Source organism: Lampetra fluviatilis, chromosome 43 (assembly GCF_964198595.1).
Source record: "Lampetra fluviatilis chromosome 43, kcLamFluv1.1, whole genome shotgun sequence".
Taxonomy (NCBI): domain Eukaryota; kingdom Metazoa; phylum Chordata; class Hyperoartia; order Petromyzontiformes; family Petromyzontidae; genus Lampetra; species Lampetra fluviatilis.
In genome coordinates, this window is record NC_136317.1 from 290,155 (window position 1) to 567,732 (window position 277,578).

Consider the following 277,578-nt stretch of genomic DNA (forward strand, 5'->3'; position numbering starts at 1 on the left):
TATCCGAATCTACTGCTGCCATGGTTTGTGGGGATGCAATTTAGGATGGACCATGAGCTTCGTGGAATATCAAACCCAGGGATCTTCTGCATAACAATGTATAGTTACATGTACATGTATTGGACACCTCGCACACATAAATCGTGAAAAACGATACCTAAATATGTACAATGTAATACGCACAATGTATATTAACACTGAAACGATGTCAAGCGTACGGTTTAATCCGAGTCGTCTATCATCACGGTAAACACAGACGGAAGTCTGGAGAGATATTCTCACGGGCTTTGAAAGTTTATTCATTTTGTTTTGGTAAAATAAATACGGAAAAGTTGGCACGTGAACGAATGTGCCAATTCACTAACGCAACGTGCAACAATTGGGCACAGACGTCTCGCTGTTTGTCTTCAAACAGCCCAAGCAGAGCACCGAAAACAATCAGGGGCATCATCCACACAGGAACGGGATCACCGAATTTCATACATCAGAAAAGTACAGAGCATTCTATTTGCAATTGCACGCAAGCTGACACATTGTATTGATTTCACCATTTTTGGAGACGGCATTTCCTAGTGTTGACAAATGCATCGAGAATCCGCTCCCCGCACATTGGCATACAACGTGAGCGCGTGGTCGGCCGATACACGCGTTTGTGATGACCGGGTGGTATGGTCATCATTGAGGGCTTAAAGCCCCAAGGGGCATGCGGAGGGGTAGGATCGAGTCGGTTCTATAAACTTCTAGAAGTCAGGATCAGGTTGGGGTATAAAACAGGGGGTTGGTAAAGTAGCAGACGCACGAATCGCACCTCCTATTAGCACGGTTGGTTACGTAAGGCGCAAAGTTCAACATGCACACACACGCAGGTGGGAGACGTGTGATAGGTGTGTGTGTGTGTGGGAACGAGACACGGTGCGACCATGAGGTTCAGGAATTTGATGCTAAGTGGATTAGTAAAGAGTGAAATAGTGATATGTGTACATAATGCTACATACAACACGCGCGTATCGACTGCAGGACGCAGTGTCCTGCTGCACGTAGCTTAATTAGATAGTTTCACTTGGATATATTTTTCTATCTATTTTGTAGCCTTTCTCGCTTAGCCCAAATGTTTATTGTACCGTATGTGCAAACGCACACATACGGCACAGATGTGTGCGCTCCTGCATGGTGAGCATGAGCGTCATGTTTAGCGCACTGCGCTACGAGCCCAAAGCTCGATTCCAGCCAACATCGGCGACTATTAACTTAACTGGGCATGGGCCACCCCTACATCGACTCGGCCTTAAGATAAGTAGCTGGTGCGATGCGTAAATATCAGCATTGGCGATACAAAGGCAGTTGAGCGTGGAGCTGGCTATACCACCCACCCACTTGTGTTTCGAGTTTGCCTTCATAGGCGCTTACCAACAGCACTTTCCCCCAACAGTCTGTTAAAGCTTTACGGGGGACCTTTGTCTTTACGTTCACGTGCGTGTGTGTGCCCGTGTGTGAATAAGATGTTCTCGACAATGGGAAACCGCGGAGTAAATCTCCCCGCACTGAAACCTTGAATTTCCAACTCCTACACTGCACCACAGGGACCGATGAACTAGTGCCTCCTGATGGATAATGAGGAACGGAAAAAAAATCACATTCATCAATAGCATTGTCTTAAAGTAAAAATAAAGCGACGTTTCGGGTAACGGCCCTTCTTCATTGCACATAAATCATTGCCTTAAGATGAATTTGCTATGAAGGCGAAAGGTCGCCTATTATGTACTTTCCCATTTAAGGCAGTGTAATCGACGAGTGTGTTTTTGTTAATTGTGCTTGCGCACCGCTGCCAACGCAGCATCGCCGAAACTTAATGAGGTGCTTGGCTCAGCATAACGTGCGCAGGGAACCGGAGAGGGGAGGTAGTGAGCTTGCTACATCGCCATTCTCACACTCACGGCATTAATCAGCGTAAGGCCCCGTACTCTACATGAAACAAATGGGATAAGCAGGAAATCCATCCTCTTCATAAATCTCTCCCCACATAAAATATACAAGTATTGTTTTTTACACAACCCACCAGCCCCTCTGACCTGGCACAAGCAACGTGTGTACCGGTTTCGAGATGTGTGTTCACCAGCAGTCACGTGTTGCTTGAATCAATGCTGGCGATCTGCCAGATGTAAACGTCAAGGAACCACTTTTTGAGTCAAAATATACGATGTGATTATTTTCCAATCGATGCACTGGGCTTGTTTCTCGTAGGTACGGGGTACAAGAGGGCAAGTCATTCATATGGAAGACAAATTGATTTGCTATCTTTTTTTTCACGGCCCAAACCTGGAGCCTTTGTGATTGATTTACTTGTTTTTCAGACATGAGGCAAGAATGTACCGCACTATTGATTAGAAACGGCAAAGAGTTCATGTCCACGTGCTAAAAGAATGACAATCACTGGCTGAGGTTGGCTGCTGCAAGGCTCGGCCCTGTTGGGACGCAAGTGGCGCTGCGTGTGACTTTGACTTTGTCTGCACCCTCTAAGTTCCTTCGCAAAATTGCCTCGGCTGTTACTGGAGTCGCAACGATGCGTCGATTGATTTGGATTCTGAAGCTCGCCAACGCACACATCCAATCGCGTGTAAGACTCGAAGCTTATCCGATTCGTTTGTGTTGTACGAGATAGCTTCACGAGACCTCTGCAGCCGTTGGTGACTGCTACATCCATCACAATGTGAAGGGAAAAAAACTATTTTAAATAGCAATGCAGAGATTCAAAATCCATTAGGGTGGGAGGGATTAATCATTACTCCTCCGCCTTTTACCACCCGCCAACTCATTCCTGCAGTCGGCACTGAACAGTCTGCAAGAATGCCGGCTCAAATCACCCGAAGTGAAGACAACAATAACATTATCGCGACGGGCGTCTTTCCGACAGAGACTAACTTGACACGAACAGGCGACGTATGAAAAGGACGCCACTCTGCAACGTGTGCGTTAGCGCACGTAACAGCAAAAAACACACTGGTACGATGCATCCCGGATTACCAACAGCAAACAATAGTTACAGGCACAGATGGCGGAGCACTCCACTTCCCATGGGTAACACCACACACCACCTGCCTTCTGTGCCATTCCCCAACTGACAAACCGTGCCCAGAAACAGCACCTGCTGGACGCCTCTCCCCGTACGCGCGAGTATCTCCGCCCTACGTTCCGTGCTAACGATGCCACGCTGCAAAAAGCACGTTGTGCCATCGGGGCGGTTACAGCCTTCGTCTCTTTGGCAGCGAGTCTTGCTCCATGTGCAGCCTGTGCTCCAGTTGCTTCACCTGCCTCTGCAGCGCCGCAATCTCCTGGTCCTTGCTCGCCTGAAGGTGCTGCAGCTTCTGTGGCGGGACAAGCGGGCGCGGGACGGGAGAGGGGAGGTGAGAGCCGCGCGGGGGACAGGAGGGGCAAGGGCTCTGCCACGGGCGAAAGGTGGCAGCAATTGCAGGGCCTATTTGTACACTTTTAAATAATAAAATAACTATGAATTTTTTCTACAATGGTATGGAAAGTGATTTTCTTTCTTTAGTATGCAATTAGGCCAAGACTCTCAGCAGAAAGAATGTTTCAAAATAATCGTAATATTGTCATTATTATTTCATGTTATTACCATAGCTCGTGTTATTAGCATAGCACGTGTTGGTGACAGACGCTGTTTTCTTGAAATAAGGAACCTGCTATAATACCTGATCAACGACATCGTTAATAATGAAACATGAACCTAAAAATACCCAACCACTATTTAAGGCAGTAACCCATCTTCAGAGCCAAGAGCCATTACGCTCTCTAGCATGTCCTCTGAGTTCCCCGAAAAATCAGCTTGTCTATAGTTTTTAAGGAATCGGTGTCGCCAGCGATGATAGTGGTTTGTTTAAGATTGTGCTATAATAGTGGTAACACACTGTCCCTGAGATGTTCATTTGATATGAATAATTACAAGCCATTGACACACCGTTCTCGGGTCACCGTGATTTTTTTCAACCAAAATTTCTTATATTCTTGGGTCTTTCGGTAAAGTCACGCAGATAGGTTCATAAAAAATAACAAACTACGACATTTCGATCGCAACACAAGCAGTCGAGCGCTTGTGTTGCGATCGAAACGTCGTAGTTTTTTGTTTTCGATGAACCTATCTGCGTGACTTTACCGAAAGACCCAAGAATCTGAATTCCTGCAGTCACGAAAACTTTAAGTCAAGATCTAAATGATATGATTGCGCGTAGCAATGTGTTCAAGAGCTGAATGCCAACGTCAAGGTTTGCTGGCCACGACGAGAGGGTTGTGCTCTTCCTCCTCCTTTAAAGGAGCGTGGACTACAGCGGTCTACCCCATCGTCCATCGGTTGAGTTGCATGGCCACATTTGCACAGTGGCAAACAAAAACTAAGTTAAAATCACGAACACAAATGCATGACGCGAGTGACCTCATCCTCCACCACCCGGCCACTTCTTACGTTAGCTGGGACACCACGCTTAGTTGACCAGGGAGCAGTCACTCATTGCAATTGGCATGAACTTTCAAAAGTCAAAAGGTCATAGGGCGTATCTATAGCTCATATTCAATACCATAGGTCACTAGTTCCTTCTCGCAAAAATATGACCGATTACTTGAATGTGCGATGAAAAACCACTCAAGTGCTCTGACCGAATGATGGACAAATGGAGCTTTTGTAGCAGTAAAGCATTCTAGCCCCGGGCAGAGTACCTGTCTGAAGATGTCGTGGTCGGAGGCTCCGCTGCTCCTCTGCTTGCTGAGCAGAGCGACGCTTTGCAGCTTCGCGATCTTGGTGTCGTACTGCCGGAGGGGAGAGAGCGCACGGCAGAGCGGCGCACGGTAACGGTCGCTGGGCGGGCGCGAGGACGGTATATCCACACGTGGCGATGCATCGACAACATAAAATATCGGCGAGTTCGTCAACAACACCGTGTCCTTAAAAGGAAAAAGTAAACAGGCGATGTTTCGGGAAATGGCCCTCCTCCTTCACAGCATTTGAGAAGCCGGAGAGGTAGTAGAGTTGCCTGATTACTGACTACTGCAAAGCTTGAACAGCGACCACGGATCGTGACAATTCATGAAATCCCTGGGCAGCTGGCGAATCATTGCATGCGCGGAGTACACGGCAGTGTGCTGGGCGTACCGTGTGGCTGTGCAATGCCGTGCAGTTTGTACCCCACATGTTCCTACTCGGACAGCACAAATCTGTTTTTTAATGACGTTTTGAATTTCTGCATGTCGTCAATTAAATTTGTAATAAAACATTCTAATCTTACTATTTCAAGAGTGTTGTAAACAAAACAACCTTCATTTACGCTTCAGGTTTTGTATTTATAGTGACAAAATTCACATCCGTGGTGATGTGGGCAGGGGGGTTCTATTGGTGGATCCAGTTCTCCATGGTAAATCACGACTGTCCTCCGTGCGGTAGTTTTTTTGTGAATAAACGCAAACAGGAAGCGAAGTGCGGGGTGCCATGCCTCCACTTGAAGCTTGAGAAGCTTGGCTCCCTTCTGTTTCTCGACGTTGCTCAGCCGCCTTGCGAGCGTCTCCACCTCCTGCTGCCCCTGACCGATGACCTCCTGCAGCCGCCCTGCCTCCTCCGCCACTGAGCGACCACACGCACAGGGCCTCTGTTCAGCCGCTGCCTCTCACATGCTCGCCCACACCACAGCTTTCGCGGTGTGTTCGCGTGTCCGGTGAAGGGTGCCCACGGTGTTTTGCATTTTGCACTCCCACAGGGCCAGTGGCTTTGGTGTTATTTCTTGTCTTAACAAATTTTATTCCAATTAAGCAATTGGCATTATACTGAGGTTTAAGTATTTGGAGTTTTTTTAAGAGCAGTGCATCATCCTGTGTGTAAGAGAACAGGCCACAGAAGGTGATATTACATAACTACTTTTGAGATTCCATCAATAATCTATATCAGTCACACGAGGAGATGCCCTTTCTCACACGCCCTACACAGAGAATAATGCATTGCACGGAATTTTAGCGAATTGGGAAACCAAATGTATCGTATTTTTCTTGCAGTCACCGGTGACTGGGCTGGACTTACTGCACTTGAGATCCGTTTAATGACGGATGCCGAAACCCAGATTCGATTTCTGACTCCCAGCAACACCAGCTGAGTGCCCTCAACCCCTGAACCATCCTGGCCACATCCCCAACAACTGGCTTCGATGCACAGATGCTCGACTGAGTGCGTCACACACAAGGAGTTTCCAAATGCTTGCTTGGCATGATCAGGGAATGACAAAACTGAGCAATCACAAAGTGATTTTGCTCTGCGCTGCCACCAGGTCAGGGGTCGGCAACCAAAATAACAGGAGCCATTTATTTCGAATTCGGTAAAAACCTCAATATTTAAAAAGCCGCAATGTAGTCTTTAGAAGAGCCGCATGCGGCTCCAGAACTGTAGGTTGCCAACCCCTGCACTCAGGGCAGGATTAAGATTGCATAGGCCCCTGGGCTCCAGGTACTGTGAGGCCCCCAGTAATATTTTCAAAAGGAAAACAAATTTGATGAAAATGTTAAGTTACTTTTACAAGGCTAACAAATAGAATTCAGCAATCACAAATGAAATAACTTTTCACTTCTTCTCTGGAGGCCCCCTCCAGCTGGTGGAGGCCCCTGGGCTGCAGCCCCTAAAGCCCCCACGTGCCTGAATCCGGCCCTGCCTGCACTTGGTGGACAGGAGCACGAATGGATTTAGACTGGTGGCCAAGGTTAAAGGAAGATGAAGCCCCAAAGAAAATCAACTGCTTTCTACTAACCATACCCATATACTGTGTCCCAAGCTGTGTGAAACAGTTTGAAATTTCGCTCATAAGAAGACAACACTTTAAAAGTCGTGGTCAGTTACTCCCATCACAGCACTCGAATGACGTCACATTGACGCGTTAAAATGAAAGCCGTGTCAAAGTGATGCCACACGAAGGCCATAATGGCACACTTGACCATACAATATCCATCTATTACTGCATTGACAAAGCTATAGGGGAATACCTTCTTAAGTTTGTGATATAAACAAACAGCAATTGCAGTTTACGTGCAAGTCGGTAACACGTGCGCCAGGCCAGACGAAGTCACCCGCTGTGCACCAGTGTCGCTTGGGCCACTCGTCTGACATCCCCGTCACATAGTAGTCCCAATCGGCCGTGGTTTAGCCAGCAGCCGCTGACAACCCGGGGCACGGGCTTACCCCTGCACTCCGCCTCCTGCTGCGTGGAGGCGAGGAGCAGCGAGTGGTTCTCCTGCCTCACTAGCCGCTCCGTATCCAGCCTCCGCAACTCCTCATCATGACGCTGGCGTGGCGCGGATGTGCAAAACACAGAACAATCAACATCGAGCACTCACAAGGGGATGCCCCTAATGCCGTGTGAAATGAAGAAAGTTACAGAATAGGTGGCGATTCTAGGAGTCAACAGGGTATGAGAATGGGGGCACCACCTAATATTGAGGGGGGGGGGGATACCAATTTCACCCCCTCATTGTGAAACTCCCTAAGTGAGAGACTGTCAGAGCAGACTCGGAGGTCACAAGCTGACCGCGCCACCGCCGCATGACCAGGCAGAGGTGTGTGGTGATGTCGGTAGTGACGATGGCCAGTCACGTTCCCTCGAACGCCTCCCTCCCCAGCCACCCTGAGGATCTGCCTCTGAATGGGGGGCACGTTTGGGGGAGGCACTGCTGGTCATTATGGGGGCATGGTTCCCCCCTCCCCCACACTCTCTCTCCCCATAGAATAGCACTGAAATTTAGCCATCAATCGACTTGCTGTTAAACACATAGGCTTTCGCGACCAATATTTTCCACAAGAGTTATTTTGGGTTAGATTGCATAAATATAAATGTGTCATTAAATCTGCCACCACCCGACACAGCCAATTAGTAAGGTTTGCCACGTAAACAGAACATGCCAATTCGTGACAAGTTCAGAACACCGGTGTGTTGGAGAGTAAACCCACAACATTTACAATGTGATGGGGGTTTAAGGACACATTTATATTTAATCGACTTGCTGCTTCAGGACTCTTGCCGCTGAGTAAAGAGACGCAACAAAATACTGAGAATTATTACATTTCTTTGACATAGTCTGGATAAAATAATAATAAAACATGGGCGTTTTAAGACGTGATGTGAAAAAGACTTCCAGACTCACATTCCCTAAAGGACCGAGGAAGGGAATCCCAACATCGTGGAGCCTGACTGCAAAAGTTCGGTCTCCATTAGAACAAAAACTGGTCTTTGTAATCATATTGAATAGTGGACAAGAATCAGCAGATATAAGCTTTCACAGTGGAATATAAAACTTAAGCAGCTCAGTGAGATTAAACAACGCATCCAGGGAAAAAGTGATGTGGAGGCCCAGTTGTAAATCTTACTTTATTTCAGAGATGAAACTGAATGCTCAGTTTATTAACTTGGAATGGAGGCCAAGCTTTCATCAAGCGAGTAACAATGTGCTGCACTGCTCTGTATCCATTAACGAGTTCAACGTATCTACTAACAGCACTGGCAGAGCTGCCAACCACCTGATTGGTCCTAATTCGTGTGTTTAGTTGTTTTTCTTACTCCTAGATGACATCCTGAGTTCTCAAATATAGAGAATTTATGGTGTCCACATGGTCAACGATGACCCATCACAATAAACAATGTTTCCAATTAATTTGGCACGGTGCAACTCCAAGGACTCAACAGTGCTTGGTTCAATTGCTTTGTGACAAACACCTCTGTAGCAGGGCATGTGAGAGTGCACCACCACCACCTAGTGTGGATAGGAGGCAACTGAGAGTAGCTCAGTAGTAGTTCTGTGATAGCACCTTCAAGAGAACATTCTCAAAAACGAAAAATAAAACAGTGGGGTGACGTCACGCAGTTTTCTGCAAGAGTTATAACGTAATCACCGTCTGCAGTTCTACCAAACCCAGCTCCATCTCCCTCCCTCTCTGCTTCAGGGCCTCGTTTTCGTCTGCGCACGTCAGACCACATTGAGCCACAGTTGACTCTCCAGCGTCTGATCCCTGCTAACGCAGAGCACCACTCAATATGAACCAAGTCGAAATACTCAATAGGTCAACACAAGGTCAATCGGTGCCGTGACACTACAAGTGCATGAGAAAAGGGTCAACATTGTAAACTAGCTGCGATTAGCAAAGCGTAAACGTTCTGCATGCCCACGATGCCGGTTGGCTGAACTGCTAATGCAGGTTAGGTTAGTGAGGATACTGAGACACATTCAACTTTAAAGGTGCAATGTAAATGTGACTGTGGGTGACCATATGTGGGACCATTGGTGGTCAAACAGGTGCAGCTTAACCGACCTCCAACATCCAGGGAGAGGTGCAGTGACTTCTGCAGGCTGTGCACAACGCCCTGCACCCTCGCGCACTCTGTCACAAACCAAGGGTGTTAAACAGAGCGCAGCTGCGATTACAGACACCAATGGGTGACCGTCGCCAAGGTGAGGCCACCAGCTGTGGTACCGTAATCAAAGGACGCAGGAAACGCGTGGCAACAAGCGGTGGGTACAACCTAACGTGGAGGGGGGGGGGGGCACCCCTATTCAAGCGCTCAAAGTAAAACTCCATAACCTCGGGATTGTAGGAGGCTTATGGAGGTGAGGAATGAACTGGACAACTGCTGAGAGATCCAGCAGCAGCAGAAGAAGAGGAAGGGATGTCGAAATGCAGTGGCGTCAACAGCACTGGCCGTGATGACTTCTTGAGCTTAAACTCCGTGGCTCACATGGGGCATTGCATGAGGGGGGCAACTGCTATTCATTAGCATTACACACCATGCCCTCCTTCGTGGCATCCTTATAGAGTCGCCACTGGTCACCATGAACATACCTGTACACCTTGAAAATACCAAACATCAGGAGGCTTAAGTGTTACAGAGCTCTTGACATTCAGATAGTTCTTGACATTAAAGCTTCTCACTGGATCTCCAACCTTCGTAATGTCACCGGATGCGATAATTGTCAGTGAATAGGAGGCATGTAATGATGCATTATCATGCACATGATACATCGATTCCCGAAAGTATTTTTTGTTGTTAATGTTAACTATGTACGCGGCCTCAGACAAAATCACCCAGAATACGCCCATCTAGTCCCACCTCAGAAGGTCAGCGGGACTCGGGCTGGATAGACGACCACCATGGACAGAAACACGCTCTGGGATACTTGAAAGGCAGCAGGGCGTAGCGGAGAAACATGTTTTCTTGTAATCTACTTCAATGCTCCCATGTCTATGCTTCCGCCCCCATCAACTGGTCCCGATCAGCATGATGAGGTAAAATCAGACAACCCCCATGACCTGCATGGCGCGAGGAGACCTTCATCCAGCAGTGGATTGACAAAGTGCTGTATTTGTACACAGTCTACGTATGCAAATGCTGAATCAAGGCTAACGGAGAAGGTACGACTGTACAAACGAGATATTAAAATAGCGAAAGACAATATAAACGAGACAGTAAACAGGAGATGTTAAAAATAATTTGTAAATTGAATCGTGACCACTGAATCGTGACCAGTCGTGAAATCATTGTGGAGGTGGGGGGGGTCCTCCCATGCCTAGTGACGAGTGTGACATGTGATGATGATGTGATGTCGTGATGATGAGATGATGATGATGTGATGATCATGTGAAGATGTTGTGAAGGTAGAGCGGCTACGAGCTTGGCTGGTGGCACCTTCCCGCAGCTGAGACTCGGTCGCCTGACTCGCGGACAAACGCCACTCGGCCTCTTGCAGCCTCCGCTTCAGAGTCGAGTTGCTTCGCTCTGCCGCACAAACATACTGAGAGCACGCAGCAGCACGGCACGTTACTCGGTGTTACTGTACGTGGATGACAACACGCTACACCATGCAAGTCTAACATGCTGCGAGCACAAGCTTACAACATGTTACATCACGTTATCGCATGTGGAGAAACAACACACTACTTACTATACCATGCCAGTCTAAAGACTCATTACACGACGCTGTGTGTAACGCGGGGTAGGCTACATGGATCCGAGTGACGTCACACATTATCCAGTCGGATGTCTGTACACACACTGCTAACAACATCTGGAATTCCACCTCATAAATTGGTTTTGAAAGGAGGAACCATTGTAATGTCGATTCTAAATCTGAACCCCAAAGAAGGATGACGCATTGGCACACGGTCCGGTGACTCGTGAAATTCACCGTCATTTTGTTGTGGCTGAAATAATTTCAGAATCCAATCGTGGAGATATTGTTTTCATTCCCTGAATTGATCTGGCTTCGTCTGATGTGCATTTACCATTTATTTTGAAGCGAAGACGGTTTCCAATCATCCCGGAATTTGCTGTCACTGTCAATAAGTGGCAAGGGCTAACGCTCGAGTACGTTTGACTTTATCTCAACGAAACTATGTTTGTCCCCATGGACGACCTTAACGTTGCTTTGTGAAGATGCAAAAATACAATCAACATCAAAATGTTGATTCGATTAAAAAATGAATACAATATTAAAATTTTGGTATTTTTTATAACATTTCATTTGTATGAACCCGTCATATGACGGGCAATTACACAAGTAGCAAATGTCACTTTGCATTATTGTACACTCGCTTTACTACCCGGCTTCGCCAGGGACTTGGATTCACCATGCCCGGCCGCCTTTGTCTCCCCAGTGGCGATGTTCACACACCACACCAGTTACTCGTTTGAGGCTGAGTCTACCTAGGGGAGGCCCATTAATAAACAACACCAGCAAAAGCTTGGGAACGACTGACCACACAATGGGAAAACTTGTCAAACTTCAGTTATACAATCCACATATTTACTTTCGGCGTTCATTCAAAATACATTTTCAAACACTGATGACGCACTGCACCCCAGTGATTCGTTGATCTGACACCACCCAATCATCACTCAACAAACCATCATCGCTGAACATTACCTACCAATATTTTTTAAGACATTCTCTATAAACCGCAAACATTTCCTGTGGATGGTCAGTCAGCTGAAACGTCGAGATCTTCCTTTCTAAGCAGACGGACATAAAATATAGAATCTGTGCAGGACCGCCCTTTCCTGAACCCGCGTGGCAATACCTCACGTGACACGTGCACGTACACACCCCGGTTGTTTCACTACAACACTCCGCCACCTCACAAAGGGAAATTAAATTGAGGTGCCTCGTGGTAAAATGCCGACTGATTTGGGGGTTTTCCATCAAACATTGAACGTCAAGCGAGAGCCGTGCTTTTGCCTGACGCCGCTTCATGTGCCCTCCAGCGAAACGTCGAACAAACACGGTCAACATGTTGCCAGGTCTTCTCTCAAAGTTCCCACCTCCTCCTCGTCGTCTGATTTTACCGAACATCCCAAGTCACACTCGGCACGACTGCGACCACTCGTGGTGGTTGGGTTGTTGACAATTGTGAGCGAACCCCAAACAACTCTGAATAAAACAAAGACTTTACATATCGATATTGGCGGTCAGAGCCACGCATCAACACACAGTGGTGGGGCGCTGTGGTATCGTAGTCGTCGTCGTGGTGCAGTTGAAACATCAACCCTCAAGTGGTATCCACGCTAAATGCACAAAGTACACTTTAGGACATCAGCGGGCAAGCAGCCCGCTGATGTACTACCAGTATAACCACACTGAGATGTAATATACTGTGTGTGACTTGCACTGTAAGATTGTGGTTCTTACAATGCCCTCATGCAAATAAAATTTGTTTAAAATGTCCCTCATAATACTAAATTATACGCACATTAGCTATTGCATGCTATGCTTTACATAAAGCTAATGTACAAACTTTATAGTTTTATTACACAAAGCAACATTACAGCCTTACGAGCAAACGATATGTAACTATCGTTACGTACACCTCTAACAAAACAACTTAGAAAACACTTTGAAGGCAAACAATTGTGTAAGGTTAATTATTGTAGCAAGTTATTTTGTGTAATGATACAAACTGCATTTCCACATAATTGTAATTATTTACTTTTAAATGTCGAGGCTGCTTGCATGACAGGTAAATGATTAAGCCAGATTCCACACTTTAAATAATGCACGACAGAATGACTAGTAATCTAAACTTGAAATAACGAGCTACACATTCAATAATAATCTTATTAAATTACAGAATTCTCGCCTCTTCCCAAGCCTCGAATTCCTCCAGCAGCCGCGCCATGTCGCCCCGACTGCCCAACGGACGAGTCCACTACGTCCACACCCCTCCCCCTCTCACCCACAGCCACTGTGACAATGGACGAGTCCACTACTTCCACCCCCCCCTCTCACCCACAGCCACTGTCACAATGGACGAGTCCACTACTTCCACCCCCCCTCTCACCCACAGCCACTGTCACAATGGACGAGTCCACTACTTCCACACCCCTCCCCCCTCTCACCCACAGCCACTGTGACAATGGACCAGTCCACTACTTCCACACCCCCACCTCTCACCCACAGCCACTGTGACAATGGACCAGTCCACTACTTCCACACCCCCCTCTCACCCACAGCCACTGTGACAATGGACCAATCCACTACTTCCACACCCCCCTCTCCCCCACAGCCACTGTGACAATGCACGAGTCCACTACTTCCACCCCCCCCTCACCCACAGCCACTGTGTCAATGGACGAGTCCACTACTTCCACCCCCCCTCACCCACAGCCACTGTGACAATGGACGAGTCCACTACTTCCACACCCTCCCCTATCACCCACAGCCACTGTGACAACGGACAAGTCAACCATTAAATTTCGATTTAAAGCTTTCGTGACTGCAGGGATTCATCTTCTTGGTTCTTTCGGTAAAGTCACGTAGAAGGGAAATAATACAATAATAAAAATTAAACAAAATCATTCTCACGACGTTTCGGCCACAACGCAAGCAGCCGTCGTGGCCGAAACGTCGTGAGAATTATGTTTTTGTGTAATAATTAAAATCGACTGCTGGATGAGAACGTCAACCCGCATTGAGGAGGCGGAACTCCACACCAACCGCACATCCCACGCCTCCCTCCATCCTAGTTTGGATTACATAGTCAGGATGCGCCGCCGTGCCTGAGCTTGTCGTTCCCGATTGGCTGAAAGGTCGGGAGAGAGTCGAGTCGGAGCCAATCAGGCGGCGGAATCGGATAGCCCGAGCCAATGCGTGGTGGCAATTCTAAAGAGCCCGTTCCCGCCGTCACTCGCGGTTATTTCAAACTGCGCTCCCTTCACGATTCTCTTCAAACTTACAAAACAATTCTTTAGTTTTTTGTTTCGACGTTCGGATTTCTGTTGTCGTCAAACCATCAAATGTGGGGGAGGCGAGCTTCAGCGGGCTGACTGCGGGGGGCGGCTGAAAGAGCGCCGGAGAGTCCGCGGTGCCAGAGGCTTCTCGCCTAGGCCGGAGCCCGCGCTGCTGCCGCTGCTGCTGGTAAAGCGGCGCCGCGCACATGGTCCTCACGCGGTTCGTGAGGAAACTCTTCACAGACATTGACCACTCTGCTCAGGCTGCTGCTGTGGACCTGCGACCTCCCGGCGCGGCAGTTAGTGGTTGTAGATGGTTTCGTTGGCAAGCAAATGTCGTAAACTCGCGTGTGGTGTGCGCGTCTCTGCCGATATTGGATGGCAGAATGTGCGCCAGAACAGCGAGCCCAGGGTGTTGGTGTCGGTTTCAGCGTCCCGTTTGTGATGCACATCGCTTTATATAATTGTGCTTTCTGTCCTAGCTGCTTGGACTCGGCTGGAGCTCAAGCGACTGCCACTGAGTAGATCGCATCAGCTGAGTGGCCCCCAGGTCGTTCCTTGCAAGCGTCTCGAGCAGGGCGATTTTTGATTTGGTCTTTTAAAGTTCTTGAAGGTCGGGCTTCTGTCCATAATAACCACTAAATGTAATGGGGTGCTGTCATAGCGCACTGGGCTACCACATAACGACACATCAACGGTGGCGTCTTCTGCATGATTGGTCAGAGGGAAAGCGTCTGCTGTAGTTTTTGAAGCATTTGGTCCGAATCTCCAGCGACGTAAATATGCCTCCAATCAAATTCGATCAGCTGTTAGGAGATTGGCAATGTTTGCGATGTTTGTGCCCTGTGCAGCAAAGGCTATGTCATCTGCATATATGAACTTGCGAGATCATGTTCATGGCAGATAACTTATACTGTGTATCTTAAATAATGATGACACTAGTACCATGCCTTGAGAGAGTCAGTCCATAGTTCATAATTCTCTTTCAGCCGTGTTTACTACCAGTGAGATGTACCCTGGAAGTTTGGCGTCTCATGGTTTTGGCCAACTTCAGCAGCGGGCCACGATGGTCAAACGGTGCAATCGGCAGCAGATGCGTCAATCATTACCGTGCCAATTTCCTGCTGACGCTGGGAACCAGCCTCAATGTTCCATATCTGACAGGTTCGGGAGGCAGTTGGTGGTTAATAATGGGGGGAAGTCTGGCATGTCACGATACCCAAGTAATAATAGACGGTCAATCGGCCGCTTTTGCGTGGGTTTCTGGGCGTAAAGTGTGGGCGATTCCCACCTCTTATATACTTGTGGCCAGCATGGAAGAGTAGGCCAAATACCCCCTAGAGGGGCTTTCTTAGAGCTCCTTCTGACGGAGACCCTTCCGCTAGCAGTCGTGAACCTTTAAAATGTATTAAGTTTACAGTACGTTGTCAGCAGAGGGACTTGTGGACAATTCCATTGCGTTGTGTGGTTCTATGCTCCAACGTCTGTGGATCTCCTCGCCTTTGTAAACGTGAATCGACCACAGTGGTGAAGTATAGTCAGTTCACCCCCCCCCCCCATGACCTTCACTGTGTAGGGATGCCCTCAAGCAGCAGTGGATTGACAAACGCACTGAACATGTACAATATTAAATACAAATCGCATTTGTTCACGCGCGCATGGCCTCGGCTTTGTACGCGGGTTTAAAACTCATTCGTAACGACGATGTACTGTATCGTGTTACTGTAACAGCGGTGCAGGGATGGCACGAGGGCTCTGGTGGTGTTCCTAACTGATTTTAAAGGCTGTTTTATCTGTAAACAGCCGGGGTATGTGTATAATAAATCACGGCAGTTTGTCTTTTGATTTAACAATTAAATAAATTCACCACAATAACCGATACGGCCAGGGAGCAGTGGTTAGCAGAAAGGTAGTGGGTGTGGTGCTTCCCAATCTACCGCCAGGTGCTCCGTGACGCTCATAACAGGTGCTCGCTTGCAGCAAGGGTAATTCACTTGTAAAGCACACCTGTGGTTAACAAGCACAGGGAAAACGCCCATTGTTGTACTTGTGGTATCTGTACTAAAACGAAGTGTTTATCATCATCAACCATGATCAATCTACTGCTGGATCAGTGCTCCTCTCGGCTGTCACCATTTATCCTGTCTCTGCAATAGAATAATTCACCTCGCACCTGCACACAGCTGATGCCATCACTTCATTTCTCCAGTGTAGTTGGACGCGTTTAATCCTTTGATTGCCACACCATCATTTGTTTTACCATCTGCTATCATCCCTTCAGTGTAAACGACGTCATTCACCTGCATATGTTCTCAATCCATGTGGGCTTCTTTACGTGTCTCACGATGTAATTTCAAGCATGCATCTTGCACACTTGTCAGTCTTTATTAAGTGTTTTGCTGTTGCAGTCCACGTTTGTGGCTGATATGTCATAGCAGATAGTACACAATAATAACATTTTTGTTATTGTACTAAACATGAACGTAACAGCATGTTAATTCACACATGAGCATTGTTGCACTTATCAATTCGGGACAATGCGCTCATTACAGAAATGAAGCGTAAAGTGGCGCGGTCGCGGAAGCTCCGATTGAGCCCAAACGAGGAGGCGCTGCTGATGAAGGCCGAGTTCGAGAGACGCAGGAAGCTGAGGCTGCAGCAGGTGAGCCTTCCTTATGCCGCACGGCAACTCTCGCTTTGCCCCACGTGCACCGAGCCGGGGCTCGGGGGGGGGGAACCTTTTCCTTCCTGAGAACTTAAAAAAAAAACGTTCCAGTGGCCACGGAATTTGTCGTGAACACGGGAGCGCACTTCCAATCGTGAGAATGCGGCTCTTTCGCTTGGCGTTGCAGGTCCGGGAGCAAGAGCGGAGGATCGCGAGCCGGGTGCGCGAGGATGTGAAACAGAGCCATGAGCAGCAGGTGCAGCAGCTCACTGAGGAGCTGTGCGTCGAGTGGCACCGTGCGCAGAGGGACAGGGCCCGGGTGCTGGAGCGGATTTACGCGGCCAACGTCGACGCCATCGGGGAGGGCCACCGCCACGCCAAAGAGAATGTAAACTGTGCCCTCTGCACTCACTCTCACGTGAGGGTTTTACTAGAAGGAATGTTGTTATTGGTGTGGACCGAAATGTTACTTGGTCACAAAATAGTCGTCGCTAATTCTTGCACGTTGCTTTGGAGCAATATGGATTATGTACATACGTTGAACTTCTTTGGCATCATACGCAGCCAACCGTGCTAACCGGAAGTGCGGTGGAAGGACAACAACACTAAACACAAAAAGCAGTTCTAAAGAAATGAGTTTTCAATCTAGATGATATAAAAGTGCACAGCTCCAGTGGCTTCCTAATATCGGAAGGAAGATCATTCCAGACGGCAAAGCAGCAGCAATGACCAATACGTGGATAGCCGTCCACGTGGTAATTGAACATTATTTCCGGTGGAATTTAGGATAAATACAAAAAACAGAATAGCATAAGCATCTTATAGTTTTTGTTAACGGCAAATACAAATCCATAAGAATGAATACATTTTACAAATCTACCAATAGAGGGCAGTAGTACTGTATATCCATAGAATATTGCAGGGTTAAATCTGGGTAAATGTTGGTCATAGCTCTCTGGTGGATTGCGGAGCCCGTTGAGGTCCACCAACATAGATCACAGTGCTTGGTTTATTAGCCACCGCTGGGTTGTCCGCATGTATGTTGAACTTGCACCGCTGGGTTGTCCGCATGTATGTTGAACTCACACCGCTGGGTTGTCCGCATGTATGTTGAACTCACACCGCTGGGTTGTCCGCATGTATTTTGAACTTGCATCGCACCGTACGTAACCAACTATGCTAATCGGAGGCGAGGGTGATGCACAGCATATATGAGAAGAACTCCGTTCTGGGTATCCACATAGACTTGAAAACATTTGTTTAGTCCATCCACTGCCGAATTAAGGCATCTCTTAGGCAGCGCAATCTCATGGTCCTGCAGTCTAACAATTTTTATATTACACGGCCAGTTTTTTTTCACAATTGACACGCATTGTCTAATTATGAAAAAAAAAAATTGTACCTATGACCGAAGTTCTCATGGTCTCTGTAATGTCAATGCACTTGTACCTGCCTCGTATTTACCCGCATAAATGTTGTTAATTCAGGGAGGGGTGCGTTTTACTTTCCGGTGCGTCTAGTACTCTCCGGTGCGTCTATTACTCTGGAGAATACGGTAAAAGTTGTTTATATATTTTATCGAGCGGCGCCGCGTTGTCGCTAGGAGCCGGACCTGGCGGCGATGGCGTCGGCGGTGGCGGAGCAGCAGGGCCGTGCGGTGGAGCGGCACCGCGGGGCCCTGCGAGAGCTCAGAGTGCAGAGAGAGCGGCAGAGCGACGAGAGCAACAGGTGCGGCACCACCCCTCGCCCCCCTCACCACCCCTCGCCCCCCTCAGCCCCCCCCCCGCCCCCCCTCGCCCCCCCCCGCCCCCCCAGCCCCCCCTCAGCCCCTCCCGCCCCCCCAGCCCCCCCCGCCCCCCCTCGCCCCCCCCCGCCCCCCCCAGCCCCCCCTCGCCCCCCCTCGCCCCCCCCGCCCCCCCTCGCCCCCCCTCGCCCCCCCCGCCCCCCCTCAGCCCCCCCCGCCCCCCTTCGCCCCCCCTCGCCCCCCCCCGCCCCCCCCGCCCCCCCTCGCCCCCCCCGCCCCCCCCGCCCCCCCCTCGCCCCCCCCCGCCCCCCCTCGCCCCCCCCCGCCCCCCCCCGCCCCCCCCAGCACCCCCCGCCCCCCCCGGCCCCCCCTCGCCCCGCCTCGCCCCCCCCCGCCCCCCCTCACCCCCCCCCACCCCCCCACCCCCCCTCACCCCCCCTCACCCCCCCTCCCCCCCCCCTCACCCCCCCCTCACTCCCCCTCCCCTCCCCCCCCCCCCCACCCCCCCTCCCCCCCCCTATCACCACTGTGTTTTGACGATATGTTGTGATTCAGGGCCTTTGATCAAATCACACGGAATGAACCCAATTCATCATCCGATATTGGAAGCTAAGTCGGGTTGAGCCTAGATAGAGCTTGCATGGGTGGCCACCATATGTATAAAGCAGGTGCTGTAGGCTGCTGTGGGACTATGTTTTCAGCAGAGGGCACTACCAAAACCATTGTTGTACTGTCCTATGCATTCAACCAACACTGATCGGCGTGGTGAAGTGTGGTTAGATAACCACCGCGACACGCACAGCGTGGTAAGGCCGTCGTCCAGCAGTGGATCGACAATGGTTTAACGTCATCATTCAAGTTAGCATTATATTTCTCACACTTGATGCAGCTAATCTGGCTGTGACGGTCCCACCTGATGACGGAGACTTGTGTTGCCTCCGAAACGTCGTGAATTTTATTTTTATTTTTGTTTTGTTTTATTTTACTTTCATTACTTTTAATGTTTTACCTACGTGACTTTACCGAAAAAACCTGAGAATATGAATCATTGCAGTCACGAAAGCTTCAAATCTAGAATTATATTTCTCGTTTACGCAGTGCGCTCTGTACCCAGCAACCTGAGTTTTATTTGCAGCTATGAATAACATTGTTGGCGAGTGATATCTGAATAGGTGCAAGGCACCACGTCACCAACGTTGCTCTAACCAGCATGGTGAAGTCAATCTATCCCCATTACACAATTGACAGCTCTTCATGACCATGAGGGTATTTTGTAGGCATGTAATAATGCACCAATATATCAATTAAAATCCAATCATGGCCCCGAATGATGACGTTTCCGTTTCGGCTTGCTTGTGAGTCTTAAGAGGCTGATGTCCATGTTGCTGTGCAGGTTGCTGCGGGTGCGGAGAGAGGTGCTGGGGGTGGAGAGGGAGAGGGCAGCGGTTGTCGCCAAGCTGCCTCCTCCGCAGCCCGAGCCCCTGGAGGTTTTTATGAGCCTCAACTCTTTCTTTCCCTTTGCTTCCCATGTCGACGTTATTGTGGTGTAATAATAGAGAGCGCACTGGACTTGCTATTCAGAGGTCACCGTTTGATCCTCTGCTGCGGCAGTTGAAACGATGGGCAGGTTTCTTCAATCTCCCGTGCCTGCTGTGTTCACCCAGCTGTATAAATGATTGGTCGAGGTTGTGTGTGGTGGGTTTAAGTGTGGGCACTTCCAACCTTTTCCAAGATGCCTGGTCAGCATGGAAGAGGAGACCAAATTACCCTCTAGCCAGAGGCCTTTCTGCCGGCAGTGGCATGAGCAAGGCAATTTCAGGGCTGCCTCTTTTCTTGTTTCAAAGAGATGAATACGTGCAAGGTTACACTTTTCCTCATCGTAAAAATCGAGAAGTGCTTACATGAATTGGATGGCTAATAACGTCACGGAGCACAGAGCTGGCACCATAGAGGTCCTTGGTTTGAATCCCAAGATTCAGCCGCCCGTGATTAAATGGGTTCTCAAATATAGAGGTTCGAGGGTTTCAGTTTCGGTCACAAAGCATTCGTTGTGCCTCTGTTATGGGTAAATAAAGAGGGCCGTCGCATGAGGTCCTATTCTCGGACCTGTCCCTTGATGGAGTAATGTTTGGAATTCGGAGAGAAATGTGAACTTCTCACGACGCGACACCAGCAGCCCCATTCGTGTAATGGAAAGGAAAACACGAAACGTACATTTTAAGGAATCTTGGACTCACGAAATAAAACTTAAAATTCATTATTGAATTTTGGGTTTTGTCCATGTACTAATCTGGCCAAAGCTTGTATCATTTAAAAGACTCCCCACCACCTACACAGCCAAACAAGTTATTTTTTCAGCTCACCAGTTGGTGAATAATAATTATGACGACCAAATACAGCAATTAAATACGACGTATCATTTGAAACGATGTCAGATATCATTGGGACAAAATGCAAGTCAGAATGAACATTCTGAAATGTTATCTTAATTCGGTTTTGCCAGGCACTCTTGGCATCCATCTGTAATCCAGAATTGTTGTGAAACTCTCTTCCCGTGCGCATCAAGGTGTCGTACCCTGATTCGCCAAGAGAATGTACAGTGAGCGTCCATCTGTCCCATCTATTTGCCCTCACTTGTGTGGGTTTTTTCCTTGTGCTCTGATTCCCTCAACAAATATAGGCACTCATTAATTGCTAAAACTCTTATTCTATATGCACCTCCTTTTTGAGGATTACGCAATTATTATTAAGACATAACTATAACAATCCATTAATATGTAAACTATAATTCATAATATTGTCTGAAAAACTAAGTATCATTGACACATTTTTGATTAAATAAATTCAATAAAATGTGTCATTGAATATGTGACAGACAATTACACTAGTTCATGATATTGACTGTTCAAAACCTGCGTGTCAACGGGACGTGAAGTTGGTCGCGCACGATGTCATTGCAGAGGCTTGCGAAGAAGCGCAGCACGCTGGTGAAGATGTACGACGTGGAGTGCTTTTCCCAGACCCACTACCACCTGCTGGAGCCTTGCGCCGACCGCGAGATTGACACTCAGCAGGTACGCCCTGCAATTCCCGCTTGTTTGCATGCATCAGCTCTGGCCATCTCTCTCAGTAACGGGGGGTGGGGGGGGGGGGGTTCACAATAACTACGGTGGCGAGATGTTAACTACCTCACCTGGTATGCAGGAGTTGGTAGGTTCGATCCCGACCCTGACGCGTGTATATTTGGAACTTGTGTGTTCTTCCCGTGGTCGCATGGATTTTTTTCGAGGGTCTTCGGGTTTTTCCCCCTCTACATTTGGCTGCTGTAAATTTCCAAATGTTGATAAGCCACTTCATTGAGCTATCATTTGTTATCGCCAGGTCGCTTCTGAAAAATAACTATATATCTATAGCTCAGTGGGCCTTACCTGGTAAAATAAAAAAAAGTTTTAGTTTATAATCTTGGTTTGAAGCTTTCATGACTGCAGGAATCCATACTATTTGGTTCTTTCGGTAAAGTCACGTAGGTATAAAATAAAATTAATCACGCCGTTTCGATCGCAACACAAGCGGTCGTCCTCAGGCGGAAAAACTCTAATCCAGCGGTTCCACTGCTGGAAACGGCGTGATTTATTTTAGTTTATAGGTTAACCATTGGCTCGCCCCGCATTGCCCCATTTGGCGACTTCCACCGTGCTCGCGTTGCCCATCCCGCGTGGCAGGTGAACGCGCGAGCGGCTGCCGCCGAGGAGGAGCAGAGGCTGCAGACGCTGCAGGAGCAGACGGAGCGGGAGGCCAAGGAGAAGTCTGAGAAGGCGAGGTTGCGCGGGTCGCATGCCCTGCGCATGGTGCTGCTGCAGCAGGTGTGTGTGTGTCGTCTGCTGTGTGCACACACGCTGTGTATACACACACCATCGATGATTATCTGAACCGGTCCTGGGCCTCCCCTAGGTCGACTCTGCCTCAAATTAGTACCTGGTGCAGTGTGTAAACATCACCACTGGGGAGACGAAGGCGGCCAGGCGTGATGCTGGCCACCCACCCATGCGTGTGCCGTGCCGGCCTTCATAGGTACTCGCTAACAGCACTTGCCCCAACAGTCTGTTAAAGCTATATGGAGGGGGATCTTTGTCTTTTGTTTTAGCACGTGCAAGTGTCTGCGTGTATTCGTGCGTTTGTAGCTTCACACTGTGGTAAGACCCGGGCGTCTAATTGCTCACCTGCAGGACCGAGACCAGCTGATGCAGGAGCTGGAGGTGAAGCAGCAGGGAGACTGCAGGCGCAGGAGGCAAACCGTGTCCCAGCTGCCCAAAGGTGGGCAGCACATTCTGCTCCTAGCGATTGTTAAGCACGAAACGATCTTGATTCATTGCCACGATTCTGCGTAATTATTTACTTGAATATTTTTTTGTTTCCCTGGTACCGTTTGGGCTTGGTCCATGCAGTGCTCATGATGGGCATCAATAGGGGAAGCTCAGTTAAAATTTTGTAGGAAGTGGCGTTGATCGTTATCTTCAGATGTCCTCTTTAAACCACGGGTAAACCACTGCTTGTAGTCTAAATTTGAGGTCGCTAGGCTCGTGGGAGTTACCCTCGCATGAATGAGGCATGAAATGCAGGTTCAATCTTGACTTAAAGCTTTCGTGACTGCAGGAATTCATATTCTTGGGTCTTTCGGTAAGGTCACGTAGATAGGTTGAAAGAAAATAACATTCTTTCTGAAGACGACCGCTTATGTTGCGATTGAAACGTCAGTTTTTTGTAATTTTTCGTTATTTTCTTTGAACCTATCTACGTGACTTTACCGAAAGACCCAAGAATAGGAAATGCAGGTTCATTCTGCTGTATTGAAGTGATGAGATAATTTTATAGGAAAGGCCATATGTTATTTAATTACATAGGACCCTTATATTTTTTTATGAGGGTCCTGCATGGTAATGTTTGGACAATACACATTTTGCCTTAATTCAGTTTAGTTGTGCCTGCTTGGACCAATATGGAAAGTTGCAGATAAAATGTCAAGGTCTTCCTTTAAAGTGTTTTTTTGCTCAAATAATAATTAAATTTCTTTACCCATAACCAACAATTTATGGGCAGTCTTTTATCTAGAAATTGATTGACAAAGCACTAAACATTTTTTAATCCGTTGACGAGTGTATTGCATTTGCATGTGGGCGGCAAAACATGCGTTTAGAGTATTTGTCTGCTATACATTTCTACGTGATAAGCCACTTAATTGGGCTTTCATTTATGGCACCGTCGCTTCTGGAAAAGAGCTACATAGCTCAGCGGGCCTTACCTGGTAAAATAAAACAAAGTTTATAATTTAAACGGGGAAAACGCACCACGCATACGAAGGGATGTCCGCACAATCAGATTCACAAACCCACTTGCTGTACTGCCATCTCTTGGCCGCATCGCAGACCAGCCCAGCGGGTTTTGGATTTGGACAGGTGTCTTCGTGATCCGCTAACCCTCTCCTCCGGAGCGCTGGGTCGCAGGCGTGCGCCACCCGGCCCGGCTGACGGAGAGTCTGCGGGCGCGTTGTCCTGCAGGCCTGTTTGACCCACCCCACCGGCGCATTGAGATCCGCCAGGAGCAGCAGAGGGACATGGAAGAAGCCTTCGAGGACCTCTATGCCGGCGGCGCGAGTGAGAGAGAACGTCCTGTGATTGCACATACCACGGAACCTCATCGTGCAATATGTCCTCGAAATTATGTGGATTGATAAACCGTGGCCTGAATGAATTAAAAGGACCCATAAAATAAAACATGAAAATCGCATTCCCAAGGCTCAAAAAAATGTTACAGCGTACAATCGATACTGATATGTTGTTAGCTGTGTCTCCACGCCGCGCAGACGCATCACACATCAGGCATTCCCGGTTTAGTACCGAACTGTGCAGCAACGTCTGTAACATTGGATTGATCGTTCCAGATAGGGCTTGTGATTTTCAACAGTTTAGGCGATGTTTTTTTACCATGCTTTCATATTGCTCTTTATATTTGTACAGCAGTGAATTAGAGACAAACAGCCTCAACAACTGACACGGTGTTGGGAGGCCTTCATCCAGCAGTGTAAATTATATCATCACATCTTGTGCCTGGACGTGACCAGGAGCAGGGAGTCAACAGCACAGGCAGCTTTGGACTAGGGGTGGTGGGGGCTGTAATTTTTCCAAACAATTTCAATGGAATAAACAACACTGATCCATATAAAGGGGAACTGGCAACCCAGTATGTTAGTGATTCACAAGCAGTGTGCCACGGCAAAGTCCCCGGTGTGCCACGGTAGTTTTGGAATTAGAGAAGCTAAGAAAGACCAACTCTCCGTGCTGTTCAGTGGCTGATCCAGCCCACTCCCTTGGTTGTGACCACCCACCCACCCAGGCCGACAGTGTGCAACAACGGTCGAGCAATCTCAAAAGTGAGTCCCTTGGAATGAAAACGTTTGAGAATAACTGCAGTTGTGTGACCGCAGGATTGTTTTGTGTTGCAGGGTTGCGTGCCGATCCAAGCCTGCGCCCAGACCCAGACCCTCTACCCGCACCGTCGGTTTGCACCCAGGACGAGGCAAGTCGCAATGTCCCTAATCGCTTGTGGTTTGATTGGCATGGATAAATGAATGTTCATTGCTTCCGAATGTCTTTTTTTATTGCCTTGTTCTTAACAAATTCGTTTGTGTTGGCACAGACACACGACACTTTGCCACCATCAGCGCAAACTGTTATTAGCGTCCACTTTGTCATTGACATTTACTTTATTAGTATATACACTTTTTTTCTAAGAATGCTGTAGGAATGCAATTGTAGAGGCAGTTAACGAGAGGAGCTTGTGATGCGTGAGGTTTACATTCAGGATGATGGAGGGAAAGTTATCGGGACAGCAACTAAGGGCAACATCTAAAGCCAGACAATGGTGAAGGTGACGTCGTAACATCGGCAATGTAACAACTCATTGACTCTTCGATTAAAGTAGATTCTTATGCTCACGATGCATCAAATTGTTCGAATAAAAATCCCTTCGTTTTCAATTTGTGTACATTCCCCTGTTATGGGTTCTTGTGACCCCTGCGGTGCTCTGGTCACCCCAATATTAAAAAAGTATCGATTCTTGAATTGACCTGTGACCACGGATTGTGACAATTCATTTAATCGACAGGTGGTTAATTGTTTTAGTCCTGCTGTAAGTGTATGTTTGAAATTACACTGAGATGGAGAATGAGAAACAAATGGATAGGAAAACATACGCAGGTGAAAGACATCACATTGAGTTTCAAAAAAAGTGGGTTTGGCCTGGACACGTTGCCGGGGTCGATGGCCAATGGTTGAGGCTAACGATTTCATGGAGTCACGGTAGCGAAATGTTCACTACCTCACCTGGTATAAAGTAGGTCGTGGGCTCGATCCTGACCTTGACGCCTGTATATTTGGAGTTTGCGTGTTCTCCCCGCGGTCGCGTGGACTTTTCTCCGGGTCCTCCCGATTTTTCCCTCCACTTTTAGAAACATGTATTTAAGAGTATTTTGCTGCTAAACATTTCAAAGAGGTAAGCCACTTGGTTGAGCTATCATTTGTGGCCAGGTCCATTCTGAAAAAGAGCTACAAGCTTAGTGGGCCTTACCTGGTCAAATACAAGTCGGTAACATTTGAAACGGCGCCACCGAGGGCTTAGTGTTGCAATACAGTATTTGTACTGTACAATTAACTACACCTGCGTTGTCTATCATCTCACTTTGGCACTTGCTATAATTGATCAAATTAGCAAGTCCACCTGTGTGTGTGTCAGTAGGGAGTGGTGGTGTAGCGGTTAGCGCACTGCGCTATAAACCCAACTACCCGAGTTCAATTCCCGATCACGGCCAACACCGGTGACGGTTCCTCCGTTTTTGCCCTCCACATTTAGAAACATTCAGATGAAAATGTGCGATAGCTTCAACAACATTGACCGTGATCACCCCTTGCCCCTGATAGGAGGCCGAGAAGGTTGAGATTGCAGGACACCCGGATCGCGGCGGGCTGCTCATACGTGAAACGGAGCTAGAATCGGAGGTGGCGCTAGCAGGGGAGGCAGAGGAAGAGGAGGAACCCACGGCCGGGCCCTCTACTGCTCATCCTGAGACCAACAAGGCTGCAGGTACCCATTGTGCAGCCAGCACTGTATCATCAGTGCCATTGTCAGTAACTACTGTCAACTCGGTTATCCTGGGTACGGTAATAGCAGGGAGGGTGGCCAAGATGAAACAAAAACAGGGTGTCATTCAATGATGATTAATTTAGGCTCTACAAGGTACTGGTTACCTACGTAGCATGGGGATGAAGATGTAGAAGGTGTCGTCTGTTTTTATTGTTGCCTATGTAGGTAACCAGTTTACTTTCTGATGTGTTTTCGGTCACGTGGGCAATTAAGTCGCTGATCCTGGATAAGTGAGGAGCAGTGCACGATTAAACCAGTCCGCAGGAAGACGTATTTTTCTGGCAAGTGCGGTTTATCTGCGACCCAAATTTTTCACCCACGGATAATCGTTAGTTAACCGAATCTTCTGAGCATTGAGCTGTGATAAAATCAAATGATGAGTACATTCGTACTCATTCGTGCCGCGGTGCAAGGCCATCAAGAAGTTGCTTTGCTTCACAGACGAGCGTCGTCTGCAGTAGTTTCACAGCAGTCGTCGTAATGGGTGATGTTGCTCTGTCGCTTTGTCGCTTCACGCCACTAAGTTAGGAAGAGCACGGTCCAGCCAAGTGGCTCCGTTGTGAGAGCGAGTGGATTGCAATCAGAAGGTTTCGAGTTAAAATCATGCTTAGGGGTTTACTCGGCCCATCACCCTTTGGAGGTCGTTAAAATAGGTACCACTACATGAGGAAGTGAACCGCAGTTGTTCTACGTAGACTTGCCCCTGCCATAGAAATGTGTAATTTCCACCACTAGCTCATTTTAGCAGGAAATCACTTTGAACACCCAATGAGGTAATCGCCCTTGTTGGGTCCGCATGCAGGAGGAGAGGGCTTCGAAGGCCCCCGTCGGCCTACTCAGAAGGCCCTGAGCCGCCTGCTGGGCCGCATCAACAGCCAGCGTGAGCAGTGGCTCTCTCGGGCCCAGGCAGGGCCCTCTCGGGCCCAGGCAGGGCCCACGCGGCCCGTGGATCCGCCGAAGGGGCCCTCGTGGATGGAAGCAGAGGACGAGAGCGTTGTGGCCGGGGCGGCCTCCATCGTCCGCCCACGTGAGCGGCTCGACGCTAGGCAGACGCCCTCCACGCAGCGCCACCAACAGGTTCGGGAGAGCGTGCTGATGCGCGCTCGGTGTGGCGACGTGTCCATTTGTATTCTTGGCTTGCTGGCTGAATCACCGCAATAAGCGATAGATGCGTAACGATGTACTCTCTCGCCCCCTCGATTCGGTTGTCGGATGGTGCTGGTTTTCAGGCGTCGTTGCTGGAGGAGCAGAAGAGGCAACAGCTGCTGCTGCTCGAGCAGCTGGAGCAGCAGAAGAGAGAGCTGGAGGCTCAGCTTGAGCAGGAGCGCAGTGAGCTGGAGGCCCCGGGAGTGCGCGCACACACGTGGCTTTCTGGTCGCATCCCGCCCGGTAACTCGGCCTCTGTGTACGTGTGTCTCTGCCAATATCTTCATGCCCGTGGCCTCCAGCACTTGAAATAGCAATTATGAGGGCAGTGGCTATGATCAAATAACCTGGACCGCGTCCGACCTCGTTTGGTCTCGGAAGCAAATACAATGGATCGCTAATACCCCTTTTTGGATTTATTTATGTATGTATGTATGTTGAACTTCTTTAGCACCATACGTAATAAACTATGCTAATCGGAGTTGTGGGGAAGGACAACAAACTAAACACAAACGTTTCCACTTGTACATCCGCGCCATGCCAGCGCAGCGCAGGTTCTCTCGCTGTATAGGTGGTTTTCCACCAAACCGTGTTACGCTAGCCTCGCATGACATTTTAATCTGACTTAGGGCCAAGCAGGGCCAGGGACAGAAGAGGTATGTGTGTAACGTCAGCGGTACGGTTCGGATTCTCCAGTGGAAAAACAGCCAAGCACCTCCTGAGCTGTGCTGGGATGCTCAGAGCGGATCTCTGTTACACATTCGACAAGAAGTTGAAGGGACGTGTGTGTGTGTGTGTGGGGCTTTACAGCCTCCAGGGTGGAAGTCAAGGCACCCGAGCCTGGTCAGCTGGACAGAGAAGCACAGGGCATGGATGATGTGGCGCAGGAGGAGCAGGGAGAGCGATCGGCGACTCTTCCTCGTGCACTTCACTCCCTGGTAACTGGAGAACGGGGGGACACCTGCTGTCACAGTTGGACCGAGCCGTCTCTACAACCAGGCGTTTGCTGGTTGAAGAGCCACTTGGTCCCACTTAAATGAAATGTGTTTGCCGATTGAAGTTTAGAATTAATTTGGATTGAGTTTATTAGGGCCCAATTGTAGGAACCACTCGAACACCCACTTGCCCGGTGGCATGGTCTAACTGGTGGGTCAGCAACCAAAATAACGAGAAGAGCCATTTTTCTCGAATTCGGTAAAAAAAATATTACAAGAGCTGCAATGCGTGTGAATATGCGAAACGGCGGTCCTTACTAAATGACGTCACAAAGTAGTCCTTGAAGAGCCACACGCGGCTCCGGAGCCGCAGGTTGCATCACTACTCGCATCACATCGCCTCGTTGTTGATTACGATCATGTTGATGCTGCTGATGCTGAACTTGATAAAAAAGAAATTACAAAGCTCTGTGATGTAAAGTTTTGCTTTGGACTATCTCTCCCCCAGGACACGACACCACGGGGGGCATTGGAGCCTGCGCTGTCCAGGCCAGATGAGCACACTCTCGCTGTTCGGCTCCACCAGCAGTGGCTCCTGCAACAGAACAGGTGATTCCCACGCTCGCAGATCACAGCAGAGGCCCCTGCCACCCAAGTAGCTCTGAAGCCCCTGGGTTTCACAGCTACTTGGGTGGTATCTGCTTCTGTAGGCTGTTCTTCAACACAAAGGGTTGCACTGCGACAGATTCGAATGACTCTGAGAGCACAGTCGGGATAATATTGAGGGAAAGGGCAAACAAATAAGAAATGATCAACCCATCCAGCTATGAGTTCGAAGTGTTATTTCTGAAATCATGAATCTGTGCACATTTTCAATGTATTCTAGCGATTTGCGTCAAATGCTGGGTACTTGCTTTTCAAGTGAGATTGTTGCTTTTGTCTAATTTCCCTATATTTTTTAGTTTGAATGGACAGGGTGACCAGTGCACTTTGACCATCATACACAGTAGCTCGTTTGCCTCCTCGCAGGATGCATCAGCAGTCCGTGGAGGATGCCCGTGAGAGGCTCAAGGAATACCAGGAGGTGCTCAAGAAGAGGTACTCCGCCATCTTCAGCTCCGCGCCACCCACTGCTCAATCCGTGGCCATTCCTTCACCCGCGGTCACTGCAGCTGCGGCCCCGCCATCACTTCCTGTCAGCGGCCCGCACGGGGTGGCAGCGCTTCCTTCCAGCGCCTCACCGCTTGCGCCCGACAGAACCGTTGGCGCGTCGCCCTCGGGCGGGGAGGCGTCGCGAGCGGCGATGTTTTCGGATCGGCGGTTGACGGGAGCCGACCTCCCGTGCATGGACACCTCGCTCCTGCCGTCCCCACGGCCGGCCGCTCCTTCGCTTCCGCTGAGCACGGCGGCCTCGCCGGCGGAGCTCGCGTTCGAAGGCCGCGTCCCGGCCTCGCCCTCTCGGCAGCGACAAGCCCAACTTGCGTCCTTCGTGCCCGCCGCGTTCCCGCTGGGCAAACCGCGGCAGCAGAGCAGGGTGACGGTCTCCGGTGCCGAACTGCCGCGACGGCAAACGCAGTCTGACGCTCGAGCGCGGGTAGCGCGTGGCGCCGCGGCCTTCTGGTGGGGACTCCCGGAACCCCCCACCGCAGTGGAATTGACAGACCCCAAACAACTTGTCCCATTCGAGGGAAAGGGCTCGACGGTGCCGGAACCTACGTCACGAGGAATGCTCGACTCGGAGCTGGACGAGGGAGGGGCGGCTGCCTCCGGCGTGGGACCGCGGGGCCCAGCGGTTCCCTCGTGGCTCGCCGGGCACCGGGGTTCCCTCGCCGGGCGAGCGGCGTTGCCAGCCGAGCTCGAGGCGCCGTCGCCGGCGGACTCCGATCCCCTGTGGCCGGCGGAATCTGCACCTCGGCCGTGGGATGCCCGGGAATTGCCAGCGATGCCGACGTGCGGGTGGGAGGGTGAGGGCGAAGTGCAGAGGTGGACGCAGGGCGCTCGGCAAGACGAGGAAGGAGGAGTGTGGAGCGGCGATGAGGGGGTGCAGCAGCAGCGTGACCTATCCCGCTCCAGTGAGGAGGTGCGGTAACCACATTCTGTAGTGTCATTTGTCGTATTGTGCTTGCAGCAGCTGTGTACAGCCTTTGTAATATATAAAGTGCTTTCACTATTTATGATATTATATACCTGCAGCAAGTGTCATGCTTTCTTATTATGTTTGTTAAGTTCTTGTGGTGCAAGATAAGTTGCCTTATCAGTCTTGGAATAGTTTGTGCCAATGTATGCTTTAAAAAAAAAGATCTTACTGAAGTAAATTGTTGGGTGTGTCAAGAGCTCATAACAAAATCACCTGTAATGTGCCTTTTTATCTTCAGATCCCGAAAGCTAAGCATATTTTTAAGTCTGGTAAATGCTTGCATGCCCACTATGCAAATGGTTGTTATAGTTTTCTAGGTGGTGGGCAGCAGAGGTGCACTGCATCATAATCATCCTCGCAACCCACAGCAACCAACATGGTTAAGTCTGGTCACATAACTTCTGTGGCCCGCAGCATGGCATGGGGAATCGCTCGCTCAACGGTGGATTCACAAAGGGCTCCACGTGCAATCATATACAACTACACGTGTCATGAGCTTAAGGATTGATGTTCATAAATGAATCTGCAATTTTCCACAGCCATTGGATAAGATCTTGATTTAATGATTTAACGTCGGTAGTCTACACTGGTATACTGCTTCACGGTCTGTATGCCTGGGCGGTGGTGGCTATGGCATGCCTACAATCCAGCACTGTGGAAGCTATGTTGTTGAATCCCACAAATGTTGTGAAGCGGCCTTCCTGTGGGCGTCAATGTGCCATGCCCTGGTTCGCTAGAAGACGATGGTACAGCAAGTGGCCTAATCTCCATCTGTTTTCATCTGTACGGGGAAATTAGTGTAACCCCCTTTCACATCCTCCGGTTTCCTCCCACACGTGCTTAAATTGGCTGAAAACTTCTCGAAATAAAATGTAATAACCCAATGCAGGACCCTCCTAAATAGAGTCATTGGACTCGATGTGTCTTTCCTGGTAAATAAGTAATTATTATTATTAGTCTGCCATCGTCGGGTTTAACAGCCCGGGTTTGTCTCCCTGCCTACATTGCGCGCTCACCGGTGCTCCGACGCACACGGAGAGGTAACATGCGTGCGTTTGGTCATCACAGATTGGCGTCGGGAGCGGTGAGAGGCCGGCGGGCGCGTGGGAGAACTCCGAGCTGGCTCAGCGGTACCACCTGATGTCTTCCCTGTTCCGAGCCCTGGAGGGGCCCGGCAGTGCCACAATCCCGGAGTGGAGCCACGCACAGGAGCTGGACCACATTGGTGAGGAGGCAACGGAGCGAGGCGCCTTCAACTTGTTGTCTGGTGAGCGTGGGGACGTCCATGGTCATGACCCAACATTTAAAATCCAATCTCTTTGTCCCTGTCAGAAGTCTGCCTATCGGTTTGAGTGAGATTTTCTGAATTGTAGTTTGGATGAAGATTGTCGGGATGTTTATACTATGTTTAGGAGGTGTTAGGTTTGCAAACGTTTACCTTTGGCAAATGTCCACGTAGCCTTTGCACTGGAGTCGGCAGATCAAAAGTCAATGTGCAGAAATGGGGTTACTCGAGCGATCCTGACAGCCACGCGACTGCGGTGAGACACGGACCATGGTGCCTCTATTGGCCTGCCAGCCCTCCTGGAGAAGCCTTGCACTGTTGAGGACCTCCCCAGGGCTACAGACTGGGCCACAGCATCGTCATCTTGTGCCTGATTCTGGAAAAACCTTTAACTGTGGTGGCAAGACATGAGAAGCAGTCTTTTGGTATTGCCCCAGGCATGTTTTGCTCCTGGATTGTTGTTGTTGTTGTTATTAAAATGTAAACATTATGGTTTGACGAGGTAATGGATCTGAGTGTCTTCCTGTTGTAATATCACAGTCTCATTCCGATAAGTGTAAAATAAAAAGGCAGTTCAATTTGCGAAACACTCTAAAATACAGTCATTCTAGTTTATGAAAAATTTGTCACAATACAGTAACCTTGGTGAAATAAAATACATATTTGCGTTACGCATGTTGAACTTCTTTTGCATTGTACGGAGCCAGCCGTGGTAATCGTAGGTGTGGGAGAAGAACAACAAACTAAGCACAAAAATCAGTTCTAAAGAAGCGTCTAAATGCCTCTCAAGACATCCAGAAAGGTAAACAATTGATTATTTTATGGAGGCAGTCCTAGGCAGAGGAAAGAAAATGAAAATCTTGAGCATGGACTTGAACGGGGCAAGGAGTCGATAGGACAGAAGGCCGAAATACTCGCAAACCGCATGGAGCTTACACTTGTTCAACACAAAGGACATTGTAATGCGGGGGCCACATGGTGTTGCTGCTCATGCTGGTGCCTGATTTGCGTCTCGCCACAATGGCGACCATCGTGGCGACATGTTAATTGCCTCGCCTGGTATGCAGGAGGTCGTTGGTTCGATCCCGACCCTGACGCCTATATATTTGTAGTTTGCATGTTTCTCTCCCCGTGGTCGCATGGATTTTTCTCCGTGTCCCTCCGGCTTATCCCTCCACATTTAGAAACATGCGTTCAGAGTATTTGGCTGCGAAACATTTCCATATGATAAGCCGCTTCTTTGAGCTATCATTTGTGGCCAAGTCGCTTCTGAAAAAGAGCTGTATAGCTCAGTGGGTCTTACTTGGTTAAAGAAAAAAAAAATAGTTGGTTCTTTTGGTGTCGTGCCTGTGTCTCAGAGGGCGAACCGCTGCCGGCCGCCGGACCGCTTCTATCCGGAGCTGGCGGGCTCGCGGTGGGCGTGGATTCTGTCTTTCACCTGGGGCGGCCCGTCCGCGAACGGCCCCCCGTGGCCCGCTCACGCCTCGGCCTTCTGGGACTCATCGAGCAACACGAGCTGAGTGCCATCCTGGAGGTGGACACGCCACGCAGCGACAAGCAGCGCTCTGCCCTCGGTCAGCACCCGCCGTGCACCCACACTCCACTGACACGTTCATCATCGTCACATCCACCGGCTTCTCTAGTCCACACTCCATTGATACGTCCACTCGTCTGGTCTTGCAAAGTGGTCGATACAACTGTTGCACAGACGCTATTATTTTCTTCTTTCACAAAACCAGATATTACTCCCCATTGCACAGCTATTTAGATTCGTCAACAAAAAGCTAATTTAGAATTTCTGTACATTTTCATTGACATTTTATAATGCTTTTGGGATTTCAAAAAAATTGCTATTGTGTTTCGTGAAAAACCTTTGGGCGTTGACAGTCCCCTGCAGATCTAGAAAGGATGGGTAGCCACTGTTGGAGAAGTGAGCTCTCCAGAGCTACCAGCAATGCCATGAGCAAGTCACAGCAGAGCTGCACCTTGACTGCATCTGTGCGACTGGGCGTAGCAAACGCCCTCGCCATGGCGCCACTACCGTTTCATTTACTCGCAGGCCTGGGCGGCTCGCTGCTGGAAGCGGCCGCGGGCAGCGAGTTTGGGGCCTCGTGCCGGGAGCGACTGCGTTTCTCCGGCGCCCTGGGTGAGGATGAGGGTGAGGAGCTGGGCGAGGACGACTCGTACAGGGACGGGCGACTGGAGGCGTCGTCTCGCGTCTCGGCCGAGGGACGTCCACGCTCGTACTCCCCGGGCGACTCCGTCGACGGTGGCGGCGGTGGCGGCAATCGCAACTGGAGGGACGTACTGCTCGCTCCGTCCAGCAGCACGCGGGACAGTAGGTCCCGCCTCACTTCTCGCTACCCACGTTGAGTAAACTTAAACTAAACTTATTTATTTTACCGGGTAAGGCTTACTGAGCTATATAGCTCTCTTTCAGAAGGGACCTAGCCACAAATCTTAGCTCAACGAAGTGGCTTATCACATGGATATTTATAGCGGCCACATTCTCTAAGCGTGTGATATTGATTCTAAATGTGGAGGGAAAAACCGGAGGACCCCGAGAAAAATCCATGCGAACACGGGGAGAGACACGCAAACTCCAAACATACAGCAGGCGTCAGGGTCGGGATCAAACCCATAACCTCCTGTATACCTGGTGAGTCGGTTCAAATTTTGGCGGCCTGGTGCCTCTATGGTCGAATAAGGTCATGGTCGTTATTGAGTTCAGCATCATCATTGTCTGCGTCATGAGCGTTATCCTCGGCATCATTATCATAGTCATCATTACCATCATCAGCATTGTCGTCACTCCCATTGTCATCAGAATCATCATTATTAGCATCGTCATCAGTATCAGCGATTGCCTCTCGACTGCTGGATGAAACACAGATGTCGCGATTGCTCATATCTGCAAGGCCACAATCTGTCTCGCTTATGCACATGAACTGATCCCATCGTTCCTGCAACTTGTAGGCGCCTGCTGGTTGCAGGGTGGGTCCCATTCATAGCTTAATCTCGGAACGTGCAAGCGGTTAGCGTTAACTTTATTTGGAGAGGTCTAGCGCCGTTGTTTTTCAAGACATTGTACTCCCCACAGAGAAGTGTAGCGACATGACCGCACTCTACGATAGCTGGTGCCAAACTGTGCCACACACCCTTCCGTATGGCCTTGTATTTTATAACTTTATCGGTGAAGTTATTTAATAACTTTATCGGTACCGAGGCTCCCATGTACGTTATCGGAATGGGTAAGGGTTATATATTTGGATATCCCGTCTGTAACCTCGTCCTGTTCCATTTTCCAGGTTCAACTCGGTCACCTGCAGTGCCGCTTGGCATTTCCGCCGACGTGAGCCTGGGAATGCCATCTTTCTTCAACGGAAGCCGTCTCCCACACAGCGAGGTTTCCACGCTCTTCCTCACGCATGTTGTTGTTATTGTTGTGCACTGCGGTAATGTCCGCGTCGCGATGATACGCATCGTTTCAACGCGGTCGGTGCTGCGGGATGTCTAACACAAGCGCCAACTCTGCTCCTTCAGCGTCGTTGGTTTCACGGTGAAAGTAGAATAGAAGCAGCGGAAGTAAAAGTGTAAAGAAGGTTGAACAGGTTCAGGTTCCTCTCTGAACTATAATGTCATGTGTGTATGTTGAACTTCTTTCGCACCGTACGTAGCCAACCAGCCGTGCGGGGGAAGGACAACGAACTAAACACAAAAATAAGTTATAAATAAATTATTTTTCAATGTCATTAAGAGCCTATTTTATCAAACGATGATAATAATCAATGCAAGTCAAGTGAGTCACGGTGGCACCCTACTGACATCCCTGGTTTTAATTCCTCAGTACCGTAATGTATTGAGGACACAATAACTGAGCACCTGACCATGATTTTGAAGTGTTTTTGTCTGTTCTCATTCATAACGTTTTAAACTTGTTGGAAAGCCCAGAACACAACCTGTGCGCCTGCAAGAAGTATTTGTTTTTTGGGTTGAAATTTCTGTACATGCTCAAATATGGCTGTGCTGTGATTTCACGTCGCGTGCAAGGCATGATGGGAAGACTTACGCTCACAATCGGACCTTTTGCTGTTGAGAACTCGCTGTTTGCATGTGTTTTTATTTTCAAAGTTGGCATCTGTCCGTTGACGCTTGTGTGGATTTGGGATGTTGCCAGACGATTTGTGGACCTACAGTGCTTTGTCCCCTCGGAGGCCGGTGATGGCTGCAGCATCGCAGGCCGATGATGAAAACTTAGCCAAATCTGACCCTGCTTCTGGGCCCCGTGCCCAGAGGAGAGTGGGGCTGATTGCTCATTCCCGAGAAAAGCATTACCTCTGAGCCTGAGTTCGTCTGTGTGCGTGTGTGTGTCCGCGTATTTGTGTGCATATTTGTTTTCACTTTGTGATGGTGGGTGTTGTGTCGCGTGTTGTTGTGTATAGTTGCGCTTTTTTGTTTTTCTCGCTGTGTATTGTCGGCGTGTCGGTGCGCTGTGTAACACGGAAGTGTTTTTGTTTTGCATCTGAGCAATGATGACCATAAACTGTTCCTGACAAGAGACTGCCAACGTGCAGACTCTCCCGTGAAGTTCTCTACACTTGAACTGAGCTCAGATGCAGGCCACTGTCTGTTAATATCCATTGTCACTCATTGATATGGTGGACCTTTCATTTCACAACATGGCTTATTCACCAACATCATAAGGCAAAATAGTTATTCAGAATGTATGTATGTTGAATTGCTTTTGCACCCATACGTAGCCAACCGTGCAAATTGGAGGTGCGATTGTAAGGTAAGAGGACTACAAAAACCTTGGTCTTGCTTCAAGGACAATGTTTGCAAATCTTATAAATGCTTATGAGCTCCCTCAATTATCTCGTTATACCACATTTTACTTTTTTAGTCAAATAAAAAAATAACTGTATTGGACAGCAGTACACAAGCACGCTGCTGGGTGAATAAAGGGCATTGTTATTATGTATTAATGGCATTGCTGTTGCATTTCTGTCACCACGGCTGACCACGCCTTAAGGCATCTCCCAGCTACGTGGAATGGCAGACCCCCGCAGAGGCCCGGGCCTCCCTGGGGAAACATGCAGCCGCTTCTCTCTCGGCCTCTTCTCCCTCGGCCGAGTCTCCCGCAAGCAGCGAGTCTCTGGCCACCACCTCCCCAGCCTCGGGCGCCATCTCCAGCGGCAGCCTCGTCTCGCTCTCCAGCGGCCGGCTGAGCCAGGGTGAGTGGCACGCTGCCGCGAGTACCTGGCAGTGAAGGTTGCGTACGGCGGTGGTGTGACTACGTGCTGGAAGCGGTGGCGTAGTGGTTAGCGTGCTGCGCTTAGGACCCGGTGACGCGGGTTCGATTCCCCCTTACGGACAACACCGGTGACGGTTATGTGAACCGGTACTGGGGCTCTCCTAGGTCAATGTGGCCTCAAATAAGTATCTGGTGCCGTGTGTAAACACTGCCACTAGGGAGACGAGCCGTCGGGGCGTGGTGCTGGCCACCCACCCCCTCGTGTGCCGTGCTGGCCTTAGTCGGTGCTACTCGCTAACAGCGCTCGTACCTGCCATTTGCTGAGGCTATAAGGGTGATCATTGGTGGGGTGGCTGTTAGGGGGTGATCCTTGGTGGGGTTGCTAAGGATTTAGGCTATGTGGTGCTGCAATCTCATGGTTTGCCAAAGAGCAGGGGTAATGAACCTTTCCCTGGCTGAGGGCCCAATAGACCTTTCAAATACTTGTTTACACAGTAGACCTGCAGTCTCAAGGTTGCTGCTTCGATCTCCCTTTGTGGCAGTTGAAACAATGGGAAATGTGCCTCTTGGTCCACCCCCCCTGTTGCTGTCCTCCCAGATGTAGGCGCACACAGAATTGAGAGGTTGCGTGCAGTTCGAGTTTGGGTACTCCCACATCATCCAAAACGTTTGGCCAGCGTAGAAGAGTAGGCCATATAATTATGATAATTGACACTTATTAGGTGTCTTTCACAATGTCTCAAGGTGTCGTGCATCAAAAGGACAACGAAAATAAATAAGGAACCGGTTGGCAACAGAAGAGCCAGAGAGGAGCAAAGCCAATTATAAGAAGGTTGTTTTAAAGGAGACGTGTTTTCAGTTGGGAAATATCAACACTGTCGGAGAGCCTGATCTTCAATGGTCGGGAGAGCCACATTCGGGGAGGGGGGGGCACCAGTCGGGAGTTCCACAACCTGGAGGCCACCAGTAGAAGTTCCACCACCAGGAAGCCACAAGTAGGCCGCTTACTGTAGTTTGTAGGCCTTTCTGCCAGCAGTGGCGTGAGTAGGCAATTGCAGGGCTGCACTGTTACCATATTAGAATTTATTTTCATTGATTTTATTTGAACGGATGCTGCATGTCAATTGATAGAAACGCTTGGGGAGGACGGGGCGCGGGAGGTCTGGGCGAGGCCGGCTGCCGCTGCGGGCGGGCCGCGTGGCCCTCCGGCCCCACCAGGCGGCGGCCAACAGGGAGACCCTGACTGGATGCTCTTGCCACACGGCCCGCACCGTGCCGCCCCGTCTGAGCACAGCTCCATCTACGAGATCATAGCCAAGTACACGCAGCCAAAGCAGCAGCAGCAGCAGGGTGCCCAGCCGTCGACGGAGCCGCGCGTCGCCCTCTCGCACGGTGAGTCCTTGCTGTGGCCCTGCTCACCGATGGTAACTACCTTGCCTGGTGGTATACAAGAGGTCATGGGTTCCATCCCAACCTTGAAGATGTCTGTATGAATCTTGACTTAAAGCTTTCATGACTGCAGGAATTCATATTCTTTGGGTTTTTCTGTGAAGTCACGTAGATAGGTTCAAAGAAAATAATAAAAAACTAGGACGTTTCGATTGCAACACAAGCGTTCGTTATGAGGAAGATGACGAACGTTTGTGTTGTGATCGAAACGTCGTAGTTTTTTGTTATTTTCTTTGAACCTATCTACGTGACTTTACCGAAAAACCCAAAGAAGATGTCTGTATATTTGGAGTTCGCATGTCTCTCTCCCCGTAGTCGTGTGGATTTGTCTCCGGGTCCTCTGGTTTTCCCCTCCACATTGAGAATTGACTTGCGTTTAGAGTAATTGGCTCCTATAAATTTCCATGTGATACGCCACTTTGCTGAGCTATTATTTGTGGCCAGGTCTCTTCTGAAAAATAGATATTTAGCTCAGCGGGCCTTACCTGGTAAAGTAAAAAAAAGTTTAGTTTTAGTTCCAGGCGTATCTTCTAAAATTACATGTGCCGGCTTGTATTGCGGAGTAGATATAAAGTTGTTGTGCAGCAATGTGCCTCTAAACCCGGCATCCCGCACTCACCACCGTAGTGAGTATGGTCAAATAACCCTCGCAACCTGCACGGTGCTTGGAGGCTTTCATCCTAGCAGTGTAGGTCCCGTGATACATAATGACATCACGGGACCTACCTGGGCATCATGACGCGTGTACGAGACGAGATGTTGTTCGTCGCCCTCTCGGCCGCACCTCCACCACGGCCGGCAGAGCCTCCGGCGGGGCAGGCGGAGTCGACCGACACGTGGGACCCCAGTTTCGACGCGGGGCCGGACCTGAGCTGCGTGGACGCCGGGGCCCTGGAGTTTGAGCCTCTGGCCGCAGGGCCCGACGACACCCTCGACACATCCTCGCTCGCCGGCGACGCGCGCCCCTCGCAGGTTCACTCTTGTTTGTCGCTTTTATTTTGATTTAACAAACGATATCTGGACATCTTAGCATTAGACGAAGAAATCACGAGTGCCTCTCGCAGGCTTGTGTGCAAACCTGTGCGTTCGAGAACGGCCCGCTGAAGCGGATACCATCGAACTGCAAGTGACCTCTCGTCTGGACAGTAGAGGGCAGTACTTTCCCTCTCTTCCACCGAGGGCAATGTTCATTGCGTCGCATTCAAACTGATATTTGTATTCTCATAGCTGGAATTGAGACCTTCAACTCGCTACGCTTGAGAACCCAGTTTAATAATAGCCCCTGATGTACGATGAGGAAGATTGATTAACTTTTTGACTGTGAAGTCACCTAATTTGTGGAACTGTCACCGATGTATCGACGATTGTGCCTCCACCGTCTCCTCTCCCAGAGTCTGGCACTGTCTGGCACCGGCTCAGGGCTCAGTCGGATCTCGGGTACGTTGTCCGACTCGTCTTGCCCGAGCGCATCCCTCTCATCCGCGCTGAGTGTTGCGTCTAGCCACCCTGGACATCGCGAGTCCCAGCCCCAGTCCAGGGAGCCAGGTAAGACCCGCTGGGTATCACAGTCGGTTTCACCTGAAGTGTTTTAAACCACGGTAAATGCTCACGAAGCTAGACAAAAGAATGTGTGTTGTGGTTCACGCACTGCACTGGGAAGCCAGCAACCAGAGTTTGATTCCCAGCCATGGCTAACATCAGTGGCGAGCGATATGTCTGCATTGGTACTGGCGCCAACCCACGCTGACCAGTTTGGTCCAGTATGATTAACAACCCCCCATTGACAAAAGGCTAACACTAAATGTATTGTGGCACTGTTTTTAGGAATTTAACTTCGTGACCACGCGCGAGGGATTTTGACGTTTTGCTCGTCGCATGACAGGCGAGGACGACGACCCCTCCTTTCGGGCGCTCCTGCCGGAAGTGACGCTGGGCGATTGCAGCCTGGTCACACAAGACACCTCATCCAACTCCCCTTCCGGTGCCTCGTGCTCGGTCAGCAGCCCCGCGGGGTTGGCCGAGGGCGGCACCTCCGACACGTCACACGTGGCGCCGGGGCCCGACGAGGAGTCCTCCGGCGGGAGCGCGGCCACGCTCGTGTCCGTACCGAGTCGGCCTTTGCCGCCGGCCACGGGAAGCCTGCAGCGAAGCTGTACGCTCGCAGCATCCGGAGAGACGCAGCAGCCGCCCCGTGGCGACGACGACAGCGTGTCGGCTCGTAACACGGACACCACCGGAGCCTCCGACCGACCGAGCCCGGACGCGTCGTCGCTCCCCGAGCAAGCGCTCCTCGCGACGGTCGACTCGCCCTTGAGCGAGTACACGCTGGCGGAACACTACAGCAGCGCCACCGCACGGTCGGATCCCGAGCTCAACCGTGCCGACTTCCGGGCGTGCGCCGCTCTCAGCGACTACGGCAGCAGCTTTTGGAGTTTGAGTTCGGACTGCGGCGGCAGCGGCAGCGGAGTCCCAGCAGCGGCAGTGGGCGGGAGCGGCCGGGCCGACGAGCGCGTGTGGTGTGAGCTGGCGAGCAGGCGGGAGGGAGGCGCGGGGGCCGGGTGGGACGTGCTATCGTCGGGGGAGCTGGGACGGCAAGAGGAATTCCGTCGGATGGATTCCTGCTCGGCTTCGTGGAGCCAGGATCTCTCACTGCTGCTCGCCTTCCCCGGCACGCGTGTGTGGGTGGGTACGAGCTGCGTGCAGCCGATCGTGCGCGCGTTTTAAATACGATGTGAGCGTCATAGTGCGTGTTGGATAATCGACTACAAAGCTTCGTAACATATCACCCTATGTAACTGCATTGTCATAATGCGGATTCACGATTCTTCTTTGTGTTGTGTGTATTGTTCCTACTTTTTTTGTCTTGTGCTTACATTTTTATCAGATGTAACCTAAAAGTACCGTGTGGACATTAGCTTATAGTTTTCAAAAATCAAAAAAAAAATTACATTTTTACACATGAGCATAAACATTAATTGTAATATATGAATTGATGCAACGTTACACACGTAGGATTTCATACTGATCGACTTGGCACTGCCGGGAACCTTCATTGCTGGCGGTGGGGGGCAGTGTACGAATAAGCAGCTGGGGTGGGGGGGAGGGGTGTGTGATGGGGGTGCGGTCCCTCGGCAAGCGTGGGAGGCTAAATGCTGCCCTCCTCTCTTGCTTCTCCCCCACGCGGACGTTCAGGACTCGGGCCAGGAGATGGGGATCCTGGAGGAGCCCGAGTTGACCCTGGTGACCCTGACGGACACGGAGTCGAGCGTACAGCATGAGCTGTCGCTGGACGTGACGCTCGAGGGCGACACGGTAAGCGGACGCACGTGACCGGCGATATTTCTCGCGATCGCTCCGTGTCTTTGTCTCCGACGTGAAGTTTGTTTTTTATGATAGTTGCTGAGCACAGGCCCAAAACCCCCTAAATGTCAATTGTTCAGCAACAAACAGCACCTTTGCAGGTGTAATAGATAAGAGTTAATGTTTTATCTTTTTATTGAGCAAAGTTATACAAACTTGGGTAAAAAGACAATGGGAGGGAATTATGTGGATTCAACAAGTGGAAAAAGGGGTGTTACATAAACAAATATATTGTACTGTATCACTCTGTAACGTCTTTGTTCCCCCGCCTTCAACAACCCCGAACTGGCCAGCGTGGTGAAGTGGGGAAATATCCTCCAACAAACCGGCAGACTTTGGGAGGCCCTTATCCAGCAGTGGATTGACAAGTGTGATTCATGCATCGAGAGGGCTTATCTGAGCCTCACCTATGTGTTGACTTGGCCTTAAAAAATAAAATATCCTCGTGTTTTGCTTAAGTTTGTGTTTTTTTTCGCACCCCTGATTATCACGGTTGGCTACATCTGGTGCGAAAGAAGTTTTAACATACATGCCATGGTATCATCACTGGGGAGACAAAGGTGGCCAGTTATGGTGCTGATCACATTCCACCCCCTTGTGTAACTGCCCCAACCTTAACAGGTGTTCTCCAACAGCTATTATCCTAACATTGTATAAGGCCCGATAGCCAGAATAGAAAACCTACGACCTATAGGATAGATACGGTCCGCGACTATATTTCATCCGGTTCACAGCCACGTGAGGACTACTACTTAGACACGGCCTGCAAACAATATTTGTCAGCATCCCAGCCGCATGACTCGGGTAATAGAGGGGAATATCTTCGACCTGTTAACGCTGCGTGCAGAATTTTCACGCAGTCACTTTTGGTCGCTGCAAAGTTCTTCTTGCAGTGACTGAAGTGGGTACGCCAAAAGTATTTACGATTCCTATTCGGCCCTCGGTTTGTCAGTAAAAGGTTCCTCACCCGTGCTATATCGGATCGAACTTTGCACGTAAAACTTCTCCCGGATTGACGATGCTGTCATCTCGTTGCAGCGACCGCCTGCTGAGGACGATGAAGTAGCGGGGCGGACGCCAGGCTATGCTACGGATTCGCCGGGACAGCAGCAGCCGGGCCCGAGCGCGTCGCTTCAGTCGACAAGCGAAGGTGCGCGTCTCCGCTGGACTGTGTTGTTTCTTTTTGTTTGCATTTTGACTGCTTGTGTTGTGGTTATTGCAAACATGATGCCTTGTATAAAGGTGTCAATTTTTGTACCAGTTGAAAGGGTAAAAAGCTATTACTGTACAAAAATCCATCGCAGCAAATTTGGTTCTGTTCTCAATTTTACTTAATTTCTGTTCCGGGAAATGAACATCAGTTTCACTGTCATCAGATGAACATTTACTCTCATATTTATCAGAGCAGGAGGGAAATGCGTAGTCACTTAAAATAATATTCAAGGTAGCTCTGTGATATCCGCTTCCTCGAGCAGTTATCAAACACGAGGGGTTGCACTTCTCTGCGAGAGATCCAAATGAATACTTCCTTTCTTGACATTACACCGATAGCCGTCACCGGGATGAACTGGGGAAGTTGTTTTTTTAAACGTACAGACGCGAACATTAATTAAAGTGGCAACGTGTCTGCCTGCCAGTGGTCGTGTCGGGCTGCGGACACTCTGCGTCCAGCCTGCAGGAGGCGTTCCAGCGGAGGAAGCGGGACTTTATCGTGCAGTCGGAGAAACGCGTACGAGAGACGAGGAGGAGAGAGCAGGCCGTGCCCAGCGCCACCGCCCAGCGCGCCAGGGAGCGCAGCGCCAGGGAGCGCAGCGGCAGGGAGCGCAGTGGCAGGGAGCGCGCGGGCGGCGCTGCCCCCGCTAAGCTGGTCGACGGTGAGTCGGCTCGTCCGCCAGGTCTGCACGACTCATTAACGTCGTCATCGTTGGCTATGATCTGTTCACCGCTGGATGAAGGCCTCCACAAACCATCACCATATCTCTGTTTTCCCAGACCCATCTCTTGACCGTTGTTGTACCTTTGTGCTCAAACAACCATCCGTGTCAGAAAGAAAATGTTCTGCTTTGTTTCCATGGGTTACATTATATAACGAGTTTTTTTCTGGCCACATTGTCAGCGGGAGTGGCTATGATCTATCCACGGCTGATAGTAGCTCTCCGTGAGCCGTCACCCTCTCTCCTGGTCACGCTATACAACAATCCAGCTATTACCTACTTATGAGCTGCTTTCATTGCTCCATTTCTGCAGCAGACGTACTCTTGGCCATGTTCCCTCTTTTTGGCTGCCACTGTCGTTTTTCTTGACCATCGGCTATAAACCCCTTTTAGCGACGTGCACTACCCAAACCCACTTGCTTTACTCAACGGTCAATATGACATTTCTTCGATTGAACGAATGTCACGTGTGCGTGTTTGTGTGTGCGTGTAGTTCCCGTGTCCGCCCAGAAGTGCTCCCTGAAGAAGGTCGGGGAGGTAAAGGTGGTCACGTCCGCCGACAGGAAGAGCGCGGAGGAAGAGGCTGTCAAGAGGACGGCCAGGTACCTGGGCCCGTCGTGTGCGCTCCCGGGTTCTGTCTGTGACCTCGCCGTCAGCGACACACCGGCTGTGTTTACATGGCCCGGCGAAGACCGCGCTTCATTGCGCTATGCATAAGACGGGCAGCATTTAAGTGCGCGCACCCAAACGCAAACAAATTCTACGCTACTATTATTATTGTTGTGCTTGTTTTACCCAGGAAAGCCTCGCTCAGTCTCAAGACTCTATTTGATGATGGGTCCTGCCAGGTTTTCGGAGTAGGGGCTAATGTTGCCACGTGCATTCCCAACTGAGTAACCTGCAGGCAACTCCTCAGCAGTGAGATGTTTGGCCAATTCCAGTTACAGTTTGCGTTTTCTCTGTGCTGCAGCTATAGGAGGAAAGCAGGTATAACCGAACTGTACTCCCACTCATCTCCCCCCCCACCCACCCCGTTTGACATAGTAGACCACAGACTCTGAGCTCTTGGGCTGGCTCACAACTGGCCCGAGGGAGGCCTGGCTGCTCACTAGGACTGATAGCTCTTCTCTGTGACAGTAGCATGAGCAGCACAGGCTTGTCTTCAAAAGCACTGCTGTCTGTCATTGGTGAAATGTATCAGTGCTTGGTGTACAATGATGAGCAGGGCCGACAGTAGATTTCACGACGTATATGCTGTCACGTAAATGTGCAATTCACCAGGGATGTAAAGATTCTTTGATTTAATTTATTCTTAATGGGGAGGTTGCCAGGTGGCGAGATGTTAAATTCCTCGCCTGGTATGGAGAAGGTTGTGGGTTCGATCCTGGTTGCGTGGATTTTTCCCCGGGTTTTTCCCTCCACATTTAGAAGCACCACGCGTTCAGAGTATTTGGCTGATATACATTTCCACATGAAAAGCCACTTCATTGGGCTGTCATTTGTGATGGGCAGCTTGCTTCTGCAAAAAGAGCTACACAGCTCAATGGGCCTTACCTGGTAAAATAAAAATAGTTTTTAGTTTACAATTTCTGAAGGGATTCTTGGTCTTAAGACATTCCCGGATTCAAATCCAAGGATCTCACCGGGTGTGGCAGCTCAGCAGGGCTCTAACCTCCAAGCCTCTCGGCCACCTTGGGCATTTCTCACTTTGAGTGAATGCCACTGCAGGTTGTACGAGCGGCTAGAGGAGGTGAAGAGCAAGAGGGAGGCGGAGCAGAGGAAGGACGTTTCTACCAGGAATCGCGAGAAGGCAAAGGCATTCCACCAGGTGAGAATTACGGCACAAACTACCGCATGCGACGATTCTTAAACTCCTTATCGATTAAAATTGAATCTCCCTGGTGGTACGTGTTTTATAATCGTGCATCGAAGAATGTTGCACCTGCGAATCGCAACACTTTTTAAATATATTATATTGGAGATAACGATGAAAACAAATGAAACAACCAAAATACTATTTACTACAAATGAGTCGGCAAAATGAGACGGGACAAATACAACTGCACAGTGGACCAACGTCAGGAGAGCGTATGGACAGAAAAGGCTGTACAGACAGTAGAAATTAAAAGTGCAAATGAAACTCATTAAAATGTACGAAAAAAATATGTTAAATTCAGTATCCAATCCATATTAACGTCCTCGCTGGCCTCTATTTGTGCTCAAAATGTCGCCTCTTATATTTGTATTTTAAGGCCGCAGTGTCATTAACGAATTAGTTGAGTTTTTTTTTTTTAACACTGAAATTAGACTGACTACAAATGAGACAAACATTGGAATCAATTATCGTATTGAATCGTGACCCCTAAATCGTGATGAATCATCGAATGATGGGAGCTGAATCATTGCACATGTCGTGCAAACCAACTCCCCATTGGTCCATTCAGAGCCCCAGCTGAGAGTGAGCGGCGCTCCATCATGTGAGCAGTTTGTGATGTGTGCCATCGGATGTGGAATAATAGACTTAAGGGGCACATTTCCAAAGAGTTTTCACGAATCTATAAGTAGAGTCCTCTGTATATTATGGATGTCAGGCTAATATTTATAACGCACCTTTTAAATAAAATGTAAAAATTAAAAAGCCAATGGTAGTCTTTCTGCAATCTTTTCCGCTCGCAGTAACTTTGAAGTTGGCATTCGCAAACCGTGCTTCGCATAACTAATGTGCACTCGTTTGTTTCTGATTTCTCTAGAAAACGCTGGAAAAATTGAGGAGCAAGAAGATGTAGCAGGGACGGGTATCGATTGAAATCGTGCGTGCGTGTGTTTTTAATCTTGAACTATTTATTGACGTGTCCACTTAAATGTACTGTAATGATTCGTGTTTTTGTGGAAAAATTCCCTGTTTGCAAAGTAGTCGTGGGCCTTTGGATGTGGCCTACACACATCCCGTCCAATGAACGCCGGCGGGATGTTTTACTTGTGAAATAGTTATTCACGAAAATTACTTTACACAAACCTCCTCCCCCCCCCCCCCGCTTGAAGTGTTCCACACCGGGTGTAGTTCTCATGTTGATACTGCGTACCTATGGGCTAATTTGGCTGTGCAGTACCAGGCGCTTGTGGAAGCCGGTGATTCGTGATTGAAGGTAATGAGATTACTGTGCTCCTTAAATAATGTCAACAGACTCTGCAGTACCGATGATTATCATGCTTCATCTTAAACCTACTCATGCATATCCATATACGCTGTGAACAGGAGAACATTTACTTCTTCAATAATAATAATTTACAGATCTGTCAATTTTCTGCTGGATAAATGCTCCCGCTTAACGCTTTGGCGACGGGGGTGCTGTTTGACTATACTTTACCACGATGGTCAGTGTGGGTTTGTGAAGGTTAGGAGTCGGTACCAGTTCAGATATCACTCGCCATTTATGTTCGTCATGGCGAAGAATCGAACTCAAGTCGCCAGTTTCAGAATGCAGTGCGCTAACCTCTGCGCCACCGCTCCACCGCATTGTTCCCACACCAGCATTAGCATAATCTACAAGCATTCCTTCAACAACACATTCCGTTCTACAGTCCTGTGGTTTGATGTGCGCCGGTGATAACAGTTTGCAATAAAATGGGAATAAATGTTTGTTCAAAAATGTTTCATTTGATGGGCTGTCGGTTCAGCATATACTGCGTGCAATCTGTTCCAAGTCGAGTGTGTAGCTCGTCTTCAGCTATCTTCAACCAGATGTTCCAGTGCGCCCTGCGGTCGAGTATCAGAAACATCAATGTGGAACAAAACCCCTGAGCGTGCATGGATTCACTGCCGAAGGAGACGGCCACACTGAACCTGATGCTGCTCGCGGATCGATGACACGGAACCATGCCTATCCAGCAGGAGGACGCCTGGCTCGGGGCGACACCTCGAGCAACATTTACACACGTGGGGGGCGCCGCGGTGGCGAGATGTTAACTACCTTGCCTGGTATGCAGCAGGTCGTGCGTTCGAGCACGACCCTGACGCCTGCTGCTGTATATTTGGAGTTTGCGTGTTCTCCCCGCAGTTGCGTGGACTCCGATTTTACCCTCCACGTTTAGAAACATGTGTTTAATAAGAGTATTTTGCTGCTAAACATTTCAAAGAGGTAAGCCACTTCGTTGAGCTATCATTTGTGGCCAGGTCCATTCTGACAAAGAGCTACATATCTTCGTTGGCCTTACCTGGTAAAATACAAGTAGGTCACATTTGAAACGGCCCCACCAAGGGCTTAGTGTTGCAATACAGTATTTGTACTGTACAATTAACTGCACCTGCGTTGTCTATCCTCTCACTTTGGCACTTGCTATAATTGATCAAATTAGCAAGTCCACCTGTGTGTGTGTGTCAGTGGGGAGCGGTGGTGTAGTGGTTAGCGCGCTGCGCTACAAACCCAGCTACCCGAGTTCAATTCCCGGTCACGGCCAACACCGGTGACGATCATCTGAACCGGTCATGGGCTTCCCCGAAGTCAAATCAGCCACAAATGAGTAGCTGATGTGATGTGTAAAACATCGTCACTAGCGAGACAAAGGCAGCTGTGGGTGGCCCTGGCCACCCACTCCCTCGTGCCGTTCCGACCTTAATAGGTGCTCGCTAACAGCACTTGCTCCAACTGTGTGTTAAGGCTATATACGGGGGATATTTGTATGTAGTAATCGACAATCTTTGTTTCACTGTTAAACATTTACAATTTGAGTACACACCGGTGGGCTAAAGCAGTGAACTATTTGTCTTTTGTCAACGTGACACTTTTTTACTGATTGGCCGTGTCGGGTGGTGGAAGGTTACGACACATTTATAAATAACGCGATCTAAACCCAAAAACGTTGATTATGAATAATATTGGTCGCGAAAGCCTACGTGTTAAAACAAAATGCTGTATTTTACAATACGCATGCATCAGACGGGCATCGCATTTGATGAAGCTCAAACATGTCCCAACATGCATTTAAAACATGTCAACGCGCAGCAGACTGCAGACCTTTAAAACCAGGTAAGGTTGTTGCTTTAAAAGTCCATTGAGACCAAATGATTTTGAAGGGAGACTTGGCTTTAAATAGGAAGAGCAAAATCGATGCCAATTCTAAAGTGTAAACAACGCAATTACGAAACCAGTATTCTAAAAATAAATCGCATTATTTTGGGGCATCTGCCGAGCTTCTGCGCAAAGGGCGAAACTTGAATGTCTCGGATTCGTGAACGACGACGACAGAAACGGCTTCGGGTGGTGGTTTATTTCACCCACCGGGGGGAGGTGTTCTGTGACGCGTCCCAGTTGTTCCCGCAGTCCCATCGTGGAACATCTCTCTCCTCCGAGCCCCCCGCCTGTGAAGTCAGGGGACGAAGATGTGTTGCTACGCAATGGGGTTCGTTGAGGACCACAGTCGCGCATCGCTTCTTCAGCTCGTCGTGTTGGGTCTGTTTTTAATAAAGTTTTTTTAATGTTACTTATTAAATGGAGGCCACGGACTGCGCCACGGGGTTTCTAGCGGTAAACAAGGCGCCGTATTTACCACGTAATACTTCGCGCTACCTTTACTATACCGGGTAATTCTTCCGAGCTACCTTTACCCTACCCTTTACCTTACCCCTTGGCATGTCGACACCTTTACCCTTTTACCCGGTAAAAAGGGTAAATTACCTTCCCTTGCCGAGAGCTATTGACCATGGCACACTCCCTCGGCAGGGAGGGTCGTGACCCCGTCCCCCCCACCACCCCCCCACCACCACCACCACCACCTCACCACCTCACCACCTCACCCCCCCCCACCTCACCCCCACACCACCCCCCCCACCACCACCTCACCCCCCCCCCACCTCACCCCCACACCACCCCCCCCCCCACCACCACCTCACCCCCACCACCCCCCCACCTCACCCCCTCACCGCGGCGCTGCTGTGCGGGGACTCTGCACGACCAGCAGGGGGCGCGCGGTCTCCCCGCGCTGCCGCGGAGGCGGAGCTCTGAGCCGGCGGCTCCAGCAGCAGCAGCACGGGGGTCGGGCAACAATCGGCGCGACCCGTGCGTGTTACGTGCACCGCCTCGCCGCCGCAATGTCGCCTTGCTTCAACCACGCGACCCACGTCATATTCGACATGGACGGCCTGCTCCTGGGTGAGTCCCCCCCCCCCTCCTGCACTCGCACACGGCCAGGCCCGCCTGGCACATCCACTGCTCGATGGAGGCCTCCACCACCACCACAACCCACGCCGGTCGATCGTGGAGGGGGATAGGTGGGGCGAGGGGGGTTATTGTCCGTGGTGGTGGTGAGGTAGTGGTGGTGGTGGTGGCGAGGTGGTGGCGAGGTGGTGGTGGAGTTGCGGATTGGCGCTGCCTCCTGGTATTCGCCCCACGGTGTTTCGGTCGTGACCTGGGATCGAACTCCTCCCCGTGGGGTGCGGAGCGCAAGAGACCCAAACCGCCGCCTCCAACGGAGGGGCAGAGGGGCGACCACGGCGCTCACAACAACGAGCGGAGCGCCGGGAGGATAAAGTGCGGCAAGGTTGGCACAGCAGGAGGGGGGGGGGGCACGGCAAGTCGGTCGACCCTGTGGCACCTGCTGGGTCTGGACTGCGTTGAACTTCTTTCGCGCCGTACGCAGCCAACCGTGCGGGTGCCGAAGGCGCTGCGCCCCTTGTTACCAGCGAGACTTCGACACTCGACGTTGTCTCGGAGTGCACCTAGCCTGGCACCGTGGGGACGTCACCGCCACTTGTTGTGGTGCCAGTGGCACACGCACTTGGCTCTGAGCCAGGCCGGACTGAATGCCGCCATTCGCGCCTCACGCCAGTGGCGAGTGACGTCAACCCGGGCACGGGGCGCACGAAGCTGCCACCATCCCCTGCTGAGCAGTGTGGAGAGACCGAGATCCCCTGCATAGCCTGGAACAGACTGTTGGGGCAAGTGCTGTTTCTGAGCGTCCATCAGAGGGGGTTGTGGCCAGCACCACGCCCGACCGCCTTTGTATCCCCAGTGACGATGTTTACACACCGCACCAGGTAATCAATTGAGGCTGATTCCACCTCCGAGAAACCCAGGACCGGTTCAGAGAATTGCCGCCGCCGCCGTTGTTGTTGTTGTTCTTGTTTTGTTGTTGTTGTTGGCCGGGAGCGGGAATCCAACTCGGCGACCCAGGTTCGTAGCGCAGCGGGTTCACCGCTCCACCACTGCGTTTTATAATCTGCAGAATACGACCATGTTGCATCTATATTTAAACCATGTTGTTGCATCTAGATGTAAACCATGTTGCGGCAATATTAGGAGCACAGAGGGCAAGTCCGTTCCTCAATTAAACTGCGGTCCACCCAGTGGCGGATGGAGCTTGTGCGGGGCCTGTGGCGTGATGTTGTAAAGGGGCCCGAAATAAATAAATAAACACAAATATTAAAACGCAAATGTTTAACTTGCATAGTAAAGTAACTGTATTTTTTCATTTGCTATACAGCCAGATAATACGACAAATCGCTAACCTTAAACACCCAGTCGTTCATAAAAGTTGAAGGCAGTATAGTACTATAGTAATAGAGCAAGTGCAGAATCACTGAACGGGAATTGATAGCTTGAAAGCGTTTAGCGCGGGGCCCTTGAAAGTGCGGGGCCCGTAGCATGTGTAGTAGCTACTTTTTCTTCGAGAATAATCCGGCACTGGGTCCGGGTCCACCCCACATTGCCATGAGCTTGACAAGTCCACCTCGACGGGACCACGAGGGCGCGATCACCGCGAACAGCTGCCAAAAGTTCATTTGCTGCCAACGCCAAATGAGGCGGCACTTTCTTTCGTGGCCGCGTGAGCAGCAGCAGCAGCTGCAGTGGTGGGAGAGCGTTGTGCGCAATCGGTTCGCGCCGCTGGTGGTCAACTATGAGTTTTATTCCGGCCTCGGGCTGCCACCATCAGTGGCCAATGACGTCTGAATCCCCCCCCCCCATGCATAGGGAGAGAGGCCTTCAGCCAGCGGTGCATTTAACAAAGGAAGAGGGGAGTCGCTAATGATTAACGATCGTTCGCTTATTCGAGATGATGAAACACAACTGACCGCCTGTTTGTTTATTTTCTTCAAAGCGAGCCGCGTTCACCGTTGCGAAGTAAAAACGCCTGTCTGGCTCTCACGCCTGTCCGGCTCTTGTGCTGATTGGGCAGCTGTGCTATTCAGAATGGTTGAAGGTGGAGCAATGCCTCTTCCCCACGATTGAGGAAATGGCTTTACATTGGGATCGCCACCTTTCTCCCCACTTTGGACCAAGCCCGGACACACGTCTCAGTCAGCACGAGCTCTGCTATCAGAGCTTGTGCAGTGTCCTGCAGTCAAGTGTCACTCAGCAATACCGGCACCAGATCTCGGTGAAAATCAACGCCTGCTGTCACCCGAGAGCACAGGTTTTACAGCGAGATTGAAAACTCATTTATTGCGAACCGCTTTCTGTATCTTAAGTTTGTTGTCCTTCACGCGCACATCCCGTATGGTGCGAAAGAAGTTGAAGACACGTCCAGGTTTCCTGTCCGGGTCAAACTCAGACAGGTGGCGATCCTCCGTGTCGGGCTGTTGACCGCAGCCGCCTGGGGGCTCGTGACGTTGCCTCCGTCTGCAGACGACTGGGATTGAAGATCGTGCTGCGCGCATCGAATGCCTCACGTTGGCTCGCTTCGCTTCACATTCAGGAGCTAATTCGATCTCGTGCCACTTCAAGGCCTTTAAGATCTGCCAATGGTGCCCTTCTGCCTACAAACCTCTTGATCTCTCATAAAAAGGTGTTTGGTTTAGAGCGCCTAAGAGTATAACTGTGTCAAAACCCTCCACCACCCGACACAGCCAATTAGTAAGGGATTTGTCACGTCAACAAAACGCCAACTCGTTACTACTTCATACTTACGCGATCCATTTATACTTACGTGATCCATTTATACTTACGCGATCTAACCCAGAAACCTTTATTATGAATAATATTGGTCGTGCTCTTGATATACATCTCTCTCTCTCTCTCGCGTCTGTGGGGTGATCACACGATCACTCTGGTGCCCCCTCCGCTTGTGGAACTCCCGACCGACCGCTGGCGACCAGGCCCAGGCTCTGGGGCCGTGTTCGTGTCCACTTTGGCTTTACTCCTCTCCGGCTATTTCTATTTTTACCTCTCGGTTCATGCTCCATTACCTTTGTCCCTTTCAAGCGTGGCGTCTTGAGACGTTGCGTATGGTGCGAAAAAAGTTCAACATACATCATAATCTACTACAGCATAATCATTACTACTACATGACTGCACGTGTACATTGAGAGAAAAACAACAAAGCCTACGACGTCACCCTTACAGCACTTGCCTCTGTGCCTTGGCGTACATTGCTAATTTTGTCTGCGCTGGGTGTTGCTCTGTATTTTTTAAATGTCTTTGGCCCCAGGAACCAGTAAAGGACTCTATTAATCAGTCACCAAATAAGGCGGCTCTCACTCGGTGCCTAGGTGTTTATCTTCTGGTGGTGTGATTCAGAGTCTCGTGTGCTCTTTACTGCGGCACAATATGTTCTGAGCTGATAAAGCGATGAAGCCCTCTCTCGCCCTCTCTCGCCGCACCGCTGATCAGCACGGTTGGCTGCGTTCGATGCGATAGAAGTGCAACACACGTCGATGGGGTGGCCATAAAACGGGAGTGGAGCAATCGCCATTGTCTTCTTGCGTGAGTCAGCTGTAGGCAAACTGGCCACGTCAGGTTATTTTCTCTGTCGCGCATTCTAGGCGACTTGTGGAACTTCCACATTCCTATGGCAGAGACCCGGTCACGCACTTGCTTTGCATGCTACCACGTGGCGGGGCGCTTGCACGCGCAAACACTTCGATAATACTAATAATGCATTTCATTTATGAAGTGTCAAAAGTTACTGAGGGTTCGGAGAGTGGGCTATATCACGAAAGAGGTGAAATACAGAGTTACTTTTTTGTTAAGAAGAAGAAGAGGCCGTCGAGACCACGCGCCTCGTACTCACGAAGGGTTTGAGGCGACTCCGTGGTCAGAGCCACTGAGGCCCCCACGGTTCAGGTCCAGGCGAGCTGCCTGCTGTGATGACGCCGGGTTCTCGAGTGCAGCGCTTTGCTGGTTTTATAATTCATCATTATCTGTGATGGCTTTTTGTTTGCGGTGCAATCATTTGGTGACAAGGGCTGAGACCAGCAACGCGCTGCACTCAAGAACCCGGCTTCATCACGGGCAGCTTGTCTGGACTTGAACCGTGGGCCTCAGCCGTTTGTGATGGCTTTTTATAATTCCTTCTTTCTCTCTCTCTAAATTCCAGCTCTGAGAATTTCAAATGTGGGTTCGGATGCGATGCAACCAATCGCACTGTCCCATTAAAAACGGGTGGGGGGCAAGGAATGCTGCCCTCTCTACTTTGTGAAGCAGAAGTCGCTGGAAGGATGGGCCTCAGACGCAGCTCTGTGACATCCGCTTCCGTGGGCCCTTCTCTCAAACCAAGGGTCGCCCGCTGCTGTGCGGGAGATCCGAAGGGGTCACTTCCCATGGTGATGGCGATAGTTCAATTGTGATGCAAATGGGGGGGGGGGGGCGAGGGGGATTACAAAGTAATGGGGGATACCTGGGTTTAAATAAACTTGGGTTTACATAAACACAGGGCTAACTGTCTGTCGTGCTAAATATGGGAACATCGTAGCGGCAAGCCAAATGCTGAAAATGAAGACTCGTGGTGAATTGTCGTAATCGGACAAAATCAGGGAGACTGACTCAGCTGCCTGTCTCATGCAAGCGATTGCATTGAGTCACGTGTCTGTAGCAGTGTGACCAAGCGACACACACGTGTTGTGTGTGTGTGAAGCGGTGTGACACACACAAACATAGTAACAGGCACGCGCTTATTGCCCGCGCTCCATCCAGTTACTGAGGGGTTGCGCAATCAGAGGGGAGGCTGAGCTCGTCGCTGCCTCACCTCTCGTCTCTTTCTGTATCTGCAGCGGAGCTCCGCAAATTCGGCGATTTTAACTATAAAAATTATTGGAATCGTACAGAATGACATTTATAACACAGATCAGTGGAAAAATATTAATATTTATTTTATTTGATTATTCTTTTTTCTACTTTAAGTAACAGCTATTTTCATAGGAGTATGGCAGGCGAGGCTCTGCCTCCCCTGCCCGCACGTCCCCGTTGTGTGATATGAACAATTGGTGACGCGTGGCGGGGTGTGACGTCAGTGATCAAAGGGGCGCTGTCTCAGTCGGGCAACGCGATTGGTGCACGCGGCATCAACAACGGCAGCGATTCTCTTTGTGAGCAGCGTGAGAGCCCCTTGAGAGCACGAACCTCGCGCGAGGGAGATGTGGGCCAAACCAGCACACGCGATTGTGTAACATTTGAACAGAATTGATTTAAACACAGTATTTTTTTTAATAATAGGGTTTTTCCCTTTTTTTTGGCATCCACATTGACATCCACATTGGCATCCACATTGACATCCACATCGACATCCACATTGACATCCACATCGACATCCACATTGACATCCACATCGACCGGGGGCCCAGGCCCCACCGCTCGCCGATGCGTCGCGGGGTCCCGACCGAAATTGACTCGTTATGTTCCGAGTCGCGGAATTCCCCCTTTGTTGTTGCATCACTCTTCCCCGTGAAACAAGTTTTTTTAGGTGAGATTCGCGTAAATATAAATGTCTCGTTAAACCCACCACCACCCGACACGGCCAATTAGTAAGGTTTGTCACGTAAACAGAACGTGCCAATACATTACTAGTACAGCACACCGTACTGTGTGCCTGTCTGCCTCTGTGAAAGGCACTCGTGATTTGGGTTTTGAGGTCATCACGATCATCATCATGAGCAATGTTCTGTCCACTGCTGGCTGAAGGCCTCGCCACGCTGCCGCCATCTCCGGGTCCTCCGGTTTTTTCCCCTCCACATTTACAAACATGCATTTAGAGTGTTTAGATCATTTGGCTGCGATACATTTCCACGTGATGATAAGCCACTTCGTTGAGCTATCGTTTGTGGCCAGGTCGCTTCTGAAAAGAGCTACATAGCTCAGTGGGGCCTTACCTGGTCAAATAACAAAAAAACATTGTTCATCGTTTCAATTAATTATTATTCGAACAATTTGCAGATGTGAATAATGCGTCTTGTGCTCTTGATAGCCGCCCATACCGTCAGTTGAATCCTTCCGAAGACCGCCGCCGGCACGCTGCGTGCGCCTGATTTGTCTCGACTTTCATTCTCTCTTTCTCTCCTTCCGCCAGACACGGAGCGGTTGTACGCGGGCGTGTACGAGGACGTGTGCAGGCAGTACGGCAAGCACTACTCGTGGGACGTGAAGGCCCAGGTGATGGGCAAGAAGGCCCTGGACGTGGCGCGCATCATCCAGGACGCGCTGGAGCTGCCGCTCACGCCCGAGCAGCTGATCGCCGAGTGCCGCGAGCGCCAGGCAAAGATATTTCCCGCCGCGGAGCTCCTGCCGGGTACCGTGCCGAGAGTTCTCAGGCGCCGCTACGCCGCCGTCGATAAGTCGCTTCCCGATTGTCCGTGGGGGGGGGGCGGCCCGTTTAGCGCTGTCGGCTACGTACGGTGCGGAAGAAGTTCGCCGTATGATGCGTACGTACGAAGGGTAGCACAACTGTGCAGGTTCGTTTCCCCCCCCCCCACGGTTGTGCTGTGTAGTTGGTGTGATGTTCGCCGATTGTGCCACGCGTTCTCCTCGGCGTTGTCGCCCCACACGTTTGGTTGCCGCCTGCTTGGGGGCTTCTCAAGGGACTGAATTCGGCTCCAGAAGGGTAGCTCCCGTCACGTGGAGCGACGGGGGGGTCCGGAGAGCCATTCAAAGTCGTGACAACGTCGTTATTGTTTACCTCCGTAGAAGTGGAGACGAAGGTACAGAACCTGTTGACTGCTTCAAGCAATCGGTTTTCTTACCGACATGCGCGCAGTCGTATGGGTAATGAGTCGCTGACTATCGATCAGTGAAGGGAAGCTTAGAACAATAATGATAAATGGAAGCAGCGTGCTCTTGTTGATAAATATATCTCGTAAATAATGTGAGGTAGGAACAGTGAATCTGCAACACGGACAATCGGGAGTTGAACGTAACGGTGCAGCAGATAGATCAGCACGGGCGCACGCACACGGGCGCACACACACACAGACGCACACACACAGACGCACACACACAGACGCACACACACAGACGCACGCACACACGGACGCACACACACACAGACGCACACACAGACGCACACACACAGACGCACACACACACACACAGACGCACACACACAGACGCACACACACAGACGCACACACACAGACGCACACACACAGACGCACGCACACACGGACGCACACACACACAGACGCACACACACACAGACGCACGCACACGGGCGCACACACACACACAGACGCACACACACAGACGCACACACACAGACGCACACACACGCACACACACACACAGACGCACGCACACACGGACGCACGCACACACAGACGCACACACACACAGACGCACGCACACGGGCGCACACACACGCAGACGCACACACGCAGACGCACACACACGCAGACGCACTCACACGAAGACGCACACACACACAGACACACACAACAACAACAACCGCCATTCGCCACTAAGTGGCGGTGACGTCACCACGACGCTTGTGCCAGGCCATGTGCACCTTGAGGCCACGTGAAGTGTCGAACGCCCGCTGGCAGGAGGTCACGGGGCAGACCCAGGTGCCACGGGTCAACTGACCGAGATGACCAAGATGACTGGCTGATGCACCACCTGTGCCCCCTACTGTACCAACTTGCTGTGCTTTAGCCACACACACACACAGACGCACACACACACAGACGCACACACACAGACGCACACACACGCAGACGCACACACACACAGACGCACACACACGCAGACGGACGGACGCACACACACACAGACGCACACACACGCAGACGCACGCACACACAGATGCACACAGACGCACACACACACAGACGCACACACACGCAGACGGCCGGATGCACACACACACAGACGCACACATACACGGGTGCACACACACACAGATGCACACACACAGACGGACGCACACACGGACGCACACACGGACGCACACACACGGACGCAGAGCACGCGTGAGATGCGGGCACGCGATGTCGCTGTTTGATGTAAGACGGAAGAACGGAAGGGGATGTTCTGCTGCACATATTGTGATCGCACGGATCGAGCGTAATCGATGAAATTGTCGTTGTTCTCACGTCCTGCCTCGGTTCGATACCCGGCCACAGTGAAAATCTGTTGAAAGTGATTTCTTAAACTAAAACTAAACTACATTATTTTACCAGGGAGAGCCCACTGAGCTATGTAGCTCTTGTTCTGAAGCAACCTGGCCGTCACAATGACAGCTCAACCAAGTGGTGCATCATCATCACGTGGAAATTTCTAGCAGCCACATACTCTAAACGCATGTTTCCAAATCTGGAGGGAATAACCGAAGGACCCGGAGAAAAGTCCACGTGGCCACGTTACGGGCGTCAGGGTCGGGATCAAACCCACGGCCTCCTGTATACCGGGCGAGGTAGTTAACATCTATCACGTCCTCCTGTATACCAGGTGAGGTAGTTAACATCTATCACGACCTCCTGTATACCGGGCGAGGTAGTTAACATCTATCACGACCTCCTGTATACAGGGAGAGGTAGTTAACATCTATCACGACCTCCTGTATACCGGGCGAGGTAGTTAACATCTATCACGACCTCCTGTATACCGGGCGAGGTAGTTAACATCTCCTAGCCACCGCCGTGCCCCTGGGCTTGGCTCTGCACCCCTCCCACCCCCCGACCATCCACTCGACCCCTTGACCAGCCCGCACCGTCCAGCATGTGAGCTATGGCATAAGACGGACCGTGCACGACGTCCAACTAACGACGGCGTGCCGCCCCGTGACGAGCGCAGGCGTAGAGCGGCTGATAGGGCACCTGCACGGGCACGGCGTGCCCATGGCCGTGGCCACCAGCTCGGCGCGGGCCACCTTCCAGATGAAGACCACCAACCACGGCGGCCTCTTCTCGCTCTTCCGCCACACGGTGCTGGGCGACGACCCCGAGGTGCGCAGCGGCAAGCCGGCGCCGGACGCCTTCCTGGTGGCCGCTCGCCGCTTCCAGCCGCCCGCCCGGCCCTCGCAGGTGAGCGCCCAGGATGTGACCCCCGCCAGTGCGCCCCCCTCTCCTGTGCTGACCCCATGGTCTAGAGCTCCCAGGGATGTGACCCCCGCCAGCACGCCCCCCTCTCCGCCTCGGGGGATGGACAGGAGTTGGGCGCCACGGTGGCGAGATGTTAACTAACCCCGCCTCGTGTGCAGGAGGTCGTGGGTTCAATGCCTGACTTCTCTATATTTGGAGGTTGTGTGTCTCTCTTTCTATCTCCCCGTGGTCGCGTGGACTCTTCTCCGGATCCTACGGTTTTTCCCTCCACATTTTGAATCAACGTCACGCGTTTCGAGTATTTGGCTGCTAGAAATGTCCACATGATTAGCCACTTATTTGAGCGGTACTTGAGCTGACGGTAAAGTTCACTGGGCAGCTCGTAGACTCCCCCTGCCTGTGACCCTCTCCCGTTCCCTTCCCCCCCCTCCCTGGGTGAGGCAGGGAGCACATTCTCCGTCCCCCTTCACACGGGGTCACGGGGTCACAGGGTCCTGTCGCACCGACATGGCATCGTTGTTCACGGAGTTTCTGTTTCCCCACCCCCACCACGTTCGGTGATTGGCGTTTTATATCGCATTGTACTGTACCGTATGGCACTGTGCCGTACTGTACCATATTGTACCGCTTTGTAAAGTATTGTAGCGCGTTGTACCGTATTGTACCGGACTCGCGTAGATTTGCAATGAGAACATTAGCGACAAAAAAAAAAGCGATTGCATTCATTGAGAAAAACAAAATAAATTAGGCCACGGATGCCAGCATCACGCTCCCAATTAGCCGACGCCGTGGCCGGTGCTCGCCCGCCCCCTTGACGCCCCCTTCTTCTGCCGTTGTCTGCGCCAGTGCCTGGTGTTCGAGGACGCGCCCAACGGCATGCGGGCGGCGCTGGCGGCCGGAATGCAGGTGGTCATCATCCCCGACGAGAACTTCGGCCCCGAGGACACGCGCGGCGCGTCGCTCGTGCTGCGCTCGCTCGAGGAGTTTGTGCCCGAGGCGTTCGGCCTCCCCGCCTACGCCGACCGGCGGCCCTGACGATGCGCGGGAGGGCTCGACGCTTCGCCCCCCACCTCCCCTCCCACCTCCGATCGGCGCAAGCGCGACAGACGAGTGGCGCCGATTGTGCATGCGGCAGCTGTCCCACGGAACGATCGCCACGGCGGCGGAGTTTACGCGACTCCTCGTATTGCCGGTCGGGTCCTCCTCTCTCAGTCGGCAGGAACCCTGTGGCTTTTTCTTCTTCTTCCATCTCTCACGGCAGTGTTATTATTACGATCTTGGTTCTGATCCGAAGAGGTATTGGCCGTACGTTGGCAGGGGAAGCGGGGGGTCTCTTAGCGTCTCCGTTGAGTTTGACCGCTGCTTTAGGCCTGCGTGTGGTGGTGTCACGTTCATGTAGATTTCTGTGTGTGTGGCGAACTCACTTGGTTTGTGAAACCTTCCCTTGTACGTTTGAGACCTATCCTCTGTTTTTCTGAGCCAAAGTTTTTTAGAACTATTTTGTGCGTGCGCTCGTATGGGGAGCGGTTAGCATGCTGCATAACGAACCCAGTGACGGTAATTATCTGAACCGGTTCTGGGTCTCCCGTAGGTCGACTCAGCCTCAAATGAGTACCTGGTACAGTGTGAAAATATCGCCATCAGAGCAAAGACGGCCGGGCGTGGTGCTGGCCACCCACCTTGTCGTGTGCCGTGCCGGCCTTCATTAGGTGCTCGCTAACAGCACTTTCCCCAACAGCCTGTTAAGGCTACATGGGGGATCTTTGTCTTTGTACAAACACGTGCGTCTCGGTATGTGTCAAAAACCTGTTGGTACATAAATAGTGTGGCTGTGCGCCCTGCTCTGTGGACACGCAGGAACTGGAGCACACACATTCCTCAATAACACAGGAATGTGAATGAGGCTTCAAAGAATACAGCGGGACTTGACTTGGCCAATCCACCTTTTGCATCTCAAGTTGTGGGTTGGTTCCACGCTTAGTGTGTGTGCACTGCCTTTTGTTGCTGCCATGTGAGTACAATATGCAATTTCTAAACTGTTGTTCAGACTTCACGATGCGTTCGAGTGAAGTCAGCAGTTTGACTTCTCTCTCTGCCATTGTTATTCGGCTCTCGGCCTCACTTATTGTTGTGTGCTGACAGGACACCGTTATTTCGAGGGAGTGCTTTTACCAATATCCTCTCTTCTGCCGGCGGCATTTAATTTTGCCAGGCTGTTGATGAGACCTAAAAGGTCGAAACCAGGCCAGAGAAATTAATGCTGCTGACATAAAAAAAAAAGTTTTATTCAATTAATGTGTGTTTGAGATCACGGTTGATTATGTTAATATAACACGGACGTGTGCACTGAATTTAAACTTTTTTTTATAAAATGAGAATCGGAAAGTCGATTTGTTGTGAATGTTGCTTGCCCTCTTGTGGTAAGAAATATATTTGCATAAATGATTGTTTTTATTGCTCATGATTTTAAGATGACCGATGTACTGTCAAACAATCGCCGTGATGAAGCACAATCCAGCTATGAAATGACGACAGATTCACAATTTGCAACACTGATCACGTTCTGATGTCTTGCAAAACGGTTATTATCCTCAATGTTGTGAAACTAAAACAGGATTTTTATAACCTGTGCTATATATAAGCGGAGGATGCTACCGTGCTGTAATGGTGAGCGCACTGCACTTGTAAATCCCGAAGTTGCTGGCTCGTTGCAATCTCCCGGCGCGGCAGTTTAAACAATGGAAGAGTGTTTTCAATCCCCAGCACCCCCATCTGCCCGTGTCCAACCAGCAGTAATTGGTTCCACGGAAGTGCATCGATTGGCAGGTGGCGTCTGGTGGGGTAAAGCGTGGGTACCCCCCCCCGCCTCTGCTCAGGCAACCCGTCGGCATGGAAGAGTCGGCCAAGTACACCCGACTGGAGGGGGGCTCTCGAAACTTCCCTCCAGTGGGGGGGGGGGCCCTTCCGCCAACAGGGGCGTGAGAGAGCGATTGCAGGGGCTGCGTCTTTGCCGCGTGCATTGCCACTTCGCAGTTACGACAACTTTGATGGGCTCGTTTCTTGGGTGGACAAAGTGTTTCCTCTTCGTCCGATTCACAGTGAACACGTGACCTTGTGTGACCTTGTGTGACCTTGTGTGACCTTGTGTGCCTCCTTCGCCGACACTGGCGGCAAGTCGGCCCCGAGGTCACGAGCCTGGCCCCGAGGTCACGAGCCTGGGCCCTCGCTGTCAAGACGCCGATGTGGCCGCCCCGTTTGCTGCTGGAGTTTGCACGACCAGTATTTGCCGTTAAATGGTAGTTGTTCATCGGCTGGAAGATTTACAGTGATGATTGATGTCGTGATTGTGTGGGGAATGAATCTCCAGGTCTCCCTTTGCAAAAGGGACATTTTGTCTCGGCGGGGTCGTGCCTGGTTTAAATAATGTCATTTTTATCGATACCAGTTGTATTTTTAAAGGATGCTGGACCACTTGAAATGTGTTTGTTTAAATATAACCCGACAACACATTGAGGCCGTGCAATGCTGGGTTTTTTTTTATCTCAGAACAACTTATGGGTTTTTTTTTTTGTTACTTATATTTGTCTTGCTGGGCAAAAAGTAAAAAAAAAATTGTGCTATTAATTCAATTCCACTACTGTACTCTCCTCTTGAGTACCATACCAATGCTGATTAATACTTGTGGTTAATACTTGTGGCTAATTCCCAATATGGGCTGTTGCTACGACGATTAAATAGCCGCTTGTATACGTGTTTTTACAACTTTTAGAGTAAATCATTATTATAATTTGTTGTTTTTTCTATGCAAGATGACTTTTGAATGTAACGGCCGATGGGGCCGGTCGTTGTTGATTTGATGGAACGTTGGTGGTGCAAAATGTTAGCAATGCGGATTCATTAAAATAAAAAAAGCATAAACAGGCGTGTGCCTCTGTCTTCCTTGGTCCACGCAAAGATGACGACGATGATGGGGTGGTGGTGGTGAGCAAAGTTCCATTTCTGTCCGGAAGAACACATTTGCCCATTGTCACGGGTCACATGGTATTAAATATATTTTCTAAAGATTTAATGAAAAACATTCCATACACTTAATGTGGTTTCACGTTACGTGGGGGGTGGGGGGATGTGTTTACATTTTCTACGTGCGGTGCTGGAATCTCACAACGTGATGCCGTCTTCACGGTCCCAGCTTGAAATTGTAGAAAACTTCTCAACCCACGAGTGCCCTCTTTTGACATTTGTGTGAATATCATCTTAGTGTCAATATATTATTGTGAATATCATCTTATATTGAATATCATCTTATTGTGAATATATTATTGTGAATATCATCTTATAGTGAATATCATATTATTGTGACTATCATCTTCGTGTGAATATCCGCGGTGCGTGAGCAGGACAGCAATACAAGAGAAACGTCAACATAGCAGAGAAGAGGTGCTCGGTCTCTGCGGTATGTTGCGTAGATCGCAAACGAGGCTGTACTGTGTTTGATGGGCCTAAAGGAAACATGCAAGTTTTTTGTTAAAAAAATCAGTGCAAATATAATGCAAACTACAGGTGCACAACTTGCCAACATCTTCCGGAAGACCTCTACCAACTTGTCAACATCTTCCGGAAGACCTCTACCAACTTGTCAACAATCTTCCGGAAGATCTCTACCAACTTGTCAACATCTTCCGGAAGACTTCTACCAACTTGGCAACAATCTTCCGGAAGACCTCTACCAACTTGCCAACAATCTTCCGGAAGACCTCTACCAACTTGGCAACAATCTTCCGGAAGACCTCTACCAACTTGTCAACAATCTTCCGGAAGACCTCTACCAACTTGTCAACAATCTTCCGGAAGACCTCTACCAACTTGGCAACAATCTTCCGGAAGACCTCTACCAACTTGGCAACAATCTTCCGGAAGACCTCTACCAACTTGCCAACATCTTCCGGAAGACCTCTACCAACTTGCCAACAATCTTCCGGAAGACCTCTACCAACTTGCCAACATCTTCCGGAAGACCTCTACCAACTTGTCAACAATCTTCCGGAAGACCTCTACCAACTTGTCAACATCTTCCGGAAGACCTCTACCAACTTGGCAACAATCTTCCGGAAGACCTCTACCAACTTGGCAACAATCTTCCGGAAGACCTCTACCAACTTGGCAACAATCTTCCGGAAGATCTCTACCAACTTGTCAACATCTTCCGGAAGACTTCTACCAACTTGGCAACAATCTTCCGGAAGACCTCTACCAACTTGCCAACAATCTTCCGGAAGACCTCTACCAACTTGGCAACAATCTTCCGGAAGACCTCTACCAACTTGGCAACAATCTTCCGGAAGACCTCTACCAACTTGCCAACATCTTCCGGAAGACCTCTACCAACTTGCCAACAATCTTCCGGAAGACCTCTACCAACTTGCCAACATCTTCCGGAAGACCTCTACCAACTTGGCAACAATCTTCCGGAAGACCTCTACCAACTTGGCAACAATCTTCCGGAAGACCTCTACCAACTTGGCAACAATCTTCCGGAAGACCTCTACCAACTTGCCAACATCTTCCGGAAGACCTCTACCAACTTGGCAACAATCTTCCGGAAGACCTCTACCAACTTGCCAACAATCTTCCGGAAGACCTCTACCAACTTGCCAACATCTTCCGGAAGACCTCTACCAACTTGCCAACAATCTTCCGGAAGACCTCTACCAACTTGCCAACATCTTCCGGAAGACCTCTACCAACTTGGCAACAATCTTCCGGAAGACCTCTACCAACTTGGCAACAATCTTCCGGAAGACCTCTACCAACTTGGCAACAATCTTCCGGAAGACCTCTACCAACTTGCCAACATCTTCCGGAAGACCTCTACCAACTTGCCAACAATCTTCCGGAAGACCTCTACCAACTTGCCAACATCTTCCGGAAGACCTCTACCAACTTGTCAACATCTTCCGGAAGACCTTTACCAACTTGTCAACATCTTCCGGAAGACCTCTACCAACTTGTCAACATCTTCCGGAAGACCTCTACCAACTTGTCAACATCTTCCGGAAGACCTTTACCAACTTGTCAACATCTTCCGGAAGACCTCTACCAACTTGTCAACATCTCCCGGAAGACCTCTACCAACTTGGCAACAATCTTCCGGAAGACCTCTACCAACTTGGCAACAATCTTCCGGAAGACCTCTACCGACTTGGCATCATCTTCCGGAAGATGCCTTCTCCCTCTGCCGGCAGGGTCTGGGACATGTCTTCCGTGAGCCATGTCATCTTTGACATGGATGGACTCCTCCTGGGTCAGTTCGTTTCTTCCTGCGCCGCAGGGCGCTGCAGCTTGCACGCTCCGACAGTGCTGGCCGCTCGCAGGCGCCGTGCCGGTTTGCGTCTCTGTGCCGCTTCGTGATCTATCACTCGGGCGGACGCAGCCCGCGACGTAGGCCGCTGGTCAGGCTCCTTGTGTGTGTTGAGTTTTCTCTGGCAGGCGGAGGTGTTGATTAATGTTTGTACAAGGATAGTAACGGCCTCCTATGGTCAACTCCACTGCTGGATGAGGGCCCTTCCCACACGTCGCCCGAGTAAGTGTTGGCTGATTTGACAATACTTCACCACTGCCGGTAAGAGGCCGTCCATAAATGACGTCACGCGATTTTAGACGATGTGGACCCCCCCCTCGTCACACGGCGTCACAAAAAGTCAGACCCTCCCCCCTCAAATATGACGTCACAAAGCTCTGTCCCCCAAAAATATAAAACATGCTTCAAATCGCTTTAAACTATTGTCATTGTAGTGCGTATTTAATGTGACGCCGCACTCTGATGTTGTAGGAGAAAACTTTTATTAAAAAGTATATTTAATTAAGTAGAACGTGTCGTCTATATTTATTTAAAGTTGCGCATTTTCATGTGACGTCATATTTCTCAACCCCCCCCCCCCCCTTCGTCACACATCGTCACAAATGTCTGACCCCCCCCCCCCAGGTGCGTGACGTCATTTATGGACGGCCCCTAAATGTAGGTTGGTAAAGGCGGGCTGCAGATATAGATTGTGGGAGCATAGAAGTACCGTACAGTAATGGACTGTTCCGCATTGCCCGATGGAGACCTGCCCGTGCAAGATGCTTCGCTACCCCGGCCGCTGCCCAGGAAGAAAACCCTTCAGAGGTCTCCTGAGTGATTTGGCCACAGACACTTTAAGATTTAGCAGCAACTAAAAGCTTTGCTTAAGCTTAAGATAAACGTTGTACAATCACACTTAATAAAGCCGCGTGGACAATTGTGCTCATTTGTCACGTACACAAAACGTCAAATAGTTACTACTTCAGCCCACTGCATACTCTTAGGCTATTTCGGTAAAGTCACGTAGGTGAAACATAAAAATAAAATTAATAGAAATAAAATAGTAAATCACGACGTTTCGGAGGCAACACAAGTCTCCGTCATCAGGTGGGACCGTCACAGCTAAAATTAGTGCATCAAGTGAGGCAAAATTCCAAGAGACCAGCCCTTAAATACAAGTTAAGGGGGAGGGGCTTGTCTGAATGTGGAAGCCAGGGAATGGAACGTGGGGGTGGTGGGCGGGGCTACAAGAAAAATTGGCCAACATCGTCAATGTGTGCAAGAGAACAATCGGTGTACCTCGACCGAAACCGGTGTTGGTTGAGAATCGAAATACAAAAAAGCAGTACTGTTAAACGCTGGGGATGTCAACACTCGGTAAAGTAGAAAAGTACCTGTCAAATAAGATGGTACAACTCAAGCCCACTTCATCTCCACGGGAGTATTTATTTTGCTGCCACTGTCGTTAGTCTCAAGCACCGACGTATCTTTTCATTGTTACATCAGCCGTCGTGTCCACCACGACACGAACCATCGACTGCTCTGAACTGACACGTTATCCGTTATACTCTAAGCAGCGATTTTACTTACCTCTCCGAATCGCCCTCAATGTATCTCGTCGCGAAGCCGAGTTGAGCTTGGTTAGTATTTAAATGGAAAACACCCTTGGAAGACCAGGTAGGTAGGCTTGGAAGACCAGGTAGGCTTGGAAGACCAGGTAGGCTTGGGAGGCCAGGTAGGCTTGGGAGGCCAGGTAGGCTTGGGAGGCCAGGTAGGCTTGGAAGACCAGGTAGGCTTGGGGGGCCAGGTAGGATTGGGGGGCCAGGTAGGCTTGAAAGACCAGGTAGGCTTGAAAGACCAGGTAGGCTTGGGAGGCCAGGTAGGCTTGGGAGGCCAGGTAGGCTTGGAAGACCAGGTAGGCTTGAAAGACCAGGTAGGCTTGGGAGGCCAGGTAGGCTTGGGAGGCCAGGTAGGCTTGGAAGACCAGGTAGGCTTGAAAGACCAGGTAGGCTTGGGAGGCCAGGTAGGCTTGGAAGACCAGGTAGGCTTGGGAGGCCAGGTAGGCTTGGGAGGCCAGGTAGGCTTGGGAGGCCAGGTAGGCTTGGGGGGCCAGGTAGGATTGGGGGGCCAGGTAGGCTTGGGGGGCCAGGTAGGCTTGGGAGGCGACGTTGTACTCTTGAAACTTCAGAGCTTTGTCTGTCAACCCCGCCGATGCATGGGTTGGTTTTCTCTGGATACTCCAGTGTTCACCAAACAATATTGCACGGAATTGGCCAAAGTTCACAGAAAGGAGTGCTGAGACTCGGGCCTTCCCTTGTAAGTAACGCAGCAGCTGCTGCTGCTGCTGTGCGTGCGTGCGGCGACTTTGCTCGTGTGCGACGACGGGGCTGATCTCCAATTGTACTCGTTGACATGAACATGCCAATCTCTCCCTTTAACGCAGCTGCTGTGCGTGCGTGCGTACCCTTGGGTGACACCCACCTCAAACCTAAAGATAACCTCTTGTTGCAGCAGCCCCTTCTTGTTCAGCAGTTCTACTGCTGTGTCTTTCTACCTGATGACGATTGCTTGTGTTGCCGTGATTTATTATTTATTTTTATACCTACGTGGCTTTACCGAAAGAACCAAAGAGTATGCACGGCATTGTTACGATGATGACGATTATTGTTATTGCAGACACGGAGCGCCTGTACACGGAGGTGTTCGAGGACATCTGCAGGCCTCACGGCAAGCGGTACACCTGGGAGCTCAAGTCGCAGGTGATGGGCAAGAAGTCGCTTGACGCGGCGCGCGTCATCCGCGATGCGCTGGAGCTGCCGATGACGCCCGAGGAGCTGCTGGCAGAAAGCATCGCTCGCCAGGAGAAGGTCTTTCCCAGCGCACGGCTCTTACCGGGTACCTGCTTGCGTGATGTCGGCCCAGTTTGAGCTGGCTTTGTTGCATCTTGCGCGTTCAGACGCGCTTCTGCGGCCGTCTGGGATGCTGTTCCAATTTGAGGAAGCCGCTGGAGCGGTGCACTTTTAAATCTCGATTCAAAACTAATTTCTTTAGAACTTATTTTTGTGTCGACTACGTAGGCTGCGAAAGAAGTTCAACATACGTATGTGTGCACGTCGCCATTCGGTTATGCGCAGCGTTTGGTTAGCGTGTGTGGAGGAGCGTCCGTCTCGTGTGCTTTGAAGTGCTTTGAGTGATTGTTTTAATAACGTGCATTCTCTTGCTCGGGTCATGTTTACTTTTTACCCGAGTAGAATTTCAAGTTTACCTTTTTGTAAATGCAGCAAGTGTAGTTTTTGCAAACTTATAGTGTTGCTATATAGTATTTTTTCCAATATTAAATAACTTTTCCTGCAGCACACACTGTGTTCATAAAATCGACTCGTGTTAACATCACACGATTACAAAAACACATGTCAAACAAAAAATGGGCTTGCTGACAAATACAAGAAAGCTATACACAAATGCAAACATCTTGGTATTGCTTCCAAAGCTTCCGGAATAGGATTTCTCGCAGAAAAGTATGAAAAGCATCAAAATTTTCTGATCAAATTTGGGATGGATCCATCGACTCTCTTGAGTTGGTGAAAAATCACGAGAGGTCACCATCCCTGCCACCTTGCACAGCTGCAGGTTTGGGGCAAGCGCCAAGCGTTTCCGCACAGGACACTACGAAGAAGCGGAGAAGATGCTGCCGAACCGGTGTCCGTCTGGACGCTCAAAGAACTTGCCTGTGTGCGGCGCACTGCTTTTCGACACAGCCAGACAAATCGCCAAAGAGCCTGGGGGCCTCAACGAATTCATGGCTTCCTGGAGCGATTAATAAATAAATATATACAACGACACGGGAAAATCCTCAGGGTGCAGATCGGCAAATATGTCACTCCGGTCGACCATTTTAAGCAAAAGCTGCCCCCTCTGCCGCAACGGTACGATCCCAATGGCATTGAGTGGCGATTGACCATCCCCATCGTCCCAATGATGGGGATGATTATTCTGGTTATGTGATGGATTGTCGAATGAGTAGCAGTGGAACAATTCACCTTCCATGGCGGCTCTGTGATTTGTAAGGATTCAGGGTCCTTATATGCTTCAATATGAATTTATTTTTCAATACTATCTAACTCAGGTTGAAAGCGTTAATGCATTAGCTCTGTCCGTCCATCGGTAACAGGGGTTCATGGTAACTCGTGCAAAGATGATCTAATATGAACAAAATTGTAGGATAAAGTTAAGTTGCCATTGGGGACCTACCCCAGAGAAAAGGGTTGCGACAAACGCGGACACGAAATCCAGCGCAACAAAACATTCGCCTTGATGCTGACACCGTAACAGCCCTTACTAATGAGATAATTGAGTGTGACATCATCTTGTGACATCCCATGTGATGCGCCGTACGATATCCCATTGTGCGACTGAGAACGTGATATTGTCAACGGTAATTAAACACGTTCGAGGACAAACACGTTTCACAAAACCCGACAGAATGCAAGATTTTTTTGTTCTTTCAACATTGCTGTTAGTGGTAGCACCTTTAGAAGCTGCAGGGGTGATATCAACCCATTCCATGCAAAATTGAAAACTAATTTCTGTAGAACTGCTTTTTGTGTCTGATTAGCACGGTTGGCTACGTATGGCGCAAAAGAAGTTCAACGTACATGCATACAATAGACAATCAAGACTGCAGTAATCCGTGGTGATACGTTGGTGGGGGCGGTGGCGTATCGAGGATCCCGTTAATTCGAGGCACACCGTGGAGGCTTTTCTCGTCATTTGCGAGACAGATTTTGCGACGAGGCTGTGTGCCGCGTGTTACAGGAAGGGAAGTAGCCGTGCCACTCCGTTCATCCCCAAAAACTCCACGGATTACAGGAGCGGTGCAGGGACCAATTGAAAAAACGTCAAATCTTACACCCTGCAATTTGATGCAAGTATTGTTTTTTATAAACAATAATTAATCGGTGCATCGTTCCACTCCTAATGAGCCACTGTATTTTACGCAGTTTGCAAGTAAATATCAGGTGATAGGTCAGGAACAATTCACTTCCCGCATCACCACGCAATTTCATGAACTTTCATCATTGGAGGTCATCATTATATGAACAAATATATGCTTTTTTCTCGTGTATTTTGTCCAAATAATTTGCAAACATTTTTTACAAAGTGTAAATAATCCTTTCTTAAATGTACTCCATTTAACGCGCATATCTTAAGCATAAGCGTCTATTTTGAGTGGACGAGTTGATTAATCTCTATACTCGTGTAAAATCACTTTTTTTTCACAGCAGAGGACAGGAATGGGATATTTTCTGCGACGAGTTTGCCTGAGGGTAATGTGAATAAAGAAGCTGTCTTCTCACAAGGAGACACAAGGAGACACAAGGAGACACAAGGAGAAATAATGAACACTGCTATCCTGCATTACTCACACTCTGATTCACCGCATCTTAAGAGCCATTTTTTGCATTGCCCTCCACGCCGCATTCCAGGAAACCGATAATCTGCGGCCCGATGCTCCACCGCGTGATGTTACGTCTGTGCTGAGTGCAGGGGCATCTGAGACAACTGCTATCAACGCAGGTCTAACTCGAGCATAGAGAGCCACTTAACTCTGTGGAGACTGTGACTCAAAGCAACCATTGTTTTGTAGCTGCTGCTCCTTCATACTGCAAATGTGAAAATTATGCACTGGTAATTTTAGCTATGGATGTTGTGGTCCTTTAAGTCGTACGCGTGTTTGTGTGTTAAAATGCTTAGCCCGAATGAGAATAGATAAGCATTTGTTCATTTATTTCCCTCCAAAATTGTGCTTGTCGGCATTATGTTTAGTTTTATGCAGCGTAGTTTGTGCAACCTGCATCTCACAACCGCTGAGGAACCACAGATGAGCTGGAAGGTAGCCAGGCAGAGAGCTGGAGACAATGATTGCCCAAGTTCTGCAGTCCTCTCTATATCAAGACGTTTTCATCCAATAAATGAGTGTGTATCACGTCATGAGATGAAACACATTCAATTATTTTAGAGAGCAGTGCAACCGTTCATGTTGGAGAATGGCCCATAAAAGTGGATATCACAGGGCTACTGCTGAGTTCTCTTCAGGTGACCTCTGGCTCACACAGTGAAAGGGCAGCACCTTACCACCTGCCTCTGACAGTGAGAGTAAGACTTTTTGCATGATGGTCAAACTGACATACGTGATTCTCAGAGCTCGAATTCGGGATAATTAAATGCAGAACCGAATTGAGTGATGGGGTTTTTGTTGTTGTTGTGCAGTCATTGGTGACCACCCTAAAACCACCAACGCTCTCTACACCTGAGAACCCGGTTAACCACAGGCGTCGCCTGGATTCCAGCCCAGGATCTCAGCTCTGCCAGCTCACAGATCTGACCTCTGAGCGACCTGGCCACCTCAAGGATAGCTTCATCTCATACAGCCACTCTTTCCAGTCACAAACTCAAGCATTTCTTAATTTCAAACAGTGTTGTGTGTCCCCTCCCCACTGAGAACAGTAACACATCCTCAACAAAACAATAAATTGCGCACAAATGGTCTCGCAGAAACGAACATAACGCGGCAATCGTGCGGGACAATTGGGTTCTCCGTGATGTAAAAGCCATGTGACATGTGATGGCGTTTAAATGGGCTTCCTTTTACTGCCCGGATGCAGTGAAGAAGGGCGCACACTTCCCTTGCAAGAAATGTAATATCCGCCATTAAAATACTGCTGATAAACACATTAGGTGTTTCTGTGGACTGAAACTGCCCCTCGTTATTATTATTATCACTTACAAGCCGTAGCTGGCTCTGCGTTCCCTCACCGTGTAGTGTTAGATTATCGTTCCCTCACTGTGTAGTGTTAGATGAATGCGCTTTAAAGTGCAGTCTGTTGCCGAGCTAATGTCGCGCTCGTCTTATCAGGACTGTTGTAAGAACAGCCCTGATCGCACGGAGGAAAATAAGCCACCAGCTCAGCGCAACGGAAGTGTAACGATGCATCGGTTCACTTTGATTCTTAAGCTCACAACGTACATGCCCTTTGTTAATCTGCTGCTGGACATAGGCCTACCCCACGCTGGTGGTCACAGGAGTTGATTGACCGTAATTGACCACTCTGCTCGGTGCGGGTTGGTGGAGGGGCACCCCTAGGACCAGTTCAGATATGACGCACCACTCGCCGTTGTCTGTGGTCAGGAATCGAACACGGGTCACCAGGTCTCATGGTGCAGCTTTTCTGGCTAGCACTCGGCCCGCAATTTATCGTAACTCATGGGGAACGAGTTAACCGCAGTGGAAATCCGGGCTGTAGCGCATTCTTTGTTAATGCCTGAAACACCTGGAATTCCTTTGCCTCAAAAATGTCCCTGGCTACCCTCCCTTCTAAATCACAATGTGATGCTTAGCTGTCGACTCTGTGATAACGGCACTTACAATTTATAATTGACACATATGGCTGTCTGTTTATGATACTCGTGCAACATACACCCTAATTATCATTGAATATTTTCTGTAACTTAATTTTATGATCAATGATTTCTAATAGTAATTTGTCCGAGCCAAATTTGTGACAGGAAATATATTTTATTTAATATAATTTATGCTTGTACACTGTTTCCATCTTTTACACGATTGTTGTGTTGGCTATCATTGTATCTATTACATGGTTGCATTGGCTATAATTTGAAATCGGTTTTTTTGCGCTCTGATTTATAGTCGCTTCGTTGTTGTACCCTTTTTTACGTAAATATACAACTGAGAATATCCTCATCATTTCGACCTCTTCCCTTGGTTCAACAAAACAAACTTTGGAACGCAGCGTGCGACCGATCGCCGTGTGACCTCGGTTGCTCCTATGGATCTCGGCGACTGGAGCTGCAGAAGCTGCAAGAGCTGCAGGAGAGACGCGTGCCGGGGTGAAGCTGGGAGTGCTTTCCCCCCTCCCGCCCTCCTTTCCCGCCCCGAGCAAAAACCCCGATTTTAGTTGAATTACGTCAAAAGGGATTTATCACTTCCACGTCGTGCATTAGGGATATAATGCTGGGTAATGCGCAGTACCCAGGGATGATGCCACTCTTTGTGATATCGGGTCACCGATATTTGACCGTGTACCGTACGCGTGCAGCCCTCTTGGGAAGAGGTGCCGCCACATTGCCACTTTGGATGTGGGGGGTTATTGACCGTAATTCACCACTCCAATCGGCGCGGGGTCGGTGAAGGCAGGGAGCATGGTATGGTACAATAGGAGATATTGCTGCACTGCTACTTAACACGTAGCTCCCTATGACACCTATTTTACGTGTGGTCGCTGGCCATCCAAATGCTATGCAGGCTCATTCATGCATAGCTCCTGAGGTCTGATTAAAAAGCAAAATATTCTGAGTGATTTAAGTCATAGAATTACCGTGTGTGTGGGTAAATGTGTAAGAATGTGAATGGCACTGTAGTTGGTGTATTTTGTACTGAAAATTCCAGGCGATAAGACTTGCCCTTTGAACGGACTGTACTATTTATTGACCTATGCGGTCATGAAATGTGTTGTTATGAAATATGTTGTTGATAGTTTAGTGCACGCGTAATTTGATTGTATCTGATTACTCTTGACACGGTAACTATGTACATATGCAATTTAATTCAGGCAGTGTTTTGGACAATGCATAAAAAAACATTGCGAGTAAAGGATCCAAAGATGAGCCCCAAAACACATATCTCTTGTTTTAGATGCTTCATTAAAGATTGCTGGAGCAGTGAATCTTTGGTAAGCAACTTTACTCTGAAGCCTAACTGCCTGGGTTTGATCCCCGGCCACAAACAAAGTCGGTAGCAAGTGATATCTGAACCAGTTCTGCACTGCGCCCATCCACGACCTCCGGTCATCCTCACAGCCGTGGCTTTTGGCTAGCCATCGAACAAAGATGGTCACCGTACCGCGCTTTCAGATGCGCTTCTGCGGCCATCTGGAACACTCTTCCTTCTGGTATTAGGAGGCCACTGGAGCTATGCACTTTTAAATCATTTAGATTGAAAACGGATTTTTTTGGAACTCCTTTTTTGTTGAGTTTGTTGTCCCTCTCCCAGCATCTCCCAATTAGCACGGTTGGCTATGTACGGTGCGAAAGAAGTTCAACATACATACATACATACACTCGACCCCTTGACCAGCCCGCACCGTCCAGCATGTGAGCTATGGCATAAGACGGACCGTGCACGACGTCCAACTAACGACGGCGTGCCGCCCCGTGACGAGCGCAGGCGTGGAGCGGCTGATCGGGCACCTGCACGGGCACGGCGTGCCCATGGCCGTGGCCACCAGCTCGGCGCGGGCCACCTTCCAGATGAAGACCACCAACCACGGCGGCCTCTTCTCGCTCTTCCGCCACACGGTGCTGGGCGACGACCCCGAGGTGCGCAGCGGCAAGCCAGCGCCGGACGCCTTCCTGGTGGCCGCTCGCCGCTTCCAGCCGCCCGCCCGGCCCTCGCAGGTGAGCGCCCAGGATGTGACCCCCGCCGGCGTGCCCCCCTCTCCTGTGCTGACCCCATAGTCTAGAGCTTCCTGCTGGCCGTCTGCTCTGCAGGCTCCCAGCCCTTGCACGGTGTCCGGCCGTGTGCTCAGCAGGCTCCAAGCTCCCAGCCCTTGCACGGTTGCATGGAAAAGAGACAGGCCTCTGAATGTCGGAGGTGGAGAGAGAACGGCGACAAAGACTAATTTGCGCTCTGCGATGTGTCGTCGGCTTGTACCGCGTGTTCTTAGCGAAGGGAGTGAACAATGCATGCTACACGGCCTGACTGCAACTAGCAGATAAGATGTTTACTCCATAATATTGATGCTTTGTGAGTAAATTGTATTTTAGAGAGGGTAAAATACATCAACTTGAATACTCTACAATATTTAATGCTAACATACATGGAGTATGAATTAACTTGGAGCCTTACATTGTTACCGCAATGTTACTATTGTATAAAAACGAATGGAAGAAAAAATATTTCTCAATGAGATCTTTCACATTTTTTAAATTCCAAAATAATTTAAATCCACGAACACAATATAGATTAGCGGGGCGTATATATGTGTATGTATGGTGAACTTCTTTCGCATTGTACATAGCCAACCGTGCTAATGAAAGGTGTGGGGCACGTGACCAAACGCCCCCTCAAGGGCCCCGAAGATCAAATGACCACTCCTTCGCCAAGGCCGCGTCAGCTGCCATACACACTCAGGCTGCGCAGCAGAGTCGCTACTCGCATCATTTCACGTTAAATTAATCCTTTCCCATTCCGATGACGTCTGCAAGTTGCAGGGTGGGTCCCGTTCACCGCTGAATCTCGGAAGATGCAAGCGGTTCGCGTTGATTTTATTTAGAGAGACGTTGCGACGTTGTTTTTAAATACATTGCATTCACCGCAGAGAACTGTAGCGACACGGCCGCACTCTATGATAGCAGACGTCAAAATATGCCTTGGTACGTCTTCCGATAAAGTTATTTTATTTAAGTTTTCTTCCAATTCCATTCCGCGTATGATCGTTGACACCGCGTATGATCGTTGTACGCGGGGTTGCTGATATAATGCGATCGCTGTCCTGAGGTCGGGATCCACACAAATAATACGTTCCGACAAACCACGTTCGTTATGAACTGGCAATCTTTATGAGCAGGGTTCCTTCCCAAGTGTAAAAGGCATAATAGATAACTTGTCCAGAGTGCTTCTAGTCCCTGTTCAAGTCCAGGCTCCCAGGTTCAAGAACTACCTCTTGTCCTCGACCTATTGTATATAGATGCACGTGCCTCTCCGGCATCGAGAGATGCTGAAAGTTGTTCACAATGTCAACAAAGTCCCGTTACACCTTATAAATAGGTTCATGTGATTGAATGTCATTGTAATGTGTTGCTATTCAAGCACAAATTGTTATGGGACACGCAGACGAATTTCACACCATCACTTTTTGCTTTTGGCCTGAGGGTGAAGTTGATTTTGTTTAACCAGATGAGATCGCAAGAAACAAAGATAGTCTTATTTGCAAGCATGACCTGGGGAATTGGTATGTCTGAAGGTGGCGAAGATTGCTATGATATAATCCCAATTAAAGAATATGAAGTATTATTTTTTAATTTGGAAAATGTTGACTGATGCCGGCACACAACGGCCTACTCTTGCCAATGGCAGCGGGGGATCTTTGACATCCACAGTGAAGCAGATGGACACGTGATATTGTGGTTATAGTGCACTAACCACTGCACCCACCGCTCCCCTTAATTTGCATTACGAGTGATTAATTTTAAAGAATTTGGATCAATTATAAATAGTTTTGCTTGTATTCATACTTTAGGTGTCAGGACACTTATTAATGTCGCTATATTCCCCTGTTAGGCAGTGCATTTAGTAGCATCACATAGTCTAGAAACACCATTGCATAAGCTTAATCGTATTCCGCATTTTAATTAAGAGCTCGCCCTTGTTTGATTGCTTATGTTCTGTCCTTTAGCTGCCACTGTTATTACTCGCTACCGGCTGCATACAATGTGCCATCTTTTCTCACCACACCGGCGGGAGCTAAATCGTCCCTGCACTTGCGTTTCCGTCCGACAGTGCCTGGTGTTCGAGGATGCCCCGCTGGGGGTACAGGCGGGGCTGGCGGCCGGGATGCAGGTGGTGATGGTCCCGGACGAGAACCTGGACTCGAAGCTCACGGCCGGCGCCACGCTGGTGCTGCGCTCCCTGCAGGACTTTGTGCCCGAGTCGTTCGGGCTGCCGGCGTACAGCGACTGAGCGAACGATCGCGTGGGAAGGGCTGGAGAAAGAGAGAGCGGCCGTTCGAATAATGCTGGGTGATGGCGATGGTTTGACTGGCTTACGGAGTCTTCTTCTTACTTATGTTGTGGGGTTGATCAGGAATGTGCTTAAATGTTCGTGTCGACGTTGGCGAGTGAGCAAGTGGGTGGCTTCAGGAGTGACCTGGTGAATGTCTGAATCGCGGCTGGCGCATGAACGAAGCGAGCGGTGTGTGGTGATTGTGGAGGTCATGTGGGCCCCTGGGAGAAAGGAATCTGTGCGTTCCCCCTATGTTGAGATTAACACTCTAAAGTTTACAAACCATACTACAGTCGGTGGCAGTAATTTTCCAAAGGATTCTAGAACTTGCAGATAAATAAAAATATATGTAATATACAGTTTTTCGTCGTACTAAGTTTTTATTATTATTTACGTTTCCCAGAATAAATTAAAAATTCTGGAATTAATACCGACCCACGGCTTACATCAATGGCAAGTGATATCTGAACCAGTCTTGGGTGCATCCTTCACAAATCCACACTGGTGAAATATGGTCAAACAACCCCCATGATCGGCACGGTGTGGGGGAGGCCTCCCATCCAGTTGCGGATTGGCAACGGGATCATATTTCTCGTTTCGTGAAGTGCATGCTACGTATGAAAGATTCTACGCAGTTCCTGGCCGGTAGTTGACACTGCAAACGGTAATCCGCTAAATGTTCGTAATATACATGACCGATTCCACAAGTCAGGAACCGGCAACTTTTTTCTAGAGAAAATGTGGAATGAATGCACCAATTGGCACGCGTGAACGTACAAACCGCACGCTGCGTGGTGCTGCTGGCCAGTGGCAGGCACCTGCCGGCACCTACTCCAGTCTAGTGAAGTCTCTGTGTGGTCCAGCCTGTGCTGTAACACGGTAGTTGTGTTCCTGAAGAACACCGCTTTATGGAAATATTGTGTTATAGGGTAAAGAACAGTCCTCGATAACACGTGAAATGTGGACGCAGGCCGAACAAAGACTGAGGCGCGTGGGTAGCACCTGGAAGCATCCAGCAGCATCCCGCTGCCGTGCGTGGCGCTACGCCAGAGGCAGCCGTACGACTGCTTATTCCTACTCGCGCGACCGAGTTCCGTCCACTCGATCGCGTAATATCCAAGTCGCATCCGCGTTATCAAAAAGTTTTCCCAAATACATTCGCCGTGTTTTATCCAATTCGTGTTATGAAAACAACACGCGGCGTTGTAGCAGAATTGACTGTACGTGTTTCAGCTAAAGGTGCAGCCCTGTAATTGCTCGCTCATTCCACCGGTGGTGGAAAAAGCCTCCGCTAGACTGACCAGAAGATGTAAGACGAGGGCATACCCACTGCGTGTTACCACCACTGCGTGTTACCCCCACCGCGTGTTACCCCCACCGCGTGGATAACCTGCCAGTTGATTTAAGTGTTACCTTGTTTAAACTGCTGCGCCAGGGGACTGGGTCTAACTGGCGCCCTCTGGATTGCAAGTTTAGCGTGCTAACCATTACAGCACAGCAGTTCCATTTCTCGGTTAAAAAGGTAAAATGTTGTGTTCATTGTACTTGACATTTCTACACGTGGGGGAAGCTGGAAAGAGTTTTTATTTGACCGCTTTTTTTCCCACTCGTTCATAGGCAATGCAAATAAAACCGGGTTTGGCAACCCGAATGGAGACGAACGACACAAGAGTGGGAGCCAATGGAGAAAACACCCCTCGGAGGACATCCACAGCGGAGATGGAGGGATGAGGTCGGCTCCCGTGTAAGGGCTGGAGCCTTTGTAAAACACGTCAATTGTTGTATCACAAGGCCACGAGGGATGGCAACTAAAGCTAAACTTAGTTGATTATTTTACCAGGTCAGGCCCCACTGAGCTCTATAGCTCATTTTGAGAAGCGACCTGGCTACGAATGAGAGCTCGACGAAGCGGCTTGTGTGTGTGAACATTTACAGCGGTCAAATACAATACTCGGTAAGCGCACGTTTGTGAACGTGTAAGGAAAACCCAGAAGACCCCGATAAAAATCCACGCAACCACGGAGAGAGAGACGCAAACTCCAAATATACGGCAGCAGGCGTGCAACACCTTTGGGGAGGCCTTCATCCAGCAGTAGATAGGTCAGAGCGCATGCAATTGACGGTTGCGTGCGCTATCACGGTGCACATCCAGCGTTCTATGTCAGTGAAGTATAAGCAGAGACGGGGCACCTTGGACGTCTTTACATCGGTCGTACAAATCCCTCCTTCCGTCTTGCAGGAAGGAGGGATGTGGGAACTGGAACTGCCTGCCTTGCCAGGGCTCCCAGCAGCAGCAGCCGTCGCGTTCCTGCGGTGACCCCGTCTCGTGCCAGCAGGTGGAGGCAGCGGCATCTGTTGCAGTGCGCACGTGAACACAAACAATGAGGTCATGGTGTCATGAGACACACTTAAGATGTGAACCAAATACGCGTACAACGTACACGCAGCAGCGTATGTCGCACTGTATTTACATGTTGTTTATTTAACCGCGTCATTGTTTGGTTAGGAACTAAACTTGTTTTCTCTTTTTGACAATCGTCGACGATCGTCAATGATCGCTCCACTGCTGGATGGGAGCCTCCGCCTGCCGTCGCCACCCCCACGTTTAGCGTTTGTTGTTGTGTTTTTGCTCACGCAAAACATGTTAACAGCAACTGCGTAGAATCGGCCTGAAATATTCGGGTATTTCACCACCGCCACCCATCATCACGATGAACAAACGCCGCTGTGTTAACTCTGAAAGGCTGTGTGTTTCATTTCTACGGAAGCGTTACATTCCTCAGGCTAAAGGTAATGTTAATGGCGACTGTGGCAAAGTACGATACTTTAGGCCAATACTTTCCATTAGTCCCCAGAGTCCCAGATTAAACATTTGGCGTATAACGAGCCTTGTACATTCCCGTGAATTGCTGTGCTTCGGGCAGGGCTGGAGGGACATTCACATTGATTGTGGCGGTTGTAATTTAGACGTAATATCTACACAATTATGTGGCAGGGAATCTATCACTAAGATGACGACGCACCTACCAACCGTACTACTTGAACCTCCGGACGTTTTGACAGTCAACCGTGAGGAGGTCTCTTGCCGACCATGAGAATTCAGTACCATGCCAATCGAAACGTCCGCAGATGAGGATGCTTCAGCTGGGAGGCGCGCCGTCTCTGCGAGACCTCTCTCCACTCACGATGTTTGTTTGGATGATCCGTCACTATTCAAGCCACAGATCGATCGTCTGTCGTCCCTTGCGGGGCCTGTAAGAATCTAACAGTGCTGTGAATCTGAATTCTACGGTGATGTGAATATGTAACATTTATAATGGCGTGAATCTAAAGATAGTATACAGTAGCATTAACCACCGGAGTCTATTGGGGGTATAAGTTTGTCATCTACCGCGGTGTGAATCTATGTTATGAACAGTGGTGTATGAATATTCAGGCTACAGTCGTGTACGTCTGGAGAGACCTACGCCTCCTTTGAAAAACAAACGCTTTTAATCGCAATGGGTACTGACACGAGTATAAACGAGCATTCCTTTTCATATTCGTTACTATCGTGGTCGTGAATATTTGGAATCCAGAGTGGTGTGTGTGTGTAGACTCTATCCAGTGGCACGAATCAACGGGAAAGTCTGGCGACCAATACACGATAACGTGTAGCAGCCACAAACGAACACGAATCTGAAATAATCGACTAAACGCTTTAAGAATGCAACGAAAAAATCTTGACTCAAAGCTTTCGTGACTGCAGGAATTCATATTCTTTGGGTGTTTCGGTACGTGACTTTACCGAAAGACCCAAAGAAAAATGCAGCGGAGACCCCCTCACCCCCATCCATCAATCAGTGCAGCCCGGCCACGTGAATAAACACTGCCCCCCCCCCCGTCAAGTCCCCGCCCACCGATCAGCTGATCTCCCCCCCTCCCCTGTCACTAGCCCCGCCCTAACACACGCGATTACAAATCCTACCACGTTTAAGCATCCGCTCAAGCCCCACCCCTAGACAGCCGACATCCAATGGCAGCGCGCGGAAGCAGCTTATCACGAGTGGGAAATGCAAAGGAGGGGCGGTGCTGATCGAGCGCGTTATATATATCGGGCGGAGCCGCCGTGTTATTGTTCCCGAGATGCCTTGCGACGCGTGGAGCTGTCGCTAAGGGCCGCCTCACTCCCCCCGGCTCCGCCACCGCCACCACCATCGCTCGCTCGCTCGCTGCGATCACAATCCCCCCTCATGGGCGCGACGTCTCCGCTCACAAACACAATATAAAGTTGGGAAAATCGGCCGCGCTCCGCCGCGACCGCGGCGACTGTTGTCGCCGACACGAGCGAGCCCTGCGGCGAGGATGGCGAGCGATTCTCCGGCGAGGAGTCTGGACGACATTGACCTGGCGGCTCTGCGGGTAACTTCCACCGACGTCCTCTTTGCTCCGTCGTCGGTTATTGTTGAGAGCACTTGGCAACATCAGTCTCGTTATCCACGTGTGTGTGTTGCCGCTGCGGTGATGTTGTTTCCCTACTTGATTCTGTACTCGGGCACCGTGCGGTGTGTGAAGTGTGGCCACGGTCTCTAACAACTTCTAACTTGGGTAAGAAGAGGCCTTGAGGCGGCGTGGGTTGCCCGCTGTGAGACGAGCGACTGAGCGACTGAGCCGCGTCACTTGGTGGCCACTTCTCACGGCGAGAGAGGCGACTCGTAGACTGTGAGCGGCCCCCCAGTGAAGCTGTAAGTGGCAACTCGAAGGCGACCGTGGGCGACTTGGTTGCTCATCGGCGGCGACCGCTTGTTGCTCTGTAATGAAAGCGATTTTGTAAAAAAAACAAGCGACCAGTTGCTCTAATGACGGGGGGGGGGCAGATTGTGTGATCTTAGGAGTGGCAGCGACTGTTGATCAACAGGAGTGACCAGCTGCTGCATAGTGGCAGCAAAGTGGAGCGATGTATTGAGAGCGACGTGGTCGCACAAGAAGCTATATGTGTGACCCTTATGGCGGTACCCCGGGGTGCCAAACAATACGAACTTGCCGAGGCAATTAAATGTGTTATTTCTGGGACACAATTTTTCCCAGGGGTGTAACTTCACTCCGCGACTGGGGTACCAATCAATCCGACATCGGTGCCACTCCGCGCTGTCGATTGCGCCGAAACCCCGAACGCTCGCGGTACGCACCACCACCACCGCCGTCGTGGTGGTGGTGGTGCGTCGTGAGTACAGCTCGTCCAGACGAGTCCATCGCCCACCATCGACAGACTAAGAATGACTGCATCACGGACATCATGCGAGAGCCGGGGTGCTACGGAACCCCGGTGTACCGCCATAAGGTTCATGTAATAAGTCGCCATGTGGCCACGTGCATGTCTGGACTCGCCTCGTCACTGGAACGTAGCGAAAGCACAGCCCTCTTGCTCGATCTACTGCTGGATGGAGGATTCTGTACGATAGCAGTGGGAGGTTGGTGAAGGGGAACTCTGTCAAGGGACTTGTTCAGATGGCGAGATGTGTGACCTGCCTCTCCCGCCTGGTATGCAGCAGGTCGTGGGCTCACTCCCGACCCTGACGCCTGTATATTTGGCGTCTGCTTCTCTCTCTCCCCGTGGTCGCGTGGATTTTTTTCCCCTCCACACTTATGATCGACGTGCTATTTCGCTACATTAAATCCCCACATGATAAGCCACTGCTCGTTGAGTTATCATTTGTGAGAGCCAGGTCGCTTCTGAAAAAAGAGTTACATAGCGCAGTGGGCATGACCTGGTAAAACAACTTCATACATGTGACATGCCACAGATGTCACTGGTGTGGCCGGTAGCTGGGGTTTAGAGCGTAGTATCCCCCCCCCCCTAAGTACAAATTACAAACTTTGAACGCTCTTTTAAAGTTGAGGCATGTGACCATTTAAGGGAACCGTGGTCACTTCCACAAAAGGTTTATTTTTTCACATAAAAGTACAACTGTTGTTAATAAGGAAGCTTCAAAGTTGAACTTGGTTGCAGTCCGTTTGTTATTGCTTCTGTTGGTATAAAAATGTGGTTTGTATTGGGGCCCGAGACCAGTTTTATAACGCATTTTCCATCTGCCCTCCCTTCCCTTGCTTGCTCAATGTTGCCGCGTCTCGCCAGGAACCTGCCGGGATATTTGAGTTGGTGGAAGTCGTGGGGAATGGAACGTACGGGCAAGTGTACAAGGTATTTTCTATCCATAAAATGTACCGTATACCCTCTCCTTGCTGACACAGATGTGCTGGTGCTTTTTAGGCGAGTAAACAATGTACGATTTCACATCGATTATTACGCTCACCAACTCGTTTGTGAGAATTGATTGTTAACAATTGAAAGCAGGGTGGTGGGAAGCCTTTTCTTTTAATGAGGTTTGTCCAGGATATGACTTTAGATTCCTTTGGCGAGCCCAATGTTGTGCTCAGCCACTGGACTGCAGGTCACACCACTTCTCTCGTTGTGCTTCTTCACGTGCACGGGCCCACTTTGGAATTTCCTCCCTTCGCTTCTTTTCTCAAACGCCAAATTTACGGGCATCAGGGTCTGGATCAAACCCACGACCTCCTGCATACAAGGCGAGATGGCCTGATTTGAGCAGTTACCAACGCATCACGGCTTTAAATCTTAAATCTTAAGTTCACATTCTGTCCAAGATTGTCTTGGCCCATCATCCCTTCTGGGTTTGTAAAATTAGTACTACCATAGGAGGCTGCACCACGTGGATGTGTGCAGAGAGAAGTTTGTAATATATATAATTATCACGTATATATACTGACCCCTGCCATAGGGATGTGAAATTCCCACCACCTGCTTAGTACCACTTGCTCGAGTTGAACGACGCCCATCCCTGGTATTCACACGGGAGACCCTTTGATTTGCCTCTTGAGTATTCTGTAAAAACATAAGCCTCTCCCCCTGTATTGGCTGACAAGCTGTATTGGGTAAGAACCACAGACGCGTGTGTGGCGAGTGGATCGACTGGCTTAGTGGAAACAAGGTGTACCCCTTAACGCCCTTTGTTAGCGACAGCTGACAGGGCCCCCTTTATCTCCGGGTGGCGTAGCGTTGCATCTTACTTGAGACGAACGGCAACAGACCGGACCAGTTCAATGCAGTTGATCACGAAAGGAAAATAGGCATGCCGTGAGTGGTGCATACCTCTGTGTGCTGTGTGAATTTGATGGTTCATTGCAGATACGGTGATGAATGGCAGCGAGGGCAGAGGTGTGAAACTGTCAGTCGTGCACTGTGATTTGATGAATCGTCGTGATTCGGCAGTTGCGATTTTCTATTTACTTTTGCCTTTGTGGTGCAAGTAGAATCAATAGCTTCTGCAGGGTTTTGCATGAAAAACATCGTCAGCCATGATCTATCCTCCGCTGAATGAAGGGCTCCCCAAACCATCGCCAATTCTCAGTCTCCTGTGCACGCGCTTAGTTTATCGCTCTGCCTCTGTCATGGACATCCTCTCGGCTGTATTTTCTTATTTGGCTGCCCCTCTGACATGTATCTAGACCACCGACCATCAAAAGTCGTAAAACAATCATTTATTCTCACATGCAAGAATTAATGCCTTTGTATTGTGCATAAGAACCCACTTCGATGGATGCATCAATACACATCTGTAATCTGAGTGGTTGTCATATGTTAAAAAGGCATACATTTCTTTTGGAACAATAAATTATCATATATACTCTGGTATGTGGTTCTCAACCTCTGGTCCAACATACCACCAGTCTACAAGGCCATGGAACAGTTGCAGATGTAATTTTTGTGACCAAACGCCATGTGTTTTTGCTGCATGGTGGTGCGTGAAAAATGTTTGAGAGTTGATGGTGGTCCGTGGGTCCATAAATGTTATGAACTGCTACTCTAGGATTAACATATAAACACTTGCACAATGTATTTAATGTGCACACAAAGTACTCTTCAGTTTGTATGCAGTTTTTAGATGGCCTCTAAATATCGACGTTTTAAAAAGCAGCATGTACACTTTACGTGGGAGGTGGAGTGTTGAGTGAGTACGTAACACATGACGTAATGGCATTGAGATGGGTGTCTTTATTCATGAAACGGATAACGTGGATTCCAAACCGGAATTCAAAATCTCGATGAATGGCACAAACCTGGGGGGGATTTGAGTCATTGAGTAGGAAAAACGGTTGCAGCATAACAACGATTTGAACATGGCAAAGGGGATGTTGGTGTTTCCTGCCATCGCTGGAGGAACCGGAGGCCGCGGGGCTTGAGGGCAGCGTGTGTCAGATCCGCTCGAGTTTATTTTGGCTCGGCGTGTGACGATGGGCCCCGAGTTCTCTCTGCCACCACGCCCAGCCGTCGGCATCGAGCAACAGGTTATTTTGCGCAGGCCGATTTGTTTCGATGCAGGGCGTCCGTATGGGTGCAAGGGCCAAATCGCCCGGAAAGCGGCCGATTGCGTTAAAGCTTCGCAGTGATTGAGTCTGGATAACGATTGGATAGAGGGGACCCAAGGTGAACAGGTTAGAGGCTGTGGGGGGCTCATGGTGGGCAGTAGAATGCAGTTCAGCAAAATGTGTGGCCGTTGCTGCACTTTTTTATTTCCACATCTATGCTCTATACATTCACCAACCCGCACTGACCTGCATGGTGAAATAGCCCCTACCACCCACATGGTGCGTGGAGAGTCCTCATCCAGCAGTGGCTTGACAAATGGTCTTAGAAATTTTTTGTCGGATTAATATTAACATATTTTTAAAATCTCACTGCATCAAATGCCGTGTGACAATCAACATTGTTAAAAAAGTCCATGACATCAGACCAGATGGTTCACTTGTCTGTACCAACTTGGAGTGGCATAACTTTAGTGGTTCCAACTTCTTTGCGTGACCAATACCAGTGAATTATGTGAACCATTGAAACATAAATTACTTTTCTAAAGCACCTTTCTACTTGGTACACAAGGCCCTATACTTTACCAAAAAATGTCATCGTCCACGGGGAGGAAAAATAGAAGCTCATTCATAAACTAAGACAATAAATGTGTATTAGGGCAGGTTTTGAGCAGATTATCAAATACTGTAATTCACTATTGTTAGCCATGTCAATAAATCGGTTTGATTAAAATTAGGTGGTAACAATTTATTCCACTCTGGTCCTTGGACTCGAACATAGAATTGGTTATTTGCTCGAATCACAAACCTGAACTGCAGCAGTTCATCAAATCTCCACAGGGGTGAATCGTTAACACTCCCCTACCTCATAGCTTTGGGTTACAGAATGATTATCCGCCTCGTGCCAAGCGCAGGCAATTTCATTCCAACTGCACATGGCCAGATAGGCGCGTTCGCCCGCCGACAGCACATGACACGTTTTTTTGCTTGTTAGAAGAGGGCGCCGCTTGTAGTCTGGCCCACTGTTGCGTCGCAATCGCTCTTGTGGATTGTAAGCACGCATTTATGGGCTTTCCTCTTTTTTTTAAGACGTCTGCCAAGTTTCACTTTCAGCCTGTTCTTTAATTGGTTCCAGAAGCTTAATTAAAATAGCCTGAGGTGGGTTGAGAAACGAACGCCGCAATGTTAGCTGCAATGTTAGCGCAGTGTCACGACTCGGACCAGTGCTCTTTACTTTCAGAGGGGGGGGGAAAGAACATAGCGGTGCAGCAGTAGTAATGCATCACAAAGATGTTATTCAACAGGAAGCGTGTTTACATGCACTTTGTAAACTACCATCATTGCTTACTTTGTTCATTAATAATGCAGCGGTATGTGGTGGATGTCAAGGTCCAATGTTGAGATAGGACGTTTTGAGATTTATGAGCTCAATGATTTATATTGCAGTGTGGCCAAGTTTGTTTGCCAACCAATTACATTACCTGGTAAAACGTGAAATGGAACAAAATTAACACAGCCGTAGCAGAGGGAGAGGACCAACGTTCAGGATCGTCAACAATTTGTCTAATGGGCTTTTGCCGAGTGACAAATGGGTTGAGAAACACGTCACCTTTATGCAATTGCATTGCTCTTTTATACCAAAGTGAAGCACATACAGTCTTAGTACATTTTGCAAGGGGGACCTGGACACCACGGCAAACATCAATGGTTCGTGATATCTCGATCAGTCTTGCCCCACTGCCAACGTCCTGCACTGACCAGCATAGTTAAGTCTTTTATATAAATCTTTACAAAACCTGACCGACGTGTTGTGTGGAGCCCTTCTTTCAGCAGTGCAGTGACAAAGGGCTTAACATCTAATATTTTGAAAAAGGTTATTAATTTAGTTATTAACAACTTCAACATATATTTAGGCCGTGACAGTCTTGAGATTTGCTTAAGTGGCTATTTAAAATGTGATGTTCAGCTAACAGGGGCGTGCCGCAGTAAATCCTTGGACAACAAACCGATTTATTGGGTGGCACTGAGAATTGAAACTGAGCTCTGGCGAGCACCGTGACCACTCTGGCCATTCGTCCACCCCCTGGCTCCTCCGTCTCTGCGGCCAAAATATTTTGCGGAGCATCTTCTCCACGAAGCATGCGGCGGGAGTGTTAACGATACCAAGGGCAGGCTATTTTGCGCGGCAGTATATTGCCAATTTAAACGTACGCATCGGGTTAGAATACCTCCTCCGGAATGGAGTTGTTAAACAAAATAACCGGTGAACTAGTAACCGTATTCACAATCAATTACCGGCTTACGAAAAACAGGAATCGCTAATGTTTTTCCAGTGAAACGTTTGTAAAGAATGCGCCGAATGGCACGCACGAACGTACAAATGCCAAAAAACTATTTTAACAGCACGACCCAAGAAATGCCGCACGATCAAACCCGCTGTGTTTGATATTACGCCTCTCCTGCAGAAATGAAGTGCTTTCTAGATAAAATATTACCTGTCCTGGCCGTTTCCTCCCATGAGTTTTTATATCGTCGTCTTTGCCAGCTGTTATAAAAGGTTCATGCAGACTCAAAAAAATTGCTTAGTACAATCTAGACGCCTAATTGAATGTAATTAGTGTAGCATTATACAGGACGACCTGATTTTAATGTGCACTCATTAAAACCGTATAAGTCACACGTGTGTATTTAGAGCACCGCAATAGTATTCTGGTATACTTTTTTTATGAATTGTGTTAACTTGCGTCAATGTCACCTACAGATGGTTTAAGCACGCTTGACTGGCGTTACGCGCTCGCTTCATTTCTGTCGAAATCATTGCTCATTATAAACCAATTGGACAAGTTGCGACGAGTGGATGGCCCATTCCCATCTACGCAGTCCAATTAGCGGTGAGTCTCGACACGGTTCTATTGACGTAGAAAATGTCCAAAAGAGTAATCTATTTAAAAACGTTGTTTCTATCAAAGCGTGCCTCGAGTCGGCCTTATGTTGAACGTACACCGAAGGCCAGAAATGTGGCCCCGTCTGAGCTGTTCATGCCCAGGCTGCGCGAACGTTTGGATCAGGCCTGCGATTAGCGGGCACAGGGCTGGCCCTGCTGGTGTTGCCGCAACGTGCCGGAGTTCGACACCGCCATAAAAAAAACGTTCGCGTTGACAGCTGCAGGTGCGGTATGCTGCCCCACGTCTGCAGCTGGCGGTCGATGTGGTCAGAGTTAATTCAACACCTGTGGCTGCTGGGGCACTGTTGGCTTCGGGCGATTGTTTTCAAAAGGGGGGTGGTGGATTATTCTCTGAGCACCTGTGCACCGTGTACTGTGCAGTACAGTGCATTTTGTTCCTTTTTTATTGTTGTCCAACTTAAGGTTGAAAGCGTTCTGGTCGACATTGGGTCAGACGGATGGAGTCACGATAACCCTTGTAAAAATGAGCAAACCGACGTTTCTAGCATAACATCACGTTGCTATTAGGGACTTGCCATGAACAAGTCGTCAAATTAATTCAATGTTTTGGCCAAAACGTGTCTATAAAAGCCAGCACTGAGTAGATATAAGCCTATTGGCCAACATGGCGTATTCACACGTAATTCGATACGTCATATAATCTCACGCGACTCGGTAGGTTTATAGCCAGTTATCTACTTACGAGGACAAACACGTGGGAAAGCGTTCCGGTGTCCATCCATATGCACAATTTTTCATGGTATTTATGAAATGAAAGAAATCCCATTGAGTTGAAATAAACCCATTGAGACGCGTGAAACATTGTCTCTTTGACCCAGGGCGACCTTGTTAACCTCACGGCCCACCTACCGGAGCAAACGGCGACGGCTGCTGCTGCTGCGCACCGCGGGCGGGGGATGAGTGTCGGCGGGCCGTGTTTTCGTTGCGCGCCGCACTCTTCGGTTTCCCGAACGTGGTGCAGGAATGGGAAGGGGGTCACCTCCCTTCCTGTCTGCTACCCCTCCATTCTTCTCGCGAGCACCAACCAGGGGTACCTCCAGTAAACAAGACGCACCGTCGCTTTGCCGTGCACCCTCTCGGCGTGCGGAGCGCGGGCACACTCGGCGATAGCCGTGTTTGCGTCGTGACCGACCTTTTAAAAGTGACTTGACCGCTAAGCCGACTTACACGGGTTAACCATACGTCCTTCCCAATGTGCAGCATCGTTTTAACCGAATGTCGTTTTTCATTCGTGCAAAGCATCCTGAGATGCGATTCCATTTAGACACAATGCACTGTTTATTATTGGTGGTGTAAAGTGTGAGTACTCCAACCTCTTCCAACACGTGTGATCAACGTGGGAGAATATACCAAATACCCTCAAGAGTTACCCTCTCTCGAGCCGAGGTGCTTTTGTGAGCCGTGGTGTTTTCTGTTCACCGATCAATCTTGTGCAAGTTTGTACTTTTGGAATCCATCCACTTGATTCGACAATTGCTTGGCACTGCTTTCTCCACTAGGCAACTCGTGTTGGGAGCGCCGTTGTCGTAACTCATTGGTCGTCGTACGCTCGGTGCCGGAGCTGTGTCAAAGCGTCGGATTTTTCGCAACTGGCGCAGCTCGTTCACCCGTACCGCGGCAAGCTGATATTGCAGTTCTCGTTCCATTTGGTTGCAGTTGAATTGGGGCCTGTTCTGCTGAGGTTACATTTTTGAGTTTCCTGTGATTCACCAGGGTGTGGTATTGCAAGCGAGATATATTATGACATTTTTTGACCCCCGGTGTAATTTTGTGGACACAAGCCGGAGTGTAGAATTATTGCCGCGATGCTAATGGCATCATGATTGGCGAGGTTTGGACCAGGATTGTCTCGGGCGACACACAAAACAAGCGTGTTGTCGAGGTAGATTTAATTTGAAACGTTTGCGTACGTTGGAGCAAATGGAGCCGGATTGGCAAAGCCTGCGGTGTTGGGTGATAACAATGGCTTGGCCTGAAAGAGGTGAGAGCGAGACAGAAATCGGTCGCCCCATGTGACTCATTTGACACACCGGACATGGGCGTCTGGACAACTGTCGACGGTCCATTGCGCCACAAATTGTGGAGTTTAGCTTGAGCCCTCATTGTACGCCTGACACTCGGATTTCAAGGTCACAGTTACCCCGTCAGAGATGTGTGTGCGCACGGATACAGCCCATTTGTCTTCATCTACTGATGGGTGATGCCCCCCCCCATGCCGTGCGGCTCATGGTGGCGTCACTTCACCGAGCTTGACCACGCTGGTAAGTGCGTGTTGGTGTAGGTAGGGAGCATATGCCAATGACGGATTTAATACATAAGATGTGCTGATCTCGAAATAAAGTTGGTCCTTTCTCTTCTCCACCATCACCCAAAGTGACCACGTTTTCGTCTTTATTTGCTCAACCTACCCAGGTGTTTTACTAAAGGTGTTTGTTGTCAACGCCCTGTGTGTACGAGGCCACGGTGATGACGATGGTTGCATTCTGTAGGCTGCCAGCACTCGCATGCCGTAAAACAACAACACGAATGCGCGAGTCGTCAAGGCTCGAGTACGTTTCTCTCGGCCTCTCTCCCCTCATCTCACTTGGTGGCAGGGCACGAGCGTTTAATTTTATCCCTGGTCTTAGGCTCCATGTGTCAACGCATCTTGGTCTCCAGAGACATGCAGAGGATGTATGGAGTCAGCTTTAACTGTAATCTATTTCGTTTTTCCAAATTACAGAGAATGGAATATTACAAAGTACACGTGTGTATAATTGGCGTAGGTCTATCCAGTAGTTTGTTAGTGGTGCCTCTGTAAAGGATTAACAGGTGCAGCTTAATTAATATAAAAAGCTGTTATTGCTGTTACTGTCAAAGAGGGGTATTTTTAACACTTGCTAAGAATATTAATTGCAGCAGTGGTGATCAGGGACCAAGTAAATTGGCAGTCGTGCCAGTGATGATGACACATAATATCATAACATGTTAACAGCAATATTGGCTTTTATGATTGCTGCAGTGGGCAGAGGTTCCCCATACATACTGCGGGACTTGTGCCACATTGGTAGAGAGTTCAGATGCCAACCCCCGTGGCTGAGTAATCGCCAGGCACTTAATGGTAGAGATTAATGAGGGTGGCAGCGAACGGAGGGATTGTGCATGAAAGGGCCGTCCACCGTGGAGGGGCAGCGATAGACTTTGCTAATGTTCGGCAGGAGCTATAGGTGGATTTATTCGCAAGATCATGATTGGCGATAGTGATAATGAATGTGCTGTTTTTTTTCTCAGATCTTGGTGTTTAATTGTACATGTGTTTCGCACCTCCGATTAGCACGGTTGGCTACATACGGTGCGAAAGAAGTTCAACATTCGTACGTACATGCAACTTTAAAAACACTGCCCAAAATCCTACAATGTTACCGTAGTTGACCAATGTCTGTTCGTCTTTGTTACCGTGTATCAAGTGTCTCGCTTTATTTATTCATTCCATCACTCCACACCTTCCCTTTCATTTCCAAACCTCATAATTTCTGCATCTCCCATAGTTGGCAGCACACCGCAGCGCGAGAGATAGGCACTCGAGTCCATTCATCCGAATGGCCCACCGCGATGCATCCGCCGATACGTACGTGCGTTGAACTTCTTTTCGCGCCGCACGTAGCCAACCATGCTAATCGGAGGTGCGATACGGTCGCTGATAGGGCCAGAGAGGAGAAGCGTTCATATGACGACGTTGCAGCCCCCGCCTCTGCGTGTTTCTGGCCGGCGCCTTGGGTGGGACACGGGGCCGGTGGCATTTCTCTCTCGCAGAGTCCTGAGCGCTTGCCGTACAGTGCATCCCTGGTGGACTCGTGCGGGACTGCACCCACGTTCCATAATAATAAATGTTTTTTTTAGTTAGATCGCATAAATATAAAAGCTTGTCATTAAGCCACGGTCGCGCAGGCTTTCGCGCAGCAGCAGCACACGTGCCACCAGCGATGGAGGCGATCTCGCAGCGGTGAAATCTCACCTCCCATCCCTCTCCATTTTTGTCTGACGTCAGCCCCCTGAAATGTCGCCCTCCTGTGTCCCCCCATGTTTTTAAATCGGCAGTGGGAGGGGGGGCGGTCGTTTACCCTGATGAAATGTAGAAGTATGGGATTTTTTTTGGAACCGGTAAACTCTGCTTGCGTGTTTAAAAAGTACCTTCATTCGTTTTTGTTGACAAGTTTGGTTCTATTTGCTGGTGGATTTTGTTGGCCAGTGGGAGCAATGACACGTTCGCCTCTTTCACCGTCTACAATACGATGACGGTTAGAATGTCCGTGGCGCCTCATTGCGACCGCATCTCAAGACGCTGGAGAGATACGGTGGGCGTATTTAATTCGTAGACAAAGCAGACGGTTGGTCATAGGCATAGGGGGAAAGGGAAGGTTTTGACTGCATGGATGATGGCCGCGGGATTTCTGTACCTAAATGCTTAGATAGATATTGAGCCAGTGCTTCCAACCTATAGGCAAGCGCACGCGATTTTAAGGTGTATTACAACACCGGGATTTTGCGTGAGTTCTCAAGTAAGCGTTAATCGTCGTGGATACTAAGGGTGTAAAAATTTACGCTTTTAAACTGCATTCCTGTGCTGGTGTGGTGTCACAGCATTGGGGGGGGGGGGGGTGATACAGTGCAGATAGTTTTGTCATAAACCAGGTCCATAAACGTTTGAGAGCTGCTATTCAAACCACTCCGTTACCGGCCGGTGCCGAACCAAAGTTCGACCGGAATGCTGTAAATTTCAGCCCTTATGCAACCACCTCCAATATATTTTCTTCATCAAGCGAGCCAGTAAGTGTATTGCATGGTTGCTCTTTTTAGACGCAGGTAAATGTGAATGATTGCGCAGTAAACGCTCGGATTTCTATGAACCTTTATCGGGCGCCTTGATAGTTGCATTGTGGGCATTCAGTCGCAACTGCTGTACGTGGAAGCAATAATTCCAGATGGGCGAGCCAGCCTTGGGAGCGCCGAAAATTAAAGATCGTGAGATCACATTTTCACGCTGTGTGGCTCTTGATGAAAAGCAATTTATTCCATTATAAGGATTCTTCATTTTAGCTTTGTCGCAGGCTTGACGATGAGCGCTTGGAACACCGTGCTGGCTTGGCCACACGTCCCCAGAGCGGGAGAGAGAAAACTCTGGTTTTAATATAGGGCTTCATATTAACCTCTCTGACGCACGACGATCTTGTCGATAAGGCGAAAGATGGGAGCTCGGGAACTGACAATAATTCGGAAAACAACACGTTCGGCGTTCTCGCCGATGTCACTTGGAGGCGTGAAATGTTTTGCAAAGGTCGTTCGTGTGGGGTTTGGAAAACCTGACTTGTCTTTTTTGCGAGGCAGCTCCTGAGAGCGGTCTAAAATAATTGTAATTAAATGCTCCGTGATTATTGCATATACGAATATGTTATTGCGCCAGGTTAATGCTGTAGCATTGTCTTTCAATGTAAGCGCACATCCCCGCTACTCAATCCAATATCACATTATTATGGTATTTCATACCTTGACTAGCAGAAGTACCCGGCGTTGCCCGGGTGAAAAATATATTTCTTAATAACCTTACATATATACACAGATTTCATTGTTATGTAATGTTTGAAAGTTTTCAGAAGATTTTAAATGTATTTTCCCCCCGGGCAACGCTGGGTATATCGAGTTTATACCACAAAGTCGTCGCTTGACACGGGTGGGGTGTCGAGGCCTAGTACCGTGCAGAGCCTCCGGCCTCGCCTAGATTGCCCACCCGGCTGAGGCTGGGTACTGGGGCCGTTACCCCCCCCCCCCGCGCTACAATAATACTGTCTAATCGCTATAATTTTATTATCTACCGACCCTATAATAGTAATTGCACACATTGGGGTGGGGGGGAGTGAAGAGGACGTGAAACTTTGATGAATTTACCTCAGAGTCGCGTGTTAATGCGTGCGCATATTTTTAACGGGAATTAAAAATGGCGTCCACCCCGCAGCGAATGCGTCGCTACCCGTTGCCAGGGGCAACCGCCGTGGTCCGCGCCGGTCGTCCAATGAAACTGCGTATGGTCCGGCGACACACAGACAGACGGACAGATAGACAGACAGATTTGCGATTTTATATATATAGATTTTATTTTTCCCACCACAGTTTTATTTTCTTGGTTTTTCACCCTCTCGGGCCACGCCAAGCCAAAATTTGTTATTGCTATCGTGTGAACGGCAACACGTAGAGTGCCGCTCACCACCAAACCTCCATTCATCGGGAGATCAGAAGAGAATCCACGAAATAAATAAAAAATTACCTCCTTGCCAAATTTGGCACGTAAAGGTTAATGGGGTCGAGTTACACGTTCAGAAAAAGTTTAATCGCCATGCTGGCAATAAGGAAGATTCGGAGTCTATGGTTTTGGCAAAGATTAAAAACCGCCCAACAGATTGCGCAGATACACTCCGTGAGAGGAGCTCTCGTAGAACGTTTGCAGATTGTGAACATTACCTTGTTATCATGAAGAGGCTTTGAGTCATGGGCTGTCAAGTTTTCCAGTGATGTTCTGGGTTTGCTTGTTGCTGCGTTTAATGCGAGGCGCCTGCACACAACACGTGCACATTGTCTGGACATGGTGGAGTTCATTATTAAATTTTTTCCCTCTTCCCAAAACTGGTTTTGTCGGATTACACTGGCTCCAAAACCACATGCTGCCGGATAATTGTCCGTGCTTTAAGAGCTGACCTTTTTCTTTCGTCTCACGGTTTTTAAAATGCGTCTCCAAAAGTGCTTCAGTTCAATATACGTTGCCTTCACATGTGGTGGTGAATGCAAGCCGTGTTTGTTAACCCTTTCCCATTTCGAGACGTCTGCAAGTTCCAGGGTGGTGGTCCCTTTCACCGCCGATTCTCGGAATGCTCACGCGGCTCGGCGTTATTTTCACTTAGAGAGGCGTAGTGCCGTTGGTTTTAGAGACATTGTAACTCGCCGCAGAGAACTGTAGCGACACGACCGCACTCTACGATAGCTGACGCCAAACTGTGCCACATGCCCTCCCGCGTGGCTTTGTGGGAGCCTCGGTATGTCTTTAGACCTGAAGACATACCAATAATAATTTTTTTCCGATTTCCTTCCGATCACCTACACGTACAGCTCCACTTTTGGATGAGGGCTTCCCCGCAGCCTGCAGGTCACGAGGAGTGTATGACCACGCTTTACCATGCTGGTCAGTGCTGGTTGTTGAATGTGGGGTGCACAGAAATATAGTACAACAGTGGACAAGTTTCTGCATAGGCGTCTACCACGCACCGCTTTTTCTCCTTTGCCCTACAGTATATATAAACAGGTTGAGATAAATGATCTTTTTGCATGGTAGACCTGGGGCTAATCAGAGGAGAGACATCGTTTATACAGGAATGCTCATGGTTTGAATCACCTGCATTGTTGTTTGCCACAGGGCTGTTTGGATAAAGGCTCTTGGTGTAATGTACCATTGTGGTCTGTGTTTAAAGAGCCTCGGGGTGTGGTGGTGACCAGGTGGCTTATGCATCGGAGCAATAAATCGGCAGCACTGACAATCTGGGTTTGAAACCGCTGAGCCACCTACAATGACACTCGGTTCTTTAGTGGAGTGAGTTTACCGTCACAGCCCATTGACTAATGGTTGTACAAAAACATTCATTTTGACTTTTGTCTTAATTTGGTGAAATTCCAGCTGTGCGAGGATGAAAATAATATTAGTTTGAGTGCCATGTGGTGAACATTTGTCTGCAGTATGACACGGTTTGATGCACCACAAGGCCACTTGAACTGATTTTGGCAGCGGTTCTATGAAGTCTCCTTCTGCAGGTCATTCTATAACATAGTATTGTCATGTGCCCAAATTGTGCATGGAAACTTCATCAACTACCACAATTTGACTAAAATGCAGACAATTTTTTTTCAAGACATTGGTAATTCCGGTTTTTTTTAAGTCTACCTTGTATTCGTACAGGTTTGACATTACAATATTTAAGAAATCTTAATCAATTTCATACCCATCAGACGTGAAACAATAAGCTATCCTTGGATGCTTTGTGTCGTAGCATGACCCTGATAACACTTTGAATAAAATGGGGGGGGGGGGGGAAATTCGAGACCATTAAAAAAAGTGTACTTCTGGGTCTTGCGTGGCGGTCGGTGGTCACCACCACACCCAGCTGCATTTCATTCCCATGATAGGGCGGCTTAGTGTGCCCATATCATTTCATGCTGGTTCAACTGACTTGCCTGTGTGCTAAGAGGCCCTTGCTGGGTGCAAGGGCTGATGATTTCCAAGTCCAGGTCAATGGAGACACGGGGTATTGGCGGGTGCTGTAAACATTACGACACCGGATACAAAGTGACATGCATTTATTGTTGTTGGTGGTGGTGGTCAAACGTCAACGTCAAAGTGATTTCCTGCTCAAATGAATATTATTGCGGTGCTCATTGCCTGTTTACAGCCCTGAGCCAGTGGAGGAAATGCCACATTCCTATGGCGGGGGTGAGTCCATCCATCCATCACTGTTGACTTCTACACAGTGGTACTCATTGTATTGACCCTGGAGGGATGATGTGTTGAGTCAACCCCTAACCAGGATTTGAACTTGCACCCTTATGATTTGCGAGCCGCTCTCTCTACTGCCGAGCCACCTGGCAGGCTGGGGTGGTGGTAGTATTATTTATGGTTTTTGATGGTTGTGTATTTAAAGTCACTAAAGCGAAATTGTGGGCAACAGATGATGGACAACAGGGCAGTGTAGCAAAATCATTGTTGTAATGTACTTCAAGGCTCCCTCACCTTCATTCCACACTAACTGGTGTGGTATGATACGGTCAGATAATTCCATCAACCTATTGGCAAAACGGGGCTGTACATTGGCTGTACATGTGTATAGGGGAATTAAACGGAGACGGGAAGACAAACAGTCGGACATTGTGTCAACAATTACTTAGGTGGGATACTAGAATGGATTATTGCCGGTGGTCCTCGACATCCACCGCAGAGATGGTGGGAGCGATGGAATCGGATTGTGTGCGACATCGAGAGGGATTGTTGTGTTGGAGACCGTAAGAGATGGTGATGGCATGGGGATGTCTTAATCCAGCAGTGGCAGTAATAGCCGTGGGTGATGTTGACCTCATCCGTTTGTCTTGATCTGTTGGACACATGGTTTAAGTTAAATTATAAAAAAATATTTACTTAATTGCAGTCATTTGTTAAATAATAATTATTTATTGACATCACTGCATTACTGCATTTAAATGTATGGGAGTGAAATCAGGAGTGCCATAATGACTGTAACTTTAAAGTCACTTTTGTTTCTCATGAGTGAAGCTTTGGACAGCCCTAGGCACACATCCTCGGTGATTGCCGATAAGAGACAGCCGTTTGTTTTTAGGGTTGAGTCTCTATATAGTTTACTAGTTTGACCATACTCCACCAGTCTGCTCAGTGCAGTTGATGACAGATGCACAGGACCGGTTCGGATCTCAAACTCGCAATTGATGTTTGTCATGGCTTGTAATCAAACTCAGATGGCCAGGTTCTCGGTGCAGTGCAATAAACATTGGCTCACTGTACCACCCCCATCTTCTTTTAACATACACAAACCATGTACTGTACACTCATCGGAGGTTTCAGGCAGTGCGCCTCCTTCAGAGTTGAGGGCTCTTGCAGGCTGCCAGGAGGTGCTTTATTACTCGCGTACGTGTGCGTCTTCTCATCTTAAACCGCAAAATGTATTTGCAAATACCTAATAGGGTAGCGTAACGTATTGTGTTACGTCTTTCCCATGAAGTCAACCCCGTAGCTTGAGTTGGCTCTAAACAAAGGGGCCATCAGGCGCTTTGAAAGGTGCATGGGAGGCAACGATGTCGGGCAGAGAGCGCCCGGCTGTCCCGGGAGTTTCTACGCCTGGGGAGTGTTTTGCACAGAGCGGCGTGCTTTGTCTGTCCTGTGATCGGCAGTTTAGGTGAAATGCTTTCGCACGTATCGTCAAATTCTTCGATGGAAATGTATTGCCACACTCGCAGATGCATGCGCATGCGTCGCATCGCACACGTAAGGAACGATTTATTTACAATTCGTGAAACCCGTGAGCAAATGTCATTGTCAGGCTAACGCAGGGGTCGGCAACCTGGGGCTCCGTGGCCGCGTGCGGCTCTTTTTAAGGACTGCTCCGTGACGTTCTTTGTTAAGGACCCACTGTCTCGTATTCACCACAGTGCATTGCGGTTCTTGAAATATCAAGGTTTTTGCCAAATTTAAAAAAATGTCGGCTCTTGTCATTTTGGCTGCTGACCTGGGCTAGTACAAGGTGATAGAAAGCAGTTGGTACAATGAGACAAGAAAATATTTAGTCTTTATTTAAATCATGACCCACATTTGTAACAATTCATAAAATCATGGTGAGCTAGGGTGAATTTTTACGTGTATATAAATGAAAAATATTTTGGGTAATACAAAAATTGGCTTATGATCAAATCACTTTGGAATGCTTTGGATGCACACCAGGTTGTAATAAGCAGCAAGCGGGTCTGCGCAACGGAATGGTAGGCAGGGCACGGTGCAATAAATGCAATTGTTGTACCGCGTGTTCATGCTCCCACGTCTACGCTCCCAGCCTTCTTCGCCAAACCCACAGCGACCCAAACGGTGCTGCAGTACGGTCAAACAACCCCCACGACAGCCTACACGGCGTGTGGAGAACCCCTCATCCAGCAGTGGATTGACGAAAGGGGGTCCCATCTACAGTACAAAGCAGCATTGCTGGGCGTTTGAGATTTTTAGGGTTTTTTAGTTTTTTGTCCCGGTTTGGGAGTTGCGTGGCGTCCAGGCTCGGGTAGGAGAATGCGGGCCCATCTTACGTGTGGCGCCAACCTTCCCGGCATTCCTTGTGCACTTTATGTTGAAACCGAACACCGGCGACGGCCCACAGCCACCGCTCGCTATAAATGTGTCCTTTAGGAAAACAACGCGTTTAAAAATATATTTTTATCTTACACCGTTGGCATCCGAGCGCAAGCATTTTGGTCTCCTTTATTTTCGTTGCCTGGTATGGGGGTGAACGATGCAATGTGTACCTCGTGTCATTTTTTGTTGACGTGTGGTGCAGGGTCTGCAGCGTGTATGAAGAAAGTAGTAATTGTTTAATGTTGATTTTTGAAAAACGATTCTTCGTAGATTTGTAAGCTTCAAGAATGGGTGATGTACCATTTATGCACTTGACGTGCCGGTGTTGCGTTTAGAATGAATAACATGGACATAACTATGCAAACGACAATATAAACGACACGGTAACATTTGAACATATATTTTGAATCAACCGGCACTGGGTTGTGTACATTGTGACGTGTCTTGTATCAATCGCAATTCTGTGTAATGAGCCAATCTGTGTCGTGTGCTTCAAGACACAAGGCCAAGAAAGGATTGTTGCTTTGCAATTATTTGCCGTCAACGTTCGGGAGAAGTTAAAATCATTACCTCGAAAAATTCTTGCTTGCATTACGTAATGTGCAATATGCACACTGTGTTTGGCTCTGGTATAGCAAATTGTGATTTGTAGCAGAATGATGCATGTCTTGTCATGCAGCGAGGTATCATAATAATAACAACAACGATGGTGGCAACCAATGCGCGGTCGCGGCTCGCCGACCCGCGACATGGCACAGGCCTGTGAGCCACTCCGAAGCCAATTGGGAGAGCTGCCGACGGTCGGTAGCCGCGAGCGATGGCTGCCATGCGGCCGGCATCTCCACCAGCGGCGCCCTCTTCATGGCGCCGGCGCTTCCGACGTGGCCGTGAGTAGGAAGTCGCATCTTTCCGTTCACAGACTTTAAAAGCTAATGGTTTCAGCAAAGATTTGTTTTTTCCCCACATGGACGGCCCATTTGTCAGTTCAGTGCTGGACGAGTTTTCCTGTTATCTGCGCGGATTGAGGGTTATTGACCATACTTCACCACGCTGGTCAGTGTGGTGCTGTGACGGTGGTGGTCCAAAACTGTCTCTGATATTACTTGCATCCAATGTTGGTGGGGAATTGAACTCGGGTCGCCGAGTACGGTACAAGAATTCATCTTTCCTGCACTGCGGCTCTGACCCACCACGTAGCCCTGCCACCGACAAACACGTGACAACGCGTGGACCCATCGAAGCACTATTTAGGCCTAATTCTGCTTATCTTTTAGAAATCTGAGGACGTGTTGGTTTGGAACTTGGGACCCCTGGAAAATCCATAACCGGCGGCATCCTTTCTTGGATCCCCCCACCCACCCCCACCCGACAACGCCCCAGTGACCCGGCGTTTCCCGTCCACCTGCTACCGCCCAGACTAAACGTGTCCCCGGGTCCGCCTTTACTTAATTTGCCATTAGTTCTTCGGGGCCTTGCTAACGGCAAACAGCATCGCATGTGTTCAAGGCCACACAAAGCCGTGTGCTGTATGGCGATGTCACCAATTAATGCTGCCCCACGTGTTTGCTGACCCCCCCTCTTCCTCTCTGCCCCACGTCTGCGCGCCGACTGAGAGAAGCTGGTTTGTTTTCTTCGCACGTCGCAATGAAGTGGTCGAACGAGGCCGCCTTTAAAAACACGCACAAACTTTATTTGGGTTTTCTTTTGTGCGGAGCACTGCGTGAAGAAACATTTGCCCCGTTAAGAAAGTGTAATATTTCTTGACGCGTAAACATTGATGATTAGACTTTCTGTTATTCCCTCTGTATTATTCGTAATAAAGATATTTTTTTAAACAAAACATGCCAATTTGTTACTGTATTATTATTATTTAAACTACTTAACTAAACAATTAAACTAACTCAAGTTCAAGATATATTTTGTATGCAATACAGTAAAAGTGTCACCGGTGCGCCCCAGGGCGGTGCGATGGCACGGTGACATCCACCGGTGCGCCTCGGGGCGGTGCGGTGGCACGGTGACATCCCCCCCTGCGCCTCGGGGCGGTGCGATGGCACGGTGACATCCACCGGTGCGCCTCGGGGCGGTGCGATGGCACGGTGACATCCACCGGTGCGCCTCGAGGCGGTGCGATGGCACGGTGACATCCACCGGTGCGCCTCGGGGCGGTGCGATGGCACGGTGACATCCACCAGTGCGCCTCGGGGCGGTGCGATGGCACGGTGACATCCACCAGTGCGCCCCGGGGCGGTGCGGTGGCACGGTGACATCCCCCCCCCTGCGCCTCGGGGCGGTGGGATGGCACGTTGACGCGCGCGTGCCAAGTTTGTCGCACGCATCGCGAGGCGAGCGCCGGTGCGTGCTGAGGGCGTTCTTGGCCACCACCAATGTTGCCACGGCTCGTTGAGCGCGAGCCGCTGTCTTGCTCGCGTCTCTCTTGGCAAGAGGTGAAGAACGCTGCTGAAATTGAACGATTTTGTTGTGTGCTCTTTTTAATCGTCTCGGTGGCGTGTCACAGCTCTGTCACCGCTGGTTTTATGCAACGTTTCACGAGTCGAGAGCCGCATGGCTCGCAGGGCTATACCTAATAAATGAAACTGAAATGTTTACGTTAATTTATCTTCAGCCCACCTTGTGCGGCAAGCGTGCTGTTAAAATTCTGAAGTCTGCTTTTACGCTCGTTAACGGTTCACCAATTTGGTTTGTATTGTTTTAAATGAAACGATTATGCAAAAATTCTGCCATAAAAGCTGCGGTGCATCATAGTTATTCAAAACACGGCTTGGGTTAATTTATTGTTGAGCTGAGTAGCAGCGATGAAATTGTGTATTACTCATTTCATGGCCGAGTTTCTTGACTCCTAAACAGATGGAGAGTGCTTTGAGGAGATCTCGCAGAAAGAGATTCCGTACAGTTCCTATAAAGGGAGACAGAACCCAAACACACATGCCTCTTAACTTGTCGATGTGTACCAAGGCCTGTATATCCTGCCCGTCACATTACTAATGAACCGTTGTGAATGAGAGGAAGAAAAAAAAAGTTTGAAAGTTTGGGTCAGCCACTTGAGCAACATCGTTCCCATACATTTGAATGACCTGTAATTATAGTGGCGTCATTATGACTTTTAAAGTTTTCTCGTGAACAAAAACGCTTGAACAATGCCGATCGCTCGATGAAAGTATCCATCAAATTGCTCCAACAGTTTGCAGGAAGTGGGGACAAAGTGGCGGAGTTGGTGGTGCCACAACGGGCTTGGGATCGTGTTTTTGTTTATTTTTCGCATTTGAGCTCCTGAGATCGACTACATTTTGGTCGGCGCAGGAAAAGAACACCTGACCACCCCCGCAGCCGAACGCAAGATGCGGAGTTCATTTGGGCAGTTCGTAATGTGCAGACGTCAATACGGAAGGCAGGGCAGCATTACAGTTAAGTGAGCAAATGGGCCAATCTGCTTCCTTTCATAACACGGAAGGACAAATTGATTGGTGGTGTGTGATGACAGGGGTGTTCAGCCAGCGAGGATGGCATTTGTAGAGAGCCATTACTCTTGAGCGATAAGTCGCTGTGCGTTTTGTCAAGTTGCACAGGATGGGTTGAGAAGCGTATTCATGATGAAGTAGACTACATGGCAGGATTACATTTTTAGCAGCTATTCGACGCATGCAATGATTTAATTTCCATTTGAGTGCAGAAATTGGCGAACATTGAGAGGTGGATAGTGTGAAGTATAAAGTTTGAGCGATTCATAGCCGGGTGAGAATCTTTTTTAGACCAAACATCTCTTGTCCGAGGCAGACCTGCAATGTATACAGCGGCGGGTGTACCATGCAGTTGTTTGTATCGGCAAGTCAAAGACGTTGAGTAAAATGTTCCGTGTTTCACACAAAAAATAACCCTTTGTGGTGTTTGTTTATTTTATAGCAAATTAATATTATACATGTATAATTGCACTTCAGTACTGTGTTTACAACGATACATAATTTGTGTATACATAGAAAAAACAAATTCTGTATAATAGGAACTTTGAAAATGAGTTAACGTTCATTGATAACCATTATTTTACTTGGCAAAAGAATAACTTATCTTTTAGATTCATTTTCAGAAGCACTCTTCAAGTACTTACTGAGGCTCGGACCTACTTGACTCAAAAGATCTGATGAAATTGGGTGCAGTCGGGGAGTGATTAAGTCGAAGGCAAAAATCCTCCACCCGCCGTGTTGGTTTCTCCAATCGCCCGCCACGGTGGGGAAGTGAAACGGGGAACTCTGGTTCCCGCATTCCCATTTGCAACTCCCACTGTTTAATAATAACAGCGGTATAATTGCCCCCTAATCGCCACTGTTGTTGTTCTTCCTCCCGATCAGCTTGTTTGTTGAGGCTTCCGGAGGGAGGGGGGGGGCAGCATGTTGAGTTCAGGGGCAGAGGGGGGTGTAAGGAGTGATGATTGCGAGTAGGAATTGCTGTGGGGGGGGTGGGGGGGTGGCAGGTAATTGTTACATCGCACATCTCGTGGTGAGCAGTTGTGCTTGAAAGCCAAACCGACCCATTGGAGGTTGTGGAGTGCAATGGGTGGTTGATGTCACCACCAAGAATGTCAAGTGACTTGTTCCTTCCTGAGGCCGAACCAACGCTTGCTGCTGCTTTGTGCCCCTGCAGCCCAGAGGAATTTGAGAGAGGCTGGACAGGTTTATCAGTGCTATATTTAACCGGCGGGCTATGCAGGTCCAGGCTTGTTCTCTCCAAGCTTGCACATTCTCCCCGGGAAGTGAGCGTGGAAGGCTTACACCGTCTTTTTTTGGGTCTTTTTTCTCCCTTTGTGTAAATCTTAGAGTGTGTGTTTATATTTGTACTCAAAAATACGGATATTAAAAACATTAAATTTTCCACAAAGTAATGGTTTTGCACATGCAACAAGAACACATTTCGAGAGTTTATGTTGCAGAGCCACACGCAGCTTTACTCTGTTGCAGCTCACATGAATTGGAACAGCAGCGACGTCGTCTTTGCTTCAAGAAAAAATATTTAGTTTTTTGCCATTCATCTTGGCGGCGCAGCAATTCCCAGCCATGGCTAAGCGTCCGTGGCGAGTATCTAAAACCGGCTCTGCCCCCACCCCACTTGACCAACTCGCAATTGCCAGCGTGGTGAAGTACCGATAAACATCCGACATGACTGACACTGCATGGGGAGGCCTTTATCCAGCAGTTTTTTTTTACAAAGGGCTGTAGAGTTACAAAAAAATTCAACCTTGGACGTTTGATCGACAAACGCAGGGGGTAAGTGTTTTGACGATCGTCTGGAAAAATGAAATCTGCGTTTACTGAAAATTCGAGTGTGAGCAGGGAATCCTTAGGTATTGTGTTTGGGGACAGTTGGTGCCACGTAGTTTACAGCAAATGGTATTTTCTTAAGCAGCTCGTGTTACTTTGGAAATATTGCTCGAGTATTTGCTTTGGGGTTGAAAGGTCCAGAAAAGCATCTCTGCCGTGGAGTTTGCTTTTTTTATGTGAAGACCGATTGTGGGGAAAGGAAAGAATAATTTGCATGGTAAATGTTTTGATATTCTTACGCAGACATCACATTGAATATATATATAATTATGCCCTTCACTTGGATGTATATTTTCATCGGCAACCATGGTCTCTCCACATCTAGATGAATCCTCCTTGAGACGTCGATGCATGCTCGTGGTCTTGGCGATGCAACAATCCATTCAGCACACCGATTTCCATCGAAATGTCACCACTGTGGACACCCCCCCCCCCTCTTGAGTGTTCCCTTGGCTGCCATTCCGTCGTGAATCTCGACCATGGGCCATCATCCCTTGTGGCGGCGGGTCCTGCCCGAACTTCTCCATGCTGCTTTGTGTGCTCTTCAGCATTTGTTTAGTTCCTTCTCGTTCTTTGCGCCCTCTGCACTGTAATGGACTCTCTGCACATCAAATGGTCACCCACTCCTCAAAAGACCCATCTAGTCTCACTCGTCTGCCCTTCCTCGTCTTCCCCTCCCCCGCATCATCACCGATACCCTCCCCGTCTCCATAGGCATCCTCCATCAAATCGTTCATCTCATCATCTTCACCTCCCTTTCACTTACGCATCATCATCGTCATATTTACAACATTCACTGCGCCATTCCCTCTCGTCAATGCCACAGTCTTTTTGTAGGTACTACTATAGTCATTAGATACTACTGCAGAGTCGGTAGTTACTGCTATAGAGTCGGTAGATGCTACTTTAGGGTCCGTAGGTACTACTACGGTCAGTAGTTATTACTACAGTCGGTTTCTACTACTGGGCTCAGTAGATACTACTGTACAGTCAGATACAACTACAGAGTCAGTAGATACTACTCACACTATTGTATGTGGGATGTTTAGGTATATATGCCTACGCGGGGATAAAAATATATTTTTAAGGGGGGGTCGACAATTTTCGAAAACTTTTGAGATATACTGTTTACCTACATACTTTTTATAACTTTTTGGACTTCGGCAAGCCTCTTATAATTTTGTTAACGGACAAACGGCACGCCGTGCTTTCACAATAGCTTAGTACTTGTGTACGTATATGTTATGTTTTACAGAATTTTTTTTTATTTATTTTCCCCCCGGGCAACGCCGGGTACTTCCCGCTAGTATCCTATATTTAAATGAGATGGTAACCCATTGATACAACAAATCACTTTCGAGCTAGACCTTGGAAGAAATACAAGTATAACATACAGCCAGAGTTGCAGACAATTGAACGGTTAAACAAGGTACAAAAAAAATCAAGAATGGTACAAAGTTGTTAATGGAAAACTGCAGTTGCAAGTAAGCTCTGCAGAGTCGTCGATAGTTTGTGGTCCCGTGCCAAAGCCGTAACTCGAGGAGTGCCGCCGTGTACCCTTCCAGTGAGCTATTGGTTTGTCGCATGACCTAGAGCAATGCGCAGACTATTGTCCTGGTAGCACCAGGTGTGATCACTGCTAAAGTATCGCGTGCTCATGTATGCTGCTACCTACACGTGTGGAAAGGAAAATTTCTGGTGGTTTGTCAATTTAAAGGAAATTATTTTGCTCGGGATAATTACATGGAATCGTGCAAGAAATAATCGGTTATATTGCTATTCGTGGAAATTACATGCAGATGTATTCTTGAAGCTCATTGAAGGAATGAGAATGGAACAAACCATGCAGAAGACAAGTTTGACAATACAAAGGAAACTGTATAAACAAGATAAATCATTGATTACTTAATTTAATTGTTATGCACAATTCTGTGGAGGCAGTGAATTGACATGTGACCAGTGACGAGACATGAAATGGCATATTCATCAGTTTGCTCAACTTCATCCTTTTTGCTTGCATGTTGTTTAGTGTAATTATCGTCAGACATGATCACTGAAGCCCCTAAACACTTCCATCGCTTAGTGCAACGTCTGCCTACTCCTGCTAATAATCAAACAGGAGTGTGTCATAATCTTGCCTATATAAGTCATTTTTGTCTCTCTGTCTGTCTCTCTGTCTGTCTGTGGACGCGACTTGTGACGGATTTGACTCACAAACCGTGGGGTTTTACGTAAAAAAAAGTACCCAGATACCACGCGATAAGCCTCAGGGTGAGCCAGCCCTATTTGTATTTCACATCCGTCAACTTTTAAGTAGTTAAATTAACAATGTATTCCTTTTATAAGCAGAGGGCGGCGCCAGAGCACGCATCTGCGCATGCGCGAAACGCTGAGCCGTGGTTTCCATAGAAAAACACACGCGATCGGTGGGGGGGGGGCAATTCTCATTCGCTTCAAAATGCTAAAAAAAATACACAACGCTGAGGTCAATTATTCAAAGTGTGATGTCCTCTTCTCCCCCCCCCACCCCAATGTGTGCACTTACTTTACTATAGGGTCGGTAGATACCACTAGTATAGCCCTTAGATACTATTACTGTAGAGCAGGCAGGGGGATGGTGGGGAGGCGCGTGTAGCAGCCCAGCCCCAGCCTGCAAAGGTGCCACCTTGGCCGGCTGGGCAATCTAGGCGAGGCTGGGGGCTCTGCACGGGACTAGGCCTCACCACTACACTCTGTGAATTTAGTAATATTTTGGAGTCGATATATACTATTATAGAGTCTGTATATACGACTATAGATTGGGTAGATACTACTGTAGAGTTTGTAGTTACTGCTACTGTGGAGTGGGCGGTGGGGGGGTATAGTAGCCCAGCCCCAGCCTGCCAAGGTGCCACCTTGGCCGGCTGGGCAATCTAGGCAAGGCCGGGGGCTCTCCACAGGACTGCCTCACAACGGCACTTTTATTTTTATACTTACTAGATACTATGATAGTCGGTAGATACTACGGTAGAGTCGGTAGATACTACGGTAGAGTCGGTAGATACTACGGTAGAGTCGGTAGATACTACGGTAGAGTCGGTAGATACTACGGTAGAGTCGGTAGATACTACGGTAGAGTCGGTAGATACTACGGTAGAGTCGGTAGATACTACGGTAGAGTCGGTAGATACTACGGTAGAGTCGGTAGATACTACGGTAGAGTCGGTAGATACTACGGTAGAGTCGGTAGATACTACGGTAGAGTCGGTAGATACTACGGTAGAGTCGGTAGATACTACGGTAGAGTCGGTAGATACTACGGTAGAGTCGGTAGATACTACGGTAGAGTCGGTAGATACTACGGTAGAGTCGGTAGATACTACGGTAGAGTCGGTAGATACTACGGTAGAGTCGGTAGATACTACGGTAGAGTCGGTAGATACTACGGTAGAGTCGGTAGATACTACGGTAGAGTCGGTAGATACTACGGTAGAGTCGGTAGATACTACGGTAGAGTCGGTAGATACTACGGTAGAGTCGGTAGATACTACTCTATTGTATGTAGAGTGTGTAGGTATTTATGCCTACGCGGGGGTAGAAATATTTTTAGGGGGGGGGGGGGGGATTGACAATTTTCGGAAACCTTTGAGATCAACTATTTACCCCCCACTTTCTATTCATTTTTGGACTTCTGCAAGCCTCGTATAATTTTGTTGACGGAGAAATGGACAAACAGCACGCTGGTCTTTCACAATAGCTTAGTATTTGTGTATGTATATGTTATATTTTTAAGAGAAGCTTTGAAAAATGTTTTTTCCCCCATGCAACGCCGTGTACTTCCCGCTAGTTACATATACACGTCACCACATTTAACACGGTTGTAATATAATTTAGCATAAAGCGATAAAAATTGCATCTTTTTTTAATGCGAGTTTGATTTTTAGAATGTCTGACTTGTAGCGTGACTTATTTGTGTAAATCTGTTATCCAGAAAGGTTTCCTTGGGTCTCACTTTTTCAAGAGGGTTCTGCATTGGGTTGTTTGGCCTTTCACTTGATGGTATTATTGCATATGTTTGGAAACCAGAGAATCCGGTGAAAACCCACACACACGAGGAGATGATTAGCAAAGGTCCAAACAGACGGTTTCACTTGCCTACTTGTTGTACTGCCATCGGCTGGCCTCCTTTGCAGTATGGTGTGTTTTGGAGTCCCACAGATCTGTACGACCCTTTTCTTCCAAAGTGCTGGATGACACGCATGAGTCACCACATCCGGCTTAATTTCTGGTAGGAGCCCAAGTTAAAGAACCCGGTATCCTAATAACAGGGAATGTAGATGTGGCAGTGATGTATTTAATGGTGCAGCTGACTGCTGCATTTCTCTGCAATGCTATTTTTGACCATAACTGCGGGTAATCTTGTGGATGTTACATCCCCGCTAATTAAAACGCTACATTTTAACCCCTTCCTATTCAGCCTTGCATCGCCCTGTATGCCTCGTTAGCTGCCTACTGTCTTTGTTGCGCGCCGTGCATTGCGTACGTTGTAAAGATGGAATGATGCATTTATTTATAACATATCGACTCTTCTACTAGCGATACACACGTCAAATTTATCGCACTTGTAAGAAAGCCTGTTATTCGATTTAGCTTGTGTGGTATGTATGGGTTGACGTGATCCCTGTAGCCAAAACTGGCTGCTGCGTTCACTGCAATGTTAAAACAAAACTAGTAGATTCTTTAATCGAATAGCAACCTGGAGTTCTGACAAATCATTGCTGAGGAATGAATCTTGTGGCTCTGCTGTGCATCGTTAGTGTATTGGACACTGTTTACATTACACTGGTCTTATAAGTTCCGCAAATGTTGTGTTTGACAATACATTCCTGTATTGCCAAGTCCTTTTCACATACATTTAGACGGGCAGAGGAGGTGAGGTTATGCGAGTTGTTAGGTAGTGGGCATGTTTAATCGTACTCGTGTTTGTTTAAGAGTCCGCTTGTTTATCTACTTGAAGTTCTCCTCCAGCGAGGATCGCATAACGAAATCTGCACGATCTGAACTAAACTTTTTTTATTTTACCAGTTAAGGCCCACTGAGCTATTTAGCTTTTTTTTCAGAAGCAACCTGGCCATAAATGACAGCTCAACGAAGTGGCCTATCACGTGGACAATTATAGCAGCCAAATACTCTAAAACCACGTTTCTAAGAGTGGAGAGAAAAACCGGAGTATCCGGAGAAAAATCCACACGACCACGGGGAGAGAGACACGCAAACTCCAAATATACAGCAGCAGCAGACGTCGGGGTCGGGATCGAACCCACGACCTCCTGCGTGCCAGGCGAGGGAGATGACATCTTGCCACCGGTGGCGCCCATAGTGGCGATGATACACATCTGTTTGATGCGTCCAGGTGCAACCCAACAAATGGAAGATGAATGGCACTTGCACCACAGCCCTGCATGCTTGCATTTGCATGCCCGTACGAGGGCCCCAAATTAACCTTGCCCTGGTTCATATATAATGAATGTTTAAGTTGGGCAACGTTACGATCTGATCAGATTTGTGCCATCAAGAACCTTCCACCACCTGCCAGCCTAATGATTTGTCACATATACAAGAGTTTGCACCAATTATTTTTGTTTTAGCACACCGTGGGTAAGTTGAAGAACAATGTCCTCAACCAAATGTGGCAATTATATATGACGTTTAATCCGAAACTACGTTCAATGCCATGGGCACGAGGTACAGAAATTGCAAATAACAATCCAGAATTTAATCAAGCCAGGATTTGTTCGGCTTGGAGCGGTGGAGGGTTCTTCACGACACATTTGGCCCAGATCATTCCGTGGCCTAACGCGCAAGCATCAATTGTGAATCGTAATGTGGGCTGCAAAATCCTACGTGGTACATTAACTTTAATCTGTTCACGTGACCCATCGGTGATGTTTGAAGCTGGACTCTTCGGTGGTAAGAGGCTCTTCTTTTGAAAGCGCCACGCAGGTGGTGAACGTTCATCAGCTGTCTGCCTGTTTAAGCCGACTCTGTCTGCACTGACGCCACTCCCTGTGTCTTAGTCATTGGCAAATGTCGGCTCCAGCCTCCTTGATCTTTCATGGCAGAGCTAAATTTCCTGGGGCCACAAGGTGATGGAGACTAATCTGTCCTCTTGTTTACTCTTGGCTTCCATTGAATTTTGCCCGAAGGGAAATGTGCCCAGATTGAATATACTGTATGTAAAGTTCTCCTAAAAAGGTATCCCTCTCCAGTACAGTGCTTTGAAAGCAATGATCTTCCTAATCTTCTTTGTCTTGTAAATCTGTCTGCCCTCAATCAAGCAAAATGCTTTTTTAGCCGACCAGACTGGCCTGGCTGATACGCAAATGTCGCTTCCCTTGGGCAGTGAACCAGTTAATTGGCCCATTGATTCACCCGGTCGTTATTGCTTCAGTCATTGCTTGTCACTTTAATGGTCCACGTGGTCCCTCCCCCCCTCGGGGGAGGTGTGGGGAGGGGGTGTATCACTTCCGGCTGCCATTGCATTCCGTATATATATAGCCCTGTTGTCAATCCACTGCTGGATGAGCACCCCTCTTGTCACCATACAGCTCTTGGGGGTTGTTTAACCGCTTATCCGTCTCTTTTTAGTGGAGGTAGAAAGCATAGAATCGCAGTGCAACAATCGATTTTGCTGCACTACGTTCTGCTGCTCACCACGTATCCCCGCAGTAGCCTATAATTACCTACTGTGTGTGGTAGTTGCCCACCCAAGCACTGTCTGGAATCAATCCGGCTTGGCTTCTGAGTATCAATATTGGGCATATTCCGGCTGTTATTTTTGCATGTGTTTTGGGTAATCTGTGTAGTGTGTACACTTCTCACACAGTGGGGAGCGGTAGTGTAGTGATGACCGCATTGTGCTACTAACCCTGACACCCGGATTCGACTCCTGCTCATGGCTAACACTTATCTGAACCAGTCTTGGGCCTCCCCTAGGACGACTCAAATGAGGACCTAGTGTGATGTGTAAGCATCACCACGAGGGAGACGGGGCCGTGGGTGTCGTTCTGGCCACCCACTCGTGTGCCGTGCCAGCCTCAATAAGTGCTCGCTAACAGCACTTGCCCCAGCATTATGTTTAGGCTAAACGGGGATCTTTGTCTATTTTGTACACATGTATTGTTTTTCTTATTGACCCTTATTTAAATGCAGGGTGAGAGCCCATTGATACCAAAAATAAAATGTCCAAGTGAATCCTGAGTCAACACATCAGAGCAAGCACACAACAAATATATTTCATCGAGCAGTTCAAACATTTGTCACAATTTACAAAACCATAACACAAGATTGAAATCGATAGATATAATAAACGTTTAAAGTATTTTAGAGTAGATTAGGGATTATGCCCGTTTATATTAATAGGCGAATTCGACTTCTATGCAACATCATGCCATTTGGGGCTTTTTTTATATAAGCACCAACATGAAACAGAATAACCCTGTGTAGCATTCATTGCACACGGCCTTTTAAAATAAGTTTGGAGTACCCATTCGCAAGTAGTATTAAAGCCCGTTTGTGTTTATTAAATCGCAAGGAAAAACGTGTGCTCAATCAATGAGGAAATTCCATGCAGGCAATGTAACAACAGGAAATTGGATGGCCAGGTAATGTTTCGGTCACCGCATGGCCCAGGTGGGTTTCCCACATTCGGCAAAGAGCTTCACTTGTGTGCGTGAGGTTTTGTCAGAATTCTACATCGGTCGCTAGAGATGCTTGGGGAACGATTCAACGCGATTCGGGTATCCGTCGTCGTTTCGTCATCTTGGCATTTCACACCCCCCCACCGCACGCTGGCAATGCATTCACGCTTCATGATGAATCGTCACCGGCGTCGGCTTGATGCGCACACTCGCCCGTAGTTGACAGGCAATTTAACGTTTCTCCTTCCCAACTGTGAATCGTCACTGTTCTGGAGTTTCGATTTAAAGCTTTCGTGACTGCAGGGATTCATCTTCTTGGTTCTTTCGGTAAAGTCACGTAGAAGGGAAGTAATAAAATAATAAAAATAAAACATAATAAAACAATTCTCACGACGTTTCGACCACAACGCAAGCAGCCATCCTCAGGCGAAGAATGAAACACCCCAAGCTTGGAGCGTATATTTAAGCTGGGTTAGAGGGGGGGGAGGTGGGAAGAAGAGCGCCTAAACAAAATAATTTGCATATCAAGAGGAATTCAGCATATGGAAAATGCGTAGGAGGTGGGCGGGGGGGGTTCCAAATCAATACTATGCCCGTGCATTATGCAGGATTAGCAGCATCAAAGGGGGGGGGGGGAAGGGGGGGAGCATTAACAAAGGAAAGGAATGTTAATAGTATGTAGCTGTAGTTACTAAACAACCACGTAAAAAACTACAGTATAAACTGCATGACAAACTAAAGTATAAACTACATAGCATCATCAGTAAACTTACTATACTCTACAATAAGCTGAGTTACTAACAGTAAGTAATACATGAAAAATTCTACGTTGTAAAAAATTATATAATATGCTTCCATCTAAACTTTATTCTCTTACATCACACGCGTCTATACCGTACTATATACTTCCATAGGCAAAACCAACATTAAATTACATACTGTATTGCTATAAACCACCCTATACCTTATACATTTTTAATATAACACTATGTATTATTCTACCCACCCTAATGTGTATCAAAATGGTTTATTACGTCCTTCCAGTGATTGCTAAGCCAGAATCCATCTTCTCGGTTAAAATTGTCTCTGTGTTTGTAAATGTGGATCGCCTCATGTACGAATCTCTCATGATAGCCAGATGGCTTGCAGAGAACCTCTGTCTTGGAGAAGTCAATGTCATGTGAGCCCACTGAGTTGTAACAGTGATCTGCCACGGCTGAGGTGTTTGTCCTACAGTGTTTCAGGTCAGCTTTATGTTCACGGATGCGGTCCGAGACATGTCGTTTGGTTTCCCCAATGTAACTGCTACCACAGAGGCAACTTAGTTTGTAGACACCAGGGTACTGTATGTCTGGAACCACATCTTTTACAGACGGTACCAGATCACGGATTTTATGTACTGTGTTGAATCGGACCTGGATCTTGTGTTTAATCAGGATTTTGGAGATCTTTTTTGTGACCCCAGCAATGTAGGGTAAGGTGATGGTCTTGAAAGGCTCCTCAACAGGATCTTTCTTGGTGGTTGGAGTGATGGCTTTGCGGATTGTGTAGTCGGAGTAACCATTAGCCTTAAGAGCTTGGCGTACGTGTTTGAGTTCACTGGAAATGTGTTCATGGTCGGAGATGCATTGGGCTCTATGATATAGAGTCTTGATGAGAGAATTCTTCTGGGATGGATGGTGGTGGGAATCCGGTTTTAGATAAGCATCCGTGTGGGTGGCTTTCCTGTAGACAGAGTGGCTCATTGAACCATCAGGTCTCCTTTTGATTAGGACATCCAAAAAGGGTAGCTTGCCATCATTTTCGACTTCCATGGTGAATCTGATGGCTGGGTGTATGGAATTGATATGGTCGAGAAATTGGTCTAGAGCAGGCCGGCCATGTGGCCAGATGACAAAAGTGTCGTCTACGTACCTCTTCCATAAGGTCGGGCGTAGAGTCGCAGTCTGGATGGCGTCCGTCTCAAATTTCTCCATGAAGATGTTGGCTACAACCGGAGATAAGGGGGAGCCCATTGGGGTGCCCTCAATTTGCTTGTAGAAGGTTCCATTCCAGGTGAAGTATGTATTGGTTAAGCAGTGTCTCACCAGGGGGGGTACCCCAGCATTCAGTCCTTGATGAACCAAGTCTTCAATGATTGCGATGGTGTCAGGCACAGGCACCTTGGTGAACAAGGAAACCACATCAAAACTGACAAGCAGGTCGTCTGGGGACAGGGCAATCCCCTTGATTGTTGATACCAGGTCAGTAGAGTTTAGTACTGCAGAGGTGGTTTTTCCAGTGAAAGGCCGTAGGATTTCGGACAAAAAACGAGCCAGTTTGTAAGTCGGGGAGTTGATAGTAGAGACAATGGGACGAAGAGGTGTATCTTCTTTATGTATCTTTGGCAAGCCGTACAATCTTGGTGGCCTGGCTGCAGAAGGTTTCAACGAGAACTGTTTGGTCTGATCAATTAATGCGGTTGAAGCAGAAATGATGTTGTTGGTTTTGGAGACGAGGCTGTTGGTGGGGTCTCTTTTTATTTTTGTATAGCTGCCATCGGTGAGTAGTTTTTGAATTTTGTTGTTGTATTCTATTTTGTCCATGATGACAGTGGCATTGCCTTTGTCGGCTGAGAGGATGACAATGTCATCCCTCTTTTTTAATTGAGCTAATTCAAAACGCTCATCTTTGCTGATGTTGCTAGCTGGCATCTTAAGGCTAATGGTTACTCCGACTACACAATTCGCAAAGCCATCACTCCAACCACCAAGAAAGATCCTGTTGAGGAGCCTTTCAAGACCATCACCTTACCCTACATTGCTGGGGTCACAAAAAAGATCTCCAAAATCCTGATTAAACACAAGATCCAGGTCCGATTCAACACAGTACATAAAATCCGTGATCTGGTACCGTCTGTAAAAGATGTGGTTCCAGACATACAGTACCCTGGTGTCTACAAACTAAGTTGCCTCTGTGGTAGCAGTTACATTGGGGAAACCAAACGACATGTCTCGGACCGCATCCGTGAACATAAAGCTGACCTGAAACACTGTAGGACAAACACCTCAGCCGTGGCAGATCACTGTTACAACTCAGTGGGCTCACATGACATTGACTTCTCCAAGACAGAGGTTCTCTGCAAGCCATCTGGCTATCATGAGAGATTCGTACATGAGGCGATCCACATTTACAAACACAGAGACAATTTTAACCGAGAAGATGGATTCTGGCTTAGCAATCACTGGAAGGACGTAATAAACCATTTTGATACACATTAGGGTGGGTAGAATAATACATAGTGTTATATTAAAAATGTATAAGGTATAGGGTGGTTTATAGCAATACAGTATGTAATTTAATGTTGGTTTTGCCTATGGAAGTATATAGTACGGTATAGACGCGTGTGATGTAAGAGAATAAAGTTTAGATGGAAGCATATTATATAATTTTTTACAACGTAGAATTTTTCATGTATTACTTACTGTTAGTAACTCAGCTTATTGTAGAGTATAGTAAGTTTACTGATGATGCTATGTAGTTTATACTTTAGTTTGTCATGCAGTTTATACTGTAGTTTTTTACGTGGTTGTTTAGTAACTACAGCTACATACTATTAACATTCCTTTCCTTTGTTAATGCTCCCCCCCTTCCCCCCCCCCCCCTTTGATGCTGCTAATCCTGCATAATGCACGGGCATAGTATTGATTTGGAACCCCCCCCGCCCACCTCCTACGCATTTTCCATATGCTGAATTCCTCTTGATATGCAAATTATTTTGTTTAGGCGCTCTTCTTCCCACCTCCCCCCCCTCTAACCCAGCTTAAATATACGCTCCAAGCTTGGGGTGTTTCATTCTTCGCCTGAGGATGGCTGCTTGCGTTGTGGTCGAAACGTCGTGAGAATTGTTTTATTATGTTTTATTTTTATTATTTTATTACTTCCCTTCTACGTGACTTTACCGAAAGAACCAAGAAGATGTTCTGGAGTTGCCAGTGAATTTCTCGAATCTGTTTTTTTCCGTCGAATTTTTAGCATTTTTTGCTTTCCTCTCTCGTATTTCTCTCCACAGATGTAGTTGCTGCATTAGCCGACATGCGACATCTGCACATCTGTTTCTACATCTTCATAAGTAATACATTATGAACTCTATCCCGCGTGATTTAATGCATCTATCGTGAGAATGACAATCGATTATTAATTGACGAATCAATGCATCTTTATATGCCTAACTAGCCTTTTGCCCATCCAAGGACGGGTGGATTGCAGTTAATCTGAAACTTTCAAGCGAAAAGCAGACTGCGACATGATATTCATTGCATCCATTCGTGTGCAGTTTGTAAGGCCGCGGTGACAGACTTATTTCATTTAAAGGTTATAATCCCTTGTTCATCGTGACGTCCTTTTTACTTCTACGTCTCAATAGCGTTACAGAGATCGCGTGACGCTGAGGAGGGGGGAGGAGGCGCCTCGCCCCCCCCATGTGGAGTGACGTCGCCCGATAATGATTATTAATGAGGCGGTGTGGCCATATGGAGGACGTCACCTGTTCATAATTTTTAATGAGGGGGGCTGGTCGACGTGGAGTGATGTCACGCATGTTACACACTGACATTATTGGGTAAATACAGTAATCAATCGTCATTGTGGATGTGAAGATCTTTATAACACTGGGATAGATACACAAAGACAGATCCGACATATACCCTGAATAGGCGTTTGGGGCAAGTTCAGTTAGTGAGCGCCTATGAAGGCCAGAACTGCATACAAAGGGGGTGGGTGGCCAGCATCACCCCCAGCCGCCTTTGTCTCCCTAGTGACGATGTTTACGCACCACACCAGGTCCTCCTTGAGGCTGAGTCGACCTATGGGAGGACCAGGTCTGGTACAGATAATCGTCACTGGTGTTAGCCATGAGCAGGAGTCTAACTCGGTTGGTCGGGTTCCTCGTGCGATGCGTTTAATGGCTACACTTGCACTCTCCTATAGACGCGCACGCAGTGAATGAGCCACACTGAAAAAGCGTTCACAGTTCCCATTCTGCTCTCGCGTGACACCCCACCCCGCCAACCTTCACGCAGCATGGGGCATGAAAGTGGCACTGCGACTCACCCGTGCAGGCTCCGGCAGGGCACCGTGTTGGTTTTCGCGGCTGGGACTCAACAGGTGTGAGCAGGAAATGAACTGGTGGGGGGGGGGGCACATGAAATAAAACAATGGGAGATTTCACACGCGTGGTCTGCACCGCAGGAGACGCTTTAGAGTCTGCACAATACTCCTCGTGTAAACAGTCTGAAGTCGCGCCTGCCGTGTAAACAGTGGAGCACATTTTTTGGCCTCGTATTATTATTATATATTTCTTTCCTTTTGGGCCAAGTGTTGCCCGGCTGGAAGGGCTAATCTCCATCGGTAGTTAACGCCTGCCAGCCTTGGCTCAGCTCGGAAGTGGAGGGGGGGGGGGCGGGAGGCATGCAGTGGCACCTGGGTGAGGTTAAGAGGTGCCAGGGATTAAAAGGCAAAGAGGGATTAGAGGTGTGGGCGGTGAGGTGCGGGGGGGGTGAGGTGCGGGGGGGGTGAGGTGCGGGGGGGGGTGAGGTGCTGGGGGGGGGTGAGGTGCGGGGAGGGGTGAAGTGCGGGGGGTGTGTGGTGCGGGGTGTGTGGTGCGGGGGGGGTGAGGTGCGGGGGGGTGAGTGGTGTCCCTGCCTTGATCGTTTTTGTTCTCGTGAGGAAGCGAAATTAAGCACCCTGTTCTACACCAGGTCTCCTGCCCTCTCATTCGGCTCAAACTTTGCTTTGTCTGATGGGGCGCCGTGGTGGCGAGATGTTATCTACCTCAGCTGGTATACAGGAGGTCGTGGGTTTGATCCCGACCCTCATACCTGTATATTTGGAATTTGCATGTTATCCCCATGGTCGTGTGGATTTTTCTCCAGGTCTTCTCGTTTTTCCCTCTATATTTTAGAAACGTGCGTTTTAGGTTGCTATAAATTTCCACGCGATAAGCCACTTCGTTGAGCTATAATTTGTGGCCAGGTCGCTTCTGAAAATGAGAACAAGCTCCGTGGGTCTTACCTGGTAAAATAGTTCAAAGAATCGTAGTTGAATTTGAAAGGGAGATCTGGGGTTTGAGTGCATTTTTTGATTTGTTATACAGACTATCACACCTCTTTGCCCGACGATTTTACAATGGAGATCGGTGGTGCGTTAGTACAAGCAACAGCGATAGAAGCAAAAGACAAACGTCAACGTTGCTGAGAAACAGTACAGGATCTTAAGGAATATTGCACAAATAACAAAAGAGGTATGACGTTTGGAAATGAAACGCGTGCAAATATGACAGCAAGAGGCACCAGACAGATACAGGTCCAAGTTTTAAAGTCAACTCTTATATTTAATCTAACTTACACACGCAGGTCGAAACATACAATGCAAACGTGAGAGCAAGAGACGCCAGCAAAGAGTGAGGCACAGGTGCAAGTATGTTGTGAGTTTTGGTTTAATTGGGGAAGTAAAGAGGGCGCTTGAAGGAGGGAAACTGTACCACAGACGAGTGGCAAGGGTATTCCATACACGTGGAGCAGAGACTTTTTTTTAACCAAAGTTTTAACAGCTGCGGGGAAAGCACAACACACATTAATGAAACCTTAACATTGTGTACGAATTTCGTGAGAAGTCAAGTTCAACAATATCAATCTATAAATGAATCGTGCAAATACAGTCGTCTCAAAGACCTTTTAGCGAAACTTGTTTTCCACGTGATTAATGTCATTCTATTACAATGTTTCATTACATGATACCACTGTCGCGCATTCACCTGAGCTCTGGAAGTGATCGTTAAATGTAGTTGTGAAAATCCATTCGAGTCGACAAAGTTGAGGCGCTCGCTTGGGTTGTTCCACTTGCCGAGTGCTTGTTCCCAGCAGGGCGTAATGACGCACACCGGTCACCCCCAGCCCTTTGGTGTCAATCATCCGTGGGTCACGTGGACACTTGTTAAACTCTCATACCCGCTGTGCTGCAATGTGGTCTGTTGATAGCAGGGACAGAAAGTGGGTTTATAGACTCATCTGTATTATCTCCCCTTGTATACGTGAGGCTGCCCAGGATACATTAATGGCACTTCTGTATTACAATAAGGAACGTTATTATATGGAAGGCAGCTTTGACATTACTTATTTTCAATACAACCGTGAGGCATACGTTTTACGTTTTCAACTTAAACCATTGCCACCAGGAAGTCCTCTGAATGGGCTTGGCAGTGGTTTGGGTGAGTTCTTAACGAGGATCCACCATCCAGACAGACAGCCACGCCGAAAGATGGAAAATGACAACAAAGCACTCAGTTTGGGAGCGGCCGCATGGCACTTAGTCAGAAATTATTACATTTTATTGCGATCCGCCAAAGTTGCTGAAACCCGTGTTCTCTTAGTTAAGAGTTGGCGGGGTTGTGGGGTGGGAGTGAGACTGGGGGGAGAAAAAAAAGCAAGTGCCTCGTTTCTGGCCTCTGCATGGTCACATGCGCGCTCGCGATGACTCGCGCAAGCTTGGGGGATTTTCTCTTTCACGGAACAAGTCGCGTCTTTGGAGATCGCACACGCGCCCTGCCCGTGAACACCGATTCGGTCTCCGCGGTGATCTCATCCTGGCCGCTGCGGGCATTCTCCCGCCGCCAGCGGACTTCCCCTTCGCAACGAGGAGCATCATTTGGCCCGAAAAACGCTTCGTCTGCAGTCATTGCAAATGGAAATTGGACACGAGGAAGAGCACGTAGCCTTTTTTATGCCGTTGATTAAAAACAGCCGGACAGGCCCTTACTTTGTTGACGAAATAAGCGGAATGTTGCTAATAAAATCTTGGCACTTCTGCAGGTTTCTGTTGGCCCTGCCTGTGGGTGCCCTTTTTAAATGACGCTATGACATGAATTACAATCTGGATTGGCTGTGTTGTCATGCGTTTGAGTTGTATTGCACAGCAAATTAAGTTGTCAAACACTCGTCGTGCGTGAGGAGACCTCGAGGTTACCCCCCCCCCCCCCCCCGTTTTTTTGCAGTCTGTTTAGGAAAACATTTTCGGATCGCTTCTATTACCATAATTTTAAAGCGTAAAGTTTCCGGTGGAGTTTCGTGTGAGATTCCCTCAAACCTCATCCATCCCATATTGCCCATGTGATGGAGAAGGCTAAATTCTCGCTGATGAGAGGTCACAGGACCGACCCAATTCTTGTGGCCCATTGGAGTGGTGGGGCTGCTGCTAAGGATACCTACCGCAGTCCGCCCGCATGCAGTGTCAGTTTTCCACATTGCGGCCGCCCGACTCTGCTCCGTGCACGCACACACACAGGCTCGCACGCTCCTTTATTGCCATGCGTAATTTTTACGTCGTTGGAGGGGCGCCAATAATTTAGGGTGACGGTCGGTCTGGGGAGCCCGAGCCCACTTTTACCACCTCGCACTGGCGGTGAATGGGGTTTTGTTTGTCGTCATCCTGAGCCCGCGATGGGGCCAAGGCCTCCGCTTTGAGGCTGCCCCCCTGTTTGTTGGCGTGACGCGGGGGGGGGGGGACGCGTCGTTGTGCCATTCGTTTGCAACGCTTTCCGTCGCCGGCTGTTGCCACCGCCCCCCGCTGCCGGGCACCGTGCACGAGATGCGACATCATCGCGTGAGATGGTCACGATCCCCCCCCCGTGCAAATGCAGCGCTGCCCTATCTTTGTCCGTTTAATTAATTAAATACAATTTTTATATATTATTGTTTTTATTTCTGGAAGTCTGGTGTCGTCCCCCCACTCCCCCAGGCGATCGCTCTCGTGATAGGTCATTGGCTGAGCCGGCGGTTGGCTTTCACAGTGGTGGGTAGTGTGGCCCTGTTATCTGGTCGTCGTACGGCACATGTGGTCCACCCTGCTGACAAAAAAAGCCTCCAGTCTGCCGCCACCGGCGGTGCCGTCTGCTCGGCCAAGTGGCACTAACGCAGTCCGAGGTCTGCGTGGGGAAGCGACGGCGTAATCGCGCAACGCTCGGGCAAGGAAAACCACCTGTGTTTGTGATCTTGGGTGTTTTTTTCTGTCGTTTACCCACTGCCCCGACTGGAAACGTTTTAACAAAGGCTATCTCATCAAATGATTCGGTCCCAGCATGGAAAGAATTTTATGAAATGTTTTTTTTGAAGTTAAAGGGGGTTGGTGGTGGTCGTTGGCCTTAACGTGCACATGGCCTGGCACAAGCGCCGTGGGGACGTCACCGCCACTTAGTGGCGAATGGCGGTTGTTGTTGCTGTCTCGCAAGCACCGTCGCATTTGGAAAACATGTTGTGCAGTGGCTCTTTGAATACAATTGACTTAAACCCTTTAAATGGATACGCAAATCTGGTTACACTAGCATATGTTTATTTTTTTGCATTTACAATTGAATTTGTACACTTATCTACTAATATTGTATTACTGTCTTAAAATGTGCATGTTATGTATGTGTAGTGGGTTCCACGGAGGCAGCCACCTCTAACTTGGAGGCAACACGTGTATTATACACCCCAACAGGGTAACGACGTAACTACATACACACTCGATAGGATAACGATATAATCGGGCCATGTCAGCTAACACGCTGCCTGGTCCACGGTGTCGTGCGCGAAGATCGAAGAGCGAACCCCGAAGAGCGTAGCCCGACGGGTTGATCCCAGAGAACGGCGCCGCTCGGCTCACAGGACCCCTTCTTATCCCCCGAGCGTGGCCCCGCTCCGCCCTCTGCCACGCCCCCTTCGGGAGCTTCCCAGAAGGTTCTGCGACCTCACATCACATGTTCCCTCAGTCCCCTTCTGTCCCCCGTCCTTATCCTCTCCTAGTCACGTGCCGTCTCGGGTTCACCTCGCCTGTCCCGTATGCTATACGTACTCTGGTGACAGAGAGAGGCTCTAAGACGCACAGTTACATTCTTCTCACAGTGGCTAGTGCTAACACCACAAGTGACTATATGTCACGACATTTGTATTATTTGATTGGCACTGAAGTTCACCGCCCCGCTGTCCCCCGACTTCAGCGAGCATCGTTTCACCCGTGCCATTTGCACAGGGGCTATTGTGGTGCCGCGAGCGCATGTGGTGGCACACGGGGTCCAACCGCATCTCCCGGTAAAATGCTGATCCACGTGCTGTCGCCTCGCCGGACCTGCCCAGCTCTGGGCTGGCCCGGTTGGGTTCGGACGTGTCGGCACATTTTCGCGCGTGTGTGCCACCCGCGTCGCCGGACCAGGGCTGGCGTGTGTGACTGTTTCTTCTCTTCTCTCTCGATTTTTGTGTCGGCCTTTTCGTTCGTGATCGGATTTGCAACTTGGTAGTCCGACCTGAAAGAGACTCAACGTGACTGGTGGCCAATTCCAAATCGTTTGTGAGATGTTTTGGCACCAAAATCAAATGTGCCTTGTGAAGATGTGAGCCAGACTGGATGTCCTCCGGGGCGATCTGGGATCCTATTGCAGGTGGACATACATCATGGTTAACGGCTTTGTGCATGGAGGTTTGTCACGTAAGGAAGTGAAGACATTTTCATTTGGAACTCCCATCAAGCTCGCATTTCATCACTCCGGGAATGGCATTTGTTGAAAACCACTTCTGAAGTCCAATAACCCTCTGTTCACACACGGTGGTACACCTTTTGTATTATACCCTCCATAAAACCAAACGTTTAATTATGAAGAGGCAAAACAAGCTGATTTAGGTGAAAACAGAAATTAATTTCTGCATCACAAGACAGTAGGGTGACAATCTGGTATAATAACAGGCGGCTGGAACCCGGTTTTGTACCCAGTATCTCGAGCAGTGCCGCCTTGGTGGTTGCATTCGGGGCCACCTTGGGGTTTTTGTTTTGAGACTGAATGTGTCGGAGTGATCGCGGAGTGATGTTGGGCAATGAGAGAGGGCTCTGTGGGTGCTGAGAGACTCCCTTGTAAACAGAGTGTTTGAGGCTGAATGATTCCCCATCTTGGTTAAATCCCTGCTAATACACTGCATTTTAGGAAGAGAGTAAACCTGTATTACCTCTGTGGCCAAATAGAGGTGAGATCAGCAAGCCAGCTTTGAAGAGGAGGGGAACAATGTTTAATAAAACAATCACTATGGTAGGTTTACATTTTAGAAAATGAATATATTTTTTATGAAGGCTGTAGGAAAGGTGTTACTATTTTTTTTCTCCAGAGGTGTTTATCTGGCCTGGGGTGTTGGCACATGTCTATAGTCTTTGTGGTGACCAAGTATAGCCGATGTAAAATAAACACATATACGAGGGATGTGGTGGCGAGAGGTAATGGGTTCGATCCCGACCCTGATGCCTGCTGTATAGTTAGGAGTTTGCCTCTTCTCCTCGTGCTCGTGTGGATTTTTCTAGGGGTCCCCCGGTTTTTCACTCCACACTTAGAAACCAGGTAAGACCCCACTCAGCTATGTAGCTCTTTTTCAAAAGCTACCTGACCGCATATGATATCTCAACGAAGTGGCTTGTGTGGAAATTTATAGCAGTCAAATACTCTAAATGCATGACATTGTTTCTAAGTGTGGAGGGAAAAACCAGAGGACCTGGAGAAAAATCCATGCGACCACGGGGAGAACAGGCAAACTCTTAACTATACAGCAGGCATCAGGGTTAGGATCGAACCCATGACCTCTTGCATACCAGGCGAGGTAGTTAACATCTTGCCACTGGCGCCCACATGACCTGGAGTGGCATGAAATGCATGCGTTGACAAATGACAGAGCATGCATAATTTTATTGCTCCACCTGCCGAAAATTTATAATTTAGAGATAAAAAAATTCAGTAAATGTGAATTAAACATAACGTCTATTGAATTTTTTCCATAATTTATAGGTTGGGTCATAGCGAAATTCCGTATATTGAGTTTCCGTATAACAAGGGATGACTCTATTTTGGGGAGTGTTGTTGCAGTGGTTGGTGCACTGCTCTACGGACCTTGCGAGTTAAATTCCAGGCCATGACTCTTCAGTGATTTGTGATGTCAGAACTGGACTTCTCCTCGCTCTTTTGTACCCTGTGTGCCTTAAGCTAAACTTGTTATTTACCAGATAAGGCCCACTGAGCTAAGTAGCTCTTTTTTCAGAAGTGATCTGGCCACAAATAACAGCTCAATGAAGTGGCTTATCACGTGGAAATTTATAACGGCCAAATGCTCTAAAAGCATGTTTCTAAATGTGGAGGGAAAAACCAGAGGACCGAGAGAAAAATCCACGCGACCACGGGGAGAGCATTGCAAGCTCTAAATATACAAGCGTCAGCTTCGGGATCGAACCCATGACCGGCATAGCAAACGAGGGAGTTAACATCTCGCCACCGTGGTGAACCTTCATTAGGTGCTTGATAACAGCACTCGCCCCAACAATCTACGTACGTTCTGGAGGATAGCTGTATGTAGAATCTTTGTTTATCTTTACGATATATAAAACACTGAACTTAGTATGACTGTTTGGTCATTTTAGAAGCTTACAGGCTTAAGCACTAAATGAATGCGTATGAGAATATAAAACTAATTTATCGGTATTTTTGGTGGTGGCTGAGGATCAAGATAACGCATATCCATAGCACTCGTACACAGAGATTTCACATCTATCATCAAACGGAACGCACATCACAGCGGGTCTACTTAAAACAGATAATGAAGGGCAATTAGATAAAACAAGGTGAGCGAAGGCAGGTTGGGGGTACCTTTGGAAAATGTTATGTTATAATGAAAATTAAAAGCCAAAACAACATGGTGTGTAATGTTACCCCATCTCTGTTTGGCCACAGATGGAATAAAGTGCACCTTAAGCATATATATTTTTATTTAAACTTTTCGTCATCGAGGTCTCGCCATCCACTGGAGCTGAGTTATTCGTAACTTAATCCAATTCCCGCCCGGGCCACGGAAAGTGGTGCAGAGAGAGAGCTTTGAGATGGGCACTGGGTGCCCATCCCTGCCACCTCACCACCCCACCACCCCAGCCACCTCACCACCACCCCACCACCCCAGCCACCTCACCACCCCAGACCCCACAACCCATAAGCCTCGCCATGGAGCCATCTGAAGGGAGATCTTTGGCCCCAGCTAATTAAACTAACAAAATTGGAATTTGAGGGCATGTTAGAGTATCAGACAACCAAACGTCGTATGTAAACATCTGCATCTTTGCTTCTCCTATTATCACTAAGCTGAAAAAAAATAATTAATCCCGCATGCCACCAAAGCAGCAATCACTTTTTCAGCACTGCTGGTGCGGTTTGAATTGATGACTCCCACATAAACTGTTTATATGCTTGGCACATAACATGGAATCATGTCAACATTGTAAAGATCTCTCCTGTCCTGAGATTGGCGCCAGCTGATAAATGGCTGCGAGGCCTCGGTCAGCACCTCGCTCAGCACCGCAGCAGCGAGAGCTCCCGCCACGGACTTGTCTGCTCTGCAGCGTGCCACGGCGGGAGATGTCTCTCTCCCCCCCCCTCGGACCCAGTGTAACTCGGCGACTGCGAATCCTGCTCAAAGCTACCAATAAACTATCTTTTTTATTTTACCAGGTAAAGCCCACTGAGCTGCATGGCTCTTTTTCCGTAAGCGACCTGACCACATCCTCGTCAACAGGCTACTTCATTTTAATTTTTGGAGGGTTTGATAACCAGATAAGATTCGTTGACCAACTCATAATAAGAGTCATTAGTTGTTGTTTGTTCCATGTCCTTGCTTCCTTTCAAGTAATTGTTACGCCTACCTCAAGATGTATACTGTATTCTATTCTAAGTGTGCCAGATGTCACGTTTATCATGGTTTATCTTGGGTTCATGGAGATATGTGTAATGCAGTTTCTGCGATTTATCCTGCTACCTTAATGTGGCTTTGCTAAGAAGTATGGGTAGCTTGCAAGGCAAGTGAGATGGTAGGGTGTGGGGCACTGCGAGCCCATCTCAGAACCCTCTGCACTGTGATTTTTGAGCCCGGTGGTAATTGCTAAAGTTTTATATAAACTATATTTTTATTTTACCAGGTAAGGCCCACTGAGCTGTGTAGCTCTTTTTTCAGAAGCGACCTGGCCGTCACAAATTACAGCTCAACGAAGTGGCTTTTCACGTGGAGATTTATAGCAGCCAAATACGCTAAACGCATGTTTCTAAATATGGAGGGGAAATCCGGGGGACCTGGAGAAAAATGCACTCGAACCACGGGGAGAACATGAAAACGCCAAATTTACTGGCATCAGGGTCGGGATTGAACCCACGACCTGTCTATTAGTTAACATCTCAGAAAGGTACTAAGCCTTATTTAAAAGCATAGACGCTGACAAGAAGTGACATCCAATGGAGGGAACTTGCCTGATAGGACTTCTACTCTGGAGATGGAACAATTAATAAAATCGGCTCATGTGCAGGTGCTAGATGGATTGTCGCATCACAAGACGGTGAGAGCGGATGGCGACAGTTTGGGAGATGATTCAGAGGTGGAGAGGTTGTGACTGATAATCCTGTTACAATGTTTTCATTAAGCTTGCATGTGAGCAAAGGTGACCATGAGGAAAGTTGCTCGTAGTTAGCTCCGGTGACTGCAGTGGTGCTAAATGTGATTGGCACGTGCGCAAACGGCAAATTTAGCCTGATACGCAAATAACCTGGGGGTTGAAGACTTGCTGGAAAGACTTGAAAATTGTAAAATATCAAAATCCAATTAACCTTGTCCAGCATCCTCTGATCTGGTTAAATAAGCACCATGGTTACCCATTCAGCAGCATCTGCTGAATCTGGCAACACAGGGTTATTTCATGTAAGTTGTTCCCAGCTTGAAGGTTCAACAATGATCACAACAAAGACAACTTTTTTGTCACATTAATTATTAGCACTGCCTAATCACAGAAGTATGCAGCAGGGTGACTTTTCAGCCCCTTTTGCTGAGCAGAGTGTTAATCGCCGTTTATATTTAATAGCCGCCGTTTCTTTTAGTAGACATTGAATATCAAACAAATCCTTGGACAAAAAAATCCAGTTTAAAAGTTGTATTCAATTATTTAGGATTTTTCTAGCGCTCTTTCTATGGCACTTTACAACACAAGCTGGCAGCGGTACCCAAGGGGCAAAAGGGGAGCAACAGGTGGGGTGGAGCAGCTGTCAGCGAGAGAGGTGACGGAAGGGATGGAGGGACAGGGCCTGGGAATGGAGCCACGTGATGTTGCAAGGGTAGGGAAGGAGGAATAAGGTGGAGTGTGATGGTGAATGAGGGTGACAGATGGGTGCGATGTGGATGAGAGGCAGTGGGGTGTGGGGCATGCACGTGGAGTGGTAAGATAGATATAGAGTGCTATGGCTGGGCATTGATGAGGGTAGGTGAAGGGTGGTAGGGGCAGCGGTCTGGTGGCCGGATAGTTGAGCTGATTGAGGAGCACAGCAGAGGTCTGGGGGGAGAGACGTGGGAGCCGGGTCAGGAATTAGGGTCGTAGGAGGAAGAGGACCGGGGGACTGGGAGTGGGTTAGAGGCGGAGGAAGGAATCGTTAGAGGGGAAGGCAGTGGAAGAGAAAAAGCAATAGAGAAGACCAAGGACCTGAGGGGGAGAGCCTAATGTGGAGAGGGAGTTTGTCCCAGTGCAACGGGGCAAGAAGAGAGAAAGAATTGAAAGCGAGGCTGGGCGCAAGGAGGTGAAGTAACAGAGTGAGGAAAAGGGAATCTTGAGATTGGAGGGAGCGTGAATGGACGTATAAAGAAATGAGAGTAGAAGTTGTTATGAAGGCTAACGAATAGGTTTTACCTTTAGTTTTACTTTAGAAAAGCGGAGCATTTTGCATTTCCTGTTTAATCTTTTGATGAGGGGGGGAGGGTCCTGCTACGTGTGATGTTTGGCCAATTCTGTTCCTGAGATGCTTTGGCGTGCGAGGAAACTGCAGGCCCCAGAGAGAACTCACTGCGCACCAAGGAGGCGACGCCCAATTGCTGTGCCGCCTTCTGGCCAAATCGCAGCCCAAATATGCAATGTCTGATGTGAGGCAGTCCAAGCACTATCCAGGCCCACACCCTGCGTAGCTTCTGAAATGTGACAAAGTCGTGCTTGTGAAGGAGAATTGGGTTCTAGACACGTGGGTATGGATGGAGTGGTGGTACAGTGGTTGGCGCACTGCTCTTCGAACACGGCGGCCCGACTTTCGCTTGTAGGCCAAGGCTTAAGCGTATCAGTGGTGATTATCAAAATCGGTCTTGGGCCTCCAGTGGGTCGACTCTGCCTTGAAACTATTACCTGTGCGTGGAATGTAAACGCACGCACTGGGGGGACAAACGCAGTAGAATGTGGTCCAGGCTACACCTCCCCCTCGTCATGCATTGTGCCAAACTTCATAGGTGCTCGCTAACAGCCTGTCAAGGCTACAGGAGGGGTGGATCTTTGTTTGTGTTTTGTCGGGTCTGAGTGCCGGGAAGACGCAGGATCGTGGCGGCTGTGACCCCGCATCGACCTCTCCGTAGCAGGGAATGCTGGGTAAAAGGAACTGCGGGTGGCAGTGGTGGGGGCGGTAATGAAGTAGCCTAATGGCTCTGCACTCACTTTGGCAGCGTACATAAAAGATGAAGCCGCCAGAGTTAAATTTGGGCACTCGGGAGTGCGGGGCAGGGTTTTGAGAAGTGCGACAGATTTGGGTCTATTTTTGGATGCACGTTAATATCCTCGGCAGTGTCCTTGGATGTTTGCGCACATGCTTTTTAGCAATTAATAATAACATACCCACATCATGCTTGTATATCCTGTTTTATTGTGTTTTTTGTTTTGCATTTGGGATTTCCACAAGTGTTTTATTTTAGCAGTTGATAAATATTTGCGGCCAATTGTAAGCAGCTGAGATGTACTTCATGGACGGAAAACTCACCTGCGAGGTCATCCACCGGGCAGGCGGAGCAGCGGAATGGGCTCGCGTATGCAGCTGCCCGGTGGATTATTACGATCGTGAGAGATTGCGATTGCTTGGGGGGGAGGATGCCTTAATCCAGCAGTGGATTGACCCTGGCTCAATGAAATGGTCACACTCACTGCAGTACTCCGCTTTCTGCTTGGTGTGTCTGGCTGAATACGTTAGCTTGGGCCCTCATTGCCCTTAAGCCACGTGGCATTTGTATATCTCGATTTCAATTGGTCGTGTACAATTTAACCGTCGTGTGGAATGCAGACGCAATTGGTTAGCTGCACTGTGCTTTAAGCCTGGCGACCTCAGTTTGATTCCCAGCCATGGTGCGAACATGAGCGGCAAATGACATCAGACTTAGCCCTGGGCATAGCACCCCCCCTTCCCCCAAACTGCCCATGATGGTGAAGTATGGTCAAGCAACCCCTCACGACTGACACGGCATGAGGAGGCCTTCATCCAGGGGTAGATTGGAAAAAAGGCTGTGAAATATTGTCGATCAAATATGATATATTATCAATTATACAATTTTGTGTGGTTGTTGGTGGTGGACAATGGATGAGGATGTTTGAAGAAAATGTCTCGTTCATTGTGACGTGTGGCAGTTTTGTATACCGCTGGGATTTGCTGACATGCACCTTTGCTCTTCGCCTTGATCGCATGACAAATCCAAACGATGAACAGAAGCATCAAGTTGCAAAGCAGCGGTGTGTCACTTAATACTGGGATTGCGGAAAAGAGATATTTTTTGGGGGTTTTTACGGATCGCCGCCAAAACATTTCACGGGCTGGGCAGACAGCCACTTCCTAACCCCCCCCCCGTCCCTCGGGAGCGAGACAGATCTGCGTACAAAATTGGGCCCACGTAAATCAGGAGAGGATGCTGTGATAGAAGTCACTTGTTGAGTTTGCACTGTTGCCTAAAAAAGAGTTCTGTCCCTACCCCCCCCCACTCCAGCAGGGCAAATTGTTTGTTTTAACATCTTTCCACACATTTTGGCAACAGCACTGATTGTAATTTTTATTATTATTATCTCTTTAATCGAGGAGCCATGCACAGCAGATGATTTAAGCACCATTACTGACCGTGCACATGCGGGCCCGTGCCCACATGGTCGTCAGTAATCTGACTAAGTTGGTATGATGGACACGAAGTGAACGAATTAATCTGTTTAACGAGCAACGTCGTCTGCTTAAACTAACGTGTTCTTGAACAAAAAAAGGTAACGCGTAGCGCGCCATCGCTAACATGAATAACCGCACGTTGGCAAAGTGAAATTGACGTGTCTTGAATTTCGCTCTGGTTTTTTGTGTGGAGGGGGGGCATGGGGGGGGTAGAGTGGGGCATGCATTTTTTAAATGGAGTCGAGGAACAACCGCATGCGACGTTCAGCTGCAGACATTTGCACAAATGACCGAATTCAAATGTGAGGGGGGGGGGGGCGGCGTTCTAGGTCGTTACGGCGATGTGCACCGGAGGCACGCGACGCTTCCTCGTTATTAAAACCTTTCACGGACGACGCTCAAAGAGATAATCGCGTTTGTCCGACTTTGCGGCGCGCGGTGAAGACTGCCCCAGCGTGGGGGGCGACAGTGTGGCGTCCGAACGAGTGCTTGACACCCCCGTGCCTCTTGGCCGAGTAGTGCGGCGACATCTGATGCTGCGAGGTCGCCTCCAGCACGTGACACCCTCGTGACTTCTCCCCAGGGGTCCACGGAGGGGTCACAAAGCCAATCCATGGTTGTCCCTTGACTCTAAACAGCCGTTTGCTTGAATCTTTACGGGCACACGTTAACATAAGCCAGGTACCACAAGAAGAGATTTATTTATTTAAGCAGTTGCTGCCCGTTTGCTTTTGGTGTCAATTCCCAACATTCCATCTGCCTTTGGGGTTGTATAAATTGTGCAAGTGCCGCTGTTTTTGTTACAAAGCACGGGCCATCCCTCCCGAGGTAAAGCAGCGGACACCCTTTGCTCGAACGCGGTATTGTGCATCTTTAATCGAGGTGCGCAGCAAGTCAACGTGAGTTTTGCTGATGACGTTTAATGGTAAAGACGCCTTTGTCCTGCCAGTGCGTGATATCGTGCTCTCGTTAATCCTCGGCGCTTGCGGTGAGTAAAGATGTCTTGTGCCAACGATTTGAGTATTGTTAAGAGTAGTCCAGTGTGGCAGGCCAAAAATGTAAATAATTAAAGGTCTTATTCAGAGGTTTCTAACTGTATGAGATTTGAGTAATCGTCTAATCTTGTGCTGCTCTTCTGCCCGTTCCCAGGGGCGTCATGTGAAGACGGGACAGCTGGCAGCCATCAAGGTCATGGATGTCACGGAGGTGAGTCCTGCCCAGCCGTGTCTGCCCATGCTTGTGACTCGGCATTGTTATCTTTCGTCTGTTTTGCCATCCGTTCATTCATTTGCCCATTAATGAAATAATGAATGTCAAACGTTTCTACAGGAAGCGGTGCTAATGTGTTTGTTAACTTTCTTTCTAGGCAGGCTCATCCTGTGGGTAAAGTTTGAGTCCCCTGTTCACTTAACGGGTCACTTCGCGTGGACCGATTAGGCTATGGAAGGGTTAAATTGCCAGACCGTGTTCTGTTTTTTTTCTTTCCCCATTCACTTTGGCTGCAGTGCCCACACACTCCCTTGCGCTCTGCATTTTGCCCAACCTATTTTGTGCTTCTCGCAGAGTGGCTTCCTGTCCAAGTAATGGGCTCCTTCCGATCGCGCATTCTCCCTCGAGAGTAGGTTCGCGATTAAGAGGGGGTTGGAAATCTGCGTCCGTGCACATAGCCCTTTTTTTTAACTTAATTTGAACTTCTTATCTTTTGGAGCTTTTGCATTGCTCTGAAGGTGGGAAGTCCGGCCCTCATGAGGCTCTGCACACAAAGTCAAGGTGTGTCAATTTCTCACGAAACTTTCTTGGATTTCTTCGGCTTCCAACGGTGGCGCCGAAGCCGCGTGTTTTATCGCTGCTCGCCGTACCGCATCGACAATCCGTTTGCTTCCATCGCTCGTGACGTCGTCTGAAATCCCGCATACCGTTTCGCTAAAAAAGGGGAAACAGGAGGACAAGTGGATGTGTGGGTGTGGGGGCAGAGGGAGTCGTAGAGGAGGAGGGGATTGGAACAGGAGCCCTCGTCTCCCTCTTTCCCTTTCCCTTCGGCTCACAGATGCTTCTCATGAGCCCCGCCAAGGCGAATTCTGCAGCGACATTTTTAAGTTAAATAAATAGGACTGGTGACCTTCCTCCGTAGCGAGTGTTGTTCAGTGTCGTGCGTTTCCTTCGTTCTGACTCTCGGACTCACGTGACCATCTCGTACGAGTAACCATAACGCAATGCGAATTCTACTGTAACGTGGGTCGTCATCGTCATCCATGATCGATCCACTGTTGGATGAAGAAGGCCCGTCCAAGTCATGGGTCATGCAATCTCGCAGAGATAAAGAACCTCCTTATAGCCTTGATAGACTCCTTAACAGACTGTTGGGGCAATTGCTGTTGGCCAGCAGTGTAACAATTTACCCCCACCTGAGCTGATTTCAAAGCTCCACCACCTCTGTCATGGATGAACTCTGGGACGCGTTCGCTCCTTTTGCTGCCACTCTGTCTTTAGTCTTAGCTAATGACCACCCCGTGCCTTACTTTAGAGTGATGTCTTGCTGAAGCCTGTGGAATTTTCTTGTCGAATGTTTTTTTTACTTTGGTATGTTCCCGAAATTGATGTCTTCTTTCTGTTGCTCAGTGCAAATTCAAGCATGCATCCTCTCCATGCTTCTGGGCACACTCATCAGCTTCTGTTCCCTATTTCTCGTCTACATCCGTATTTCTCGTCTTTGTCCTAGCACCCACGATGCACTGAGGTCCGCATTAGTCGGGTCATTTTTTTCCCCACTGCAATAACACACCTCCCATTTGACGTTGCAGTTTAAAAGTAAAAACATTAAATGCTACAACAAGATCGATGTTGCGCGAATTTTCTTTACCACGCCGTGTTGCACTTGGGTGGATTGATCGCTTCGAGTAGTGAATGCTTCATTGAACTTTTCACGTAAATTATTTTTGTCCATCCACGTTGCGCCTGCCCCCGCGCGTGCCTTTTTTCCTGCCCTAGTGTTCTTCGCAGCCGTCTCTCGTACCCTCCTACAGACAGCGCGGGGCAACGCTGTTCTTTGAATAGGCGCAAAGTATCGCGTTTCCTTGTAGCCAAACCCCCCCCCCGCAGCAGCAGTCAGCTCGCGCCTTGCAGAATGGTTTGACCGCACGCGGTGGGGGGGGGGTCAGTGGTTGGGGGGGGGGCATTTGGAAGCTTTTGATAAAGCCCTTTGCCATGTCCGTGCCTATTGAGCAGCAGGGAAATTGGATGTCTTAGCGCACCCTATGTGGGAGATTAAATTTGAAAAAGAATTGTACAACTTCAGTCCCACTTTTGTCTAGTTGGTGCGTGCATTTCTTTTTTCTCTTTCCCCTCTGTGTGCGTCTGGCTCTGATTTAATCCATAGCTCCTTTAACTCTGTCAGCTCTAAATCACGCTGGCCATTTGGAACACGCTGGCATTGTGAAATGAAGGTGGAAAGTAGCTTCTGAACCTGACTGTACACTTCTGTCCCTGTGGCCGCTTGTGAATTATTCACATTTACGAGGTGGTGTGCGTGAATGCCTGGAAGCTTGTGAAGTAATCACGTGTTGGTTTATAAATTTGTCATGTGATTCCTAACAATTTACTAAACAAATAATTGGAGTTGTGTAAACTCAATTCGTCTCGAGTAAAAATACAACCCAAATGGGAACTTCCTGGACATACCGGAATGTTGGTGTAAAGTATGTATAGCTACCCTTATATACACACTGCCATGTTTATGTTTTTTTATTTCAATATAAACAAGACGTGTGAACATATGAGGAATGCGCAGATGTTTGCAAGCTGCTATAGCAGCTTTTATATAGTACACTTTCTCAGTTGCTGATTTTTACTGATTTCCAACTTTTCTCCACTTGAGGGACAAGGTAGGACTTTCCAGAGGCATTTCTTTGCTCCTATAAATTTCCCACGTGGTGATAAGCCACTTTGTTGAGCTACCATTTGTGGCCAGGTTGCTTTTGAAAAAGAGCTATATAGGTCGGTGGGGCTTACCTGGTAAAATAAAAGTAGCTTTAGTTTTTTTAATATAATGATATTGTAAAGCTCTTTCTCAGTCAACTGCTTGATGAAGTCCTAATGCTTTGTCGCATGGGCGTAGTTTGCCATACTTCACCGTACCGGTGTTGATGCAGGTTTGTGAAGGAGAGGTTTGGCTTACACATCACTCACCGCTGATGTGAGCCGTGATCAAACCCGGGTTTGCAGCTACAAAGTGCAGTGCGCTAACCGCTGCACGTCATCTATCTCCAGACAAAGCAGTACATTTTTTGAACGCCTCTACGCTGCCGAATCAAGTGCACGTCCAGCAGGGATGGTGGGTAGGGTGGGGAGGGCTTTTTTAGAAATCTGCAGAAGCTTGCAGCTGGCTTTGATTTCTAATCACCACGCCAGGCTGCTGAGCCAGCGCCTCTGGAGGTTCTCCACCGAAAATCGAATGTCGTCGTCCGCCGCGTCCCAAAGAGGAATCTCGTGGGAAGTTCTCGCTTTGTTTGGCGGCCAACACCCCCCCCTCCTCCTAGTAGTTGTGCAAAACACAATCTGTTTAAGAATCGTTTCTCATCCTGGGGAAGGAGAGCCACAGCAGTTAGCGTCGCTTCTGATGCATGCGAACAAATCGGAATTGCATTGTGCTTGTGTGTATCGAGCGCTTATCTGTATTGTGGTGAGGATTGAGAAGAGACTCTCCTCTTCATCGAATGAACCTCATAGCATATGGGACAGCATTATTTGAATAATAATATAATTAATGACATGTAGCCCATTGTTTATATGTGTAATGAGCGACTTCCGCGACACGTCGTGTAGAGGGTACTTCTTCTTTATTACTCACACTGGGCACAACACAAGCCAACACTTCTTCCTCACACTGAGTACACAATACGAGGTATTAACGGCCCTACTGGCTACACAAAACCGATCACTCGGCGTGGTCCCACCGCCCTCACTCCGCCACGCCGCTGGTTGGCGGCGTGACGATGACGGCGATGGAAGCCACGCAGGAGATTTTCCACGTGGCCAGACGACGGAGAGAGATGTCGGCGAGCAGCGACGCAGCCAGGACCCAAGACCCCACACACGAGCGCCGGGTCCGCTCCCCCTTATACCCCCCAGGCGTGGCTAGGCCCCGCCTCTGGCCACGCCCTCTCGTGGAACCTTCCAGCAGGTTCCCGGAGTATCTCGGTTAACCCCACCTGTTACCTTTACCCCAGATACATCTCCATCTCTGATTAGTTGTTACTTAACCGTGCCTGTACCCGTGATTCCCCTTCCAGGCCAGCAGGTGTCACACTGTCATTACACATGTATGTGTATTTTATCCTTAAGTTTTTGAGCCAGCTGGCCAGTATTTGGCAAAACTTAGCCCCACTTTCCACCCAGATAACTGGAGAGCACAGGCGAAGTGTTTCTAACCTAACATTACAACTAACAATAACGTATTTAATAATCAGTTAAGAGACAAACAACATATATACTATGTCAAAGAGTAATTAAAATAATGTTATAATTGTGTTATTAGTGTCATATTCACAGGAAAAATTATCCATTTGGAACTTCATGCTACCAATAATGGCAGTTAGGAATTTAGCCATATTACGGTGAAAACCAAATTTCATGAAATTTATTTTGTGACCGGAATGAGACTATCATCTTACTACACTTGAGAACCTGGTTTATTGATGGGTGGCTAAAACCCACATTCGAACACAGGACCTTGGTGGTGATGGCTTGATGCTCTGTTCACAGAGCCATCTGGCTACCTGCTCCTTATACATGTCCCTGTCCGAGTGTTATCCTCTCCATAATAGAGTTTTTTTGAGTTTGATCGCGTAAATATAAATACGTCGTTCAACCCGCCACCACCACCACCTGACACAGCCAATTAAGGTTTGTCAGGTAAACAAAACGTGGCAATTGGTTACTATTCTTTGGGTCTTTCGGTAAAGTCACGTAGATAGGTTCAAAGAAAAGAACAAAAAACTAGGACGTTTTGATCGCAACACAAGCGATGAACGCTTGTGTTGCGATCAAAACGTCCTAGTTTTTTGTTCTTTTCTTTGAACCTATCGACTTCTTCACTTTACCGAAAGACCCAAAGAATATGAATTCCTGCAGTCATGAAAGCTTTCAGTCAAAATTAGTTCCTAGTTCAGCACTAACCGGTTGGGCTGGAGAGTAAGCCCACACAATTTACAATTCGAGTACCGTGGCATTTCTCTGGTAATTACAAGCAGCCTCTCGTCCGCGAGCATTCTTCTGGGTACTCAAGTGTTGTCCTCCCAAGGTACTTGGTTGCTGAACGTGCTTGCTGGTTACAGCCGATTTGCGTGCATCCCCCGCTTGGCTGCCCTGCGCAACCCCGCCTCCCCCCCATTCGCTCGTGCGAGAAATTCGGACTTGGGCCCACTGCGAAAGATCGCTCTCGGTGTTTCTGGGTAGTTTCTTGGAAATATACAAAAAATACAGAACTCTTTCAAGGTGGCTTAAATTGCATAAATGTCACAGGCGATGAATCTTCATTGCAAAATTCTTCGAAAGCCAAATGCGTGTGCGTGGAAAGTTATTATTTTGACACGCAAAAGTCGTTTATATAAAGATAGATTTTTATTATGAAAAATGTATTTTTAAATTCGATGTGAAAGTTAAAACGTTGCTATTTCATGGATTGCAATGGCGCGAGTGTAAATATGCGTGAATGTGAGCAGGGGGGTGCTGTGCCTTCCTTCGCACCATGCCCATCCAGTTTTTATGCCGTCGTCGTTAACACGGACGGGAGCGAGCGTCACTCGTTATCCGTGAGAGACGACGTGAATTGCTGCGGACCTTCTCATCCGAGCAGTGCACTCTCCGTGGCCTGTGTGTGCATACTGTATATGGAACTTCTTTCGCACAGTACGGAGCCAACTGTGCCAATCGGACGGTGCGGTGGAGGCTTAAGGGTTGTGAAATACGCTGGACGTTTTTTTGCCAATTTACCCAGAATTGGAGCCCCACCAAGGATCATCTGTTGTACGACGACATAATTCACTGTTAAGACACGTTTAGGAAGGAGGTAAAAAAAAATGTTCAGGCTGGCCGTAAACTTTTACGAACCTTGTTAGTCGCGTAGTCTGTTACTGCCACCGCTACAAATGTTTAATATCTCGTCATATATTTATATACAAATGTGGGGTTGAACAGTGGCAGAGTGGTTAACACGTGCTCTGAACTCGGTGACCAGAGTTTTATTCCTGGATTTAAATCACATCGGTGATGAAGTGATTTTGGAACCAGTCCTGGACTTCCCCTCTGTTCCCCAACCCACATTGACCGGCGTGGTGGAGTTTGACCAAACAACCATCAAGACCAAAACGGTTTGAGGCCATCCATCCAGCAGACGATTGACAAAGGACTGTCAGTTTCACATTTATTATCATTTTATCTCGCTATTATTAACGACGTTTTGAACGTAGATTTGTTCGGTTGATGTCTTTGACCGTTGGAAACTATAAAAGCCGAGAGGTGTTTACCCTTGCCGTTTGTCGCTCGCTCATAGCCTCGGTATGTAGCACACGTGGGCACGCACAGGTTTTCGCGCCTCTGATGAGGAACAGATTTATTTCTCCGAGGCAGATGTGCGTCGTTTCTGACCGCTCCCCTGCGCCTACTAAAGCAATAGATTTGTGGCGCTGTGGTGGGCAGCTGTTGAGGAGGGCGGGGGGACAACCGGCTGATTGCTTGCGCTGTCGCACTGCAGCAGCAGCAGCGGCGGTGCCTCCGTGTAAACCACAAGCCCCATGGTGGTGTGAAGGCCCTCGGGGTCTGGTGTGTGGAGGCAACGGCTGGCGGATTGCGTGGATTTGTGAGACTCCAAAAAGCCGCTGGGCTGCGAGTGTGGGGGGGTGGACGTTGTCATCATTAAGGGTGTAACGACGCATCGCTTTCCTTTGTTTAAAGTTGATTTCACTGCAATAATGTTAGACACACACGGCATCGAAGCCTTATTTCCTGTGCTTGCTACACATGTATCGTATCGTGCGTGTGAAAAATCAACGATGAAATTCGTATGTTCGGTGCATTTTGCATGACCCATGCAGCCGCCTGGAGTGCTGCAGTGCACTGCAATGTGGTGGAAAACAAAAAAGACCGCGTGACTTGAACCGTGACCCTGAAATGTGGAAAGTTATTGAATCACAAGGGGGGGGGACAAATTGTTACAGGGTTAATGCCTGGAGAGTGGGGGGCATGAACCCATCTGTGCAGACTATTGAGTGGCACGTGGTTTGTTCTGCCTATTTGTTTTCCACAGCAAGCAAAACACTCCTTAATTTGGAACTGGACAAATATTCTGATGAGGACAATCCTGGAAACGAGTTGAGACTCGGGTGTGACTTTCTTTGGGGGAAAATGAATTGGATCGAGTAATACGATGGGTGTTTTTGTGCAGTCATTTTTGGCTGGACTGAAACTATCAACTCGATAAATTCGAGATTTCTGTTTTAATCTCGGGTGACCAACGCTCTCATTCGAACCCAGGAGTTCAGCGGTGCGTTCACAATCTTCACGGCGTCGTTCGTTGATGTTGGGATGCCACGGTGGCTTTGGCGGGGTTTGACGAGGAGTGGACTGCAAGGCGGCATTTTGCACGAGCAGCAGCCACGCAGTCTACTTAACCACAGGGCATTGACGCCTTGTGGCGTTGCCGCGTGCAAACTGCCCCCTCCTGGAGACGCGACGGAAATCCTCGCGATAGCCTTCACCGGTCTGTCACGGGCGTGCGCCGACGCCGAGGGTCGGTTTGCCAGAGAGACGTTTCCAATTGCCGAGTTGGGCAAGGCAACCGTATTGAAAGGAAATCGGAACAAAAACACGATTTGGGCTGTGACCGTTCCACCTGAAGACGGAAGCTTGTGTTGCCTCCGAAACGTCGTGATTTTTATTTTATTTTACTTTTATTAATTTTAATTTTTTACCTATGTGACTTTACCGAAAAAACCTAAGAATATGAGTAGCAGAGCAGCACACCATCCACAAGCCACCTAAAGCATGGCGACCCTTGCACCGAAGAGGAATGTACCATAATGATTGTTGACCCTTTTCCATTCCGATGACGCACCGTGTGAAACTAAAATGAAGTCGGAAGACGTACCGAGGTTCCCACAAGGCCATGCGAGAGGGCGTGGCACGGTTTGGCGCCAACTATCATAGTGCGGTCGTGTCGCTCCGGTTCTCTGCAGTGAGTACAGTACAATGTGTGTTTTAAAAACAATGGCGCTATGCCTCTGAATAAAATTAAACGTTAACCGCTTGCGCGTTCCGTGTTTTCAGCGGTGAACGGGACACACACCCTGCAGCTTGCAGACGTCTCGGAATGAGGAAAGGTTATTTGGTTCTTTCGGTTAAGTCACGTCTAAAGATAAAATAATAAATTAAATTAAATAATAGAATACGACGTTTCGATTGCAACACAAGCAATCATCATCAGGTATAATGAAATAGCGACATAATATCTAACCAGAAAACTATAGACAGACATATTAGCAGACAGATATCACCAAGATACATACATAGCGAGAGCAACACAGGTAACAGAGAGGGGTGATCGTCTCTGTGGGGTGGCCTTAAATAGACAGGGGGGGGGGGCGGAGGCAGAGAGAGGGAGGGGGGTTAGAGAAAAAATTAGCATATCAATGAGTGGTCAACAAAACGTGGTGCTGCAAGTACGATGGCACGGCAAGAAAGCCTGAAAATCAGGAGAAAGACACACTAAAATTAAATAACCTAGCAAAATATCGAAATGTAATGTAATACAACACAGAGGGTCGGTCAACACACAATTAACGCATAGCCTGGTTGATTACGTATTTCAAAGATTGCTAAGTTAGAATTTAAGTGTGAACATTCTAAAGAGGACACAGGCAGAGAAAACAAGTCGCCAGAGAGAGAGAAAAAAGATAAGCTTAAAACTTCCCCGTAGAAGTGGTTCAATCTTAATTTTAGAATTTTCGTGACTGCAGGAATTATTATTTGGTTCTTTCGGTTAAGTCACGTCTAAAGATAAAATAATAAATTAAATTAAACGTCGTATTCTATTATTTAATTTAATTTATTATTTTATCTTTAGACGTGACTTAACCGAAAGAACCAAATAATAATTCCTGCAGTCACGAAAGTTCTAAAATTAAGAATGAGGAAAGGGTTGATTGGTTGGGGCGTGGGGCTGATTGGAATGTAGATGAAATGAGAAGCGGTATGAAAATTTGGGAACGCTACCCAATTTTTCAACGACCAAGCACATAGGGCCTTGAACGAGTCCTGCTCTGATATCGCACAAGGGAGGTCTGGCTCGCAAAGCTCGCGCTCGCCTCATCACCTCCTCCGAGGATCTGCTCTTGATCAAGTCCAGGTTTGACCCCCATATGTCAAAAAACAAGTTGCCTGCGTTTAGCGAGTTCCATTGTGTCGGGGACAAAGCCACCACACAAAACGATTGCCTAAAAGGGCAAAACTGAAATTGCTACAGCATGTGCGTTTGATTTTGGCAAACGCCGACGAGCAGAAATGCGTGTCAGAAAAGGGATGAAAATAAATGCTTGCCTCAGCAACTGAATAGTGCCTTGGACAGGCAAGAGGGATTTCTTCACATACAGCAGGATTAGTTCTGCGTTGTCTCTCCTCGTGGCTGTGCTTCCAGGAAGCAAGGGAGTGCTTCCTGGAATGGAGTAGAGCAGTGCCTTGCTGCTGACGCGATGCCGGTTGTGAAGGTCAGGCTGGATACAGGATTAAAATCCTATCGCGTGAACGAGAGCGACGCTCTACGGCAGCGACAAGTCGCAAGACTCGGCCCGGTGGAGGAATCGACCGCCTTGCACTCGGTGCGGTTGTTCCGGATATTTAAATAATTGTTGAATTCTCACCCCTGGTTTTGTTTGATCCTGTTATGCAGCATTTTAGAGCCTCAGGGCGCAAAATAAAATGTAAACCGAGGTGATTGGTAGCGATGACACGAGCGGTTCAGAATGGGAGTTGGGTAATGCATATTCGAGTTTCTCTGAAAACATCTCGCTAGTCCGTCAAGTGGTAATGCAGTACAGATGTGCAGGCTCTGGATTCTCACCGTTAACGGTTTATGTTTTGTTGTGCCATTACCAACATTGTAAAAACACACGGATAATAAAATAATAATAATTTCCAGCCCTTTGTCAATCCACTGCTGGGTAAAGGCCTCCCAATTCTAGGTCCGTCATGGTTTTTTTTTATCATTCACCATGCTTGTCGGTGCACGTTGCTGAAGGGCATGGTGCCAGGCTGGATCGGATATCACTCGCACCATACATCGGCATACAGTGCTCATCGGAGATGCGGAGGAAGGGCAACAAACTATACATTAAAAGCAGTCCCGAAGAAATGAGTTTCAATCGAGATTAACAAACACACGGCTCCAGTGGCTTCTTCATATCAAAAGGAAGAGCGTTCCAGACGGCCGCAGAAGCGCATCTGAAAGCGCACAATGCGGTGACCGTCTTTGTTCGATGGTCAGCCAAAAGCTCCTGCTGTGAGGATGACCGAAGTTTGTGTGATGATGGTTTAAGCTTCCTGACGAGAACAGCAGCGAGGTGTTGTTGTTTATTTGTGGCAAGCACTTTGTGTGTGATGAGTGCGACCTTACAACGCATTCGTTCGGCATCCGGACGCCAATGCAGCTCGGCAAGCGCTGGATGGATATGGTCTGATCCTGCAGCACCCGTCACGACACGTGCCAAACAATATTGAGCCGCTTTAATATTATTGCCGCACCACCGTGTTGGCCATGTCACGCCTCATTCGTGGTCTGTGTCGTAGAGCCCTGATATGGAAATTGCAGGACCTGACCACGTTTTGCACTTGGCGATCAAACGACATATTCTGGTTGAGTGGTGCCGTGGCTCTTCAGACGAGGTAGAGATGTTTGTCACTGCCCCGAACCCGGGGAAGCCGCATCCGGAATAATTTGTACGTCCCTCTTCACTGACTGACGTTGGCCGTGGCTGACAATCGAAAACGCAGCGTGCAGAAAGCAACTGCTACACTGGCGAAAAGAGTCGGCAGGCTGAGAGCGGGCGTCATGTGCTCGCATTCCTGCCTCTGGAGGAGACTATTATTTCAATCCCGACGACCGAGACGGTGATTTGAGTTGAGGTTCAAGAGAGAGATGACCGGTCCCTGTGTGGCAGGGCTGCCAATGCAACAGACACACAAGTGAATAAGTAACATCAACTTGATTATCTTTGATGGCTGTCTGTCGTTGCTGCATGATTAGGGCTTTTATCTTCAGGAGATGTATTTCTTGTTTTATATCTGTTTATGTGACGGGCTTCCTGCACGTGGCTTGGTATGGTCATTTTGCCAATAAATGTGCTGTGGGTTTTTTCTAATTGTTGTTTGCAAAAAATGTCGAATTAGTATTTTTTTAACCACCTCATGAAAGTTCTCTCTAATTAGTGAACCCTCCCCAGCACCACCACACCAAGAGCAAAATCCGCCGGTGATAACCACAGCACACGAGCAAGATTTATTTCCCCTTGAGTGTTTGTACTGACGCGATGGAATCTGTTGGCATTAAAAAAATCCAAATGGAAACAACCAAAAGACCGCTGCCAGTGTTCGCACTATTATTGTCCCCCCTAAACAGGAAAGGCCCAGCCTGTCGGGCCATGGTGGCGTGTTTGGTAAAAAAAAATTATCTGACGAGTGACCTACACGATCTGGAAAATTGGGTTTATTAAATGCACGTTTCTACCCCATGTAGTGACATTAAAATCGAACAAAAGCAGGGAGGTGGACGGGTGCCTTAAGGGCTCGGAGATGCCGAGTCAGCACTGCTGAGATCCTGGGTATAAATCAACTTTGTTTTTTCTGGTTTTTGTTGCCAGCATCCACAGTTGTGGTCCATATTAATGTATTGTAGCAAACCTTTAGGCTGCCTGGGATGAAACTGGGCACTTTAAGTGTAGCAAGTTTACGGTACGCACACTTGGTCACCAAAGACTGCATAAACAATATATACAATGCGGTGAGTCCTCGCTTAACTCGTGTTCAGACACCTGATTAGCATGGTTGGTTATGTACAGTGCGAAAGAAGTTCTACATACACAACACTTTCACTATAACGTCCTTCCATTTGCGAACGCTTGTCGTAACGCGGAACACGCACCGCTACTCCACGTGACGCAACCGTCAAAACGCGGTTTCTGAGCGGTCGTCGACGAGCTACTTGGGCTGTGCGGCTGGGCGGCACGGTGATCAAGTGCACGCAATGAAACAGGGACGTGGCGGCGTCGCCTCCGTCGCGTGTCCCGCCGTCTTGCTGCGTGTGTGTGTGCGCACATTGTATCGCGCCAAATTTTATCGTTAGATTTCTATGGGGAAATAGTTTTTGCATTCCGCGACACTTTTGAGGAATGCATCTCCCGCGTTAAGAGGACGTGCGGGATTCAATTGGGATTTTTAATTAATTCCGCAAAAGTCTTAGCACTGAGCATTACAAAATAAATAAATATTTTTTTACTGCCATGCGAAGTGCAACACCTCCAGTGTGGATAAGCGGTCACTTGCAGGGGATGTCAGGAGTAGTTCTGCTATATCACGTTCCACGGGCCATTTTCTTACCCGACGGGTTATGCAGTGCTCTCGGAGAGTTTTGAATGTACACGTATTCTCACGTTGCGATGCCGATAGCATCATTGCATAATAAATTGGGAATAAGACGATGAGACCTGCGGTTTTTTAATATCACGCAGAGTAACTGCAAACCGGGGCGTCGGTTGTCGCGACGCCGTGCTGTGCCGCCGTGACGTGCGCCTCTCGCCTCGTCGTGTGATTTGTGTTGCTGCTCGCGGCAGGACGAGGAGGAGGAGATCAAGCTGGAGATCAACATGCTGAAGAAGTACTCGCACCACCGCAACATCGCCACCTACTACGGGGCCTTCATCAAGAAGAGCCCTCCGGGGCACGATGACCAGCTCTGGGTGAGGTGGTGTGCAGCCTGGCGCCTGTTTAGCGCTGGCGGGGAACGCCGAGGTCCAAAGCATTGAGGGGGGTGGTGAGGGGTGGGGGAGACCTTTCCCAGAAAACAGTTTTCATCTTGTAGACGCACACCTCACCTGTGTCTCGATCTGTTGTTCTACAACAGTTTGGAGCTTTGTTTATGCGTCAACAATCGGTGTGGTGGAGTAGTGTGGGTACACCCACGTCTTCCAAGATGTTTAGCCAAGGTAAAAAACACCTTATTCATACTGCCGAGTGGACAGACAGGGAGGTGTTTAACACTTTCCCCTTGTATCGGCTGCTTCGATGGGGTATTGAACTGGTCACTATTGCAGGTCCAGTGTATTAACCGTGAAACCACCAAAGTATCTTATTACTCCTCAATAAACTAAAATTGTCTTTTTTTTTTACCAGGTAAGGCACACTGAGCTAAATAGCTCATTTTCAGAAGCGTCCTGGCCACAAATCATAGCCCAGCGAAGTGGCTTATCACGTGGAAATGTACAGCAGCCAAATACTCTAAAAGTATGTTGATTCAAAATCTGGAGGGAAAAACCAGAGGTAAAATTCACGCGACCACTGGGAGAACATGCAAACTTCAAATATACAGGTGTCTAGGGTGGGGATCAAACCTCTACTACCTGCTGTATACCAGGCGAGGTATTTAACGTCTCGCCACCACGGTGCTTTGACAAAGCTTTAGTCTGGTGTCGGGTAGCCCGCAACATGCAATCGACGGTGTTGCTGCACAAGAAGTGTTTGTTTTGGGTTGCATTTCGCTTAAAGACATAATAATACAACCATCGACTCAATGCTCATAGTAAAGTATGTTGTATGCACACTGCTGACCAAGCGAGCGGTTGTGATTGATGTCCCATAAACGTTACGTTGTCGTGCACAAATGCAAAACACTCGCCACGAACACCATCTTGGCACAATGGTCTAGCTCGCCATATCAAGTCGTGCAATAGCCATTTGGATAGGCCAAGAAGAAAGGCCACTGCCCAAAGCATTAGCATGTGTGTATATATATTATATTTTAAAAATAAGAAACTCTATGAAATTGGCAATTTCACAAAACATCATTCCTACGATGTAACCTTTTCACATAACGCCACAGTGTGTTTGACAAAAGGTGGAGAACTGTTTTTAATTATGCACGACAAGTTAATGTTCTAGGATACTGCGGGGGTTGATATTGAGATATCGTAGTTTATTCTTTTTTGCTTTAATTCGCTCCTGGTTCAGATGGGGGCTGCCCTCGGTCACGTGGAGCCTCGGCTTTCTCCGGCCTCCCAATGCCACCGATCGCCGAGTCAATCTTAACGATGAGCAACTCCCGTTTGGGGAGTCGAGGGTTGTCGGGGCCTTCCGCCACCTGCATGTAACCCGTTTCTAACCGCCCGCACAGAGCGCGTGCGTGCGTGTGTGAGGTTCACTCTTGTCTTTTGCCGATTTTCGGTGGCCCTTAGCTGGTGATGGAGTTCTGCGGCGCGGGCTCTGTGACCGACCTGGTGAAGAACACAAAGGGCAACTCGCTCAAGGAGGACTGGATCGCCTACATCTGCAGAGAGATCCTGCGGGTAACAGCAGCAAGCACGGTGCCACCCACTGAAGTTTCCCCCCCCAGAGATGGAACTCTTAGTGCCATATTGTTCAGTATCAGAATATTTGTTTATCCTGCAGGAGGAGGAATCCGATGAGCTATAAAGCTCTTTTTCACAGATGTCTAGTAGAGGCACGGGGTCAGAACGTTACAACAACAAACCATAAACAAACACGACAGGAGTGCAAAGTATAGGAAAGGTAAACAAATAACTAAAAAATATATACAAGTAAAACTAAATTACTTCTCTTACAAGGTAAAGCCCACTGAGACATTAACTTACATTTCAGAAGCGATCTGGCCACAAATGATAGCTCAACAAAGTGGATTATCGTGTGGAAATTCTAAATCTGGAGGTAAAAACCGGAGGACCCGGAGGAAAGGAAAAAATTCACGAGACCACGTGGTGAACATGCAAATTCCATATATACAAACGTCAGGTTCGTCATGGAACCCCTGACCTCCTGTATACCGGGCGATGTTCGTCACGACTCTGCTACAGCTCGTCCTCTCACGTGACTTGGCTCGGTCTTGGGCCGCTCATGTTGGTTTCAAACACGCACGATCAACTCGGCCATGGGGTGGCTTAGGCTCGGCTCACGGAAATTCTGAGCGTGGCTGGGACTTTGCGGAGTGTCGGCTCAAGTTAAGCACGGCTTTGAGCCGGCTCGCTTCAGAATACCGAATAAGAATCTTTAATTAAAATCTTGGAAGAATCCGATCTATGAAGCTCTTTTTTACAGATGTCCAGCAGGGGAGGGTCCGCAAGTTACTTTCAGAGCCAAGCCGTGACTAAGAACATGGGCCCTTGTGCCCATAGGTTGGCGCATCGAGCCTACCAGACCAACTTAAATATGTCTATGAAACGCTGATAGCCCCACCCCCCGCGGTTTTTCTGTCCCGGACTCGTGTTCTTACCACAACAACAATAATAATAAAATAGAAGATTGACCTTCGTGCCCAATATGCGCCTCTCCGCCGGGTTTGAGACCAAGTTCTCACTGAGTCTCACTTCCCTCTGTTGTCTCTCGAGAGGTCGTCACGGAAATCCAGCACGCACCCCCAACGCTTTCCGCTTGACCGCGTTAAAAACTGAATGCCCCTTGGTACAAAGTTAATGCATCCTTCAAGGACCGCTGCTTCGTCTTGTCATCATCGGTGATTAGTTTGTTGTCCTTCCCCCGGAACCTGATTAACACCGTTGTCTACGTATGGTGCTAAAGAAGTTCAATGTACATCACCACCATCTGCTTTTAGGTTTTCTCCTTGTTATGCACTTGACATGTCTTTCAAGCACCACTCTCGCAATCCCTCACGGACACCATCTGGCTTTGGGTCTTCCCTTTGGTCACAAACCTCTGGGTGCCACTCCAGTGCCTGTCTCCGTAACCTGCCCTCCTCCATCCTGCACACATGTCCTACCCATGTTAATAACAAGTTGGGTGTGTTAGCACATTGGCAATATTACACAGCCCCTTTTTGGCAATTCTGCGCACTCCGAGCAGCGCTCGGGATAATTGACCGCTGCGCTGTGGTGCTCCGGGTTCTCAATCATCCCTCATGGCCCCTATATCGGCCTTTCGTCATCCGTAGACAACATTCGTCATGATGAGCCCTCTCCTTCCAGCAGCCCGTTATGTTGACCATACATATTTACAAAGACTTTATTTAAAGCCAGATTAAAGTCTATTTTGTAATTAAAATACATTTTATGCTCGATGACAAATACTTTTGTCGGCAGGGTAATCCATTTACAGATACCCCACTAATATATAATGATCTTCTTCCATCCGAACAGGTGATTGCATTATCATTGGATTATTGTTTCAGTGGAGCATGGACCGTCCTGTATAAATATGTAAACCTTACAGTTATTCTACTCATTACTTCCCTCCACATTTAAAAACATGCGTTTTAGAATATTTTAGGCAGCAATAAATGTCCACATGATTAGCCACTTCTTGAGCTGTCATTTGTGGCCAGGTCACTTCTAAAAAAGAGCTATACAGCTCGGTGGACCTTACCTGGTAAAATGAAAAAATAGTTTTAATATTTACGACCTCTTGACGATCAAGACTAATTATCAAATCCAAAAAATCTAAAAGATACTGCTTTCTTTCCGCACAAATCGCAAATCCACTCGCACTGCACGTGACGAATTTTCGCAACGTTCGACTGCGCTCCCCGACCTCGCCAGTTCACCGGCGGCGTGGCTGTGTGTGCGTGCGTCTCGACTGTGCAGGGCCTGTCCCACCTGCACGCCCACCGGGTCATCCACCGCGACATCAAGGGACAGAACGTGCTGCTCACCGAGAATGCCGAAGTCAAACTGGGTGAGCCCCCCCCCCCCACTACCCACTCGCTCGCCACCCCTGGCCCGTAGCTGTGGCTTGCTTCTGGCGGGATTTGCTGTTGCTATTTGCCCGTCGCATTCAACGTTTGCTGCCGTTGAAGTTTGCTGTTGAGGGCGGTCGGTTTAACATTCCCGTCGCTTCGAATTTTCCCAAGGCGGATTGATATCTGGAGTTGTTGATTAACATTATTAAATAATGAACCATAAACCTTGGCTTGTTTGTTACATTTCCGTGCGGCGTTCTTTAAGTGCACCTTATTGAACATTGCCGCAGAGTACGAGGTGTGTTTTTAGCAACGTATTGATTCCTGACGGGCCCATTATTTCATCCGAAGAAAATTGATGAGCAATGGGAACAAATGCAAGCGTACATACGCATTACAAACAGGATGACAGTATAACCAAATGGTGGGCGTTCACAAACACCATTTCGCTATTGCCACACAAAGACAAACATCCCCCATATAGACTTACCAGACTGTTGTGTCTAGTGCTGTTCGCGAGTGCCTAATGAAGGCCAACACGGCGCACGAGGAGGGTGGTTGGCCAACACTACTCCCAGCTGCCTTTGTCTCCCCAGTAGCGATATTTACACACCACACCAGGTACTCATTTGAGGCTGAGTCGACCTGGTGGAGGCACAGGACCCATTCGGTTAATCGTCACCGGTGTTGGTCGTGAGCGGGAATCTAACCCGGCGTGCTGGATTGATAGCGCAGCGTGCTAACCACTGCACGACCACTCCTCACACACACACACATCCCCATTGACATGCACATGTGAACTTGTTCCCTTACACGAACTTAGGATGAGCAGCGTCATTGAATCGGCCTTGGAAGCCTCGCGTGAGCATCACAATGCGGGAAAGTGATCACTTGCCACTGATATTTTACATTGTTATAAATTGAACCCATGTGACTGGAATTGTGGTGTCCGTAGGCAAACCACTGCACCACCACTTCTCGTACAATAATGCACAACAAAGACAATTTACTCGGTCTGCATGCCGAACAAGCACTTGTCAGGGCTGGCGAGGCATAGGAGTTGGTGAGCGCACACCAACTCGTGCACAATTTCCGCTGCGGGTGCACCCACACGAGGACGTAAACTCAGAAGGTCACCACCGCGTACGTTTAGGCCTGTGCGGCCTGGTTTTTTCCGTGTTGTATTTTTACACGGAGTGGCACTTAGGCCGCTCGAGGGATGTGACATTTTGCCATCCCAGCAAATAAAGCCCCGCACTTGAAAATGAGTGAGTGAGCGAGTGAGGGAGCGTCTGCCAGGGGATTGCTGACACAGCCGGTCGTGTCTTCTTTAATACGTACACATACCGTCTGCGCCACGCAGAAGTCGCAGAGTCCCCGATAATTAACTCGCCCGAGAGCCTGAACAGCTGTGACCACCAACGCTGCCTGCGCTCCACCCATACTTTACCGGCGAAACGTCGCAGGACTTGAATTGTAAACGTTGTGGGTTTACTCTCCAACACACTGGTGTGCTGAACTTGTAACTAATTGCCATGTTTTATTTACGTGACAAACCTTACTAATTGGGTGTGTCGGGTGGTGATGAGTTTAACGACATTCATGCGATCAAACCCAATAAAAACCTGTTATGGATAATATTGGTTGCGAAAGCCTACTACGACATGTTAAACTGACTTTACCCTCACCTTCATCTCCACCCCCACTCTATCCCTCTCTCGGCCTCTCTTCCCACGCTGCCACCTCCGCCACCCCCCTTGTATCCCTCTTCCTCGCTCAGTCGATTTTGGCGTGAGCGCTCAGCTGGACCGCACGGTCGGCCGCAGGAACACGTTCATCGGGACGCCCTACTGGATGGCGCCCGAGGTGATCGCCTGCGACGAGAACCCGGACGCCACCTACGACTACAGAGTACGTCGTGCAACCAACTGAACGATGCCCCCGTGGTGTTTTGTTTGGTGGTGGGATATTCACCTGGCTGGTGGTGGGGGCGGGTAATCGATGGTCTGTGTTTACACCTATCTATCCCTTAACACATGGCACTCAACGTCCGATGCTTTAACACGTGCTGATTCGGTAGTGGTCCGTGTCCTTTGCTTTAACAAATGCGTATCAGTAATGGATTCTTGATTTCTGGTTATTTTTGTGTTTAGTTTGTTGTCCTTCCCCCGCACTTCCGATTAGCACGGTTGGCTACGTAAGCTGCAAAATAAGTTCTACATACATACCAATCATTGCTTTGTTATCCTCTTGTATCAGTGTGGGTTTTCTCCAGCTTCTCAAGTTTCTTTCCCCGTGCCAAACACTCATCGATGGAATTGGCCAAATATCCCAATGTTGGACACTTCTTTCAAAAGAATCCTAACACAGGCGGTCCCCACCTTTACGACGTTAGAACGCGTTCCTGAAAACCCCGTCATAAATCCGATCATTGTAAATCGGACCACTGTTTTCCCATAGGCAGTAGAAACATCACTTGCCGATGTGTTTTTTCTTTTTATCGGCCGTGTCTAACAGAGTTTAAGAGGTAAACATCCTCAGCAACACTTGAGAATAACAAAAGCTCCACGCCAAGTCACGTCGGAAACCAGACTGACTATTCAAATGTGTTCTGAGTCGTGTTGGTTGACGCGTCGTAAATCAAGTTTCCGCATCGTAAATCTATCCATGGTGACGTTAAATAAGCGTCGTAAATGTGGATCGTCGTAAACTGGAGACCGCCTGTCTTCAGTGATGGTTTAATGTATACTTAAAATCTAATATTATGAATTGCCTATCGATTACATTGGCGACCGGTGGTTGTCAATGCCCTGTTCTTTGACGTGATCCTCATTGGAAGTCCGTTCCACATCTTTAATATACTGTTCGCTACAGCACACTCGGCTTTTGGCGCATGTGAACCGGAGCACTCGGATATGTTCTTTCACAAGATTGCCGAGTTTGCATTGCGCATAATTAACGAGCGTGCGGTGGTGTCGGTGTAAGTGTCTCGGTTTCGCATCGCCGATTAATCTCCTTGTGCCGATGTCTCTGCCGCAGAGCGATTTGTGGTCCCTCGGAGTCACCGCGATAGAGATGGCAGAAGGCGCCCCACGTGAGTAAATCGCCAACATCTGAACACCTCCCATAAAAAAAAGTTGTGATTTACAACCAATTTTATCCCTAATGTTCTTTCGGTGTCATGCCTGCCAAGAGAGAGTGTCCATTGGATCTCTGGCAGAGCAGTGCAACCCTTTGTTTTTGGGGAACGGATCACAGAAGTGTGTTTAACAGAGCTACCTCTGAATTCCCATCAAGTGACCTCTGCTGCAGACAATGAGGGGGGCAGCGTTTTTCTGTCTGCTCTAGCAAAGAGCAGTTTTCATCAAATGACAGGCAAACTGAACAGTTGGACCTAAGTGCAGAACCAAATTGTCACCTGATGGTTATTTGGTGAAGTAATTTATGGCCAGGTTGTGACCATCAAATCCTCCATACACTTTAGAAACCTGGTTATGCACCGAGCACTGAAACCCAGATTCGAACCTAGGATCTTGGAGGTGCCAGCTCTGCACTCTGACCTCAAACACCAGTAGAAGGGAAGAGGTTGATGCCCTTGAGTAGAGCAATTGACAGCCGAGACCAAGTTGATACCTTGCTTTTCTTGCACTTAGTGTCACGGTGTGACCTCTGTGATAAACCATTTGTGCCAAGTCGGGTTCATGCAGCACACTCTCCACTGCCCACAACTGGTTGTCCCTTCTCTACGAGTGGCTTCATAGGCCATAATACTGGCCTGTCACATACCTTAAGCATAGCTTTGTCTCGCTTCCCATTCTGCCTTGCAGCCGCCTACCACCTCGGTAACAAGTAATCGTATTTAAATGTGCTCCCAAGCCCCTCAACGTGCCATGTCCATTCTCTTTGTACAGCGTCTTGAGATGCGGGTTGCAAATAGACGTTTTATAAATCGACAGTGTGCCATAAGTCTGTGCCATTCCGTGCCGAAAGTGCCTTTTCTGGGCTATCTGTGGCACGTTTATCTCTTCACTCAAGCCCTGGTCCAGCCACACTGTTCGCAAAGAACGCACCCGACGCAACTGGCGTTCCAGGCTTGTGTTTTAGTCGCTGGTATTTCCCACGCGGTTCGACACGGCGTCGGTCCTACTGTGTGCGTGTCAGTGCTGCGATGTGAAGGCTCTTTATTCCCACGTGTCCAGTGATTTTCTTTTCATGTGGCCGTGTCCGTGCACATGTCTGTAATTTAGATGTCACTCAACCAGACACAGCTGGCGCTCACATGTTTAAGCTGTAGTCATTGCTCGTACAAATGTAACCAAGCTAAAGTGCACTTTGTCAAAACACAAAATAGACCTATTAACAGACCAAGCAACAACTAAACAGTAATAGTTGTTTTTTGTTGTTTTGCATTAAGCTAGTGATACTTTAGGACTTCAATCTTGATTTGAAGCTTTCGTGACTGCAGGACTTATTCTGCAGCTTTCAATGGAAGTCGATTGTGCATTGTTCTGCCTCGTGACATGGTCAGCAGCGAGACGCAAGGGCGCAGAGAGCGACGCTAAATGATGAAAACTCGGCCAGAAACACCAATAATATAATTGCCCCCTTTGTGTCGGCGTTTTGTTTGGGGGGGTGGGGGGAACCGCCGACCCTCTGAGATTGCTTTTCGAGTAGAGTTGCGCTTTGGGTTTTGTTAGAAAACAGTAATTCGAGAGAAAGAAAAAAACCTCCACGTGGCTGGAATGAATTTGAGCCACCTGGCTACGTGTGATGTTGTCCAACGGACTTGAAGTAACCGGCCGACCTGGGTTGACGTCGTGGGACCTGTGTCCAGGGTCAACTGCTGGAAGGGCCCAGCTGTTTGACCGACGACGTATTTTTTCGGCCTCGTTACAATGACGTCTCTAATTCGATAATATCAGCCATGTGTGTCGTGTCATTGTTTCCAGCGCCAGGCGAGCTGTTAAATACACCACACACCGCTTATGCGTGCGTGTTTTATAGAGTGGAGTAATGCACAGCAGAAATCTTCAAGCGTTCTGGAAGGCACATCTTTATTGACCGTGAATAAATCTCTACACAGGGCCAGAATAGGCACAGTGTGGTCTGCTCTTGAAAATAAGAGGATATGATACGGCTTGCACAACGCACAAAGATTCCCACGTTTATCCTTCTGAACCGTGGGGCAAGCGAGCAATTACTAAAACTGACACTGCACCCACAGACACACCCAGACAACCAGTAAAAAGACCCACACACGTCCAACAACAACGGCCACCATTCACCACTAATTGGTGGGAACGTCCCCATGGCGTTTGTGCCAGGCTAGGTGCACTTTGAGGCTACATTAAGTTTTTAAGACTTGCTGGCAGGAGGTGATGGGACAGAACCAGGTGCCGTGGGTTTCCTGACTGAGATGACTGGCAGATGCACCACCACCTGTGCCTCTTACTGTGCCAACTTGGTCTATTTTAGCTGAGTGGCGCTCGGCTCGTTGTTGTGAGCGTCACTCCTCTGGAGGGCGACTGCCTCAAACTGCCCAGTAGCGTCCTTCACGAGCCTCCTCCTCCACAGAGGCAGATCTTGACACACATCATAATGAGAATTTGTATTTGTCCTGGAGGAATCCGATGAGCTGTGAAACTCTTTTTCACAGATGTTCACAATACAAAAAATGATGGTGCAAAATAGAGAAGGTAATCCAGTCGCTAAATTATCTAAGTACAAAATTACACAAGTACATTCATTACTGCCGATTTTTCAGTAGTAACTGCAAGCTTGAGCAAGGCAGCAATACAACAACAGTCCCAGACCACACCAAGACAATGCACAGTCTCTCAATAAAATTGCACACACACCCTGACCTACTCCCACACAGCAATGGTGCGAGGTGAGCGCGCCTCTCATGGTTCATCGGTGTGCGCGCCGTGCGTTGTGTGCTGCAGCCTTGTGCGACATGCACCCAATGAGGGCTCTCTTCCTGATCCCACGGAACCCGCCGCCCAGGCTCAAATCCAAGAAGTGGTGAGTGCTGCCGATGCTGCCGCTGATGGAGAAAAGATTGACGATTGCAAAGTGGCCGAATGCTTCCTTAATGTGCGGAATGTCTCGTCAGCCAGGAATCGATTGTTCTCCCTTTACAATTCTAAGGGCATTTTATGGGGAGTGGTTTCATTTGTCTATAAAACTAGAAAAAATAATATTTTTACTATAAACGATTAAATCAATTTTTTTATTTTACCAGGCAAGGCCCACTGAGCTATATAGCTATTTTTCAGAAGCGACCTGGCTATGACAAACGATAACCCAATGAAGTGCCTTATGTTGAAATTTATAGCAGCCAAAGGTTCTAAACGAATGTTTCTAAATGTGGAGGGAAAACCCAGAGAACCTCATGAAAAATCTACGCGGCCACCGGAAGAGCATTCAATCTCCAAATGTACAGGCGTCAGGGGTCTGGATTGAACCCACGAGCTTTTGCATACTAGGCGAGGTAGTTAACACCTCGCTACCGTGGCCCCCTCGTCAGGTTACATTGGTTTGACACTGATGGTTGGGTGGAGTTGATTTAGCTGGGGTGGTTTCTTGACTAGTTGGGTTGTTTTTGTTGTAGCTGTTGGTGGAGCTGCGCTATTTGTGCCGGCATGTTAAAGCTATTGGTTGAGCTGGGCTGGTTGAATTGCACCTTGCAGTGTGTTGCATTCATTGTCTGGGATTGGGTCTGGTCCAGTTGGTGGTTGAGGCCATTATTGTTTAGCTTAGCTCGGGTTCTTGTCGAGCTAACTTGGGTTGGCTCGGGTTGCTTCTCTGCCTCGGTCCTTCGTGCCGAACCTGGGCTCCGCCCCGACTCGCGCAGGTCCAAGCGCTTCTTGAGTTTCGCGGAGAGCTGCCTGGTGAAGAACTACCTGCAGCGCCTGCCGACCGAGCAGCTGCTGAAGCACCCCTTCATCCGCGAGCAGCCCAACGAGCGGCAGGTCCGCATCCAGCTCAAGGACCACATCGACCGCACGCGCAAGAAGCGCGGGGAGAAAGGTGCGTCCCACGGCGGCGTGAGCCAGTCGCACAAAGCAACGCCTGCAGATGCACGCGACTGGTAGCTCGGAGGTCAAAGCGCCGAGCTGGAATCCTGGGGGTTGAGATCCTGTATTTTAATACAGGCAGCAGCCGCCTGTGATTGAACCGGATACTCTGTGTAGATGATCTCAGCCTGGCCACCGCTAACTTCACAAATAAACCACCAGTTGATTTGGATGAATTCCAGCACGAATAATTTGGGTGCGTTTGGAATAAATTCCAGCTCCAAAAATGTAAATGTGGGTTTAGCTATAAAGTGGCGAACATTATTGTCATTTGGTGGAATGGACGGGAAAGTGCTGCCCCCCTATTGTGTAGACCAGAGGTCGCTTGATGAGGTCTCTTAGGAAACTGGCATCCGCTTCCGTGGGTTGTTCTCTCACACGAAGGGTTGGCACTGCTCTGCGGGAGATACGAATGGATTCTCTATTGTATAGCATATGTACTTCTGTACGTTGAACGTATTTCGCACCGTACGTAGCCAACCATGCATGCTAATTGGAGGTGCGAGGGAAGGACAACAAACTAAACACAAAGCAGTTCGAAAGAAATTAGTTTTCAATCTAGGTGATGTAAAAGTGCATAGCTCTAGTAGTGGCTTCCTAATATTGGATGGAAGAGCGTTCCAGACAGTCACAGAAGCGCATCCGAAAGTGCGCAATGCAGTGACAGTCTTTGTTCGATGGCCAGCCAATATACCCTTCTTAACTGTGAGACATTTAGGTTGATGAAGACTTATACCCTTTACCCTTGCGTTTATAAAAACACGTGCCGCTATATACCACAAAATTGTTATCGTGAATGTTTTGTGTTCTCAGCCATGTAACTTCAACTCCAGACTGGCATGACCAAAACAATAATTGAGTGCACGTCTCTGCTTTTTTGTTGTCGTGGTGTCTCGACAGACGAGACGGAGTTCGAGTACAGTGGGAGCGAGGAGGAGGACGAGGAGGCGCAGAATCAGGAAGGAGAGCCGAGGTGAGCGGTCCCCGGCGCCTGCTGCTGGGTATTCGGAGTTTGCGTGTCCCTCTCCCCGTGGTCACGTTGATTTTTTTTCGAATCTTCCGTTTTTTCCCTCCACATTTAAAATCGTGGGTTTCGAGTATTTGGCTGCTATAAATGTCCACGTGATTAGCCACTTCGTTGAGCTATCATTTGTGATTGCCAGGTCTCCTCTGAAAAAGATCTGCACAGCAGAAATGTGTTTAGTGAACGTGTGCTCGTTAACTGTCATTGCATGCATTGTGCCAGCTCGATCGTGAACGTCGCCGGCGAGTCGACGCTGCGGCGCGACTTCCTGCGCCTGCAGCAGCGCGGCGACGGGCGAGAGGCAGCCGAGGTGCAGCGCCGGCAGCTGGAGATGCTGGCGCGGCAGCAGCAAAGCGAGAACGACGGCCGCAAGCAGCACCTGCTGGCCGAGCGCCAGAAGCGCATCGAGTACCAGCGGCAGCAGCGGCGGCAGATGGAGGAGGTGAGGTCGCGGTGGCTCGAAGATGTTGACTTTCCTCGCCTGGGAATGCAGGAGGTCGTGGGTTCGATCCCGACCCTGACGCCTGCTGTATGTTTGGAGTTTGCGTGTCTCTTCTCCCCGTAGTCGCGTGGATTTTTCTCCGGTTCCACCGGTTTTTCCCTCCACATTTAGAATCAATGTCACACGTTTAGATAATTTTCCTGCTATAAATTCCATCATAATAAGCCACTATTTTCAGCTTTCATTTGTGGCCAGGTCGCTTCTGAAAAATAGCTGTTTAGCTCAGTGGACCTTGCCTGGTAAAATAAAAGTAGAAAAAGGAAATTGTTACATTGTATCTCGCTCGAGGTGTGCGACAGTGACTATAAGATGTCAATATTGGCGTCCAGGTCATGTTTTTATCTAGAGCGATAGTTCAGGATGTCGGTGTTTACAAAAAAATACAATCCATGACCCCTGACCCCCACTGGTTCACGTACGTTTGGCCAGGTCGGAGGCAGTCAACTCGGTAGGCAAAACTAGTCGAGGTGCAAAATCTGCCTCTATTAGTAGGCCTCGTCTACCGTTTAAGACTCTGTCCTCCAGAGTAGAATTGCTTGGTAAGATATCGGTAATGACCGAGATAAAAAAAAAGTTTAACAAGAAGACCCTCCCACTCGAAAGCGTGCGTGTGAGGAGCGTTGATCTGATCAGCAGCTCGCCATATACAAAGCCAATGCCAACCACTGCTCCATGATGGAGACGGGGTCCTAGCATCGGCTGAGCAAGTGGCCGATTATCATTTTTAAATTACTTCGGCAATGTGCCCCAGCTTGACCGCTCCGCTGATCACGCCGACGCCGTGTCCCTCGCAGAAGCAGAAGCGGTCACGCGAGCAGTCCCGGCTGCAGGAGAAGGAGCTGCGGAGACGGAACCCGGAACCGGGTTTGGAACACGGCCAGCAGCAGCAGCAGCAGGAGCAGCAGCAGCAGCGGTTGCGCGCGGATGCGGAGGAGGAGCGGCGGCGGCAGGCGGAGCGCGAGCAGCAGGTGCCCACCCCTTGGCCATGTGCGCGAGTCTCGAAGGGCGAGCCACCTCGGAAGGCTCCCTTGTTTGTCGTTTCCCAGAGGATCTTTAGTATTTGTGAATGTGGGTGGGTTTGTGTGTACACTTGTCTTGAACATGGCCTACGAATAATGATGATATTAAACCGAGCAGCATTGTAACTATTTAAAATGAAAAAGTAAATCAATGTTTTATTTTACCAGGTGAGGCCCCCTGAGCTTTTATAGCTCTTTTTCAGAAGCGACCTGGCTATCACAAATGATAGCTCAACACAAAGTGGCTTATCACGTGGAAATTTATAGCAGCCAAATACTCTAAATGCATGTTTCTAAATGTGGAGGGAAAAACCGGAGGACCCGGAGAAAAATCCAGTGACTACGGGGTGAGAGAACATGCAAACTCCAAATTTCCAGGCTTCAGGGTCGGAATCAAACCCACGACCTCCTGCATACCAGACGAGGCAGATAACATCTCCTAGCCACTGCGGTCATCCTCGGTATTTAAAAAAAAAATGAAAACGTGTGTAAAGTGAAGTGATCTCAGGTGGGCTGTGAGGCCTGTAGCGTTGAATCGAGTGAGTCGGCGAGTGAGTGAGCCGTTGACCGTGTGTCGCTGCTGTGATCGCCTCTGTGTCGACCCTCAGGATCACATCCGACAGCAGTTAGAGGAGGAGCACAGGCAGTTAGAGATGCTACAGCAGCAGCTGCTCCAGGAACAGGCTTTGCTTTTGGTAACGGTGGTCGGATCTATCCAGCGCCTCCTACTTACCACTTCACTGCTTTCCTTCAATTTCTTCCTGACTTCCGCAAACAAAAAGTCCATAAAATATTTTTTGTTGAAATGGCCAAGTGCTGTGTGCAAAATTATGTTTATGGCAGCATCACAATACCCAAGTGCTGTTCAGAAAGCTCCTATATTTTCTCCTTTTTTGTGACCATTTGCAATTGGCAAGCTCTGAATCGTAAAAAAAAATATTTTATTGGCATTTTTAAAGCATATACGTTGCTCCTTGTTTCCATGTAACTCCAATTAACTTTCCATTCTTCTCCACACCTCGCCTGCCCATTAGCTCGCTTGTATGGTTTTCTTTTATTCACAATTATAAACGTCTGATATTAACTTGCCCTTACAAACCCAGCCTTGGGGCGCATGTTTGTGATATTGGCATTTCCTCCCCACCACCATTCTCTTGGTGTGTGAGCGTAAATCATCGCAGGGGGTGGAAATGTCAATAAGCAAAAGAGCATGGGGACCCATCTTTGTTTTTGGTCGTCGTTGCCAGCATCCACGGATGTCCTCTTAACCGCTCCGTTAGCGTTTATCAAGCAGAGTCAGAATTCGAAAAAGAATCCTACTCTTTTATGTATACCAGAGGAATACGATGAACTATGAAGCTCTTTTTCACAGATGTCTAGTAGGGGCAGGTCAGAAAGTTACACGAACGTGTGATGGAGAGAAGTCTTTAGGGAGTGGGCACTAAATGTCTGCGCCAGCCGCCTAACTTCACCCCGCCCACTACCCACAATCCCTCGGCGGTCATCTCTGCATCGAGCGTGGTGCAGCAGAGGCTTGAGCCACCATCGCAGCTCAGGCAAATTAAATTTATAAACTTGGAAAAAGTTGCAGAATGTTGTTGACAAACATTCATCTGGAGTTGTATGGTAACCTTGATCTCTCCTTTCCCTCTCTTTCATGGCCATTTTTTTTATTTTTCTTCTTAATCAACTTTACTGAATACGGCACCCTTCACAAGCAAACATGGAATTACATCATACCCATTCAGGATACACGAGAGTAAATGTGTACACTTCAAAATATATAACGAGATTATAAAATACACATTTAACCTCATTTAAAAAATGGCACCACCTTTCTTATCGGGTGGTGTTCACGATGCACTCCACTTGAACGCAACGTCAACCAGCACCATGAACATGCGGCATCCTTTACTAAATAAATAACAGCGGCGATGGGGCCCAAGTGTGCACGCAGGCGCCGCTGCTCTTGTGGCACCGACCTGCAGAGGTGAGACACCCATTCGCTGCCGTAACTGCCTGGGGACCGGCCACGAAATGGACGCTTGTCCTCATTTTGAACCAGACTACGCTCACCTCCGCCATCGTTAGAGGCGCAGAAGTGACCGGCGGCAAGACACGGCCCGTCTTGGAAGAGCCCGTGGAAAGCGCAAGACCCGGGTCCTGGCGCCCTCCCGCAGTACGGCAGGCAACGTCTGCCAGTCCGCGAACTTGTGGCCGGCGGGGTTGTGGCTGCAGTCTTAGCAGCAGCGAGAGGACACTGCCGCTCCGTCCGCTTGTAAGCACGCGGAATTCGGAGCGGATGTATCCTCTCGTCGTGCGGCCCGCAGTTTCGAATGTTGGTAACGCCAGCCTCGCCCGGCCGCAGTCAGAGATGCGGCCACACGGACCAGCCCGTACCAGAAGAGCGCCTGCTGTTGCTCGCCCAGCCACCACCCCAACGCCGACGGGAGTGCGTTCGGGCGCATGCAGTCTGTCACCGGAACACCGTGCAGTTCGCGAGCTCCTCGCAGCGATGATGACGGGGCCTTCCCACCTCACCAGCCGATCTCCTCCCGCAACCGTGCTGACGCTCCCCCATGAGACGCCGGTGCCCTTGGGGCCGTGCCATCCACTCCTCCACGTGCGCGCCTCCCGAAGTCGCCTTCCCGGGTCTGCCTTGTCCATCACGGCGCTCGCAAGCGCAGGAGAAGTCTCCCAACGGGAACGGCCAAGCGCCCGCGCTGCTTGAAGTTTCCACCTCCCGAGGGTTCGTCGTCCGTGACGAGCGCGGTGACCCGCGGCCATTGGACACGGTTCGGCGGGGTGCAGCTTCGCGCGTTGATGGACCGGGCTGTGTACAGTAGGAGCTGCACCAGGTTTGCGTGCCCGGGTCGCAAGAGATGCAGGGCACGACCTTGGGGTTCGTCGTCTTGATTCGTCCCCTGGGCTCGGAGGTGTCCTCGGGAGAAGTCCGAGCAAGATGCTGGGAGCTTCCCCCGGGACATTCTACCCCTGGCTCGCGTTCCCAGAGCGGGAGCCACTGGTGGTTCCATAGAGCGACCTTCACCACTAAAGGGACAGGTCCCTCTCCAGTACTCCTCACTGCCCCTCCTGGAGTCATTCCTTAGTTGGATCACGAGCAAATGGGCCGAGCCATCCAGATGGATCAACCGCATGAACAGGTCGCCTCAATGTCACGCCCTCGAGCATGCGCACGTCTGGTTGTTGTATAGCCGGGGTCTTTCTGCCGCACTCGTCTGAGGTGACACCACCGTGCTCGTTGTGCCAAGGTGTTTTTGTGCTTCTCTGCTTCTTGCAATCGCACCAGGCAGTTGTCTGTGTCGAGTTACTTCTCCTTTCAGGCCTGTTCCCAGGTACCAGTCTCCCTTTTTCACCTCCCTCCCTCTCTCCACTTAAATATTTCGTGCTTCATAGAGAGGTCTGGTTCTGTTGAAAACTTGCATTACCATTGTGATCTGGCTGTGCTAGAAAGTACTGAGGGATTGTGGGTAGTGGGCGGGGTGAGTCAGGTGTCAGGCCACGGGTACTTGGTGCAGGGACTTAGTGCGGGCACTCTCCACAAGCTTTCTCTGCATTCTGATCCTGCAGGATCGTTCTAACGTAACGGTTAAGAAGACATCTGTGGATACTGGCAACGACTCCCAAAACGTTTCTTACCGAGGTACAATACCTCCCTTTCGTGCAGAAGTGACTATGGCTGGACAGACAGGAGGCAACTGGAATCTTGTCACCGGCCACGCGACCTGTTCACCAGGGCACCAACCCTGCGGTTGTTTTTGAGAGGTGGCAGCTGTGAGCCACTTCTTGCCCCTGATAGCAATCGCCGCTCGCTTGCGCTTTCCAACGGCGAGCCTTACGCCGGCCGCTTCCACCGAGTAACGGCGCCGAGGGCTGTTTGTCCCCCGCCCCCTCTGTGTTTGTCTTGGCTGCACCGGCAGCGGGAGCACAAGCGCAAGCAGACGGACGAGCCCCCCGAGCTTGAGCAGGAGGAGCGCCAGGCCCAGTTGCTGCAGCAGCAACTCAAACAGGAACAGCGCTATCTACTGTCCCTGCAGAAGCAGCAGCAAGCAGAGCAGCAGCAGCGCGTTGCCGCTGCCCCCGGGCCCGACAGGCAGAGGCAGCAAGCGGCGGCGGCGGTGCAGTACCACTACCTGGAGGGGAAGAGCTGCCCTGACAAGCCGGCATGGGCCAAGCAGGTTGGTAGAGCGCAAGCGCGGTTACACTGTGCATGTCACATTTCACTTGTGCCCTTCCCCCCCCCAGAGATTTTGAATGAATTATCCTGTTTCCGCGTCACAATTCGGTTCAATAATTATTTTTTGTTTACGTCCGATTGGTACTATGTTGTCTGCTCTATTAACCCAAGTACAACCGAGCAAAATTGGCATGTCATAATTAATCGATTCTCACATTGCGATTCGTGCGTCGCGAGCGTAAGAATCGATGTGTTGCGACACGGCTAATTTGGAAACCTCTGCCCTTAACGCCACCCGTGGGCTAGTTTCTGTGCCCGTCTCCCCCCCGCCCCCCGCCGTGCCCTTTCCCCGCCACCCCCCCTGCTTAAACCGTCGCCCCTCTGTCGTCATTTGTGTTTCCGCTCAGAGTCCAGACGTGCCGCTGCAGGCAAGGCCAAGTCAGGTATCACCGAAACAAAGGACGGGCAAACGCGCAGCACTCAGATCTTTAACCCCCTTAACTGTCCGGCATGCACTAATGGCCACAACAGTCACATGACGCCCTTAACGGACGGCCTCACGCGCACTGCTGCAGCTTTAACGGTCACATGCAACAGCCCCCCCCACCCCCCCCCCATGCACGTCGGAGGGCTCGATTGACGCGCACGTGCAATTTGTCTGCACCGTGTGTCTGTGCGTGCGTGCGCGTTAAAGCATGCGCAACGGTATACTTGCTTGTGTGTGTGTTAAGGCCCGTGATGCACTGGGCAGTTTTACGGCAGTTGCATTCTTCACCACTGCCAATGCATTCATAGAGATCAGCTTAGGCAACCTGGGTACAGCAATGACAATTATTTACGCGATCGAACCCAAAAATCCTATATTATGGATCCTCTTCGTCGCGAAAGCCTTCATGTAAACTGAATGCCAATTCTTGACAGAAGTTCTCGCTCGCCACTGAAAACCCGATTTGTTGCGAAATAGTTTTCAGTAGTGCCTGATCTGCAGAGCACACAACTTTAGGTAGTCATGTGACCTCTGCTGTTTTATTGGAAGTAATCATCCTAGCTGACCATTTGGGGGGAGGAGGCATGCATAAGTTAGATTTGTTCAGGTTTTCAGCAACTTCTTTTTATTTTTCGCAATAGGAAATGGTATGGCGGTGCTTCCCAGCGACGATTGCCATAAACCTACCCTAGTGTCACGGTTTACGAGCGTCCTGTGCGGTCGAGCAGGGTATCTCTACTTCAGTATCGCGAGGGCTGGAGTTGAGATGCACTGCAGTCTTGGTGGGAATGGCTCGTAGGTTTAGTCTGTAGATTTTGAAAGGAAGATGCAACCGAAAGACAAACGGCTCTTACAAATGCGTAGCTGGCCTGCATGTGTCCCGGGCTGTCCGACACGAGGTTTTTACGCTTCCTCTACTGAGAATAAAGACTTCAACAATAGCCTTGTCATGTCACTGCATCGAAGAAGTGTTTTTATAACGTTCCATTGATGTCAGAGTGTCGTGACGGCACGCTTGACTGTAACTAATGAAGCTTCGAGCGCTTGTCAGCCCAGGACACGCAGCCTAGGTAGAAACTCACACTGTCAAGAGCTGTTTGTTTGTTTTCAGTGATGTCTTCCTTTAAACAGCATGTTAGTAACAACAGGGTCTTAAAATCTACTTATGTCTCTAGTCTTCTGTGGTGGGTTTCTGTACATATGCACACCACATATATACGTTTGTATTACGCGTATTAGGGAAATATATACAGCATGCAATACTCATTTTATTGTGTGTGATGATGTAACTCATTATTTGGCATTTAACAAGATTTACAATTAAAGTTGTTGTATATCGTCGGCTATCGTTTATGCGCTGCAACTTTGAAGGCCCTCTGCCCATGCCACCTCTTACAGCCGCTAACTATCAAAACTAAACTTTTTATTTTACCAGATAAGGCCCCACTCTGCAATGTAGCTGTTTTTCAGAAGCGACCTGGCTATCGCAAATGACAGCTCAACGAATTGGCTTATCACGTGTACATTAATAGCAGGCAAATACTCTAAACACACGGGGAGAGAGACACCGCAAACTCCGAATATACAAAAGCCATCGTCAGGGTTGGGATCGAACCCATGACCTGTACACCAGGCGAGGTAGTTAACATCTCCTAGCCACCGTGGCTCCCTCACCGTCTCTCCTGGCACGTGAACTCATCTCATCGTTCCCCTGTGGTGGCGGTCGTCCTCCTGGGCGACCGCTCCTTGGGCTGCTATACCGTCACCAGTCTCGTTCTTCAGCCATCGGGGTCCCGTCTGGTGACCCCTCCTGCCCCCCAAGATCCCATTGACCAAACTGTCCGTGTGGTGTCTCCGATTTTGTGCGTTGTTCGTGTTATTTAAACTCTCTCTCTCGGTGCATTGCTAAGCACTCACCTTTCTGTGAATTATTTAGTGCTTTTCAACTTTCGTTCCATTTAATGTATCAGGGTCCATGCGTCTTGACCCGTACGACATAGCCGGCAGTACGTACCAATTAACTTTCTTCATTCGACACATTGGTATGCTCTATAAAATGTGCTCTCTTTAACCAACCCACACTGAACTGCATGGTGAAGTATGGGTCAAACACTGGCCATCATGTTGTAAGATACGATCCAAAAATTTTACATTTGATAATGAGAAACGCTTCGTGGGTGGAGGAGGCCACCGATCGGCATATTTAACGATCCAGCGATTCAAGTCGAATTTGTGCTCACAGTGCATACTCTTCAGAATTGGTCTCTTGTGGGTTTTGCATATTGCATGAATACGTTACGTTTGAGTGAATGGAATGAACGAGACGGAGCAAACTACTCTCATGAGAGATATTGCCAATGAGACGGACAGAATGATTAAAAACAAACGAGTAACACCTCCATTACCAATGAGAAATGACAAACAAGACGAGAACACTCCAATTACACACAAGACAAACGTACGAGATGAGCAATACAAACAACACCTTGCTTGCCTAGCAGTCTAGCAGTACAAACACACTAAACAAAACATTTGACAGGGACAATACCAACAAAGTTAGAACAAACAAGAGAATCGAATTGTCCATGCTGCCACCAACGGGTCGCTTAGCTCCTCTTAACAATTAGCACTTAGTTCATCTTAACTAATCGCAGCAATTCCCGTTGAGGTCGTGGACTGTGATGCAGATGCAGTTATTCCCTCGTTATTCGCGAGAGATGCGTTCTGGAGATGCTCGTGCATAGAAAATTTCCGCGGAAAATGACAATGGCCTACAAATATCATGTGTGCAACGTCTGCAGATGCTTCTAAAGATTCGAGAAATTATCTGTCATCACTTGCTCTCGCGATGCAGTCGCGTCGAGTCCCAGATGCGATTCGCAGATAGACAAAATTGCGGATAGCCAAAATCGCGGACAGCCAGCTGGTGAATAATGAGGGAAGACACGAGTGCACATAATGCCAGCACCAAGGCTCTCTCTGCCACCTCCTGCCACCGTACTTCCCCTACCCACAACCTCTGAGGATCGCTGTTTTCTCTGCATCTCAGAGCGAGCTGCAGACAGGGTTTTAGCCACAGCTAAGTAAAAAAATATATCAATACAAGCACACAAACGTATGGGACAACATTTGAGATGGACAATACAACACTAGGCAGAACAAAGGGGAGAATTTAATCGTGACCCTCGAATTGTGACAATTCTCGAATCGTGACAATTCTCGAATCTCCTTGGGGTTGAATCCATTACATGCCGAGTTATCGAGTCCCAACTTAAAAGCATTGCGAAACCAGTAGCCGCTGTTTCTGCGGCAGTGCACCGGGCCTTGCGGCTACGATACACGTGCCGCTCGGGTGAGGCTGACGGGCGCGTGTGCGCTGCTCTGCAGGTGGAGGATCGCTCGAAGCAGAACCGCAAGATGCCCGTGGCGGCGGCCGCCGCCGGGGGACAGCGAGCGTCACAGCCGGACGTGTTTGCCGTGGCGGCACCACAGGGACCAGCAGCGCCGTCCGCCTTCCACAGGGGGGGCCCCGAGTCGCAGGCAAGTCTGCCGCTGGGGGTTGCCCCAAGGTTGCCACACAGGTTGCGGCGGACAGGGCCGTGTGAACAATACAACCACGTTTGTGGCCGGGTCCCTTCTGAAAAAGGGCTTTATTGCTCAGTGGGCCTTCCTGTTTTGCCACCACCCATGCCCAATGCCAGACACTTTATTGTTATTCACCTTGGTTTTATTCATTTTGAGTTTTTAAATGTGTAAAAACCTATCATTTTGTCATACGACTGGTAGTAATCCACATGGTGATGCTAAGGTTTGCATTGCCACGTTACCTTGGAAATGTATCAATAGTGCTACAGTATTACATTTCAACCAACATAACGCAGTATATATAATATATATTTGGAAGCTACTCAAAATATGAAGGCTCAACCTCGCTTAACGCCTGAGATTTGACAGGATCAGGCACATTCTAGGTCGGTGGTTTGGTAAAAAAAATGCTTTTTGTGTTGTAGTTGTCCTACCCCTGCACCTCCGATTCCCATGGTTGGCTACGTACGGTGAAATATAAGTTCTACATACAAAAGCAAACGAATGAATTAATATTGCGCACACGCGTGTGACTGGGCTTGCCGATGTGCGCACGCAGCACCAGCAGGTGCAGGTCGCGCACCGCGTGCCGCTGCGGCAGCAGGGCTCTGGCCCCATGGCACGCTCACAGTCGGTGCCTGAGCAAGACCTCCTGCCGGCCGCCGCGGCTGCCCCGAGCGCTCCCCCCGTGGCCTCACTCGGCAACGGCGCCGCCCCCGCCGTGGCCAGCCCCCGGCATCCCGCCGCTCCCGTGGGCCCCGGAGGCCCAGAACAGTTGCTGGCACGGAGCAGAACCGAGTGGGAGGATCTGACGGCCAAGGTGAGGTCGACGTTGTGGTTTTGAAAAGGCGGCGGGGGACATCCCGAGAGCTGGCTCTCGAGGTCCCGAGGCACCGCGTGCCCAGCGCCACTGAGAAGAAATCCTTGAGTTTTGGCAACCATTGTTTCACACTGGCTTCTCAACTGTAGCAAGTTGATTGCCACGGTCTGGTCACCAGTAACTGCACACAAAAAACTACTTTTGCGCAAATTGATTGATTCCTTTTAATTGACTATATTCCAATTCTGAGAATTGGTGTGAATAAGAGGCCTGCTGGATTGACCACCAAACGTAGTTCTGCGACATTGACTTCTGGGGGCCCTTCACGTGCCCGCATTAATTCGAGGACGCGTTTGTGTTATATTTTTTTCTTTGTTTGATCGTTTGGCCCTTGTGTCTCTTGTGCCTGCGTCTCGTGCTTCTGGCTTTCAACACGACCCTCAACAGGTGCCGGTGCGAGCCGGACTCGTCTCGCCCAAGCTGGGCCGCAGAAACTCGCCCAGCCACCTCCCGGGGCTCACGCCGCGCCACGCTCGCCAGGCCAGGTGCGGCCGCCATGCTTGCCACCAGGCCGGCAACACACGGAGGGGATGAGGATTTGTCTTGTGGGCAGGAGAGTCCAGAATGTACACATCCGTGTGTTTTGTGTACATCAGGAGAGCAGAACTTTGACTTTACTGAGGGCTAAATAGGTAAAGGGTAAACTTTCAGCCCTGCACTTAAACTAAAACTATCGTACCAGGTAAGGCCCACTATGCTGCATAGCTCTTTTTCAGAAGCAACCTGGCCACAAATGATAGCCGAACAAAGTGGCTTACATGGGCATTTATAGCGGCCAAATACTCCCAACGCATATTTCTAAATGTGAAGCGGAAAACCGGAGGACCTGGAGAAAAAGCCACACGACCACAGGGACAACACGTAAACTCCAGATGGCCATGCATCAGGGTCAGGAGCGAATGCAAGACCTCATCTATACCAGGCAAGGTGGTTAACATCTTGCTATCACGGTGCCATGGCTGGCAGAAGGGCTTAGAAGGGAGCTCTGTAGCTCTAGAGCATTTTTTGGCCAATTCTTTCAGGCTGGACAGACATTTTGCAATAGGTGGTGTAGCGCACACTTTACTCCACATCACGCTAACCTGCCAATTGACTCTAGTTTACCTGTTCATACTGCATCGAATCGTGCCTCTTGGGAATCGATTTTTTAGTTGGTATATAATAGTTTCACGTGACCTCTGCAGCCATTCGATGTACTTCATTCACAGTTTGTAATAAAAAATGTATTCCATAGAATTGTAATGGTTCATTCAATTGCTGGGAGGCAAATGATTGTATACCTACCAAAGACCTCTCCGAACTTGATCACCTCTGTTTCCAAGTTAATCATTACTGCACCCATCTAAGCCACGCGCACACGTACGTATGTGTGCCAACTACGCTATGCCACTGCGCGTGTGCGAATCTGTTACGCGTGTGCTTAGAACTGCGCCTCCTGCGCGTTTTAATTTCAATTCCCGCCAACTGTTTCGTTTCAGTGCCGGCAGTGCCTTGGAGGCGAGAGCGGCAGGGATCGTGCAGCACCAGCAGCCGCCGCGCAAGTTCAGCAGCGGTGGCTCGTCCAGCTCCGGATCCGGATCGCACTCCGGATCCAGCACGCCGGGATCCCGACCGGGGTCGCAGCCCGGGTCTCAGCCCGGCTCGCAGCCCGGGTCTCGTGAGCGCAACCAGAGCAGAGGTCATTGCCCCAACGACTACCGCCCCTCCCCCAACCCCATACTCTCACCTCCTGGCACCAATCTTCCCTGGCTGTGTGTGATAGCTGATGCGTGTGTGGACTAATGAATCCACACGCGCATCTGATTCATGCTGTGCAGCTGGGTCCTCGGAGTTGCCCTTGAAGGAGACGTTTTGTCTCAATGGATTCTTTAATTTGCAGTCCTCCTTAATCCGCTGTTGGGTGATGATGGCCTTCCCACACCACGTTGGTCATGGAGGTTATTTTGACCTCGCTTGCCTCCACTGATCAATGTGGTTTTTGCAACAGGTGCTTGTCGAGCATATTCTGGGTAAACAACGCAAATATGTTCTTGTTATTATTGAGGATGATGCCAGCTCTGTGGAGTGGTGCCGCAGTGGTTAATGACGCTTATGACGTCGGTGACCATTTTCATCCGAACTGACCCTTCACCAACCCCTCAGAGAGGTGGAGTCCAGCAGTGGATTGACAAAACGTTGTAAGAAAGAAGGCAAGCTCTGTGATGTTCATTATTTCGCGGTCTTTAATGACATTCTCGCTACACTTTGCAGGTGCCACCCTTCAGGTTGAAGCGTCGAGCAACCCTGAACCGTTACCGGTTACGCAAGTGGAGCGACCCGAGTTTACGCGACCGATGAGACCACCGGTAAACCTGCACCGACAGCACCGCCAGTTGTCGTACTAATAAGAATACTTTGCTCCTATCATCATTCTATCCTGTATGCATTGTAAAGAAGAGTGCTGTAATCTTAACTTAATAGCTCAGTGGGCTTTACCAAGTAAAATACAAGTTTAGTTTTAGTAAATTTTTTAGTGATCTGCTTAACTTTCCTATAGTTTGCATTGTTTGTTGTAACTTTCTGACCTGCCCCTGCTGGAGAGCTGTGAAAAAAGCTTCGTTGGTCATCTGATTTCTCCAGGATAAATACAATATTCTGATTCTGCACTCTGACCTAGGTCGACTCAGTTTTAAAATGAGTGCTTTGTGCAATGTAAACACGAGTACACGTTAGCTTGACTTGACATTGCCCACACTTATCCCCCTGTGCGCCATGCCAGCTTTCACGGGTGATCGCTAAACGGAACGCAACTTGTCTCAACGGTTTGCGTCGCTGTAGAGCGTCGATATTTTTTTGCCTCGTTTTTGTATCAGTTTTTTTAAACGATTTCTCTCACTTTTCCCGACTCCACGCTTAACCATAAGAGCTATACAAAAGCTATCTCTGAGGTCAGTTCTATCACGTTTCCCGCACTTGGTTTGCACACCTTTTTAAGACGCACGCCGCGATTGCGTTCGGAGGATTATTGTTGTTGTTGTTGCCGCGGTCGCGATTTTACACCACGCTGCTGTCTATTTGCGTCGGCACGGAGGCGGTAACAGCGGCTGTGTTATTGCTCTCCTCCTGACGGCGCCACGGGCACACGCGTAGGGTGAGATGATGGTGGTAAGCGCCCTACCCGCTGCTGCTGCGACCCTCTCTTGCGCCTGCTTCCATCGCAGGACGCTGCTTGCGTCATTCCAGTTTTATTTTCGGTCTGACCGTCTGAAGCGTGTCAGCGGTCACATTTCAAATCCCCCCCCCCCCAAAAAAACCTCAATTTGGCCGTATCTAAATGAGTAAATGGTTTTGCTTCTTTAAAAATCGTGATTAACCAGCGAAAAGGATAGTGAGACATCTTCAAGAGTCATCTGATGGTAAATGGAATGTGACTTCTCCGCTGATGTGTTTGTGTATATGCAGCGTGTTTTCAAGATGCATATATAACCTGTATATGTATCGACTTATTATGCACGATCAGCATACAATGACTGTAAATATAGTGTGTAGTTTTTTAGGCATTCAATGACTTATGTCTTGATTTAGAATAGATTTGTGTGTTCCCGATACACGTGTCAACTCGTGTGCGGTTGTGAATCGGATGATTTGCAGTTAATTTGAACATTAGATTTACACCGGTGGAGTGAACGAGGCCAGAAAAATGAGACGATAACAGATTGAAAATAATAGATCTTTGAATGAAACGGGTCACCCCATTCCCACGTTGGTAAGAGGGAGTCGCTTTTGTGCTGGCAAAGCCAGAATGTGGTTTCCTACACCAGGCAACCGGCCTGCAGAAAGTGTTGAAGTCAAATGCTTGCACAGTCACTGTTTGGGTCGTGCTTTTCGCCTGCACTGAAATTACCACCACCTCTACCACTCACGAATGAGCTAAAACTGCACCTTGCACAGCATTGAAGGATGGCACCGTTTTGTCAATTCAGCACGAGCTCCGATGCCGCAAACTCCTGTGCCCAGGATGTCCTCCCAGTCCCAGCTCGTCCTGTGCCCACCTGGTTACCTTGAGGTGGCCATGTCAGCAAGCTCCTTTCCTCACTGTCAGATTCGAGAGGGTGCCCCCCACCCCCCACCTCGGCACCGCAGAAGCAGTAGTGAACGGAGCGCGTTGACGGTGGCCTATCAAAGCTAGTTTTCACATTGGGTGCTAATGCCTCGTTGAAAGACTGGCAGGCACTTGGACTGGGGAAAAAACGGTGATCGTCAAAGGCCCTGGATTTTGGCCCTGGATGCTGGAGTTAAGAAGCTCATTTGCTAAATTAGAGTTTCTCAACTCCAGTCTTTGCACCCCCCTCCCCCCACGGTAAAGCTTCCTCTCAATGCTGCATGCAATGTGCAGTGAAACTAACTTTGCAACATGAATAGAAAATATTGCTATTCACAAAAATGTGGAACCATGGGGCTTGCGTGGTCCGGAGTATGTAAAAACGCTGGGCTGGAGCACCGCAGTGAAGTTCCACCGTGCACGCTTCACGCAACGACTCCAATGGAGTCGTTTGCACGCGCTAAAACTAAAGTAAAAGAATGCAGGTTAAAATTATGTATTTGCCTGATCAATTTATAGTATGCACGTGCTGTGATTTGTAACCAATTGCTATTGTTGCGTCGGTTGTTGGTTTTTTTACGAGTTAATTGAATCATAAAAGGAGTCCATGATTTGTAATTTCACAAGGTCAGCTCGGCTGAAGCACAACATAGCTGTAGTGATACCCTCGCAGTTCGCACATCCTTAATAGTGTCCCACCCCCACCTTGCTTGGTGGGAGCTGAGGTGGCATGACGTCGGCACGACGCAAGAACCCATCGCTGTGGCATTGCCGTGACATCATTGCGCAGATGTGCAGGGAGCCACAAGCAACTGATTACTCCACAAATTTATAATCCTTAAACGTTGAGGTAGCCAGGTAGCTCAGGTCAGATTTACATGTGTATGTTGAACTTCTTTTGCACGATACGTAGCCAACCGTGCTGATAGGAGGTGCGGGGGAAGGACAACAAACTAAGCACAAAGCAGGTCGAAAGAAATTAGTTTTCAAGTTAGATTTGAAAGTGCACAGCTCCAGTGGCTTCCGAATATCAGAAGCTGACACGAGTTTTGAATCTAGGTAGCACCCCATGCTGAAACTGGGTGTTCAAGTACAGTGAGTCTATGGTCTCAGCCCAATCACCAATGACTACGGAAAAAAGCGCATCAGTACCGCACTTAACGTGACCAAATTCCAGCTCTGAGAATAAAAAAAATAATATTAGTTTGACTGTCGCATGACCAAGGATTACAATGTAGTTACGGCCCATTCTCTATCTTGATGGATTGTACTTATTTCAGCAGGAAGGGCCCAATGAGATGCTCGGCGCTATTTCATGGGCGTCCTGCGACGGGTACAGATCTTAGTTCCACAAACGTCGTTACATAGGTCACGATACAAAAGACGCAAGTGTCAGTGCATGCCGCGAATGGAACAGAATGAGGTGTTACACTTCTCTAAGGAGAGTTGCGAATGGATTCTTTGTCTTGTGACGCGGCATGATGCCGATAGCACAGTTGGGGTAACATTTGGGGAAAAAGACAAAGAAAATAGAATTAAAATCATGCATGCAACTGAATCATTGTTTTAAAAGGACAGGGCCTGGGACTCAATAGATAATAAAAAAAAGCCTTAGAAAAAAAATGGAAAATGTACACACCAACCAAGATTCTGGTTGTTAGATGAATACATTATGAATCTACCGACTCTAAACTCTACTGCCCATGCTTCGCTGTGTTACACCACCTGTAGCTTTGCACTGTGTAGAGTTCCCAAAAATCATTTGTCACGATACGATTATCGCAAACCTTGCATCTCGCGATATATCGTAGTATCGGCACATCGCGGCAACCCGAGCCCTGCGCCAATTCGGGCCCCCGTGCTGGTCACCGTTGCCACCCCGCTCTATCGCCACGAACCCGACCGCACGTGACGATTGCTGCCACCCCCTGCCGCCCGCAGGTCCTGTCGGACACCGGGCGGGTGGCGCAGAAGTCGACGGAGTACTCCTCGTCGAGCGACGAGTCCGCCGACTCGGACCAGGAGGACGACGAGGAGGAGGAGGAGGACGCGGAGGAGGAGGCGGAGGGCCGGCGGCGCGATGGCACCATCCCGGTGCACGGCATGTCGAGACAAATGTACGCCCCCGCCGCGTGAGCCATCGGTGGGGCCGGGCGGTGGCGAGGTCGATCGGAGCGGCGTGCAGGCAGTGGAATTGCTAAACTTAAAAAGTGAAACTACATTAAGCTGTCTTTTATTTCACCAGGTCGAGCCCACTGAGCTGTGTGGCTCTTTTTCAGAAACCACCTGACCTCAAACGATAGCTCAAGGAAGTGGCTTCTCACGTGGAAATTGATAGCAGCCAAATACAGTAGTAATCCCTTGCCAACGACGAGGGTAGGTTCTTGAAATCCCCCACAGTTGGTAAATTCGCGGTTGGTAAACTGATGACCTTGTGGTGAGAATAGGATTTGGGGGACCAAGGTTGCGAGTGAACCTAAGAAATTATGTTCACTAAAGTTAACCAATGAACACAATACACTAAATAAAGAGAATTTCAGTCACATTTAAGGACATGTTTAATTAAGGAAAGTACAGTAAATTAAATGGCATTTTCCTGGGGGGGGGGGCATTTAATCCCGACACTGGGGATGCATGACGACCACGCGACACGATTGATGTCCACGGGCCCGCTGTGCCCCGCGGTGTTAATTTCATCGGTCATAGGTCAAGTCGACATCAACAAAGCTGTCTTTGTGGATTTCTTTAGTTATTCTCTTAGACTATTCAACTAAAGCAGTCCATCATTTAGTCCACGGTTGGATGTTAATTATTATTGAGGGTGCGTGCAATTTTTACCCAAACCGATTGGCTAACCTGTTAATAACATGTTAATAACATGTATAGCCAATTACCGTTTTGGGTCTTGATGCGGTGCTTGACAAAATGATGGTGCTCTGCGTCTTCCTTCGGACTCGTTCGTCTCCCCTCGTCATCGTCGGTGATGTTTTGGGTCATGGTGGCTGTCATCGCGTTTGCTTGTTGTCCACTCATAAATGGCCTCCGGTACCTAAACTAAAAACTCACTTTGTCTTGACGTCACAAATGCACTGAACAAAATGACCCCCGGTGCCCCCCCCCACACCGCCGCGTTGTCCGCAGGCGCCCCGCGAACGACACGGACACCTTGGTGGTGCACGACGACACGGGGCTCCCCTCCTCGCAGGACCCCTCCGGCGACGGCACTCTGATCGTTCACGAGGTGGCTCCCGCCGTTGCTACGGAGCTCTCTACCCCCCCTCTCTCTCGCGACCGCCGCGTTGCTCGCGATCGGTGCCGTGCGCACTGTTCGCTGAAAGAAGCCCCCACCCCACCCCATGCCGTGCGAGTACTGGGAGGTGTTTGACCGTATTTCACCGCGCTTGCCAGGTGCGGGTTGATTGAAGGTGTTGGGGGGGATATCCGAGACTGGGTCAGACGGCGTTCGTTTTAGCTACGGCCAGGAATCGAGCTCGGTTTGAGTGCATTAATCCTCGGGAAGCATTATAACGTCGCAGCGCGCTTGTGAGTGCGCTTGTGAGTGCAGATTACACAACTATGCTGCGCTGCCCTCTGCCGCCTGCAGCATAGCCCTACAGTCTATAACACCTGTTATGCATGGTGTGTGCCCATCTGACCGCTATCCATCATCAATCCAGCTTGGCTTTCGGGATCCCCAGCTTGGCTTTCGCTCCCCGTGCAGACACATGTACACACACACACTTGGCGTGCTAACCGCTACGCTCCCGCTCCCCACGCAGACACCCGAACGCAGGTGCACACGCGTCGTACCATGTGCAGGTCTCGCTGTGTGCTCACCCTCGTGTCCTTGCGACAGAACGAGAAGAAGCGCGTGGTGCACGCCGACAGCAACGGCATGGCCGGCCGCAGCGGGGCCCTGCCGGACCTCCTCCCGCAGAACCCCAGCGCTCAGGGCCCCCACGGCCCCCACTCGGCGGCGTTCAAGGCCGTGCCCTACCCCCCCGGCTCGGAGGAGGAGGAGGAAGAGGTAGCTGTGCGCTCGCTCGCGGCCACGTGGCTCCCGCGCTGGACGAGGCGGGTCGCTTGCTCCCCCCCCCCAACCCCCCGCCGTTTGGCGCGCCGCTACTCGCTCTGCCTGTCTCGTACTTTTTGTTTTTTCTTTCATTTCGTTGCTTTTTTACTTTCGTCTGTGCTCTTAATGCTAATTTACGTGCTGTGGAAGACTGGTAGGATTTTTATTGGATCATTGCATGGAAGCTAATAATAATGGTAGTCTTTTGAAGGCTATTGAGGAGTGTTAATATTGTTTGCCTTTCGATTGGTTACTTTAGGCATGTTTGGTACTCGTAAGCTTTCCCATAGTTATTGGTAGGTTTTCCAAGTACTATTCAAGCGACATTTACAAATTGTAGGCTTTACGATAGCTATTTTATGGCAGGTGGATAATGCTGCACCTTCTGAGATCTTCTACTCCAGGTCTGTGTTGAATTCTGCTAAATCACTGGGGATATTTCTGCTCTGAGAACGGGTGTCTGCGTCGTGTCCTTTCCAACGAGCAATGACGCATAAAGAGTGATTTGCCTTCGTCTCTCTCTACCCACCACATTCTGTCTGCCCACACGGCCCTGTGTCTGCCCTCCTCCGGCGTCCGTTTCTCAACCCTGCCGCTCGCCTGCTTCCCTCTTCCCCCCCCCACCCCCCCACCGGTGCCGCCAAGCCCAGACGCGCTGCTCCGCCCGCGCTGCCCTCTCTCCCCGCTCTCGCTTTCACCCCCTCGCTGCTGCGTAAGCTCCGCGCGGGGTCTAATTCGCCCATCCTAGATGCCTCCCGCCTCAGCAAGGTCCGTCCCGTCCGCGACGCGTCGCCCGCTCGTGCTGGGCCCGCGCGAAAGACCGGCGCGGTGTTCTCTGGCAGCGCCCTCGCAGTCGGACGGTTACGGGAAGACGCGGCCCTAAACGAGCGTTTATTTAGTAGCAATGGTAACACCGCGTGTCTCGTGAGCCGTTGAAGTTAAGTTCGAGATTTCGGTTGCCATGCAGTTGGTGGACAGAATTCTCCAGGCTAATTTCACTTCACGGGCTGGCTTGAATTCTGGCCGACCAGGATATGAACTCGCAATGTCTCGGCTGTGAACTGCACCCCATCGTGACAGGACACGCAGCCATGGGTCCTATCTACAAATGTAAAGATCTGCTTGGCTTAGGTTGTGTCTTCTGTCAATCTGTCGAATTAAACATTTGGTCAGCAAACAAAATTTATACTTTTGATATATTTTTAAGTAGGATGGTTGAAACTAATTTCTAATGGAACACTCTTATTAATTTGGGTGTCATTATTAGCAAGCCCTTCCTACAATTTAATTAATTGGCACAATATAGCGTCCTGTTTTAAGTCACAAATCGATTTGTCCTTTTCGAGACCGCTGTACGCACAGGATCCTAAGTTTCCTTGAGCCACAAATCGCGTAGAACGTCGTCGACAAGCGATTTGTACATGCACGGTTTCCGTTCACGCATCTTGAGCCAAATAATTGATTTGTACTCGTGGAATTCTTTCATCCCGCGGAATACCAAATACAACTCGTAAATGTAAATGATAGCAAGTAGGTGGCGGGCGCTTTTGTGTTTGCGGAGAACACTGTGGCAGTCTTTGTGGTAGTCTTTGTGGCCTACGCGTTGGCATTTGTGTTGCTTTTTTCCTTGCATTAAAAAAAAATTGTCACTTCCTAGTGCACGCTCATGCGGTGTCCTCGCGATCAGTTTTTATATTTAAATCTCTAAAATCCTCCGTTTTTGTGAAGCTCCGAGTCTACATTTAACAGTAATGATATGAAGACTAGAATACAGACCCGAACTATTTATTTGGCTGTCTTTAAGAGCTGTGTAAGATTTATATATTTGCTCACAAAGGAGAACTTATTGAAGAACTCTTAATGAACTAATAATATATTAAACGTCTTGTACAAGGCGATGCAATTGCTTGTGACGTGTAATACCAAAGACACCATCTATTGGACCTAGCGCTACAGCCTGGATTAACACGTTTCCTGTCGGCAGCGCGTTCCACTTGTCCCCATCACGGAGTGCGATCGTTCGTAGTTTCCAGCGCTTGTGATCGCAACTAAAAAAACGACGACATTGTCGAGTCTGCGCCTGTGCTTCAGACGACACAGAAACGCGTGTGAAGAGCACACGGGACTCTTTGTATGCAAAAACCCGTGAGCATTTCCTGAACAAGTGCATTGTGGTCCTCTTGTCCAAAGAAATGCTGATGGTTGTTGCATTTGTGCAGAGGCTGTGTGCTTTTTTTTTTTACACATTTCTGCATGTTGTTTGAAACTTACGGTTTTCTTTGCCTGCGGTGTTATTCTGTTGCGATGATGGATATTTTTTCTTGCCGGTCGCATATTTGATCAGTGGCCGTGCATTGTTTGACACCTTTCGTGTTGCCGCGTTGCCTCGCCGCCGCAGTTCCTGCAGGTGGGCGTCTCCCGCATGCCGCAGAAGAACATCTCCACCTCGTCGTTCACGTCGTACGTGCTGCCCAGCAACGGCGCCTTTCAGCCCTCGCCCTCAAACCTCTCCTCCATCTCCGCCGGTACGTCCCTCGTGCACATATGTCGAGCAACGCCATAGGTCGTTAGTCCCTTCCGGTCAGAATGACCCCTCGCCCGATTGTACGGAAAACAAGTGAAGTGCTGTGACTGACCGACTCGCGGAGGGACAAATTCAGTTTCTTATTCAAAGTGGGTTTGACGGCAGTGGGCGCTACCACGGTATACACAGTGCATATGTTGAACTTCTTTCGCACTGTACATAGCCAACCATGATCATCGTAGGTGTGCAGGAAAGACGACAAACTAAATACAAAAACAGTTCTCAAGAAATGAGTTTTCAATCTAGATTTTAAAAGTGCATAGCTCAAGTGGCTTACTTGTATTGGAAGGAAGAGTGTTCCAGACGGCCGCAGAAGCGCATCTGACAGCGCACGATGCGGTGACCGTCTTTGTTAGATGGGCTAGCGAAAATCCACTGCGATGATGACCGGAGTTCGCGTGATGATGGTTTATGCTCCTTGACGAGATCAGCAAGGTATTGTGGTTAATTTGTGGCAAGCACTTTGTATATGATGAGTGCGACCTTATCATGTATTCGTTCAGCCAACCAGAAGCCAATGCAGCTTGGGTACGGACCCTAATGCGAAAAAGAAAAAAAACGGTCCCGATGAGGCTGGCACGGTCCCCACATCACAGCTTTGCCGAAATCGGGATTATGTGCCAGTTGACATTCTTTTGACCTCCTGCTCAAGGCTCGATATTAACAAAGGGCGGCAGGGCTACCTGACGACTGGGTGGGATTGGCTTCGGGAGGTGGTGGGAGTGGTGGTATGAGGCACGGCCAAAATCAGTGCTGCCACTCGCGCGCGGGGAAAGTGAATGAGGGGGGGGGGGGCACGTCGAGATACGAGTGGGCAGTCCTCCAGGTGTCCTGGTTGAGACTTCCAGAAATTTGGTAGCTTCCCCTATTTGCACCTCCAGCAGGGACTTTGAGAGTTGACGCATCATTGCTGTTGTCATTGTAGACACATACATATGTATGTACAACTTCTTTCGCAATATACGTAGCCAACCGGGCTAATTGGAGGTGCGGGGAAGGACCACAAACTAAACACAAAAAGCAGTTAATTTATAATTGAGTTAAAATATTGGTGGAAAACCTCCAAAGAAAGTGGCTGTTTGGGGACGGTGGCGTTTATTAACGCAGCGGGAGCGGCATCGCCCCATTTCCGCGCGCGACACTAACCGCGCACGACGCGGTGTGACCACACAGCATCCCAGGCGGCGCAGATGAACGCGGCTCAGAGAGAGCGGCGTAAGGGCTCCATGGTGAACGTGAACCCGACCAACACGAGGCCGCACAGCGACGCGCCCGAGATCCGCAAGTACAAGAAGCGCTTCAACTCGGAGATCCTGTGCGCCGCGCTCTGGGGTGAGTGCTCCGGGTCGGCGCGTCGGGGTCTCCGAGAATTCTCCCCTCGCTTTTTCCGTCTCTGCTCAACCGGCTGCTGTTGACTTCTCCCACTAAGTTGGTAACTCGGAGATCGGACCCAGTCGGAATGAAGGGCTGAGTTTACACCCCCCCAAACCCTGACCGGGATTTGAACTTGTGCGTTTCTGATAGTGAGCTGCACCATAAAGCCCACTGCATTGGATAATTAAAATGCAGTAAATTCTCGATTTATCTGGCGTAATGGGAGGGAGGGGATAAAATAATACGGTTAAGAGGAAGCGCGTGCACATTTGGCTATAAAAAACAAACATTGTTTACCTACGTAGAATTGGGGTAAAGTAAGTGGACTTGGGCAAGACATGTCCAGGAGAACGGTGGTCAAGACGGAGTGGCAGCCAAAGGACGGAACACGCCTGCGACTGCGTCCGTCGCACCTAAGGAATGATGAAAGTGGCTCGTATGCAGGAGCGAGACGAATAGTCGCATTGTGGGGACTGAGAGAGATGGCAACGCCTTTTGTGAGGGGAGAGGTGGGAGGGGGGGTAGCCTTCATCCAGCAGTAGATAAATCGCTCCATTTCCCCGTGGATGCCATTCGCGTGCATTAGGCGTGAACCTGCTGGTGGGCACGGAGAACGGACTGCTGCTGCTGGACCGCAGCGGGCAGGGCAAGGTCTACCCACTCATCAGCCGCCGCCGCTTCCACCAGATGGACGTGCTGGAGGGACTCAACATCCTCGTCACCATCTCCGGTGGGTGCGGCGTGCTCCTGCCCGCCGGCGACGAGGGGATGGGACTGTGCGTGTGATCGTCTCGTCGTCGGCGACGATGTTTGGTGTCTGGAGAGATCCTCCGTGGCTCGTTCGTAAAAAGGCGTGAAGTGCAACTTTCTTGTAGTTTGTCAATGAAAGCAATGCAAGATTAAATACTAATAGTAATAATGTAAACTAGAAACTATTTTTATTTTGCCAGGTAAGGTTCACTGAGCTATGTAGCTATTTTTCAGAAGCGTCCTTGCCACAAATGATAGCTCAACGAAGTGGCTTATAATGTGGAAATTTGTAGCAGCTAAATGTAGAGGGAATAACCGGTGGACCCAGAGAAAAATGTACGCGACTACAGGGAGAACATGCAAACCCCAAATATACAGGCGTAAGGGTTGATGTTGGTGATGTTGGTGATGTTGGTGATGTTGGTGATGTTGGTGATGTTGGTGATGTTGGTGATGTTGGTGATGTTGGTGATGTTGGTGATGTTGGTGATGTTGGTGATGTTGGTGATGTTGGTGATGTTGGTGATGCGAGCAGGCAAGAAGAACAAGCTGCGAGTCTACTATCTGTCGTGGCTGCGCAACAAGATCCTGCACAACGACCCCGAGGTGGAGAAGAAGCACGGCTGGACCACCGTCGGTGACCTGGAGAGCTGTGTGCACTACAAAGTCGGTAAAGATGGTTGCGCAGTGGCCCCTGATCTCCCGTCATCGACCACTTTCAGTCTTATTACTCGAGCTCCTTCAAACTATCGACTATTTTAATTGTTTCAGCGGGTAAGGCCCCTGAGCTATGTAGCTCTTTTTCAGAAGCGACCTGGCCACAAACGATAGCCCAATGGAGGTGGCTTATCACGTGGACATTTATCGCGGCCAAACGTTCTTTAAACGTGGTGGCCACTCCCACATCCTGCCTCCCGAAGGCAGGAAACCCCCTACAAGCCACGTCGAGTGTGACACGGCTGATGACGACGATGCCGTTGACGCCACGTTCTGTCTGTCGCCACGTGTGAGAACAGAGTTGAGATTTTATTTTCCCAACTTTTTTCGTGATGTCCAATTGCTCAAATAATAAATAATCAGAGAGCACAGCTCTAGGACCGTCACTTTCCCCATGGACATGTGCCATAAATATTGTTTTTAAATTCTAAATAATGAATTCTCATGCACATGTTTTGTATACACCTTCATTGGGATCACGTTATTGGTTTCATGCCAGAAAACGAAGTAGTCATTCGGATCTCTCTGAGCAGTGGGGCACCCCTTCGTGTTGGAGAACAGCCAAAGTAAGCAGACATCCCTTCCACAAAGTAGGTGGGGGGGGCAGCACTTTCTCAACCCACTCTAACTGGCAGCAATGTTTGTGGCATAAGTCAAACCGATTTTTCTAAATCTTAGCGCTGGACTTTAACCAAACATGACAGTGCAGGGTGATGTTTGAAGAGCTACTGGGTGCCCCCCCCTTCTTTCTCAACCCAACAAACCCACATTGACCAGCGTGGTGAAATATGGTCGAACCACCGCAATGACCGAAACGGCGTGGTTGAGGCCTTCATCTTTCTGGCAGTAATGACAAATGATGACTTGTCGTAACATTGCAATGTTTTGTGCGTGACGTACCCCTGTCAGTTTTTAACGACAGGTGTAAACCACCAGAGGCTTATACGCGTGCAGTGTGTGCAGGGTGCATGCGTCCGGTTACACATCGAGGTTGTGGCCAGCCTTAACACGGAGGCGTCCGTGTGCGCTCTGTCCCTGCGCAGTGAAGTACGAGCGAATCCGCTTCCTCGTGATTGCGCTCAAGACCTCAGTGGAGGTGTACGCCTGGGCCCCCAAGCCCTACCACAAGTTCATGGCATTCAAGGTCAGTGTCGATGCACCACTCTGTGCACTGTTATTGAGGTCGCGCTCGGTACACACAGAGTGCTTGTCACGAACGAACCACAGCACCTTGCTGATCTCGTCAAGGTGCATAAACCGTCACTTGAACTCCGGTCATCCTCACAGCAGCGGCTGTTGGCTGGCCGTCGAACAATGACTGTCACGGCAATTACGCGCTTTCACATGCGCTTCTACGGCCTTCTGGAACGCTCTTCCGATTTTAAGAAGCCACTGGAGATGTGCACTTTTAAATCTAAATCAAAAACTCGTATCTTTAGAACTGTTTTTTAGTGTTCATTGTCTCTCCCCCACACCCCCAATGAGCACGGTTGGCTACGTACGGTGCAAAAGAAGTTTAGCATTCAACATACCGTGGTAGCGCTCAATGCAGTCACCCACTTTCAATAAGGAACTTAATTTGTCCGTCTGCCAGTCGATCAGTAACAACGGCACTTTATGTATTTCCGTAGTGTCAGGCAAGGGCTCTTTCTGACTAGAAGGGACTATAAAGACTTATTGTGTTGTTGGTTATGTACAACCTTGTAACATACATTTCAATGTAATCAAACATTTTTACCCTGCTAGTTTTATGTTGTTTAACACATGTCTAAACTACCTTCCCATTCCGCTTTAGATCGTTGATACAAAGGAGACGGACATTACGTAGCTTCCAGACATAGAAATTATATGGACAAAAAAATCGAGACTCGTATGTGTAGGAGACAGGCAATAGGCATTATACAATACAAAATGCAATACAGGAGACGTAATAAACAACTCAAGCAAGAGGCTAATGGAATTAACAAGCCAGGCCAAATGTGGATGGTACAGAACAAATACAAAGAATACGTTGCACACGGGAGTGAAACATAATCGTGACTCCGGATCGCTGCAATTCATCGAATCGCAGGGAATAGGCGAGTGGCTATTTGGCGAATGTTACACCCCTAACTCCGCTGCTGGATGTGCGACGCGGGTGTGCGCACAGTCGTTCTGCGATCTGGCACACAAGCCGCAGCTGGTGGACCTCACTGTCGAGGAGTCGCAGCGGCTCAAGGTGATCTACGGCTCCAGCGCCGGCTTCCACGCCATCGACGTCGACACGGGCAACTTCTACAACGTCTACCTCCCCACGCACGTACGTTTTCTCTCCCCTGGACGACGCCGGTGGTAGTTGGTGTCTCGGGGTGGTTCGGCTGCGCTGGTTTCCCTTATGACTGCAGGGGTTTGCGTGCAATTGTTTTGGTTTAAATCGTGAGCTGCGCGAGGGAATCTCCTGGCTCTCCCCCCGCACGTCCGCAGGGTCCGGTAGGAACTTGAGAACGTAGCGTCACGTTGGTGAGAGTGGCAGTGTCGCATTCAATAACAACAGGCGACGTGGTAGCCGATTAGTGGGATAAAGTCCTCCCAAGTTCTTCTCCGAGCATTCGCGTAACTCTTGAGGTTCGTGGGCCAGCCGATACCACGCCACGGTGCGTGGATCTTCCGTGGCGCAGTGGTTAGCGGACGTTGCTTCAAACCCAGCGACCCGAGTTTGATTCCCAGCCATTGCCAGCATCCGTGACAAGTATCTGAACAGGACCTGGTCGTCCACTAGGTCAACTCGGCATTAATTGAGTACCTGGTGTAGTGGATAAATATCATTGCTGCGGAGAGACAAAGGTGGCCGGGCGAGGTTTTGGCCACACCATCTTCGCCTGCGTGTCGTGCCAGCCTTCGTAGGGACTCGCTGACAGCGTGTCGGCTACACAGGGGACCTGCGTTCCTTTGCGCGTGCAGATCCAGGGGAACGTGATTCCGTACTCCGTCATCGTGCTGCCCAACACTGACGGCATGGAGCTGCTGCTGTGCTACGAGGACGAGGGCGTCTACGTGAACACCTACGGGCGCATCACCAAGGACGTGGTGCTGCAGTGGGGAGAGATGCCCACCTCCGTCGGTGCGTGTGTGTGTATTTGACTAGGTCTCAAATGAGAGTACCTGGTGCAGTGTGTCAACATTGCCTCTAGGGAGACAAAGGCAGCTGGGGTGTGGTGCTACCCGCTAACAGCACTTGCTCCAAGAGTCTGTTAAGGTTACTGGGCGGATCTTTGTCTTGTTGTATGCCACAGGAAGTGATGAGGTGATGAAGTGGATTTGATGGGTGTGATGGTGGAGATTATGTTTGTGATGGAGGTGGTAATGATCGTGTGGAGCTTTGGTGTAGCTGTTAGCGCGCTGCCCTACGAACCCGGCGGCCCGAGTTCGATTCCCGCTCATGGCCAACGCCGGTGACGATTGTGAACCGGTCCTAGGCCTTCCCCAGGTCGACTAAGCCTGGTGCGGTGTGTGTACATCAGCACTGGGGATACAAAGGGGTGCCAGGCGTGGCGTTCGCCACCCACCCCTCTCGTGTGTCGTGGCGGCTTTCGTAAGTGCTCGCTAACAGCACTTGCACCAGCAGTCTGTTAGGGCTATACAGCGGATCTTTGTTTGTGGATATCGGACTCTGCATACGTGTGATGTGTACATAACAGCTATGGTCAAATAACCCCCACGACCCGCACAGGCATGTGGTGGCCCTCACCCAGCAGGGGATTAACAAAAGGGCTGTGGACACGCATATGCGCACGTTTAATGCGGTAAAATAAATGAAAGTAAATTCACTTAATTAGCACGACGTCTGCTTTGCACCCTCCCCAAGTCTTGCCCGTACCTTACTCGCGTACTCGTCCAGCCGTGCCGGCGCGATTTATCGCATCGTAAGTGAAAGTTGCTGTCGCTTATTTGTTCGTTGGGAATTTAAAAACGTTTTGCCCCTCTTCTCCCCCCCACGACCCCTCCCCCGTAGCCTACATTCGGTCGAACCAGATCATGGGCTGGGGCGAGAAGGCCATCGAGATCCGCGCGGTCGAGACGGGCCACCTCGACGGCGTCTTCATGCACAAGCGTGCGCAGAGACTCAAGTTCCTGTGCGAGAGGAACGACAAGGTTCGTCGTCCGATCTCGCGGGCAGTTCCCCCGCGCCCAACCACCGCCCCCCGCTACCCCCCCACGCCATGGCGAGCTCGCGCCGCGGCATCGCGATGGCGTGCACAGGTCGAACGATCCAAACAATTGTCACCTTGCTGCCGCGTCAAAAAGACCTGGCCGCGATCCCAGCTGCCGTAAGCCGCTTGACCTTGTGCAGCCACGTGCCTACAGAAGCCCGCGATTGGCTTTGTAATCCCACGGTCCCGTGCAGGCGTTATGCCTTTTTGTAGGAAACTCTTGCCAGTTCTATTCCACACTCCCTGCCGTGGCCAACATCGGGGGCGATTTAACTGACACTGCCCTGGATATCTGTTAGGTTGACTTGGCCATAAATTGAGTTCCTGTTTGTGTGGTGTGTGAATATAAGCACGTGGGAGACAAAGGTGACCGAGTGTGGTTCTGTCCACTGCACCCCTTTAATTTGCCTGCCGGCCTTCATAGGTGCTCACTAACACTTTCCCCTGCAGTGCGTAAGGTTTTCAGAGGTTGTTCGTCTTATGTGTGTGTTACGTGTTGGTGTATCTGTATGTGTGTGGGAAGCGGTCGTGTTAAGGTTGGCGTGCTGCGCTATGAACTCGGCGACCAAATTTCGATTCCTGCTCACGGCCAGCACCAGTGACAATTCTCTTAACTGCTCCTGGGCCTCTCCTAGGTCGACTTCGCTTCAAATGAGTACCTGGTGCAGTGTGTAAACATCGCCGTGAAGGCGTGGTGCTGGCCACCCCACCACCTCATGTGCCGTACCGGCCTTCATAGTTGCTTGCAAAACAGTACTTGCTCGTACAGTCTGTTAAGGCTATACGGGGGGGGGTCTTTGTTTGTATGGGTGTGTGTGTGTGGGGAACGGTAATGCAGTGGTTATCACCTTGCACTATTAACCCAGAAACCCAACTTCGATTCCCGCTGACGGCCAACATTGGTGACGAATATCTGAATTGCTACTGGACCTTCTCCAAGTCAACTCGGCTTTAAATGTGGTCCGAGTATGGTGTGTGAACATCAGCACTGGGGAGACAAAGGTGGCCGAGCGTGGTGCTGGCCATACCACCCCTTCGTGTGCTGTCGCCGGCCTCAAGAGGTGTGTGCTAACAGCACCTGCTGAACAGCCGCTAAGGCTATTGGAGGAGGGATCTTTGTCGGTGTGCAAGGGAACGTATTGATGTGCGGCATCTTCTCGTCCTGCAGGTGTTCTTCGCGTCGGTGCGATCTGGCGGGTCCAGCCAGGTCTACTTCATGACCCTCAACCGGAGTTCCATAATGAATTGGTAGCCCTGGGACACTCGCCAGGTTTTGCTGGATGTGTCGAGGGGGTGATATATCAGCGAGGATTTTTTTTTTCTCTCCGAGAATTAGATAAAAAGTGCAGCGGCACTTTTGATCCATGCACCCCCCCCCCCCCAAACCAATCCCTCTTAAGATCATCCGGTCACGAAGAGGGGAGTGAGAACGGTTTAATCAACGACGGTTGGACGCAGGCGGTAAAGACACTTCGGTGGCGTGGCGTCGCCGCTATCGCGCTTATCTCCCCGCGATAGAATGCGGGAATTAAGCTGTGCGCATGCGTGCACGGAGCGTGAGAAACCCGCGGCTGCGGTAACTTTTAAGAGTCGGGATTGTGAGTTTTTACGAATCGATGTGCTCGGCCACGCTTTGCACACGAACCCCAATGGCTCTGATGCGCCCAGATGTCTTAGCAGGGGTTTTTTTTAAGTAATTTTTTGTAATCATATAGCCTACGCCATTTATTTTATGGATTCTTTTCCCCCCCCCATCCCTCTAAATCTTGTCTTCGGAGCAAGTGGTAATTTCGGCCGTCACAGTGTGATTGTAGAAGCGCCGTTAACACCGTAGCAGATTACTTTATTTTTAATGTATGCGCTCACTTCCTGATAAAACGAAGGAATTGGTCCATGACATGTTTTAGAAGGCTGAAGCTTCGTGCTTCTGCCATAGGGTTTTGCAAGTGTAGCTATAATTAGGGATGTATTGTATTCAACAGAAGTAATATTTTGCTTATTTTTTGCACATGTGGCAATAAGAGATGTTATATTTGTGTGAAATGGTAATGACTAACAATGGTGTGGACTGGGAGTGGCTAATGCAACAATGTTGTTGGAACTCAATCCATTAATTATATTTCAAATCCGCACCTTGCATTCAAAAAGCCCTGGCCCTAGTATATAAATATTAACACATTTATAAAAGACACAATCTCAGCCAGTCATAGTTTAATTTATTGGACATTGATATAAAGGTTTTTCGATCATAGAAAAATGTATTGCAGCAAAATAGTCTAGAAAGCAGCCTAGGCGACGGACATTTCCAATAATATTTTTGAAAATCAAATCGCATATCCTTCACCTCATTCACAAAGTCTCAACGCCCTCTTTGCTGGGAAAAGTGAAGGGAAAGAATCGGCGAATTCTCAGACCAAGTCTTTGTTGAGTGACTGCACCAATTGGATGAACGTACCTTCTGCGGCTGAACATCCCTTCTGGAGGACAGTGCACACTCGTTTGATACGCACCCCCCACCGCACGCTCTTATCCAGCCACGATTGATCGCAGCGCACGAGCAGGACTTCACCGAAGGTGTCTACGGATCGATTGCAAAGCAAAAGCTGGTCGTAAGCGATTGTAGGATCTTGTCATTGTGAGGATGAAATGAATATCCCTAGACTGTAATAATGCTTCAGACTGGCCTCTGCCATGGGAATGTAGAATTTCCATCCCTTGCTCAGGTCCGCCGCCAGTGCACACCACTGCATTGCCCGTCCAGGGCAGGCTCGCAATGGCGACAATTCCATTGCCTTCTTTCCGCGACGGTTTACTGGCTATTGTGACGGGCTTGGCACACGAGGGATATTTACGATTGTTAGAGTTGCGATTTTATTATGAGCGCTCCGTAATCCTAGTGTACTCGGCAAAACCCCATGAGCGCAAGTGGTAACGTTTCACTCCGCCTACTTAATGGACCGATGATTTCTGTGCTTAAAGAACCATTGCCTGGCTCCGGTTTGTTACCTTATTTTACAAACTGGAACATGCACTTCCTACTGTGAAACATATTACTCTGCTGCTTTGCAGACCCCAGTTAGCCCCTTTATAACAACAACACTGAGCTTAATGGCTTCCTCTCTTCTGGATAAACAATTTCGTGGGGAGGGCTTCATTTTACATTTGGTTGGATAATGTAGTGTACCATTCTGTTAACGTTTTAAAATAATAGCATTGAAGTAAGTTTTACACCCTAATTTGATCGGCCATTAACAATCACGTTAATGCAAAAACTGAATACGTTAAATAACGTATCGACTGTTGTAATGGAGATATTAAGTATGTGCCTTTTTTCCTGCAGATTTTGTAGCCATCCCCAAGTAGAATAGCGATGTATTTTGCACGACCGATTTAAATCGTAAGTTTTTCATTGACTTTACGCAGAGCTGTCGGCCAAAACATTGCCTGGTTTGTAGCTTAGTTTTGCTTTACCTATAAGGACAATATTAAGTCCCCATTATATCAATCACACTGTCTCTTGCACTTAACGCTTAAGTTAAGTGACGCTAGGTTTAACTTGAAAGCAATCTTATTTGTGTGTAGGCTGTGCCTATATTAGCGGATGTATTTTGCAATTATTTAAAACTTATTTCGGACATACGAAAGCTGAGGAAACGTGAGAGGCGTTTGCTTGTCTGTGCTTTACTGTTCTTGCCAACCCTCATAGCAACATTGTAAGTGGTTCACACACACAGCCAGATTAGGGCCATAAAAAATATACTTGCAGTTTTGGTTCTAATAAATCATGGAGCACATTTTTATATAAACTAACAAATTATAAGTGAAAGGGACAGGAATATCAAATTGATAATAGGGTTTTCCCCTTTTTTCTGGCAACAAAACAGGTGTTAAGATGTAAAAGGTTTCAGTTTGGTGTTTGAACGAGGAATCATGTCTGCATTAATTCTTGTGGTCAGAATGCAAACCAAAAAACATACTCTGATAATATATGCATTGTCCTTGAAGCGGATTGGTCCACAAGGTTTCTGTTTGGTGTTTTAACATCTTAACACCTGTTTTGTTGCCAGAAAAAATGGGAAAACCTATTCTCATATTTTGGTACTGGCAAAGGAGGTCCCATAATGAATATCAATATTTTTTATTGTCAATTCAAATAAAACGCACACTATATACGTATACAATTAGTAGATGAAAATCACCAGTGCCTGAGGACCTAGACTTATGTTTTTTATGGCCTTAGTGTAATCCATTGGAGATGTCCACGTGGCTGCATTGTTCCTCGTCATTGTCGGTAGTCGAGGGATCAGGGCCTTGCTACTGTTTGAGATCACGCTCCTTGTCAAGTCCAAAAGCCGTTGAGTTGGTAGAGAAGTATTTCGCACCGTCAGAAGCCATAACATAACATGCTTTTAGTGTGTCTCTACAATGCAAAGTGAAGCACTCATAACAATGATTTTGTTACATTTTTTTTACATTGCAGCACTAATGTGCATTCATTAAAAATATAGAATAAAACAGTTCAAACCCACAGGAGGTGGGGCTCATGTTAAGAGTTCATTTAAAATCCCAGGTGTGTGCTTGAACGTGATGCTTTTACCTGCTTGCGTGTGCTTCGCGCAACTCATCGTGGTGTCTGTTGTGCATGTTCCCGGTGAAACCTGGCCAATGAGCTCGGCACTGCGGCACTGAAAACAAACTGAAAACTCGCGGCCGCTTGGGAGAGCCGTCAACGAGCTGCAAAAAGCCAACGTTGGCTTAACCTGTGCAGCATCCTCGAAATGATGGCTCTTGTAATTCATTTACCGTTGTGCAAATGCATTTTTTCCCCGCTCTCCTCCCCAGATTAAATAATGTTTTGACGAGTTGTAGATAATACCATAAGAGAGTGTGGGCTTCCTCCAGCATGTGAACTCGAGTGGGGGCGGTGGGCAGGTGGCAGGGGGGGGCAGCGTTTGTGTATAAACTTCGTTTTTGCAGCTGTCCTTTGGCTCGCGTGTGCATGTGTCGCGAAGCCCAAGGCGTAAGGTTGCTGCACAGTTGCTCGCTACACCCCATTGCTGCTGCTGCTTTTGGCACCGGCTCCACCGCCAAACGACACACGGATCGGGTCGCGGCGACGGGGGACGGCACGGGAGGGAGGAAAGTTTTTTAAAATGCCCCCTCAAAGGTTGCACTTTTGCCACCCGGTACGACGGAGCGGCGTCATTCGCGCTCTCCTCACACGGCTGCGCCAAGCCATTATTGCCGTACGACAGGTTCCCACGACAGCTCCATTGGCTGCAGACCATATGAATAAACAGAAAAAAATGTATTTTAAACATGCATACAAGCGAGCGGCACTTCATTGTTTCCGAGGGCAAAATGTAGTTGTCAATTCTAGCCCTTATCACCTCCCCACCCACTCCCCGACTGTAGATGGTGAGCTGCCCTTGGTGATAGCGATATCCTGCCATTGATTTCTCTTTCGGGCTACAGCCGGTGCTGGACCTCGATGTCAATGTCCACCGGCCCCTAGCTGCACCGAACAGCTGCGTTCGCCGCCACCCCTCCACACGGGTGCCTTGCACAGCTGCCAGTCCTGTACCGGACTCGAGTCGCTGCACCCGAGCCGTCACACTGCCTACATGGTCTCTCCCACCCCGACTCTCGCCGTCTCGTCTACCTTGGCGTAATGTGTTTAAGCATATTTCTGCACATATTTTCATTCTTGAGGTATTTATGAATTCAGTTAAGGTTAAGTTAAATCCTGACTTAAAGCTTTCGTGACTGCAGGAATACATATTCTATGGGTCTTTCGGTAAAGCCACGTAGCTAGAAAAACAATACAAATATCACGACGTTTCAATCGCAATACAAGCAATCGTCTTGACGTGTTGCGGTCGTGATATTTGTATTATTTTTCTATCTACGTGGCTTTACCGAAAGACCCATAGAATAAGGTTAAGTTAATTTGCGATGCTTAATTTTTTTGTTTTACACCTTTTCATTTCGACTGAGTTTCAACAGTAGGTAGGTAGCTGTAATCAAGTTAAGTTATTTTGTATGCATACAATTTATCAAAACAAATTGTAGGAATGTGTTTACAGCTGTGTAGGTTTGTTTTGTTGTAATAGTTTAAATGTTGATATTTATGTTGTAAAGCATATATAATTTTAATAATCATGCATTACTTTTAAGTTGATACTACTAACGTACCATAAGATATCCCTATATTTCAGAACTTGATAAGGAACTTTTATCCCTTTTCAAAAAGTTGAATTAAGAATAAACATTGAAAACTTGTGTAATAAAGTCCTGCATTAAAACCCTGTAAAATGCCACAAATTTCCACATGTTGTCTTGGAAGTAAAAAAAAACCTTGCAATATCTCACCCGCATTCTTTTTTTTATATACTGTATATACTGTATATATCTCAAATCTAACTATGTTAAACTATTTTTTAAATATTTTACCAAGTAAGGCCCACTGAGCTAAAGCACAGTTTTTCAGAAGCGACCTGGCCACGAATGATAGCCCAACGAGAAGTGGCTTATCACGTGGAAATATATAGCAGCCAAAAACTCTGAACGCACGTTTCTAAATGAGGGGAAAAACGGAGGACCCGGAGAAAAATCCCCGCGACCACGAGTAGAGAGACGCGCAAGCTCCAAATATACAGCAGGCATGGTGAGGGTCGGATCAAACCCACAACCTCCTGTATACCAGGCGAGGTAGTTAACATGGTATCCAAATTGTTTGCAGACATTTAAAACACTGTCCAGGATCTTGCTGAAGACTTTAAAGTACTACTGGATTAATCGGTACTTTTTTTACAAGCGTATTGATTGCTTTTCACAACACTTGACATAGTCAATGCTTCATTCTGTTCATAATTGGTTATCAGTAAATTTAAGATGGTTCGCTCATTAGTGCATTGTGCTGATTTCGTGACGTGTATGTGTGCGTGTGCCTTGAGTTGCTATCTGGTTCTCAAATCTTAACGTCATAATCCAGAGGTTTCTATAACTTTATCGTTATCCACGACTGGATAACTTGATAACACCACAAGCTTTCACCCCACGGTTGGTGCTGCACTTGGCTGTTTTCCACGCTTCGAATCGCAGGCTGTCGCGATTCGCATCCTGGAGAAATCCAATGAGCTAAGAAGCTCTGTTCACAGACGTCCAGTGGGGGGTGGGTCAAAGTCGCAACAACTACGAAAGACGAGTTGAGTGCAAAGTGTAGGAAAGGTAGGCAGATAATAAATACAATAAAGTATTTAGATTCAAATTGCATCAGCTTGGGCAAGGCAGCAAAAACAGTCCCAGACCTCTCATTTTGGCCATCGAGTTATTATTTCCCACGGCCAAGCACGGAATGCCCTCTGCTTGCTGCACCGTCCCAGAGACTGCTCCGTGTTGTTTGTCGCCCTTTTGGGTTTCTCGCCAGGGGATTTGTTTTCATGTTCGAGTGAAACTGGTGAACGTCGCAAACCGGCAGGCTGCAGTAAGAAAAAACGACGATAATTAAAAAAAAATGTGAAAAGGTGAAGGCTTTTGGATTTTTATACGAACGGGTAAAGTGGTAAGTTTTTGAATGGCCACTGCAATGTGCAGTCCGTGTGCTGACGCCGACAAAAGCATCGTCCATGCCAGGCGGTTTCTCTTTTGAGATTGAGTACACAACCTAGCAGTGGTTATTAAACCTTACCAGCCTATTTTTAAATATATATACCTCAACATGTCTGACATTGGATTTGCTCACATAGGGACGTAAGCAAACAGTGCAATTTGAAAAAGAAAATCCGTTACCACAGTTCTTTGGCAACTTCGCTTGCACCGCCATTTCGTTGTGGGAGCTGTTGCCGACGAATAACCTCCCTCCCTATTAATGCAGAGTGACTTTTACATCGGGATTGGGGACTGATTTGGGGAGGTGTAGAAATCCCTTCTCTTTGCGCCTGAATCCGTGTTGTGATGTAGTTCTTCTCTTTGTTCCACGTGATTTTTCTCGTCCATTAGGCCAGGCCTCACACCACCTTTGCACGAAAGCGGTGAGTGGTGTTGCTATTGTTTCCACTGCAGACCAAACCCGGACATTTGGAAGTCGGCCTCGGTCTGTTATCAATACTGTGTACTGTAATCAAGTTCAAAACAATACCACCAGATATCGGTACAAATCAATTCCTACCTCCTGAACACACGTGCCAATTCCTGGACTTTCCCGGTCAAACCCAGGCAGGATGACACGCCGAGTCCTCAACCAAACGGGGAAGGCAGATTGACGAACCTTGCTCACTCACGCAAGGGTGAAATAAGCGAACTAATGCTCTGGCTACGCTTTGCAACATTTACGGGCTTAACCTGTAATGTTTTTGGTGTAGGGATACGGTTACATCCATATGCTATATTGCACAGGTGCTAGAAACTATTCAATTTCCTGTGCGTCTTAATTCACTGCGGGATGAATGTGGCACGTGCGAGTGATTTGACCATCACCGCGTCGTCGTGCGTGGGGTGAAGGTGGGGCAGCAAAGACGGCACAAGCTCAGTGCTCCTGTCTACCACGGGGGCAGAGTCGCACCCGACCTGGCGACCCCTGGGGGTCATGGGGGTCACCTGGTCCCAGCACCATCCTGGCCAGTTCGCGTGGCGCGCGGTCCGCATGGGCCCTGAATGCAACACACGGAATGTGACGAATGTCCAATGCATCTCCCCATCCCGATTGAACTCGGACCCAAGGCCCCATTAACGTGGGTCCCTGGTGCAGTTCCACCGCCTGCACCCTCGACAGCTTCGCGTTCCCTCCCGCCCTCTGAGATTGTAATCGCAGCGTGTCTTGAGCGTCCGTGGCCGAGACTTGAGTAGAGAGATCGTATCGAGGCTTCGGGGCATGCGGAGACCTGCTGTCTTTCCCGTCAAGTTCACTCGTCCAGTGATGACAAACTATAAACTTTTCTTTATTTTACCAGGTGAGGGCCAATGAGCTGTACATCTCTTTTTCAGAAGTGACCTGGCCACAAATGATAGCTCAACGAAGTGGCTTATCATCGTGTGGACATTTATAGCAGCCAAATACTCTACACGCGCGTTTCTAAATGTGGAGGAAAACCCGAAGGGTCCGGAGAAAAATAATCCACGCGACCACGGGAAGAGAGACACGCAAACTCCAAATATACAGCAGCGGGCTTCTGGGTCGGGATGAAACCCACGACCTCCTGCTGTACACCAGGCGAGGGAGTTAACATCTCACCACAGAGAGAGAGACGCAAACTCCAAATATACAGCAGCAGGCCTCAGGGTCGGGATGGAACCCACGACCTCCTATACACCAGGCGAGGGCGTTGACATCTCCTCGCCACCACGGCGCCCCTGCCCTGCGTGGCTCCCCTCCCCCCGTGAGCTATAAACACACGCGGCAGTGACTCAGTCGGGAGTGATGGTGGTGGCGATACGGGCAGCACTGTACGGCTTCACACACGTGGCGTGGCTTCAGCTGAAAGGCCCCGATGGAAGGAGGCGGCAGAGGCAGCAAGACTCGAGCCACCGTTGAGACCATAAACAAGATCGGAGCTTGAACTTTGTCCGCGCTCTCGATAATCATTTCCCGCCGACGCCTCTTGATGACCATTTTACACGCGTGGCAGTTTCATGTCCGCCTCTAATTTCGCGCCTTAAAAATAAGTTCATTGCGAACGTTGCGAGATCAATCTTCCGTCTTTGTTTTGTATCGTAGCTGTGCAAGCAATCCTGCAGTTTGCATCGCCGCAGGCTTCAACAACGAGCGCCCAACAATCTCCCACACAGCTTAAGATCGTTATTGAATGTGAGCCCCAAAGTTGCTGGGTGATGGGCTCACCACCCATACTGAACCACGTTGGTCATTGCAGATTGGAGGTGGTGCAATTCGAATTGTAATGCGATATCTTTTGCTGTACTGCCTTTAATTGCTGCCTACACGATGGCTCTCTATAGTACCTGTTATGCATAGCGACCGCCAATACAAATACATTTTCCGGGCTCAATATTTGCTTAGCTGAGCACCATTGCTGAACGCCATTTCGATGGGATTCGCAAAACATTTGTCAATATATTGTTCTTCACAGAGAGACCACAATCTGGGGGGGGGGCATTCCCTGCTTATTATCATCATGACTACTCCGGTCCCAGAATCGACTCGGTACATTCCCCATGCTGAGCAGATGGTCTGTGGAAGGGGCCATCTCAGCACGCCCTGGTGTCGGTGGGCAGAAGACGTTAAAACGACGGCTTGCCCGGTCGTTCCGGGGCTAATTCTTGTTTTATCCACAACTCGCCATCGGTGAGTGCAGCGTCCGAGTAAACGCGAGACCTCTGCCGTGTCCCCCCGGGGGGGGGGGGGGCTTGTCGGTGTCTGTGGGCCCAGCCCGACTCCACATGAAGGGCGACCTTCTTCCTAACCCCCCCCGCCCATCTTGTTTTATTGCTTCCGGCCACACTCGCCTCGGCTTACACACACAGTCTCTCTCTCTCTCCATCGTCCCGCTGGAAGGAGGCTTCATATGCATGGTGGCTGTGTATGGCCATCGCTGATTGCTACACCAATGGCCGGGTGGATGCTACACGCTGTGTGTGCACTATTACATGGGCCCAGTCTTAAAGCAGCAATCTCAGCAAGTACTAGCCGGACTGAATCCTCAACTGTTCTGCAATTGCACTTTTAACCATCCCAAGTACTGACCAGGGTGGATTTTGCTTAACTTTTACAAAACTACACGAGTTGAGGCACTAATCGTGCTGAAGAAGAATAATGATGATGGAAGTGGCAGCCAGAGAATGTAATGAAATGTAAGAGGTTCGTTGAGATGGAGCGGTTAAATCGGCTCGTGATGGGCCCTCGGTGAGTCAGACTCGTGAGATGGCGGCGTGGGGAAGCAGTCATCCAGCAGTAGAGTAACCATGGCTGGTGATGAATTATACGGAACCCTGCTTAATTAATGCCTTCAACACTCGGTGGCGTATACATTTCATGTAGTGACCAGACTGAACTTCGCTTATTTAAAATATTAATTCAAAAGTGCCTCATCCAGATAAAAAAAAACCAGGTCTAAAACGGCCAAGCTTCTGCAATAATAAATTAAATAGCAATTCAGCCATGCAGGTTTCTATCCGACCGAATAATTATATAACACACTAGCGGGAAGTACCCGGCGTTGCCCGGGTCAAAATAATATTTCAAACCTACTCTGAAAAATCTAACAGCAGTGCATACCGACTGTGGTGGTACCTGCTATCACTACAGTAGTACATGCTGACTCTATAGCAGTATTTATCGACTCTATAGCACAAAGTAGTCACCTGACAGAGTGGCGTGGTGAGGCCTAGTCCCGTGCAGAGCCTCCGGCCTCGCCTAGATTGTCCAGCCGGCCGAGGTGGCACCTTGGCAGGCTGGGCTGCTAGCGCTAACCCCCCCCCCCCCAGCCACGATCTCCCTGGCTACTCTGCAGTAATATCTACGGCCTATAGTGGTAGCATATAGCGACTGTATAGTAGTAAATGAACGCATCGGGGTGGGGGGAACATCACACAGTGAAGAATTTACCTGAGCGTTTAGTGTATTTACACGCTTTTATTTAACTCACTCTGTCTGTTGTTGTCGTTGTATCCTCAAATCTTGTAACTAAATTTTTACCCACTTGCCAATGTGGTATCGACTGCAAACTTGGTATACTTATGTCATATTGATGACAATACTATATTCTATCATAAAAAGTAAAAAAAAAATATTTAAAAATATTATTTTTGTATATGTTATGTTTCAGCTTGGGTCTAATTGTCCACGCTTAACTGACGTTGGCTGTAAATCACCACGTTCCCTTACATTATGGCAAGCTTCGGGGCCAATTCATGGAGTCGTGGAGTTCTGCCATTACTAGTACGGTACATTTCATTAAAGCGTGTTTTTAAAAAAGTATTTTTAAATATTATTTTATAGCATTTTGAACGCGAAATAAAATGTCCCCCTCACTCCCACCGAAGGCGTGCGACTTGGCATGGACCGCCCCCCACCAAAGGCGCGTGAGTTGGAACGGTCGTGCCCGCGTCATAAATAAATACATAAATGGAAAGCACCCAAAAATCGCACTAAATAGCTAATGAAACTAATTTAAAGTTGACGGATGTGAAAAAGGAATAGCACTTGCTCGCCGCGGGGCTTACAGCGTGGTACCTGGATATTTTTATTTTACATAAACCCCACCGTTGGAGAGCCAGATCGTTCGCAAGCGCGCGAACACACACAACGCCACACACAAACCAACAGACAATTTTTGACTTTTATATAGATTAGTGCCTCACCCATCCCAGGTACAATGTTGGACATGCTGAGCATTGCTTAGCGTCTACAATCACAGTATCAATGCAATCGTGATTCACCCATCTCGACATTAACCAGGCTGAATGTTGCTTAGACTTATACCCGGGTTCCTACATTATTAAAGAGTATATGGCTGCTATACATTTCCACATAAGCCACTTTGTTGAGCTATCATTTGTGATAGGAAGGTCGCTTCTGAAAAAGAGCTACATGGCTCAGTGGGCCTTACCTGGTATAATAAAAACTAATTAAGTGTATCGCTTGTGATCACTGGACGAGCGGACATGACAGCAGTCTCGAAACCTCGATGCTGTTTCTCTCACTTTCCCAGCACAGTACAGATATTAGGAAGCTACAGGGAACTGTGCACTTTTAAATATAAGATTGAAAACTCGTCTCTTTAGAACTGATGTTTTAGTTTATCCTTCCCCCGCACATCCTCCGATTAGCACATACGGTGCGAAGGAAGTTCAACATACTACTATACACGCACTACGATGCACACACACTACACTATACACTACACCACTATACTACATTGAAAACCCATCTCTTTAGAACTGCCGTTTTAGTTTGTTCTTCCTCCTCCTACGATTAGCAGCACGGCTGCCTACGTAGGGCGCGAAAGAAGTTCCACGTGCGCCGTCGGGGCCGGGCCCACACACAGAGAGAGAGAGAACGCGTGGCCAGGCTGGGACCCGCTTGGCCAGGCTGGGACCCGCTTGGCCAGGCTGAGACCCGCTGAGACCCGCTTGGCCAGGCTGGGTCCCGCTTGGCCAGGCTGGGACCCGCCTGGCCAGGCTGGGACCCGCCTGGCCAGGCTGGGACCCGCCTGGCCAGGCTGGGACCCGCCTGGCCAGGCTGGGTCCCGCTTGGCCAGGCTGAGACCCGCTTGGCCAGGCTGGGACCCGCGTGGCCAGGCTGAGACCCGCCTGGCCAGGCTGGGACCCGCCTGGCCAGGCTGAGACCCGCCTGTCCAGGCTGGGACCCGCCTGGCCAGGCTGAGACCCGCCTGGCCAGCCTGGGTCCCGCTTGGCCAGGCTGAGACCCGCTTGGCCAGGCTGAGACCCGCTTGGCCAGGCTGGGTCCCGCTTGGCCAGGCTGGGACCCGCTTGGCCAGGCTGGGACCCGCGTGGCCAGGCTGAGACCCGCTTGGCCAGGCTGGGACCCGCTTGGCCAGGCTGGGACCCGCTTGGCCAGGCTGAGACCCGCTTGGCCAGGCTGGGACCCGCTGAGACCCGCTTGGCCAGGCTGGGACCCGCTGAGACCGGCGTGGCCAGGCTGGGACCCGCCTGGCCAGGCTGAGACCCGCCTGGCCAGGCTGAGACCCGCCTGGCCAGGCTGGGACCCGCCTGGCCAGGCTGAGACCCGCCTGGCCAGGCTGGGACCCGCCTGGCCAGGCTGAGACCCGCCTGGCCAGCCTGGGTCCCGCTTGGCCAGGCTGAGACCCGCTTGGCCAGGCTGAGACCCGCTTGGCCAGGCTGGGTCCCGCTTGGCCAGGCTGGGACCCGCGTGGCCAGGCTGAGACCCGCTTGGCCAGGCTGGGACCCGCTTGGCCAGGCTGGGACTCGCTTGGCCAGGCTGAGACCCGCTTGGCCAGGCTGGGACCCGCTGAGACCCGCTTGGCCAGGCTGGGACCCGCTGAGACCCGCGTGGCCAGGCTGGGACCCGCCTGGCCAGGCTGAGACCCGCCTGGCCAGGCTGGGTCCCGCTTGGCCAGGCTGAGACCCGCTTGGACAGGCTGAGACCCGCTTGGCCAGGCTGGGACACGCGTGGCCAGGCTGGGACCCGCTTGGCTTCTGTGGCCGGCACGAGAGACCGGAAATGGGCGGTGGTGGGGGGGGGGCAGTAAGGCCGCCACCGATTGGCTGAGCTGCTTCGCGCGCTCTCCACCAACGGGCGCGCGTCTTGCTGGCGCCGCTTCCGGTCATCATAAAAGCCGCGGACTCGGGCCCAGCGGCACCATCGCGGTTTTTGTGTTCGCTGCGGACGGCGCCGCCTTCGTCAGTGACTCTGTCAGTGACTCTGTTCGTGACGCCGCTTCGCTTCCTTTAACTCGCAGCCGCCCGCTCGTTAACGCGCTAAGGGAAGCTGCGCCCGCCGGTGTTGGCGACTTGCCCTGCTCGCTTTGACGGCGGCGGAGTCGAGCGCGCTGCTGCTGCTGGGTGGTGGTGGCGGGCGAAGCGAGAGCTTCATTCGTGAAAATAATTTTTGTTTGAGCGAGAGAGAGAGCGAGGTGTGTGTGGCGGGGGGAGAGCGAGAGATACATTGTAAAGCTGCCTCCGGTTGAGGGTATCGGGCAGGTCGGCGGATCGGGGATTTTTGTATCGCGAGCTCCTTGAGCCCCGCAGAGCGAGCAAGAAGGCGAGCGAGCGAAGCGGTACAAGAATGTCGGCGTGGCAGCCCTACATCGACAACCTGATGGCCGACAAGACGTGCCAGAACGCGACGATCGTGGGGTGTCAGACCCGGAGCGTCTGGGCCTCCACGCCGGGACCCTTCGCCAGCATCTCGGTGCGGACAACGCGGGGGGAGATTGGGGGGTCCATGAGTGTGGGCGTCGTGATGATGATTGATGCTCGATGTTTGCCGTAGTAAAGTCATTCTTTTTACTCGTCATGCATCTCGGTGCGATGACGGGGGGGGGGGTCGTGTGGTTATGTTAATGACGATCAGCATTCGGAGTAGAATCATCAGCAAACGTAGCTTCACTAACGCCATCGGCAGCCGGGAAAAATCGCCCTCCTCTCCACCCTGATCACGGTGCGAGGGAGAGACCACGGCCTGGAGCGTGATGATCGTCAGCAATAGCAGTGGCAGTAGAAACATCGATCATCTACGTCTCCATCTCATCACCACCACGGCCTCTCGTCGTCAGCACCAGCATCTTAATCCATTCGTCTCCCATCTTCATCATCAGGGGCATCTCCTACTTCGCCAGCATCATCAGCAAGAGTCTTTGATTCTTCTCAATCACCCATTCTTACTTTGATTATGTATTTTCTTCTCTACCACATGTGTCCTGAATGTTCAACTTTTTCTCTTTTCGTCATCCCATCTTCCATCTCGGCTCCACCTTTTCAGTTTCCGCTTTGGAATCTTCCCCCTCGCCTCATTACAATCGGTGCAAGGAAAATGAGCTGCGTTCGTGTGTTGGGAGGGGGGGGTCGCCCTCTGTGCGTCTCTTCGACTTTCCACATCAACTATTATTCCCCTTCCACATCATCTCGAACGTCAATCTTGGACCTTTGCTCTGGTTCCCTCCGATTCGGCCTCATTCTTCCCCTCCATCTCGGGTGTCCAAGACGTTGCGACCCCCCCATCCCCCATCCCCCCCCCCTCCACATCCTCCACCTCACATCCTCCACCCCCCAATCCTCCACCTCCCATCGCCGATCACTGCACGGGGCGTGAAGACCCGTGGTGGCGTTTAACAGCTTCACCTTCTGATATGATGTTGGCTTTTTATAATATCCTTGGCTTATTTCACTTCGTTTCATTTTAACAAGTGTGTGTGTGTGCTTCTATGCACTCTTATTACTTGAGCTCCATTCTCCATTTGCGCATTTTAAATGCTGTAATGGCTAGAAATGGTTACTTGTTCATACAGCATTTAGACTTTGAAGAGTGTTTCCAATTGTAAATTCCATTGAGTTATCTATAATTTTAGCAATTTTACAGTACATTTTATTTTGGTCATGCGTCCCATTCACTCTATCACCTGCAATTGCCTCGCTCTGGTCCAATATTTGAATATCATATTTCATCGACACTAATCTCTCCGTTTTCTTAATTTCCACCTCGTGGGTTTAGAATGTCATGCATTAATACGATGTGTACGGCTACACAACACTGCATTGGACATTTGACAACGCTTGCATTTCAAGGATAATACAACGTAAAGTGGTTTTTATTTTATTGAAACGTATTCTTCATTTGTCTACATCGGTTATACTTGGTCATAATCGATAGTTAAATCGTAAGGCCGAGCGAGCTAGGGTTTTTAATTTGGCACACCGGGATGGGGCCCAGGCATCCGCTTGCTTGTCCGCCTTGTGCATTGCAACAAAGACGTTTAATCCATCGAGTCGATGACACATTCACATTTTACTTTAACATGCCTTGCTCGCTTATTCTGTGTCCGCTGTTGCTCATGATGATGATGCTGCTGATGATGATAGTGTGGCCTGTAACGGAACTGCGTGAGTGTGCAGAATTTACCAGGGGAGCCCGGTTTTCTTAAAACCCCGTTTGAAAGAGAGCCACAATGGCAGGATTGATTGGAATGCACTGTACGGTTACATAGCGTATCCTGAACCGCATGGCCATACACTTCTTCGCGCACAGTACACACGAGGTGTTTAAGTAAGTAGGGTTTGTGAGCTTCTAATCGCACGAGACGTTTTGTCGTTATTTTTTTTAATTTGCGGGTGATAGGGTCATTTTTAAAACGACGTAATTTTAAACAATGTAACAATGCACGGGGGTGATTTTGCAAGAAAACTCTTAAAGACACTCGACTAATTCCTGTGACTAAAGTCGCCCGGCTCGCGCCAATTCTGTGATGCAAAGCGTGGCTTGGCCTGGAAGGCGCTTCAATAGGCAGACGACCTCCCCCCCCCCCCATGCATAAAAGATGTCTTTTAGCCGACTGCTGGGCTACGTTGTCGGCAGAGAGCCGTGAAGCACAATCATACGTTGTTGTACCGTACCGCTACGGTCCAGCGCCCTGTGTTGCCCAGCTTCAACTCGCTCTGACCAGCGCGGTGAAGTATGGTCAAGTTATCCGACGCGGGGGTTTACGTCGGCCGTACCCATCTCGACGCTGCGTGTATACAGTATATATACAGTATGTATACAGTACATACAGTGTATAACCAAGGCACGTGGACGAATGTAGCAATGCCCGTCGTCACCGCCCCCCTCCACGCCACCCTCCATGAATGCAGTGGTGCAGTCGGTCTCGGCGTGCTGCTGCCACCGCTGTGACAATGCGCGACGACTTGTGGCGGGTTGATGACAAGGCGTGCACTGTACTTGCATTATTATTCATGTCATTGTATACGATGTCTTAGAATGGTGTATGTATGTGCATGGGATAGCCCATGTTGCCAGGCCGCCCTGTGCCCTGGGGGTTTTAGCCGTGACCGCGCTGGTCAGTACGGGTTGGTTGTAAACTAAAACTCTCAGCTAGTTTTTAAACTATAAATTATTTTTCTTTGCCCAGGTAAGACCCACCGAGCTATGTCGCTCGTTCAGAAGCGACCTGGCCACACACAGCTCGACGTGTAGTGTCTTGTGGAAATGTATCGCGGCTAAACGCGTGACGTTCATTCTAAATGTGGAGGGAAAAACCGGAGGAGGACCCGAAGAAAAATCCTCCCTACCACGGGGAGAGCGACACGCAAACTCCAAACATAGAGCAGCAGGCGTCGGGGTCGGGATCTAACCCACAGTGGAGGGAGTTGACATCCTCGCCACCGTGATTGTGGCAGGCGGCATCATAGGGGTAGACTGCAGCGAGGAATCTTTCAGTACTGCTCTGCTGCCCAACTCGTGTTCTCATGGCCAATAGCAAGCGTGTTGTGGGACATGGTGGTCACCCATTGAAGCACTGTCCAGGCTTGACGCTGCTTAGCATCTGAGCCTTAGCCATGGGCCAAATAGCTGTCACCACTGTCTAAATGAGTACATAGCAGGCCACACGACTGCTGAGGCTCACTCAAGTCGAAAGCCATCCAGTTTCTCTGCTGAAAAATATTGGGCCAAAGGCCAAAAGGCTGATGACCCTTAACTGCTGTATCTTTACATGGTAAAACGTACACTTGTATTTTACCACCCATAACCTTTCAAGGTTGAGTGCTGTATAACAGTACCATGGTGTAATTTCATCGCTGCGAGGGTTAAGTATGGGCAGTCCAAAGAAAGTGTCCATAGTTGTACTGTACTGACATGCACCCTGAGCCGTCAACCCGCATTGACCGGCGGGGTGAAGTATGATGACACAGCTGAGGCTTGACAACGGGCTCTCGACACGTGCATTTCATTAATGAAAGAAATCTTAACACCGCCCCATTCACTAGTCGACTGGTCGTACCTTTCACTGTACAGTACACAGCGACACAGATTTGTATGTGCGAGGCGTTTGCACTATCGTCCACGTGTAGTATATAGAAAACTCGTGATGCTGATGGGGGGTGGTGGAGAGGATGTGTTCGTGGTGGTGATGTCTTTGTTGGAGGTGGTGTTGGTTATTTATAGTGGGGAGCGGTAGTTGTAGCGGCTCGTTTCCCGCTCACCGCCAACACCAGTGACGATCATCTGAACTGGTCCTGTGCCTCTCCTAGGTCGACTTGGCCTCAAATGAGTACCTGGGGCGATGTGTAAACATCGCCATTAGGAGGGGTTCCTTGTCTTTGGTAATGATGTGGTTGTGGAGATGTGCCGAGTGTACTGAGATTGGGGTGAGGGGGTGCTGGGAGCGAGTTTGAACGCTCGAGGCGTCTGCGCGACATCGCCTTGTGGCGTCATATCCCGGTCCTCCCAACCTCCATCCCTTTCTCCCGTCGCCTACCCCAACCCACTCGTCCTCCGTGCCATGGCCGCGCCTGCCACGCGTGCTCCTGGTGCCTGGGAGCCGAGGGGTCATCGCTGGGTAAAGAGCGACGCGGCCCACGTATAAGGATTGCCCTTGGGCTGGGGAGGGAGAGTGGGGAAAGAGAGCGAGGGAGAGAAAGAGGGGGGAGGTTTTTTTTAATCCTGACGAGCGAGTTACTAACGATGAGTCAGAGGTTTTTCCTGGCGATTGTTGGTTATATTATTTATGCATAACTGCTCTGGGTATGACTGAAAAAAGTGCATTTTAACACTGATAACAAGATGATTCACTCTAAAGTGGGGACAAATTCATCTTAGTCACATCATTTGTGGATAGCCTATGACCAAATCACCAGAAATGCACCAAATCCCATTTAAGATGTTGCATGTTGAGCACACTCGAGCCTGGCTCGTGCTTGTTCTGGGTGACCACAATGCACAACAGGTTGCTATAGTAGGCTACGAGACTGCAGTGAAGTCTTTTGTGCTGTACTACGGACTCACGTCCCCGCCTCTCCACTTTGACCAACCCACACTCGTCAACCATGATCCGCACTGCGTGGGAAGACCCTCATCCTGAAGTTGGGCCGTACCTGTCCGTTGCGTGGGTCAACTGAGGACTACGACGAGAATGTGACGCTCCCACCGCTTCCACAGAATGTTCTGCACAAGATGACCACTGGAGTCTGAATGTGAAAACAGACTGTAGTAGAAGACGCAGAACTTGAACAACAGCATGATTAGGGTAGGCAGTTGTGGTTCTATTCAAGATTACATTATTTTTGGATAGTATTTTTTTCTGGTTAATTTGTAGAGTTTTGAGCCTTAATGTAAATAGAAAAATTGGCCTACCATTTTGCTTGTGATTTGCATACGTTTAAAATTATAATTTATTATGATTTTTTTGTGCTTGTTACGTTGCTGTAAAAATCTTAATTTAATCAATGCATCGTCAAACGTGCCTCAGATTAATTGTATTCACTGGGCAGCTGATGTGCTGTAAATACGGCCACACAGAGATGTATATCTGACAATATGAAGTCCACGATCATCTTAACTGCTTTGCTAAATATTGCTGTTATGTATATCATGACTCCCATATAAAAAATATCTGACAATAGTTTTTAGATAATGATAGCTCTATGTAGCTATTATCTATTAAATCAGTGCTTTGCAAAATGTTTCCTGGAGTAAATAATGCCTGAAATTTATTAACCATCGTTTTCATAATTAATTAGATTATTTTATATCATGTACCTGGCAATGTGCACTAAGCTTGTACAGTTAGAATGATTAAAATACTTTGGGCTATGTTGGGTGAATTTCAGTCCAATAACTCTGTGGTAATCTTCATATCTCCTGGAAGTACAGCCGAAGCATGAATATGATCTGATAAACTGATACCGTTACCAAGTTATGCAAAACTGATATCGCGCTAATCGTCTTTCGTTGAAAATCGATATCCTCCCGTGATACGCGATACCTCGGCAAGCCCTCCTGGCCAGGGACCCACAGCTGTCAACCCCACGTGGCCCGCAGCGCAGCGCGGCATGCTCTTAGAGGTGTCCACGTAAGGGGGCGACCGCCGGCTTCTCGTACAGCGGCTACGGCGATTTAGCAGGTGCGCACTCATCGTACCGGTGGCCTCCCCACGTAGAATGATTTTGTCAGCCCTGCAACAAACCTGACCTGCCGCCTGACCTCGACAGCTGGCGCCTGACATTGTCGTCCGTCACGCGCCTCGTGAAATGCGCCACCGCAGAAACCCGACTGTGTTTATAGTCGCGTCGAATCGAGAGGTGATTGTGGCCGATGTTCTTGTTACCACACCTCGCAAATGGATTCTTTCTGCTAGATTCCACAGCAGTTACAAGCTTGACAATTGACCCCCCAAGGTCTGCACTTAGTCGTTATCGTGATAAGATTGTAAGAGGAGACCTTTGGGTTCTTCCTTTTGGTCACCAACCTCTGGGTGCCACTCGGATGCCTGTCTCTGTAACCTGCCCTCTACCCTGCACACAGTCCCCACCCTTCCCAACTGCCTCTTCCTGATAACATCTACAATGCTTTCCTACCACGACTAATTCTGCACTTTTAAGCCGCTTACCCTGTCAGTCCGTGATATTTCTTTTTGCAGGTATATAGTGGAACGGTGGTAATGATGTCTTCCTGCAGAAGATCTTTTAGTGAACATTTTTTGTGTGTGAAGTAACCAATGTCAACCATCAAAAACCACGCAAACTAAACCCTGCACATTTTAAAGCAACCTCCTCGATAGACTTCCTCCTCCAGGCACCTAATTTGCCATGCTCTAATTAGTTGGTTGAGAATGATTGCTTAACTTCTGTGTGATCCCCACCACCTTCGCTTCCATCCAAGTTGGTGGATGGTAGACCTCCACCACCGGGCCCTGAAATGTGTTTCATGCATCACGAGATAGAGAAGACGTGTTCAGTAAGGACGACCTGCTTTGTGATTGGTTGCGTGCTTACGAGGATGTAATTATTTCCTCAATTAACATAGACTTGCACAAAATATACTTGAATCAAATCAAGATTCTGTAGATAATTTACCGTTGTGTGTGCCTCGTGTTGCACAATAAGGACAGGAAAATATATAATTGTAACCCTCATTTGTAGCAATTAATTTATTTGTAGTTGGGGGAGGGGGGGATATTTTTACTGTCTCTCATGTTCACTCTTTTGAGTCGCCCCCTGCCCCTTGTGAAGGCTTTATGTTGTAGCGGTGGGTAAATGGCTTGGGGAGGGGGAGGGGTCGCCATGGAGCCAGCGCTACTACAATGCTGGGTTCCAATCGGTCTTGGCGAGGTTGATCATCTCAGCCCGGTCGTCAGTGACTGCGCAAAAAACCTCACTTAATTTGTTTCCTTGACTGAATTTGGTTAATTCCAGCTTTTAAAAATGAAAAATGTCTAAAAACCATTGACCCACCATGTCTGCAACAGCACGTGTGGGAAAGTGCACCCCTAGCGCACGTATCAAGATTGCCGCGAGAGAGAGTCTCCGAAGCTGCTCTGATATCTCTTCCGTGGATGGGCTGCTCGCACACATAACAGTGCCTTGCTCTGTGAAAGCACAACGTTGATTGTGCTATTGCAGGTTACACCACGAGATGAACAATCGGGATACAATTCGGAGTAAAGCCTTTCAATGTGAACTTCCGAAAAGTCTTAGTTTACCATGGCAAGTGAGAGATGATCGCTTACTTTCCGATCGAATTCCCTTCCAAATGTAATTGGAAAAAGTGACAAAGATGCTTTCATCCTGTTTCATTAAATCCTGACACTGGTGGGGTGGTGTCGCTTGCAGCCGGCCGAAATTGACATGTTGCTGACCAAGGACCGTTCCTCGCTCTTCACCAACGGCATCACGCTGGCGGGACAGAAGTGCTCGGTGATTCGAGATAACCTCTTTGTGGAAACCGAGTGGACGATGGACATCCGGACCAAGAACCAGTCCGGTGGTCCCACTTACAACATCGCCGTCTCAAAGTCCAACCAAAGTGAGTGTGCCCACAGCAGGTTTCTCTCCGCCGCACCGTCCATCACGCCTCCCGTGGGATGAGCGCGATCGGTTTCCTGAAGGCTGCTGCGTGGCAGGAAGGGGTGGGTGGGGGTGGTTTGTGTGGCAGAATCCGCTTTAAATTGGATTTTTTTGTTGCAGGAAAAAAAAGAGACTCTTTTGTCTTTTTTGGTTTGCAGAGAAGTTGACTGCTGCTGCTGCTGCATTGACACCCCCCCCCCACAGGTCCACCAGACCCCACGAGTCTTGAGTCCGAGGGTATAATTGGCTAGTATGTTTGTATAACGTGCCGCTCGCCTAATTGGCCTGTGTAAGTTTAATTGAGCGGGTTGAGTCTTTAAATATTGTGCAACACGTACGGCGGGCTTGTCAATCCACTGCTGGATGTGGGCCTCCCCCATGCCCCTGTGGGTTGTAGGCTGTTCTTTGACCCTACTTCACAATGCTTAAGTGTGGGTTGATAAAAGTGGTGGTAAATAATGTGCGCATGGAAGTACTGTACAACAATGTATTTTGCTGGACTGCCCTCTGCTGCCCACCACTAGGAGTCCTGTTTCATAGGGTCTTGCATAGCAAGTGTACATTTTTTTCTGCATGCTTTTAATCAATGTATTTACAGTACAGTGCTACAACCTCTGAAATAAATCGTCGTTTTTAGAAGTGGCATGTTTGACTTGCCTTGCTGCCAAACCCATAAAAAGAACCACACACTCGTGCGCTAAAACTATCGGAACATTTTAAGGAACGGGTCTGCCGAAGCTCCATGGGCAGTGGCTATTGATTTCTGAAGGCATCTAAAAAAGAATCCTAGCCGTTAATCCTAACGCATGCCAACAACGCCTCCTGTGAGAACCAATTCACCAGATGCATGCACGGTTACATTAGCGTCCACAGGTGACCTTTGAAAGCAAGATAAGGGGCTTGCGTGCCTTTGTACAAGGGGTGGCGCGGTGTCAAGACGTTCACTGCCAGGCATACAGGAGGACGTGGGTTTGATCCCACGTCCTCCTGTATCCACATTTAGAATCGACGTGCGTTTTAGATTATTTCACGAATATAAGTTTCCACATGGTAAGCCACTTTGTTGCGCAATACTGTGGCCATGACGCTGCTGAAAAAGAGCTACACAGCTCATTGGTTCTTAGCTGGTAAAATAAAAAATGGTCATTTATAGTTTATACCTTTTGGCTAAGTGATATTTTGCAATAATTATTTTTACTTTTGTTATTTTTCTCAGTTTTATTCCAACTGTGCCTTCAGTGTCTTGTCATGAGAGAACTTGTTAATTTTGACCACTTGCAGACCAGCCCCATACCACCATGCATGTTGCCTGCGGAATGAGATACCCCAGAACTACTTCTGAGATGACCTCCCGTTGACCTCTTGTCCACGCTGGGTGCGCTGTACTCTCCTTAAACGGTCTGCAATGGAGAGATGTTTATTACATGACAGTCAAACCAAAAGTTTGAATTCTTTCGATCTGGAATGTTTCCATTGTGAGTGAAAACCCGAATATGATGGATTTTATAGAAGTCATCGGTGACTATGGCCGAGACCCTTGACTAACTACGATTGAGAACCTGCGTTCATGACGCTTAAAACCCCGCTCTGAGAGTCTCCGAAATCGGCGTTCGGAGCCGTCCAGCCACCGCATAAAACGTTGCCGTTGGGACGTTGTCGCGGTCTCAAGAACCACTTGCCCAGCTCGTTTTAAAGCGGCGAGCCATATTCCTCCTCCTCGGTGTCCTCTGAACCCCCCCCGCCACCGTTTGTGTATCGCCCGCAGCGTTGGTGATCGTGGAGGCCAAAGAGGGCGTCCACGGTGGCGTCATCAACAAGAAGGTGTTCGAGATGGGGGATTACCTGAGAAAAAGCGGCTACTGATTGCTAGAGACCCCAGCCCTCCTGCCCGACGCCCACGACCCCCAAACCACCACAATAACGCAAGCGCGCACGTCATTCCTGCTTTTTCCCCGCTGCCTTCCCCTCCTCACGGCACCGTTCTTTCTCTCTGCCGACCCCGCACTCCGCTCCCTCCCTCCGCACTCCGCTCGCTTCCTCCGCTCCCCCGCTCGCTTCCTCCGCTCCCCCACCCCCGCCACGTGGACCTCCTTGCTCATCTCTTCTGGTCGTCGTGGTAACCGTCATCACGTTCCCTCGGAAACGAAAACGCCCTTGCGAGCGGTCGCAGGTAGCGGCGTGTTTAGTTCCCGAGCAGCTGCTGCTCCACACACTGGCGGGCAGTTTGCATCAACCGCGTCCCTCCCCCCCACCCTCCGCCTATCCCCCTTGCGCACCCTCGTGGTGCCGCAATCGCTTTAGGGCCCCGTAGTTTCCTGCCGGATCCGGTTTCGGATATAAATTCAGAAACTTGGTCTCCAGAGTTGATGCATAACAGTGATTTTATTTGTTTTCTCCTCTGCGCCCATCCTCGCTCCATTTACTGGTTTAAAACGCGACGCTCGATCCGAGTTGAGCCAAGTCACCACCTGTTGCCCACGGCTGCACACCAGCCCCCCCGCCCCAGCTTGGGGGACGCGTCGACGTGCTGAGCGACGTCTGCGGTGGCCTAGGAGGCAGGCCTTGATCCCTTGGTGCCTTCGTGGGAGGCCGTGCGGTGTTGGCTTGCGTCGCTCGCCGGCGTAGAGACAAGTGCGTTGTCCATGGGTCGACTTTGGCGATGACTTGGCGGCGCGAGGAGGAGGTGCGCCCCAGCTCGTGTCTCGCATCTCGTGCCCCGTTCATAACCACCTGGGTCATAGTCCGCACAGATTCTAAAGCAGTCCAATTAAAAAAAAAAGCATGAATAGTTGTACAACTATGCACACAATTTGGCATTTGTTTTGCCTCTCCATCCTTTTTCAAACAAAGCCGACTCCTTTCTAAAGGCAAGTCCAGTGGGTAAGACCCCTGATAAGCTATTGTGGGTTTCAGAAACTCTGTACTGTAGTTAATAATTTACTTGCATGGCTAATAAGGTTTTTTGTTCCGATCAGTGATAGCTTTAGAGATGGGACATCTTGTTTTTCATAGATTTCTCTTTTTGCCTACAAACTGCTAACCTAATTCATCCCTCCCAACTCATCTACCCCCCCCCTTCCCTGCGACACCCTACTTAGTGTTATTGATTCTGTAGTTGAAACGATCACCCTCCAAAGAACATCATATCTAACATGATTTGTAGCGACAGTCGAGCATAAGCTATCACGCCCACCACACTTATCATACTGATTGCAAATGCTGATTTAGGGCAGTGTTTTATAACATAGATTTAAAATGACTTAACAGTTGCTGCTATGGCAACAGTTGTTGGTGTTACACAGATTGGCTTGTGTGGTTGAACCCTTAGCTTTTCAGTTCATGGAGAGAGAGAGAAAGAGAGGGAGGGAGGAAAGAAACTCGTGCGTCGCGCAATGCAGCGTTGCTCAGAAACCTTTGCTAGAAGAATCTGTCGGGGTGTGTTGGCGTGTGCCATGCATTCACGCGGTTTTGTTCTCCGTGGGCACAGCCCTTAAGGCATTTTCACAGCCCCCCCCCCCATCGCCCACCCCCATCCGACCCACAATCCCCTTCTCCCAAACAAACCCCTGCCCCCCCCCCCCACATGCGTAGCTTCACCCAGGTGGCAACTTCGTTGCAGGAGGACTTTTAAATTGTAATTCCCATCCAGCCAAGTCTGTCTTTGGTGCAGTATCCTTGCCGTACAACTTAAGCCCTACACTGCCCTGCCCCTCCTTGTAAGTCCCCGTTTGCTTCTGATGTACTTAAAAAAAAAGTCCTCATAAATAATGCAGGCAACAGTGAGGTATCGCCATGCCCCCCCCCACCCCCCATTACTCTAAAAGGCTTTTCTCCCCGCGCATCAATGCCGCAGAAATGTGAATGACATGAATTCTTGGTGCAGACTACATAGCGAAATGATTACACTGTCGGAGAGTTACGTACCCGCAAATGAAGGAAGCAACACTTAGCGTCACGAACGTAAACATTGAGTACACTACGAGTATTTTCCTTTTTTAGTTTGGATTAGTTTGCATGCACACCGTTGTATTTTCTTGCAGTAATCGTGCACAGAGCAGTAAGTACAATTGACTTTTTAGTTTTAGGGGAGCAGGGGAGAAGCCACTTTTGCCTAAGCCAGAGTTGACATTCCAAGCGCGGAGGAAAGCTCGCATCCAGGGCGATGCAATTGGATGGCTGTTGTGTTTGGCCGCGTGATTGATTTTCTTTTGGTTTGAAATTTTGTCCGAACGCTGCTAGGATTTGGAAAGTTTTCTCTTTGAGCTTGAACGAAACAAAACACTATCTGTACACATTTATAAACCTTTGACGGTGCTAGATGGTCAGATTTTACCTTTCAACGTTGCTCCTCCGCGCAGGTGATGTAGTGCAGGGACTTGCAAGGGCTTTTGACGTGAAGGATTTGTTTAGAATCCCCCACCCCCATCAAGTTAAAGACGGCCAGCAGAACCTCGCTTCCTTGTGTTAGTTTACTGGAATCTAAACAAATTCAAACTCTGGCTTGGAATAAAAGGATGTCATCCTGGTTGTGGTTTGAAACGCTGCCGTCCGTCAACGGTCGCTTGGCAAGAAATCCCCTCGGTGTGACGCTTCTGTGACTGGCATTGTAATGCTGCGATGATCTTGTTACGCCTGGCTCACACTTGGGTAAAACGTGACGGAGATGGCCCTTGACGATGACATTTTAGGAATGCCTGGCAGTCGCTTAGTCATCGCCACCTGTGAACGCTGCCGAACGCTCGCGTGAAACCGAACGTCGAAGTCCGTTGGCCAAAGGATGGAACGACTGCTCCCTTAATGAACAGCAAATGCTGGCCCATAGCGCATGTTGCAAATCGTCACGGCAATACCTTTTCTAATCGCGTCTGCTTCCTTGGGTTTTACCCGTGCTCGCGATCTGTTCTTACGACGTGACGAGGGACTAAAAGAACACGCAGCGACGTCCGGTTCACGGTTTATAGCGGCACGGCGCATCGCACGTCACCCAAGTGTGAAACAGGCTCTTAACATTTCTGACATTCGGATAATTGCTCAAACCTGAAACCAGTCAGCTGTATGTTGCTCAGTACACCGCAAGAATGGTACTTGGACTCTTTATCTTTTTTTCAAAGCCACTACATTTTTGGTAAGACACTAATCTACAGCAGTGCTTTGAAGTAGCATGCTCGCTCTAGTCGACCTTTGACTTGGGTTTTTTCCGTGAAGTTTTGTTTCTGTTCTCTTTGCGGCACTTACCGAAACGTGTAATGAAGGACGTTTTTGTATTCCCAAAATGTGCTTCATGTGTTCTGTACCAACAAGCCATACAGCTGTAGTGGTTGCCATATTTGTCATACTTGTTGTACCGATATGAAGACAGACAAGGAAGAAAATAAACGCTGTTATCTCACGCGCTGTGCAGACTCGTGATCGCTTGTAGGAATTTGCGCTCGCGTATTACGGCTACAATCTCTAATACAGTGTGTCCATGAAGATGTATTCCATTATTAAACATAACAGTTTGAGCTAGCTCAAACTAGACACACACTTGGGAGGATGAAGATTTTATCTGACGATCCTCGTTCCTCTCTAATCTCCTTCGCACGCCCACTGTGGCTTTGGCGACACACATGGTGGCACTGAGATTTCGGAGAATTCTAGATTTGCTCCAACTTCTCGTGTGTGCGAGTTTAGAATTATTTTCTTCCATGCTGCTCAAGGTTACTTTTTCGGTTTACAAAAAAGTCTATAATCAAAATGGTGCCGAATTTTAAATCCCAGTTTAAACTGCTGTCGACTTAATAATTTGCTATTGGACGGCACCTTTCATGGACACTTTTCAGACCCTTTTCTGGTTGAAGCCCTTCCTGTGACATTTCAGTGATGGAGGGGGCTTTGACCATGCTTCACGAACTTGGTCAGTGCAGGATGGTGAATGGGCAACGCCCAGATACCATTTGCTACAAACGTTTCCCATGGCCGATAGTCGCACTGTTTGCGGACTTTGGAGCGTTAAAGTGCATTGCACTATTCACTGCACCACCGCCCCCCTCCCCCCCATAGCCTCTTGCCTGCAGCTACGTCAACGATGGCTCCCTGTGATGCTGGTGTGGGACATTCGTGGTTTCTCGGCTGTCTGAATTGCCCCTGCTCCAACCGGCCTATGGTATACCTGTGTGGGTGGTGTGGGTGGTGTGTGTGTGTGGGTGGTGTGGGTGGTGTGGGTGGTGTGGGTGGTGTGTGGGTGGTGTGTGGGTGGTGTGTGGGTGGTGTGTGGGTGGTGTGTGGGTGGTGTGTGGGTGGTGTGTGGGTGGTGTGTGGGTGGTGTGTGGGTGGTGTGTGCGTGCGTGTGGGGAGCGGTCGTGTCGCGGTTAGCGCTGCACTACAAACCCGGCGACCCGGGTTCGATTTCTGCTCACAGCCGACACCGGTGACGATTATCTGAACCGGTCCTGGGCCTCCCCTAGGTCGACTTGCCTCAAATGAGTACCTGGTGTGGTGTGTAAAAACATTACCACTGGGGAGACAAAGGCGGCCGGGCATGGTTCTGGCCGCCCACCCCCTCGTGTACCATGCCGGCCTTGATAGGGGCTCGCTAACAGCACTTGCCCCACCAGTCTGTCCAGGCTATAAGGTGTAGCTTTGTTTTTTGTGTATATATAAAATGCAGCAATCGACTAAATTACTAGAATACCCATCAGGCTACTGGAGTACAAGGCAGAACAAGTGATGAACGAGACTACAAACGAGGAAAACAGAAATTAGAAGAAGAAAAAACTTGTCTCGAATCGTGACGATGCTTTTGTGCGCGTGCGATCGATGTGGCGCTTGAGTTGGATGCTCGTCGCAGGCCGCTTTCCAAGCCGCGATCTCGGCAGTGCGAGCGCAGTGCCCTGACCTCGTCTGCCTTTGGCTGCAGTCGATCTTTCATGCTGAAGCCCTTGCTAGGTTGCCCCGACGCGTCGACAGATTTGCTACCGTACGTGCCTATTGCAAAATAATGATGCTTTCAAAAATAAACTGCACAAAAAGTAATTCGCTAAAAAAAATGTAAAGTTGCACGGCCAGACGTGATCGCAGCACCAGCACCATTGCAAGGCAGCGGAATCATTCAATTGGCAGAAGCGTTGATGCACGGTCTCATGAGTCCATTGTTTATGGGCTGGCTGCGGTGGTAGCGTGCCCACGAGGAATGAAGCGCGCGGCATTTCGTGCTGAATGTGTGAACGCGGCATCACCACCACCATCATCATCGTTCTGACCGCTTATGATTTCACGTCGCTGAAAGAGAGACCGATGGCGTGTGACGTCACCTTGACGCGTTGCGCTCAAACACGGCGCGTACGGCGGTCGCACAAGGAACATGCTCGCGTGCCCCCCCCCCGCACACCCAGTGATGGACATTCAAAGTGAAAATGCTGAACATTGCCAATGTTAGCACTCTTTCACAATTGCCACCCTCCGTGGCGATTTCATGAATTGTCTTGATTTTGGGAGACGCGATTCGATTCAAGGATATATTTTTCCACACAGTATGTCAACAAAAGGTGGTGCATGTAGAGATCGGGTGACATAATAACGATGCCTTGCAAGTGTCTCGAGTTCGTGCGGGGACACGGTCAGGGCTGGGTGTGGGGGTCACGCAGAGGACAAGAGACGACGCCCAGAGGAAGCGTCCAAGAAGGGGGCCGCTGGCGTGTAAAGAGCGGTAGGGGGGGTTGGGGCGGGGGGAGAAGGAACCCCAACAGCAGCACGCACATTGGTGGGGAAGAGGAGAGGGGGGCTATGAAGAGAACTGAGACAAAGGCTGCCCTTTGTCTCCCCAGTAGGGATACACCCCACCAGGTGCTCATTTGAGGCGGAGTCGACCTAGGGGAGGCCCAGGACCGGTTCAGACAATCGTCACCGGTGTCGGTGGCCGTGAGCGGGAATCGAACTCGGGTCGCCCGGTCCGTTGCGATGTGCACAGACACACACAGACACACGCACACACACACACAGACACACGCACACACACAGACACACACAGACACACGCACACACAGACACACGCACACACAGACACACGCAGACAATGCGCCTTGTCGCCAGGCCGAGGGAGATTTGGGTTGCCGCCCAGCTGCTCTGCCATCCACAGCTGCCGCTTGACGCGTCTCGCGAGAGCTCTGCGGGGTGGTGGTGACGCGGGGGGGTCCCTGGGGCGGGGGGGTCCCTGGGGCAGGGGGTGGGGGGGGTCCCCCCCCGGCGAGGAGCCACGGGACCCGCACGCCTCGTCACAGTGGCTGTGACGAGCGTGGCCACACACGTGGCCACAGGCAACGACGACTCGGCGGCGGCGGTGATGATGATGAGGTCCCCGTACTTCAGCCAGGGGAATAATAAGCAACGCGCAAGACGCACCACACTCCCCATACCTGTGTCCGTGTGTGTTCCGCGCGTCCCATTACCTGCACGGCCCTCTGGGAGTGACTGATGTCTACGCCGGCAGCATTGGTTCAACACAAGCAGCCTGTGTCGGAGTTGACGTTCACGGTCTCGGGAGCTGCCTCGAACAAGCAATGGCGAACTGTCAGTCGTTGCTAGGCAAATGCCTTCTCTGTGGTATGCGGGTCCGAGTTGTGAAACTATAAACTGCAATACATGGCACAACATCATTATCGTCATTGTGGCGAATATAAGTAACAATTTATGCGCGTAAAATGTGCCTCCCTATGATGTCTTCGCAGTTCAGTGCCCAATAAAATAAGTTTTTTTGGAGATGAGGTGGAAGTTGAGATCAAGGATAGAGAGGAAGTAAGATGAGAAATGAGGGAAACTTGAGACACAAATGTTGTGAAATGACAGCGATGTAGACAAGAGGAATCACGTCGCGAGATATTGGAGTTTATTTCATTTAACTAGGTGATCTCAAGAGACCAGGATGGCCTCGTTTGCAGGAGTGACCTGGGGCGCTTTGTGTATAATCCAAATGGAGTCAACTGAGTTTCAGTTTCAAAGTTGCCCATTTTGGACCCTGGCCGAGCTCTTGCGAATGACGCCAGGGCCTCTCTAACATCTACCGTGCAGCAGACGGCACCTCGTGTTTACCGTGGCCACTGCACCACCGCAGTAGTAACCAGGGCGGCCCGCTGGATTCGAATCGTGAGGCCGGCGAACGCCCTCCCGCTGGGCCACAGTTCCGCCTGTGCGAGATAAAAACAGAAGTTTGAAGAGACACTTTATATTTCTGTAATTGGCGTGTTATGCTAATTGGGATTTAATTTTGAGACGGCGTGGTGGATTCGTGTTCTGTATAGTGTACCGTGTACTGTACTGTACTTGGGGGCTGAAGCTTCTTGCTCGGCTTGTTTCTAGGCGAACGTGGTCGCCACTCTGCTACAACTAAACTATGAACTCGTTTGGGTAAGGCCCACTGACCTGTACAGCTATTTTTCAGAAGCGACCTGGCCACAAATTATAGCTTAACGAAGTGCCTTATCATCATGTGGACATTTATAGCAGCCAAATAAATACTCTAAACGTGGAGGGGGAAACCCGGAGGACCCCGACACAAACCCACGCGGCCACGGGGAGAGAGAGAGACACGCAAACTCCAAATATACAGCAGCAGTTCGGGATCGAACCCACGACCTCCTGTAGACCAGGCGAGGTAGTCAACATCTACCACGACCTCCTGTAGACCAGGCGAGGGAGTTAACATCGGGCCCTGGCACCAGCAGAGGCGAAGCAGGCGGCGCTAAAGTCGTAACCGAGTCGCTTCCCTCTCTCGCAATCTCTTAGCTCAGGAATGTGGTGGCACAGTGCGGTTGTTTCGAGTTTGGGCTGTGTGTAAATGATAGTTATTCTCACTACATCACACATTCTTGCGAGTCACCAGGACTGACACAGGCATTGGCTGCACCCCACACTTGCCTGGAGATGCCTCCAACGTGGGAAGCGAAACGTCGCGACGGAGCCAAGGGAGCAGCAGCAGCAGCAGCATCAGCGCTCGCCGCGGCTACCCCCGGGGAGAGCGGCCTCGCAGAGCGCGACACCGACTCTGTGCGGGACTCATTCGCCCCGCGTCGCACTCATTGGCAGCCGCTCTGCCTCCAGACCTACAGGGCAAACGCACGCGGCTTTGGAGTGTGAATGTTAACAGGATGATACATTTCGATTTAAAGCTTTCGTGACTGCATGGATTCATATTCTTGGTTCTTTCGGTAAAGTCACGTAGAAGAGAAATAATACAAATAAAACATAATAAGATAAAATTCTCACGACGTTTCGGCCACAACGCAAGCAGCCGTCCTCAGGTGAAGAACAGGGCTGTCGGGAAGACAGCGTCCTAATGAAACACTGCTCAGCTTGGCAGCGTATTTTTAAGCTTGGTCGGAGAAGGAGAGCGCCTCGACAAAGGAGTTTACATATCAACAGAGGAATTCAGCATATTGATGACAAATGCAGATATGGGATTAGTCCTTGTGGAATGTGTAGGTGGTGGACTTTACCGAAAGAACCACGAATATAATAATAATAACAACAGGATGGTCGTGAATGTTCCCAGCAGATGTAGTTGTTGTTTCCTCTCCCTCCCGCACCTCCGAATAGCACGGTTGGCTATGTAGGGTGCGAAAGAAGTTCAACATGCTGTGTGTACATTTACTCCTCGCATCCTGTTGGATTGCCTTCGTGGTCGACGGAGGCCGCGTGGGTGGAAAGTGGGCGACTATGAACGCTCACAGCCGAACAAAGGTGGACTATGATACAGACAAACTGCTGAATTCTCACGCTTAACATTTCCTGTGCTTAATTGCATTCTGTTGAAAACTGAAAAAATTGTCATATCTGAATCTCGAGCCAAGAAAGTATCGTTGTCATTGTTTTAGCTGGAATTAAAAAGACCGGTCCAGGGCAGGACATCTTTAAAAAAACAACCTTTGTAAAGAACGAATTCAAAAATTCCACACGCTTTGATCAGGATGAATTGTACAAGATATACAACTGATTTTGAAGATAATGGGTTTTAGTATTATTGTTGTTGTACAAGTAGACAATGCGTAGCTCTGCAGCGGAAAATGAGACCGCTGTCTGTTTCATGCTTTTCTCACAACCCTCATCTACTCGGAGCACACTGATTTTTACCTAAGAACATGCCGAGATGATATGTATTGTGAAGTTTAAAATATATATATTCCTTAGGATTGAAAGAATAGTCGCAAAAATAATCACGAAAAGTTAGACCAATTTAAAATGAGCCTTGTCTGTCTTCTCTTTTCACAACTCCCACCTTTTAAGTGTCGCTATCTTATTATGCGTCTACCGAACTTCTTTCCGTCGTTTCAGCCTAGTTGAAAACAATGCTTATTTGTAGCACGGATATTACAATTTAGCCAGTGCCCCAGCCAGTGTCCTTGGCAACGACCCACAGCCACTAACAACATCGTTTCTACTTTATTTTACCAGCTAAGGCCCACTGAGATATATAGCTCTTTTTCAGAAGGGACTTGGCCACAAATGATAGCTCAACGATGTGGGGTTATCACGTGTAAATATAAAGTAGCCAAATACTAAACGCGTGATGTTGATTCTAAATGGGGAGGGGAAAACTGGAGACCCGGAGAAAATCCACGTGACCGCGGGAAGAGAGAAGCACACAAACTCCAGATATACAGCAGGCGTCAGGGTCGGGCTCAAACCCACGACCTCCTGTATACCAGGCGAGAGAGTTAACATCTCCTAGCCACCGTGATGATGATGAGAGAGAGAGACATGCAAACTCCAGATACACAGCAGGCGTCAGGTTCGGGTTCGAACCCACGACCTTCTTCATACCAGGTGAGGTAGTTAACATCTCCTAGGCACCGTGGCACCCCCAAAGTTATTGTTGGGATGCAGAGGAACCCAGCCAGCAGCCAGCCAGGAGGAGGCTAAGATCATGTTTATAAGTCGTTTGATTATTCTGGTTGCAGTTGTTTATGACCAGATAAGGTGTCAATGAGATAACAAACCTCCCGCAACGAGCACAAATAGCACAACAATAAACTAGCGAGGCCACCGAGAGAAGAGTCACACACCACACTTTACAACCGTGGGGTTTGTTAAAAATTATGTTTTATAAATGTTTCCCGGTGAACAGTTTTATAATGGGCATATAAATAGTTTTACAATTAGTGGCTACTGAGAAACAGATAATACATTCCAATAGTCAATACAATACCGAATGCAGTAATTGGTATTAAAGGTTGCTGACACATGGCATTATGGGTAGAACTGTTTCCATGAGATAAACCAAAATATAATTATCATCATCCACTTAATGATACTTTCCTGGGCCCAACTGTCATTTAAATAGGAATAGGATTATTGTCAGTTGCGTAGCAATAAACGGCTCAAGGCAATGCATTCACATGGAGCTGACCCTACCTCCGGTATTGTGAGTCTGTGGGATGTTCCAAACGCAGTCTATCATGCCCTGGGTCTTTGTTGTGCCTCGGAGATGACAACTCCACTTGCAAGGGACACCTGGAAGCGCCCCAAGCCCTGCTGCTGCTGCTCTGAGCGCCACAGGCTCACGATGCCGTGCGGCTGTTTATTGCCTTTAAAGGGGCCACCTCGCGGTGCAGATGAATCATCGTTTAACCCGTTTTGGGAGAAGTGTCGTCACGCCAAGCCGCAGCAGAAACGTCGCGCGCGACTGGACTGCGGCCAACCCCGCCAACCCCGGGCTCCCCGAGCTTGACAGCGTGGGCCTCAGACATCTGCGGAAGCCCTCGATTCAAATCCAGGTGAAGCAGCCAGGGGAACTTACACCGCCCTCCACCGCCACATCACCACGGAAAGAAACTTTCGCGTTCAGTGCCGTCGTTTATTGCCCATCATTATTTTACTAAACAAGTCTACCGATAGATGCCTTAATATCCACACCGACGGCGGCAGTGACTTGTCCGCTTGATCGAGATGTGTGAATGTTCTAAAGTAATGCTTGATCGAGATGTGTGAATGTTCTAAGGTAATGCACGTTTCATTTGTGCGTGGCCATTAGCCAGTGCCAGATTAAGCTAGTGCGGGGCCTGTAGCATTTGTTATAAAGGGGCCTTAAATAGATAAAAACATAAATATTAAAACACAAATGTTTAACTTGCATTGTAAATTAAGTATTTTATTTTATTTGCTATACAGCCAGATAATACGACAAATCGTTAACCTTAAACACCCAGTCGTTCATAAAAGTTGAAGGCGGTATAGTATTATAGTAATAGAGCAAGTGCAGAATCACTGAACCGGAATTGATAGCTTGAAAGCATTTAGCGTGGGGCCCTTGAAAGTGCATGTGTAGCTACTACATGTGTAGCTACTACATGTGTAGCTACTACATGTGTAGCTACTACATGTGTAGCTACTACATGTGTAGCTACTACATGTGTAGCTACTACATGTGTAGCTACTACATGTGTAGCGACTACATGTGTAGCTACTTTTGCTATGAGGATCATCCGCCACTGCCATTAGCCAATCGACCCTTGAAATGAATGCATATGTATCTAACGAAACTAAACTTTTTATTTTACCAGGCAAGGCTCACTCAGCTGTAAAGCTATTTTGCAGAAGCGACCTGGCCACAAATGATTGCTCAACGAAGTGGCTTGTCATGTGGATATTTATAGCAGCCCGCCAAATACTCTGACTTGTGTGCCTCTGGGTGTTTGTGGGTGGTTGGTTTGACGCTGTCTCGTCACGGCTCCGTCGAGGTGGCATGCAAATGAGGCGGAAACAGACGGCGAACTGCGTCTGTCCACGTGGCGTTGCGTCCGAATGCATTCACGTTTTTACTTTAAAAACCGCGTTATCAAGCCACTGCCTCATTGCCATCCGCGAGACGCAGAAGAGCAGATGTTGGAGCGAACACCAGGCAGTGTGTGCAACAGTGGCGCATTTGGACAAGGCGAAGAGAGAGAGAGAGTGGGGATTGCAATCCATTCATCATCCTTTAGCGCGCTGGCGCGGTGCGATAGCTGCTTCACAAGTCGGATACAAGCCTTCGATGAGGACGACGACGACCGTGACCAACAAAGCCCCCCTGGGTTACAAAACATAAAATCTGCTCTGCGGCGCAAGGCCATGAGATGGACAGGGAATCTCGAAGCGTTGCGATCACGAATTTCCACATAGAACGACAAAGATGCCCCGTGTAGTCTTAACAGACTGGTGGGGCAAGCGCCGTCAGCGAGTAGTACCGATGAAGGCCGGCACGGCACACGAGGTGGTGGGTGGCCAGCACCACGCCCGGCCGCCTTTGTCTCCCTAGTGGCGATTTCCACACATTTTATATTTCTACCAGTTAAGGCTTATTGAGCTATACAGCTTTCTTTTTTCAAAAACGACCTGGCCACAAATGATAGCCCAACAAAGTGGCTGATCACGTGGAGGGAAAAACCGGAGGACCCGGAGAAAAATCCAAGCGACCATGGGGAGAGAGACACACAAACTCCAAATATACAGCAGCTGGGTCGGGGTCGAACCCACGCCCTTCTGTATACCAGGCGAGGGAGTCAACATCTCCGAGCCTTCTGGGGGGGGGTATGCGGACCCCGGGGGGGGGGGGACACATGGCAATGTCCCAGGGGGTAGGTGAGGTGGTTTATCAATCTGTGAAATGATATCTTAAATGAGAGCCATTGGTGAATTATCATGCATTAATCTGCCAAAATAAAATAACTGCGATAAAATGTAAATCCATATGGTAACCTATGACAATATAAAATACCTTTATAAACTCATTGATCTTAAACAATGATCTTAAACAATGTAGCCAGGAGTAACCAGCGAGCGCAAACAAGAGAACGTCACGCACGCGCAGTGCCGTCCCTTGAATGTCGTTTTCATTCGCGTGTCAGTTTCTAGCAGCTAGTCTGGATACCTCACACAATAGGCAATCGGTTCAAATGTTGACGTTCATGATTCATACTTCTACTCCCGAGAGGCGTGTTGAGTCGGGCAAGGGGGTAACTGGGTTGAAACTAAACTCAAGAAGGTGGGCGCAGTCGTCGCCGACAAAAGTTTGACAACCACCGCTGTGAGCAAACCTCTTCCCCCTGCAGCAGAAGAAGAAGAAGAAGACGAATCCACGACTGGCAGAGCAGAGCGACATCTTCCTCCGCCCTGCAGACACAGCCGCGCCGTGCCAAGGTCGTGCACAAGAGCCCCCTGGCTTGATGCCGTCCCATTGCTCGCCCCGGAGGCGCCGGGGCGAGCTGGTGGCTCGTGTCACCGAGCAGCTCCCACTCGGTGCGCTCCGCACCCCCTCGTCTCGCTTTGACCCTCGCTCATCCACCGCACCGCCACGCCATCCTTTTGTTTTGTTGTGCGAATATTTTGCCATTTGAATTTTCATTCCCCCTAAGCGCTTCTTGCCCCGTTGAGTTGAACAAGGCTGGCCTTGCCCTGTGGTCCGAGATGGCCACAGACACTCGACGAGTACTTCACATCTTGGGAATAACCAACCCCGTAGTAGACTCTACCACCCTAGCCAGGAGGTATCGCGGTGGCTAGGAGATGTTGACTACCTCGCCTGGTGTGCAGGAGGTCGTGGGTTCGATCCCGACCCTGACGCCTGCTGCTGTATATTTGGAGTTTGCGTGTCTCTCTCTCTCCCTGTGGTGAGATGTTGACTACCTCGCCTGGTATGCAGGAGGTCGTGGGTTCGATCCCGACCCTGACGCCTGTTGCTGTATAATTGGAGTTTGTGGTGTCTCTCTCCCCGTGGCCGCGTGGATTTTTCTCAAGATCCTCCGGTTTTCCCTCCACATTCAGAATCAACGTCACGCGTTTAGAGAATTTTGCTGCTATACATTTCCACGTAATGATCATAAGCCACTTCGTTAAGCTGTCATGTTTGGCCAGTCGCTTCTGTAAAACAGCTGTACAGCTCAGTGGGCCTTACTTGCTAAAATACAAACAATTGTTTACTAAAACAAAGTTTGTAGTTTAATAGTTTAGCATCACCGTTTCACTCTCCCTTGGCAAGTCGTGGATGTGTCCCGAGCAGACAAGTCCTATGAGGCCCTTGTCTGGGCGTGGGCAGTCTGGTTCATCAGCCCGGTGCTCGCTCCCCCCAGCCGAATTATTGCCACAAAAATGCACCCTCGTTTCGATGGTCCACCGGATTATTATTTTTCAAAGAATTCGCGGTCCGGGTTTTCCATCGTTGCGAATGCACGCGACAAAGCGCACGCGCCACCGCTCGTCGGACGAAACGCAACACATTCGTCAATCAGACTGCCTTGAAAGAAGACGGGTGGGGGGGGGGAAATATACGCCACGTAAATGAATAAAGTGCTATGAAGAATGGCCTTCGCTCGAAATTTATGTCACCTATTATCTGCCAGTTTATTTCAAGGTCACAGTGTTATCGAACGCGGTCATTATTTTTGTGTTAATCGTGCTTGTGCGCAACTGTCAATGCAGCAGCATCGCCAAACAATGAGCGAAGGCTCATCGGAGTCGCGAGGCTTTTCTCCAGGAGGGTCCTGCCGTTCCTTCGAACGATTGGTCCGAATGGCATCATTGAGCATTTGGCTTCGTGCGGGAGCAAAGTCAAGAACTCAGGAGACACCCCCAGAGCCACGCTGCATGGAGAAGCAAAATGCTCGTTCGTGGAATAAATAAACGGTGACCTTAGTCAAGTTTAATAATCAAATAGTTAATAATGAAAATTAATAAAAATGTGTTTGTTATAACAATTCTATATTTATTAAAGTTGCGCATTTTTATGCGACGTCACATTTCTCACCCCCCCCCCCTCGTCACACATCGTCACAAATGTCTGACCCCCCCCCCCCTTAGGTGCGTGACGTCATTTATGGACGGCCCCTTGCCACCTGTCGGGGCCCAACGCCGAACAGTCGGGGGAGTTGGTTGGCATGTGGTTGGCATGTGGCAGCAAGTGTCGGGTCAGGGAGAGCGCTGCGGCGGTGGGGGCGCTAGCCCCCCTACCCCCTTGAGGGGGACGGTAGCCCCCCCTTGAGCACGGGAGACCCCGACAATTGGTATTTTATTGATATTTGGCAATTCAAACACGGTAAAAAAAATCCATAGTTAATTACTGGACTCTATTTAACTGTGTTTTTACACGTTTCATGACCGACCCGCGCGCCCGGCCCAGCCTTGTGCTTGTGTCGACGAACCCACAGCAGGCAGCACGGGAGTCGTTGTACCCGAGGCCTGCCCCCCCGGCCACTCTGTTGGTGGACTTCATTCCAGTGCGGCGGTCGGCAACCCAATTAAGACGAAGAGACTATTTTATTTTTTCGAATTCGGTCAAACAAAAGTCTCAATATGTCAAGAGCAGCAATGCGTCTGTAAAATACGAGCCGGTGCCGGTCCTGAATAGAGGAAGGTCACGAAGCAGTCCCTCCGGAGAGACGCACTCGGCTCGCCAGCCGCAGGTGGCTCACCCCCCCCCCCCCCGCACAGATTTGACGACCGCCCTGGCGCTGAGCGAGCGATGCGCTCCGAGGAGGCTGCCAACCCCGCAGCCCGGGCTGGGCACGGGCTGGGCACGGCGCTGAGCGCGCTCGGCAGATGCGTCTCAACGCGGCCGCGCGCCGCTGCTGGACACAAAGATGCACCACCCCCTGCTTCTCTCTCGCAGCTTCCTTGAGGGTCAGCCTCCTGAAACCTCGTGGTTTCAGGGGGCTACCAGGGCGGGCGGGCGTGTAGAGTGACGACAGTACAGACATCGATATACTCGACACGTGTTGTGTATTTTACTCGAGAGCGGTGTTCTTCACGAATCTCCAGAGGGGCGAGGGCCACTTTCGCCGACAAGACATCATCAGTGTGACGGCCGCCGCACATTTGAAACGATTGGGTGTTTGACAGCAGCACGATGATGGTGATGGCGGGGGGGGTGTTGTCACGTGGTGTGTATTGTCGGGGCCGCACTAAAGGCCACCAAGGACCGCCAGTGGCCCGCGGGCCTTGCGATGAAGGCTCCACTCCCAACTTGGTCAACAGAGCAATGCAATCAGCTGCTGTGCAAGAGCGAGATGGGTCACTCAATCGATGTTTTTTTTGGGTTAGATCGCGTAAATATATAAATGTGTCGTTACACCCGCCACCACCCGACACAGCCAACTAATAAGGTTCGTCACGTAGAGTTATGGCTGTCGCCTAATGAGGCTGGTTGAAATTCCTAGTGAAACGTCACGGTACTCGAATTGTAGATGTTGTGGGTTTACTCTCCAACACACGGGTGTGCTGTACTAGTAACTAATTGACACGTTCTGTTTCCGTGACAAGCCTGACTAATTGGCTGTGTCGGGTGGTGGCGGGTTTAACGACACATTTATACATTGACGCTAATCCAAACACCTCTATTATGGATAACATTGGTCGTGGAAGCCGACTGCTAATACGTGTAAAACTAGACGGGCGAGGAGCGGTAGTGCAGCCGCCCGAGTTCGATTCCAGCTCACGGCCACCAACACCAGTGACGAATATCCCAACCGGTCCTGGGCCCCCTCCTCTCGTGCGGTCTCAGCCTCTAACGAGGGACACAGAAGACGCCCCGACATGATGCTGGCCACCCACCCCTTCCTCGTGTGTGCCATGCGCAGTCTGTTCAGGCTCAACGGGGGGTCTTGGTCATTATTGCACTGGAGGTCAATGAGATGGTTTTTCTCGGTTCGGGGAGGCCTGAAACCAGCAGTGGACTGGTCAGCACGAATTCTAACACAACGGGGTGAGTGAGACGTGTGCCTATCTGAGTCGTCATTGATACTGGGGGAATCCGATGAGCTATAAAGTTATTTAATAAGGATGTCCAGTGGTGGTGGGTGAAGAATACCACAACAACAAACTACACAAGAAACACGTTTGGAGTGCAGAATATAGGAACGGTAGGCAAATCACTAAAAGGAATCCAATTATATTTTATTTGACCAGACAAAGCCCACCTCCTTGAGAAGCGAGCGGACCACAAAATGGGAGGAGCCCCCCTCGCCCGCCACAACCACCCACGCTCCTATCGAGGCCTGAAACTCATTCAGCAATAGGTGCTCGCTAACAGCACTCGCCCCAGCACCTCCTCGGGGTTAAGAGGGAGACCCCTTTGTGTTCCTTTCTCAAGTCTCCCTCGTGCCCCGCACTGGCGATGCGAGGTCTGGACTTGTGCCACGGCCTTGACAACAGCTGTGGCCACTTGCTGGATTCTTCTTAAGTGACGGAGATACTCGGCACAAAGATTTACCGGAGCGCATTCTGTTAAACTTCATTGTATAACGACAACATGAACAAAATAAAACCCACGTTGAGAACTTGGTCTAGCAAGTCGACTGCTTCGTCTCATCCCCACTGTCATTACCCTGCAGGCCGCAGGTCGCCATTCTACGTGACTTTACCGAAAGAACCAAGAAGAACACTCAGACACTCACTCCCCTCGCACCGCTCACATTTTGGGATTCCCTGCCATCATCATCATCATCTCTTTTCCCCAAGCTCGTAGCATAAGTAACTTTGCTTCATTAAAGATACTTGTTTTACACATATATTATATAGTTATAATGTTGATAGTGTTAGGATACTGGAAACCAGATTACCCAGAAGGCTCACACATACAAAGGGAGCCACACTTAAAGGTCTGCACAGATGTATTCAAGAATCCACTGCCGTACTGCCATCTTCTGGCCACTACGAAGGCTCGCCATCCAACATCTGTTGTTCCCAGGCAAGCCTTCCCAGGCAAGTACTCACCAGGCAAGTACTCACCAGGCAAGCCTTCCCAGGCAAGTACTCACCAGGCAAGTACTCACCAGGCAAGTCCTCACCAGGCAAGCCTTCCCAGGCAAGTACTCACCAGGCAAGTACTCACCAGGCAAGTACTCACCAGGCAAGCCTTCCCAGGCAAGTACTCACCAGGCAAGTACTCACCAGGCAAGTACTCACCAGGCAAGTACTCACCAGGCAAGCCTTCCCAGGCAAGTACTCACCAGGCAAGTACTCACCAGGCAAGTACTCACCAGGCAAGCCTTCCCAGGCAAGTACTCACCAGGCAAGCCTTCCCAGGCAAGTACTCACCAGGCAAGTACTCACCAGGCAAGTATTCACCAGGCAAGTACTCACCAGGCAAGTACTCACCAGGCAAGCCTTCCCAGGCAAGTACTCACCAGGCAAGTACTCACCAGGCAAGTACTCACCAGGCAAGTACTCACCAGGCAAGCCTTCCCAGGCAAGTACTCACCAGGCAAGTACTCACCAGGCAAGTACTCACCAGGCAAGTACTCACCAGGCAAGTACTCACCAGGCAAGCCTTCCCAGGCAAGTACTCACCAGGCAAGTACTCACCAGGCAAGTACTCACCAGGCAAGCCTTCCCAGGCAAGTACTCACCAGGCAAGTACTCACCAGGCAAGTACTCACCAGGCAAGCCTTCCCAGGCAAGTACTCACCAGGCAAGTACTCACCAGGCAAGTACTCACCAGGCAAGTACTCACCAGGCAAGCCTTCCCAGGCAAGTACTCACCAGGCAAGTACTCACCAGGCAAGTACTCACCAGGCAAGTACTCACCAGGCAAGCCTTCCCAGGCAAGTACTCACCAGGCAAGTACTCACCAGGCAAGTACTCACCAGGCAAGTACTCACCAGGCAAGTACTCACCAGGCAAGCCTTCCCAGGCAAGTACTCACCAGGCAAGTACTCACCAGGCAAGTACTCACCAGGCAAGCCTTCCCAGGCAAGTACTCACCAGGCAAGTACTCACCAGGCAAGTACTCACCAGGCAAGTACTCACCAGGCAAGTACTCACCAGGCAAGCCTTCCCAGGCAAGTACTCACCAGGCAAGTACTCACCAGGCAAGTACTCACCAGGCAAGTACTCACCAGGCAAGCCTTCCCAGGCAAGTACTCACAGGCTCAAACTTTGTGCAGCTTCCAATATGTGATGCAATTGGAATGATGGTCATAGCACACGGGATGTTGATCACTCGGTCATTGTGCGAGATGTTAACTACCTCGCCTGATGTGCAGGAGGTCGTGGGATCAATCCTGACGCCTGTATAGTTTGCATCTTCTCGTCCTGGTCGTGTGGACTTTTCTCCGGGTCCTCCGGTTTTCCCCTGCACATTTAGAAACACGCGTTTAGAGTGTTTGGCTGCTATAAATTCCCACGTTGTAAGCCACTTCGGTGAGCTGTTATCTCCGGCCAAGTCGCGTCTGAAAAAGAGAAATACAGCTCAGTGGGCCCATCCTGGTAAAAATAACATCGTAGTTTATTAGTTTGGGAATTAACCACACGGCGTGAAACAGGATTGACTCTTCCTGAAAGTGAAGAGAGTCTCCATTATTGTTCTCACATCTCTGTCGGTTCAGTGGCAGAAATTCCACATTCCTATGTCAGGAATCGTATACAGTAGTAAACTGGTAAGGGGCCGTCCATAAATGACGTCACGCACCTATGGGGGGGTCAGACATTTGTGGCGATGTGTGACGAGGGGAGGGGTGAGAAATGTGACGTCACATGAAAATGCGCAACTTTAAATAAATATACACAACACGTTCTACTTAATTAAATAGACGTTTTAATAAAGGTTTTCTCCTATAACGTCAGAGTGCAGCGCCACATTAAACACGCACTACAACGACAATCGTTTAAAGCGATTTGAAGCATTTTTTCTTTTTTTGGGGGGAGGGGGGCAGAGCTTTGTGACGTCATATTTGAGAGGGGGTCTGACTTTTTGTGACGCCGTGCGACGATGGGGGGGGGAGGGTCAAAAATCGTCCAAAATCGCGTGACGTCATTTATGGACGGCCCCTAAGGCGAACACAATGAACCGCCCCCCCCCCCCGGCTGTACCAAGTGGTGCTGCCTTCATTGACTCCAGTGGGGTCAACAGATGTCTCTCACGTTGAGCCTTGACCATCATCTCAGGCTTATAGGACACTGTCTCTTTTTTTACGTGAAGCAAAAGTTAGTGGTGCATTGTGTAACCGCCTAGCTGTGCACGTGTACGCGTTGGACAGCTTTGTACAACTTTACTGACCCCCGGCACATGTTTATTGGGTGCCTTTTAGGGTTTTCTTGTTTCGTGACCGCCTTGTGACCCGCAGAACTCCGATTCTCGACGGCGATCGGCCATTTCAGGTCCCAGAGAGAGGTTGGTGGGGAGTTTTTTCTTCTTTCTTTATCCGGCTTAATCTCTCCCAACAAGGAATCCGGAAATTCCCAACTTGCAGCTTCTCTCCAAAACGAAACAGCTGAGAACGAATCGGCAAGTTGAAGAGTCGCCTCCTCCTGGCGCGCGCAGCCGAGTCTCGGGTTGTTGTACACGCCACGGAGTGGTCCAGATGTCTTGTGACCCCCCCCCCCCCCCATTATAATTAGTGACCCCTAACATTGTTTTACTTTGCATGTTAATTTTAGTTTAAAATAAACGTCACTTTAAAAAAATATTGCGTTTTAGAGAATTCTTCTTTCACATGCCTCACGTCGATGCACAGCAGCAGCTGCGTGACGTTCAGGTAGTCAGGACAGAGAATTAAATGGGGGGGGGGGGGGGGTCACGAGACATGTGGACCATCCTGTAGACGTCGCTTTTCGGCGAGCATCCAGCAGTGGCTTGATGATGGCCGCTGCTACTGACGACGACGCCGATGATGTCGCCTCAAGGAAGGGCGATGACTCGGTGCGTGCCGCTTGCTCTGTGTCACGGATGACGAATGTGGACACCTGAAACAAACTATTGTTATTTATTTCACGTGCTCAAAGAAGCACGGCGAGATGGAAGCTTGCGATGAGACGGAGAGACGCCATGGAGAGGAACGCGCCGAGATCGTAGCCAGGTTAGAGACGTCGCGTCCACTGGAACGACGAGGCGGGGTGGTGGTCACGAGAGGCGGAGTGGGCACGACACAAGGGGGGGGGGGGGGGAGCGTGGAGATGGTGGATTGGTAACAGCGACGGCTTGGGGATTAATCATGGCTCATGATGATGATCCATGAAATAAAGGAATACTGCACGCGTGCTTGGTGGCAGTGTTCGCAGGAAGCGGAGGGGGTGGGGGTACTGCTTCTGGGCCCAACCGCCTCACTTCGACATCGTTCCGATCCACCGCGGAATGTCCCCCCGCCACTCCGCTCGTCGGCTTCACAAACCTGCACTCTGGCCTGGTGGATTCTTCGCTCTGTGCTGTCGGCACATATCCCTATCGGAACCTGAGGATCACAACGGATAGAGGTGGCCGGGGGGAGCGCTGAGATTCTTGGTTCAAATCCAGGTGTCAGCCTCCAGGCACGCTTAAACGGCGTGCTCAAGTGTAGCAAGGTAGCAAGGTTCAGGCTAAGTCACCAATGACTGGACAAAATAATTAATAGTTTCAACTTGTTTTTTCACCGAAGTTGGTTAAATTCCAGCTCTGAGATTAAAAAAATATATATCAGGTTGACTGGTCATGCAACAAACGTTCATCCATATCAGGGCATGTGGGAAATATGCCCTTCGAGCGTGTGAATCGCAACGTGAACTTGAAGGGCTCTCTCCGAAGTAACTCTGTGATATCTACTTGCACTGACCCGGCATGCACGAGTTCCAGACGGCACTTGATCGTACAACAATGGCGCCCAAAGTACCAAACCAAACTGAGCACTTTGTGGGGGTGGGTTGGGGGAGTACAAAACAGCAATTTCCGAATCGCTGATGAGTTGTAAGCAGTTCGGGGGCCTCCCGAGGGAGCCTCGTCGCACTCCCCCCACCCCCCTCTCGCGGCCCCCACCCCCACGCGCCCGGAGCGGGGCGCCCCCACAGCCCCGCCCCTACCAGGGCCGCCGCCTGTTGGCATCAAGCGGGAGAAGCAGAGATTGCTGCACATTGTGATGGTCGTCACCAAAGTGGCTTATGAATCTGATACTGGCACACACGTGTGTGTGGGTGTGGTCCATGTTGCGGGCAAGGGCCCTTCGCCAGCGCGGAGAGATTGACGAACCCGAAGGTCGAGACCCCTGCCGACACGGCGGAGCCTTGAAACCACCCCCTGAAGAGGAGGAAGAAGGAGACGTGGGCACATGAGGTCCGTCACGACACTTCGCCGATGTGAGCAGAGCGACACGGCACAGCCCAGGGCTACAGAGCGACACGGCACAGCCCAGCGACACGGCACAGCCGAGGGCTACAGAGCGACACGGCACAGCCCAGCGACACGGCACAGCCCAGGGCTACAGAGCGACACGGCACAGCCCAGGGCAGCTACTGCCCTGGGCTACTGCCCTGGGCTACTGCCCTGGGCTGTGCCGTGTCGCTCTATTGCCCTTGCGTTTTTGGGTTGTGCCGCACGTTGTTGTTGTCCGACGCGACGTCCGACGTTTCGCGCCACGTGCTGGGAAGACTCTTCAGCCTCACAACTAAACGGCGAGCGTCGATTTTTTTTAATGAGAGACGAGGAAAGTTGCATTTTGGGTTTGAAAGCCCCATGTGGAATATTTTAGGCGGTCAGCTGGGACATTTCTACGGCCCGGACAACAACAACAACTTCGCAGCGTTTTTTTCCATGAACAGGGACCGTGAAGAGTTTGTGAACAAAACGAGATCTCGTGGCGTGTCCTGCAAGCTCCCCAAATGTGGACATTCATCTGCAGGCCCAGCGTGAGACGCCGCGGCTCTTGGCTGCGTAGACCCCAAAAAACAAATCACCCCGCCCCCCACCGCCACTAAATCACCCGTTGCCAGAGAGTGAGAGAGAAAACGGAAAAGAGTGAAAAAACGCAGGCTACTGCTGGGCACGATGAGACCCGGCATCGGGATTTTTCTCATTCCAGAGGTTTCTACTCGCCGGCAGACGGTCGTGTGGCCTCTCTATATAAGGCGCTGCTTTGGAGAAAAATATCCAGAAACGGGGGGGGGGGGGGGGTTGCGTCGACACTTTATGAAAAAACGGGAAAGTGAAGAATGTGGCCGTGGCTCATCCCCTCGATTGTTGGACGACGACTCCGGCGTGGGTGATGGTGGGGAGTGGGTGATGGTGGGGAGTGGGTGATGGTGGGGAGTGGGTGATGGTGCGGAGTGGTGGGGAGTGGGTGATGGTGGGGAGTGGGTGATGGTGGGGAGTGGGTGATGGTGGGTGATGGTGGGGAGTGGGTGATGGTGGGGAGTGGGTGATGGTGGGGAGTGGGTGATGGTGGGGAGTGGGTGATGGTGGGTGATGGTGGGGAGTGGGTGATGGTGGGGAGTGGGTGATGGTGGGGAGTGGGTGATGGTGGGGAGTGGGGAGTGGGTGATGGTGGGGAGTGGGTGATGGTGGGGAGTGGGTGATGGTGGGTGATGGTGGGGAGTGGGTGATGGTGGGGAGTGGGTGATGGTGGGGAGTGGGTGATGGTGGGGAGTGGGTGATGGTGGGGAGTCGGTGATGGTGGGGAGTGGGTGATGGTGGGGAGTGGGTGATGGTGCGGAGTGGTGGGGAGTGGGTGATGGTGGGGAGTGGGTGATGGTGGGGAGTGGGTGATGGTGGGGAGTGGGTGATGGTGGGGAGTGGGGAGTGGGTGATGGTGGGGAGTGGGTGATGGTGGGGAGTGGGTGATGGTGGGTGATGGTGGGGAGTGGGTGATGGTGGGGAGTGGGTGATGGTGGGGAGTGGGTGATGGTGGGGAGTGGGTGATGGTGGGGAGTGGGTGATGGTGCGGAGTGGTGGGGAGTGGGTGATGGTGGGGAGTGGGTGATGGTGGGGAGTGGGTGATGGTGGGGAGTGGGTGATGGTGGGGAGTGGGTGATGGTGGGGAGTGGGGAGTGGGTGATGGTGGGGAGTGGGTGATGGTGGGGAGTGGGTGATGGTGGGTGATGGTGGGGAGTGGGTGATGGTGGGGAGTGGGTGATGGTGGGGAGTGGGTGATGGTGGGGAGTGGGTGATGGTGGGGAGTGGTGGGGAGTGGGTGATGGTGGGGAGTGGGTGATGGTGGGGAGTGGGTGATGGTGGGGAGTGGGTGATGGTGGGGAGTGGGTGATGGTGGGGAGTGGGTGATGGTGGGGAGTGGGTGATGGTGGGGAGTGGGGAGTGGGTGATGGTGGGGAGTGGGTGATGGTGGGGAGTGGGTGATGGTGGGTGATGGTGGGGAGTGGGTGATGGTGGGGAGTGGGTGATGGTGGGGAGTGGGTGATGGTGGGGAGTGGGTGATGGTGGGGAGTGGGTGATGGTGGGTGATGGTGGGGAGTGGGTGATGGTGGGGAGTGGGTGATGGTGGGGAGTGGGTGATGGTGCGGAGTGGGTGATGGTGGGGAGTGGGTGATGGTGGGGAGTGGGTGATGGTGGGGAGTGGGTGATGGTGGGGAGTGGGGAGTGGGTGATGGTGGGGAGTGGGTGATGGTGGGGAGTGGGTGATGGTGGGGAGTGGGGAGTGGGTGATGGTGGGGAGTGGGTGATGGTGGGGAGTGGGTGATGGTGGGTGATGGTGGGGAGTGGGTGATGGTGGGGAGTGGGTGATGGTGCGGAGTGGGTGATGGTGGGGAGTGGGTGATGGTGGGGAGTGGGGAGTGGGTGATGGTGGGGAGTGGGTGATGGTGGGGAGTGGGTGATGGTGGGTGATGGTGGGGAGTGGGTGATGGTGGGGAGTGGGTGATGGTGGGGAGTGGGTGATGGTGGGGAGTGGGTGATGGTGGGGAGTGGGTGATGGTGGGGAGTGGGTGATGGTGGGGAGTGGGTGATGGTGGGGAGTGGGTGATGGTGGTGAGTGGGTGATGGTGCGGAGTGGGTGATGGTGGGGAGTGGGGAGTGGGTGATGGTAGGGAGTGGTGGGGAGTGGGTGATGGTGGGGAGTGGGTGATGGTGGGTAGTGGGGAGTGGGTGATGGTGGGGAGTGGGTGATGGTGGGTGATGGTGGGGAGTGGGTGATGGTGATGGTGGGGAGTGGTGGGGAGTGGGTGATGGTGGGGAGTGGGTGATGGTGGGTGGTGGGGAGTGGGTGATGGTGGGGAGTGGGTGATGGTGGGTGATGGTGGGGAGTGGGTGATGGTGATGGTGGGGAGTGGTGGGGAGTGGGTGATGGTGGGGAGTGGGTGATGGTGGGGAGTGGGTGATGGTGGGGATTGGGTGATGGTGGGGAGTGGGTGATGGTGGGGAGTGGGTGATGGTGATGGTGGGGAGTGGTGGGGAGTGGGTGATGGTGGGGAGTGGGTGATGGTGATGGTGGGGAGTGGTGGGGAGTGGGTGATGGTGGGGAGTGGGTGATGGTGATGGTGGGGAGTGGTGGGGAGTGGGTGATGGTGGGGAGTGGGTGATGGTGGGGAGTGGGTGATGGTGATGGTGGGGAGTGGTGGGGAGTGGGTGATGGTGGGGAGTGGGTGATGGTGATGGTGGGGAGTGGTGGGGAGTGGGTGATGGTGGGGAGTGGTGATGGTGATGGTGGGGAGTGGTGGGGAGTGGGTGATGGTGGGGAGTGGGTGATGGTGGGGAGTGGTGGGGAGTGGGTGATGGTGGGGAGTGGGTGATGGTGGGGAGTGGTGGGGAGTGGGTGATGGTGGGGAGTGGGTGATGGTGGGGAGTGGTGGGGAGTGGGTGATGGTGGGGAGTGGCGGCCCGAGTTCGGCTCCAGCTCGCAGTCAGCAAGTGGTGACGAATATTTCAGCCGGTGCTGGGCCTCCCCTAGATCGACTTAGCTTTAAATTAGTGCTTTGGCGGCCAGGGCGATTATCTGGCCCGTTTACAGCACTTCCCCCAACATCTGCCAAAGGCTCTCTGTGTGTAGTTTGAGACTATACCACGTGGGGCTAATTGTGTATGCAGTGGAACGCCTCCTTGTCACGGATCTTACGAACACCACTCACCCCCAATCGATTCCATTATCCGCGAATCCATTCCTGCCTTCATCCACGTTTCAATGCGGATAACAGGATTTACCGGCAAGTGGTGACAGTAATCTACTATACGCCTTGTTTACCGGATAGCCCGATGCCAATCCAACCGGAATGCGCCCCCCCCCCCATCTCGAAATCTGAACAGCGCGTGAGCCCGGAGAGTGCTTGTGTAGAGGTGTTGAACCTGCTACACTTGGATGGGCAACCGCCTCGCACAGCGGACTGTTCTTATCAGATGAGAGGCTGTTTGGTGGCCAGGGCAGCAAAATCCATTTCTGTATTGTAAAACTTCAACTAAAATAGTTTAACTTTTTATTTTACCAGGTGAGACCCATTGAGCGTATCGCGTGTGCGTTCACAGTATCCACATTCTGTAAAGGCGGCGGCGGTGTTGAGTCTCGATGTGCAGGGGGGAAATGGACGAGATAAGTGAGGTGCCGTGGTTCATCTGCGGCGCTCACTCACGAGGGTGCTGGGTGGCCAGAGCCACCGGCGGCGGCGTAGGACACGCCGATTCGAGGAAGTTCCGTTCTCCGTTGATCTTTGGGATGAAGTCGGCACCACTTTGGTCCAGTGTTCGATCCATTGTCAAATGCGTGGCGCGTCCTGCTAGCCCAGAGTCGTCTCCAATGTGCAACAGAACAAATAATAATCCCAAAACTGCATTTGTGTTAGTGTGGTCTTTCTCTCCCCCCCACCCCAAGTAGATGTCTCGATGTCAAAACTCACGGTGTAAAATCGGCACGGCTCGTTTGAGCGACGTTCCCATTTTCCTCCGACACCGGCCCAGAGCTCCCCTGAGCCCGGAGCAAGGGGAGAATCGCGCTGCACGGGGTCCCCTCGTCCTGCCGGCAACGCACCGCCGGCAGGTTCGGCGCTGGTCATGGCTGTGCGCCTCGACGACCTGCAGGCTGCGATATCCGATTATATTCTTTATAATTGTTACTTTATCGATCATTTGGTTAGATTATATGACGAATTGGAGAGCATTGGGGGGAAAAAAGTGGAGGGGAAAGAAAGGCTCACCTCAACGTTCCGCCGGACGGGAGGTGATGGGCGGGGTCGTTAGTGGCGTGGTCGGCATCGTCAGCCGCGTCCGACCGGGGCGTGGCGTCTGCGGGGGTTGCCTGCCTTCGGGGGTTGCCTGCCTTCGGGGCTGCTCGAGCAATCAACCGCGGCAAAAGTGACCAGTGACAATGTTTAGTCGCTTGAGTCCGCTTCGTCGGCCCAACTCGAAACGTGATACTCGCCAGACCTAACCACAATGCAGCAGCATCATTATTATTATATTGCATTGAATATTGATGTCGACCCGGCTAAGTGGAGCCACGTAGAGTAAGCAAGCCGCTCGGTGTTAATGATGAAACTGGGGGGGGGGGGGGGGGGGCTGCCCAGTGACGGACGCGCAACGCTTCCACGCTTGCATCACGAGCTCGAGAAGCGACTCCGAACTGACGATGACGACGATGACGCTGCGCGTTGCTTCGTGCCCTTTTATCGGTGTGGCTTCTGCCAAGCGCAGCAGTGTTTGGAGAACTTTGTCCGCTGCGGCGAACCGCGCGTTTCTCACGTGTGTCTCGATTTGCGCGAGGATTTCCACCCACCCCCACCTCCGAAGAGCTGGCGAGAGCGCCTTCTAAGGGAGAAATCTTCCCGTGTGTGTTTGAAGACCTCCTCCCCCCCGCGCGCCCCCCTTAAAAATAATCACCGATCTCGGCTGCCTTCCCAAAAATAAATAAAATAAAATTTGCTCGGGTTTTGGAAGGAAATCTGCAGCTGGTCAGTTGGGATTAATCACGGCACCGTGACCGTTTAAAAAAAATTAATCGGCTCACAAAAAAGTTGGATGTCGCTTATCTATGTAAGGGTTTGTTTATTCGCTATTAGGTATTAATCTCCCCTCTCATCTCGCTCCACTGCCCTTCACAAACTGTCGAAGGCCTTCGGTCAAATCACCCCGCAGTCGACCATTGCTCCTTCTCCGCTGCTGCTGCTGCTGCACTCCCTGCGTGAAACTCCCCTCTTGCCGCTTCCCCTGTTCACAGAGCCCGGGGACTCAACACCGAACACGACCTCTTACGTCTAACCCGAGGCTAACGAGCCAACCAGGCAGTTCGCACTCGCCCGAGTTGAGAGCCTCATCCCTAACTCGCCTGTTGCCCCTCACAGGCCGAAGAAGCGGCATCTCTGCGTGCTGGGGTGGCAGGAATTTATTTGACCCAAGATCTGCTGGTTTTGTGTTGAACCTTGTGACAGTATGCTGCACCATAGAGTTGTTGATAGACCTAGGGACCATGGGTCGGCAGCCAAAATAACAAGGGACATTTTTTTAGGAATTCCGTACAAAATTCAAAACTTTCAAGAGCCGCAATGCGTGTGACGACACACGCCACGTCACGGAGCAGCCCTGGAGGAGCCACCGCATGCGGCTCCGACCCCGTGACATCGGCTGACTGAGGAATAAGTTCGGAGTTGGTCTTTGTTAATGGAGGAAACCTGACCCCGAGCCCTGACCAGCTCGCATTGACCCTGATCAACTCGCAGACCAGCAACTCGCATTGAACATATCCAAAAAAACCAGCTCGCAAACCGAACCTTGGCCAATCAGTACGACCCCTCTCCGAGGGGCTCAGCCCATCAACGCTCTGCATGCTGCGACGCCTGGATGCCCACCCGTAAGCTCAGCGGTGCCGAGTCGCTGTGTCTGTGACCCCTGACCCGCCGCTACCGCTCTCACTCCGTGTTCGCGTTTGTCGCGGCGGTCGATTCCCCGCAGCGCCTCGCGCCGGTGACCTCGCGCCCGGCGCGTGCAGCCGCGGGGCGCGCGGAGCCTCTTCCACCGTCAGCCCTGGAGGCCCCGAGCGGCCGCTAATCGGAGCCGCGCATCAGGAAGCTTCCAGGAAAGGCAAATCATCACAAACAAATACTTTTAATTCCCTCCCTTCGTTTCCTGCAAGTTGTAGACCGGCGTGGCAAAGGGCTTAGCCGGAAGGCCGATTACATCGGTGGTGTGGCTCCGGATGTACATCCCCTTTTCTGTCGAACATTTTGTGAGCCGCTGTGCTTTGGGGCCGTGCCGAGCCAGTCCCGGCACGGCTCAGGAGGGCCCGCGTTTGGCTTGTTTGGTTGGGGAGGCGAAGCCGGAGGGCGAAGTGGGTCGGCTCGCACGCAGTGGCCAAAGTCGCGACGCGGTGACCTGCACTGAAGTCACGCGTGAAGCCTTGAGAGGGGCAGGAATGAGCACCGTTTGGTTCCAGCGCAGCACGCCAAGTAGCCAGCGGCTCTCCTCAGACGTGCCGATGGGAAAAGGGGACATGAGTGGAGGGAGAATGGAACATCAACTTAATGGGTCGTCCCTTGGACTCGCCGTGCCAAGGGTGCAATTGTGAGGTCCGTGATTATTTTTATTTTAAACATCTGACAGGTTTGGATGTGGCTATCATTCCCGGCGGGCGCACTTCATTTCATGGTCCTCTGTTGCACCGATCCATAGCAGGCGAGGGAGTTAACATCTTGCCACTGCCACCCATAGGACCACCGGAGACCAAGCACGTGGTGTAAAAGTTGAAAACTTCCGTCCATCGCCTTCCCTTCCCAATTTCTTAGTTAAGGGGCACGGTGTCATTGTTGCGAGTTTGGGTTGTGTCGGGATCGAACCCACCGACCTCCTGTACACCAGGCGAGGTAGTTAACATCTCCCACGACCTCCTGTACACCAGGCGAGGGAGTTAACATCTCCTAGCCACCATAGCGCCCTGCTCTGCCCAAGAACGATCGTAATGCCAGAAAAGTCTCACTCAACATTCTTTATGTTGGGATGTTTGGCCAATTACATGTTAATTAGTGTTTATGTTGATGTTTGGTGGTTTATTAAGCTATTGCATTCATTTTAATAAACACGAATATGTAAATTGCTATTATTTACAACTGCTGTAATCACGATGTACGTCAATTTTGGTTATGTTTCAGTGTGAGGCTATTGTCTAAGTATCTGGCGAGTTGTTAATGTGTGCAGGACAGTGCGTGTTTATGTGGTTGTATACTTTCCTGCTCGCCCACCCAATCCAGTTAATTTTATCCATCTGAGCAGCAAATGGAAACAGTTAAAGTCACTGACCACGAGTTTTGTTTGCTAGAATTGATGTGATGCACTCCCAGAGGGCCGTGTTGCTGATGGGATGCGAAAAATTATTATTTCAGGCGCTTTCATATACAGGGTGGTCCACATGTCTTGTGACCCCCCCCCCCGCCCGAATTCATTGACCCCTAACATTTTTCTCCCTTTGCATATTCATTTCTCTTTTGAATAAATCTTACCTCAAACAATATTCGGTTTTAGAGACTTAAATGGGCGTCACAAGCCATCTGGACGACCCCGTGCTTTGTGAAGGGGACAGATATTTGGAGATGTATTTTGGGATTACCTATTTTGGAACTTAAATGCTCCACAATGTCGCTACTTATTGTTTTGTGATGTCTTGATATGTGTGAACAGTACTACACAGAGGCATGCCTCGCTTAACGAGCGAGATACGTTCCGCGAAAAGTGCTCGGTAAGTGAACGCTCATGAAACACCTCAGCAAGGTACTCGAGTGAGTCTGAGCCTCCTCTGGGAGGCCCAGCAGCGGTGGAGATGACCGTGACGGTGTTGCCCGTGAGCTGGAATCGAACGCGGGTCGCCGGTTCTTAGCCACCGCGCGTGTCAACCTTTGCGCCTCGACTCCCCACACCCATCCACGTGGTCCAAGGGCCACCACCAGACCCCCCCGCCCCCACCAGACCCCCCCCTCCCCCCGCCCCCACCACCAGACCCCCCTCCCCCCACCAGACCCCCCCCTCCCCCCGCTCCCCCCACCGGACCCCCCCTCCCCCCGCCCCCCCCACCAGACCCCCCCGCCCCCACCACCAGGCCCCGCCCCCACCCACAGCACGTGGTTCACGCGGTTCACGGCTCAGCGGCTCACAAAGCGCTGCGGGGCTGTGGTGCGCCCCCTGCCGCCACGTGACGCGCTTCCATCGAAAGGTCTCCGCTCGTGACGCAAACATTTGCTCGTTTTGCGAAGAGATTGGGTTAGATTCAAATCGATCGTTATGGCGAGTGAGTTCTCGTTACAAAAAATGACCAACGCCGGCATTGCGAGGCCGTGTGATCATTATCATCAAGTGGCTTGCAAGACGCGAATGCTGTTTGTGGCTTCACCTGGAGGTGGCAGTAGAGCAATGGATGGATTCAAGGAGAGACGCTCAACAGCAGCAGGAAGGCAACACTCCCATCGTGAGATGCGATAAACGACACGCGTTTGTTTTTCTTATTTTGCCAGATAAGGCTCACTGAGATATACAGCGCTTTCTCATAAGCGCCTTGGCCAAAAATTATAGCCTAATCGTGTCGAAATGCATAGCAGCCAAATACTCTAAAGGCATGCTTCGAATGTGGAGGAAATAAACGGAGGACCCGGAGAAGAATCCACGCGACCACGGGGAGAGAGACACGCAAACTCCAAATATTACAGCAGACCGTGCGGATTTGCAATGCGTTCAAAAACATTGCACGCGATAACAAGTAACGCCTTCATTCCGTCATTCTGTTTGAGAGGTTCCCTCGCAAAAGTGTGGCAGGGTGCCCCCCGTTCCCATTGATGCGCGGAGTGGACGCAGCAAGCCTCAGTTCAGTATGGATCACCGCCAATGCGGCACCGATCGACTATTAACTTCGGTTCTCGTCATTGAATATCGCCACTTGACTCTGAGGACATCTGTGGCAGAGAGCTGCATCGCTCATCGATTTCTGTCGGATACATATTGTGGTTGTGATGTTTCCCGTTCCGCATCTCTCCCCCTGAACCCCCCAATAGCGGCCTCCTTAGTCGCCAATAAACTCTCTCCTTGTTTTGTTCCTGTCACTTCCGTCACAAACATCCCACAAATAGAGAATCCTCTCCCGTACCACGTTGTGTGACCTCTGGTTAAGAACGGTACAGCACATCGCTACGGTGTGTTTGCTCTAAGACGAGTCATGCCTACCGCATTGGATTCGGTTCGTTCAGCCGACGGATAAATACATAATTATCTTTTCTAGATTTGAAGCTTTCGTGACTTCACTGATTCATACTCCAGGTTTTTTTCGGCGGTCATGATTGCAATTTATACTCTCATACTGTTAAATGTTTCTAATACATATCAAGAAGTTATATTCTGAAAGGATTGGCCCCACAGCTGATTTTAGCCAAAATAAGAGAAGACCGCCCATAAACGAATTTTGTTAAATGTCGGTTCGCCAACCCTTTCATTGACATGGTGGCATGGCAGTGGAGATTCTCTACCCAACAACTCTTTCTTTGCTTCACATTTTCCCTCCCCAAGCGGGGAGGTGCACCATTCCCGGAGGTACTGCAATACCGGGTTGATGCGCGGAGTGGACGGAGCAAGCCCCTATTCCATCTCCCTGTCCCAAAAATCAATTTAATATAAGGTACCACAATGTGGTACGTATCAGATATTAAACTGATAAGAACAGATACTACACTTGATCTTAGCCAAAAGGCCGAGAAGCGATACCTAAACTCTGTCGACGCTGGGGTACACATACCCACAGAGTTTCCCTCTACGCTATGGGGTCATACCATGAATATCACGGAACAGCTATAATCACATGTTACACAGATATACGCGAAACATGGAAACTTTGTAAGTAGCGTGAAACTCATTTTAGAATGGGAAATCTGATGTTTGAATCATAAAGTATAAGCATAGCACATTGTTAGAATCCCGCGCAATGGCTTATGGTAATGATGTTATTACGGTCATCACGCTCTGCGCCACGTGGTGGCGTGCTGTTCACTCGTGTTCGTGAATAGACAACGCGATTCGTATGTTCAACATCAAGCATCTAATCACGACATTTGTTCATGAATTGTCCCATTTACACTGCACAGCATCTCGGTATGGGGAGCGGTGGTGTATCGGTTAGCGCGCTGCGCTACGAACCCGGCCACCCGAGTTCGATTCCCGCTTCGCGGTCCTGGGCCTCCCCAACATCGTCACTAGGGAGACAAAGGCGGCTCGGCGTGGTGCTGACCACTCACCCCCTCGTGTGCCGTGCCGGCTTTCATAGGTGCTCGCGAACAGCACTTGCCCCAGCAGGCTGTTAAGGCTATACGGGGGATCTTTGTTTTTGTTTGTAATAGTCGCTGTACTCTATGTAGACGTGCAGCGATTTGTCTATTTAACCTCGAGTCTTAAACTCGTGTCAACTTGTCGCGGAGTTCTTGATACAAATCCCACAGATTATGGAACAGAGGAGGCAAACAACAGCAATTAGAGACTTGAACCGAGCAGTTCAGTGGCGGCAGTACAATCCCCGCACCTCCGAATAGCACGGTTGCCTCCGTACGGTGCGAAAGAAGTTCGAAATACATAAACTACCGGGGTGTGTTGTGTGTGATGGTTGCGGGGAGGTCCACAACCACAGAGCGAGGGAACACACAGAGGGACATCACACACAGAGCACACCGAGAACGGCAAAACTGCACGGAGGCAAATACAGCAAGAAGATGGGAGATGCGAACTCAGCAAACCTGAGAAACATCATGCGATGCAACCCAGTCGGCCAACAACACAGTTAGACACTCAACCTGGTTGACCACGTATTTAAAAAAAACTGATAAATCTTGTGTTCATCTTCCAGGTTGAACACACCGACGTAAACAGAGGATAAGGACTCGTGTACAGAGACGAGGTACAAGGTAGCAGAGAGACATACACAGAGAAGACACACTGGGAAAGGTGTTTTGGGCAGTACAGAGGGACACAACGAGCAACACCACACCAAGAGACAGACACACATGGAGGGGCACACAGAACGACGCCCGGAGGGACAACGCACAAGGACTTCTATAGGCTGTAGAGGTGGGGGAAGGGAAGGGTAACCGTGCATGGACATGCAAATACGCATGCAGGCAACCAATCGGGGGGGGGGGGGGAACACATGGGGAAACGAAAACGGAGCAAAATACAACAAACAGAGACACATACACCAAGAAAACAACACAGGGAAAGATTTTGATTTAAAGCTTTCGTAACTGCAGGGATTCATATTCTTGGTTCTTTCGGTAAAGTCACTTAGAAGGGAAACAATAAAATAATAAAAATATAAAAATTGTTATTGTTTTATATTTTTATTATTTTATTGTTTCTCTCAAATATAAAACATTGTTATTGTTTTATATTTTTTTTATTTTATTGTTTCCCTTCTACGTGACTTTACCGACAGAACCAAGAATACAGGGCAACATGTTTTGGACAGAATTGTAAAGACAACCTCCCCGTAGAGGTGGATTAATCTAAGATTGAAGCTTTCGTGACTGCAGGAATTATATAATTTTACTTTCATTTCTCCACACGTGACTTTACCGAAAGCGATAACCTGAACACTGTCGGTGGTGGGGTACAACAACAACCACCGCCATTCACCACTAAGTGGCGGTGACGTCACCATGGCGCTTGTGCCAGGCCATGTGCAGGAGGTCACGGGGCAGACCCAGGTGCCACGGGTCGACTGCCTGAGATGACTGGCCGATACACCACCTGTGCCCCCTACTGTGCCAACTTGCTGTGTTATTGCCGCCCTGCGCTCCACTCGTTGCTGTGAGCGTTGTTGTTGGAGGGCGACAGCGTGTTGGTGATTACAAGCCTATGGGCTGCTCAAAAATCTAGCAGCCTCCTACCGTTGTTATTGAGCTGACCTGGCCAATGCCTCCCAATCACTCCAGACCAGGTGCCAGCATCATGTCCAACTCGGGCATTAAAGTCACCCAACAAGATGACTCGATCCTAAAGGGCCAGCATCAGCCTTGCCTGGATCCCACCACTCCTCACCTCTGGTTGATGGGAACGCGAGGCCACAGTGCGTCACGCTTCCACACGCCTCTTCATTCTTTTATTCAGTCTCCTGCCACTTCAGGAGCCAGTCCACCAGACCTTCTAAATACCACAGAAATCCAGGTGGTCGCGGCCCAGCTCCTGCCATGAGCGTTGAAACATTCTACGTTGCCACCCGCAGTGCCTTTTCACTGTTTCTAGTTTGGCCAGGAAACAGGGCCTCCGCGGGGTTGCACCTAGAGATCCTTTCTCTACGCTATGCGGTCATACCATGATTATCACAAAATAGCAATAATTACACGTAACACAGCTATACACGGAACATGGAAACATTGCAAATAGCTTGACACTCATTTTGGAGTTGGAAATCTGATGGTCTAGTATTAAAAAATATAAGCAAAGCACATAATGAGAATCCCGTGCAATGGCTTATGTGAATGATGTAATTACGGTCATGTAATGACGTAGTGGCGTGTTTACGCACGTGCGTGAATACATTGTGATGTTTCAATTTGATTCTCATTTTCAAAATAATGAATCCAAGCGCCCTATATTTTCATGAGTTGTCCTATTTACACGACTCGTGTTTTATAGCGAGTACAGTATAGCATATTGTTCGCATACCGCGCAATTACTTCAGCGAAGATATAAACTTCTCTACGGCATGGTTGTGTAGAGGCATTGTTACAAGACGTAGACGCGCGATCTTCATGCAGTTAGCCAGTAGTATCGCTGATGTGCCAATAGGGGGCATAAGAGGGGCTGAGCCCCAGTGCTAAAGGACGATGGCCCACAGGGCTCAACGGTAACCCCGATGGAACGGGACACAGACCCCAGGAGGGGGCTGGGGAATGACATCCCCTCCAGGTCCTGCCAGAAGCTTCTGGAAGGAAGGCGTGGCCGGGCGGAGCGAGCCACGGCCCTGGGTAGAAGCCGCGCCTCTGAAGGGTCCCGGCAGTCGTCGTCCAGCTGAAGACAAGAAGCCTCCTGGCTAGACCTGGCTCCAGCTATAACCAGTGAAGACCCAAGCGAGGAGGACTTGTAGATTAGCCAGTGAGAGGAGTATTAGTCCGGAGGGGCTCCCTCCTCAGGGTGTTGGGTGTGAGGGGCCGCTACCCCCCCCCCCCCCCTGTGCTCGGGATTGCTGTTAAATAAAAAAACCGTGTTGCCTCATAGAACTCTCTTCTCGTTAGTCAGCCCACTACAGTTGTACCCTGAGAAATACAAAACGGATATATTCCATGTAACACAATCTTAATCGTGGTTTGAAAACATTGCATACAGCTTTAAATTATACTTTATATTGAAATTCTGACAGTTTACTTTTATACCGAAAATATGTAAATAAAGTAAAGTATTAGCAAACACCATTCGTACCGCCTTGCACCACGTCTGCGTGATGATACGATGTAAAGTGCTGCACTATGGATTGAATCGATATTTTACCTTTTTATAAATAATCCGATTTACACATCTCCCTCGGTCCGCTCCGTAATCGCATCGCGATTTCTATACGAAACTCGAGGCGTATATTGACGGACTCTCTGGGATGCGAATCACCGATGCACATTCTACAGGCGAACACGACAACCGAAAGAGGTCAGTGGAGCCAGAGAGTACACACGAGGACAATTCGTTGGGTGAGGGAGGAGACCAAACCGGCGGTACAGATGAGACGCCTCATTCAGACGCAATACGAACTCATCCTAGACGGTGTTGTTGTGATCACACAACCATACGAAAAACACAACTTCACAAACCAAATGGCTCTCTTTAGTTAACCACTCCTGTGTCGATGGATCGGCCCCACAGTGAACGATTTAATCCACCCAATCGCTGAGGAAGAGCTGACAATTTGTCTGTGAACTTTCGGGTCAAAAGATCCTGCTGACGTTCTTAAAAGCAGTTGTCTTAAAAAACATTGTCCCTTCGATCTTACCAATCCTCTCAAGTTTACCTGACGTGGTGCATCATATGCTCAGCTCAACTCTCTCTTTGTTTAACATTTTCCTCCCCAAGCGGGGAGGTGCACCATTCCCGGAGGTACTGCAATACCGGGTTGATGCGCGGAGTGGACGGAGCAAGCCCCTATTCCATCTCCCTGTCCCAAAAATCAATTTAATATAAGGTACCACAATGTGGTACGTATCAGATATTAAACTGATAAGAACAGATACTACACTTGATCTTAGCCAAAAGGCCGAGAAGCGATACCTAAACTCTGTCGACGCTGGGGTACACATACCCACAGAGTTTCCCTCTACGCTATGGGGTCAAACCATGAATATCACAAAACAGCTATAATCACATGCAACACAGCTATACGCGAAACATGGAAACATTATAAATAGCTTGACACTCATTTTGGAGTAGGAAATTGATGTTTTAATCCAAAAAGTAGAAGCATAGCACATGATGAGAATCCCGCGCAATGGCTTATGGGAATGATGTTATTCCGGCCATGTCGCCTTGCGCCACGTGGCGGCGCGCTGTACGCGTTGCGTGCGTGAATGGACCGTGAAATGTTTGATGTCGATTCTAATGTTCAGGATAATTCATCAAAGCGTCCTATATTTTCATGAGATAGTCTATTTACTCCACTCGTGTTTTATAGCGAGTATATCATATTGTTAGAATCACGGGAAAGTACTAAATAGATAATGTCACTAAACGTCCCGACGTGATGGGTCGTACCATGTTGAATACAAAGCGGATTTATTCCAAGTAACACAATCTCCATCGTGGGATTCAAAACATTGCATACAGCTTTACATTATACTTCATATTTAAAGTCGGACAGTTGATTTTTATACCGAAAATATGTAAATACAGCAAAGTGTGAGCAACCCGCGCAGAAGCGCATTGTCATTAGTCCGTACCGCCGTGCACCACGTGCTGTACACACCACGTGCTGTACACACCACGTGCTGTACACACCACGTGCTGTACACACCACGTGCTGTACACACCACGTGCTGTACACACCACGTGCTGTACACACCACGTGCTGTACACACCACGTGCTGTACACACCACGTGCTGTACACACCACGTGCTGTACACACCACGTGCTGTACACACCACGTGCTGTACACACCACGTGCTGTACACACCACGTGCTGTACACACCACGTGCTGTACACACCACGTGCTGTACACACCACGTGCTGTACACACCACGTGCTGTACACACCACGTGCTGTACACACCACGTGCTGTACACACCACGTGCTGTACACACCACGTGCTGTACACACCACGTGCTGTACACACCACGTGCTGTACACACCACGTGCTGTACACACCACGTGTTCGTGCTCATGCGGCGCAAACTACTGGACCTATGATCCAAATCGATATTTTATCTTTTCAAAAATTACCCGATTTACACCACACGTGTCCCTAGGTCAAGTACAACATCTTGAGATGAGGTCACATTTAAAAGTTTCGACAGTGCAAATCTTGTGTGATTATGTCCTATGTCCCCGACCTCGTGAGTCGCTGTCCGCTGTGTAAACGCATCGCGATTTCTACATGGAACTCGAGGCGTATCCTGACGGACTCTCTCGAATTCGAATCACCGACGCGCATTCCACAGGCGAACACGACAACCGAAAGAGGTCAGTGGAGCCAGGCGGTACACTCGCTAGTTGAGCAGTTCCACTGCTGAATTATATTTCTTCCGCCTGAGGACGACCGCTTGTGTTGCGATGGAAACGTCGTCATTTGTTTTATATCGACGTGACTTTACTGACAGCTTCAAATCAAGATTAGTACACACGAGAGAGAAGACCAAACCGGCGGTACAGTTGAAACACTCATTAAAAACACAACTTCACAAACCAAATGGCGCTCTTTAGTGAATATCTTCCCCACCCAAGCAGGCAGGCGGAACAACTTCCTGTTTAGATGGATCGGCCCCACAGTGAATGGTTTTACCCAAAAGGCCTAGAAAAGGATGCGTGACCCAACAACTTCCTGTGAGCTCCAGGGTGAAAAGATCCATTTTCCCTTCGAGCTGACCAAGTTTGCCACCCGCCTGGCGTGGTGCATCATATGCTCAGCTCAAACCTCTCTTTGCTTCACATTTTCCCTCCCCAAGCGGGGAGGTGCACCATTCCCGGAGGTACTGCAATACCGGGTTGATGCGCGGAGTGGACGGAGCAAGCCCCTATTCCATCTCCCTGTCCCAAAAATCAATTTAATATAAGGTACCACAATGTGGTACGTATCAGATATTAAACTGATAAGAACAGATACTACACTTGATCTTAGCCAAAAGGCCGAGAAGCGATACCTAAACACTGCCGGCGCTGGGGTACACATACTGACTGAGCTACTCTTTACGCTATGGGTTCACACCGTGAATAATACAAAACAGCAATAATCACATGCAACAATATACAAATACACATTATTAATTAAAGTAACCACGTTTAAATCACAATGTTTATGTTTGAATCAAAATATATAGGTACAGCACATTCTTAGAATCCTGTGCAATGACTTATGGGAGTGATGTCACAATATTTTTCTACGCTATGGGTCGTACGACTCGTACAATGCTGAATAGTAAACGGACATTTTACATAGAAAAATCTTAATCGTCACGTAAAAACGTTGTGAACAGCTTCACCTTATATATTTAAATTCGGATAGCTGCTTTTTGTACCGAAAATATATCATGATAGAAAATTATTAGCGTCCCGCGCCAGAGGCTCATATCATTCCGGTCATACCGCCTTGCGCCACATGGCGGCGTGCCGTACACACCCGGATGTACAGCGACCCCATTTACACGCCACGTGTCTCCTATTCACTCAACATCTCGAAATGCGGCCAGATTTCAAAGCTTCATAAGTCCAAATCGTACCAATTGTATTGAATTCTAATAAAGTATTTTCCCTACAAAGCCGCTATTCCATCTCCCTGTTCCAAAAAAACCCCAATGTAATGTCAGGTACCATAAGTGGCACGTATCAGAGATGAAATTGATAAGAACACTTCATGGACGAAAGACGCATGCGGAGAGATTCGGTACTCATTGTTTGCCTTTATAATTTGTTTAGATTTGAGTTATTGCCACCCCCCCCCTTCTCATCACGGTCCACGCTGCAGGGATGCATTGGGCCCAAGTATCCTCCGAGTGCCTTTACGCCCCCACGTCCCACACACGCGCGCGATCATCGCTCATTTTAATCCCAGTGCTGCCTGCCGACTGCGGCCTCGTGATCCCAGCGCCTCCACGCGCGAGTCGCCCATCTGCCCCGCAAGGCGGTGCTGATATCATCGCATCCCCCCCCCCCCACAGGTCCCCTCCGGAATTCATGAGCCACATGGAGAATTTGTTTGCCCGGCTGTTGCTGATGTTTGCGCCGTGTATTTTTAGGTGGGAATGTAAGCACCTATTGCCTCCGCGGCAAATAGAATAAAGCCACATCCTCAGCCACGCAAGGCACAGCACCGGGTTCACGTGCGCGAGGTCGATCGAGGATGACAATGGAGAGACGACGTCGAGGGGTGGACGAGGCTCACGCCGGGACAGACCGTGAGGACAGCAGCAGGAGACACAAGTCAGTGGCGAAGGATTCCGATGCGCGCCATTGGACGCCCTTCATCGCGAACGAAACGAATGATCATGCAATGCTCCATCCGGGTTCGATTCGGGTCGCCGCCTCTGAGAGGGGGTTCCCCCTCACGAACAACGCGAAGCTTCGTGGGCAGAAGATGAAATAAATCTCGCGACACCAGACGAGGGGAATCGTGGCCTTGAGCGACGATTGTTGCGACTGTTCGAGATTGCCTTCTCACTGACTTAGCCTTTGAATTGCTTTGTCTGAGCGATAAAGAAGAGATCCCCCGTGTAGCCTTAACAGACTGTTGGGGCAAGTGCTGTTAGCGAGCACCTATGAAGGCCGGAACGGTACACGAGGAGGTGGGTGGCCAGCACCACGCCCGACCGCCTTTGTCTCCCCAGTGACGATGTTTTTACACACCGTACCAGGTACTCATTTGAGGCTAAGTAGACGTAGGGGAGTCCCAGTACCGGTTCAGATAATCGCCACTGGTGTTGACCATGAGCGGGAATCGAACTCGGGTGGCCGGGTTCGTAGCGCAGCGTGCTAACCGCTACACCACCGCTCCCCACAAGTCTGAGAGCTACACCCACCTACAGACCCACCCACTCACCCACCCACGCACCTACCTACACACCCACCAACTCACCAACTCACCCACCTACACACCCACCCACTCACTCACCCACTCGCCGACCCACTCACTCACCCACCAGCCCACTCACCCGCCCACCCACTCGCTGACCCACCCACTCACTCACCCACTCGCCGACCCACTCACTCACCCACCCGCCCACTCACCCGCCCACCCACTCGCTGACCCACCCACTCACTCACCCACTCGCCGACCCACTCACTCACCCAACCGCCCACTCACCCGCCCACCCACTCGCTGACCCACCCACTCGCCCGCCCACCCACTCGCTGAACCACCCACCAACTCACCCACCAGCTCACCCACCACTGGTTAAAGTTTGTATTTGGGTCGATGCCAAGTTGCATGGTCTTTGGTTTGATGGTCGTAGCCGCAGTCGCACTCAAGCGAGACTCCTCGATCTGGCTATGACTCTCCTCATGCTCCCGTTAAAGTTAAACGTTGCCCATTCTCTCGAGTGGGGTTCCCATTCGCATTATTGGGTCACTGACCAAAGCCGAGAGGTTGAATGATCGAACCCAGACGCTTCCTGCCGCGAGACACAAGCGTCACCACTGCGCATGCGTGATCTTGACCGCAGTGGTGCAACGAGGAGTATATTCATCGATTGACAATCGATGTATAGACCCGCGATTTGCATGGCCAAACGCGCCGCCAAGAGCGCCACGCGATGCTGTTGGCGCGTGGCGAGGTCGCCGCAGCGCCCTGTGCCCTGAGCCCGACTCGCCGCGTGGGGTGCGGCGCCGTGAGCTTCCAACGTAGCGGATTCCCACAGCGCCCCCATAGCGCCCCATAGCACCCCCACAGCGCCCCCATAGCGCCCCCACAGCGCCCCATAGCGCCCCCACAGCGCCCCATAGCGCCCCATAGCACCCCCACAGCGCCCCCATAGCGCCCCCACAGCGGCCCACAGCCCCCACAGCGCCCCCATAGCGCCCCACAGCGGCCCACAGCCCCCACAGCGCCCCCATAGCGGCCCCATAGCGGCTCCTCGACCGTTGAAACGCCCAGCGGCAGTCGAGCCTATGGGACCCCCCCCCCCCAGCAACAAGCCACCCCCACGCGGCACAAGGCGCGGACCCGCGGTTGGGGACCAGGCGCCGTGCTATGAAGAGTGAGGGGGGGTGGGTGGGGTCGGGTGGGGGTGGATGGGGTGGGGGTGAATTGGGGGGTGGTGTGGGGGGTGAATTGGAGGGTGGGGGGGCTCTTTAATTGTTTGCATCACGCAGGTCTCATGCCACGGGCACCGCGCGCCACTGAAGAGGCTCGACGCGGCGGCGGCGGCGGCGGCGAGTTCTGGGTCCGTGACGCCGCGAGAGAACAGCTCGTTAGGGCGCCAGTGGGGCTATCGACATGGCCATTTAGCCCCCCGAGAAGGCGCCCAGAGGCCGCGTCCTCACGGACCGGGGCTGTTTGCGCGGCCCCGCCGCTCCGTGTGCCCGGCTCACAGCGAACAGGGGAGAGGCAGGGTGATGGCGATGACGATGATCAATACGCAGACGGTTGTGGTCGTGATGGTGATGATGATGTATGCGATGTGTACCGGGAGTTCACACCGTAAAACGTGGTACCTTGAAAACGTCGATACGAGTTGGCACGTGCGGAGCTGGAATAAGCAACGTGACGCGTCCTCCATCATGCGAGTCGTGAGGATGTCACTGCCTGTGTTGTACCGGTGTATGCGTGAGGTGCACAGCCCTTCTGTCAACATGCCGCTGAACGAGGGCCATACTTCACCACGATGGTGCGTGCGGGTTGGTGAAAGCGAGGAACTTATAGGCGACAGCATAGAAGTCGAGTGCAACTGTAGATTTTGCCGCACTGCCCTGTGCTGCCCACAACGTAGTCCCGCCTGTGGCTACAAGGAGCGAGCTTTGTTCTGCGTGGCGCTTGCCCATCCAGAACCTGTCCAGGTCCGAGCCTGCTGATCATTCCCGTATTGTTGTTGTTGTTGTTGCGCCTGCTCGTCGCTGATTGGCGTAGGCCGCACGCGGTCCACGCATCTGACGAGTGGGCGGGCGATGTGTCGCTGACACGACGGCGGGAGTCGTGACCCTTGGCCCAGTGGAGGTCGCCCGTCTGCCGCTCGCTGCACAGGTTTCATGGGGTCGAATCCGGCAGCCCACCCTGGTTATTACTACGTCGTGGTGGCTATCACTACGTCGTGTCGATTACTACGTCGTGGCTATCACTACGTCGTGTCTATTACTGCGTCGTGGCTATCACTACGTCGTGTCGATTACTGCGTGGTGTCCGTTAGCCGTGAAAACCCTCCGCACCGTCTGCCTCACAGTGGACGTGAAAGAGCACGTGACTTATTTGAAGCGAGCAGCAGAAGAAGAAGAAGGACCCGCCAACGTCTTCACGTGGATTGAGTCACTTGCGGGACATTGTAGACCCCTCCTGGCAGACTGCACTCGTCTGTGAAACATTGCCGCGCCTTCTTTCGTAAGAGCCTTTGCGCTGTAAGAATGTCGCCATAACCAAATAGACTCACCGATCAATGATTACTATCATTCTGATGCTCATGGCCCAGGCGATGAGCTTCAGGAGATGGACAGCCGTGGGCTGCATGCGAAGCGCTCCCGCGAGACGCGGCGCCCTCCCGCAGCTGTCGCCCCGCCTGCATCCCCCGGGGCTCTCTCGCCCCATCCCGCAGCAGAGCCTCCTCTGAACATTCTATTATCTGGACATTCTATTATCCAACAGTAGAGGATCTGGACAGGCTATTTTTCCGGCTGTCTCTCAAGATCTAAACATCACAGTGCGTGGTGGGGGGGGGGGGGAGGTTCTTTTTTTGAACGTCCACCTATCGTGATGTAAAAAAAAAATTTCGGACAGATAATTAAGAGAGAATATGAGCGAACTAATGGGATTTTTTTTGCCTCCGCAGCGTCCCCTTTCAAATGTGAATTTCGACGCGGAGAGGCCATTAACCCGGATAATAAAGGGCCCCGCGTGAACCACGAGTGCACTCACAGCTCCCTGGAATCACATTCGCCCCATTCCATTGACGTTGACGGAACGTGGTGCAGTGGCCCCGGAGATGCGCGATGAGCTGCAGGTTGCCGCCGTGTCGCTGTCCAGACGACGGGGGCTTCCCTAACGCGCTCACTGACGCGATCGCTTTCGCGATCCCCGTGCTCTGAGCTTCCCGGCTCCGCAGTTCTCAGCTTCCTGCAGCTCTCGGCCTGCCCGCCCGCCCGCCCGCCATCAGTTCGGCAAAAATGAGAAGCATTTATATCAAAGGAAAATCCTGCCACAACCTCTCAAATCAAGCTGCCGCCCGATATTAAAAAAGCCTTTCGCCAGCTCTAAAAAAAAGCCCCTGCCACCATCAATCAAGAGATGAAGCCGGCGAGATGGCTCAGTGGAAGGTCGCGAGTTGAAATCCTTGGACTCAGGCCATACTCCTTCTGGGGTCGATACAATAGGTACCGATTTGTGCGGTAGTCAACAGTGGTGTGTACTATGGATAGGCCGCACCGACCCGCCGTATGAATGTGAAATTCCCATCACTGGCCTCGGAGCTTTAAACAGGAGCTAAGAGCCGCCTCAATGCTCACTTGAGCAGAAAATAACTTTTGACTTTTTATCTCTCAAAATAATCCGGGCCCCAGGCCTGAGTCCGCCCAACCGCAGCCAGCGGGTTGATCTTAGCCCTGCGACGACTCCGGGACGGCTCAGACCCCCTGCTGAAGGCTGAGCGCCTCATTTCTAAATTACTATGGTAAGGTCGAACAATGTGGGTGACGGTCCTGGGCGTCCCCTAGGTCGACTCGGCCTCAAAATGAGTATCTGGTGCGGTGTGTAAACACCGCGCTGGTGCGGTGCGTAAACATTAACAACTGGGGAGACAAAGGCGGCCGGGCGTGGTGCTGGCCGTGCCACCGTATCGTGTGCCCTTCTGGCCGTCACAGCGCGCTCGGCTGCTGCTGCTGCTGCTGCTGCACGGGTCACGTGCGTGGCCCGGTCCTGCACGTGCTGACACGCGACCTGCGGTGGTGGCCGTGAGCAACCACCTCCCCAGGCAGCAGGCAACACGAAAGCCATCGCGGGGCCGATGCGGGGAGAGTTGTGCCGCGTGGCTGTGCCGCGTAATTTGACGTTGCCCAGCTCCAGTGTGTCCTGCCCGATATTCACAGAACCGCTCTTGTTCCACTTCTTGTTTACTTGCAAGCAAACCAAGGCAAAGATCACCCGTGTAGCCGAAACAGGCTGTTGGGGCAAGTGCTGTTAGCGAGCACGTATTAAAGGCCGGCACGGCACACGAGGGGGTGGGTGGCCAGCACCGCGCCCGGACGCCTTTGTCTCCCCAGTGGCGATGTTTACACACCGCACCGGGTACTCATTTGAGGTCACAGCAGACCTCGGGGAGGCTCAGGACCGGTTCAGATAATCGTCACCGGTGTTTTGACCATCAGCGGGAATCGAACCTGGGTCGCTGGGTTCGTAGCGCGGCGCGCTAACTGCTGCACCATCGCTCCCGACACACACACAGACACGCAGACAGACACCCCCACAGACTCGCACAGACACAAACAGACACGCAGACAGACACCCCCACACACTCATACACACACTCAGACACACGCACAGACACACACTCAGACACACACACAGACACAACAACAACCGCTATTCGCCACTAGGTGGCTGTGACGTCACCACGACGCTTGTGCCAGGCCATGTGCACCTTGAGGCCACGTGAAGTGTCCAACGCCCGCTGGCAGGAGGTCACGGGGCAGACCCAGGTGCCACAGGTCGACTGACTGAGATGACTGAGATGGGGGGCGACTGCCTCCAACTGCTCAGTCGCGTCCTTCACGAGCCTCCTCCACAGAGGCCGATCTTGACACCACTGGTACCAGTCATCGGCAAGTCCACTCAGCTCCACATCCTCCTGTACCACATCACTCCATCTCTTCTCTAGCCCGTGCCACGCCCGTTTAGCCCCCTCGATCCGGCCGAAAAAAAGCTGTTTGGGCATGCGGTGATTGGGCATGCGGGCTACATGGCCCAGCCACCGCAGCCTTGCCTGCCAGAGGAGCTCACCGTTGGGAGTTTGTCCAGATCTTTCGAGGATTTGTGAGCTCCTCACACAATTCAGCCTGGTTAAACCCAGGATTGATCGTAGGCAGGCCAGCCTAAATGTTTGTAACCGGCGGAGATGTTCCATTAGGGGGGTCCACGTTTCGCGAGCGTAGAGAAGGGAGGGAATGACTGTGGCCGAGAAGACCCAAGCTTCGTGCGGAGCGACAGACTAGGTAGCTTCCACACAGCGTTACGCAACCGATGAAAAGATAATGCCGCTCGACTGATTCAGAGTGAGGCCTCTGCTGTTAAACCGGAGCCGGTCATGAGCACACTGCCCAGGTATGGGAAACTCTTCACTCTCTCCACAACTGCCCCATCACCGATTGGGAGTTGTGGGGGTGGAGTACCCGATGGTACAAAATACCCAGGCAGGTGCTTCATTTTGGTGGGGCTGATGGTAAGGCCCCACCTCTTAGTGGCACACTCCAGTTTCAGCAGCAGCGCCTCTAACTCCTCCTCTGAGTGAGCCGCAATTAGCAGGTCGTCGGCATACATAACGTGGTTGACCAATAGGGAGCCATCCCTTGACCGCACTCGGGCATCGATCAGCCTCCCATTATATCTGTACCAGATGGAAATTATTCCGGTACAGCTACTGAAGGCTTTACGAACTACGTGGTCGAAATAGATGTAAAATAATATTGGAGCCAGAGAATGTCCCTGTCGCACCCAAAGGTGTAAAGGGAATGGCTTTGACTCCCGGCCACGTAGTTTTACCCAGGCCTGCTCACCATCATGAAGGTCCTTCATGAGCGTGAGCAGCGGGTTAGGGACTCCGAAAGCACCAAGAACAACCCAGAGCCCAGGCCTACTGATGGTATCATAGGCCTTGACCAGGTTAATAAACTATGGGAACCTCATCAGGTTAATAAAGCAGAGATATAGGAATTCCCTACACCTCTGCTGTAGCAGACGGCCATAAAATATGCATTTGTGCAGGACTGCCCTTTCCTGAAACTGCATTGGGGCTCCGCAAGCCTCTCCTCAGAGTGCTATGCAAGGCGATATTGAATAGTCCTTGCCAGGACCTTTCCCGGCATACTGAGGAGTGAGATGCCCCTGTAGTTGTTACAGTCTGTGCGGTCCCCCTTTTTAAAGACGGGGACTGCCACGGCATCCTTCCAATCCTGCGGAACCCGTCCAGTGGCCCAGACTGTTGTTATGATGTCATGTAGGGCAGGCTGTGCACAAACGCCACCCTCCCTCAGCATTTCGCTTGGGAGATCATCTCTGCCTGGTGCCTTTCCTGGTCTCAGACTCTGGATCGCCTTCAGTACTTCCTCAACGGATGGCACCTCAGCCAGCCACTCAAGGGGGGTGACTTCCTCCTCCAATATTTGAGGCACCGCAGCCTCAGCAGGGTTATCCCCACTTTGTGCCACGATGTTTTCCAAGAAGAGGGATTCTCCCTCCCTCAGGACCTCACAGAAATGCTCAGCAAATCTGCAAACCTGTTCCTGGGGGTCGGAGATTGGATCACCGTTCTTTCCCCTAATGATGGTAATAGGTGTGGAGCGTACCCGGCATGCATCCATGATGTTGTGTGGATGCGCCGATGTCGGAACAGCGTGTTGGTAATTACAAGCCAATGGGCTGCACAAAAATCTAGCAGCCTCCTACCGTTGTTATTGAGCTGATCTGGCCCATTCTTTCCAATCACTCCAGACCAGGTGCCAGCATTATGACCAACTCGGGCATTGAAGTCACCCAACAAGATGACTCTATCCCGAGGGGCCACTTTAGCCAGCACCTGTGACAGGAGGTCATCGAAGGCATCTGACTCATCGGCCTTGCCTGCATCCCTCCACGGATGTTCGTCTTCGGTGGGGGCATAAGTAACCACGACCACCACTCCTCGCCTCCGATTGATGGGAACGCGAGCCCAAAGTAGCCTGGGGCTTACAGCTTTCCACACCTCACCGCCACGCTCCCACGTCCCCTTCATTCTTTTGTTCAGAAGAAGAGACACACCCTGTTGTTTGGCAGTCTCCGGCTTCGAGTAGAGGACTGTCCACCCCTCATGGTGGCAGGAGCCAGAGCCGGTCCACCGGACCTCCTGAATGCCACAGAGATCCAGGCGGTACCGGTCCAGCTCCCGACAGAGGAGTGGCAGCCTCTCCTCCGCAGTGAGCGTTCGAACATTCCACGTGGCCACACGCAGTGGCTTTTTGTTGTTTCTGGAGGAGCCCCGAGGGTAAAGATTCAATCTCCTGGCTCCGCCAGGTGGGGTTTGGCCAGGAGACGTAATAGACGCCTGTCCCACCGGAGCCTCCGGCACAAGCTTATTAATTCGATATTTTTCACGTGGTCGAGTGGTAATTTAGTGAAGGTGGATGGGTTACCAGCCCCTCCCACCCATCCAGAGTCCACATTTAGCCGCTGTGGTGGTCACAAACGCCCTGAGGGGAGAGGCCAATCGGAATTGGCCCTCCACCCCACAGAACTGTCCACGACAACGTTGCCCGCCCGGCACCACGGGGAGGTAGGAGGTTGTTTTGCCGGACACACACACACTCGACTCTGGCGCGTGTAACCAACAAAAGAACGCATTCGCCAACTACACCGTGGCCTTCAAAGGAGGCAATACATAACAAGGCGATGTTTTGGGCAATGGCCCTTCTTCAGAGTACAAACACTGAGAGGTTATAGAGAGGTCAGCGTGGATAATGCGAATTGGAAACTTCGCTTTCCACCGCGGGGCCTGGCAAAGATATATATTTTTTAAAATGTCATTATGACCAGTTTTCTTTTAAATCGGCTCGCTATTAGTTACCTATTCGTAGCTATTTTGCAACAAACAAACCGCTCAACAATAAGGCAATGCTTCACCGCACACACTCGTATTCAAACGTTCAATTATAAAACATTGCTGGCACACTGCGCCATGGCCAAGACCTGTCGTCGTGAGGTCATTTGCATAATCCGCTTGGTGATGCGTTCCTGGTTCCCGGTATTCTTTGCGATGAGATTAGAGAGGGGGTCTCAGAAAAATGTTGCCTTCAAAGGGAATGTCAAATACGTTCGTTCCCGAACTGCGCACTCACGTGGGAGGCACGAGAGTGGTCTTCCGTCCCCATTGTCATGTTCATGTCAACAGGGAACAGCCACTTGGCTCGTTCAATGAATTCCCTCCACCGGCAGGCTTCGCCCTCATTACGATTGCGCAGTTTACCTGGGACCGGACCACTGCGTCTCATCGCTCGTTTTGTTTCGGGAGGGTCCTGACAGATGTGTGCGGCAAGGGGGCGCGAGGGGGGTGAGGATGCTTGTTGTGCAGATTCCCAATTGGGTAACTTGCAGTGTTTTTGTTTTTTAAAGGTGGACCACGTAAATGATCTGGCCAAATATGCGTGGTCGCGAAAGCTAAACGACGCGTTCTAAAGCCGGCACACGGCGCAATGTCATTGTTCCGGTGAGGTCGGGTGGTCGGGGGTCTTACGACACAAATGTAGCCACGTCGTTGCGTGCCATAACCCAAAACAAGTGTATGCTACATGCGTTAACCCGAGTGTATACTCGGTGTAGAGAGTTCGATATTTATATATATATAGACCGAGGGGCGATGGGCGGCCGGGTCGCAGAAGCGACTCGCTGGAACGGCGTCTCTGTCTGTTGTGGGGCTGCGTGAACATTCGCCGGGTTGGTTCAACGTCAGCGGCCCGCCCGCCCGCGCTCTTCCTGCTCCTCGCCGCCACCACGACGAGAAGGACGAGAAGGACGAGAAGGACGAGAAGAAGGACGAGAAGAAGGACGAGAAGAAGGACGAGAAGAAGGACGAGAAGAAGGACGAGAAGAAGGACGAGAAGGACGAGAAGGACGAGCCTCGCCACGACCTCGGCACGGCGCCTGTCGCGGCCGCTCGCCTCTCCCTCGCCCTGTCGAGGTCGAGGGTGAGAGCCCCCCCCCCCGGCGTGGCCCGGGCCGGGGACTGGAGCCCCCCCCCAGGCCGCAGCCCGCGGGACTCGCCGGGGCCGCCGCTCGACTCCGCCGAGGGACGCGCCGCGTGGAGGCGGCGCGCGTCGCGTGGCGGGTCGAGTCATTTCACGCGACTCCGCTTCTCTGTGGGACCGTCGATCCGTGGCTACACCGTAGGGGGTGGTGGTGGTGAGACCTGGGTAGCTGTCGTTGTCATGGCCATCATCATCTCAGTGTTTTGCCAGGCAGATCCTCCGTGACCGTGGCTCACAAGAGAGGGCAGGATATGAGTTTCCATTCAGAATCTAATTACAAACAAAAATAAAACATTCAAACATTCATCAAAAATAAGAAGGGCACGGAACACTTGAGCTGCTCGAGATGCACAGCTGAGTTTGTGCTCTTTCTCTCTCTCATCCCCCCCCCTCTCATTGCCCCCCCTCTCTCACCCCCCCCCCTCTCATCCCCTCTCTCTCTCATTCCCCCTCTCTCTCATTCCCCCTCTCTCTCATTCCCCCTCTCTCTCATTCCCCCTCTCTCTCATCCCCTCTCCCCCTCTCTCATTCCCCCTCTTTCTCATCCCCCCCCCCTCTCTCATTCCCCCTCTCTCTCATCCCCTCTCTCTCATCATCTCCCCCTCTCTCATTCCCCCTCTTTCTCATTGCCCCCCTCTCTCTCTGATCCCCTCTCTCTATCATCCCCTCTCTCTCATTCCCCCTCTCTCCTACCCCCCCCCCCCCCCTCTGGTTGACAGTCGACGACTCTATTCCTATTCCTCTCTGGGTTTCTGTTCTGTCCTCCCCGCGCTCCCTGTCGCCACTCTCCGTCTCCGCCCTCCTCCTCCTCCCCGTGCGCCCCCCCCCCTCTCTCTCTAGCACCGAGGACAGCGCCGTCTCCTCGTGGTCGTTCGTTCGTCGATCTCCGCTCGTGCGGTGCGACGCGCATCGGTTCGCGACCCCAGCGACCACAAGTCCACGCCGCTTGCTGGCTCTGTGACTTTCCCCTTACGTGGCGGCCGTGTAGAGAACACACAGACACTTGCATCTTACAAACAATTGAACGTAAAGAGAATTGATGAAATATGGCAGGGGAATTGGTCACTATGCAATGTCTTGGTGATGACAACATGCACAAGGGTGAAACTGCATTGTTGGAGAATTACTTTTGGGGTTAAAACTAAATAGACGCAGTTTATTCCCTCACCTATTTTGTTCAAGTCAAAGTGTGTTTGTCATCTGCTGTGTACACGCTGCCGCGTCTCTGTGTCTCTCTGCGCGTGAGGCTGCTCGCTGATGAGATGTACTCACAGCTGATGAGATGTACACACAGCTGATGAGGTGTACACACAGCTGATGAGGTGTACACACAGCTGATGAGGTGTACTCACAGCTGATGAGATGTACTTACAGCTGATGAGATGTGCTCACAGCTGATGAGGTGTACGCACAGCTGACGAGATGTACTCACAGCTGATGAGATGTACTCACAGCTGATGAGATGTACTCACAGCTGATGAGGTGTACGCACAGCTGACGAGATGTACACACAGCTGATGAGGTGTACTCACAGCTGATGAGATGTACTCACAGCTGATGAGATGTGCTCACAGCTGATGAGGTGTACACACAGCTGATGAGATGTACTCACAGCTGATGAGATGTACTCACAGCTGATGAGATGTACACACAGCTGATGAGGTGTACACACAGCTGATGAGGTGTACACACAGCTGATGAGGTGTACTCACAGCTGATGAGATGTACTCACAGCTGATGAGATGTGCTCACAGCTGATGAGGTGTACGCACAGCTGACGAGGTGCACACACAGCTGATGAAATGTACTCACCGCTGATGAGGTGCACACACAGTTGATGAGGTGTACACACAGCTGATGAAATGTACTCACCGCTGATGAGGTGCACACACAGCTGATGAGGTGTACACACAGCTGATGAAATGTACTCACCGCTGATGAGGTGCACACACAGCTGATGAGGTGTACACACAGCTGATGAAATGTACTCACCGCTGATGAGGTGTACACACAGCTGATTAAATTTACTCACAGCTGATGAAATGTACTCACAGCTGATGAAATGTACACACAGCTGATGAAATGTACTCACAGCTGATGAGATGTGCTCACAGCTGATGAGATGTGTTCACAGCTGATGAGATGTACACACAGCTGATGAGATGTGCTCACAGCTGATGAGGTGTACTCACAGCTGATGAGGTGTACTCACAGCTGATGAGGTGTACACACAGCTGATGAGGTGTACACACAGCTGATGAGATGTGCTCACAGCTGATGAGGTGTACTCACAGCTGATGAGGTGTACTCACAGCTGATGAGGTGTACACACAGCTGATGAGATGTGCTCACAGCTGATGAGGTGTACTCACAGCTGATGAGGTGTACTCACAGCTGATGAGGTGTACACACAGCTGATGAGGTGTACACACAGCTGATGAGATGTGCTCACAGCTGATGAGATGTGCTCACCGATTGCGGCGGAAAATCGTTCCGTGGGATCGTCTATAGGTCTCTCGGACGTGGGCTGAGCCCGGCGGTGTCCATCTCGCGCCGAGTGCCTTTATTTATTTATTTGCTCGTCAGGGCTCGCTCGGAATCTTCATTTCTTCTTAACCTAAAACGACCCCAGGCAGGCGGCGGTATTGACAGCCGGTGGTGTCTGCCCGCATGGCCGCAAAATCACCGACATGAACGTCTTACACGGAGCAGGGGCGGTCAGCGAGGGATGGGAGGGAGTGAGCGAGGGAGGGGAGGGAGTGAGCACGAGTCACCTCGAGCTCGGCTCTCACTTCGTCAGCGGCCTGCCCCATCAACGATCAGCTTCTTCGAAGCCATGATGTGTCCCTGCCCAGCCCACTTACTCTCCGAGCAGTCGATAATCTCCGTCTAACTTGTGTTTACTCCCAAGCGCGTGTGCTCTCGAAACCTCGTGCTCCTCCGTCTCTTGGCACCCTTCTCCCCGCCCCGTGATTTCTCGCGTCCACGCTTGCCGATCCGCGCGCGCTGTGCGTAGTTTTGCGCTGATTCGAAACCCTCGCGACCGCCGCCGCCGTCGTCGTTACGACCGTCAGCTCGCACACCCTGCGAAGACAGCCATCTCTGCCCACCACCAACTATCCCGCAAGCCACGCGACTTCCCGTGTGTTCCTGGCGGTCGCCCTGTCCAAGCACTGCCCAGTCCCGAGCCTGCTTAGCATGCGGGCTCCGACGGGACTGCGAGAGGCTGTGGCCACGGCACGGAGCTCCTCTGCGTCTCGGGCCCGTGACTCGCTCGCCCCTTGACCCTCCCCTTGCTCGCCTTCTTACGAGAGCGACCTGGACGCGTCGCACACCGACCGAGCTCGCTGCTCGCTATGACGGAGGCCGTCGCTTCGCTTCGCCGCCTCGGCCGCTCCCTCGAGCGGCCGAGGCGGCGTCCTGGAGCTGGCGACTGCTCGGGAGTGACTCCTCACTCGAGGGGGTCCGTGGCTGTGGAGGTGGGGGGGGGGGGGGGTCCGTGGCTGTGGAGGTGGAGGTGGGGGGGGGGGTCCGTGGCTGTGGAGGTGGGGGGGGGGGGTCCGTGGCTGTGGAGGTGGGGGGGGGGGGTCCATGGCTGTGGAGGTGGGGGGGGGGGGTCCATGGCTGTGGAGGTGGAGGTGGGGGGGGGGGGGTCCATGGCAGGTGGAGGTGGGGGGGGGGTCCGTGGCTGTGGAGGTGGTGGCAGGGCACGGCCGCGTCACCCCGAGGGTGCAGACGCCCGGTGAGGAGCGGGGTGGTGGCTGACGAGGAGGAGGAGGGTTTGTGGTGAGGGCAGCCGAGGAGCTGGGGGTGTTTGTGTGCCTCATCCGCAGCTGCGACCCAAACCGGCGTGAACTTCCAGCATCAGCAGCAGCAGCGCAAACGCTCCATCCGTATATGACTGGAGGTTCATTGGAGTCTAAACCGGTTTTATAATTTTTCGTTGATTTTCAGCGGAGGCGCTGTGATGGGTGGCGAGAGAGCTGTGGGTCGGCTGGGGGGTTCTCTGCTCTGCGATGCGGGGACTTCCAGCACGGCGCCCATCATGAGACAAAGTTAATTGGGAAATGTGGAGAGAAGAGCGAGCGGGGATGGGAGCGGAATGATTCTCATCCCCATCATTACCCCCCCGCCCTGCGCGGTCACCATGGCGACGCGGCGTCGTCGTCAGGAACGATCTCTGAGCGACGCACAGAGGGAATGATGAGATGGAGGACTGCATCATCGTCACCATTATCAGGGTCACCGTCGCATCACTGGCATCTTCATCGCCGCTATCATCATCGTGATCACCGCCCGCGCTGTCATCATCACTGGGATCAGCATCATCATCACCACTGCCATCAACAACACCGTGATCATCATCACCGTCTTGAGCACCACATTCACCACCACCACCACCACCATCATCACCGCCACCACAGCCATCATCAACCACGATAATCGCCTCCGCCACTAAAAACATAATTTGCATCACCACCATCAATAGACCATGACCACCACCGCCACCAAATTCATCACGATCATCATAAACATCACCACCATCATCATCACGGCCAAATTCATCACTATCATCATTAATATCACCAACATCTTCATCATCACGGCCAAATTCATCACGATCATCATTAACATCACCACCATCATCATCATCACGGCCAAATTCATCACTATCATCATTAATATCACCACCATCATCATCATCACCGCCACCATCACATGCATCACTCTCATTATAAACATCATCATCATCACCGCCACCACCAACATGCCTCACTATCATCATAAACATCACCACCACCAACATCATCGCCGCCATCACCGCCACCAACACATGCATCACTATCATCATAAACATCACCACCACCAACATCATCGCCGCCATCACCACCATCGTCACCACCACAGGTCGCGGTGGGGCTTTCCCGTGACCTCCTCCCCCACGCGGGTTGTCCCAGAGAGCCGTAGCCCTGCAGCAGCAGGAGGCCGTGCCCTCTGGAGAGGCCTCCAGGCGAGAGGGGGTGGCAGGGGGAGGCTGGGGGATGCCACCGAGGCCCTGTACGCCGCAGTGCACGCGCGCGCTCCACCACGAGGAGGGCCCCTCGCGGCTACAGTTTGTCGACTCGTGCTGCCTGCGGCTTCTTCATGGGATTCACACTCGCCCTCCCCCACGGGCCTCCTAGCGGGAGCAGCGTTGGGTTTTCCACGAAACATTCACGACAATTAGTGTTGTTAGTATCATGACTATTGTTACTACGACGACGCCTGTTTACCCAGGAAAGTCTCACCGAGTCACTTTGACACTTTTGAAGGAGGCTCCTGCCAAGTTTCCAGGGGGGTGGGGGCGATGGCTGCGGTATATGATGCTATTTTGATTTAAAGCTTTCGTGACTGCAGGGATTCATCTCCTTGGTTCTTTCGGTAAAGTCACGTAGAAGGGAAGTAATAAAATAATAAAAATAAAATAAAATAAGAAAAAAATAATTTTATTATGTTTTATTTGTATTATTTTATTACTTCCCTTCTACGTGACTTTACCGAAAGAACCAAGAAGATATATGATACTAATTGAGTAATTTGCGGTGTTATTACGTTTTTCTCATTTGGAAAATGTGGACAGTGACGCCGGTATACAATGATCTTCTCTTACAAATTTATGCCACGGGATCTTTAAATTCGACCGTGAAGCCGACGGCAGGTAATTGTACGGTTAATACACCCACAGTATTAACCCGGGCCTGCCTGGCCCGCATCCACCCGGGCCTGCCTGGCCCGCATCTACCCGGGCCTGCCTGGCCCCCATCTATCCGGGCCTGCCTGGCCTGCATCTACCCGGGCCTGCCTGGCCTGCATCAGCGATGAGAGTTCATCAGCGATGAGAGTTCATCAGCGATGAGAGTTAATCAGCGATGAGAGGTCATCAGCGATGAGAGTTCATCAGCGATGAGAGTTCATCATTCACCACGCACTCACCACAGGCACCTGGCCCACGCGGTGTGTGAGCGGGGCGCCGCGCGCGGCCCTTCACAGGACGCTCGCGGCATCCAAGAGCCACGCTGAGGGTCGACTTTGGGGGGTGGGGGGGGGAATCTTCGCTCCTGGAGGCAGCGTGGCCGCAGATGAATGTTACAGCTGCCGGGAAACATTAATCTGCTTCATGGAAGCACCGTGAACCTCGACTCCCCGCACCCCCGGGGGGCTCTGCTTATCTCCGCGACTCGGCTCCGTGATAGACGACCCCGCGGCTTCTGCCGCCCGCCTCGCCACACACGTCCCGAGCCTGTCCCGAGCAAGAGGCATCTCGGGGGGGGAGGGGGGGGGCCTTTTTGGGTGCCTCCGAGCATCGCCACCCGTGGGTTGCCACCATCGCCACCTGTGGGTTTGCCAGTATCGCCACCCCCACCTCCCTTAGCTGCACCCGCGTGCTAATGACAGCGGCCACAGCACGGACTGGGGTGGGGCGGGGGGAGGCTCTGGAAGGCTGTGACGGCTTCGGCTTGTTGATGTTGCGAGCGCATTGCGTGTGACCACCAGGCGAGGAACACAAAGACACAAAGACACCGGCATGGAGGAAGTATCCTTCGCGGCGGCGAGGGGAGCGGAACTTCAACGACGCGTCTTGCCCTTTAAAGGTGGTTCGTGGTGGGGGAGGCGGTTGCCTTGCCAACTGCCGCAATTGCATTATTGGCGATGATGACACAGTATGTAATAATATTGACATGGGCGGTGATTAGATCGCAGTAATGAATGTTGGAGGAGGACTGCTGATGAGTTGTTCGCGCAGCGTCTGAATTCGGGGGTGGCGGGAACGCGGCAACTTTGATGCACGCAAGGCGGGACATCCATCACTATCGCCATCACCACCACCATCATCACCATCATCGTCGTCGTCACCATCGTCAACACCACCATCATCATCGTCACCACCAACATCATCATCTTCACCACCACCATCACCATCATCGTGACCACCACCACCACCACGACCATCGTCATGACTAGCAGTGGCTTTACACACCAGGCGATGAGAGCGAGCAGCCTCAGCCACGTGTCTCCATCGCTCGGCTCAATGTGCACGAATCATCGTCGGTGGAGCGACGTTGCTCTTCTCGCGCAAGGTGTGCGGGTTTCTCCGCGTGCTCCGGGTTCCTCCCCACGTGGACAGCAACAACAACAATAATAATAAACACAACTCATCATTGACCGGCTGAAAACAGCTTTAATAAATTAACGCCTCAATGCAGCAGCAGGACCCTCCTGCAAATGATCCATCCGACTCAGCGTGGCCCTGGTGGATAAGCGCACGGTGTGTGTACAGTACAGTGCTGCATTAAACAGTCGCCGCACAATAGTAAAAGGTGAAAGCGCAGCCCTGCAACTGCCTGCGCAACCCACTGTTGTCAGAAGGGCCTCCACTAGAGCGACCTCGAGAGAGTAACCGCGCGCGTCAACACGAACCGGCGACGTTCGGATTGCACGTCCAGTGTGCAGACCGTGACACCGCAGTGCTTCTTCACTGTGACACCGCAGTGCTTCTTCACCGTGACACCGCAGTGCTTCTTCACCGTGACACCGCAGTGCTTCTTCACCGTGACACCGCAGTGCTTCTTCACCGTGACACCGCAGTGCTTCTTCACCGTGACACCGCAGTGCTTCTTCACCGTGACACCGCAGTGCTTCTTCACCGTGACACCGCAGTGCTTCTTCACCGTGACACCGCAGTGCTTCTTCACCGTGACACCGCAGTGCTTCTTCACCGCGACACTGCAGTGCTTCTTCACCGTGACACCGCAGTGCTTCTTCACCGTGACACCGCAGTGCTTCTTCACCGTGACACCGCAGTGCTTCTTCACCGTGACACCGCAGTGCTTCTTCACCGTGACACCGCAGTGCTTCTTCACTGTGACACCACAGTGCTTCTTCACCGTGACACCGCATTGCTTCTTCACCGTGACACCGCAGTGCTTCTTCACCGTGACACCGCAGTGCTTCTTCACCGTGACACCGCAGTGCTTCTTCACTGTGACACCACAGTGCTTCTTCACCGTGACACCGCAGTGCTTCTTCACCGTGACACCGCAGTGCTTCTTCACCGTGACACCGCAGTGCTTCTTCACTGTGACACCACAGTGCTTCTTCACCGTGACACCGCAGTGCTTCTTCACCGTGACACCGCAGTGCTTCTTCACCGTGACACCACAGTGCTTCTTCACCGTGACACCGCAGTGCTTCTTCACCGTGACACCGCAGTGCTTCTTCACCGTGACACCGCAGTGCTTCTTCACCGTGACACCGCAGTGCTTCTTCACCGTGACACCGCAGTGCTTCTTCACCGTGACACCACAGTGCTTCTTCACCGTGACACCGCAGTGCTTCTTCACCGTGACACCGCAGTGCTTCTTCACCGTGACACCGCAGTGCTTCTTCACCGTGACACCGCAGTGCTTCTTCACTGTGACACCACAGTGCTTCTTCACCGTGACACCGCAGTGCTTCTTCACCGTGACACCGCAGTGCTTCTTCACCGTGACACCGCAGTGCTTCTTGACCTGGGGTGCGAGATGCCCTTTTCTAGAACCGAAGCGGTGCAGGCTGGGTGCAGGGTGGTGCAGGCTGGGTGCAGGCTGCAGTGAAGGTTGAGAGGCACTGCGTTATACCATGGCAGCAGTATCCCGATGTTAAGTGACATATTTATTTATAATTGATCGGTTTTTAGCGGCATAATTTTTTAAAATAAAAAATGTGATCATTACCATAATTATGGTCATATTCATCAATGTGTCATCATTGTTGCGATATTATATCAGGCATCATCATGTCGTGTATTTGGGACTAATGTTGTGGCATGTCAAATAATTTGCACGTGGTGGTGGTGTCGATGTCTACGACAGCGGTAGTGTTTGATGAAAATGTTCTGTACTACGGTTGACGATGGCTGATGATGTTGCTGATGGTGATGTTTAATTCGTTCGTGCTTGACGATGTTAACAATGCTGTCCGAGCGACGGTGAAGGTACCTTGTGACAAAGGTCATGATTGAAATTTGCTCCCGAATGCCATTGTCCAACCTGGAGGATGATGATGATGGAATCTATAAATACATGATGATGTTGATGATTGATGCTTTGTGTTGATTGTAGTCTAAAATAATGGTAATGCTATGTTGATAGTAACGATGATGATGATGTATACCAGCGGTGCTATTTGATGATGGCTATGATGATGATGATGATCAATCGATAGAAGTGACCAAGATTATTTCACTTTGCTAACCAACGATGCCATTGCCAGCACGTAGAGGGTTCAAAGTGCGAATGTTGACTCGTCCAGACGAACTCGGGATCGCTCTGCCCCACGCGCCTCCCCACTCGCGAGATTTTCACGAACGAAAAATGCAAAAAATATACCGGAAACGAAACTTGTCGTGATACATTTTGCTTTTGTTGGCGGAATTAATCACGGCCGTCGAGCGCCAGCACGAGATCACTGAAGTCTCAATTACGACTCCCTCCCCCCCCCGCCCGAGTTGTATTTGTGCCTCGCTGTTTCCACCGCGACTGCAGAACTACTGCTCGTACTCCCGCTTCTGTTGTTATTCATTTGTTTTGTTTTCTACAGAAACTATTCGAGTTTATCAATTTCGTGCGGGCAATTTATAAACAAGTCCCTGTCGCTGTCCCGCTCGCTCTGGGAGCAGTAATTGGCCGCGCGGTGATTGAAGTTTTTCTTTGTGGGGGGGGGGGGTTATTGTTTATTTGTCTTTTGGAAGAGCACGCTTGTATTTTTAGAGGGAACACTCGTTTCTTCAGCACTTCTGCATTCATTACACGGGCCTCCTCGCACACCCCGTGACCCGTGGCGCGTCGCGTCGCGGGCACTGAACGCGCGTTCAGAGCGGAGAGAGGGAAGCGCTCACAAAATAGTAAATTTACACGGCTTTGTGCCCGCGGCAAAAATAATAGCGACGATGGCGCTGATGATGATTCATGATGAGGACGGTGCCATAACAAGTATTATCATTTATTATTTTACCCAGGGCCGTGAGAGATTACTTCATCCCGCAGTAGATTGATCATAACTGATTATAAAGATGATGATGATGATCCAGGAAAGCCCCACGGAGCCACAAGATTACTTTTCAGGAGGCTGCTGCGGCACTGTAGTATTTCAGCAATTAAATGTAAGAGCAGTGAGACACGTGCGTAGACACGGGGTGTCTTATTCAATTCACAAACGTGTAATAGGACTCACGGCAAAGGTCGTGTGTGACACAATTCACAACTGGCCATCTTCACACAGCATCGACCGAATGTCGGCGACTTTCAAACCATCTTGCCCACTGTCGCAGGGCTCACCTGTTGCTCTGGCCACTGCGATTGCTTTTGATCGCCTGAAAATCAGTGTTAGCTTGTTCTATTTATCATTATAATATGTTACATTGTTGCTGTTCATCTTATGTCATTTTATTTTTAGACAGCTATTAACATTTAAATTGTATCACTTGGGCCTGCTGGCATGGAGGCTTGCCATCCCAGCTGGGTCCTCCTCTGGCCTTCTGCGTCTCCGTCTTCCCGTCTGCTGCCCGTGCGGCCGTCTCGCGTCGCCGCTGATCCCTGGGGGTGCCGCGCGACCTCCTGGGCCTCCCTCTGGGCCTGCTGCGGGCTCCGCTGCAGGCCGGCGTTGCTGCCAGAAATGCCGGGTGCCTGGTTGGACTTCACGGCGCTCGCCGACGCTTTCCCTCGCTGCAGAACTGCCACCTGCCAGGCCTGCCGCCGACTGGGCCTACTGGCGCTGCCGCCTGCTGGAATTACCATCTGCCAGCTTGTGCATATGACGGGCTATTGGCAGCAATGCCACCCATGGGTTTTTCAGCATTGCCACCCATGGGTTTTCCAGCATTGCCACCCGTGGGTTTGCCAGGATTGCCACCCGTGGGTTTTACATCATTACCACCCGTGGGTTTTTCAGCATTGCCACCCGTGGGTTTTTCAGCATTGCCACCTGTGGGTTTGCCAGGATTGCCACTCGTGGGTTTTACATCATTACCACCTGTGGGTTTTCCAGCATTGCCACTCGTGGGTTTTACATCATTACCACCCGTGGGTTTTTCAGCATTGCCACCCGTGGGTTTGCCAGGATTGCCACTCGTGGGTTTTACATCATTACCACCCGTGGGTTTTTCAGCATTGCCACCTGTGGGTTTGCCAGGATTGCCACTCGTGGGTTTTACATCATTACCACCCGTGGGGTTTTCAGCATTGCCACTCGTGGGTTTTACATCATTACCACCCGTGGGTTTTTCAGCATTGCCACCCGTGGGTTTTTCAGCATTGCCACTCGTGGGTTTTACATCATTACCACCCGTGGGTTTTTCAGCATTGCCACTCGTGGGTTTTACATCATTACCACCCGTGGGTTTTTCAGCATTGCCACCCGTGGGTTTTTCAGCATTGCCACTCGTGGGTTTTACATCATTACCACCCGTGGGTTTTTCAGCATTGCCACCCGTGGGTTTTACATCATTACCACCCGTGGGTGTTCCAGCATTGCCACTCGTGGGTTTGCCAGGATTGCCACTCGTGGGTTTTACATCATTACCACCCGTGGGTTTTCCAGCATTGCCACCCGTGGGTTTTACATCATTACCACCCGTGGGTGTTCCAGCATTGCCACTCGTGGGTTTGCCAGGATTGCCACTCGTGGGTTTTACATCATTACCACCCGTGGGTGTTCCAGCATTGCCACCCGTGGGTTTGCCAGGATTGCCACCCGTGGGTTTTTCAGCATTGCCACCCGTGGGTTTTACATCATTACCACCCGTGGGTTTGCCAGGATTGCCACCCGTGGGTTTTACAGCATTGCCTCTCGTGGGTTTTACATCATTACCACCCGTGGGTTTGCCAGGATTGCCACCCGTGGGTTTTACATCATTACCACCCGTGGGTTTGCCAGGATTGCCACCCGTGGGTTTTTCAGCATTGCCACTCGTGGGTTTTACATCATTACCACCCGTGGGTTTTTCAGCATTGCCACTCGTGGGTTTTACATCATTACCACCCGTGGGTTTTTCAGCATTGCCACCCGTGGGTTTTACATCATTACCACCCGTGGGTTTTTCAGCATTGCCACCCGTGGGTTTTACATCATTACCACCCGTGGGTGTTCCAGCATTGCCACCCGTGGGTTTGCCAGGATTGCCACCCGTGGGTTTTACATCATTACCACCCGTGGGTTTGCCAGGATTGCCACCCGTGGGTTTTTCAGCATTGCCACTCGTGGGTTTTACATCATTACCACCCGTGGGTTTGCCAGGATTGCCACCCGTGGGTTTTACATCATTACCACCCGTGGGTTTTTCAGCATTGCCACTCGTGGGTTTCTCAGCATTGCCACTCGTGGGTTTTTCAGCATTGCCACTCGTGGGTTTGGCAGCATTGCCACCTTTGGGGATTTCTGCCCTCTCTGCCCGCCCGCCCGCCCGCGCTGCTGCCTGGCGATGTTGCCGCCTGCTGTACCTGCTTGTGGTGCCGCACGTGGCTGCTGCCGCAAACTGCATGTGAGGCTCGCTTTGTATGTTTGTGTTTTGCATGCGTTGTGTGAATTTGTTTAATTAGTTTGACTGGCTATGTGTATATTTTATGAGTGACTGGTATACCGACTCAGACAATATCACCTGGGTAAGGTGGGAGGCCCTGTAGGCCTCCACGTAGCCTTTAGAGGGCCTGCTCAATACATTTCCTCAGGATATTTCTACCAACAATATAAATTTCACCCCTGCTTGGCAAATACACTCATTACGCTGGCAAAAACTTTCCTAGTGGTCAACTCCCAGGGTCGGCAACTACGGACCTCGCTAGATTGATTGATGCTCAAAAGGAATAGAAAAAAGTAGGAGACCTCTTTTCCACTCCTGGGCTGTTAACTTCATTTTACATGATCAAGTAGAAGTTCAGATCTAACAGTCGCATTTTTTTGGATTAAATATGGATTCGGAAGCACCCTCTGGGTTTCTGTCATTGGTGTCTACTCCTTTCTGCTCTCCCCCAACATTTAATCGCAAGCAATGCCAGGAAATTGGTTCAGACAAACCTTGGCAGGACTGCACAGACGCAGAATGGCCTCGGGTTTTCGAGTATATGTCCAGGAGTGTGAAGTGTGCGCCATCGTGGTTCTGTATGATCCCTGGTATCTCACCACGCAAGTGTGCTCACGGGGCAAAGTATACACTCAAACAGAGCCTTCATTTCGCGTTCATTTATTCTTTCTGCAATATTTTGCTGTCTTTTCTTGGATTTTCTGTTTGCACTCAGTCACATATTCACTTTAAGATGTTTTTTGTTCACGTTTTTGTTTTTTGTTTGTTGCGGTTGCACCCGATTCAAGAGCCGAATGGCTCACAGGGCTGTACCTAATAAATTAACTTGAACTTGAATCAAAACACTCGGATACCTTCACACCTTTTGCGCGAGCCCATGAGTCCAAACGTGATATGACAACATTACTCAACACACCCATTACCTTTTAGGCACCTCCACCTCCCACTCAATCCATACACGCCTGCTGGCCGTGGTGCTCACGCTGATGGTGGTCCTACAAAGCGTCCCACTGAGAATCGCTCACAGCGCTCTCGGGCCGCTCAAGTCGAGGCAATAGGAATGGCAATGCACCTTCCCACGTCGGCCCATTGTCTCAACCCTCGCGAGGGACATTTACCCCTCGGAACATCTGATGGATCGTGGGTGGCGCATATCGAATAAAAAACAACGAGGCCCCATGTTGTCGACTCTCGTGAGCCGTCCGCTCGTTACCGAGGTTAAGGGTCCGAATTGAGCGGCCTCCCTGGTTATTACTGCGGCGGGAAATGCTGTAACCGTGACAATACCACGCGCCGCCTGCTTCTCGGCGGACTCTGTCGATACCCTGACGTCATACGCAAGAGTAGGCTGGCTGCACTACACACAGACAGCATCAGCTATCGCCCGCGACTGTCCGACTCATGCCACCGGTTCACTCTTGCAAATGAGACTCGATCCTGGTCCCTCGAGTTCTCACCGCCTGGTGAAATCAAATAAACGTGAAACATGAACCTGACTATTACCCCCCATTATCGTTGCCCCATTCTCGCCCTTTCCTTGCTCAGCGCTCTGCCACGGCCGGGGACCCCCAGACGGTAAAAAAAACCTAAAGTCTTATACCCCTGACCATCGCTAGTCCCATGTTCATTCCTAGAATTTTTTGTTCGTCTCCGTATTTCTCTTTCCAATCCTAAACGAAGCATTAGAAACAACAGTCACGGTGACGCACCTGCCAGTGGGGGGGGGGGGGGTCACGATTGAGCGAGGGGGTCACATTCAGGACAAAGGTCGTGACAGCGGGGGGTTTGAGTGGAGCCCCTCCCCTCAGCCCACCAGCACCCCTCTCCCACAGCCCCCGCGTCCCCAGGCATGGGGGGGGCAGGCGATCGTGTAAACGAGTCGAGGATTTACTGTCTCAGGCGCTCCACCCACCCCCCTGCTCCACCCCCCCCCTGCTCCACCCACCCCCCTGCTCCACCCCCCCTGCTCCATCCCCCTGCTCTACCGCCCGTGCTCTATCTCCCGTGATCCACCCCCCCCCACTGCTCCACCCGCACTGCTCCAGCCCCCCGCCCCCGTGCTTCACCCCAACTGCTCCACCCCGAGTCTGCCGCTTGTATAGGTGGAAGATGTTTTAATATAAATAAATATATAGATTAGAAATATGTCACGACACACGTGGCTCGGGCTACGTGATGGACAACCTCCGTTCGGACAAAACAACTCTAAAAGAACACCACCCGAGCGTGAAACGTGCCCGGAATATGTGGACTGCTGGAAACAGACGCCACGAACGATCGGAGTCACGTTCACGGTGGACACTGCCCAGGGTGGACACTGCCCGTGGTGTTCTCACGCCTCATGGTGGACACTCCGCGTGGTGGACACTCCGCGTGGTGGACACTGCCCGTGGTGGACACTGCCCAGGGTGGATACTCCGCGTGGTGTTCTCACTCCGCGTGGCACCAACACAACCCTCTTTGCTGTTGTGCCAAGTTGGGGCGCCTGAAGGTCCGGGGAGGCGAGGTCACGTCGCGAGGGGGTGGCTTGGAGATGTTAACTACCTCGCCTGGTCGGCAGGAGGTCGTGGGTTCGATCCCGACCCTGACGCCTGCCGCTGTGTATTTGGAGTTTGTGTGTCTCTCTCATCATCATCATCATCACGGTGGCTAGGAGATGCTAACTACCTCGCCTGGTACGCAGGTCGTGGGTTCGATCCCGACCCTGACGCCTGCCGCTGTATATTTGGAGTTTGTGTGTCTCTCTCATCATCATCACGGTGGCTAGGAGATGTTAACTATCTCGCCTGGTACGCAGGATGTCGTGGGTTCGATCCCTACCCTGACGCCTGCCGCTGTGTATTTGGAGTGTGCACCTCTCTCCCTCCTCGCGGTCGCGGGGATTTTTCTCCGGGTCCTCGGGTTTTTCCCTCCAAGTTTCTAATCAACATCACGCTGGCTGCTATAAATGTCCACGTGATGATGATGATAAGCCACTTCGTTGGGCTATCATTTGTGATAGCCACGTGATGAAAAAGAGCTACACAGCTAAGTGGGCCTGACCTGGTACAATAAAACATAGTTTCGTCTTAGTTGTACGATGTGCCGCGCGGCAGATCTACTCTCCCATGCGCTATGAAACGAAGGGCTGTTGCTCTAAACGTCGACTTTTATAGACAAATACTCATTTTAAGGCCGCACACACGGTGGTTATTGACGAGTCTTTTTTATTTTTAATCGCCCAGAGAAACGAGGGTCGCAGCGTGCATCCGCGTTCACCAAAGAGCACCGGACAGAGACACAAGCCGATCGGGGCACAGCCGACCGAGGTCAACAGCGCGCTCACGATCAGCTCCATTCCCGCGACAGCTCTCGGCACGCCGACATCCGCGTGCCGCTCGCTCGCCCGCCTGCCTGCCGTGACTGACGACGGCGGCGCTCGCCTCTCCGTCCTCTGCCGGACAGGGGGTGGGGCTGGCCCCGTGCAGCGGCGACTCGAGCAGAGGTCGGCAAAGCCCGCGGCTCCGCGGCAGCGCGCGGCTCTTGAAATGTTGTGACTTGTTCTTTGGCTCTTTCGGTAAAGTCACGGAGATAGGTTCAAAGAAAATCAACAAAACATACTACAGTTTTTTGTAGAGGTGGGGCGGTGGGGGGCGGTGTGGGGATGGTGGGGAGGGGGCGGTGGGGGGATGCGGAGGGGGGTCGCCCAACAATTGGGCAGCCAAACTCGCCAAACCGCCGCCATTAGAGCGCCGCCTCCGCAACAGACACGGGCCGACGTTTCGGGAAGTGAGCCTCGTTCGGGACAGAGAAGAAGCCGGCCGACAGCGCTTCGCTCGCAGATGGCCGCGGCAGGCGGCGAGAGTCGGACGTGGACGCTGCGACAGCGCCTCCAGCAGCAGGAGGATCGTTCGTGTCGAGTCGCAGTGACGCGGCCCCCGTCCCGACTGATTCGGGCCGCTGGCTTCCTCCTCTTCCCCTTCTCCCTCCCTCGGTCCGTTTTGACGCTGCGGCTCAAGTATTCTTCTTCTCATCGCCTCGCCCGAACGTGAAACCTTGGCCAGCCGGCTGCACGCGATGTCTCACTCGCGGTCCACCAGACCAAGGCCCCCGCAGCTATTGCGACGAGAGGCGACACGGGCGTCCCTCGCGTGGCGCGCGACGCGCGATCTTCCCATCGACATGGACAGCAAACGGGGGGGGGGGGGAGCTGTCGGGATGCAGGTGGGAGGAAAAAAAATCGATTTCGTGACGAACCGATCCTTGCTGGGTACCGACGAGTGGTCATCGCACCTCCGATGAGCGTGGTTGGATACGTACGGCGCGAAAGAAGTTCAACATCCATACCCACTCGTGGGTACCGTGGTTACGGACCCCATAACGCCTCTCTGTTGTCGGTGAGCGGGGTGATGACAATTGGTGATGATGTGGCCGTGGTTGGTGGTGATGATGTTGTTCATGATGAATGATCATGGGATTGGTGATTAATAACCCCGAAATGTTCATCAGCCCCCCCCCTCCCCCTCTCAGGGCGCGCGTCTCAGAGCGCTGCACGCGCCGATGGGCGACTCGCACCGAGGGGCACCCGCAGTGTCACCTGTCGCTCCCTCTCGCCCGCCCGCCCGCCCGCCCGGGCTGGGCTGGGCCGGGCTGGGCTGGGCTGGGCTGGGCCGGCAGTGCGGGGCGCTCAGCCGCGTGTGGCTCGTGAGGCCCCGGGCTGGTTGGTGTGTCCTCCTCGCGCACCGCCTCCACTCAACGCTCCGCTCGTCGAGGCACCGCCAATGCCAATGAACGGGTTCACGCGCCGCTGAGTGGCGCGTGACGTACGGGGCGCCGATTCAAACGCGGCGGCGGTGCACGTGGGGGTCGCGTTTGGCCACCATCAGCGTGTCGCGGCGCGACCCTGGTGTGTGTGTGTGTGTATATATATTACTTACACGATAAACCCGCGACGCCGAGTGATGCATGCTATATCACAAGATACTCATCACTTTGAACACACATTACGTATCGCATGTAAAGACAAAGATCCCCCGTATAGTCTTAGCAGACTGTTG

General features: G+C 50.1%; 6 protein-coding genes and 3 non-coding genes across 13 annotated transcripts; 5 read left to right on the forward strand and 4 right to left on the reverse strand.

The window, feature by feature from the left end:
- Positions 1–285: 285 nt before the first annotated feature.
- On the reverse strand, positions 286–13,247 carry CCDC152 (coiled-coil domain containing 152). The gene is made up of 8 exons (XM_078876033.1): positions 13,160–13,247; positions 10,713–10,818; positions 9,341–9,409; positions 8,924–8,988; positions 7,220–7,322; positions 5,496–5,623; positions 4,726–4,815; positions 286–3,362 (listed from the first exon to the last, which is right to left on the reverse strand). Exons 1-8 carry the CDS (start codon positions 13,196–13,198, stop codon positions 3,240–3,242), a joined length of 723 nt encoding a protein of 240 aa, XP_078732159.1. The 5' UTR covers positions 13,199–13,247; the 3' UTR covers positions 286–3,239.
- An 892-nt stretch (positions 13,248–14,139) lies between these two features.
- Positions 14,140–47,967, forward strand: LOC144946907 (uncharacterized). Its single transcript, XM_078875974.1, has 31 exons — positions 14,140–14,436; positions 16,802–16,911; positions 17,102–17,302; positions 18,518–18,642; positions 20,052–20,145; positions 21,619–21,732; positions 22,381–22,521; positions 22,885–22,972; positions 24,214–24,309; positions 25,158–25,231; positions 26,632–26,794; positions 27,657–27,931; positions 28,084–28,243; positions 28,811–28,938; positions 29,444–29,544; positions 29,965–31,015; positions 32,141–32,339; positions 33,716–33,931; positions 34,417–34,695; positions 35,666–35,763; positions 37,390–37,591; positions 38,743–39,003; positions 39,863–40,032; positions 40,452–40,605; positions 40,943–41,742; positions 42,253–42,372; positions 43,459–43,570; positions 44,058–44,294; positions 44,848–44,956; positions 46,083–46,182; positions 47,105–47,967. The coding sequence occupies exons 2-31, from the start codon at positions 16,804–16,806 to the stop codon at positions 47,138–47,140; spliced, it is 6,012 nt and encodes a 2,003-aa protein (XP_078732100.1). The 5' UTR covers positions 14,140–14,436; positions 16,802–16,803; the 3' UTR covers positions 47,141–47,967.
- A 1,737-nt stretch (positions 47,968–49,704) lies between these two features.
- On the forward strand, positions 49,705–63,530 carry LOC144946967 (pseudouridine-5'-phosphatase-like). Its single transcript, XM_078876034.1, has 5 exons — positions 49,705–49,754; positions 50,310–50,503; positions 56,631–56,849; positions 59,348–59,577; positions 60,442–63,530. Exons 1-5 carry the CDS (start codon positions 49,735–49,737, stop codon positions 60,628–60,630), a joined length of 852 nt encoding a protein of 283 aa, XP_078732160.1. The 5' UTR covers positions 49,705–49,734; the 3' UTR covers positions 60,631–63,530.
- Positions 63,531–65,794: 2,264 nt separating this feature from the next.
- Positions 65,795–78,092, forward strand: LOC144946968 (pseudouridine-5'-phosphatase-like). Its single transcript, XM_078876036.1, has 4 exons — positions 65,795–65,896; positions 68,612–68,830; positions 75,180–75,409; positions 77,514–78,092. Exons 1-4 carry the CDS (start codon positions 65,815–65,817, stop codon positions 77,691–77,693), a joined length of 711 nt encoding a protein of 236 aa, XP_078732162.1. The 5' UTR covers positions 65,795–65,814; the 3' UTR covers positions 77,694–78,092.
- A 3,634-nt stretch (positions 78,093–81,726) lies between these two features.
- On the forward strand, positions 81,727–186,901 carry LOC144946969 (mitogen-activated protein kinase kinase kinase kinase 4-like). 5 transcript variants are annotated; one of them, XM_078876037.1, is made up of 33 exons: positions 81,727–82,136; positions 83,851–83,916; positions 132,151–132,207; positions 144,876–145,001; positions 146,493–146,603; positions 148,869–148,959; positions 150,744–150,874; positions 152,003–152,057; positions 154,909–154,987; positions 155,820–155,995; positions 156,943–157,015; positions 157,289–157,508; positions 158,363–158,536; positions 159,196–159,282; positions 162,529–162,786; positions 163,193–163,228; positions 166,660–166,812; positions 167,417–167,677; positions 168,125–168,222; positions 169,216–169,415; positions 169,988–170,082; positions 173,760–173,935; positions 174,960–175,059; positions 175,675–175,845; positions 178,289–178,415; positions 179,648–179,806; positions 180,435–180,578; positions 181,134–181,268; positions 182,359–182,459; positions 183,465–183,614; positions 184,256–184,415; positions 185,307–185,446; positions 186,674–186,901. In XM_078876037.1, exons 1-33 carry the CDS (start codon positions 82,080–82,082, stop codon positions 186,755–186,757), a joined length of 4,251 nt encoding a protein of 1,416 aa, XP_078732163.1. In that variant the 5' UTR covers positions 81,727–82,079; the 3' UTR covers positions 186,758–186,901. The 5 variants fall into 5 exon arrangements, with proteins under 5 accessions (XP_078732163.1, XP_078732166.1, XP_078732164.1 ...); XM_078876040.1 differs by having other exon boundaries at positions 162,646–162,786; XM_078876038.1 differs by lacking the exon at positions 163,193–163,228.
- Positions 186,902–199,763: 12,862 nt separating this feature from the next.
- On the forward strand, positions 199,764–213,388 carry LOC144946970 (profilin-2-like). Its single transcript, XM_078876042.1, has 3 exons — positions 199,764–200,353; positions 207,766–207,958; positions 209,765–213,388. The coding sequence occupies exons 1-3, from the start codon at positions 200,228–200,230 to the stop codon at positions 209,860–209,862; spliced, it is 417 nt and encodes a 138-aa protein (XP_078732168.1). The 5' UTR covers positions 199,764–200,227; the 3' UTR covers positions 209,863–213,388.
- Positions 213,389–242,154: 28,766 nt separating this feature from the next.
- On the reverse strand, positions 242,155–242,345 carry LOC144947117 (U2 spliceosomal RNA). Its single transcript, XR_013639978.1, has one exon. It is a non-coding gene; the product is annotated as a U2 spliceosomal RNA (small nuclear RNA).
- A 4,345-nt stretch (positions 242,346–246,690) lies between these two features.
- On the reverse strand, positions 246,691–246,881 carry LOC144947118 (U2 spliceosomal RNA). Its single transcript, XR_013639979.1, has one exon. It is a non-coding gene; the product is annotated as a U2 spliceosomal RNA (small nuclear RNA).
- A 1,892-nt stretch (positions 246,882–248,773) lies between these two features.
- Positions 248,774–248,964, reverse strand: LOC144947119 (U2 spliceosomal RNA). Its single transcript, XR_013639980.1, has one exon. It is a non-coding gene; the product is annotated as a U2 spliceosomal RNA (small nuclear RNA).
- Positions 248,965–277,578: the final 28,614 nt, after the last annotated feature.

Excerpts from the sequence above, each read along its gene's own strand:
- LOC144946967 (XM_078876034.1), top strand. The coding sequence starts at position 49,735 with ATGTGTTGCTACGCAATGGG. Across the intron at positions 50,504-56,630 it reads CATGGACGGCCTGCTCCTGG|ACACGGAGCGGTTGTACGCG; the intron begins GTGAGTCCCCCC and ends TCCTTCCGCCAG. Across the intron at positions 59,578-60,441 it reads CGCCCGCCCGGCCCTCGCAG|TGCCTGGTGTTCGAGGACGC; the intron begins GTGAGCGCCCAG and ends TGTCTGCGCCAG.
- LOC144946968 (XM_078876036.1), top strand. The coding sequence starts at position 65,815 with ATGCCTTCTCCCTCTGCCGGCAGGGTCTGGGACATGTCTTCCGTGAGC. Across the intron at positions 68,831-75,179 it reads CAGCGCACGGCTCTTACCGG|GCGTGGAGCGGCTGATCGGG; the intron begins GTACCTGCTTGC and ends TGACGAGCGCAG. Across the intron at positions 75,410-77,513 it reads CGCCCGCCCGGCCCTCGCAG|TGCCTGGTGTTCGAGGATGC; the intron begins GTGAGCGCCCAG and ends TCCGTCCGACAG.
- LOC144946969 (XM_078876037.1), top strand. The coding sequence starts at position 82,080 with ATGGCGAGCGATTCTCCGGCGAGGAGTCTGGACGACATTGACCTGGCG. Across the intron at positions 150,875-152,002 it reads ACGCCACCTACGACTACAGA|AGCGATTTGTGGTCCCTCGG; the intron begins GTACGTCGTGCA and ends TCTCTGCCGCAG. Across the intron at positions 159,283-162,528 it reads AGGAACAGGCTTTGCTTTTG|CGGGAGCACAAGCGCAAGCA; the intron begins GTAACGGTGGTC and ends CTGCACCGGCAG.
- LOC144946907 (XM_078875974.1), top strand. The coding sequence starts at position 16,804 with ATGAAGCGTAAAGTGGCGCGGTCGCGGAAGCTCCGATTGAGCCCAAAC. Across the intron at positions 33,932-34,416 it reads CAAGCAGCGCTCTGCCCTCG|GCCTGGGCGGCTCGCTGCTG; the intron begins GTCAGCACCCGC and ends ATTTACTCGCAG. Across the intron at positions 43,571-44,057 it reads GCTTCAGTCGACAAGCGAAG|TGGTCGTGTCGGGCTGCGGA; the intron begins GTGCGCGTCTCC and ends TCTGCCTGCCAG.
- LOC144946970 (XM_078876042.1), top strand. The coding sequence starts at position 200,228 with ATGTCGGCGTGGCAGCCCTACATCGACAACCTGATGGCCGACAAGACG. Across the intron at positions 200,354-207,765 it reads GACCCTTCGCCAGCATCTCG|CCGGCCGAAATTGACATGTT; the intron begins GTGCGGACAACG and ends TGTCGCTTGCAG. Across the intron at positions 207,959-209,764 it reads CGTCTCAAAGTCCAACCAAA|CGTTGGTGATCGTGGAGGCC; the intron begins GTGAGTGTGCCC and ends TATCGCCCGCAG.
- CCDC152 (XM_078876033.1), bottom strand. The coding sequence starts at position 13,198 with ATGGCGCGGCTGCTGGAGGAATTCGAGGCTTGGGAAGAG. Across the intron at positions 10,819-13,159 it reads AATTCGAGGCTTGGGAAGAG|TATGTTTGTGCGGCAGAGCG; the intron begins GCGAGAATTCTG and ends GCGTGCTCTCAG. Across the intron at positions 4,816-5,495 it reads TTCTCAAGCTTCAAGTGGAG|TACGACACCAAGATCGCGAA; the intron begins GCATGGCACCCC and ends CCCCTCCGGCAG.